At 39.3% G+C, this 288,358-nt stretch overlaps 16 protein-coding genes, 2 long non-coding RNA genes and 1 other non-coding gene across 50 annotated transcripts; 12 read left to right on the forward strand and 7 right to left on the reverse strand.

Moving 5' to 3' along the window:
• Positions 1-1,015: 1,015 nt before the first annotated feature.
• s1pr4 (sphingosine-1-phosphate receptor 4) lies at positions 1,016-3,976 on the reverse strand. The gene is made up of 2 exons (XM_056759729.1): positions 3,705-3,976; positions 1,016-2,779 (listed from the first exon to the last, which is right to left on the reverse strand). The coding sequence occupies exon 2, from the start codon at positions 2,680-2,682 to the stop codon at positions 1,513-1,515; it is 1,170 nt and encodes a 389-aa protein (XP_056615707.1). The 5' UTR covers positions 2,683-2,779; positions 3,705-3,976; the 3' UTR covers positions 1,016-1,512.
• Positions 3,977-6,645: 2,669 nt separating this feature from the next.
• On the forward strand, positions 6,646-40,450 carry LOC130429486 (unconventional myosin-IXb). Of its 14 annotated transcripts, none has more exons than XR_008907616.1 (43): positions 6,646-6,878; positions 14,299-15,195; positions 20,928-21,022; positions 22,557-22,619; positions 22,971-23,070; positions 24,034-24,134; positions 24,243-24,372; positions 24,469-24,558; positions 24,632-24,748; positions 25,011-25,145; positions 25,235-25,356; positions 25,439-25,580; positions 25,794-25,989; positions 26,377-26,452; positions 26,914-27,006; positions 27,691-27,804; positions 28,548-28,587; positions 29,093-29,209; positions 29,667-29,747; positions 29,866-29,976; positions 30,128-30,247; positions 30,326-30,475; positions 30,551-30,708; positions 30,873-31,907; positions 32,082-32,145; positions 33,249-33,364; positions 34,227-34,333; positions 34,411-34,589; positions 34,797-34,904; positions 34,990-35,160; positions 35,450-35,491; positions 35,576-35,687; positions 35,855-35,928; positions 36,045-36,237; positions 36,355-36,483; positions 36,558-36,663; positions 36,826-36,957; positions 37,034-37,157; positions 37,296-37,343; positions 38,405-38,520; positions 38,718-38,857; positions 38,945-39,003; positions 39,237-39,309. XR_008907616.1 is itself a non-coding variant. In XM_056758071.1 (43 exons), the coding sequence occupies exons 2-42, from the start codon at positions 14,359-14,361 to the stop codon at positions 38,998-39,000; spliced, it is 6,228 nt and encodes a 2,075-aa protein (XP_056614049.1). In that variant the 5' UTR covers positions 6,646-6,878; positions 14,299-14,358; the 3' UTR covers positions 39,001-39,003; positions 39,358-39,493. The 14 variants fall into 14 exon arrangements, 12 of the variants coding, with proteins under 12 accessions (XP_056614049.1, XP_056614048.1, XP_056614051.1 ...); XM_056758071.1 differs by lacking the exon at positions 39,237-39,309 and adding an exon at positions 39,358-39,493 and having other exon boundaries at positions 38,718-38,845; XM_056758070.1 differs by having other exon boundaries at positions 38,718-38,845; positions 39,237-39,373.
• Positions 40,451-40,553: 103 nt separating this feature from the next.
• Positions 40,554-42,490, reverse strand: zgc:194627 (uncharacterized protein LOC799208 homolog). The gene is made up of 4 exons (XM_056758076.1): positions 42,213-42,490; positions 41,847-41,884; positions 41,066-41,392; positions 40,554-40,822 (listed from the first exon to the last, which is right to left on the reverse strand). The coding sequence occupies exons 1-4, from the start codon at positions 42,275-42,277 to the stop codon at positions 40,707-40,709; spliced, it is 546 nt and encodes a 181-aa protein (XP_056614054.1). The 5' UTR covers positions 42,278-42,490; the 3' UTR covers positions 40,554-40,706.
• Positions 42,491-47,793: 5,303 nt separating this feature from the next.
• LOC130430603 (uncharacterized) lies at positions 47,794-50,649 on the forward strand. Of its 3 annotated transcripts, none has more exons than XM_056759749.1 (4): positions 47,794-48,781; positions 49,371-49,523; positions 49,785-50,081; positions 50,155-50,649. In XM_056759749.1, exons 1-4 carry the CDS (start codon positions 48,736-48,738, stop codon positions 50,334-50,336), a joined length of 678 nt encoding a protein of 225 aa, XP_056615727.1. In that variant the 5' UTR covers positions 47,794-48,735; the 3' UTR covers positions 50,337-50,649. The 3 variants fall into 3 exon arrangements, with proteins under 3 accessions (XP_056615727.1, XP_056615726.1, XP_056615728.1); XM_056759750.1 differs by having other exon boundaries at positions 47,795-48,781; positions 49,416-49,523; XM_056759748.1 differs by having other exon boundaries at positions 47,794-49,523.
• A 3,376-nt stretch (positions 50,650-54,025) lies between these two features.
• LOC130430604 (CD276 antigen homolog) lies at positions 54,026-56,521 on the reverse strand. Its single transcript, XM_056759751.1, has 4 exons — positions 56,385-56,521; positions 56,053-56,090; positions 55,272-55,598; positions 54,026-54,643 (listed from the first exon to the last, which is right to left on the reverse strand). The coding sequence occupies exons 1-4, from the start codon at positions 56,447-56,449 to the stop codon at positions 54,528-54,530; spliced, it is 546 nt and encodes a 181-aa protein (XP_056615729.1). The 5' UTR covers positions 56,450-56,521; the 3' UTR covers positions 54,026-54,527.
• Positions 56,522-62,869: 6,348 nt separating this feature from the next.
• LOC130430602 (uncharacterized) lies at positions 62,870-66,320 on the forward strand. Its single transcript, XM_056759747.1, has 4 exons — positions 62,870-63,050; positions 63,644-63,991; positions 65,498-65,773; positions 65,847-66,320. The coding sequence occupies exons 1-4, from the start codon at positions 63,005-63,007 to the stop codon at positions 66,026-66,028; spliced, it is 852 nt and encodes a 283-aa protein (XP_056615725.1). The 5' UTR covers positions 62,870-63,004; the 3' UTR covers positions 66,029-66,320.
• A 15,240-nt stretch (positions 66,321-81,560) lies between these two features.
• On the forward strand, positions 81,561-85,052 carry calr3a (calreticulin 3a). Its single transcript, XM_056758786.1, has 9 exons — positions 81,561-81,735; positions 82,243-82,344; positions 82,484-82,687; positions 82,796-82,890; positions 82,978-83,187; positions 83,273-83,386; positions 83,567-83,710; positions 84,348-84,440; positions 84,557-85,052. The coding sequence occupies exons 1-9, from the start codon at positions 81,645-81,647 to the stop codon at positions 84,758-84,760; spliced, it is 1,257 nt and encodes a 418-aa protein (XP_056614764.1). The 5' UTR covers positions 81,561-81,644; the 3' UTR covers positions 84,761-85,052.
• A 674-nt stretch (positions 85,053-85,726) lies between these two features.
• On the forward strand, positions 85,727-90,004 carry rad23ab (RAD23 homolog A, nucleotide excision repair protein b). The gene is made up of 10 exons (XM_056759894.1): positions 85,727-85,918; positions 86,382-86,463; positions 86,556-86,635; positions 87,073-87,407; positions 87,579-87,625; positions 87,722-87,849; positions 87,964-88,075; positions 88,341-88,498; positions 88,576-88,743; positions 88,843-90,004. The coding sequence occupies exons 1-10, from the start codon at positions 85,727-85,729 to the stop codon at positions 88,954-88,956; spliced, it is 1,416 nt and encodes a 471-aa protein (XP_056615872.1). The 3' UTR covers positions 88,957-90,004.
• A 563-nt stretch (positions 90,005-90,567) lies between these two features.
• On the forward strand, positions 90,568-90,639 carry trnad-guc (transfer RNA aspartic acid (anticodon GUC)). The gene has a single exon. It is a non-coding gene; the product is annotated as a tRNA-Asp (tRNA).
• A 1,647-nt stretch (positions 90,640-92,286) lies between these two features.
• On the forward strand, positions 92,287-94,646 carry LOC130429418 (kelch-like protein 23). The gene is made up of 3 exons (XM_056757962.1): positions 92,287-93,246; positions 93,654-94,062; positions 94,128-94,646. Exons 1-3 carry the CDS (start codon positions 92,307-92,309, stop codon positions 94,432-94,434), a joined length of 1,656 nt encoding a protein of 551 aa, XP_056613940.1. The 5' UTR covers positions 92,287-92,306; the 3' UTR covers positions 94,435-94,646.
• Positions 94,603-118,847, reverse strand: cers4a (ceramide synthase 4a). 12 transcript variants are annotated; one of them, XM_056757969.1, is made up of 17 exons: positions 118,664-118,845; positions 111,449-111,701; positions 109,880-110,092; positions 106,494-107,272; positions 105,716-105,803; positions 104,878-105,036; positions 101,297-101,729; positions 100,324-100,503; positions 99,397-99,514; positions 99,108-99,226; positions 98,965-99,022; positions 98,229-98,279; positions 97,900-97,992; positions 97,660-97,788; positions 96,150-96,256; positions 95,897-96,053; positions 94,603-95,817 (listed from the first exon to the last, which is right to left on the reverse strand). In XM_056757969.1, the coding sequence occupies exons 7-17, from the start codon at positions 101,302-101,304 to the stop codon at positions 95,626-95,628; spliced, it is 1,212 nt and encodes a 403-aa protein (XP_056613947.1). In that variant the 5' UTR covers positions 101,305-101,729; positions 104,878-105,036; positions 105,716-105,803; positions 106,494-107,272; positions 109,880-110,092; positions 111,449-111,701; positions 118,664-118,845; the 3' UTR covers positions 94,603-95,625. The 12 variants fall into 12 exon arrangements, with proteins under 12 accessions (XP_056613947.1, XP_056613952.1, XP_056613949.1 ...); XM_056757974.1 differs by lacking the exon at positions 105,716-105,803 and having other exon boundaries at positions 107,121-107,272; XM_056757971.1 differs by having other exon boundaries at positions 104,878-105,803; positions 107,121-107,272.
• fbn2b (fibrillin 2b) lies at positions 118,051-161,688 on the forward strand. The gene is made up of 65 exons (XM_056757955.1): positions 118,051-118,164; positions 120,166-120,465; positions 125,187-125,269; positions 125,487-125,585; positions 128,956-129,051; positions 129,188-129,283; positions 134,227-134,424; positions 135,977-136,102; positions 137,999-138,124; positions 141,099-141,251; positions 141,691-141,930; positions 142,013-142,156; positions 142,447-142,566; positions 143,152-143,277; positions 143,358-143,480; positions 143,578-143,853; positions 143,990-144,043; positions 144,141-144,266; positions 144,406-144,531; positions 144,624-144,743; positions 145,294-145,431; positions 146,430-146,480; positions 146,572-146,697; positions 146,860-147,087; positions 147,180-147,305; positions 147,394-147,522; positions 147,608-147,730; positions 148,592-148,717; positions 148,966-149,088; positions 149,170-149,295; positions 149,386-149,511; positions 149,765-149,887; positions 149,964-150,086; positions 150,269-150,394; positions 150,477-150,599; positions 151,145-151,267; positions 151,344-151,505; positions 151,725-151,793; positions 151,911-152,036; positions 152,325-152,450; positions 152,542-152,691; positions 152,799-152,870; positions 153,276-153,401; positions 153,520-153,645; positions 153,763-153,888; positions 153,966-154,082; positions 154,168-154,296; positions 154,764-154,883; positions 155,137-155,262; positions 155,412-155,564; positions 155,870-155,935; positions 156,021-156,146; positions 156,277-156,396; positions 156,501-156,623; positions 156,736-156,867; positions 156,967-157,092; positions 157,221-157,427; positions 157,520-157,645; positions 157,759-157,881; positions 157,977-158,093; positions 158,185-158,313; positions 158,458-158,577; positions 158,660-158,891; positions 158,988-159,147; positions 159,411-161,688. Exons 2-65 carry the CDS (start codon positions 120,290-120,292, stop codon positions 159,783-159,785), a joined length of 8,658 nt encoding a protein of 2,885 aa, XP_056613933.1. The 5' UTR covers positions 118,051-118,164; positions 120,166-120,289; the 3' UTR covers positions 159,786-161,688.
• Positions 161,689-161,845: 157 nt separating this feature from the next.
• LOC130429423 (cortexin-1-like) lies at positions 161,846-171,447 on the reverse strand. Of its 3 annotated transcripts, XM_056757982.1 has the most exons (3): positions 171,336-171,416; positions 164,694-164,815; positions 161,846-163,866 (listed from the first exon to the last, which is right to left on the reverse strand). In XM_056757982.1, exon 3 carries the CDS (start codon positions 162,966-162,968, stop codon positions 162,705-162,707), a length of 264 nt encoding a protein of 87 aa, XP_056613960.1. In that variant the 5' UTR covers positions 162,969-163,866; positions 164,694-164,815; positions 171,336-171,416; the 3' UTR covers positions 161,846-162,704. The 3 variants fall into 3 exon arrangements, with proteins under 3 accessions (XP_056613960.1, XP_056613959.1, XP_056613961.1); XM_056757981.1 differs by lacking the exon at positions 164,694-164,815 and having other exon boundaries at positions 171,336-171,447; XM_056757983.1 differs by lacking the exons at positions 164,694-164,815; positions 171,336-171,416 and adding an exon at positions 164,195-164,679.
• A 7,805-nt stretch (positions 171,448-179,252) lies between these two features.
• timm44 (translocase of inner mitochondrial membrane 44 homolog (yeast)) lies at positions 179,253-184,441 on the reverse strand. Its single transcript, XM_056757963.1, has 13 exons — positions 184,397-184,441; positions 183,737-183,844; positions 183,406-183,579; positions 183,221-183,301; positions 182,941-183,090; positions 182,709-182,845; positions 182,423-182,508; positions 182,239-182,331; positions 181,721-181,845; positions 181,590-181,640; positions 181,351-181,440; positions 181,142-181,252; positions 179,253-180,237 (listed from the first exon to the last, which is right to left on the reverse strand). The coding sequence occupies exons 1-13, from the start codon at positions 184,424-184,426 to the stop codon at positions 180,118-180,120; spliced, it is 1,356 nt and encodes a 451-aa protein (XP_056613941.1). The 5' UTR covers positions 184,427-184,441; the 3' UTR covers positions 179,253-180,117.
• A 656-nt stretch (positions 184,442-185,097) lies between these two features.
• Positions 185,098-188,474, reverse strand: ticam1 (TIR domain containing adaptor molecule 1). 2 transcript variants are annotated; one of them, XM_056757961.1, is made up of 2 exons: positions 188,271-188,474; positions 185,098-187,390 (listed from the first exon to the last, which is right to left on the reverse strand). In XM_056757961.1, exon 2 carries the CDS (start codon positions 187,277-187,279, stop codon positions 185,546-185,548), a length of 1,734 nt encoding a protein of 577 aa, XP_056613939.1. In that variant the 5' UTR covers positions 187,280-187,390; positions 188,271-188,474; the 3' UTR covers positions 185,098-185,545. The 2 variants fall into 2 exon arrangements, with proteins under 2 accessions (XP_056613939.1, XP_056613938.1); XM_056757960.1 differs by having other exon boundaries at positions 188,148-188,473.
• A 276-nt stretch (positions 188,475-188,750) lies between these two features.
• uhrf1 (ubiquitin-like with PHD and ring finger domains 1) lies at positions 188,751-196,748 on the forward strand. Of its 2 annotated transcripts, none has more exons than XM_056757958.1 (17): positions 188,751-188,910; positions 190,424-190,586; positions 190,875-191,135; positions 191,210-191,358; positions 191,702-191,917; positions 192,484-192,599; positions 192,693-192,879; positions 192,995-193,118; positions 193,240-193,347; positions 193,510-193,614; positions 193,702-193,808; positions 193,897-194,059; positions 194,149-194,286; positions 194,570-194,686; positions 194,781-194,936; positions 195,017-195,115; positions 195,210-196,748. In XM_056757958.1, exons 2-17 carry the CDS (start codon positions 190,434-190,436, stop codon positions 195,354-195,356), a joined length of 2,346 nt encoding a protein of 781 aa, XP_056613936.1. In that variant the 5' UTR covers positions 188,751-188,910; positions 190,424-190,433; the 3' UTR covers positions 195,357-196,748. The 2 variants fall into 2 exon arrangements, with proteins under 2 accessions (XP_056613936.1, XP_056613937.1); XM_056757959.1 differs by having other exon boundaries at positions 188,752-188,910; positions 194,570-194,687; positions 194,785-194,936.
• Positions 196,749-197,320: 572 nt separating this feature from the next.
• Positions 197,321-220,905, forward strand: kdm4b (lysine (K)-specific demethylase 4B). 2 transcript variants are annotated; one of them, XM_056757957.1, is made up of 22 exons: positions 197,321-197,458; positions 199,605-199,938; positions 200,032-200,207; positions 200,359-200,473; positions 200,773-200,966; positions 205,203-205,252; positions 206,685-206,788; positions 209,255-209,392; positions 210,861-211,057; positions 211,129-211,358; positions 211,648-211,784; positions 211,899-212,022; positions 212,770-212,948; positions 213,234-213,435; positions 215,573-215,649; positions 215,883-215,938; positions 216,030-216,138; positions 217,299-217,484; positions 217,560-217,727; positions 217,838-217,957; positions 218,680-218,772; positions 219,280-220,905. In XM_056757957.1, the coding sequence occupies exons 2-22, from the start codon at positions 199,624-199,626 to the stop codon at positions 219,598-219,600; spliced, it is 3,291 nt and encodes a 1,096-aa protein (XP_056613935.1). In that variant the 5' UTR covers positions 197,321-197,458; positions 199,605-199,623; the 3' UTR covers positions 219,601-220,905. The 2 variants fall into 2 exon arrangements, with proteins under 2 accessions (XP_056613935.1, XP_056613934.1); XM_056757956.1 differs by having other exon boundaries at positions 217,299-217,727.
• Positions 220,906-226,875: 5,970 nt separating this feature from the next.
• On the forward strand, positions 226,876-234,714 carry LOC130429424 (uncharacterized). The gene is made up of 3 exons (XR_008907602.1): positions 226,876-227,472; positions 229,765-231,696; positions 234,027-234,714. It is a non-coding gene; the product is annotated as an uncharacterized LOC130429424 (long non-coding RNA).
• Positions 234,715-255,164: 20,450 nt separating this feature from the next.
• On the forward strand, positions 255,165-269,862 carry LOC130429426 (uncharacterized). The gene is made up of 4 exons (XR_008907603.1): positions 255,165-255,304; positions 267,515-268,343; positions 268,603-268,659; positions 269,417-269,862. It is a non-coding gene; the product is annotated as an uncharacterized LOC130429426 (long non-coding RNA).
• Positions 269,863-288,358: the final 18,496 nt, after the last annotated feature.

The following is a 288,358-nucleotide window of genomic DNA, read 5'->3' on the forward strand; positions in this document are numbered from 1 at the left end:
TAAAATAACCTCAGAACACATTTATCTTATCTCTTCTTTGCGTCGGATACACGGCAATATGATGTCTTCTCTATAACAGCATTTTTCTCATTCATAGTTTAATTTCTGTACTTGTCTTACAGACTCTCTTGGAAACCATGGACAGTGAGAGCTTTGTTGTGATATTGAGTCGAATCATTTCTGTTGAAGTGACTTGCATTGGTTCTGGTTTAAATTCATATCAGGACGAATACGGGTAAAACGTTCACGGATCTTTGTTTATCGTTATCTGACAGTTATCTGCACGCAAGTGCAGTTAAACATTCATGTCCTCGAGCTGAAGATCATAAATCAATACGACATGTAATGCACTGTAATCTTTGATTACATGTTTTTTTTATCATTTAAGCACTGCGTGCATAATATACGTAAAGGAAAAAAGTGCACATGTCTACTTGTTTGCATTTCATTAACAGAACTAAAATCAAGATCAAAAAGTACACAAATTATAAAATTATATGCTAATGTTTACTTTCCCACATCATAAGCTCTCTGGATCATCAAAGTGGACAATCTTGCTGGCTGTAATGTTTGAACGCTTTTAACTTTAGACCATGTGGAAATGTGGACAGTCAAAGCAACATCTATCTTTATTGCCTCATGTATCTCCAAATATGTCTTGTTGGTCCTTAAAATAAATCCAAATCTAAGGAAAATTTAAGAATAAATATTCTATAATCATGCAAAATTGTTTTGAAGCCCTTTACCCAACCTTTGACCTAACAGACATGTTGTTCTGTACTTAAAGGGTTTAGATAATACATCAGCTGAGTCCAGATTGCAGACAATAAAACGTATTCAAAATGTGGACACTGCCTATTTTCTCAACATGAGCCCTAAAACTATAAGTTTTGCTGTACTTTGTATAACCCTTAAACTGATCAACTTTACATTGATGAAGGATCGAAGAAGTCTGTGTGATGTCTCCCTCTTGTGTGCTGTGAAGATAAAGCAACTATGTCAAGAATAAACAACATTAAATCAGTTCACTTTTATTGCCGCTGTAAATGTTGAGAATGTACACTTAAACATATGAACTTAAAAGAATAAAAGAAAATGTACAAAATATAAAACATCTGTAATTTATTGACTTACATTATTTAAATTACTTTGAAATCAAACCACATCTATATATCTGAACATCTTATCATTCATATTGCATGCTCAATTCAGTTTGTCATACAAAATACATTCATCAAGCTACATTTACATGGATATATTTGGCAGCTTTTATTTTAAGCTACTTACAGTGCATTTCAAACTCTATACACAGTTCACGTGTTCCTCGTGGTCTACCAGTCAAGTAGCCGCAAATTATTTTAGAGGAGTAACAGTTCTTTGTTTTCCGGCAAGGTTTCAGTCATCGCAACAGATTCAAGGGTGTTCACCTGTCACGTGGAAACAGTGTAGAGATGAGCAAACAATCCCGGAGCCACGCTGACATTTAGTAGGTGGTGCAGTTTCTGTAGCTACCTAACCACTTGACGCAGATAAACATGAAGTGGTGGAGCTGAGGCGTGTTTTCTTGCTCTTCGGTTCCGGCAGCGGGCTAGTGCTCAGATTCCTCACCTTGCTGAAGCTGTTGCGTAGACTGCTGTGTCGACTTCCAGAAGTGCTGGAAGTCTCCTTGGACCTTAAGGTCTTGGGATCCACCAGCCCCACCTTCATGCAGCAACAGCACAGTAGGCTGGAGATGGCTTTCCTCAGCTCCATGCTGCCGAACGAGTATATGAGAGGGTTCATGGCGGAGTTGAGCACGGCTAGGGCGATGACCCAACCGGGACTGAAGAGCGTGCTGCAGCTACGAGAGTAGCAGAAGAAATCCACCAGCAAGAGGATAAACAACGGACCCCAACATACCATGAAGACCCCTACGATGGAGATGACGGCCTTCAGGAGCCGGAGCGATCGCTTGCTGCTGCGTAAGGACATCGTCTCTGTGCTCCTTCGCACGTGGCAGTATATGGCGAAATAGAGGGCGCCTATGGTGAGCAGGAGGATGAAGAAGATGACAAGAGCGAATAGGATGTAGCTCTTGGAGTAAAGCGGCAGAAGCGTCGAGCAGCTCTTCAGGTTGCAAACGCAGTTCCAACCCATAAGCGGCAGGAAGCCAATCACAAGCGCCGTCATCCAGCACAGCACAACCATCATGTAGACGCGATAGGTCTTTGTGGCGGTTTTCTGGTGGACGGGCTTCATCATCGTTGCGTAGCGCTCCACAGCTATCAAGAGCAGGCTGAAGATAGACGCCGCCAGCGCCACGAACAGAACTCCCTCACGGAACAGCCAGAGAACCGGGCTCAACTTGAAGGTGCGTTCGCCCGACATGCAGATGTTGACCACGTAGGCGGAGCCGGTCAGCAGGTCACTGAGGGCAATGTTGGCGATGCAGATGAATATCCAACGGTGGCGCATGCGGACACGGAAGAGCACGGCCAGCAGCACCATGAGGTTCTCCAGGATGATGAAGATGCTGATGCATAAGAACAAGACCGTGATGATGCCGGTGCTGGTCCGGGAGGGTTTTCGGTGCTGCAGGCGTCCGGTGAAGTTATAATGCTTCAGGATGAGATTGTAGTCGCCGCTCCAGTTGTAGATGTCAGGGCAGGAGGACGCAGCTGTTAATGAACGCCTGAAATCCATGGTGTGAAGAGTTGAATCTCGCTGGTGTCCGTTCTGTCTCAGATGTGATCAGACTCCAGGCATTCAGACTCCAAGATCCTTTACCTTGCTGAGTTACCTGATCGAAAAGAGTTCATTGATTTGAGTCCATTGACTTCACATAGCTTTCACATCTTTTTGACAATTCTGAAGAAATGCTAATTATAAACTATCGATAAAATCACAGAGACATTTTTATAATAATTGGAGTCACCTTATTGTGTTATTTTAAACAGGTGTGAGCATGCCTATGGTTTAACCCAAACCAGTGTTGGATTCAAAGTGACTTCTATATTTATTCAGGGACTGACCCCAGTTTCTCAAGCGCAGAGATGCTGACACTCATGGATTTACAATTGCGCTATTTAAACTCGCAACTTGTGGGTTACCAGTTCAAATCCTTGACTACTGCGTTACACAACCAACCCCATGAGTACAGAACAAGGACAATTAAGAAAGAACACATTGTCAAAGATTCTTGTAAAAAAGAAGAAAACTACATACAATTAAAAATTATTCAATAAAAATAATAAATTCCATTAAAAAAATTATCGTATTTAATAAAAAAGTAAAAAATACATAAATAATTGTAACAATATTAGTATTCATTCATTTTAATAATATATTAATAAATAGATAAATGCATGGCATGATTTCATCTTGCCACGTGTAAATTTAAATACCTCTAGTTTCACTACTGCACTTGTGGTTAGAGGGTATTTAAGTGTGGCGTGCTTAAAGGACCACACGTATACAACTAGTGGTATAAAAATAACGCTAAATATAAATGCAAGTGATTGTAATATTAAGAGCCTTTGTTGACTTTGATAAAAACTTTACAAAAACTATACAAACAGAAAATATTTACAGAAAAATACCTGAAATGATTGAAATGCATTATAATTATTGATAAATCAACAATCATGAATCACAGAATACTGGCATGTAATGTGAAATAAATCTTAAGGTGTAATGTGGTGTTTTGTATTTGCAGGTAAACTCACCTGTTAAGAGTGACACTGGTGGTTTTGAGCCATGCTCTGATGCAAAAAGCTTGAGTCCTGGGTCTCTGAACGGTTATATACCCCTCAATAACAAGGAAGGAAGTTTTCTTGCAGATTTCTGACACACCCAATGGGGAAAGCAAAGGTTTTTTGGTTTCTACAAACACCAGTTTGTAAAATGCATAATTGTGACATATTCCCAGAATTTGTACAAACCTAAGATGACACAAGCAAAATCATTTTGTCTTGAATATTATTTCTATGTCATAGATGTAAAATCTATAAAACGTTAATAATGTCTGCACGCCTATATGTTATACATGTATATTTTTTATTAACATAATATATCATTTAATTAATAATAAAACTAAAGTCATGTTTATGCATAAATGTTTTTATGGTTAATGTACATTTGACAATTTAAGCTGCAATTAAAAAAGTAATTAAGAAAGCACTTCTTGCCACAAAGTTTGCATCAATGGGAAAGTGTTTTTTGTACTTCTCAGTCACTTACTCTACACGTGTTGCAAAAGCCCTTTAAACACTTCTTACTCTGCATCAATATTTTTACAACAGCTTTACAACTTCTCAGAAGCTCGAAAGCAAACAGGAAACAATGATGACCTAGTAATGGGTAACCCCTCCCTTAAAACAGCTGGCTGAAAACAGAGATACACACGTACACACACACACACACACACACACAGACACAATCGTCTGTAAACTCATCAGAATGAGAAAGTTGCGCATGAGTTACTTTATGTGTCACAAGTGAAAACTACCTGATTTATTTTTTCTATGCATCAACGATTCTGTAAATCCTGCAAAACGATACACAATAGCACCTCAATACATTTGCTCGTGGGACATGCAGAAACTACAAGATGACTATTATTATTCCTATAAAAAGTCAAAGAGATGCATGTCTGTTTCTTGATGTAGGCTATGTTTTGTTATGATAAGATAAAGGAGGGGGGACTTCTGAAACTACCACATCCTGAGGTAAGAAGTTACACCCTTAACAGTTGCCAACGCCCTCATGTCATTTCTCGCACCAAGCATAAAAATGGGCTAACTGTGAAAGCCGCAAAACATGCAAAAGCTTGTTATCATTAAATATAGTGTAAGCACAAACAGACCTGCATATATGGCATACATATACATGAGATCATTATGAAAGGCTTTGGATGCTTTATACTCTATTAGAGCTAATAGTAATGTGATGATCTACACCGCAGTGATTCTCAACCGGGGGTACCCGGGCCCCTAGTGGTATGTGGCGTCATTGCAGGGGGTCCGTAGAACACAACATATATGAAATATCTCGCATTCAGGGTTTCAAATGAACCTCACCAGACGCAAATAAAAGTCAAACGATTTGGCTATTGCAGTCAAATTAATTGCCACATTGACTGGTTACTTGTGTGCATAAGTTATGTTCACTCACTTTGCAGGGAATATTCATGAAAACCAAATAATATTTATTATATAGCCTATTGCTGACTTCTGCACATTTCTGACTCAAGCATACGTCATGCGGCGTCATTTAGAGAGGTAGAGTCGAGTAGTTTGTTTACTTTTGAATTGCTCTTGCAGTAGCCCACAGTTACTTTGATGTCATATGACAGGTGGTTCTGCGCACAGCCGCATAAAGTCGATGAGGATGGTTTGAGATATGATGGGGTCCAGTACTTTAAAGGTTGAGAACCACTCTGAACACAACTGTGTGAACTTGAGGGGGAACAGTGCATCCACTAAAATAAAAGTAATTGCAAGAATGACTCAGAAAAGTTGAAAAAGCAAAAAAATGAATGCACTAGTTTACATTTATGTGTATGTGTAAAACCCATAAAAATAATATTGTGACTGTTTTACACAGAAAACATAAGTTGCATGAATCAAGCTTTTACGATCTCGAATCAAAGGATTTGAAGTGCATGGCCAACTCACCCATCTCATGTCGACACTGACATCTATCTGCACTTTTAGAAACGACCACTGAGTTTATTCAGATGAGCTGCACTGCTCCTATTCCACCACAGGGCTTTGCTGTTCACCCTTTAGAAAGCATTCACCAAAACCACAACAATACAAAAGTTTTCAGCTTTTCACAAAAAAACAGTTCATTTATATTGTCAAAATGTTTGCAGGAATAGAGGATTAAAATGACTTCATTTTTGTTTTTTAACTCTATTCAGATTGAACAGCTGCATATGGTGGATGACAAATTTCTATTAAATAAAATAATGATTAAATTAATCAAGAATGAACGACAAATGCAGACATAAAAAATGAATATGTGTAGTGTATATATTTTTTAAATATTTGTTAATATGTGAATATTATTCATTTTTTATGTATAGCCTACATTTACAGTATGTTAATATATTTATACATTTATTAATGCTAGCCAATATTAGTCATTTATTTCTTAATTTATACTCAAGTCATTTTGCTCATTCATATAAAGCTGCATTCAATCTGAATTGTGTCAAATAAGGGACCTTCAAATGTAAAGTAATATAGCAATAATGCATATAAAGAGTTAATTTGCAAAATAACTAATTAATTAAAAATCATGTTTCTATTGTGCATTACAAGTAATATTAATCGAGGTTGAATTGGGTTGTTTTGATTGAGTAATAATAAAAATAAATACAGCTAACTTACAAAATTAAACGCAATGAAAAATCGTTGAAAACACACTAAAAACGTGATTTATGGAAATTAATACAATTGTTAGTTTTTGTAAATAAACAAATATAATATTAGCCAAACTGAAACATTTTTAAATACACAGAACTTTTGAAAAGACAAACCTTGTGCTGTGGACACAAATGGGTGCAGTTTCGCGTCTATCCGCGCGGGGTCGCAGTTCAGCAGGTTGCCTCGAACTCTTGAGCTTCACCCCCCGGCGTGTGTGTTTGTATAGATCAACGGCACAAAGCCCTCAGATCTCACGTAGTGTGTCCGTGTGGGTCCTCTCCGGACTCATATCTGCGTGTTGTGTTTTCAAAGAGCTCTCTGGGGTGGAAATAAATCAATCTAGATGAGTTTCAGAGAGAGTTCAGCGCGAGACACTGGATTCACACGCGCGCGCGCGAACGACCAACACGGGTTTGTTAACTTCGCACGGATGAGTCTCTTTATTGTAAACGACAAACACACATCAAGGTAAGTTTACAGTATTTGTTTTGTGTTTACATTGAGTTTGTTTCGGTCTCACTCCGCGACGCGTTTAGAAACTTTCCGGGCGTTTGGCAGTGAGAAGCCCTTTTGTTTCACCAAACAACGCTTGTGATCGTAAAACCTCAAATATAATGACGAAAGTGCGTCTGTTTAGCTTCAAAGTGATGTTGATGAAGTAAAATAAAGTCGATTGAGGTGCAAATTGATTTACGTTTAACGAACTTCCCGGATTGGGCTGAAACAAAGTATCCGGGTACAATGTTGCTGCTTTTTATCTTTAATTTCCCGCCATGTTGTGCTTTTACATGTAGTCTGTGGTAAATCTGAGCTTTGGTTTTCATGTTCGACTTGTGTTTTATAAATACATTGAATTGAAATACATCTTGGTTGAAGCCTCCTACTTGTTGCCTTGTGCTTCGTTGCATTATAATGCGTCATAGCTCTCACCCACCCAATAGGAGTTTTTACGCGGTGGTGTTAAGCTTTTATTACCATGATAGTCATCATACAAAACACAGCATTGGAAATTAATGGGATGGTGGTCATCTCGAGGACTTCAGAATGGGAGGTCCTCCTACTGTCTGTCTGCTGTCTGGAAAAAAACATCATCACCAAAAAGAGAAACTCAACAGGAAGTGAGAGGACAGCTTTTCAGCTAGTCATGTGTTTGTTGGAGGTTTTTCACATTAACACAATGAGGTAGTTCAGGCGAAATGGAAATCATTTCACCGTTTATTCATCCCCCAATCCAAACTGTATTATCTACATCAGAACACAAAAGAAGATATTTGGACGAACGTCGGTGGTCCGTTGACTTCCATCGTGATATTTCTCATAATATCTTCTTTTGTGTTTGTGTGAACAACATGAATGTTGATAAACGATGACAGAAATGTGTTTGACTACAAACTCGTGCCGTTCCTGTACTACACAATGAAGTTGCACCCACAATTCCGTGCCGAAAGTCCCAATTTGGAAATTTGAGGTCGACTTGATTCATACAGCAGTGCAAGAGGAGGGTTAAGTTCATGTTGGGAAACTCTTGAGTGACTCCCTAACAGGAACTTGATTGAGTCTGTAAAAGGAAGTTGATGTTTGATGATGAATGTAGATGTAGTGGTTATACAGCATTATGAGTGACTGGCCTTTTCCCTGCATTCTCTCTCTCTGTCTCTCTCTCAGTCTTTGTTTTAAAGAGTTATTGAGAGAGGTTGGGAGAGCAACCCACAAAGCTTTTGTTGTTTCTGAAAGGCACCATATGTGTATTGGATGCTTTTGAAAGCGAACCACTGGAATTAGAGCCGGGTAATATCTGGCACATTTTCAGTGTTGTTCAACCTGTATTTTGATTTTAGGGCTGTCACAATATCACATTTTCACTAGACGATACTCATAGGGCTCGCGGTATTATCACAATATCTGGCGGCTTTAAGAGACAAAAAATATATAATCATTGAAATCCATCTTAAATTTTGTCTTTGTAGTCGTCTTGTATTTGGTCACACTGTGATGTGTGTAGAATTATCATGATATCATTATAATAGTTTGGGGATATCGACGTTCCTGTAATGTCGGTATATTGCAACCTAAGTGATGTTCATGTTTACTCTTCAACCAAGTAGATTTAAGGCAAGAACTAAAACACGAAATAATGAAAACAATCAAGGCATTGCCGTAGACGGTTTGAGCTGATTAAGAAACCTTGATAGAAAACAGTATTGACAAGCATGTGGTAAGAATTTGATTATTTTCTCCTACATGAGGTTTAGAAATGGTGCTTTTCCACTGCGTGGTACTGTAGGGTTTAGTATGACTCTGCTCGGCACACCTCACTTCACCTCGTCTCTGTTTGCTTTTCCACTGCAGTTTAGTACCGCTTCTATGTGGGTGGGAATTATAAACTTGTCGTCTTAAGTTGTGCCGACTCTACTGCCATAACATCATTGTGAACGCACAAAAACACACGCACAACACAGGAGTAATGGAGCATATCAATGGCGGATGGCAACAAAACAAAATCCTGCTTAAAATACTAGAGTTTGGGAAATCTTGGGAAATCGACGGCGCATGATGGTAAACTATTGGAGCGTTTAGCATTGTGTTAAGAGTCTCAATTCTTATATTACTGTCACAAAGCATATAACGAAATGCCAATATTACGTATTAAAATGCATATTCATTTATTGCAAATCCAATGACGCTGGTAATGATTCTCTCCGCCCAATCAGTGATCTGTGTGTAAACACGTCACATTTTGGCAATGGTACAGTATGTTTGGAAGCTCAACCGAGGTGGTACTTGAATAAGTATCAGGTACTAGGTACTCTACCCAAAAGTGAGCCATACCATTCAGGACTTTGCAGTGGAAAAGCACCAAATGTAGCTGCTTTTTACTCAAAAAATCTGCAAGATGTGCAGATGGCGTTGGAATAGTTCCGTAATGTAGTGAATCATCCCCCATGTTGTGGTCGCTCATCTGTTTTACTGTGGTAAACAGCTCTTTAATCTAAAATTGCCCCAAAATCCACAAACAGCAATGCATTATGGGTGTGCCGTTTTTGGGAGTTAAGGAACGATGTAGTTTCTTGGATCAAGAAGCCGACTGAACTTGCGGTTTAGGTTGAAGATGACGCACGCACGCCGAAGTGGACGGAAATCATTAAAGCTGAAAAAGATATGATGGCCTGTCTTGTTGGCAGTTTGTGCGCTTCCAAAGCAGGCGCTCGATCCAAGTTTATAAATAACCATAATTATAGACCCCGTGAAGAAATGGCTCTCTCCATTTGGAGTTTTTTTTTGACACGCATTCATTTCTGTTTTCCATTAACCCATTTTCGAGCAAAGCTAAACAACGCTGCCCTGAAATCGTTCCGCATGTAAGTCATTAAGCGACAGTTGAGTTGTTTTAGCAAAGTGCTATAACCGAATGTTTATCGACTGCACATTTGTCAGGGCAGGCGTACATGCTCATATCGTCCAGAAGATAAATGGCACTCTGTTTGTCCTACTGTTGAAGTAAAGAACAAAAAGCAGAGGTCAGCAGGTCGGGGCTTTAATGTTCACTCGCTCTCAGTTGTGGTGTCTATTGATCTCATGCAGGAAGTGTTCTGTCTGGAGTTGAAAGTGGACGAGATGGTTTGAGTGCCAGTGACTTCATAAAATAAACTCCCCAGTCCGTCTGTAGTCGTCATGAACTGGAGCTGTTAATGTCTGCGCAGCTGCGGAGTTGATTTTGGAGGCTGATTGTTTGGTAGAATGGCAAACATTGCTCCATCTTCCTCTTCATTTGATGTAAATACAACAATGACGTTTGAGATTTTGTGGCCCAGCTTGAATGTTTCACTGTAGAGTTTTTGCATGAAAGTAACAACAATTTTGAGCTTGTGATTAGCAAAATTTAACACACAATTCAAGACCAAAGCCTCAAGCTCTCATGGCAGCAGCCGAAACACCAGAATTTTAGGAGGAGGAGTTAACATCTTCAAGATGTTTTCAATCTGGATTATGTTGTACCTTTGGCTTCTGCTCGACAACCTTTAAATGTTAATTGCAGTCCGGGATGAAAGCAGCATTGGCCCGGGTTGGAGACACAGGCACATCCTCACTTCTTTTTGTACAAACTTCCCAAACACCATACATGTTATATGGCTAGATATAATGGGTTTCGTGGAATTTAGCGTCCATTTGGTTATTTAACATTTATGACAATATCATAAACGTTAGCTGACTTCATCTTTGTCCTTTCCCAGCTCTAAAGTGTGGTCTTTTAAAAAGATCAATCACTAGAATTGGGCTCGTGTTTGTCTTGGTAACGAATGGGTCATGTGCCCCGTGTACTGCTGAGCAATCTAGAGATGACCCGGGATGAAACGGCTGACTTCTGCTTTTCTAAAAGGCACAATTCAACTAGACACTAAACTTCTTTATTTACTTCCATGCTGTTTCAAACCCATATCTGTTTTTGCAGCATTCTTTTAGCAGTTTTTATAAATCCATGCAAAACAAATCTCGTAAAGTAAAGTACATGTTTAATATGATATGTGGGTCAGTAAAAATTGACTGTTTTCATTTTTGTGAACTGTTCTTTAACTTCCTGCCTCTTTCATTTCCATGGTGCTTTTGAAACGTAATTGATAATTCCCTCGGGACAGAAATGACCTTTAGGATTGGAAATGGAAGATTATCCCTGTTTGACGTAATGCCGTTTTGTATAGAGAGTCCGTATGTGGCTGCTCATGCTAACTAGCTACACATTTTCTGCAGGACTGTATAAAGAGAGATATTTACTTAGGAATGTTTTAGGGGCCCAGTTTTCACAGGCATGTACAGGAGACTCTATGCATGCAAATTTCACAGAGCGTGCACGTCGGATGGATGCTAATGTTACAGGCATCTTGCAGTAATTTGATGAAATGCGAAACCGTCATGAGATCTGAAGGCTATTGCACAAAAATATGGTTTTAATACTTCTTAAATCTGAGACATTTTAGATACAGTTTGCAATTTATGCGAGTTATATTTATGAGTCTACTGATACATTCGTCTCATGATTTTGAACAAGACATTTTACGAATAAGAATAAAACATTTTCTCCAAAATAATTATACAAATAAATCAAGGTTTCGTTGTACAGTATTTGTATGGTTACACTTGTATTTCTTGAGTTTTGAACAATTTTATATGCGTCAAAGTTTTTATATTAATGTAGCCCTTTTCTACAACATGTTACCGCTATGTTACAATATGCCACAGCAGTGTTGAAACATGTTACCGTGATGTTGCAATATGTTACTATTCTGTTACCACGAAAATTGTACACAGAAACTTTACTATCCGCTTAAACGGCAGTTATTCCAAGTATTCATAGCGCCCCCTGACTAGATAGTGTTTGTTTGTTAGATGGAATGATGGAGGTCTTTAGAGGTCTCTAAAGCATATGTGTGCAGGTGATTGCTGTTGAGATTGACATATTGAGATATTTCTCCTTACAATGAATCAATGAAGGTGTGAATGTCTCTTATGAAACTAAAGATTTCAGTAGTGGAACTTCTGCGCAGAATGCTGCGTTATTATTGGATTTCCTTCCACAATGTCTTAAGAGACAATTTGAAGTTGCAGTGTGACTTTCAAACAATATGATAAGTTAGAAGTTATATTCATTGGTGTGCAAACCTGAACAAACCTGATCATTGATACTTGGTCACTATTAGATACTTTATAGCAATGCACAATGTAATAGTGTTCTTTATAGGTAGAACCCTAGGGAAACATCCACCAGTCTAGAACTACGGAGGTATCTTCCACTGTGAACCCCATGTGGTGTTGAGGTTTATCCTTCTTCGCCACGCGTCTGCTAAAAGACTTTCTGAACGGAGGTGATTTTTAAACAAAAGCCTAGTTTCTGTTTCAGCTTCACATTCCACCCGATCAGCCTTTTCATTCACAACATCTCCAGATGTATCTGGACCTCATAAGAAACCTGTGAGTGATTTACCTCCAGGTTTTTTCTTCCCTCGGGTACTCCAGCAACGGCCTACATGTCGAGCCGAGGGGACATGTTGAAAGAGATCTCAGTGGTTCTTGTCTTTTTTACTGTGAAACATGAGAAGCTGGCTCCCAAACTGACATTGCAGTGAAGAAATAGCTTTTCTAACCCCTTGAAAGTACCAGAAACTGAGAAAATGGTGAAGGTGAATCTTTAGGAATATTGTGTCGTCTACTTTCCCTATTCCAATGAATTCATGTAATTTAGCTTGTGTGTGTTTGTCATACAATCTATGTTTTTTTAACCTGGCAACACGGACACATCAAACATTTGGAAAGATTCATTATGTCAGACTGCATGGCAAAATATCAAATGCAACCTCATTTGGAAGGCACTTTGGATTAAAGCGTCTGCTAATTGAATAAATGTAAATCTGTTGTTTCAAGTGGCATAATTGATGTTAGCTCATTTCTGCAGTTGGTAAGGTTGTTTTACAATGGCTCTATTGTGTAGATAATAGTGTGTTTTGTGCTTGTTGGTTTGTTTTAATTCTCCAAAGTACCAAGTTGCCAGTCTTGCAACATCTGCCTCTCTAAAAGGAATCTTTGTTCTGTTCCGATATAGCTTTGAAATTCATCTCTCCTCATTTACTTGTGCTGTGTTTCGAAGAGTTAACCTGTAAGGCTAATCCAGACCTGCTCATTATAGACTATGATGGTGACTTTTTTGTGGTCTGAGACTTTATGAATGTCTTGGAATGTTATTGACTGTGGTTATGCTCAGTGGCCAGATTCAGAGACTGGCCTACTTTTCATTCTGAGAAACCAGGCTGGGGTTATACTCAACAACTTGTTATAGCTCACATACGCCTGCAAATCTGCAGAACGTGTCGACATTTTTAGCCCAAGAACAAACATTTTTACCCAAAAGGATTTAAGGAGGCTTTTCAAATTCAATCGCAACGTGTTTTCAGTCTAGTTACCCAAATGCTCGCAGTGTCTGTAATTTTTTGGACAAACAGATGTCAGTATTTTAGGATGGTCAGATAGAGCATTGCTTTTTTATAAAAAAGGGAGTGAGAGTTTACAGTTCAGGCAGGGAAATCGAACCCAAACGTCCCTCAGATAAAAATCATGAGACATAGTTATGGACTCGGGGCTTAACTTAATTTTGCTAGATATAAGCTGATACTTTTTTGAGATGGTTTCCTCTGTTCTTTTCTTGTCTGTAGATAACGTACATCCTCAAATGTACAGTTTCAAGCATCAGAGTCTCATGTGATTCTTCGGCCAAACGGACAGGTTCTGTGTTGGTATACTGAGCCACTATTTTCTTTGCAGACTTGTTTTCTAGGTACCTTAATTCATGTTTTCTTAAACAAATATTGGACAAATAACCGTGTTTAAAAAAACGTACAGATTAAGTTAGATGTAGACATTTTGTAGGTTCATTTAAAATAGCGGTCGGATTTGTCCATATTTTACCCTACGATGGGTAGGGTTAAAACAAGCAGAATTAAAAAGCACATAATTATGTTATCTATTCTGTATCAGTGTGAGCAATTGCCTCGCTGATATCATCACCTTATGTAGCAACTGTGGTTTTGTTTTGGATATTTACAGAGACATGCAGTGTTTAACTAGTCAGTTTGAGTCAGTGAAACTGAGCGAAACCGCTGTTTCTTGCACAAGCTTAGTAAAGAATGTTATTCAATGTATATTCAAATGTGGTCGGGTTGCACTAGGAGGTATTTTGTTGCCAATCTGTAGCTTATCTTACTTGAATGTACCTGTATGTGTTATAAATTCTAAGTAAGGCAATGCACGTGTTTTCATTTTGCTAAAAAGTTTGAGCAGATCAACAGATGAATTGATTAATAAAAAAAGCTGCAATGCTAATTTCATGTGTCTTTTATCCCAGGTACTAGATGGTGGTTGTGAGGGAGATACGTAATGCTGAAGGGGCTCGTCCGGAGTCAGAATGAGTGTCAAAGATGGCGACGGGACAAGTAGCCAAGATGGAAAGGCCTACGAACTTCAGATATACCCGCGACTGTCTGTCGAGACCACTTCGTGTTGCACGCTCAATGTCACCAAGGAGGCCACGGCAGCTAACGTCATCCAGGATGCGTCAACTGTACTCGGGTTGGACGCTAGCAAGCACTACGTGTTGGCCGAGGTGAAGGAATGCGGCGGTGAGGAGTGGGTACTGGAATCTACAGACCTTCCGGTCCACCGGGTTCTTCTTTGGCCTCGGAAAGCCCAAGAACAGCATGCTCAGAAGGAAGGATTTTACTTTCTCCTCCAGGAACGCAACCACGATGGTTCCATCCGTTATGTGCACCTGCCTGCCGTGGCCAGCGAGCAGGATTCCAAGCGACTGGTCGCTCGGGGTTTCCTCCCTCCGCGGCAGGAGGACTTCGAGGATCTTTGCAACCTCCCCCTGCTCAATGAGGACAGCATCTTGGCGAACCTCCGCAATCGATTTCAAAAGAAGAAGATTTACACGTACGCTGGAAGCATTTTGGTCGCTGTCAACCCCTTCAAGTTCCTGCCCATTTACAATCCCAAGTACGTCAAGATGTACGAGAACCATCAACTTGGCAAGCTGGAGCCCCACATTTTTGCCATCGCCGATGTGGCGTATTACACCATGCTGCGCAAGCACGTCAACCAATGCATCGTAATCTCAGGGGAAAGTGGATCGGGCAAAACTCAAAGCACTAATTTCCTCATTCACTGCCTGACCGCTCTCAGCCAGAAGGGTTACGCCAGCGGAGTGGAAAGAACCATCTTGGGTGCGGGACCTGTGCTGGAGGTAAGATTATTCGCACCTCGATGTAAACTAGTTTTGGCTGAATGGTCTTCAGTTCCTTTAGTCGTTCGCAAGGCACAGCCATATTAGTTGAATTCCCCAGTCAAATGTGGTTTTGGTATAGATAAATTCCTTAACCTTAACGTGTTTATGTCAACAGATTAGATTACATTTTTTTGTACTTGATGCATTAGTTGTTTTGCACAACACGGAAACTGTCAACATTTGCTTCTCTTTGGTTGGAATTGTAGGGCCTGTAGAATCGATCTGCCTCGTAACCACATAACGATACGTTGCCTGCAGGTTTCTCTTTACTCTAAACTGCCTAGATCAGTCATTTAGAGTGAGCTTTCCCACAAGCCTCTGCTTGAAATGCCCGGTCACAACATGCTTGACTTGCACAGCTTGTGTTGCAATAGCAGTTAATCTGGGTCTGCAGGGTTTCCTATGTGTCTATTGCAGTTTTTTGGTATCTCGTATCATTTGCTTTAGTTATTTCTTGTTTCCTTAAACCTGTTTGAGCACTTTGTTATTTTCCAAAATATAACCCACTCTGAGATCAAGTTCATATGAGATGATACGGAAGCTGTCATGAGAGCTCACGTCCCGCAAGGGGTTGGGTTACAGGCGAGGGTTCAAATGCGATAAGTTATGGTTAGGATGAGGTTTTACAACTAGACAAAAGTTGACTTTTTGAGTTGCTTCATGTGAGTTGTTGAAAACACATCATGTGGTATGAGGTTAGAATGAAAATTGCAGTTTTAATGCTTTTAAAACGCTTTTCATCAGGGTTTATTTTTATCAGTAGGTTCCTTCATGCAAATGTTTTGTGCCATCTGTCAGCAAAACATTTTCTGGTACGAAACCAACCTAGATGCCTTCAAAGACTGACACTTCTCTTGTGCTTCCTGTGATGTAATGAGAAAATGCACCTTGGTTTATTTCTTATCTTGAGTTACATTACCAGATCGAAGTTCATGTTTTAAATCAAGCCTCAGAGGGAATAAAAGATGGCAGGTTCTACGACGCTCGTGCTTGCGGTCTGTGAGAAGTAGAAGTCATTTTTACACCGTCAGCTTAGTTATTGTTTCTTGCCAGATAAGTTTTTAGGCTTCAGTATTTTTGCTTCTCTGTGTGTGTGGTTGGACAACATTTGAAACCGGTCGATTGAGTGTTTAGAGCAGAACAAGACTCCTTCTGGTCTCTCTCAATGATAGGAGTCTGATCTCATTGAGGTTTCTGTTCCTATTTTAGGTTTAATGAGTCAAAATTTTTCTTCTGTGGAACACAAAAGAAGATATTTTGAGGAATGTCTCGGTGGTTTTGTGTTCATACAATGGAAGTCAATGGGCTTCAGTGTTGTTTGGTTATCAAATATCTTTTTTGAGTTCTTCAGAATATACAAAATCACAGTTGTGTTTGAAAAGGGTCGGAAAACTTATGGCCTTCTAGAAACGGCTATCAATAAGAAATTTGTACATTTCTTTGTATAGCGACCAATTTTTAGCTATGAACTTCCTCGGTTTGTTTTGTAATTTTGTCTTTTTTTGGTTATCCAACTTTTGGGCCGAACACGTTTTTGTCTCCGCTTTACCTTGAATACTTTTTTATAATTATAACGTACACAAAGCAATCTTTTGAGCCTTGTTGTTGACAGACACGACTGACTGGTTTTTGTTTATTTTATTCATTTGGCCTGCTGAAGTAATGCCAACCCACGACCGTGGTGCTTTTGTGGAACACTGGTTTGAATGCATTTTTGACTTTTGTGTCATCGCATGCGTTCTGAATACTTGAAAAGGTTCTCTGTATGTTATATAAATAAGCATAAATGTATGGAAAATATTAGTAACGCTAAATTTAATTTAAGCTAATCAACCTATGTGGTACACTTTGGAATCTGTCAAACCAAAAACATTCTTGCCTTGCAGGATCAAGCGGCTTTTAGTGCATTACGTCATTGAGGATCAAATAACACAAGAGCTTTTTTTGTGCCTCAGACCTTCAAACTGCTGTGAGCTTTTTATCGACTGTACAGTCAAAAAAAGTCACGGTCGGGCTGCTCTGCAAATAGCTTTCCCTTCTGTTTTTCTTTTGTCAGCATCAGCCGTAGCTTTTTTTAATGCACGTATCTGAAACCTCTGAGATCATTATTTTGCTGCCCACAGACAGGAACTTCCCCCAGGCTGATTGCTTCTACAGGAAGCAGAATTTTTTTGCAACAGGAAGTGGTTGCCGTGGAGGCTTGCTTGCTCATTGGCCGGTCGACAAGTCTGCGTACCGTTTCTCAGGATGTCCAGACCTGGAATACCTATTTTATGGCCATTGTTTATCTCTGGGCTTTGTGTTAAGGGATACTACACTCAAAACTGAAAATTCTGTCACCATTTAATCACCTTGGAGTTGTTCCAAATCTATATAAATTTCTTTGTTCAGATGAACACAGTGAAAGATATTTGGAAGAATGCTTATTCCCAAACAGATATTGAACCCATCGACTCCCATAGTAGGAAAAAAATCAAAACATTTTTGTTCTGTTGAAAACAAAAGAAGATATTTTGAAGTATGTAGGACAGCAAACAGTTCTGGGGCACTTTTGACTACCATTGGAGAACACATAACACAAGCATCTAAGATTGCCAGCAGTCTAAACACAAACACAGTTTAATTTTAAGCGGGAAACATGTTTATTTTTTAAAGGTGTACAGAATTACAGTTATTGAAGCTACTCGGTATTGTTTGCAAATGCAAACATTACATTTGAAGTAGTTTGCAAAAAAAGAAAATCATTTAGTGCTACCTAGATAACATAACATCGTCATCACTTTGTTCATGTTTTAAATAAATTAAAAACCTTTTCTATTATTGTGTGTCTGTTAGTGTTAAAAAATCTGATATAAACACAATTTGTAAACACGTATTTGACCAATATATCGGACGTGTCCGATGGTGTGTTAACAAAAATGTACAAAGTTAACGGTTAATGGTATATTATTTTATATTATTAATATGTTTATTTATAGCATGAGAGATTTATCGTCATTGTTAGTTTTGTTTTTTTCACACATATATGGACACAGTGACAGATTTTTGTGTTGATTTGTGTTCAGTTGGTTGAACTATTCCTTTCCAATTCGACACTGAACAGTCTTGTATGGTGATGTTGAGTATTGCACGTGCACCCGTCACGCGTTCTCAACAACATGTACAATTAAGCTTGTGATTGCTTATGTACAGCAATGAATACAACCTTGTTCCTGCATTAAGTGCACTTGTTTTTAAAAAACTATTGTGTCCGTGTTTCAATTCGTGCTTCTACATGCCGTCACCAGTTTAGCAGACTTTCTCTTTGTATAAACACTAAAAGCATCTGATGAAGAATAAAAGCACAGATTGCTGGAGATGTCGAGATGGTGTCTGGATGCGATGGGCTCCAAGGCCGTATCTAAAAGAAGAAGCGGCTATTTTTAAGAGTCATGTGAATATCTCGTAGTGATGTTTCTGAGTAACAGGATTCTAGGGGCCTTTCTATAAAACCTCAGAATAGAGTCTGTTTTGTGAGACATTGTAGGGATGGATTGGATTTCAGTGGCCGGAGCAGTTTAGGAAACTTGTTATTTTAGACGTTTATGAAGTCTGTATTTTGTGAACAAGTCCGTGTGATGCTGACTTCCAAATAACACAGAGAAAGAACTAGTCCAGACAAGTCGACTTCCCCAAAATTTTCTCTCTGTTCGTCCCGTTTTATTTCCATTACCAGGTTTGACAGCGAAGGATTTTGTGAGTATGCATGTCACAATTTTCAGAGAGAAACTGCACTCGGCAGGCTGTGCGGTTGCAGTCGGCAATTTCCTCATTCCCCTCGAGTCGTAAAAGCAATCACACAACGTTTGAATAAACACGTCTGAATCTGAATTGACAGTATTGCACGTTTGGAATTCTGACCGCACGATTGAAATGTTCTTCTGCGAGTCTCGCTTCGTTTGCAAGATGTCGTATTATTTCAATAGCAACAGCTTTATTTGGTCATTTTTTTAACTGGCTTTAGAGAGAAGTTGTTTCAGTTCCTGTTTTTGATGACCAACTTATGATTCACTTTGAATCGGTTTGAGCGACCGAGGACAAGTCCCAACATTGTTTTTTAAAACTGGATATAATAATATTTATTTCGATGAAATTGTTTGTGGGCTTCGTAATGTTATAGTTCAACCAAAAATGAAAATTCATCATTTGATTCACTCTCGTGTTGTTCCAAATCTGTTTGAGAAACTTTCTTCAGCAGAACACATAAGATATTTTGATGAACGTCAATAATAAAACAACACTGAACCCCATTGACCTTCATTGTATGAACAAAACCACTGAGACATGTTCCAAAATATCTATTGAACAATATGAGGATGATTATTTGACGAAACAATTTTAATTTCATCGCATTATTTATTCTTGGATGAATTGTCCCTTTAAGAAAGGACAGACGGGGAAGTCTCAGTATACGTTCCATCAATCCCTGATATTTCTCTCTACGCTTTGTGAAGCGGGTCAAAGGTTCACGGCAGGGAATCTTAATTAGGTTAACGCCCCACCCCCTCCTCAATCTGCTCCAGTAAAACGACCCGTCGTTTTTTCCACTGGTGTCGGGCACAATGCCTCTCCTCTTTAAAATGCACAGAGCCCACTTTCCCCCGTGGCAAGCCTTTTGTACCCTGAGCCGGGCTTCACATTCAGAGTCCGGCTGCCCGGTGGCATCAGGATGAGCTTGGCATCGGCCTCGGAGACTCATTAATCACATCGGCTGTGTGTTTTTTGTGTTGTTGTTTTACGCAGATGGGCTTCGGCACTTCGTTGGAAGTGTGAACAGCAACGTTTCCCAGTTGAGTTTAAATAACGCGATAACACGCGTGATTACCATCACACAGCCTTTAGAGCTGAAGTTGTAACTGACGCTTTGCACGTTCGAGGGCTTTACGCAAATGTGGCTCATTTGTTTGCTAGCGTTTGGTTTCGGAGCACTATAAGAGAATTATTTGCATGAACGTGATTTGGTTTGTTTCGATGTGTAGAGGATTGTGAACCTACAAACGCAAAGAGCATTTTTGAACTAAACACAGTTAGAAACTGTAAATGCATAAATAGTATTTTACAGTATATGTATATATTTTTTTTGTATTTTTAGTATTTAGAGTTGGACAGTACTATTATCAAGTGATACATTAAGTATATGTATTTTACTCAAGTAAATGTTTTTAGGTGTCTATTCTATACTTTTTCAGGGTGTTCTTACTTAGGATATTTTTCACATCGCTACATAAAGCATATATCATACTTTTAATCCACACGTTTAATTTTTTAATACTTAAAGACATTAAATATATAGTAATTTCTTATGTTTCAAGTTAAAATTTTAAGCAAAACTGCTTGAGTTAAAGTACTTGGTTTTTAATGTACTTAAGTAACAAAAGATGAACAAATAGTTTTTTTTATAAAATGTGGAGACGTATATATTACTGTATTTAAGTACTGTCCATCTCTGTGTAGTATTTCTAATTTCCCATAGTTTTTTACGTTTTAATAAACGTATGTTTATGTGTAGAAAAAAGTGTGCTTTAGTATGTAAACTGTTAACACATGCAATGTGTGTGTGTGTCGTATTTATCTAGATATAGATATTATCTGTTTTGCATATATATGGATGTCATTTTGTAACAAAGTCATCATATCTTTTGTCTTCACAGGCATTTGGCAACGCAAAGACAGCACACAACAACAACTCCAGCCGCTTTGGGAAGTTCATCCAGGTGAATTATCTTGAAAGCGGAGTCGTACGAGGGTGAGTATCTCGCTTTCTTTGCACACACCTCACACAGTTGACCCCTGTCACGCCTGCACAGATCCCACACCCGACATCTGCCGCCGTGGCACTCAAACATCTGCCAAAATCACACCTTGCGCCTCATTTCCTCATGAAAGGTCACGTGTAAACAGAAATAAACCAGGAGAAGTGAGATGTTTGCCTCCATTAAGGCTAATATGAAAGATGATGCATGTTGTGTAGTCGAGGCATTCTAGGAAGCTGATTTTAATGTGTCACACGTGTTATCCGACACGCCATCTCTGTTTCTGAGAGAAATGTTTCAAGTTGAAAGATGCTCTACGAGTGTCGCAGCTCATTTGAACAAACCAAAGATTTGATCGCAAGCGCACTGTTGGCTTCCTTCCTCTTGTGTGATTGGTTGAATATTTACCTCAAGTGTAAATATTACTTCTGTAATTCAGATTGCCTGCCAAGGTCAGACAACGCAGAAAGAGATCACACACAATGTTAGCACTTTTTTTCACGAAACCTCTTAAAAGCTTATCCAAGTCGTATTTTTTCTTTTATTAAAAGATCAAGGAATCCTGTATGTATTTGACTTATCGTTTTCATTTGAAAAAATAGTAGCGCCATCATTATTTCATGATTTCATCATTTTTATTACGCTAGCATGCTAAAATGCGAATACAATTCAATATTTATGGTTGTCATGAAGAAATGTTACATTGCAAACAATTGTTTTTATGAAAAACTTATTATTTAGCTTTTATTTGTATTAAATCTGTCACTCATTTGTTGGAAACTGAAGCGCCGGGACCATGTTATGCAGTTGAGACGGGTCAATAAAAGCAATACTTATAGAATCTTTTGTTGTCTTGGTACTGTTTTGTGATGCACTCTGTTGTGTACTGCTTGTTAAGTGTGCACTACTTCACTAGACACTTACATATTTGATTTGTGTCTGATTTAGAAACAAAAACCTCTTCACTCCCCTTTTTGACATTTTGTTTCCTTTTGTTTCCTTTTGTTGCTCTATAGGTGTGGTTTATTTACCAAAGCAGATTCGTCATCATGTTTTATGTTAATATGATTGCAATAAATCAGATAAGCTTTGAAATTCTAGCTCAGATAAACAAAGAAAAGTTTGTTTAAGACAGCAGAGTTTCCTATGTTATCAATTCTCTTTGTTTCTGTTATGAGAAATGCATTTTAACTATGAACATGTTGCACGGCATCATGGGATACATACATGATTGCCACACAAAAGGTTTCCTTAAATCCATTTTCTCAAATGTTCAAACTGCAAATCAAAGTTTGTAATGTGGCGATTCATGTTAGCCGGTTGGTTTGGCCTTGTTGTTGAATTTCCTACGGACAAAAGTGAACGATTGAAACCACTTCAGGAATCAAGGCCGCTGAAAAAGTGGGCGGTCTCTGTCACGCTCAGTCGAGAGTTATTGTTCGTGCCATCTGTTCCATTGACCCTTTTATTGACATCTGACCTCTTAAACTCAGATTTGCAACTGACGATTGGACGTTTCTCTTTCAGAGCCGTGGTGGAAAAATATCTGCTGGAGAAGTCTCGCCTGGTGTCCAGAGAGAAGAACGAAAGGTAAGACTGGCAACAAAAAAGTTTGACACAAAGCCAGACCATTTGGTTTATGTCACAATCTAGACTCGTTCTGTTTGTTTATGATGCCAAAAAGTGTTGTAAGTGTTGACAAAATAATGACATCAAGATTCCATTGTGTATTAGATGTATTACACATACAGTATGTGAGAGAGACAAATGGCAGTTGTTTGGTAAATGACACAGCTGATGTATCATCACCAAATGAGCAAGACCGTATGAGATCTGAAAACAGGAAAAACTGACTCTGGTGCCTCCCGCGCTACAATTTTAAGTAAATACCACTCGCAAACTCTTACGCAATGCTCGGTCTGTCTTTTCGCCGTCACACAGGAACTACCATGTGTTTTATTACCTGCTGGTGGGCGCGTCCGAGGAGGAGCGGAGGGAATTCAAACTCCTCCAGCCTGAAGAATACTTCTACCTCAAACAGGTGCGTCCGTAACTGTGGTATTACATGTTTCATTTTTTACATACTATTTTACATGACTCTTTCCTTCAGCAAAAACAAACAAAATAGATCCTGTTTTTTGGTCGAGAGAGGACCAGAGTACTTTAGTTCTTTTAACTTTGGCCTGTAAGAAACCACATTGCACGACAAACCACTCGAAACACTATAGCAAGATCATAGTCCCGTGTCGAGACCACAGTACCATTCGTGGCACGCCAGAGTTGTGCTATTTTCAAACCTTCAATATCTTCTTCATTTTCTCTTTATTTCATTTAGCGTCCGAGTGCTATTTAAGATCCAGATTTTTAAGTGAAAGTGGTGGTGCCAAAATGTTAAAATTGTAGACATGTACGCTGGAAAGTTCAGATGCTAGCTTTGTTTTTGAGTATGTCGCTGGTTCCAGGGCTGCACAATATATAAAAATGATCCAAATATGGCTTTATGCTTACGCAGTGGTTTGTAATAACTTAATAATTATAAAACTTTTCTATAATAAAAGTTCTAGATCGATGCAAAATGAGACCACAAGTCACAAAGTGAAGCTTTCATTTCCTAGAAACAATGTGAACGTTGGTCTTATGTACAGGATTTAAATATATTTTAATGTAGTTCAAGGCAATTTTACAAACTTGAAACGTTATGGTATCGCATATCATATATTGCGTTGTTAGGCAAGTTATGGCATTTTCCTCAATGTCATGCAGCTGTATTTCTGGCTGATCAATTGTTGGCAGAAGATGGTCAATGGCTGGTTGATATGGCCGAAACAACTGATTTAAAAAAAAGAAAAAACGCTTGACCAGCTGCTAGCTATTTTGTTGCTGGTTCCAGATGGTCTACCAGGTTGGACCAGTTGATGATCCGCTTACACCAGCTACCAAAAAAAGCTCAATTTTCCAAAATACAGAATTTAAATGTCAATGGTTTTTGGCTGTTCACTTGCAGGAAAACTTTAAGATAGAAGATGAGGATGATCTTCGGCACGACTTTGAGCGACTACAGCAGGCCATGGAGATGGTCGGTTTCCTACCGGCCACTAAGAGGCAGTGAGAAACTTCTTAGTCTCGAGCAATAACGGCATTAAATGTACCAAATTGTTTTTTTATACTATGGTCAGATGAAAGATGTTCAGTTGGTTGTCTTGTTTCCTGTAGGATATTCTCCGTTTTGTCTGCCATCTTGTATCTGGGTAACGTGACGTACAGTCAGAAGTCCACAGGTAGAGAAGACGGTTTGGATGTTGGACCTCCAGAGGTCCTGTCCACCCTTTCAGATCTGCTTAAGGTAAGACCTTTATAAACGTTAAATAGTTTGATGAATTTGCAACATATTTCAAACCATAAAGCTCATTGTTCACGTGCCTTGTTCTGGTTTTATCAGGTTAAGATGGAGTTGTTGGTTGAAGCTTTAACCAAGAGGAAAACGGTGACGGTCAACGACAAGCTCATTCTGCCGTACAGCCACAGCGAGGTAAAACTGTCCGCTCTTATACTCTTATAGTTCATTTGATGTTTTGGAGATAACTCAAGAGGTGTTTCTTCAGGCGATTACGGCACGAGACTCGATGGCCAAGTCCTTGTACAGCGCCCTGTTCGACTGGATCGTCCTGCGCATCAATCACGCTCTGCTGAATAAGAAAGATATGGAGGAGTCGGTTTCGGTAAGGGATTGTTTATAATTGCTCATCATTTATTTAGAGAGAAGTGTGTTATCTCTGCACATCATCGAGAATAATTGTTTACAAAATAGATTTCTGAAACACGCCCCACATTCGCAGCTAGTTTGACAATCAGACGCCCCAAACTCGTGTTTTATAGCTTTTTCCACATAAACAGAACCATTCAAAGAGGACTTAAACTGTTTGCTTTTAATGTTTGAAGACATGGAGTTCAACCCTGTAATGTCCCCTGTTATTATTTCAGTGCTTGTCTATTGGCGTGCTCGACATCTTTGGCTTCGAAGACTTTGCTACCAACAGCTTTGAACAGTTCTGCATCAACTACGCCAACGAACAACTTCAGTATTACTTCAACCAGCACATTTTCAAGCTTGAACAGGTCAGCGGATCTCTAGATGACTTGCTTAAGTAGTCTCTTTCTGTCGTGATTTGTGTTCCTGATGATCTGTGATGTTATTTCACCTGCAGGAGGAGTATCAGACTGAGGGAATCACCTGGCACAACATTGACTACATCGATAATGTCGGATGTATTCATTTAATTAGCAAGAAACCCACGGGGCTTCTCTATTTACTCGATGAGGAGAGCAAGTAAGATCTTTTCTTGGGGTGAATAAAAATTAATGGTGTTTTGTTAGTTTGTTAATATGCTCTTTGTTGATATTTCGATCAGTTTCCCTCATGCCACTGATAAAACTTTGCTGGCAAAGTTTAAACAGCAGCACCAGCAGAATCAGTACTTTGTGGCGACTCCGGTGATGGAACCGGCTTTTGTCATTTTACATTTCGCTGGGAAGGTCAAATACCAGATTAAGGTAACCGAGTTTGTTAATTGTTTTAATTCTCAAAAATGGGCACTTTATTCATTTTGAGTTGATTTAGATTGTCTCTCCAAGACTTCAAGTGTTCTATCCAAACAATAAATAAGAGATAAATAGGCTTTCAGAAAAGCACCGACTGGGTTGACAGTAACAGGGTTTGCACAACCCTCACATTCATTTTCTGCTGTTTTTCGTAACGTTTAACAGGATTTCCGTGAGAAGAACACTGATCACATGCGTTCGGATATCGTGGCCCTCCTGCGAAGCAGCGACCGAGCATATATCCGGCAGTTGATCGGGATGGATCCTGTGGCGATGTTCCACTGGGGAATCCTGCGTGCCACCGTCCGTGCGTTGGCCGCATTCAATGAGGCCGGCCGCCGGTGGGCTGCCAAGACTGCTGGTAAATATTGTTGCAAACATTTTAGATTAGCTTTAGATTGTTCTAGAACTTTGGGTTTTTGTTATTTATAACCGTAGGAAAGCCGTCCAGTGACGCACATTTTGAGGATTAAGAGATTATAAGTGAAAGTGTTTTGGAAGTATGACAGCTAATCACTTAAAGACCTTGTCTGTATAAACTTATTCAGTCTTTTAACTTTTCGTGGTCATTACAATAAGTGTAGTATTACTGTGATGCTTTTCTGTAAAGTACTGGGATGAACTCCACCCACGGGTATTAGTTACTAGTCCAGTAGTTAAGTAAGCCAACTTTACAAAAACAGTTTTGTTCTGGGTTGTTAAACCGAAGTACTCAACATTATATGTTTGTGTGTGTTTCGATCCGTAGGTGTGGTGCGACCGAACTCCAGAGTTCCTCTCGGGGAACTGCAGAGATCCAACATGCCCATTGAGAGGATGTACCGGTAAGTTTGTGACTGGTGCGATTAGAGGAAAGAAACGGAACTTGATCTCTTCCTGTCGTTTGTTGCCTTTGTGTGGCAGGTGATCATGTGACCAGGCTCCTCACAATAGGCACGTTGCAGGCCTGTTCTTGCTGTAAAGTCATGCCACCACTATCCTGCCATTAACGTCTGTGTGAATCTCATAAAAACATTTCACTCTATAATCAGAAAATCTGAAGTGATATCCTTTCACAAAAATATTTGTTTATTTTGTGAGATTCACCACAGTTGATTATTGGATCCAGTCATTATCATCAAAGCATACAGCCTGCAATGTCCTTTTGCTTTTTCCCAGGTGTTTGTCAAGGGTTTGCCCACAGTTACTGATCTGTGATCAGTTTTACTCCTTTTAAATCCGTACGGTCTCAGATCGGCACCTGTTGGCCCCCGAGTGACTGTGTGTGTGGTGTTTGTTCTTACAGCCATGCCCCTATGCTTGATTTCTCCTTTGATCACTCAGAGGAGCGCCCTCTAGAGGCCTTTGAGGACATCTTTGCTAGTTATGAGAGTAAAAAGTAAGTGGATTTAAGCGGAACGTTGAGGTCAGATGGGGAGAGCTTGGCAGTCGGGGAACGCTGGCTTTCTGGTATTCCGAGCAAACTCAAATAGCACATTCAGAAGGAATCCTGAACTAGCTGAGCAAGCTTGTACTTCTTTCTGGAATTAAGGAGCGGACAGAGTTTGAATTTACCTGGTTTGTTCGAGTAATCCCCAAACCGCAACATCCCCCATAAAGCCCTCTTGGGATATTGTAACCTCCCGAGCGAGCAGGAAGCCATAAAGTTCCCTTTAGATACATTGGTTATAGATATAGGTTCTCTTCCTGGTTTGAGGAAGCAGTTAGCGATACCGGCCCACGCTGCGAGTCCACCCTGTCTGACCTCCTGTAGTTCTGATCCCAGGGGTAAGTTAAGCCGTGCATGAGGAAGGGTCTTCACAAAGCAAAGAGCCCACTCACAGTTTAACACCCCGTCAGCTCCCAACACCGTAACCAGCATGATGTCACCACTGACTCAAAGGAACAATTCCCTCGAAAATGACAACTCGTTTACACGCACTCATGCTGGTGTGAATTTTTTTTTGGTGGAGGGTTTTGTCTTGTCTAATAACATTGGTGTTGAGTTTCTGTCCTGTTCCTTCTTCATCCCCCTGCACTCCCCCTTCCTTCTACAATGCACCTCTACTCTTGGTCGAATCAGGGACATGCATGCCCAAATCATCAACTCTATTAAGGACTTGCAGTTGGATGGGGAAGATCCACGCAAGCTGCTGCAGTCCTGGGGTCGCCTGCGGTTCCCCCGCCACGCCCTCCAGTGAGTTTGAATGCATTCTGGCGCAGGATCCACGGCCGTGACCTCAGTTGGCATCGCAATCAACGCTTCTGGCTATATGCTAAACCTAGTTTGGAATTGCTACCAAATTAGCAGCGATACTGCTTGTGATTTCCTCCATAACTCAAACTCTTGTTAACCCTGCTTTAATAAAACCCGTACACGTATGGCAGTTATTTCTTCAGATGGCTCCCTGTAGCTTCTAGAGGTGAATGTTACAGAAAAGCAGACTTTATGAGCGGCAAACAGTATGAGCTTCATTAGCGTGCTAGCTCGGAATGATATCCACATGCTTGTGTGCCGTGTGGGTTTAACAGACCCTGAAACCAACCCGTCAAGTCTATAACCTTTATTAGTTGTGAAAAATTGATGTATTTTAGCTTGCATACACCAAACATAATTCATAAGGAATGTAAAGAGTGACCATTTATGCATTTGTCCGCCGTCACTCTGGAGGACTTGTAGAGCTTGTGTACGTATATAAATTTGTCCATCATCATCTTAATCCCTTTTTCATTTATTAAATTAAACTCTTTCCCGATTTTTTTAATCCGACACATTTTACGATTTCATGCTTGTTAAATGCTCGGCATGATCTTTTCTCTAGTGTTTAGGTGCTGTTACTTGCGTCCCATCGGCCGGCGCATGACTCACTCCACTAACACGCTGCACGCAGTCGATTCTTATCTCAACAAACTGTCAAAGCTCATCTTTCTTTTTCACAGGAAGAACAAGAACCCCAAGAGCAAGCAACTCATTCCCAAGGTGAGATTTTCACTCGCTGGATTCATCCGACTAGTTTATAGTAGCAAAAGAGAATTACGATTTTTTCGGCGAAAACTACCTAGTTGTAAGTTAAGTTGTGAACATTTTATTGTTGTAGATGAACAGCACAAGCCAGTAAATGTTTCTGATTCGCAAAAACAGTAATGGCCACACCCACATTTTATATTGTTGCTGTTTTACGATATTTTAGTGATATACGTAGGGATTATATAAACATACTCCTAGCACCTTTAGATTGTTAGCATTCGCAGGACAGCTGCTATATTCTCGTTTCCGTCAACATTTGCGAAAGTGTTAAGGATAGTCCCCATTGTTTATGCTTTTCCGTTACATGTGTGCTGTTGGGTAAATGTTTAGAAGCCTCTACCGCAGTAGCTTCGAATGGACCACGATTTTCCATGCTGTCATATATCCAAGGCAATCTAGAAAAAATGTTCTCTGTGTGTGACTCACTTTCTCTTTTCCGTTTGTGTGTTTTGGGCAGAACTTGTTGGACTCTCGTTCTCTGAAGTTCATAGTTGGCCTTCATGACCGCACAACCAAGTCTCTGCTGCATCTCCACAAGAAGAAACGCCCTCCAAGCATCAGTGCCCAGTTTCAAGTAAAATAAAATGGAGATTAGCTTTCATGTCAAATTGATAAACAGATGTTTACACAGGATATGTACCAAAATCTAGTTTTGCTGTCTAGAATGACGATAAATAGCTGTGGCCGAATTTTTAAGTACCATCTTAGGACCCGACAATCTTAGAATATGTCGCAGCAAGCGACAAAGACAAATCTAAATCTTAAATGACAGACGATGCCAAAGAAATAAACTATTGTTATTTTAAGGCTAAAAATAACAATCATTTTCATTCTTTGTCACCAGGGCAGCTCAATAACCTTTGGAACAACAAATACAACTAGTGACTTTAGATGGTTAACATTCAAACGAGAATGTCATAAAATGCTAATAAAATTAGATAGTCGAATGGACACAGTATGTGGAAGACATTAAATGTGTTTCTCTGCTGGACATGGTTCGAATGATGCTGTGATTTCTGTCCATCATGCAGACGTCCCTGGGTAAGCTGCTAGAAACACTGGGAAGAGCAGAACCGTTCTTCATTCGATGTCTTCGATCCAATGCTGAGAAGGTCTTTTGTCCTAAACCTCATATCTGTCCCTTTCTTCTTCAACTGCCTTAATGTGTTTTTCCTCGAAAGGTCTTCATATGAGAATTGTCTGGTTGTTATTTCCGTTTGTGACATACAGAAGGAAATGTGTTTCGATGAGGCGCTCATCGTGCAGCAGCTACGCTACACAGGGATGCTGGAGACGGTACGCATCAGGCGCTCAGGATACGGAGCCAAATACACCTTTCAGGTAACCATTAATAGTGCTTATAAACTGTAATATTATTATCGCTTACCTTTGGAACATTCCTCTTATTAGACTTGTGTGGGTTTTGGCATGAAAGGTATGTTTAAATTGTATTTTGTTACTACACCATCAAGGCTTATTTTCTGCCTGACAGGAGTTCATCGAGCAGTTTCGTGTGTTGCTGCCAAAGAACACTGCATCCCTGGAGGATATTTCATCTCTGTTGCACAAGCTTGGCTTTGACAACACTACCTACCAGATTGGAAAAACAAAGGTCAGATTTCTAATTTCATCTATTAAAGTTGTAGATGATGTTCTGGGCTCATTGGCTGATGTTGTTTGTGTTTTGCAGGTGTACTTAAAAGAGCTTGAAAGGCAAAAGCTACAGGACATCTTGCATAAAGATGTCATGCACAAAATCATATTCTTGCAACGCTGGTTTCGAGCCAAAATGGAGTGGTGGGAATTCATTAGAATGAAAGAGGCAGCCATCTTGATTCAGGTAAACCAGAATCTAGGATTCGGTGGACAGAGTCTAAAAGGTTTGTGTGTGACGTTGGTTTGATCTTGTCTACAGCGTTCGTGGCGTAGGTACCGCAGAGAGAGGTTCTACCGAGCTGCGGTTTTGATCCAGGCGGCGTGGCGAGGCTCTAGACAGAGAAAGGAATATAAAAAAAGACGAGCTTCAGTGACGAAGATACAGGCTGTTGCAAGAGGCCAGTCGGCTCGCAAACGGTGCGGCCTAAAACACACGATTAGTGTTTATATTACTGTTTTAATTTTAGACATTATAAGGCAGCCAAAGAAAATCTTTGCCACCTTTGCCAAGTGGGCTTTTATTTAATATCCAAAGAGCTGTCAGTATATTATAGAATTAAAATGTTTTTTGGTCACATTAGGTACAACTCCCTAAAGGAAGAGAAAATGAGGGAGGAAGAGGAAGCTCTGCGAAGAGAAGAGGAAGAGGCAGCAAAACGTGCCAGGGAAGCAGATGAAAAAAACAGACAAGCTAAAGAAGCTGCGGAAGCCAGAAGACTTAAAGAGGAGGAAGAAAAAACGAGAAAAATCAAAGAGGAAGAAGAAGCCAGAAAACTTGCACAGGTGGAAGAAGCGGCAAGGCGTGAACAAGAAGAAAAGTTGGAAGCCGAGCAGAAAGCTGTGGAACAGCAAGAGAAGACTGGACTACAGCAACCAACTGTAAAACCATCAGGTCAACAACCTGAAAGAGACGAGACAGTTGTACCAGAAACTAGAGAAAAGACCCCTGTTAAGATTGAAGACACGGGCAGAGCCCATGTCCAAGTCTCAAAGGAGCAAAGAGATTCTGAAAAGATTAATTGGGTTAAGGCTGGCCCTCAGTCTGAGGTGCCGAAGAACCAGCGCACAAATGAGAGTGAATCCTCCCCGCATTCAGGAGAAGGTGTACAAGCTAAACCACCTGAACCCCAAACTGATCCACGCCAAAGCAGAGCTCCTCCGCTCTCCAAACTCCCGGTGTCCAGAAGTCAGGAGAAGCGTGAGCTCCGGAGGCAACGTGGTCTTGAGCACAATCAGAGAGAGAACCAACGGGCAGCTTCGGTTGGAAATGACGACCCTTCCATCAAAAGCAAAACTCTGGAAAGTCCAAGTAAAGCGGAGGGCAAATTGAAGGAGCGGGCAGACAGCAAAGAGTTGGATCAATACACCTTCGTGGCTTGGAAGGTGGACAAGGTGAAGAGAGACGAGCTTGTCCGGCCTTCCACCTTACCCTTAGACATCCCTGCTTCTGGAACTGAGAAAAACAGCTACGGTGACCCAGGCATCATCAACAGCAAAGCTGCACCTGTCAAAGAAGATCCCAACAAGAGAAAGGAACCTTCTAGAAGCAACACTCAACCAGAGAATCTCATAACAGGACCGCGGAGTCTGGAGGACAAGAACATCAAACTTCTCCAGTACGACTTGTTTTGTGATTATTATTCATAATTTGTTGCAAAACTGCATGAGCATTACTTAGTCAATTATTCGACAACTAAATGATTAGTCGATTGATTTGATTTGCGACTAAACAATTAATTAGAATGAGGACACATTCTAAAACTTACGCTTTCTCTCTCAATGTTCTCCAGGAACCGAGTGATATCTGTATCACTTGATGACATGTCCAGGATAGGTTTAGACGGTTCATCACAGGTAACTCTTGACTTTAAACTGGCAGCAAAATTGCAATCTCATTGAATGTCATCATTTTGTGCCTGGACGATTATTTTGTTTTGACCTATCATTAGTTTACGCGGTAAACAAACGACATAACCGGGCGTTCCCCTTTCTTTGATTCCAATAATTGATTTAATTTTTAATACACTTTCATTGTCTATTTTCCCACGACTGCGTCACTTAATCGGAAGTGTTTACCAAACCTTTCTGTAATTTTTTGACCCACCTGTGAAATTCCTTTGCTGTTTTGATGACATCATCAAGGCCACTGAGGTGGAGACGATATTGATAACCAATTGCCAAGCAGCTGATATTGTCGACCAACAAACCTTTCTGCAACTATTATAGTAACACTAAAATTCTTGTAAATTTGTAGTTAAAGCAATTAAACAAATTGCAGTTTTGAAAATGTTTTGACATAGATTTGACTCCACAATCCACAAAAAATCAAGCCCTCTTCTAAATAACTTTCCTTTAATATTCTGTTTCATTTAATAAAATGAGTTTGGTGTTCCCTGGCCGATTTAGAACAGAGGTCGCCTGAGACGCAAAAAGCGACTCGCCCTCGCACGAATCTGTTTGGGGGTTAAAAGTATTGAAATGGAAGATGCGGAGTTGTGGACTTTGTCTACCATGAGTCGAGAACAGGTGTCGTATAGCTGCCTGATGTTAGATGGCAGGCAGATTACTGTGGTGTGTGGGCTGCTGGTGAAAGAAACGCATGAAATTATGGGAGAAATTATTGATTGCCCTCCAATGAGAAGAGAAATTTCCGCTGCAACTTGAAAGTCTTTAAACTGTCACAATTTATTTTATTCTAAGCTTTATTGGAAAATATTATCTGAAGATGAATTGAATGGTGCCTGGTTATCTTATGGATGGTGATGGCCTTTTTCTCTTTTCCCTTTATATCATTTCTCTTGCAAAAAGTGTTGATCTGTAAGATCACTCTCAGTATTGATGCCACTTTAGATTCCTGACTTCACAGAAAGTTTTAATTTGTTTCGGTTATAATGAAAATGCTGCAAATTGAGTCTAGACAAACACTAACTTTGTTTTCCTCATGAATGTTGATGTAGGCACCGGTCAGAACTCAGAACGCTTGTGACGGAGCCAAGCACAGCACATTAAAGGAGAGAAACCACGAGAGGCACCAGGACGCCTCCGTGCCGATCCAGCCCTCCACCCCTGAGAGGTACCACCATACCTAAAAGTGTGATGGCGACAGAAACATAAATACTCTTGTGCATCTAGCTGTTTTGTGAACCGCCACCGTCTTTGGTCTGTTTTGAGTTGGAAGCAACAGTTTGAGCAGAATCTTGTTAAACAAGAGGTAGACGTTTAAAGGTCGCCCCCTAGAGGACAGAGGGTATTACTGCCATTCTAAGGGAAGACTGCACATCACGCATGTATAACAGGGCCAGGTCTTGTGTGATGTCTGTCCTCAAGCTTTTAAAGAATTTGACCCCCACCGTGGTTACTTGCTATAGCTTTCCAGGGAGATGTCTGGGTTATCTTATCTGACAAACTCCCCCACCGGCAGGACTCTCAAACCGTTTGGGCCAATGCGTCTCGACACCTAGAACTGAAAATAAGTCTTGGATTTCCATTTAGTTATTTAGCAGATGCATCTGTCCAAAGCGACTTACAAATGAGGTAATCAAAAGCGTTATAAAAGTCAGTCACAGAGGAAATGTGAATGAGGGCTCATGGGAAAATACCAGTCCTGGTTCACATCAGCAACGCTCGTGTATCAGACGTCTGCTGTAGGTTCCCCACTCCCTTATATAGATGCAAAGCATCTGGTGTGAGATAAGACAAATTCCTGAAATTCTGGACTGTCTGATGTGACCTCCCAGCATTCTGTGTTATTCATACTATTAATATCTAAACATATCAAAGCTATATTTGTGTCCAATTCATTACAAATTTTCTCTGCAAATATTCGCTGATATGCTTTATGCATCATTAATCATGGATTGGTAGGCCCAAATATTTGAAGAAAATAATAGGTTGTCCTCTGTTAGGATTTTAACGCAAAAATAATTTGATAATAGGACGACAGGGTTCTTCAGAAAGATTCTGAAGAAAGGAAGGAACAAGGAAGCTCAGACCCCTGAAGATGGAGAGTTGAGCATGGCTTCGGCTTTGGAAGAGAGAGAAGGTACGCAACGGCACACGCTGTTCTTTATCATGGTTAAAATAAATTTCTTGCGTTCATTCTGTTGTTTGTGTTCACAGCATGTTCTCAGTCTCGCTCCCAACATTCGAAGCCTCACTCCAGCCGGCCGGGTCGGACGCCAAGCATTATGATCAGTCACTCGGCTGCGCGCTCGTCTGAGCAGTGGAACTCCTCGCTGAACCGTGTGATCACCAACGCCAATGAGCTGCGCAACCTCGATGAGTTTCTGGGCAACCAGGTCTGTCAACTGAGAGAGACACTTGTCATTTACCATCTAAATGTGTATTGTGATCTCTGAGAGCTAATCATTTTACAGAGACTTACTACGTGTCCAAATTCGGTTTGGGCCATTTTATGACTTTATCTTGATAAGGAATCGTTGAACAGTTTTTTTAATTTAAGGTTTTGGACAAGCTCATAGCTCTTCTTTTTTCTGGCGGTGCAGGTGAACGACTTGCGATCGCGTGGAAAGCAGCTGTCAGGAACAGAGCACATCTTCATCACCGCGACCATGCAGTTCAGAGAGAACATCAAGAGCATGTATTCATTTTCGGTGAGTTACAACCCACATTAGACGTAATGGAGGCAACAAAAAATGTTAAATGTTACTGATTTATTCTTCCCACTCTGACCAACAGAAACCGCAGATCGCTTACAAGGGTTTAATGAATTCTTACCAAAATAAAGTGATCAGTCTGGCCGGAGAGAAGCAGAAGGAAGAGGTGGTGCTAGTGGTGAATTTGTTCCAGTCTGTTCTGGATGGCTTCATCCGAGCGGAGATCAAAAAAGAAGAGGCCGAACCAGCCAAGGTGAACGTTCACCATCGACTGTGACCTACAAGATTTGAACCAGAATGAATACTTAGAAAATCTCCAAAATGTATTAAGAAACTATATCGACTAAGAGCGTTAGTCTTCATTTCGGCAAAGTGTCGTAAAAAAAATGAGATTATAAACAAAAAATTTAACTCTAACTATAAAAATGTCACCATCAGGTTATCTAGAATGTGTAAGTTAAAGGTTTTCTCCGGTTAATTTTGTATGCTTTTGTTATTCTCATTGGGACATCGTGACTGACTTTAAATATATTATGTTTCAGCCCCCCAAAAGCCGTAAAATGAGGAGGAAAAAAGACAAAAGTGTGAGTATTTCTGTCAGAATAAGCATATTCTCAGATCTAAATCGTTATAGATCTACTAAATAATAACATTCTGTTTCAATATAGCTGGAGAGTCCATTGGACCACATGTTTACACACTACCAAGTGAACATCGTGCAGTTATGTGACCAGTGCACATCATACATCTGGGGCATGGAGAAGGCCTACATGTGTAGTTGTGAGTATATGATTCCCCTCATAATTGAACTATTCGGTTAAGGATTTTTAATGCATTGACCCTTTAATACAATTTTGTGTCGCTAACTACTATATACATTATTGTTTTTAATAGTTTGATTTATTACAGCTTAAAGAAAATGTTTAACTCTTTCCTGCTCGGTTCAGATTGCAAAATGGTTTGCCATAAGAAATGCATCTGCAAAATCGCCATCGACTGCTCTACGTTCTGCTCCAAGAAGGTACGAAAGTAATTTTATATATTTTAATAGTTTTACTCATTTTCTGAGATGTTTTGCCCAGGTCAACAGTTACATTTTTATTCGTTTAAACAATTGTTTTTGATGTTGTGCGATAGTGTGAAGATGAGCCTGGATCACATCACTTCGGTGTGCGCGTGTGCAACCTGGTCAACGACAGGACCCCTGTTCCGATCGTGTTAGAGATAATGCTGGAACACGTGGAGATGAACGGCCTTTACACGGAGGGCATTTACAGGAAGTCCGGCTCAGCCAATCGCATGAAGGAGCTATATCAGCTGTTGGAAGCAGGTAAGACATCATGGAAATATTCAAAACTCACTTTTATGTCAAGTATTTCCAGGTAAGACTTTCCTGACTCTTTAAGACTCCTGGAATTGTTTGTGTTTCGGCTGTGCGTTTGTGAAGGTCCTGAGAATGTTTGTTTGGAGGATTACCCCATCCACGCCATCACAGGTCTGGTCAAACAGTGGCTGAGGGAGTTGCCTGAACCCCTCTTGACCTTCACGCATTACAACGACTTCCTTCGTGCCATAGGTCAGTATCCACCACATTGTTCTGCTCTTACGCTACGACGTCGGAGTTTCTTTAACACTTGTTTTTTTCTGCAGAATTGCCTGAGAAACAGGAGCAGTTGCTCGCCATGTACAAAGTCCTGGAGCAGCTTCCCACGGCCAACTTCAACACCTTGGAGAGACTCATTTTTCATCTTGTCAGGTAAAGATGAGTTGAGAAACACGTAAACAGAATAGTACAAAAAATCAGGTGCTGCCCAGCACTTTCCTGTCACCTCTCCACTGTCCTATCGTAATAAAGGCAAAAGCCCATAAATATAACGTTGAAAAAACCCATCAGGTGATAACATGAGTTACGTTTCAGGGTTGCAAAGGAGGAGAAGAGCAATCGGATGACTTCGAACTCTCTGTCCATTGTTTTCGCTCCCTGCATCCTCCGCTGTCCGGATAGCGCCGATCCCCTCTTGAGCATGAAGGATGTTGCCAAAACTACCACGTAAGTGCCGTTCCTTTGATAAAGTTAGAATGTTCTCTTATAGTGAAAGTAGTTTAAAGATCGTAACTTTCTTCAGTTGTGTGGAGATGCTCCTCAACGAACAGATCCGGAGATACAACGAGAAAATGGAGGAGATCGAACAGCTTGAATACGCGGAAGCACTGGCCGTTAATCAGCTAAAGCTCAAAAGAAAAAACACGGTAAACTGAGTCTTACCTTGTTTCCACATGCCTGTGATAAACGTTGTGTTCCGAGAAATCAGTAACTTTCCAGTTTCATTGGGCAACTTGAGACGTTTTGGTCACGCTTTATTTGCTTGTCGTTTTATCCCTCTGTAGTGCTGGCATTTGCCTCTCAGGTTTATCTCTCCTTACAAAGAAGTGCCGGTAAGTATGTCCTGTAGTTTAGTGAACTCCAGGAGTTTGGTGGGATGCATGCAGTGTAGACCTCACAAACCCACTAATACTAACATGCAACCCCATCGCATGTGTGTGTAAGCATTTTAAGTAGATGTAGATGTTCCATAGGGTGTTGGGTGGACGATGTTGGTATAGATGTGTGCTGGTGTGGCTATTGCAGAAGGTGGTGTGATTTTCAAAACCATGCAGAAGAAAATGGGCATTTTTATTAGGGTCGAATTTCTTTTTTAATTCAATAAATTGAAAATATAAAACTGTTTAAACTGCCGAAAGATAAACAGTCAAAGGTTGATTGTTTTAAGTTCAAAACTTTGAAGCTCACACCACGGAAACTGTAGAATTGTTAAGTAAATATTTAGCAAGTCAACATGAAATCAGAATTAACCCTATTTTCTTTATACTCATTCCTGATTTCATAGATTATTATGTATTTAAACATTTAGCTAATGGAGCCTGTCTTAATGAATCTATTCATTTAAATTCCAGTTCAAAACGTCAAGGGTTAAAGCAATAACAACAAATGAACAAAGATGCCATTACGATATGTGGAGTTGTCCCTATCCTCCCTAATTCATTCCAGACTCTAATCAAATCCTCCCCTACTTTTTGTTGTTGTAGTTGAATGTACTGTTAAACTTGGAAATATTGCACCATTATGACGGTAAAATGGATTACGAAAATCATTTCATGTTGACTTAAATGGATCTTCACCTTCAGAGGATATCAAGTGGTTGATATTTTCAGTTCCAAACTAGGAACTTTTCACCTTTTCACAGAAAGTTTTACTTGCTCTCAGCATGTGATCAAGAACTACACCATTCCTTATGTCTACTAACCAAACTGAAAGAAAAATGAGTCTGAGAGCCCCCCTTTTTTTCTGGTTCCTTTTTGGGCAACAAGAGAGAAGCTTTTAACGTACGTCGTTTTTTCTTGCAGTTTGTGTAAGGAAGGAAGGCACTTATGAAGGAGAATGTTGGTGTCCTGTCAGTGTCATTTTGAGTAATTTTTGGCATTTGTTTGGGCTATAGATTCGGGAGAAACCACCCTCCGATCTTTGTGCGGTGCCTGAGAATGAGCCTTTGGATTCGGACACGGAAGCAGAATTAAGCCTGGTGGAGCGGATCAAATCCATCAAGCAGGAGAAGTATGTAGATGTGGCGTCCACAAAATCAAGGCCTTAAATGTTCTAAAACCCAAAACATAAACCCTTGTGTTGTTTGTGTATTAGACGTCAACACACTTGATTTATCAATTATAATACAAGATCTATAAATCTAGACGATGTGCACAAAGTCTTGCAAGACTCTTGAATGCTTGTTTTGGATGTGGTCTGTGTTTCAGAGAGGACTTAGCTTGTAGGCTTCCTGAACTAGAACAGCCCGGTTCCGACCAGGAGAACCTGGATTCGGAGGCGTCAGTCAGCTCTGAGAGTCTGCTAGACGAGCGAGGAATCTGTCCGGACACGGAAGGTCAGTATTAAGGTACAGACTCCTATCATTTCAGACCAGTGCTCTTTTCTTTCCTCTGCAGTAGTCACCCATGTTTGGGTCCTGTTGTGTGTGGCGCAGGTCTGGACGGGCTGCTCCTGGTGCATTTAAAGGTGGCGGTGGCATCCGCTCTGTAGCAGGTTATGATGTTATCCAACCCCTGTGCATGTTGAGCCGAATGCATGAGCGTTCTGTTGTGTTTGCATGGTTGAGGTGACTGAGGGAGACGTGCTGCATGTCGTCTTCATTTTATGACTTGAAAGTCTCAAGTTGGCTGGTGTTTGCAGCATGTCTTGGGATCTGCATTGGGTTTTCTTGCTTCTCTGGTCTTTCTCTTGCTTTGAGGTTGATTTGCTTCTTTCTCCTATCGCAGGACAAGCAATGGTAGTGCCAAGGTTGTCCAAACCAGCTTGCCCTCCTACGTCTCCCATCACGGTCCAGACAGACGACACAAGGGCTGACGGCCCCTCTCTCCCTTCACTGTCTTTTCCCAGGCTTCAACTTGAGCGTCGTCACCCCATCATCCCTGGAACAGTTAAACTGCCCGCAGGACTCCTGTGCCACCCGGCTGTACAGTCCTTCCCTCCCCGCAAAGCCCACTCCCTCACCCTCGTTTGGCGTCGCGAGCAACCCGGCCGCCGCAAGGACAGCATCCAGTCCCTGTACATCACGCCAGAGACCGAACTGCTCTTCCCATCCTCACCCGCAGCCGCCACAGACACAGATGCACGGGAGCTCCAAACCACCAGCAACATCTCCAGGCGCTTCTCAAACCCGGACGTTGCTTTCGTAAAAGACGAGGTTTGAGTTTCAAAGCTGCCTGCTCTTGAAAATACGGTTCTCGCTGGATACTGGCCGTGGTCAGCCACCGATGTCTCACTAGCACTTTTTCATACTAATAATATATTGGATTTTTTTAAGACCATTTTAAGAATTTTCTGCTGCAGACAGATAATGACGTGCATCAACGTTTTATGTTTGATTTTTATAGTACATTTTTTAGAGTAAAGAAAAGCACCTTTTGGGACTTTTTTATGAACATTAAAAATAACTGATTTTAATAACCAATGCATTCATCTGAGAAATCGCAACTTGAGGATTTTTGTGCTCAGATTGGTTTGTACAAGCATGTCTTCATTTCTCATGAACCTTGTAGTTTTAGTTTCTTCATAAAAGCTCTTTGAGTTTTTTACTGTGTGGGAAAGGGTGCAGCACAAGCCACTTTCCTCTCCGAAGAAATGCCATAACCGATGGATTTTTCCACAATAACTTGTTTGATTTTGAACTTTGTTGCTTCGGTAAGTGATGTGACACTTCAGATCCATGTGGATGACTTTATGTAGAGCTAAATGCAGTTGTTGCAAAGCTATTATATGTGTAATACTAAAGTCGATGTTGTATGTTGTCATGTTTGGAAAGGAACGAATGCTGGCTGGATGAGTATGATGTAAATTATTACGTCACTTGGACTGTACTGTACGTGTCTGTTAGGATGGTTATCTTCAAATCTTCAACGAGACATTTTTACATTTAATGGATAAATCGAACTAATTATTTTCTTACAATACAATTTGTACTGGCCGCCAACCTGTGTGCTTTCTTGAGTATTTCACTGAAATCTTATTGGATGCATTTTATGCAAAAATTTGCTTTACATTTTAGGGCAAAGGGACAATATTATAAGAATTGGTTGATATTAAATGTTATTTTTATTTGAAACAATTTAGATATAAAAAATACAAATAATAGATACAAATATTTAAAACAAATAGACTTCATTAACTTTAAACATAAGTGCATTGTTTCTTTGATGAGTCCTTAAATGTATAGAAAAACAGCACATTTAAAAAATGTGCATAATACATCCAAATAAAGGGATTAGATGGAGAATCAGTCCCAGTCTTGTGTCTGTACTTTGACTTCTCAACCGATCAGTTCTGTGTTGTTGGAGTGATTTTGCTGTTAAAACAAGATTTTATACAAATTAAAATATAGAAAATTTAACAAAAACCCCTATATCTACTACGAGTTGTGCTAATAAGCTACAGATTATATTGCTCCTATATCTGAATTATATATATATATATATATATATATATATATATATATATATAATATATGTTTGTGTGTTTTCTAGTTTTAAATCTGCTAATAACAACTGCTCTCCAGTTTATGCCCGGATGCATAGAAGTAATAACACACCTTTGACAACCAGTTCTACATTCTGAAAAACATCGACAGTCGGGACAAAACAGAGGTAGATTCCTTCATCAGATCGTTGAAGATTTTCCAGTTTGAGAGAGAAATTGCCGGTTTTGCACTTCTCAAGTACAACAGACACTCTGTCTTTATACACTGAGTGCTGTTCCTTCACAGAAATCTTGCCGTGCATAATATCATAAACATTGTGGATGTCGTTGTGCCTCCAGTGAACCTCAAGTTGTTGTTCTGCAAATTTGAAATTTTTGTGAGCGCACTCCAAGATGACGGATTCTCCTTCAAAACCAGTAACTATCAAGTGTGGTGAGGCTAGAAAACATAAGTTCAGTTTTATCAAAATTATTTAACATTCTACATTTGATGTATTATATTTATGAAGTATCATCAGATGCTTGAAAAACGGAGACAATCATTTGAATAATTTAAAATCTACATGGAAGATTGCGTAATGTTTAGAGATTGTAAAAGTGACAATATTCAAACAGGAAGATATTATTTTATATATGTGACCCAGTGTGTGAAAACCCTGCCAAGGTCTTTTTTTGTAGTTGTTATTCGCTGTTTTCTACATAAAATCATCCAACATGATGTAAAGAACATTCTGTGAATGTTGACTGAGTAATGTCATCCCAAGGTCCATGCTTGTTTTCTCAGAATTAGATTTTGGTTTTCAGGGACTGTGTCACATATTATTAAAACGCTTCAATCAGAGGTCATAGTAAATGTAATTGATATTGATATTAAATATATATTTATCTCTTACCTGTGTTTATTAACAGCACAAGCACAGATAAACAGCATCTGGAAACCAAAGAAACCCTTTTATATTTGAAAGATGCACAATAAAGCGATCTGATTGGTGAATTCAAATATAAACTTTCACTTTCAACGGAAGAGCCCGTTATCTGAGCGAGGTTTTTCTACTCATTCTCTGTTCATTCAAATCAGCTTGATGCATGCAAAAGTAAAATATATATATAAAATATAGTATATCAAGTGACTTGATATAAAAGCACATGTGTGATTGTCTGTCATCTTTGCAATTATTCTAACAATTTCTGCAGCGTTGCATAATAATACATCAAAATGTAATACCGCATAGATTTAATAAAGTAAATATGCAACTTACCGATATACGTTGAAATTGTGCTGCCTGTGTAATACAGTTTCAGGATGAGATGCTGTGTGTAACATTATTTACACATTCAAAACTCGCGCCTCGCAAAGAGTTCAACCAACGAACACAAAGTGCAATACGTCAATGACGTTACGTCCCTGCGTGTCGTTTTTTGTGGGAGTGGCTTGTTGGTTTTGAATATGATCCCTTACGATTCTCACTTACCTTAATCGTAACTATCTTAACTACCTATGATTCTCATACTTGCCAAAAACACACGGCATATGTGTCTTCTTCTTATGTACACAAAACAGTTAAAAGTCTTGAAATCTAGAGTAAAAGTCTTATTTGTAAATATAATTAGTTCTCAACCATCATACATTTCATATTTATCTTACATTTACATTTATCTTGATGTTTACCTAAAAAAATAATAAATTTGTTTTAATCTAATGTGATATTGCTGTCTGTTTGTACCTGTACTTGTTAACATTACAAACAAAGGCTTCACCAATCATTGACTTTACCCGTGTTTAACGTATATTGCGTAGTAAAGACTGTTTGAACAAATAAAAAAACTGTGATTGTGTAATAACATACACTCCCACACTTAAAGGAGAAGTCAAAGGATTTTAGTAACAAAAACCATGTAGGGTTTTTATGCAAACTTCAAATCCAAAGGTTTAAACACTTAAGTTTTTGTTAAAAATAAAGTTTTAAGCACTCAAACATATTTTCCACTCGAAAGTGTTTTACTTTTTTCAAAAGTCCTTTATTGTTTATTCATCGGAAAGTGTTTGCAATAATGTGTGTAATGCCAGCTTTAACTTTGCAAGCATTTAGATCATCATTCGGTCAAATTTCATTAGATACCGTGTTTAAATTAATTAAGCAAATTTTCAAATTGCCTTTAAACGTTAAAATGCCAGTGTATGTAAAATATAGCTTCAGGATGAAATGTTGTCGTGAGTGACATAGTTTCGGCGGGAAAAAACGCGCTAGAAAATTATTCACTTTTTCTTATGGTGGTTACGTAACGTGGCGTCCCCAAAACCTGTCACCGCGTCCTCGTCACTGTGTTTTTTTATCCCATTACTGCTAACAACAAATACACATCCGAGTGTTTATCTTTTCAGACTTTCTGACCGAAACGGTTGAAGAAAATGTTTCACACATTTGTGTTCTGTTTGTGGATGTGGCGTCTGATCGGTGAGTTTAAATGTTTGCATATTTGGATGTGGTGCATTTGGGATATTCAGTCAAGAGCTGATGAATATTTATCTAAATCATCCTAAAACAAAGATCCATCTGAAGCTAAAACAAATAACAGTTAATACATTTGATTTGCTTTAACACCATAAATTTCATTTGCACTTCCTAGTCTGTAAACTATCTGATCATAATCTTTTTTATTCTCTCATTTTTATTTTGCCAGGCCCCCCTTATCCTGTCATCACCAGAGACTCTTACTGTTTTTCAACATCAGAGAGCTCAATTTTTTTTGTGTTGTGTTGAGTGATGAATGTGTCACATGTGAGTCTCTCCTGGTACAAAGGAAAGAGTTTATTGTCCAGCATCAGTGTGTCTGATCTCAACAACAGACTCTCTCTACCTCTGGAGGTGGAATATCAGGATACAAACACATACAGATGTGTCATCAACAATCCCATCATAAACCACACACAACATCTCAACATTACTCATGTCTGTCACAGTTGCATCACCGGTGAGTTTTAATTATTGGAAAACGAGTAAGATACAAATAAGACAAGTAAGTAATAATAACAAAAATCTATAATGTTTGTGAAATAAAATGTTTGCATTCTTCATGAGCAACGAGTGCTTTCTGTGGTAATGCAGTCGTTTGCTTGCGACAGTTGCATTTGAGTGATGAACACATATGTAACCCAGCTAGCACAGGTGCGTCTGTAAGACGTCTGCTAAAGATCTGGAAAACATCTGCTAAACATCAGAGAAAGAGCAGCTTCTCAGTCATAAACATCTTATAGACGACTCCTAGACGTTTATATGACATCAGACAGAAGACGTCTCCGAGACGTATTGCTGATGCGCAAACTATGTCTGGCAGAGGTAAATGCAGACATCAAATAGACAGATGTCAGATGTTTGTGTGCATCAGGGATGTAGGCCAGCTAGCACAGGTACGTCTGGAAGACGTCTGCTAAAGATCTAGAAAACATCTGCTGTGTAAAAACATCTGCTAAACGTCTTAGTAAGAGCAGTTTTACAGATGTAAATGCAGGCATGAAATAGATGTTTTATGTGCTATCAGGGAAGGATGTCGTGTGGTAAATATTTCGAAAAGCGGAAAAGCTTGTTCCCTCTTACTTAAATACATTTGAGAGAGTTCAGTGCAACAATCCAAACAGACACATAGAGACACAGAAGGGAAGTTTATTTTTGCTGAAATCTATTTTCAAATTAATCGTCACTTCTTTAAGAACCCTCATTGTCATGCTTCTCTGAAGCCTTCATCAGCTTTTCAGAATTTGACAGATTTCAGGACCGAAAATTTTGAAGAAAATGCATCTCAAATTTTTGTTCTGCGTTTTCATGTGGCTTCTGATCGGTGAGTTATAAGGATGTTTTTATGACTTCTTCGACTCTGTTTGTTTTGCAGCATTTGTTTGTGTCGGCAGGTGTGTTTGGTTATGCTGGTGAGGTGAAGTCAGTGTCAGTGATGGAGGGAGATTCCGTCACATTACACAACAATGTTACCGACATACAGAGACGGGATGTGATAGAGTGGCTGTTTGGACCTGAAGAGACCCGAATAGCTACGATCTACACAGACTCCTCAGAGACGGATGTTATTCATGATGGGATGTTCAGAGACAGACTGCAGGTGGATGATCAGACTGGATCTCTCATCATCACAAACATCACAACTCAACACTCTGGACTTTATCAAATGACTTTCATCACCAGCAGCGGCTACATCAGAGAGCCCACATACAGATTCAATGTCACTGTCTACGGTGAGTACTGCAAGAAAAAAATAATTCACACTCAAACTTCATTTCAGTCTTATAGACTCTCACTTTTTTAACCCACAGAACATGTCAGGTGTTTTGGTTTCACTGAAGCCGTGATCCGAATGGTCCTCTCTGCTCTGGTGGGCGTGGCCACTGTTGCAGTAGTGGTTTATGAAATCAGATCCAGAAGAGCTGAACAGAATCACAGAGATCAGACATTTAGATTCTGACTAATGTGAAGTATGATAAATGAACATGTTTTCTGTTTTTACATGTCTGCTCTGGTGGGCGTGGCCACTATTGGTGTATGACATCAGATCAGAAGAGATGATAAGAACCACTCTGTATGATGTGCAGGACCATGAACATTTGGGATTTTCTTTCCTCTTCTTCTGTTGTATCAAATAAGATTCATAGGCAATTTTTGTTTTCAAACAAGATTTTTTCGGATAAACCAAATCAACCCTGCCTACCACTTCGCATACTATACTAGCCGTAACAGTGGTTACTGTTTTTGTTTTGGAAAAGTAGGTACTTTTGTGTGCATGACAAAAGAGATTGCACACATTGGGACATACTAAAAGGAAGCGGAAGTGGCAGTTGTTGCCTAGACAACATTGTAGCCAATGATTGTCAAAATACAGCTCTTCTTTCCAGTAAGGTATTTATTCATTCATTATTCCATATGTAATGTATGAAGTGTGTCCAATGTCTTAAAAATGACAAAGGACAGTTCGCTTAACCGCTTCGGAGCGGTATTAAAGCTAAGCATATCCCATCATGCATCATGTTGTGGATATGAATCATAAGACTTTGCTCGGGTCTCGCAAGATGTTACGGAAAACTTTCCAGTGTATGTTATACAAATACTTTTTAAGGTTAAATCTTTATGTAAATCTATGTTTGGTTGACATGTGTTTTTATTTAGTGTTTTTGGGTACAGCTGCTACAGATAAAGTGCTATAAATCTGACTTGACTATATATTTACATATTGCAAATAATTTCGTCGTAAAACGTAGTGTTTCATATTTTATCGGTGAAAACTACAGAGTTATGTATTTTGTAAAGCTGTTTTAACTCATAATTAGAAACACCACATTAGTGTGTCCCATCATATTAGAAATACTACATGCTCACTTGAGTTCTTCACGCCCACTAGAACACTTGGGCCATAAACCAGAAATACGACAGAAAAGTAGTGAAGTGGTAAAGTTCAAAGACCGCAAGTGGGGGTATTTGGACGCAGCCAAAGAGTTTCCAATCCGCTCAATGTGTTTAAATGTAAAATCTCGTGCTGCCACCATGTGCTGACTTTGTAAAATTGCATCACTTGTATTGTAATAGACCAGATGTGGGCCTCCGTTTGCAAATGATGAATGTCAACTTCAACTGAAAGCTCAAATGGTGAACAATAAGCAGCAAAGTAGGCACGGAGACAGAAAAAATGTGTATTAAAGTGAACTGAGAGTGTGGACAGACTCAACATAATACTGATGATGCTCAGCATACACAGCCATCACTAAATTCGTAGTTTTATATTATAGTTTTCTAAATATTATTAACATAAAATCAGAAAACAATCATTTCAAAGGGTATTTTTATAGATGCACGTGAAATATTGGCTTTAAGATTTCCGATTTCTGTATTGATGAGTGATGGAGCCTGTACCAGTGGGCCATGGCGTGGATAAATTGCAATGCATTATGGGATTGAATGAGTGCGTTTGATAATGTTTGCTCTCGTGGATTATACACGATCAGGTCAAATTTGCTATTTTACCTATTGTTGCCCACCACAAATAAAAGGTATAACAATTGCTAACGCTGATAAAGGACAGACAAATTCATCCAAATAAGACAAATAGTTTATATATTTTACCATTATTTATCAAAATAAAAATACTTTATCCCCCGAAAACAAGCCAGCAGATCAATGTAAATACTGCAGACATATCATGATTGTATTACATACAGGCAAAATTCTAATACATTTAAGGTTGATTTAAAATAAAGAACATTGTTTTTTTGCTCTTTACATTGTTATCGTGATTTTAAATTCTCAAATAAAACATTAAACTGCATGTCATTTTCTTTTAGACTTCGCAGACAAACTATTTGATGGTGGGTTTTGCATAAGTAGATCTTCACATTGTTTCTTTAAGCAGCATGAAATATTTAAACCAGGAATAAACAGAAATCGAGCGAAAAACGTCTCTGAAACAGTGACTTAGGTTATAATGGATCCCTTTATAATAAATAAGTCTGACTGGCCATATCTCTGCTCCGTTGTTTCTGTCATCAAGGCCGAAGAACTAAACTTCTGATTGGTCATTACGTTCTTGCGCTGTCTATGATTGGTTGTAATGCTCAGCGCTGTGAGTAACACCGGGATCAGACGGGTCACTTACTTGAACGTATTAATACTGTAACCAACATGTTCCTTCATCTTCAGATTTTGTTTGCCTCGTCTGTGAATATTATCAAGCGGGACATGTTGTCCCTTTACTTCTCAGCTAGTGATGGGAAGTTCGGCTCTTTTCAGAGAGCCGGCTCTTTTGGCTCAGCTCCCAAAGAAGAGCCGGCTCTTGAAAGGCTCTTAATTTAGGATTTTTTGTAGGCCTTTATTTTACCATAACTTTGCAAAAATGAATGGTTTGTGTGTTGAAAACCCTTTCATGTGCAGTGTTTTTATGCAGTTATTTTGTTACAAAACCATTCTTTTGTTTAATATTTTAATCAAACATTTTATTGTACAAATTAACAACAAACAGCAAATAAATTCACAGAACAGAACTAGAACCAAACTCAAGCAAACAGTATTAATGTCCTCAGTGAAGATTGGCATTCAAAAAAATCAGATGCCTCAGCTTTGATGGACTGATCCTATTTCTTCTTTCTGTGATTATCTGCCCTGTTTTTGAGAAGATTCGCTATTCGCTATCGCTACCGCTATCTGACAGACATTGTCGTTATTAACGTTGTTACGACTCGTTAACTTGCAGTGGAGTGCCGCTTCACTTCACCCCCCTCTCTGTTTTTACATAATGGTATGATCCCATATCCTCACATCTGATTGGCCGCGATGCGATTGCTGACCAATCAAAACAAAGTTCTGCCTTGAGGTAAGCCGCGAAAGGAAAAAACTGGGAGCCGGCTCTCACTCGATGCGAGCCGGCTCTTCTGATTCACTACAAAGCATCGGCTCTCAGAGCCGCATCTTTTGCGCATGACACATCACTATTCTCAGCGTGAGAAATACAAGGTGTGAGCGTGTGAACAGGTGTGACTTGAGAGCCCTGCTGTAATTCACACAGACAATGATTAGAAATGTGTTACATGTTTCTCAGAAGTATTCTCCTTTTCCTTCCTGTTACTAAAATACTTCCAGCACAAACCGAGAATTGTATTTGTCTTTCATCACTTCTTGACAGAAGAGCACTCATAGTGTGTTTGTCATTTTATCATAAGGGTTCATCAGCTTTTAGAGTTTCAGAATTTTATCTTTTTACATTTTTCTTTTACTGACAAAGTTGAAGAAAATGTTTCACACATATTTGGTCTGTTTGTTCATGTGCTGTCTTATCGGTGAGTTATAAACGTGTTTTATCACTTTCTTTGTGTTCTTTGTCATTCTTAAATATCTAAATATTGCTATAGGATGCCGTTTGAATTATATTGGGTGTTTTTGGTAGAGATTCTGGGATTCTTATATCAAAATAAGGTTTAGGTATATTATTATCAGAATTCAGCATTTGTTTTTGAGTCGTTCTCTCTTTTCTCATTTATTTTACTTGTCATATTGGCTCACTTGAGTGTTTGCTCTTGACTGGTTTCACTTCTGTCTTTCTTTGTTGGTTTGTCTTGTATATCGTGTGCATGTTCCTGATTTCCCTCAGTCTTGCAAGCCGCCATTTTTTGTGTTCTCTGAACGCTTTAATATGTGTTTTGACTTTTACATCTGAGTACAAAACGTGACAGTTCTGCTCTGTTATGACATTTCTCTCAATGATAGTGATGGAGGGAGATTCTGTCACTCTACACACACATATTACTGACAAACACAGAATAAATGAACTAGAATGGAGATTTAGATCTCAAGAGCACTTCATAGTTCGTTATTCAAAATTCGCAAATATATATGTTGGAAATGGTGACCTTGATCATAGATTTATAGGCAGACTGCAGGTGGATGATCAGACTGGATCTCTCACCATCACAGACATCACAACTCAACACTCTGGACTATGGACCTTGATCATCAATGATGGCATCTTTAGGAGTGGTAACATTTTAGAGACACTATACAGATTCAACGTGACTGTCTTTGGTGAGTAGAGATTTACTTTAGATAATTAGTTTCAATGATATTGTTTGGCAAGCATTTTTACAAAATTCTTCATAAAATATTAGAAGTTATTATGACGTACACATTCATTGATGCACATGTCTGATAATGAGACAAAGACACACTTTGTGACATCACAATAAACTCTCATTCATAACAAAACCCTTATAAAAGCAGCTCTTAAACCTGCTGTTAATGTTATTCAGAGATCTGACTTTAGATCGTTTTTCTTTCATTTTCCAGCTGATCTACCTGTTCCTGTCATCACCAGTTACTGTCCACAGAATCCCCCATCATCATCTTCAGTGTCAAAATGTGTGTTGTTGTGTTCAGTGATGAATGTGTCACATGTGTGTCTCTCCTGGTACAAAGGAAACAGTTTATTGTCCAGGACCAGTGTGTCTGATCTCAACATCAGACTCTCTCTACCTCTGGAGGTGGATCATCAGGATACAAACACATACAGATGTGTGCTAAACCATCCCAACACAAACCAAACACAACATCTCAACATCACTAATGTCTGTCACGAGTGTTCAGGTGAGTCACAAGAGATGTTTGTGTTTATTCTCTCCGCTGATCTCTGATGAATCAGTTATTATTCTTTCCTCAGACTGTCTCAGCAGATTTGATGCTCCTGAAGCTGTGATCCGATTGGTCGTTTCTGCTTTGGTGGGCGTGGCCGCTGTAGCTGCTTCTATTGTTCTGATTTATGACATCAGATCCAGAAGAGCTGAACAGAAGAGAACGTCACAGATCATCTCCACACTTCATCTAGAGATCCAGAGTTTATAACTTTGACTTCATGGCTGCAGTGAGATTTATTCATCAAATGATGGAGTGTTTGTCTGAAATCTTCCTAAGTTCCCTATAGCGCTTGCTTTTAATCATTTTCATACTTTGTTTAGTCTGTTGTATTCATCCATAAACATGTGCAGCCTGTAAAACAGCTCTCTTTACATTTAAGTGTGCACCTATACAATAAACATATGATTAAGAGACATACACAACTAAAACTTTGTTTTATAAATTCATATATGATGTGTTTAATGATTTTACGGTTGCCTGTAAGAACGCTGTTTAAAAATAAAAATATAATGTAAATGTGTACCTGATGTTTATTTCATTTTACAGACAAGTTACTTCACTTTTATATCATTCTGTTGCAAAAATAAATGTAAAAATAAATCAATCAATAAAGTGAAATAATTAAGTTACGTTCATGCACGCACATTTACCATCTCGGCAGAATCTAAACTGAAACTGAAACTAAAACTTGAACCTCTGTCAGCTTTACGTGTAACATACGTCACATCCATTAAACACACACTTCAGTGGCTTTGAACAGTTATTGAAGGTGTGATGCAGTAGATTCAGTGTTTTCATTCAGATGAACAGTCTGACTCAATCTAACAGCTGCTGAACTTTTGATCTGGATCTTAGGTGGTCTAGTCTGGATTTTAAAGGATTAGGTCTTGACTCTGGCCTAGAGTTATATTCAGTTTCATCGTCTGGACTGTAATTGTTAAATTGTTAAATGTGTTTGCAAACAGGTCAGCGTTACAATAATAACATCAGATCTTTAGAGTGATGAAGAAACACACAATGATGACAATGTGGTTTGGTGAAATATTTCTCATCAGCAGCCTCCTGCTTCTTCCTGTTAATAAAATACATGAATGTAGCACATACACACAGAGTGAGAGAGAGAGAGAGTGAGAGAGATTATGAGATTATTTTTTATACATTTCCTCCAAACTGTTAATTGTCTTTCAAGAGTTTATCTTTTCCAATTCCGGATTGAACATCTGAAGTAAATGTGACATCTGATCATTGAGTTATACATGTGGTTTTATCACTCTAATGTTTGTCTTTGTGTTTTAGAAACTAGTTAACTTAGTAATTCTTCAATAAAAAGTATTATTACTCTGGGAACTAATTTGAATTATATTTGGTACTTTTGTTAGTGATTCAGCGATTTGGTATTTAAATGTTTTTTATAAAAATATCTGATTTAGGTATTATAATGAACGTATAACAGGGTTCGGTGTTGGTCATGTCTTTTGTTTGTTTCTGTCTTTTATCTGAATGTGAGGAGTGGACTTGCCTCATTATTTTACTTGCCATGAACGCTCACTTGGTTGCCAGACTGTTTGCTCTCGACTGGTCTTCACTTTTGCCTTGATTCATTGTTTTTTCTTGAGATCCGGCCCAACATCAGACTCTCTCTTCCTCTGAAGGTGGATCATCAGGATAGAAACACATACAGATGTGTGCTGAACCAATCAAACTCAACATTTCAACATCCCTCATGTCTATCAGATGTGTTCAGGTGAGTCACACGTGATGTTTGTGTTCATTCATTCAGCTGATCTCTGTTTCATCTTGTTTTTGTTCCTCAGGATGTCTCAGCTACTGTTATACTGTTAAAGCTGTGATCCAATTTGTCGCCTCTGTTCTGGTGGGCGAGGATGCTGTAGCTGCTTCTGTTGTTCTAATTCATGACATCAGATCCAGAAGAGCTGAACAGAAGAGAAGATCATAGATCATCTCCAAACACACTTTATATCACAGCTCATTTGTCGTTTATATTCAAGACCTCTAAATAAGCTAATAAAAATAACCTGAATACAAAAGACATTAAATGACAGAATACTAGACGGATGGTATGCAGATTGAGACGCAGGGGAAGAGTCTCCAAACCGCTCAATGCTCCGTCTATGGGTTTAATGTAAAATATTGTGCTGCCATCATGTGTTGACTTTGTAAATCTTAATGACTATATTGATATTAACTGCACAGTAAAAACATAAATTTTGAGAAAAAATTGAGTTACCTGTTTTGTAAATTAACTCTTCACTTGTTGAATTACTAATTAAGAGTATATTTTATCATCTTAATTTGAATACAGCAATAATTATACATCAAATATTTGATTTGAATATGACTAAATTGTATTGTACAATTGTAATTGGGTTATTTTTTACCCACATGATGTTAAACATGTTGAGAAAACTTCCGGCGTCTTCGCTGCACATATGGAGATATTTAGGTTTCATCCGAGAGATCTCTAGGCCTCCTCATAGACATCAAGGTGTCAGATTTTACCAAGATCCAAATAAGTACTAAAGACATTGTTAAATTGGTCCATCCGCCCATTGTGGCTCAGTTGATTTTTTTTGAAGCGACGAGAATACTTTGTGTGAAAAACATACCAAAATAAAGACTTTCATCAATATGTTCTCCTGTCTTGTCAGTGTAGTGTCAGATTTTAAAGACATTGTTAAATTGGTCCATCCGCTCATAGTGGCTCGATTTACTAAAAAAACTGCATCATACAATGTCTTAATATTCAATTATTGTTCAAACTTGTAAACTAGCAAACTGGATATGAAAAGAAAACAACTCAAATAGCACACGTACGTCTGTATGACGTCTGCTAAAGATCTGGAGAACATCTGCTGTGTAAAACATCTGATAAGCATCTTAGAAAGTTCTGTTTTACATCCATAAACGCCCTACAGATGAATGAGGGAAGCACATCACATTGTAATGCCTTACATTAATGCTGTAATGTAAGGCTTGGTGGTTTGGACTATATCCGTTTCGAGTCTTAAGAAACTCTTACCCTAATCGTAACTATCTAAAATACCTATGATTCTCAAACTTGCCAAAAACACACGGCATCTTGTTATCTGATGAGTAGTCCTGTCGCGGTTAGGAAATTTCCCTTGCGGTAAATATGGGTGGCACAATAGCGCGGTAGGCGGTATTACCGCACCCACCCACATTTTTTGAGTGATTTATCATTATTTTAGTGCATTTAAATATTTATTGATCAGTTGTTACATTGAAGTAAATATATTTTTTGTTATATATTTTTTTATTGTTAAATGCAGAACAGAACACCACGAACCATGCCTTGAATCTGAAAAACGAAAAAACTAAATTAGCCTATCACATAAAAACAGTTTAAATCAAAATACAGCAAATAAAAATATAATAAATAGGCTATATCTTCACTTGAGCATTAACTTTTTAAATGAAAGAGAGACGGGTTATAAAATGTTTTTTTGTCCAATGCTAACTGCCGAACACAGCAATACGCTATAACAATAACATGCATTCAATCTGAAAAACGAAAGAACTCGAGTATCACATGAAAACAGTGTAAATGAAAATACAGCAAATAAATAATAAAAACTAAATAAATGTGACTTCACTCACTTGAGCGTCAAGAAATGTGATTTAATCCTGGGTTATCTTGTCCTTGTTTCGTGCTAGAAAAACTAACGTATATAAATTATGTGGTTTCAGGGACGAACACAGCCATAATAATTTTTCCGGCGGCATTGAAGACTCTTTCTGATGGTGTGCTGGTCGCACAAATACAGATTTGCGAGCATCTGAAATCTGCCCTGGTTTTTGGGCCACCAGGAGAGAGGATTTGCGCTAGAGTCTATTAGCACATGAGCTCGTTATCTGCGCAAACTCTCCTAGGTACGGACGCTGATGCGGAGGTTGTATGTAAAATGAGACCTCAAATTCGACGTATTGCTGTGTGTTACAAGCACCTTTCTTCTGCAAATTTTGCATATCGGCTCATCTAAATTAGCTGGCTCTCCCTTAACATTCGGTTCAAACCCAAAGTATTCCCAAACTGGCGACGTTACATTAGGTTTTGGGACCAGAGAGCCAGCATTGCGTCCATCTTTAAAAACAACCGTTACGAACAATTGGCGGGACAATGATACACGTAACACTCTTGTATTCATCATTGATTTATTAAACATTCAATGCCGAATGCAAAGGTGTAAAAAAGAAAAGCATACCCTGATGCCATACTGAAAAAAAAGGTGGTTGCCGCGGTTTCTGCGGTTGTGTTCCTGTCCCTGCGGTTCGCTTGTCAGTAGCGCGGTAGTACAATACAGCGGTTACCGCGACAGCTCTACTGATGAGTCCTAAATGTATAGTAAAACAACACATTTAAATAATGTGCATAATAAATCCAAATACAGGGATTAGACGGAGAATCAGTCCCGGTCTTGTGGCTGTACTTTGACTTCTCAACCGACCAGCTCTGTATAGTTGCAATGATTTTGCTGTTAAAACAAAATTTTATACAAATTAAAATTTAGAAAATGTGACAAAAACCCCTATATCTACTAGGAGCTGTGCTAATAAACTAGAGATTATGTTGCTCCTATATGTGAACCCGGATCACAAAACCAGTCTTAAGTAGCACGAGAACATTTTTAGTAAAAGCCACATTGTGTGGGTCAAAATGATCGATTTTTCTTTTATGCCGAAAATTGTTGAAATATTATGTAAAGATTATTTTTTCATATAGATATTTTGTACATTTCCTGCTCTAAATATATGAAAACTTTAACAACTTTAAAGGCAATTTTCTCAATATTTAGATTTTTTTGCAACCTCAGATTCCAGAGGTTTAAACCGTTGCCTCTCTGGCATGTATTGTCCTATCATAACAAAACATATATCAATAAAAATATTAATTATTCAGCTTTCAGATTATGTGAAAATTTCAGTTTCGACAAATTTACCCATAAGACTGGTTTTGTTGTCCAGGTTCTACATATCTGCATTATACATACATATATATATATATATGTGTGTGTATTTATGTGTGTGTTTTCTAGTTTTAAATCTGATAATAACAAATGCTCTCTCCAGTTCATGCCCGGATGCATAGAAGTAATAACACACCTTTGACAACCAGTTCTACATTCTGAAAAACATCGACAGTCGGGACAAAACAGAGGTAGATTCCTTCATCAGATCGTTGAAGATTTTCCAGTTTGAGAGAGAAATTGCCGGTTTTGCACTTCTCAAGTACAACAGACACTCTGTCTTTATACACTGAGTGCTGTTCCTTCAAAGAAATCTTGCCGTGCATAATATCATAAACATTGTGGATGTCGTTGTGCCTCCAGTGAACCTCAAGTTGTTGTTCTGCAACTTCCACATTTTTGTGAACGCACTCCAAGATGACGGTTTCTCCTTCAATACCATTAACTATCAAGTGTGGTGAGGCTAGAAAACAGAAGTTCAACTTTATCAATATTATTTAACATTCTACATTTGATGTATTATATTGATGAAGTATCATCAGATGCTTGAAAAACGGAGACAATCATTTGAATAATTTAAAATCCACTTGGAAGATTGCTTAATGTTAGAGATTATAAAAGTGACCATTTTAATATTCAAACAGGATATTGATATTATTTTATATATGTGACCCAGTGTGTGAAAACCCTGCCAAGGTCTTTTTTGTTGTTGTTATTCGCTGTTTTCTACATAAAATCATCCAACATGATGTAAAGAACATTCTGTGAAAATTGACTTGGAAATCAAACGTTGATGCTTGTTTTCTCAGAAGTAATTTTGATCCTGGTTTTCAGGGACTGTGTCACATATTATTATAATGCTTGAATCAAAGGTCATATTAAATTTAAATTTTAATAAATATATATTTATCTCTTACCTGTGTTTATTAACAGCACGAGCACAGGTAAACAGCATCTGTACACCAAAGAAAGGCAGTTAACAACTGATTGGTGAATTGAAAAGTACACAACTGTGTTTACTTTCACTTTCAACGGAAGACCGTTGATCTGAGCTTTGAGGTTTTCTCAAAAAAAATCAGCTTGATGCATACAGAAGTAAAAAAAAAACATTTTGGGGTGACTTGATATTAAAGCACATGTGTGATTGTGTGTCATCGTGGCAATTATTCTAACAATTTCTGCAGCGTTGCATAATAATACATCAAAATGTAATACCGCATAGATTTAATAAAGTAAATATGCAACTTACCGATATACGTTGAAATTGTGCTGCCTGTGTAATACAGTTTCAGGATGAGATGCTGTGTGTAACATTATTTACACATTCAAAACTCGCGCCACGCAAAGAGTTCAACCAACGAACACAAAGTGCAATACGTCAGTGACGTTACGTCCCGACCGGTTATCGCACACAACACGCCTCTTGGACGCTAAGCAGATTTGTGGGCGTGGCTTGTTGGTTTTGAATATATCCGTCTCGAGTCTTATGAAACTCTTACCCTAATCGTAAACTACCTATGATTTTCAAACTTGCCAAAAACACCCGGCATCTGTGTCTTCTTCTAATGTACACAAAACTTTTTTATTTGAAATGAAACAATTTAGATACAAATAAAGAATACAACAAACATTTAAATAACATGTAAAACATGTTTTTTGACAAGTAGACTTCATCAACCTTTAACTTTAATGCATTTGTTATCTGATGAGTCCTTAATGTATAGTAAAACAGCACATTTAAATCCAAATACAGGGATTAGATGGAGAATCAGTCCCAGTCTTGTGTCTGTACTTTGACTTCTCAACCGACCAGCTCTGTATAGTTGCAAAGATTTTGCTTTTAATACACTCACCTAAAGGATTATTAGGAACACCATACTAATACTGTGTTTGACCCCCTTTCGCCTTCAGAACTGCCTTAATTCTACGTGGCATTGATTCAACAAGGTGCTGAAAGCATTCTTTAGAAATGTTGGCCCATATTGATAGGATAGCATCTTGCAGTTGATGGAGATTTGTGGGATGCAAGAAGCTCCCGTTCCACCACATCCCAAAGATGCTCTATTGGGTTGAGATCTGGTGACTGTGGGGGGCCATTTTAGTACAGTGAACTCATTGTCATGTTCAAGAAACCAATTTGAAATGATTGGAGCTTTGTGACATGGTGCATTATCCGGCTGGAAGTAGCCATCAGAGGATGGGTACATGGTGGTCATAAAGGGATGGACATGGTCAGAAACAATGCTCAGGTAGGCCATGGTATTTAAACGATGCCCAATTGGCACTAAGGGGCCTAAAGTGTGCCAAGAAAACATCCCCCATACCATTACACCGCCACAATAATTGCATTAATGAGAAACTGAACAGGTGTTCCTAATAATCCTTTAGGTGAGTGTATATATGTATTTATGTGTGTGTTTTCTAGTTCTAAATCTGATAATAACAACTGCTCTCTCCAGTTCATGCCCGGATGCATAGAAGTAATAACACACCTTTGACAACCAGTTCTACAGAAGTTCAACTTTATCAATATTATTTAATATTCTACATTTGGCAGTAGCGCCCCACCTAATAAGCGATATAGGCAGTTGCATGGGGCCTCCTTGGCCACTAGGGGGCCCCTGCCGTGCGTGAAAATTGAATTTACTTGGTCGTTGTGTGACTGTCAATCATCATGTGCGTTAGCTTTAAACTGTGCAAAGATTAATGAAAAGGCGGCACTATCAGTCTGGTGCAGAGAAGAGGAAGAAGAGGAAAGAAGATGAGAAAAGAAAGGATCCAGAAAAGTGTTCAATTCATAATGTAATCAATTTTAACAAGACACTGTATATAAAACATTGTTGAAAATAAGCTGTGTGTAGGCTACTTGTAAAGGTTCTGTACAAGGACTATCCGCTCAGTAAACATACTAAATGGAGTTTTAAATAAAATATGCTTAATGTGTATTGTGAGCGTTAGGTTGGAAGAGGACAGAATAATTTGAACAATGTGTGTGAGTCGTGTGTTTGTCTCCGTGCGTGTGTGCGTGCGTGTGATTTGCACCTTAGGGGCACTTTTGAAGTATTCTCCAAAGAATGAATTTACAGCTGGTGAAAATGCAGGTCAGTAAAATAACTTTCTTATAGATCTGACTTAACTGAAATACAACTAAATTAGCCTTTTTATATTAATAATACTACATGTACAAAGGTTTATTAGGAAAACATATTATGAAAATATTAAAATTAACACAAAAATACTAAATTATCATAATGAGCGATCAAATTTAATTCTGTTTTTCCATCTATTTTGTGCAGCAGCTGCCTCCTCCTCACATGACAGTCTTGGCCCTGTCTCAGCTACATTGGCCTTGTTCCAGCTTATCTGTTGCCTCCACCACATCCTCCAGTGTCCTTAGATTTTTTTTTAAAGATTAATTTACTAATCCACAAATACAGTAAAACTGACTGTAGTGCATGTTATTACTTTTGATGTTCTGCTTGTAACCTCTTTCTTTTGAATAAACTGATTGAACACTGCAGCTTTCTAAGTTATGTTGTGTGTATTTACAAATCAGAATTTACATTTATGCATTTGGCAGATGCTTTTTTCCTAAAATAATTACATTAATTGCATTATACTATACATTCTGTGTATGTGTAATCCCTGGGATCGAACCCATGATCTCTGCATTGCTAGAACCATGCTCTAACCATTGAGCTACAGGAAAGCTATAGAGGGATAACATTGTGTTGTTAATTTGACATTGTCAAATTGAAAGTGTGATATAATCTGTTTAAGAATAGTATGTTGTGTCCATTAGATGATGGGGGGGGCCTCATTTTGTAATCCGTTTAGGGCCCCCAAAATGCTAGGGCCGGCCCCGATTTGATGTATTATATTGATGAAGTATCATCAGATACTTGAAAAACGGAGACAATCATTTGAATAATTTAAAACCCACTTGGAAGATTGCATAATGTTAGAAATTGTAAAAGTGACATTTTTAATATTGACCCAGTGTGTGAAAAACCTGCCAAGGTCTTTTTTGTTGTTGTTATTCGCTGTTTTCTACATAAAATCATCCAACATGATGTAAAGAACATTCTGTGAATATTGACTTTGAAATCAAACTTTGATGCTTGTTTTCTCAGAAGTAGATTTTGATCCTGGTTTTCATGGACTGTGTCACATATTATTATAATGCTTGAATCAAAGGTCATAGTAAATGTAATTTTTAATAAATATATATTTATCTCTTACCTGTGTTCATTAACAGCACAAGCACAGGTAAACAGCATCTGTACACCAAAGAAAGGCAGAAAGTTGTTAACACGTGTTTGTGACGCTTTTATATTCGACACATGCACCTCAGGTGAGGTAGGTTGAGAAGTACACGTCTGTGTTTACTTTCACTTTCAACAGAAGAGCCCGTATATCTGAGCTTTGAGGTTTTCTACTCAAGTCTCTGTTCATTAAAAAAATCAGCTTGGTGCATACAAAAGTTAAGGTGCAGGTTAAAAGTTACAGGTGCGTCTGTAAGACGTCTGCTAAAGATCTGGAAAACATCTGCTAAACATCAGAGAAAGAGCAGCTTCTAAGTCATAAACATCTTACAGACGACTTCTAGATGTTTATATGACATCAGACAGAAGACGTCTCCGAGACGTATTGCTGATGCGCAAACTATGTCTGGCAGAGGTAAATGCAGACATCAAATAGACAGATGTCAGAGGCTTGTGTGCATCAGGGATGGAGGCCGTCTGCTAAAGATCTGGAAAACATCTGCTGTGTAAAAACATCTGCTAGACGTCTTAGTAAGAGCAGTTTTACATCCATTCTAAATCACCGCATCTTCTAGACGTCTATGAACTCTGACAGCAGATGTCTCGAGACGCATTGGTGATGAGCAAACGATCTCTTGCACATGTAAATACAGGCATGAAATAGACAGGGTTTTTTTGCTATCAGGGAAGGATGTCGTGTGGAAAATATTTCGAAAAGCAGAACAGTTTGTTCCCTCTTACTTAAATACATTTGACTGCAGGTGGATGATCAGACTGGATCTCTCAACATCACAAACATCACAACTCAACACTCTGGACTTTATCAAATGACTTTCATCACCAGCAGCGGCTACATCAGAGAGCCCACATACAGATTCAATGTCACTGTCTACGGTGAGTACTGCAAGAAAAAAAAAATTCACACTCAAACTTCATTTCAGTCTTATAGACTCTCACTTTTTTAACCCACAGAACATATCAGGTGTTTTGGTTTCACTGAAGCCGTGATCCGAATGGTCCTCTCTGCTCTGGTGGGCGTGGCCACTGTTGCAGTAGTGGTTTATGAAATCAGATCCAGAAGAGCTGAACAGAATCACAGAGATCAGACATTTAGATTCTGACTAATGTGCAGTATGATAAATGAACATGTTTTCTGTTTTTACATGTCTGCTCTGGTGGGCGTGGCCACTATAGGTGTAGTTGTGTATGACATCAGATCAGAAGAGATGATAAGAACCACTCTGTATGATGTGCAGGACCATGAACATTTGGGATTTTCTTTCCTCTTCTTCTGTTGTATCAAATAAGATTCATAGGCAATTTTCGTTTTCAAACAAGATTTTTTCGCATAAACCAAATCAACCCTACCTACCACTTCGCATACTATACTAGCCGTAACAGTGGGTACTGTTTTTGTTTTGGAAAGGTATGTACTTTTGTGTGCATGACAAAAGAGATTGCACACATTGGGACACTTATTAAAAGGAAGCGGAAGTGGCAGTTGTTGCCTAGACAACATTGTAGCCAATGATTGTCAAAATACAGCTCTTCTTTCCAGTAAGGTATTTATTCATTCATTATTCCATATGTAATGTATGAAGTGTGTCCAATGTCTTAAAAATGACAAAGGACAGTTCGCTTAACCCACACTAGCTTGAATACCGCTTCGGAGCGGTATTAAAGCTAAGCATATCCCATCATGCATCATGTTGTGGGTATCAGGCATGAGACTTTTTGCTCGGGTCTCGCAAGATGTTACGGAAAACCTTCCAGTGTATGTTATACAAATACTTTTTAAGGTTAGATCTTTATGTAAATCTATGTTTGGTTGACATGTGTTTTTATTTAGTGTTTTTGGGTACAGCTGCTACAGATAAAGTGCTATAAAAATCAATCTGACTTGACTATATAATTACATATTACAAATAATTTTGTAGTAAAACGTAGCGTTTCATATTTTACCGATGAAAACTACAGAGTTATTTATTTTGTAAAACTGTTTTAACTCATAATTAGAAACACCACATTAGTGTGTCCCATCATATTAGAAATACTACACGCTCACTCGAGTTCTTCACGCCCACTAGAACACTTGGGCCATAAACCAGAAATACTACAGAAAAGTAGTGAAGTGGTAAAGTTCAAAGTCCGAGAGTGGGGGTATTTGGACGCAGCCGAGGAGTTTCCAACCCACTCAAAATTGTTTAAATGTAAAATCTTGTGCTGCCACCATGTGCTGACTTTGTAAAATTGCATCACTTGTGTTGTAATAGATCAGATGTGGGCCATTTGAAATCCGGCCCTGGTCAAAATTTCTCTGCTTTAGAGTTAATTCAAAAAGTAAAACTGCGTCATACAATGACTTAATATTCAATTATTGTTCAAAATTGTATAACTAGCAAACATTAGATAAAAAGAAAACAACTCGGAGAGGACATGAACGTTTGTATGATGTCTGCTAAAGATCTGGATGGTGTAAAAACATCTGCTAAACATCTTAGAAAGAGCAACACACATTTTAAATCATGAACGCCTCCGTTTGCAAATGATGAATGTCAACTTCAACTGCAGCTCAAATGGTGAACAATAAGCAGCAAAGTAAGTATAAGTAACACACTGAGACAGAAAAAATGAGTATTAAAGTGAACTGAGAGTGCGGACATTCTCTCACCATCACAGACATCACAACTGCACACTCTGGACTATGGACCTTGACCATCAGAGACGGGAGGTTTGGGGATGGTAAAACTAATGAGACGCTGTACAGATTCAACGTGACTGTATTTGGTGAGGAGAGAATTACTTTAGATAATCACTCCCAGTTTCAATGATATTGTTTGGCAAGCATTTTTACCAAAAATATGTACAAAATTCTTCATAAAATATTAGAAGTTTGTTATGACGTACACATTCTTTGATGCACATGTCTGATAATGAGACAAACACACACTTTGTGACATCACAATAAACTCTCATTCACAACAAAACCCTGACAAAAGCAGCTCAGCAGCGTTGTGTGTATATAGGTTTTAAAGGGGAAGTTCACCCAAAAATCGTAATTGGGTTATTTTTTACCCACATGATGTTAAACATGTTTACATTTATGCATTTGGCAGACGCTTTTATCCAAAGCGACTTACATTGCTTTATCCTACACATTTTACATAGGTATTTGCAATCCCCTGGGATCGAACCCACAACCTTGCGTTGGTAACATATGCTCTGTAATATGTATTAAAGTAAACTGGAAGTGCGGACTGACTCAACATAATGCTGATGATGCTCGTATACAGCCAACACATAATTTTAAATTTCTCTAATTATTATAAACCTTAAATCAGAAAACAAACATTTCAAGATCCATTTTATCAGCTCACTGCAGTCGATTGTGAGCATTACACACATAGAATAGAGAGAAATGTGTTACATGTTTCTCAGCAGTACTGACTGTTCCTTCCTGTTACTAAAATACATGCAGCACAAACGGAGACAGAGATTTTTATTTCAAGTGTCTATCATCACTACTTGACAGAAGATCACTCTTAGTGTGTTCATAAACTCTCAAAGCTTCAGATTCTGTTTTTTACTGACACAGTTGAAGAAAATGTTTCACACTTATATGATCGGTTTGTTCATGTGCTGTCTTATCGGTGAGTTATAAATGTGTTTTAACACTTTCTTTGTGTTCTTTGTCATTCTTAAATAACCAAATATTGCTACAGGATGCCGTTTGAATTATATTGGGTTATTTTGGTAGATATTCTGGATTTGACATTTAAAGGTTTAGGTATATTATTACCAGAATACCAGCATTTGTTTTTGACTCGTTCTCTCTTTTCTCATTGTTTTTACTCATCATATTCGCTCACTTGAGTGTTTGCTCTTGACTGGTTTCACTTCTGTCCTTCTTTGTTGGTTTGTCTTGTATAACGTGTGCATGTTCCTGCTTTCCCTCAGTCTTGCAAGCCGCCATCTTTCGTGTTCTCTGAACGCTTTAATACGTGTTTTGACTTTTGCATCTGAGTACAAAACGTGACAGTTCTGCTCTGTTATGACATTTCTCTCATCCTGAGTAAAAGCTTGTATCTTACTTTAGTCATTACATTGTTTTTGTGTGGGTCACTACTGACCTTAAGTATTTGGAGATAAAAGTTTTGAAATCCAAAAGATGCAGTTTGCTCCTCTTCAGTTTCATGTGTACTGTCTGTGTGATCTGAAGTGATCTCTCTGTTTCTATCTTCAGATGTGTTTGGTGATGGAGATGAAGTGAAGTCAGTGATAGTGATGGAGGGAGATTCTGTCACTCTACACACACATATTACTGACAAACACAGAATAGATGGACTAGAATGGAGATTTGGATCTCAAGAGGATTTTATAGTTCGTTATCTCAGAGATAGATTTTTAAGAAATGGTTTTCTTGATGATAGTTTAATATACAGACTGCGTGGGGATGATCAGACTGGATCTCTCACCATCACAGACATCACAACTGAAGACTCTGGACTATGGACCTTGATCATCAGTGACGGGATATTTGGGGATGGTAAAATTAAAGAGACGCTGTACAGATTCAATGTGACTGTATTTGGTGAGGAGAGAATTACTGTTGATTATCATTACAGTAAATCAATATAAACTGAAAATGATGTCATATTTATAAGACATTAGAAGTTTAAAATGACATACACATTCATTGAAAGTGACGTGTTGTCCAGGAATCTGTGATTTGCATTTCACCGATCCAAGTGCACACACACAGTAGTCGGTGATGAACACACAGTAGTCGGTATTGAACACACAGTAGTCGGTATTGAACACACAGTAGTCGGTATTGAACACACAGTAGTCGGTATTGAACACACAGTAGTCAGTATTGAACACACAGTAGTCGGTATTGAACACACAGTAGTCGGTATTGAACACACAGTAGTCAGTATTGAACACACAGTAGTCAGTATTGAACACACAGTAGTCGGTATTGAACACACAGTAGTCGGTATTGAACACACAGTAGTCAGTATTGAACACACAGTAGTCAGTATTGAACACACAGTAGTCGGTATTGAACACACAGTAGTCGGTATTGAACACACAGTAGTCGGTATTGAACACACAGTAGTCAGGTATTGAACACACAGTAGTCAGTATTGAACACACAGTAGTCAGTATTGAACACACAGTAGTCAGTATTGAACACACAGTAGTCAGTATTGAACACACAGTAGTCAGTATTGAACACACAGTAGTCAGTATTGAACACACAGTAGTCGGTATTGAACACACAGTAGTCGGTATTGAACACACAGTAGTCGGTATTGAACACACAGTAGTCGGTATTGAACACACAGTAGTCAGTATTGAACACACAGTATTCAGTATTGAACACACAGTAGTCAGTATTGAACACACAGTAGTCAGTATTGAACACACAGTAGTCAGTATTGAACACACAGTAGTCAGTATTGAACACACAGTATTCAGTATTGAACACACAGTAGTCAGTATTGAACACACAGTATTCAGTATTGAACACACAGTAGTCAGTATTGAACACACGGTAGTCAGTATTGAACACACAGTAGTCAGTATTGAACACACTGTTGTCAGTATTGAACACACAGTAGTCAGTATTGAACACACAGTAGTCAGTATTGAACACACAGTAGTCAGTATTGAACACACTGTTGTCAGTATTGAACACACAGTAGTCAGTATTGAACAAACAGTAGTCAGTATTGAACACACAGTAGTCAGTATTGAACAAACAGTAGTATTGAGTAGTCAGTATTAATCACACAGTAGTCAGTATTGAACACACAGTAGTCAGTATTGAACACACAGTAGTCAGTATGGAACACACAGTAGTCACTATTGAACACACAAACATCATGAGCAGTTGGGGGTTCGGTGTCTTGCTCAAGGGTCTCACCTCCTTCGTGGTATTAAGGGACTCAGACATGAAACCTGATAAAAGCAGCTCTTAAACCTCCTGTTAATGTTATTCACAGATCTGATTCACTTCAATCTTAAACTCTGTGTCAGCAGCATGTCTGATTTCTTCATCTTTAAAAATAGTTTTTCTTTCATTTTCCAGCTCGTGTGCCCGTTCCTGTCATCACCAGAGACCCTTCAGTGTGTTTAAAATGTGTGTTGTTGTGTTCAGTGATGAATGTGACACATGTGAGTCTCTCCTGGTACAAAGGAAAGAGTTTATTGTCCAGCATCAGTGTGTCTGATCTCAACATCAGACTCTCTTTACCTCTGGAGGTGGATCATCACGATACAAACACATACAGATGTGTGCTGAACCATCCCAACACAAACCAAACACAACATCTCAACGTCACTCAACACTGTTACAAGTTTTCAGGTGAGTCACAAGTGATGTTTATGTTTATTCACTCCGCTGATCTCTGATGAATCATTTATTTTTCTTTCCTCAGACTGTCTCAGCCCAGCTTATGCTCCTGAAGCTGTGATCCGATTGGTCGTTTCTGCTTTGGTGGGAGTGGCCGCTGTAGCTGCTTCTATTGTTCTGATTTATGACATCAGATCCAGAAGAGCTGAACAGAAGAGAACGTCACAGATCACATCCACACTTCATCTAGAGATCCAGAGTTTATAACTTTGACTTCATGGCTGCAGTGAGATTTATTCATCAAATGATTTAGTGGTTTGTCTGAAATCTTCCTAAGGTCCCTCTAGCGCTTGCTTTTAATCATTTTTTCATACTTTGTCTGTTTTATTAATTATAAACATGTACAGCCGGTAAAACAGCTCTCTTTACATTTAAGTTTGCACCTATACAATAAACATATGATTAAGAGACATATACAACTAAAACTTTGTTATATAAATTCCTTTATAATGTTTCCTGTAAGAACGCTGTTTAAAAATAAAAATATAATGTAAATGTGTACCTGATGTTTATTTCATTTTACAGACAAGTTACTTCACTTTTATATCATTCTGTTGCAAAAATAAATGTAAAAATAAATCAATCAATAAAGTGAAATAATTAAGTTACGTTCATGCACGCACATTTACCATCTCGGCAGAATCTAAACTGAAACTGAAACTAAAACTTGAACCTCTGTCAGCTTTATGTGTAAGATATGTCACATCCATTAAACACACACTTCAGTGGCTTTGAACAGTTATTGAAGGTGTGATGCAGTAGATTCAGTGTTTTCATTCAGATGAACAGTCTGACTCAATCTAACAGCTGCTGAACTTTTGATCTGGATCTTAGGTGGTCTAGTCTGGATTTTAAAGGATTAGGTCTTGACTCTGGCCTAGAGTTATATTCAGTTTCATCGTCTGGACTGTAATTGTTAAATTGTTAGATGTGTTTGTAAACAGGTCAGCGTTACAATAATAACATCAGATCTTTAGAGTGATGAACAAACACACAATGATGACAATGTGGTTTGGTGAAATATTTCTCATCAGCAGCCTCCTGTTTCTTCCTGTTAATAAAATACATGAATGTAGCACATACACACAGAGTGAGAGAGAGAGAGAGAGAGAGAGAGAGAGAGAGATTATGAGATTATTTTTGATACATTTCCTCCAAACCGTTAATTGTCTTTCAAGAGTTTATCTTTTCCAATTCTGGATTGAACATCTGAAGTAAATGTGGCATCTGATCAGTGAGTTATACATGTGTTTTTATCACTTCATTGTTTGTCTTTGTGTTTTAGAAACTAGTTAACTTAGTAATTCTTCAATAAAAAGTATTATCACTTTTGGATCTAATTTGAATTATATTTGGTACTTTTGTTAGTGATTCAGCGAGTTGACATTTAAATGTTTTTTATATAAAGATCTAATTTAGGTATTATAATGAACGCACAACAGGGTTCGGTGTTGGTTATGTCTTTCTGTAGTTTCTGTCTTTTATCTGATCGCGAGGAGTGGACTTTCCTCATTATTTTACTTGCCATGAACGCTCACTTGGTTGCCAGACTGTTTGCTCTCGACTGGTGTTCACTTTTGCCTTGATTCATTGTTTTTTCTTGACATCCGGCCCAACATCAGACTCTCTCTTCCTCTGCAGGTGGAATATCAGGATACAGATACAGATGTGTGCTCAACCATCCCAAGAGTAAACCGACTCAACATATCAACATCCCTCATGTCTATCAGATGTGTTCAGGTGAGTCACACGTGATGTTTTTGTTCATTCATTCAGCTGATCTCTGTTTCATCTTGTTTTTGTTCCTCAGGATGTCTCAGCTTTTGTTATACTGTTAAAGCTGTGATCCAATTGGTCGCCTCTGTTCTGGTGGGCGTGGCCGCTGCAGCTGCTTCTGTTGTTCTGATGTATGATATTAGATCCAGAAGAGCTGAAGAGGAGAGAAGATCATAGATCATCTCATAACACACTTTATATCCCAGCTCATTTATCGTTTATCTTCCACACTTTATAACATAAGCTAATAATAATAACCTGAATACAAAAGACATTAAATGACAGAATACTAGGGTGATAGTATGTGGATTGAGACGCAGGGGAAGAGTCTCCAAACCGCTCAATGCTCCGTCTATGGCAGGGGTGGGGAACCTTGATCCTGGAGTGCCGTTGTCCTGCAGAGTTTAGCTCCAACCAGCTCAAACACACGCGTGTTATGAAGTTTCTAGTAATCCTGAAGACTTCAATGATCTGGTTCAGGTGTGTATGATTAGGTTGGAGATAAATACTGCAGGACAGTGGCTCTCCAGGATCAGGGTTCCCCACCCCTGGTCTATGGGTTTTAATGTAAAATATTGTGCTGCCATCATGTGTTGACTTTGTTAAATTGAATGACTTAATTGATATTAATTGCACAATAAAAACTACAATTTTGAGATTTTTTTTGTTATCTGTTTTGTAAATGAACTTTTCACTTGTTGAATTAGTAATTTAGTGTATATTTATCATCTTGATTTGAATACAGCAATAATTATATATCAAATATTTGATTTGAATATGACTACATTTTTATTTTATGATCCTTATTTAAATATGTCAGTGTGAGTCCTCATTCTATTATATTTCTATGATTAAATGACTGACAGAGACCCATCCTTTTATCAGCCAATCACTGTGGTCATAGTCAGTTAGATTGCTGACATCATCCATAGCAACAAGGTCAACCCTGCGCTTTTTGTGAGCTTAATATTTCTTCCTGTTCCTTAGTAAAAGTTGCTCTCAGCAGCGTTGTGTATGTAGGTTTTAAAGGGGAAGTTCACCCAAAAATAGTTATTGGGTTATTTTTTACCCATATGACGTTAATCATGTTTAGAGAACTTCCAGCGTCTTTGGAGCACATAAGATATTTAGGGGTCATCCGAGAGATCTCCAGGCCTCCTCATAGACATCAAGGTATCAGATTTTACCAAGATCCAAATAAGTACAAAAGACATTATTAAATTGGTACATCCACTCATAGAAGCTAGATTTACTGAAAACAGCATCATACAATGATTTAATATTCAATTATTGTTCAAACTTGTAAAACTACCAAATAGGAGATAAAAAAAAAAAACTCAAATAGCACACGTACATCTGTATGATGTCTGCTAAAGATCTGGAGAACATCTACTGTGTAAAACATCTGATAAACTTCTTAGAAAGTGCTGTTTTACATCCATGTTTGCCTCCGTTCGCTACTGGTGAATGTAAACTTCAACTGAAAACTCAAACTGTGTAAAATAAGCAGCAAAATAAGTAAAAGCAAGATGGACGTTAACACTTTAACGTGTATTAAAGTAAACTGAAAGTGCGGACAGACTCAACATGATGCTGATGATGCTCATACACAGCCATCACGTAATTTTAAAGTTCTCTAAATATTATTCACATAAAATCAGAAAACAAACAATTCAACAGGGATTTTACCAGCTCACTTCAGTCGATTGTAAGCATTACACACATAGAATAGAGAGAAATATGTTAAATGTTTCTCAGCAGTACTGTCTGTTCCTTCCTGTTACTAAAATACATGCAGCACAAACTGAGAGAGAGATTTTTATTTTGAGTGTCTATCATCACTACTTGACAGAAGATCACTCTTAGTGTGTTAATAAACTTTTCAAAGCTTCAGATTCTCTATTTTACTGACACAGTTGAAGAAAATGTTTCACACATATTTGATCTGTTTGTTCATGTGCTGTCTTATCGGTGAGTTATAAATGTGTTTTAACACTTTCTTTGTATTCTTTGTCGTTCTTAAATAACAAAATATTGCTACAGGATGCCGTTTGAATTATATTGGGTGATTTTGGTAGAGATTCTGGATTTGAGATTAAAATGTTTCTTATATAAAAATGAGGTTTAGGTATATAATTATCAGAATTCAGCATTTGTTTTATGACTCGTTCTCTCTTTTCTCATTTATTTTACTCATCACATACGCTCACTTGAGTGTTTGCTCTTGATTGGTTTCACTTCTGTCCTTCTCTGTTGGTTTGTCTTGTATATCGTGTGCATGTTCCTGCTTTCCCTCAGTCTTGCAAGCCGCCATCTTTCGTGTTCTCTGAACGCTTTAAAACGTGTTTTGACTTTTGCATCTGAGTACAAAACGTGACAGTTCTGCTCTGTTATGACATTTCTCTCATCCTGAGTAAAAGCTTGTATCTTATTTTATTCATCACATTGTTTTTGTGTGGGTCACTACTGAACTTAAGTATTTGGAGATAAAAGTTTTGAAATCCAAAAGATGCAGTTTGCTCCTCTTCAGTTTCATGTGTACTGTTTGTGTGATCTGAAGTGATCTCTCTGTTTCTATCTTCAGATGTGTTTGGTGATGCAGATGAAGTGAAGTCAGTGATATTGAAGGAGGGAGATTCTGTCACTCTACACACACATATTACTGACAAACACAGAACAGGTGGACCGATATGGAGATTTAGAACTCATAAGGATTTTTTAGTTTATCACAGACATAGTTTTTATAGAAATGGTGGTCATGACGATAGTTTAATAGACAGACTGCATGGGGATGCTCAGACTGGATCTCTCACCATCACAGACATCACAACTGAAGACTCTGGACTATGGACCTTGATCAACAGAGACGGGATATTTGGGGATGGTAAAATTAAAGAGACGCTGTACAGATTCAATGTGACTGTATTTGGTGAGGAGAGAATTACTGTTGATTATCATTACAGTAAATCAATATAAACTGAAAATGATGTCATATTTATAAGACAGTTTAAAATGACATTCACAATCATTGAAAGTGACGTGTTGTCCAGGAATCTGTGATTTGCATTTCACCGATCCAAGTGCACACACACAGTAGTCAGTATTGAACGCACAGTAGTCAGTATTGAACACAAAGTAGTCAGTATTGAACACACAGTAGTCAGTATTGATCACACAGTAGTCAGTATTGAACACACAGTAATCCGTATTGAACACGCAGTAGTCAGTATTGAACACACAGTAGTCCGTATTGAACACACAGTAGTCAGTATTGAACACACAGTAATCAGTATTGAACACACAGCAGTCCGTATTGAACACACAGTAGTCAGTATTGAACACACAGTAATCAGTATTGAACACACAGTAGTCAGTATTGAACACACAGTAGTCCGTATTGAACACACAGTAGTCAGTATTGAACACACAGTAATCAGTATTGAACACACAGTAGTCAGTATTGATCACACAGTAGTCAGTATTGAACACAAAGTAATCCGTATTGATCACACAGTAGTCAGTATTGAACACACAGTAGTCAGTATTGAACACACAGTAGTCAGTATTGAACACACAGTAGTCAGTATTGAACCCAGAGTAGTCAGTATTGAACACACAGTAGTCAGTATTGAACACACAGTAGTCAGTATTGAACACACAGTAGTCAGTATTGAACACACAGTAGTCAGTATTGAACACACAGTAGTCAGTATTGAACACACAGTAGTCAGTATTGAACACACAGTAGTCAGTATTGATCACACAGTAGTCAGTATTGAACAAACAGTAGTCAGTATTGAACACACAGTAGTCAGTATTGAACACACAGTAGTCAGTATTGAACACACAGTAGTCAGTATTAAACACACACTAGTCAGTATTGAACACACAGTAGTCAGTATTGAACAAACAGTAGTATTGATCACACAGTAGTCAGTATTGAACACACAGTAGTCAGTATTGAACACACAGTAGTCAGTATTGAACACACAGTAGTCCGTATTGAACAAACAGTAGTATTGATCACACAGTAGTCAGTATTGAACACACAGTAGTCAGTATTGAACACACAGTAGTCAGTATTGAACACACAGTAGTCAGTATTGAACACACAGTAGTCAGTATTGAACACACAGTAGTCAGTATTGAACACACAGTAGTCAGTATTGAACACACAGTAGTCAGTATTGAACACACAGTAGTCAGTATTGAACACACAGTAGTCAGTATTGAACACACAGTAGTCACTATTGAACACACAGTAGTCAGTATTGATCACACAGTAGTCAGTATTAAACACACAGTAGTCAGTATTGAACACACAGTAGTCAGTATTGAAAACACATTAGTCAGTATTGAACACACATTAGTCAGTATTGAACACACAGTAGTCAGTATTGAACACACAGTAGTCAGTATTGAACACACAGTAGTCAGTATTGATCACACAGTAGTCAGTATTGAACACACAGTAGTCAGTATTGAACACACAGTAGTCAGTATTGAACACACAGTAGTCAGTATTGAACACACAGTAGTCAGTATTGATCACACAGTAGTCAGTATTGAACACAGAGTAGTCAGTATTGATCACACAGTAGTCAGTATTAAACACACAGTAGTCAGTATTGAACACACAGTAGTCAGTATTGAACACACAGTAGTCAGTATTGAACACACAGTAGTCAGTATTGAACACACAGTAGTCAGTATTGAACACACAGTAGTCAGTATTGAACACACAGTAGTCAGTATTAAACACACACTAGTCAGTATTGAACACACAGTAGTCAGTATTGAACAAACAGTAGTATTGATCACACAGTAGTCAGTATTGAACACACAGTAGTCAGTATTGAACACACAGTAGTCAGTATTGAACACACAGTAGTCAGTATTGAACCCAGAGTAGTCAGTATTGAACACACAGTAGTCAGTATTGAACACACAGTAGTCAGTATTGAACCCAGAGTAGTCAGTATTGAACACACAGTAGTCAGTATTGAACACACAGTAGTCAGTATTGAACACACAGTAGTCAGTATTGAACACACAGTAGTCAGTATTGAACACACAGTAGTCAGTATTGAACACACAGTAGTCAGTATTGATCACACAGTAGTCAGTATTGATCACACAGTAGTCAGTATTAAACACACAGTAGTCAGTATTGAACACACAGTAGTCAGTATTGAACACACAAACAACATGAACAGTTGGGGGTTCGGTGTCTTGCTCAAGGGTCTCACCTCCTTCGTGGTATTAAAGGGACTCAGACATGAAACCTGATAAAAGCAGCTCTTAAACCTCCTGTTAATGTTATTCACAGATCTGATTCACTTCAATCTTAAACTCTGTGTCAGCAGCATGTCTGATTTCTTCATCTTTAAAAAGAGTTTTTCTTTCATTTTCCAGCTTGTGTGCCTGTTCCTGTCATCACCAGAGACCCTTCAGTGTGTTTAAAATGTGCGTTGTTGTGTTCAGTGATGAATGTGACACATGTGAGTCTCTCCTGGTACAAAGTAAACAGTTTATTGTCCTTCATCAGTGTGTCTGATCTCAACATCAGACTCTCTCTACCTCTGGAGGTGGAATATCACGATACAAACACATACAGATGTGTTATCAACAATCCCATAACAAACCAAACACAACATCTCAACGTCACTCAACACTGTTACAAGTTTTCAGGTGAGTCACAACTGATGTTTGTGTTTATTCACTTTGTTGATCTCTGATGAATCAGTTATTTTTCTTTCCTCAGACTGTCTCAGCAGCTGTGATGCTCCTGAAGCTGTGATCCGATTGGTCGTTTCTGCTTTGGTGGGCGTGGCCGCTGTAGGTGCTTCTATTGTTCTGATTTATGACATCAGATCCAGAAGAGCTGAACAGAAGAGAAGATCATAGATCATCTGCAAACACACTTTATGTCACAGCTCATTTGTCGTTTATATTCAAGACCTCTTAATAAAATAAAATAAAAATAACCTGAATACAATAGACATTGAATGACAGAATACTAGAGTGATAGTATGCAGATTGAGACGAAGGGGAAGAGTCTCCAAACCGCTCAATGCTCCGTCTATGGGTTTAAATGTAAAATATTGTGCTGCCACCATGTGTTGACTTTGTTAAATTGAATGACTTAATTGACATTAATTGCACAATAAAAACTACAATTTTGAGAATTTTTTTGTTATCTGTTTTGTAAATGAACTCTTCACTGGTTTAATTAGTAATTTAGTGTATATTTTAACATCTCAATTTGAAAACAGCAATAATTATATATCAAATATTTGATTTGAATATGACTACATTTTTATTTTATGATCCTTATTTAAATATATCAGTGTGAGTCCTCATTCTATAATATTTCTATGATTAAATGACTGACAGAAACCCATCCTTTAATCAGCCAATCACTGTGGTCATAGTCAGTTAGCTTGCTGACATCATCCATAGCAATGAGGTCAACCCTGCGCTTTTTGTGAGCTTAATATTTCTTCCTGTTCCTTAGTAAAAGTTGCTCTCAGCAGCGTTGTGTGTATATAAGTTTTAAAGGGGAAGTTCACCCAAAAATTGTAATTGGGTTATTTTTTACCCACATGATGTTAAACATGTTTACATTTATGCATTTGGCAGACGCTTTTATCCAAAGCGACTTACATTGCTTTATCCTACACATTTTACATAGGTATTTGCAATCCCCTGGGATCGAACCCACAACCTTGCGTTGGTAACATATGCTCTGTAATATGTATTAAAGTAAACTGTGCAGACAGACTCAACATAATGCTGATGATGCTCGTATACAGCCAACACATAATTTTAAATTTCTCTAATTATTATAAACCTTAAATCAGAAAACAAACATTTCATCAGCCATTTTACCAACTCACTGCAGTCGATTGTGAGCATTACACACATAGAATAGAGAGAAATGTGTTACATGTTTCTCAGCAGTACTGACTGTTCCTTCCTGTTACTAAAATACATGCAGCACAAACGGAGACAGAGATTTTTATTTCAAGTGTCTATCATCACTTCTTGACAGAAGATCACTCTTAGTGTGTTCATAAACTCTCAAAGCTTCAGATTCTGTTTTTTACTGACACAGTTGAAGAAAATGTTTCACACATATATGATCGGTTTGTTCATGTGCTGTCTTATCGGTGAGTTATAAATGTGTTTTATCACTTTCTTTGTGTTCTTTGTCATTCTTAAATAACAAAATATTGCTACAGGATGCCGTTTGAATTATATTGGGTGATTTTGGTAGAGATTCTGGATTTGACATTTAAAGGTTTAGGTATATTATTACCAGAATTCAGCATTTGTTTTTGAGTCGTTCTCTCTTTTCTCATTTTTTTTACTCATCACATACGCTCACTTGAGTGTTTGCTCTTGATTGGTTTCACTTCTGTCCTTCTCTGTTGGTTTGTCTTGTATATCGTGTGCATGTTCCTGCTTTCCCTCAGTCTTGCAAGCCGCCATCTTTCGTGTTCTCTGAACGCTTTAATACGTGTTTTGACTTTTGCATCTGAGTACAAAACGTGACAGTTCTGCTCTGTTATGACATTTCTCTCATCCTGAGTAAAAGCTTGTATCTTATTTTATTCATCACATTGTTTTTGTGTGGGTCACTACTGAACTTAAGTATTTGGAGATAAAAGTTTTGAAATCCAAAAGATGCAGTTTGCTCCTCTTCAGTTTCATGTGTACTGTTTGTGTGATCTGAAGTGATCTCTCTGTTTCTATCTTCAGATGTGTTTGGTGATGGAGATGAAGTGAAGTCAGTGATAGTGATGGAGGGAGATTCTGTCACTCTACACACAAATATTACTGACAAACACAGAATAGATGGACTAGAATGGAGATTTGGATCTCAAGAGGATTTTATAGTTCGTTATCTCAGAGATAGATTTTTTAGAAATGGTTTTCTTGATGATAGTTTAATAGACAGACTGCGTGGGGATGCTCAGACTGGATCTCTCACCATCACAGACATCACAACTGAAGACTCTGGACTATGGACCTTGATCATCAGTGACGGGATATTTGGGGATGGTAAAATTAAAGAGACGCTGTACAGATTCAATGTGACTGTATTTGGTGAGGAGAGAATTACTGTTGATTATCACTACAGTAAATCAATATAAACTGTAAATGATGTCATATTTATAAGACATTAGGAGTTTAAAATGACATAGACATTCATTTGCATTTCACCCATCCAAGTGCACACACACTGTAGCCAGTATTGAACACACAGTAGTCAGTATTGAACACACAGTAGTCAGTATTGAACACACAGTAGTCAGTATTGAACACACAGTAGTCAGTATTGAACACACAGTAGTCAGTATTGAACACACAGTAGTCAGTATTGAACACACAGTAGTCAGTATTGAACACACAGTAGTCAGTATTGAACACACAATAGTCAGTATTGAACACACAATAGTCAGTATTGATCACACAGTAATCAGTATTGAACACACAGTAGTCAGTATTGAACACACAGTAGTCAGTATTGATCACACAGTAGTCAGTATTGATCACACAGTAGTCAGTATTGATCACACAGTAGTCAGTATTGAACACACAATAGTCAGTATTGAACACACAATAGTCAGTATTGATCACACAGTAATCAGTATTGATCACACAGTAGTCAGTATTGAACACACAGTAGTCAGTATTGATCACACAGTAGTCAGTATTGATCACACAGTAGTCAGTATTGATCACACATTAGTCAGTATTGAACACACAGTAGTCAGTATTGATCACACAGTAGTCAGTATTGAACACACAGTAGACAGTATTGAACACACAATAGTCAGTATTGATCACACAGTAGTCAGTATTGATCACACAGTAGTCAGTATTGAACACACAATAGTCAGTATTGAACACACAATAGTCAGTATTGATCACACAGTGGTCAGTATTTTACACATACAGTAGTCAGTATTGAACACACAGTAGTCAGTATTGAACACACAGTAGTCAGTATTGAACACACAGTAGTCAGTATTGAAAACACATTAGTCAGTATTGATCACACAGTAGTCAGTATTGAACACACATTAGTCAGTATTGATCACACAGTAGTCAGTATTGAACACACAGTAGTCAGTATTGATCACACAGTAGTCAGTATTGAACACACAGTAGTCAGTATTGAACACACAGTAGTCAGTATTGAACACACAGTAATCAGTATTGAACACACAGTAGTCAGTATTGATCACACAGTAGTCAGTATTGAACACACAGTAATCCGTATTGATCACACAGTAGTCAGTATTGAACACACAGTAGTCAGTATTGAACACACAGTAGTCAGTATTGAACACACAGTAGTCAGTATTGAACCCAGAGTAGTCAGTATTGAACACACAGTAGTCAGTATTGAACACACAGTAGTCAGTATTGAACACACAGTAGTCAGTATTGAACACACAGTAGTCAGTATTGAACACACAGTAGTCAGTATTGAACACACAGTAGTCAGTATTAAACACACAGTAGTCAGTATTGAACACACAGTAGTCAGTATTGAACACACAGTAGTCAGTATTGAACACACAGTAGTCAGTATTGAACACACAATATTGAACACACAATAGTCAGTATTGATCACACAGTAGTCAGTATTTTACACATACAGTAGTCAGTATTGAACACACAGTAGTCAGTATTGAACACACAGTAGTCAGTATTGAAAACACATTAGTCAGTATTGAACACACATTAGTCAGTATTGAACACACAGTAGTCAGTATTGAACACACAGTAGTCAGTATTGAACACACAGTAGTCAGTATTGATCACACAGTAGTCAGTATTGAACACACAGTAGTCAGTATTGATCACACAGTAGTCAGTATTGAACACACAGTAGTCAGTATTGAACACACAGTAGTCAGTATTGAACACACAGTAGTCAGTATTGAACACACAGTAGTCAGTATTGAACACACAGTAGTCAGTATTGAACACACAGTAGTCAGTATTGAACACACAATAGTCAGTATTGATCACACAGTAGTCAGTATTTTACACATACAGTAGTCAGTATTGAACACACAGTAGTCAGTATTGAACATACAGTAGTCAGTATTGAACACACAGTAGTCAGTATTGAACACACAGTAGTCAGTATTGAACACACATTAGTCAGTATTGAAAACACATTAGTCAGTATTGAACACACATTAGTCAGTATTGAACACACAGTAGTCAGTATTGAACACACAGTAGTCAGTATTGAACACACAGTAGTCAGTATTGATCACACAGTAGTCAGTATTGAACACAGAGTAGTCAGTATTGATCACACAGTAGTCAGTATTAAACACACAGTAGTCAGTATTGAACACACAGTAGTCAGTATTGAACACACAGTAGTCAGTATTGAACACACAGTAGTCAGTATTGAACACACAGTAGTCAGTATTGAACACACAGTAGTCAGTATTGAACACACAGTAGTCAGTATTAAACACACACTAGTCAGTATTGAACACACAGTAGTCAGTATTGAACAAACAGTAGTATTGATCACACAGTAGTCAGTATTGAACACACAGTAGTCAGTATTGAACACACAGTAGTCAGTATTGAACACACAGTAGTCAGTATTGAACCCAGAGTAGTCAGTATTGAACACACAGTAGTCAGTATTGAACACACAGTAGTCAGTATTGAACCCAGAGTAGTCAGTATTGAACACACAGTAGTCAGTATTGAACACACAGTAGTCAGTATTGAACACACAGTAGTCAGTATTGAACACACAGTAGTCAGTATTGAACACACAGTAGTCAGTATTGAACACACAGTAGTCACTATTGAACACACAGTAGTCAGTATTGATCACACAGTAGTCAGTATTAAACACACAGTAGTCAGTATTGAACACACAGTAGTCAGTATTGAACACACAGTAGTCAGTATTGAACACACAGTAGTCAGTATTGAACACACAAACAACATGAACAGTTGGGGGTTCGGTGTCTTGCTCAAGGGTCTCACCTCCTTCGTGGTATTAAAGGGACTCAGACATGAAACCTGATAAAAGCAGCTCTTAAACCTCCTGTTAATGTTATTCACAGATCTGATTCACTTCAATCTTAAACTCTGTGTCAGCAGCATGTCTGATTTCTTCATCTTTAAAAAGAGTTTTTCTTTCATTTTCCAGCTTGTGTGCCTGTTCCTGTCATCACCAGAGACCCTTCAGTGTGTTTAAAATGTGCGTTGTTGTGTTCAGTGATGAATGTGACACATGTGAGTCTCTCCTGGTACAAAGTAAACAGTTTATTGTCCTTCATCAGTGTGTCTGATCTCAACATCAGACTCTCTCTACCTCTGGAGGTGGATCATCAGGATACAAACACATACAGATGTGTGCTGAACCATCCCAACACAAACCAAACACAACATCTCAACATCACTCAACTCTGTCACAAGTTTTCAGGTGAGTCACAAGTGATGTTTGTGTTTATTCACTCCGCTGATCTCTGATGAATCATTTATTTTTCTTTCCTCAGACTGTCTCAGCTCAGCGTATGCTCCTGAAGCTGTGATCCGATTGGTCGTTTCTGCTTTGGTGGGCGTGGCCGCTTTAGCTGCTTCTATTGTTCTGATTTATGACATCAGATCCAGAAGAGCTGAACAGAAGAGAAGGTCACAGATCACATCCACACTTCATCTAGAGATCCAGAGTTTATAACTTTGACTTCATGGCTGCAGTGAGATTTATTCATCGAATGATGGAGTGTTTGTCTGAAATTCTGTATGAAAATAAATGTAAAGATAAATGAATAAAATGAAAAAATTAAGTTACGTTCATGCCTCCAGATGCAATCTCGGCAGAATCTAAACTGAAAGTGAAAGTGAAACTTGAACCTCTGTCAGCTTTATGTGTAAGATATGTCACATCCATTAAACATGCACTTCAGTGGCTTTGAACAGTTATTGAAGGTGTGATGCAGTAGATTCAGTGTTTTCATTAAGATGAACAGTCTGATATAAACTGACAGCTGCTGAATTTTTGATCTGGATCTTGTGGTCTAGTCTGGATTTTAAAGGATTAGGTCTTGACTCTGGCCTAGAGTTATAATCAGTTTCATTGTCTGGACTGTAATTGTTAAATTGTTTTGACAATTTTATGTGTTTGCAAACATGTCAGCATTACAATAATAACATCAGATCTATAGAGTGATGAACAAACAGACATGTCTGACAATGTGGTTTGGTGAAATGTTCTTCATCAGTAGCCTCCTGTATCTTCCTGTTACTAAAATACATGAACGTGGCACATACACATTGACAGATAGAGAGAGAGAGAGAGAGAGAGAGAGATCCAAACTGTTAATCCTCTTTCAAGAGTTTATCTTTTCCAATTTCTGGATTGAACATCTGAAGTAAATGTGGCATCTGATCGGTGAGTTATACATGTGTTTTTATCACTTCAATGTTTGTCTTTGTGTTTTAGAAACTAGTTAACTTAGTAATTCTTCAATAAAAAGTTTTATTACTTTGGGATCTAATTTGAATTATATTTGGTACTTTTGTTAGTGATTCAGCGATTTGATATTTAAATGTTTTTTATATAAAGATCTGATTTAGGTATTATAACAGGGTTCGGTGCTGGTCATGTCTTTCTGTAGTTTTCCTTTATCTGATCGCGAGGAGTGGACTTTCCTCATTATTTTACTTGCCATGAACGCTCACTTGGTTGCCAGACTGTTTGCTCTTGACTGGTGTTCACTTTTGCCTTGATTCATTGTTTTTTCTTGAGTTCCGGCCCAACATCAGACTCTCTTCCTATGGAGGTGGATCATCAGGATACAAACAGTCAAACACATACAGATGTGTGCTGAACCAATCCAACAGTAATCAAACTCAACATTTCAACATCCCCCATGTCTATCAGATGTGTTCAGGTGAGTCACACGTGATGTTTGTGTTCATTCATTCAGGTGATCTCTGTTTCATCTTGTTTTTGTACCTCAGTCTGTCTCAGCTATTGTTATACTGTTCCAGCTGTGATCCAATTGGTCGCCTCTGTTCTGGTGGGCGTGGCTGTTGTAGCTGCTTCTGTTGTTCTGACTTATAACATCAGATCCAGAAGAGCTGAACACATTTCATATAGAGATCCATGGCCGGAATCCCGGCTGGAGTGAAAGATATTCATCAAATTACTTTTTTATAGGTTTGTTTTAAAAAGATTTTCTGTTATGTGCTTATTTGTCTTTAATATTTGTTTGGGGGGATTTAAGGGAGTTTTAAACAACGCGCGGCTAAAGCGCCATCTAGCGGTTGAAGATCATAAACACATAAACATGTAGAGCTTCTCTTTTCATTTTGTGATCGCTCAAGTTTACGATGTAAACACAACTACAACTTTTTTATTTTACAAAAAAATCTGATTGGTTATTTTAAATAGATTTATATATCGGCAAAGAAAAGGAGTTGGCAAAATGGCAGAGAAAAATAATCGGCAAATAAAGAGAGAAAGCATTTTTTAAAAAGCGATTTAAAATGTGCATTACATTGTACTACATTTTAAAACACAAATTAAATAAACCATTTAAAAAAGCCTCGCAATAGTTTGCTTTAAAAAGTGATTTATGTCTTACGATTTTTATGTTTTAATTATTACTATTACTATGAATAAGTATTACTATTGGTCTTCCATAATACTCTGTATTAATGTGCAATGTTTTCTGGTTGCGTGTAAATACGCAATATATAAAATAATAAAAAATAATATGGTCCTTTGTCAAATTATAAACAATATTCACCAAAAAAATGTTTTTAATTCCACGCGGTTTTCTTCCTGAAACTTGCACGTAAATCACGTGATTGAGGAGACCCGACTCGTCAACTCGTGGTCCCCTCCGATTGGCCGAGCGCTCGTCCAATGAGCGTCAGCCATCTGTGCAGGAACACGGCGATATTTCCGAGTCCTCGAGCCGCATTAGATATTACAAGAGGTTCATCCGTTGAATAAAGATCCTTTAAAACACGAAAGATGAGGATCGCGGTGGCGGTGTGTGTTGTTTTTGCAGCGGCTTTGAGTGTCGATGCTGCCGTGTATTTTAAAGAACAATTTCTGGACGGAGGTAATGTGACTTTCATTACGCGTGACATCATTTATAATGTTAAATTGTGTCTATTTCCGTGAGATCAAAGATCTCTGGTTAGGATTTCAATATAGTTTGTTTAATCTTAATCTATTGACAAGTTACTTTAATGATTTTGTAATCAATAATGTTATTTACATTTTACTAATGTCATACTTTCATTTACTGTATTTTCCGTGTGTCATTCCGTGCCATCTTAAGAATACATATGCAAATTTGTTTCTTATTCTGAATGAAGTATTTTGCATTATGGTTATTAGACTCGTGCATTATGACGCATGTCTGGAGTTTAACGAAGAAAGGCATTAAAATGATGAATTATTATGTTTTGGGTTTTGTATTCAGTTGTGTTTTTTGACAGTAAATCACTTGTTGTCAATTAACTAAAGTTTTGAATCTGTTGTGATTTTAATTGACGTGGCACTAATTTCCCCCCTGACCTTTTTTGAAGTTTCATTAAAGTATATAAAAATAAATATATTTCAGATGCTTGGAAAAGCCGATGGGCCGAATCCAAACACAAGTCGGACTACGGCCAGTGGAAGCTCACCTCAGGAAAATTTTATGGTGATGCTGAGCTTGATAAAGGTGAGCGCTCGCCCTCTTTACACCCTCAATGTTTTCTGTCAGTGGAGCTTAATGGTTTATGCAAATGACACCTGTTAATACAATGCAAATACGATACTATATGTTGTACATAATGTAAGATGACGCTTTCTCTCTCCAGGTTTGCAGACCAGTAAGGACGCCCGCTTTTACGCCCTGTCCACCCACTTTGACTCCTTCAGTAATGAGGGTAAAACCCTGGTGGTGCAGTTTACGGTGAAACACGAGCAGAAGATCGACTGCGGCGGTGGTTACGTCAAGGTCTTCCCTGCCGACCAGGACCAGGCTGATATGCACGGAGACTCCAGATATTACATCATGTTCGGTAAGTCATGTTGACATAACAGAACAAATTTGTGTTTGTGTGGGAGGAGGAATGTAGACGGGGCTCCAACAATTTTAAGAGATTGTTAACTCATGAGCTTTCTTGTAGGACCCGACATCTGTGGCTACAGTACCAAGAAAGTCCACGTCATTTTCAACTACAAAGGCCAAAACCATCTGATCAAGAAGGACATCAAATGCAAAGTATGTTCTGCGTCATGTGTAAATTGCATCTCCGTTGGTTTCTTTTAAACAAAGCTTTAAGTCTCAAAACCATTCTCCACCCAACAGGACGACGAACTGACGCACCTTTACACGCTCATCCTGCGGCCGGACCAGACGTACGAAGTGAAAATCGACAACGAGAAAGTGGAATCAGGCTCCCTTCTGGAAGACTGGGACTTCTTGCCGGCCCAGAAGATCAAGGATCCGGAAGCCAAGAAGCCAGAGGACTGGGACGATCGGGCCATGATCGACGATCCAGAGGACACCAAACCTGAGGTGAGCTTCATAGAATTGTACGTGGAGTCAACGGTGGAATCACTGCATTGCAACAGTGTATGTGAACTGTAATTGTGCTTTTTAGGAATGGGATAAACCCGAGAATATTCCCGACCCTGATGCTATGAAACCAGACGACTGGGACGAGGACATGGATGGAGAATGGGAACCCCCGATGATCCCCAATCCAGAGTACAAGGTATCACAATATCAAACAACAATCGACAGAAAGAGTTAGTACCTCAATGTGTAAAGATCTCCAGAAATGAGTGAGATTGAATTAAGCTCAACGTTGTGTCTTGAACAAGGGTTTTTGAGTCGTGATGAAAATGTGAATCTTGAGTCTTAATATATCTGACTGACTTCCATGTGTTTGTAGGGCGAGTGGAAACCGAAGCAGATCGATAACCCGGACTATAAAGGCGCGTGGGTTCACCCGGAGATCGACAACCCTGAATACACTGCGGACGACTCCATTTACAAATTCGACAACATTGGAGTTATCGGACTGGATCTTTGGCAGGTGCGTTACAGATGAAGTCGATGTATATAAATAAGAAAATGTTATCTTACATGGTTTTATTGCACACTTTAATATTATTTAGATTATATTATTTCTGTAAATATATTATATGTTAAAGATTATTATTATTATTATTTAATTTGATTACATTATTGTATTATCAAGAAAGTGTTAATAATGAGACAACAATGCTTTTCACCACTCAGCAGTAACAAAACGGAGGAAGATTTTATAGATTCTTTCCCCAGCTTATTAACATAAAAACATCGACAGCCAATCAAAATATATTCAACTTTAAAAGTATTGCGTATTTAAGTTGTTAACGCTTAGAATAAGCATAGCATTATCATTCATTGGACGTTATCGTTCATGGTCTGAATTAACTTTAATTTGATTTCGTAAATAGTTGCACAATATTGAAGAAAAACAACGTGTTAAGCAATATGCAATCTGATGATGCTTAAAGTTTATAGAATTCATTAAAATTTTATTAATTTATATGTATAAAAACTGAACAATTGGGGGACATTTGACTTATGGGTCTTTAGAAGTCAAAAAATCAATTTAAATAAAGGTACATATTCTTTTTCGATCATTTTTCTTGAATTGCATTAAAACAAACCAATTCTGCATACAGGTAAAAGCTGGAACCATATTCGATAACTTCCTGATAACCGATGATGTTCAAGAGGCTGAGAAATTTGGCGCAGACACTTGGGGAGTGACAAAGGTAACAGCTTTACATCCAGCGTTGACAGTGTGCTTGTGTTTATATGACTTTCAATTGATTTTAATAAGATGAATTTCTATGCTGCACCTCTAACTGGCTTCATTTGTACCTTATAGGAGCCAGAAAAGAAAATGAAGGACCAGCAGGAAGAGGAAGAGAGGAAAAAGAGAGAGGAAGAGGAAAAGAGCAAAAAAGATGACAACGAGGAAGAGGAGGATGAAGATGATGAGCCAGACGAGGATGAACACACCGAAGAACCTTCAGAGGAGGAAGAGGATGGTGAGGACAACGTGGACAAGAAAGATAGAGACGAGCTGTGAAGCAGATTTTATTTGACCTGATGTCTCTGAATGAGCAGAATCCAATCTGATTGGCTGATTTTTCTTTGTGGTGTGTTTTTTGGCCCCGCCCCCCACTTGTTAGTTCATACTCCTCCATAATTTAAAGATTTCTTTTGGTTTTGCTGCTAGAAGCTCCACCCCTCCCCCCCTTCAAAATAAGAGCTAAGATATGTTAGACTAATAAATGTTTGGGTTATTTGTTTGTCTGAGGGGAAATTCTAATGTCGTTTCTTGGATTTGCACTTTTTAAAATAAATGATTTATTTTTAAATGGGTGTCTTGACTTATTCTTCGTCTTTGGATTTTTGAGTAGTTGTGTGCTATACAATTCATTTTATTAAAGTCAAATAATAGTAACATTTCTGAAGGCCTAATAATATAAGACCATTGATGTCAATACATTTCTAAAAATAAATATTAGGACTTTTTTCATGACATTAATAAGTATAGTTGAGGGAACATTCTTATGATGAATGAAATATGTATTTCAATGTTTTGGTTAAATAAGTAAAAATATACTTTAAGTTTATTAAAACTTATCAACATGAATACAGGATTTATGAAAGAAAATGTTTAAATTTTATAAAATTAAAAAGACTTAACTTTATCCCCAACATTCATTGCTTACGAAAATTAACCATTGTTTGTTACACTTTTACAACAATAAAACCGTGATCATTTAATGATTATTTAAATATTTTTATTTTCTTTTTTGCAAACATTTAGGAAAATTAGCACAGTTTTATTAAAGTAAAACTAGTGATCGTGTTTTTGAAGGATTGATGTCCGTTTCTATAACCAAGTTAAACAAAAAAAGTATTGTAAAATTATGTTTTTATTATTTTACTACAAATTAAACTAATAGTTAAATCGTGGTTAATTCTCGTAAGGGGACTCGAAATCTAACTTGAAACTGAAAAGTGTCTTGTCCCGCTCAGCAAGTAGATGGCGTCTTTTCATAACATCTCGAGATCAGGACCATCATCACATCTCCAGAAGACCGCTGAGTCACATCTCCACGCGCTCTCACCGCGGACGCTTTCTCCACGAGACTCCCGGTCTGACACGATGCTGACCATCACGATGAAAACCCTGCAGCAGCAGACGTTTAAAGTGCACATAGACGAGGAGCTGACGGTGAGCGTGCGTGGCCGTGGCCCCTGTAAACACGCCGGTGCGCGGGCACGGCGGGTTGGGAAACGCCGCGGCCTCTGCCGGGTGTTGATACATGCGGACTGTCATTGGTGTGATTGTAAAACGTTACTTTGTGACGTGCTGCTGTGATCGAAAAATGTCACTTTCAAACAGCCGCTGTTATTCTAAAGTGTTACCTTGTGACGTGACTGAAAACGATACTTTGTGACGCAGAGCTGTCATTGTTGAATGTTACTTTGTGACGGGCGGCTTTGATGCTTAATGTTGTTTTGTGACGTGCGGTTGTCGTTTTACAATGTAACTTTTTTAGCCAGTGGTGTCCAAAAGTCTAAAATTGTTTTTTTCTTGCATTTTTCAAATGCAATACAGTTTCAATTTAATAACTTAATTCAATTGATTTTTTTTCAATTAATAAATTGTATAAACATAAATGCTTTAATTGCAGGTAAGAGCTCTTAAAGAGAAAATAGAGGAAGAAAAGGGAAAAGATTCTTTTCCAGCCGCTGGTCAAAAATTAATCTATGCAGGTTTGTTAGCTGATAGTTTCTTTGTTTTCGTATTTTATTGTTCACATATATACAAGTTTTACTTCTTCTCTTATTTAAAAAACTTGAAACAGGTAAAATATTGAACGACGACATACCTCTAAAAGAATACAAAATGGACGAGAAGAACTTTGTAGTGGTAATGGTAACTAAGGTAAGACTGTTTAATTTCTCATGATTTACCACATCACACATTTTTATTTTTCTACAGCAAGATCTTTGCCTAAATATAACATTGAGGCCTTTAAACATTTCTCATCATTACCTCCATTTTCCATTCGTTTGAGTGTGCCTTGATCTACACTTCCCATTTTCATCAAAAACAGTAGACCACCCTGGAAGTTTATGGATAATCATTACAACATGCCATGATTTGGGAAATATGAATAGAAATTTCAAATACAATTTAGGACGGATATTATGTATACTGGGACAAAGGGTCAGTTTCTACTACATCAGTCAGAAAAACAAAAAAATATGATTGTTATACTCAATCACTCCACTAGTCTTTATATTCTTTCTGAAGTCAACAGTATCTTTCATTGGCAGGTTTCTATAGTTCTCTGTGCAGTTGTATTTTTGTCTCTACAGCCAAAATCTCCATCACCTCCTCAAGCTCCTCTTGCCATTACCCCAGCGTCAGTAAGCATCCCTCTCGCAGAACTTTCTGTCCTTTCACCATCACCTCCCGACGCTCCACCCGCGGAGCCCGCAGTGCCTGTATCGACCCCAGCTCCTGACCGTGCCGAACCAGCTCCTGAACATGCAGAACCAAAACCATCAGTGGAACCGCCCGCCCCACCCGTCAAAGCGCCCCCTGTGGCCTTAGATGTCGGTGCAGAATCCTCAGAACCGGTTGAAGTGACCCCAGATCCAGTTCCCCTCTTAGAGGAGGGGACCCAGGCCATTGCCCAATCAGAGGCCAGGTGAGACAAAACCATTATTTTCTATGGTTTTGAAACATTTGAAACTTTTATAAACGTGTGCTAAAAAAGTCAGTGGATTTGAAAAGTATTACAAAATGTTGTTGTTTATAGGCACAACGTTTATAAAAGGGTCAATATGTTGTGTACTAAGTCTCGGGTCTGTTTTCGCAGTTCCTTGGATGAACTGGGTCTGCTAGAAACAGCTGCTTCAATACTAGGTATGTTTGGGGTGTTCAAAAAAACAAAGAATAATAAAAAAGTCAAGTTAATGTTACCTGACCAATATTCTTTCTATTATTGCTTGTTTCCATCAGTTACAGGTCAAGCATATGAGAATTTAGTGACGGAGATCATGTCCATGGGTTATGAGAGAGAACAGGTGATCGCCGCCTTACGAGCGAGTTACAACAATCCGGACCGAGCGGTTGAATATTTGCTTATGGTGAGAGATAAACCAGCTTTCCAGTTTTGCAAAAAACGCATTCAGAAACCATAGTGTGATGTGTTTCAACAAGAAAAGTATTGATGTTGAAAAGGCTGATGTATGTTCCTGAAGGGTATACCCACACAATCTGAGCCGCCACCCCAGGAAGTCGTGCGCCCCGCCCCCGTGTCTAACCCCGCCCCCTCAGCACCACAGCGACCTCAGCCGCCACCTGCTGCAGCCGGTGAGGCACATTTGTTCGTTCAATATAGAAACAGACGAATGGTTAGTCCTCGGCACCTCACAGCAGCTGATACATTCCTTCTACTTCTGTATAAATGTAATTTTGGCAGCACAGCTGATGGTTGTGAACAAAATAAAAAGGGGCTGATCACTGGTATTGTCTGAGGTCGCAAATCTCAGAAATGGTAGTGCTCCCAAATATATATATTATGTAATTTCTTGATTTGGTCCGGACTCCTGTACAGCCCTATCTATACTGTGAACAGGTGCCGTGTCGGGATCTGCGCAGGCGTCGGAAAACCCGCTGGAGTTCCTGAGGAACCAGCCGCAGTTCCAGCAGATGCGACAGATCATCCAGCAGAACCCCGCCCTCCTTCCCGCCCTGCTGCAACAGCTGGGTCGAGACAACCCGCAACTCCTGCAGGTGTGTGGAGCTTAACACCTCACGTCTTGTGAGTCGATTTGAATGGTGGCCGTACCAACGTTCATACGTTTTTGCAGCAAATCACGCAGCACCAGGAGCGGTTCGTACTCATGCTGAACGAGCCGCGCGTCGGGGAGGCGGACGCCGCGTTAGCTGCGGAAGCCGCGTTAGCTGCGGAAGCCCTCAGCCCACCGCAGACAAACTACATCCAGGTCACGCCACAGGAGAAGGAAGCAATCGATAGGGTGCGCCTTGCGACCTTTGGGTTTGCGATCAATCAGGGATTTACGCACTAGCTAAAAATGTCTAGTTTGCAAGTGAATGTTTTCTCTTTTCTCTTGCAGTTAAAAGCTCTTGGTTTCCCGGAGGGACTCGTCATTCAAGCGTATTTCGCCTGCGAGAAAAACGAAAACCTCGCCGCCAACTTCCTGCTCCAACAGACGTTCGACGACGAGTGAAGGCTGCAGCGGGACGCGCGGACACTTGGGGGCGACAGAGAGCGCGAGCGTTCGGCCGCATGTTGCGTGTGCGCGCGTGAATGTGTGTTACGATTAGACAGCCGACTGGTCTTCCTTGATGGTTCCTTATGGAGTCGCGACAGGAGCCGTGCCGATGTGACGTTATATCGGAGCACAGCTTTATTTTTGTTTGGCGTCTGTTGTCTGTGTGGTTTTTGCTGCTATGCTACGTCGCGTTTGAGCGTGTTTACGCATCAGAGGTAGGCCCAAACGTGCTCAACGTCGTCATTATCGATTTCCCGCCATTAAACTCGTCAGACGTTTATGAGGTCTTACACGTGTCATGTAACATACAGATGTGAGTCAGGGTATGATTTGACTCGAATAAAAAACATCTTTAAGGAATAGTTAAGTATGTCAAACATTCATAAGGAGTTAAAATAGTTTGTTTTGCTTTTTCCCACTTAGACAGCGAAGTTGTGGAGCAAAAACCAGTTCGAGTATGCAATGGTAACTGTATGATCTGTGATTTTGAATGGTGCCCAAAATGCTGCAATAACCGTTGCTGTTTTATTAAGTGCGAGTGTATTATTTGTGTATTTAACACCACATGATATGCATACAAGTGAAGCGATTTGAGTATATTTTTGCATATTGGAGCAGTGGAGAGGAATTGTGGAATTGGAAAACTGCTTAAAAAGAGTCTCTGAATAGGCTACAGGTAAGATATATTTTACATAAAATATATTTCCCGGTTACAGGGAAGTTTTGCGTTGTTTTAAAGTTCACTTGACGTAGAAGAAGAGTTCGCGCGTTCTGCAGCAATGGCGTCCAGTTTACACTGTGTGACGCACTTCTCAATATATTTTCATTTCAGCTGTTTATATTGTTTTCTCGCGTGCTGGGATTTGATGTGTGGAAAAGAATATGTCTTAAAATGGCTGAATTCAGCATATGTTTGCTGGCCGGATTATGAATGTATTGTTTCAGTGCTGTGTGAAATAAATCGCTTTAACAAAGATGACATAAAGTGTCTCGTGAGAAACTGCTTCGGCTCCGTGTGCTGTTGGATCGGCAGGGTTGCGTTGGCAACAAGAATTATGATATCCGCGTGATTTTAAACGAGGAAAACGGGAACGCAAATGTATGGAAATATCATATATTTATATAACTGATTCGTTTACCAGATGCTTTTATACAAAGCGTTTCTCAAATGAGAGCAAGAATCTACAGGTAGTTGAAAACGTATTAGTTGTCCGACACCGACCCCTTGTGGTGTGATCACAGAATTGCATTATGCACTTATGTACAGTATTACATTGAGATGCAAGATTTACAGTGCATTATCATATTTGCCATATGGTTTAATGCAAAGCGACTTAGAATGCATTTATTCTGTATTTCTTTATCTATATTTGTTTTTGGACTCGAAATCTAGGAAAGTGCGCTGCGAACATGCACAACCCATTGAGCTACAGGGAGAATACTGGTATTGTTTTATCGTTTACAAACACCAGGTATTTCATCTTAGTTGTATTTATGCACTTTTAAATAACTAATGTAAACTGTACACAATAAAAACTGAATATGTCTTGTGGGTGTACAAGCTACTCCTCGTTAGTATAGTGGTCAGTATCCCCGCCTGTCACGCGGGAGACCGGGGTTCAATTCCCCGACGGGGAGGTTGCAAGCTTTTTATTATAGTTGCATGTTTATTTTTATTGTTTATTTAAATAGTACATTGTAAAAACAACTCAATTGGCCCGGTCCATAAATGCGTCAAAACAATAGAACAAAACTAGACTTACAAATTGAATGGGTGAAATGAATTCATTAATAAACGTTACATATATGTAATGTGTATTGGGCAAGTTACTCTGAAAAATTAATTTAGATACAACTTATTCAATAGACTATTCAATACAAATGACTCTCGCCAAAAAGTATTTAATTACTTATTATAATTTACTTTCTATATCCTTTATCAACCTTGAGTAGTATTGTAATTAAGACATGAAATGGCTCTTTTAATGAATTAAAATAAACAATAATAAACTACATATAGTATTATCGACTGACCAAAGTACTACAAATGTGAGAATTATACATTAAAGTACGATTTTGCATTTTGATGTAAATTCCACTATTGCACACACATACTGTATATTACACAGAGAATTTAGTTTAATTATTTCAGAAGCAGTGTTGGGTAAGTCACTCTAAAAAAGTAATGAATTACTAGTTACTTATTACATATTCAATAGTGTAATTAGATTTATGTACAAATAACTCACTCCAAAAAGTATTGAATTACTTGTTACTCATTACTTTATATATCCTACTGGATATCAACCTTGGTTAGTGAAGCGACTGAAGGATAGACATGAAACGGCTCTTTTAATTCATTCAAATAAATAATATAAACCTATAAAAGTATTCATATTAACTGACCAAAGTTTTACTAATGTGAGGATTTATAATAAAGCGCAGATTTTAAAGTAAGACTTTGAATGTTGATGTCAATTCCACTATTGCACATACATATATTACACACAGTATGTAGTTAAATTACTTGAGAAGTAACTGTAATTAAATAACAGAAAAATAAGAGTAACTTTACTTTTACAAGGGAAAAGTAATTAAATTACAGTAACTAATTACTAAGGAAATAGTCACAGTAATTAGTTAAAACACCCAACACTGTACATAACATATTTACACAACAGACAAAATATAAATATATGTGCAATTATATGCACGTGGTGTGTTAAATGTAAGTGTAGTATATCAATTTTAAACAGTAAATTTAGGCCAATTATATAGTTATATAATGTAGGTTTATGGTCACTTGAATAACTTTTTAATTTTAAATGTAGTTTCTGTTGTCTTTTCAGTTGTCCAACATTGACCCCATCTGGTTTGTTGACAGTATTGCATGTATATTATGTCATAGGCCTAAAGCATAATTTTTACATCCAAGTATTCGGAAGACGTTTTAATCCAAAATCCAATTTTTAGACTTTAAGGAGCAATCAGTAAAAAACTCAAAAATACAATTCTTTAGATTAGAGTAATCCTCGCATAACCCAGACAGAAATCTAATATATATATAAAAACAAGTTCTAACAGAGCAGTATATCAGAAGGCTTGGCAATACAAGACGTGCAACTCAAAACTCACATAAAGTTGATGTTAAAAAAAAAGAAACGCTTATCTTTAACACATTACCAGTGATATATTTAGCTCTAGCTTTCACCGTGCATGTTGACCCCATTCCCACAGCGAGTATGTCAGTCTAGGCGAGGATATAAGTGTCACATGATGCACAGCAGAGAGTATCTGGTACAGTCATGGCTTGTGGAAAGCAAGACGCTAGCTATGATCTGAGTCCTGGAACTCAGCAAAAAACACTCGTTGAGAAGAATGACAATGATGTTGATGCAGTGCTTCAGGTAGAGGGAGAGTCGTTCTTTGTGAATCGCCAACGTTTGGCCATGTTGAGTCCTTACTTCCGAGCTTTGTTCTTCGGTGGCGGCCTGGAGAGCACCAAGAGGCACATCCAAATACGAGGCTTGGGGGTGCAACAGTTTCGAACTCTGATGGATTTCACCAAGAACTTCAAACTGTCGCTGGATTGCAAGAATGTCCTTGATATTCTAGAGGTGGCTGACTTCCTCCAGCTCGACAGAGCGCGACTTCTCTGCTGTAAATTTTTGGAAAGACAATTGCATCTCAGTAACTGTTTGGGCATGATGGCCTACGCCTGGCAGCTGGGCTGTCTGGAGCTTTACGCTGCAGCACGTGAGGTCGTCTTGACCCACCTTCCCGCAATAGCTTCCGAGCAAGACCTCATGTTCCTTTCCAAAGACGGTATCGCCAACCTCCTCGCTAGCGACAACTTGAGCATTCCAAGGGAAGACCTGGTCCTCGACCTGGCCCTTCGGTGGGCGACTTTCGAACCGGGTCGAGAAGCCGACTTCATGCAGCTGGTGGGTCTGGTTAGGCCCGAGTGCTTGAGTCTTCCGTACCTCACCGATCTTTTGTCTAAGATCAACAGCTCGGACCCACGTGCCAAACTCATTTGTAAGCTGAACGAGAACCTGCCTTGTAGCTGGACAGCTGGGAGGTCAGTCCCTAGGAGTCGCTCAAGAGAAACTCTGTTTGTTCTCGGCGGACCTCATGAGCAGGACACACAGTTGCTGTATCAGTTTCATCCATATAGCGGAAGGTGGCAATCCCATCCACCCCTGCAGAAAAAATGTCTTACTCAGTACTCTGTGGCTTCCGTAGGTAACAATTTGTTGTGTACATTTTAAGAGTAATGAGATGTGTTAGCGTCAAAAATAAGATAGCATGCAAACTAAAGATCAAGACAATTGATACTCAACCCAGATAGCAGAGCTACGTCTGTAAGATGTCTGCTAAAGATCTGTAAAACATCCTCTGTGTAAAAACATCGGAAAATGTCTTATTAAGGGCAGTTTTACATGCATTCTAAATCGAACACCTTACAGACATCTTCTAGATGTCTATATAACATCTAACGTGAAACGTCTCGGAGACCTATTGCAGATGAATGTCTTGCAGATGTAAATGTAGACATCAAATAAACGTCTCCCAGATGTATGTGTGCTATCTGCCATGAATCACACATTATAAATGAGTCCAGGTCTGAAGTCACAATTCTTTGCCCTCAGAGGACAACATAGTTGTGACCGGAGGCTACTTCAGGGACATCTTGTGGTACAGCGTTGACTGGGTGAACATCTACCAGTGCGGTACTGAGCGATGGGTGGATGGCCCGGCGCTTTGTAAGTCCAGGCACAGTCACTGCTCGGCATCCATCCAGCTCCAGTTGTTTGTGTTTGGCGGAAGTGTGGACGAGGGACCCGTGGCCGACGTGGAGAGGCTGATGCTGGGAGCAGAGGAATGGGAGAGCGTCAGCCCCATGGTGTGCGCTGTGGAGAGAGCCGCCGTCACCACTTTGGGATCTTGCATCTACGTGGCCTGTGGTTTGGATGAGAATGGAGACGTGTACAGTGGAATACAAAGATATAGGCCGGAGGTGGACCAGTGGGATGTGGTGTCCTACTCGCCATTCCCACGGTGAGTAAAGTAAGAATGGTTGGTTTTGTTAAACAGAACATGCTTTTTTACTGTCTTTATTCCAGTTATGATCTACTCGCAACCGAGCTCAACGGTGCCCTCTATCTACTGGGAGGTCAAGCTCTGCGCTTTGACGTCGACACTGACGAGTGGACCGTCCTTCAGGAGGAATGTCTGGACAACAAATTCTATACAGGATGCACCACGGTCAACGGACAGATTTACATACTGAGCGAGAGGAAGATAAACAAAGCGTTCCCTAACATGATTCTGATGGACCCTTACATTGACACATGCTTGGAGATCGACGATTCAATACCCTGTCCAGTTCCCATAAGAGGCTGCATCACATTGTGTGCGCGTCCTTACTAGAAACATAATGGTACCCATTTGTATTTAATTTGTTGTGTTCGATGTAATAAGTGAAGTTTTTCCTCTCATTCTTTGCTGTACGATCCAAAGTATTAAACAAAAAAGGGAATATCGTGGCCAGTCTGAACATAAAAAAGCATATTCTAGCATGAACACTGAAGCTAAATATGTGCTTTACGTGTTTATTATTAAAACAGTCACTGAAACAGTTTCAGGGATTTGAGTCGTTAATATGCAACGTTGTTACAGTAATCATGCAGCTCTTCATATCTCAACAAATACATTTTCTTGTTACACGTCATCAATATCATAGCCGCAGTATGAAAAAATATTTTATAAAACAAAATAAATAAACAACCAAATATTATTTTCAGACCAGAAGCCCTCAGAGAGAAGGTTTGGTTGGGGTTACTGTGCAAACAAACAATTTAGACCACAGAGTTTGACAATATTCAAAACACACAAATTACGTCCACCCATAATTTTACAGCCTCATCTAGAACATTTTTCGCAAGTGCACACTTGGCCTGTAGCCCTGTAGTGGTTTAATAATCTAGGTGCCCTGAAATTTTCATATTTAAGAGGCACATGCTTCAATAATCGCTGTCGTTAAGTAAGGCAATGCACAAAACTCAAAACTATAAAAAAGAAAAGGTGGACACTCCTCCACTAGATGGAGCTGCTTGACTCTTCAAACACAGACAAAAGCACATTCTGACTGCAGTTGGAGAAAATTCACACAATGTACATTAAAAATGTCATAATTTAAAAGACACGTATTAACTAAGGTTTAAGTATGTACTAAATGTTCAGTGCATGTTCGTCGAAACAAGTGAATTTTATACCGATATTTTGTAAATGTACACATTACCTTTCCATAACGAATAGCTAAACAAAACAACTTAAAGCAAACAATTCAGCATCACATATAATTGCAAACCTCGTTAATTAAATTTAACGTTTAATATCAAACGTCGTCAGCAGCATCCACTCTTCACTCTATGGTAAAAAAAACAGGTTACGCAAAGAAGCAACTTATTTTCATACTCAAATATATTCTGCTTGTGAATGTGTTTTGTTAATTCATGCGCTTTCGTATGTGCTCAAAGTGACCAAACATCTGCCGCTTCTTTAATCAAATTGGGACCTCGTTTCTGACAGACAGTCTTTAAACAAAACAAACTAATATTACTATCTTGCTTTCGTCTTTCTGGTTTTCATCCTTCCTCTCTGATTAGTTAAATTGTTCAACACGCAGTTATTGGCCAGTGAAGCCAGTTTCGAGTTCAGTGCCCCATGGTTTTTCTCCCAGCTGTGTTCCTCTTCTCTACCATCAACTTCCTCCACCTCACTCTCTTCGTCGCTGCGTTCATCTCTTTCCACCTTAAAAACAGATTTGGACGTTCAAACTGGAAATATGAAATATAGGATCATATTTGTTAATGTGTGCAGAGAAACGTACTTTGCCTAAAAAGACAAATTTATAAACCATTCGAAGGATCAGCCAAGCCCAGAAGACGTGCAGCGCTTGAAGGACCAGCAGGAGGCAGTTAAAGAAATAATATCCCGGGAAAGGAGGAAACACGTCCAAACAATCCACCGCAGTTGTGTAGACCACTCTAAAAAAACATGAATTTGAATGATTAAACATCACGTTTTTGAATTGAATTTTAAACACATCATTTCCAGTTGTATAGTGATGTAAATGCTCTAACCTGCAGGGGAAAACCACAAGACGGGTTATGAGAAACACCGCCGCGAAAATCACAAACAGGGCATCGCAGGTCTTTCTCCAACCGGCATAATTGAACATCTTAGCAGACTGTACAAGAAAAAAGAAATAGGTTATTATTACATAACCATTTTTTGGCCATATTATAACAACTACCAAGGTAAAACTAAAACTACTGAAGTGAAACCATAGTACAATTGTGGGGACTATACTTAGTTACTGTAGTAAGAGCATGGTTCATTTTCTTATGGGAGGGGATGTAAGAAAAAATCAAATTTGTCGTTCCAACCATTACGCCGCAAAAATCGCAAGATTTTCCCCCTAAAAATACAGGAAATCCAGGCTGAAGTCATCAAAGAAGCCATGGTCATAAAAAAGACTGTTTACAAATTAGACATTTCTAATGTGTTTATTGCTGTTGATAGATGATAGATTTCACGAAACGTTCATTTATAATACAGAAAATAACAGAAAATGAATAATGCTATCGACAGCGTGTTGTTATTTTGTACCAATTATACTAGAAGTTGGCTTTCGAAAGGCTGATAAAACAATTTAGCATGGCATTACTCCGTCAATATTGAAGATATCAGGGTTATGTTTTCACAGAATGTTTTTGACATTGCGTTATGTCGAAAACAAACAAAGAAAGGACTGGGTTTTCACAGACGGGGTCACATTTTGTCTTATGGCTGGAATACACTACAAGACTGTTTTAACAGATTGTTTTAAAACTAGACATCATACACTAGCAGACTTTTTGAAACTTTCAGATAGAAACACACTATATGAAATCTGCACACTGTGACAGACTTTCTGCAACAAGTCCAGACTGAAAATCTGAGCAAATACACAAATGTAGTGTATTTTAGCCTTTACTTGCAGCTTTTTTTTTACAAATACACTACAGTAATTACACAGGTCAATGAAAGGTACATTCCCTCAGACGTCTGAATATCTTATGCTGTGTTTCAGAAATTTTCCCTACAAAACAAAACAGATTTTAATTTAAAACTCATTGTAGATTCCTGAGATTCCAGACACGACTAAATAAGCCAGCGTGACACCGGGAGAAATCAAAGCCGTGTCTGTGTTTCATCCAGTTGCTGTCAACACAATCTCCGTTTTGACAGCCGCTACATCTGTGTTGTGTTCTTCTGTAAATTCATCAGCCCTGAAGCCAAAACATCCACCTCAATCCATTTCTGCTGTAACTGTGATTCACAAACCTCCCTCATACAAAAAAATAAGTCACCCAAACTGTTGTGAACTCACCTCCAACGACAAACTAGTCGATCGGTGAGGTCGACCGGTTTATCAAGATGTTTCTGGCATATATGGTTTTGCTATTTTTAAGCAGTGTTTTTTTTAGAAATTTCCTGTAAGACCATTTCATCCTTTGTATTTGATGTACGGTATGAATACTGATGCTGTGATCTCACAATGGGTGAGAAGAGAGCGGCCAATCAGATAAAAAAGCCTGAGGTGTTTACCTCCAGCAGGAAGTCAGAGGAGTCGTGTACGAGCATCACCAGGGTTCCCACACGCACAAAGTTTCCGCAGTACGAGAACGCTATGAGGAAAATGGTGGCGACGTGATGAACAATCTGCTCTTTGAAGTCCTGCACACAGCACAAACAAAATAAACCGTTTTAAAGAGTTTATTATATCTACACACTTTTTTGCGACTCAGAGGAAGTAAAGCCCTGACAGTATTTAGTAGTCGAGCGTACTTTGCGTTTGGTGTCCACTGATACACAGAGCAGAAGTGAGAGGTAGAAGGAGAGCTCTGTCACATAATACCAGTACTGAGCTTCTGCGACAGCCTGCAGAAACACAAGAACCGGTTTAACACTCACAGCAAACAATTAAAACACACTTCAAACGTACAGTTTTTAATACTAAGCACAAAAATATGAAATCTTATGATTGTTTTTGCTCGATTTGTTCTTCTGGAAACAGGTCTTATACAGTTTAACAGATTCCTCTCTCTACATCTTGAGATCTTTTCGCTGAGATTATGCAAACAGGAAGTGTGTGAGTAAATGTGTTTTCTCCAGACCTGTTTTGGGTATCCACGCCAGCATTCCTTCTGATCCCAAAACCAAGGAGTCTGACAGGACAAAAAAGGAATGATATGTTTTTATATTTTAGTTATAAATGTTATATTTTTGTTATATAAATGATACAACAAAAGTCGTATTAACACTACATTTAACACACCAAATGGCTTATTAATTTTTTCATGAAAAACAAAAATTGTGTATTTTATTTTCTTTAGATTAGTTGAGCAGTAGCTTGTACATCCACGACTATTTACCAAAGATGACTGTTGGAACGGCCTGTTCACTTAACGATGATAATAAAGTAAAAAAAAACACTCGAAATGTAAGAGAATAGTCCGAATCATAACTAAAACAATACAGTTAAACAATAAAACACTCACTGCCAATCAAAATCCTTTCCAATTTAAAAGGCTAATACATCACTAATAGGTCACTGTGGTTGAAAATGTAACATTTGTTGTGTTATTGTTTGTTCTGGTTACAGTTCTGGGCTGAATTCACAAAACAGAAGAAATTCTTCTTAACGGCCATATTTGTTTCTTAAATTAAGAAGCATATATGTTTTTTTATTGAAGTTCAGAAATAACACTTTCATTAAAACAAAAAAAGTTGAAAATAAATAACTGACATTTTCAGACACAAGTGACATTATGCTTTCTGTACGCGGCGTAATAATTAAAGTTGACCATTTGGGTGTCAATTTTAAAAGGAGAAATACTAGGAGATACTCACGTTAACCAAAGAGACAAGACTACCGGAGAACACAACGAGATAAAAGACAAACCTCCACCTGAGAAATGAGACAGAAAAGGACGGTCACTTATCCATAAATGAGAAAACACACAACTGACCCATCCGTTAACATCTGGACTCACGAAGCTTCACAAAACTTCCTGGTGTTGCTGGGTTTGTCCTGCTTTCGGCGATGGTGAAGCCACGTCTGGATCTGACGCTGGGTGAGCCCGCACCGCTTCTCCAGGACTGCGATTTCACTCTGATAAAAAAACACAAATGAAACATGTTTTGATATTAAAATGTAAGTCACAAATTTCGAAAGCGTCAAAATCATTGTGTCACTGTTGATTGTTATCATTAAAAATCTTTAACATTGAACAGATTTAAGATGACCGTTGATTCATACAGGTACACACGTGACTCACTAACCTGACACGGCTGACTCTTTTTCCTATGATAAAAAGCCTCTAGCGTTGGGATGGGCGCGACTCCAACCCGAACCCTGTCCCGGACTCCCAACAGCCGGCTAAGCGGCTGCGCTACAGCCCTGCAAGACAGACTCATGTAAATCTTTTGTATTAGCGACACAGCAAATGCGACTCGACACGTTGGGAATTGGTACAAGTGGGCATGAGCTCATAACGCTGCCCGGGCATGAGCTCATAACGCTGCCCGTCTCTCTGGCTCGCGCCCTATTTACATAATTGTGTGGCAACTAGATATGGTCTGTAACTCAAGATCCTTAAAGTCCCCATGAAGCGGAAGTTGCGATCGTTTTTACTTCTGTATTTTCAAGCATACCGAGTGAAATGGAATTTTGAATGATACAAATAGTGGGCGTGGCTTTCGAGTTTCTCTGCGATTTGATTGGATATATAAAAATAGCCGCTGCATTTCGAAATGGAACTGGGAACAGATTGACACTTGAAGGGGCGGAGTTAAGGGATGCTCCGCCCAGACTGTTTAACATACGTCAACTAAGATGGATAGTCATCACAGGATGGTGGTGCTTTTTCAGAATTTAAGATTATGTGGACACACGAATTTTAAAAAGAGAATGACCCACATACTGTATACTGATTTACTACTTACAATAAACGTTGCAATATATCATGAAAAATTGTCATTGACATTTTTTATGTCATATGGACTTTAATTCATTTAATTTGATGTTCAGGACCTTTTAGTAACAAACAGGCAGGAATGAGTCTCAAAAGAGTCGTATGAAACATCTGCTGTTGTTGCCCGGAGGCCACCTCACTGTAACTCTACAAAAATAGCAAGTCTAGACTAGTCTAGTCCAGACTAACCGATGTGCTTTACCAACTGACAACACGTCTTCTACTCAGTCCTAACCTTTCAAAACCAATGCGCAGGGCGATGAAGCTCAGGGCCAAAGGCAGACAGATGATCAGGTCGCGGGGCGCAGGGTGACGACTGCCGCCCTCCGTCCCTTCTGCGATGTCCTTCCATGTGACGCCAGGAGGGAGCCAGAAGTCCTCCTGCCAAATCCACCTGTTTACAAGATCCTCTATCCTATAGACACACAAAGGACACTCTTTAACTAGCCTGTGGCGCAGTGGTAAGAGCACGGCACTAGCAATGCCAAGGTCATGGGTTCGATCCGAGGGGATTGAACATAGACGGAAACAAATGTATAATGCAATTTAAGTCGTTTTGGATAAAAGCGTCTGCCAAATGCATACATGTAAATGTAAAATAGCTGATCTTAAGCATCATGTAACATGATTATATTGCACAAGCTATAGTTTATTATCAGATGTATTGTAAACATTTTATGTGTACAATACTCAAGAAAAATAAGTGGTATGAAATTAATAAAAATCAGACCTAATGAAGTAACCGTTAACCTAATTTGGACCAATGAGATGTCACGATATGCTAGGCTATAATTATATAGACTTTGGACCAATGAGACTTTGCAATGGGCGGGGCCAACAAGCGAAACGTCCCCAAGAGGACGAAACCGCAACCGGTTTACGAAACGAAACAAAACAACAAGCAGACGTAAATAGTTAGACAAAATTATAATAACTTATTATGGTAAATTAATGGAGACACATTACATTTTTCGAACAGAAGAAACAAAAAAAAGATGTAAACAAATGTAACAAAATTCTAACTTTTATTTTATTAATGTTTTAACATTAATTATAATGATTTAAGATCATTATAAAAACGTACAATAACATACAAATATGTCATGCGCGCCCATCTTAAAATACGCACTTTATATTCTTCAAGGAAAAACGGACAGGACATTAATAATCAATGTATATTTGTTTACATTGTAAATAAACGTCATTACGTGTTCATGTTCCAGTGATGGAGATGGTCTAGAATAGGTCTGGGGCCTGTTTCACGGGTATCCAATCCGGTTTAAACCCACTGTTCAATATAAACAGCATACGGCATCGTGATCGATTTAAATCACAACTAAAATAAAAACAAGAAGATTCTTGAGGCGAAATATTTCAAGGAATGCTCGCGATCTCCTCCGATGTCTATATCAACACACATCCACCACATCCATCTGTGTCCTGTATTCTGTCCCGAACATTTAAAGCATCACACATTCGTCAAACAGACCCCAAACTGAGAGAAATCAGGAGAAAGGAAGAGTTTTATGTGAAGAAAGCAGGAGAAGTGAGAGGTTTAAGCAGCATCTTCATCGAGTCCGTCCTCCATCGGAGTCAGGTGCTTTACTCGAGCCCGGAGATACTGACGCCCCCTGCCGGACACTGCACGAACGTCCACCGCCGAAACACACACAGAAAAGTTTGAATATAAGTACAAATAAATCATTGAAAAATAAAAATCAATTAGTTTGTCTGTGAAAATACATTTTATAAAATACTGGTCCCGTCTGTCTATATAAATAATACAACATACAATCCGTCTGCAACATAACAAATAAATAATGTACAAATAATTAAAATGTAATATGTATCCAGTCTGTCTCTCCAAACAAACAAATAGTCAAATTATTTCGAAAATAATAATCAGTCTGTATTTCCAAAATAACTTTAAAAAATATATTTTGATTTAATAATCTTATTTCTATAAAGTTAAGATATATTCTCTACCGGAGTTATGTTGTCATGGCAGCTAAACACAGAGTAAGCAACTTTATATTTACTTACACTTCATTTCAACATTTAGTAATACACATTTAAAAGCTAAATATTAGTAAAAGGCATTAGTAGTAGTCAACTTACAATGAATAGTTGTGATTTTAAATATTAAATGTTGCTTTTAGTTAGTTAATGTTACTTTATGTATTGCATGTCCTATTTTTAATGAATGAAACTTTCCTGCAAAGTGTTGCCAAATTTAGCTTTTCTCTCTTTTGGAATTTATTTACAATGAGATGATTGACAGGTGTTATAAAGCTCTTAGGAACTCGATGCTCGAGTGATCCTCAGGAATGTGTCTTTCTGGCTCCTTATAAATCTTATGCCAGGATTAAGAAAAATAAACACCATCCCCCAGGTGTTTTACAACAACGTTGTTTTAAATTGAATTTATTTTTAATTGTTTGATTAGGCTCTTGAACTGTCAGCCTGTTGTGAATAGCACTTGTTGCCATTTTAAAGACGTCACATTTAATGACACTTTCCTCAAATGTTTTGCTTTGCTTTTATGGAGCATTTCCAAAACTTTAAATGCAATAGATGTGGCCGAGAGCCAGTGTAAACATTACAAATGTGAACAACCCCTAATGTCATTCATAATATACGAACTGCATGCGTTACCACGATTTCGAGCCTTATTTGGGGTCACTTGATCTCCCACTTCCTTGAAAACGTTGCTATATTCAACTAATGAAATAATTGATTTATTGATGGGTTGAGGATATTTACATACCCGCATATTCTCCATGGACTTTATGTGAACATGTGGGACAAGAATGCAGTTTAAAGAATATTATACAAACATAGATTTTTTGTTTTAAAAAAAAAGGAAAATGCATTTAATGCACTTACAATGGAAGTCAAGCCAGCGATCTGGCCTAAGGGATTAAAACCCATTTTTTTATGTCATATTTTATTCAAAGCAACATACATCGACAAACACTTTATAGCAGACAAATATTCTCATACCTTCCTAAACGAAGCATTACAGGCTTTCCAGTGACGTACAACTCCGATAAGTGCCAGAAAAAAACTGTTTCTGCAACAGCCGGCAACTTGAAATATAACCATAAACACAACGTAAAGTTTCCCGTGGAGAGAAATTGACTTCATAGCAACTCCAAACCCGACATATAAACCCATACCGCTGGAAAGTGATGGATTGTGTTAATGGACCCATTGACCTGCGTCTTGACACGAAACAGGCGGTGAATGTTTAATTTGTCATTTATCTCATTTGTATTCGGCTGTTTATATGACAGCCGGGGGGGAAAGCTCTGTGTTGAAATCCTGCGATCCAGCACATGAACACAATGCCACGCAAGGCTACAACAAATAAATACAACTATTCAGTCCAGATACCGGTTCGATTAACAATGCATGACAAAAGAGAATTCATCTTTGAGCTTTTTCCTGCGAATTGAGCCAGAAGTGAGAAAAGAGGAGACAATAGAGCGTGAAGGATTCGGTAGGGAACAGGCCGTGTGCTCAGCTGTCTTTGTGGGTAAACCTCAAACAGAGCCGTAGGTCAAACTGCTTGGCTGTGGTTTGCCTCAAAGTGTGGCCTCCGAGGGCCAACAAAAACAGCACCGGGGAGGTCGGGAATGTCAACAGGGAAACTATATTTCACAGCCCGGAGAACCATGGGTGCACAAAAAAAAACCCCCACACATTTTCATCATGAAAGTTAAAAGGGATGCTCGGCAAACTGAAGAAGAGGTGACACCTAGCGTCCAAGGTTCAGAGGTGTAACAATCACTCTAGAAGATCAAAAAAAAAAAAGTTAAAAAAAAAAAAAATCCCACGATTCCCATCAAACATCAAGAACAAAGTTTAGATACAATTTGAATTGATAAATGAAATTCATATGTTGAGATTCATAATCCAAACATAAAGGCACTTCTCCGCCTCCATCCATTTCAGCCCCTCCCGTCCAATCACCTGGCTCTACTCTGCTATGTAACACCCGCTTTTAACCATCCAGTCAATTCCCACAAGATAAAACTTGCCGGTTTACGTTTCTGTTTGTTGAAGTAAAACGTGTTCAGAGTTAAACATCTCTCAAAATGCTTTGGAGCAAAACTCACCGCCAGCTTCCCGCTCGCTCCTCAAGTTTCCAACACAACAGCCCGTTTTTCATCTCAGCAAGTGTTTTATTTTAAGCACTGCTGGGCAATTCTCACAGCCCATAGAAACAATGGAAATATCTCGGCACATGTTTTATTTTAAGCACTGCTGGCCAATTCTCAAAGACCATGGAAACAATGGAAACTTTAATGAACACAAACATTTCATATCTATGTTTTCTCAAATCCAGAATATTATAACTCTGCGATCGATATTTATGTGACAGCTCCGTACTCTTCAAGGATTTGAACAAATGCATTCTCATTTGTTTCTGTTTTTTTTCTCTCCTATTTTAGAAGAAACAACTGAGACTAAATCGATAATTGAAACACAACTGAGAACTCCAATAAATCTCCTGATCTTTAAAATAGCAAACTATGAGAATTTCCTAAGGGACAGACTGCACATACTCTGTCTTTCCAGCAGAGGGCGCGTTGTCATATTCCTACAAGTCTAGAATTTTGTCAGTCTATAAAATGGTTTGGATTGGTTTTTGAAGAACTTGTTTTTTTAAATGAAAGCTGGTTTTGTATTGTTCTGCCAAAGACATGTCATTGATTGTATAATTTGTTTCCAAGTTCTGACTCATGATGAATGTGGACAATCGAAATGGTTCTTCTGATATTACCCTGCGTGTCTTGAGTAAATGTTATTCCAGTCCACCCAGAATGTGACCGCATGTCTTATCCTCTTGCAGAGGCGTAGCACAGATGTCTTGTGGAGGTGTTGAAGTAAAGCAGGGATTGAAGTTCTTATACCAGTGTTCCACGATGTTATTCAAGAAATCCTATCGGAAAAACAGAAATAAATGAGATATGATAATCACAAAATGTCTGTTTCACTTCTTAAAAAAAACCTATATTACTGATACATCATGTCCAGATTAGATTATGTATAGCAACAGGCCATCAAACGTTTTCTTTGATCTTTTCTATGTCACCATTTTTGTTCTGACCAACTAGACAGCCTACCAACCAGTCATAACACCCATATTGGTCAACTAAGGATGCCCTAACAATCTCCCAGAATACGCCTCCAAATGCCTAGCAACTACAGAAAGTACCTGAATTACCTATAAACTTAATCGAACATTAAAAGTTGGCTTATATGAACTCTCCTTCTCTTGTTCAGTTATGTGTTTGTTGTATAGTTTAATGTGTCATGCGAGGTATTTGAACAAAATATCCTGTTCTTTTGAGCTTCCTGAGTCTTCTCAGCCTGAAGGACATCTCCGCATATCCGTTTATGGGAGCAATTAACAAGTAAACGTTACCTCAAATCCAGTTGCGTCATGTTCGCTGTCCAGGCATTATAAACGTTCTGGGGGTCAAACATCTGAATGTAGTTTTCACTCAGCAAATGTTTAGAAGCCCCCCTGCTTCTCATTTACAAGGAATGGTTGTAATTCTATCGAACAACAAATAATGTCTCATTGAAGTCCTCGCAGAGAATAGAAAACTATTTACCACACAGTGAGAAGGGCTAAGGAACAATAGTTCAAACGTCAGGTCACTCAACGGCCATCTTGATAGTGTCCCCTCAAGAAGCTGTTTTCTGTTAACGGAATACAGTTATATCTTCTTTAGATTTAGAGTTACAAAGATAGAAAACTCACGAAAAACAGGATTTTGACGGTTAGCATGGTACAGTTCGTTTTTTGGTATAAGGATCTTTTACAGTTCATCAGATCAAAGACATTTATAAAGATTTGGAACACGTCGAAGGTGAGTAAATGATGACAGAATTGGCATTTTTGGGTGAAGTATCCCTTTAAATGCAGCCATGAATTTTACTAAACCGATTTTTCTATTTTAACATATAATCGCATATGTATTGCAGTGGAGCTGTTTTGCCAGTGAATGGTCTTTTGGTGGGTTTGCAAAAGTGTAAAAAGCGTAGTGAAAGCGTCACTCGCATTCTTTAGTTAATCCTTAAAAAATGTTAGAAATATTTAATAGTGTAAAACATAACCGTTAAGATGGCCGGTGTTTAGCTGTGAATTGTATATTTTGCCTCTCTGTCACCACCTCTGTTCGAAACATAAAACTGCAGGTTATTTTACATGTCTTTAACTTACGAAATCCTAACAAACGGCCCATGTAATAAATCGTTATTATAACCATAACGTTAATAATCAAGGTAAAATAAGTAGCTGATTTGTGTATATTTTTAACCAAATTTTGATTTGGTTTACATTCAACATTTTCAAACGAATAAAATGACATGCCACAGAGCAAAACACACCTGCGACACACTGCTCACACATCAAGTACTCGACGCAGATGTCAGATCAGGTTGTTCTGTGTCGTAAATGCTAACTGCCTCAGTCATTGCATATTGTCATCCCTAAGACCTTCTCATCTGCAGCGAACTTTTTAAGAGGGATGTTACAACATGCATCTCCTTCATTGTCCTGGAGATGAGCTCAGGTTTTTCCAGCATGAGATCAGCGGCAGTTGTCATTTTATGAATGATTATCATTATTAAAGACCTTTCATTACGTTCCAACAGCATCATTTGGGACACCACGCAAGTGAGAATCATAATAGCGACCATGTGTGGAGTCATTCTGGGGAGATATTCACTGTTAAGTTAAATTCATCAGGTTAATAATGTCAGTTTTACATTTCACAAACCTGTAAAAGTAAACTAAGTATTTTTCACCAAAATATAAATATTTAATTTAAAAATAAACAGTATTCTTGGAAAATGTATAAGGCGATGTTCACTTACGCAAGACTTCACTCATATCGGTGGAGGATAAAAATATTATTTTTGTTGTAATACTAATATTACAACAAAAGTAAATTTCGTGTTTAGATGCATGATATCGCTTTGAATGTCATACGTGTTTGGTTTATTCATACTCACCTTAACTTTCTGTGGGGGCGATTTACTTCACGTGTTATTACAAGCTGCTAATCTGATTCTCATTAGTGAAACACGCCCAAAAATGTCACCTTTGAGAATGAACTCGACTGGCGGAAGTGTGAACCTCCACAATGCCGTGAAATAAAAGCCATCTGAAATAAAGACAGATGGGACACGGTGAGGATAAATCCTGTATCCGACTGCAACAACAAAGAAGATATTTTGAGAAAAGGTTTTGTGTTCATACAATGGGGTCAATGGGGTTCAATGTTGATTGATTGTCAACATTCTTCAAAATAACTTCATTTGTGTTCCACAGAAGGAAGAAATTCACGCACGTTTGGAATGACATGAGAATTTTCATTTTATAATATATAAAGCCACCAGTGCCTCTTTAAGGTTTTAGAGTGTAACTGTCCACAATTCTCTTCTCTTGACAACAACCCACATCGCCAAACTACTATAGACCGTTTCATTGGACACAGGCACGACTGAGCCGCAGCTAGCATCCCCTTCTGTTTGGCAAGTGTCTAACAATAAAACATTTTATATTTTATTTAATTGATGTTAATTTGTATTATTATTTTATCATAATTATCACAATAATTTATAACATAATTAAATAATCAATTTGTTTAAAGGGTCCTGTAGTTATGTCGCGATTAATAAAACCGTATGACACACTGACATCTACCGGTTGAGCTTGGTATCGCAGCCTAAATTCAAAATATTGGAGAGACAAATTTAGCCAAGTAATGGTTCATCTCGGGTTCTTTTGATTGTTCTCAGAAATAATAAAGTTTGTGATGTGTACCGGAAGTTAAGGGAAGCCCACGAACGAGCACATTCGCAGTAAAGTTTATGTATGTTGTCTGCCTTTGGAATTCGCTCGTGTGTACCGGGCCGCACTTAATCTCAACAAGCTCGGCCTGCATGGAGTCTGTTTAGGCATCTGTTTGAAAAACTAACTCTGCTTTCAGGCTAAGAGCGGACCGTGCCGAGGAAGACTGCATTCCACTCCCATCCTAAGTGTCTGTGCCCTGTTAAACGTATCCCATGCTGCACCAGGCTCGTCGTGGCTTCAGCAGTCAGCAGAAAGCTATGAAAAGCCGAACTTGTACAACCACCAGATGGCTAGAGCATGTTTGAATGTGACTGTAAAGAGCTTCCTGTTCACAGACCACACACCTTCTGTAACAATGACAGGTCTTTCAAAGCTAATTGTACAGGGAACATGTGATGTCCATTGCAGAAAACTATAGGCAATTATTGCTCGGTGGCTGCTCTTGCTTGGTGTACATGACTTCCAGAACTCAGTAACGTGTACATGGAGCAGTTATGTACCATTTAAGAATGTTACTCTTTAAAAACTTTCATTTAAATTTTTCCCTTAAAATACAAAAATAGACATTTGGGCCACAGAAAAATGTACATGAATTAGATACCAGACCAATTTGTACTGACCTCTATTTCTTTTCTACTCTTTCTATATGATTTCTTTAGCTTCGTATACTGTGGTAGGCTATTTGTGAGCAGTTTTAACTGCACTTATACATTTAGTTGTCCCCGAGTTGTTCCAATTGCTTTTATTGTTTACCTCATTTGTGAGTCACTTTCGAGCGTCTGCCAGAGTTAAAGTCTAGAGGTATAGAATGTAAAAATGTAAAAAATGCCCCAAATGTTTATTCCTTCATCATTTACTCACACAAAAGAAGATGTTTATGTTAACCGAACAGCAACAGAACCCATTCGCTTGCTTTGGTTTTGTGTCTATACAATAGAAGTGAATGGGTACCCACTTTTCACGAAATATATCCTTGTGTGTTCTGCAGAAGAAAGTCATACAGGTTTAAAAGACAAGAGGGTGAGTAAATGATGAGGGAACCTTAATTTTCACTTTAAATCATCAAAATAATAGAAAGCTTTAAATGACTTGTGCAGCTCATAATTTGATTATACTCAAACATTTAGGGCTAATTTCTATTTTGTAGTTTAGATTAGTTGCTTTTAGGATGCAAATTAAACTTTATTGAATTCATTGATGACCCATCAGAAAGGAGACCTCTTCAAGAGCTAAATTGTTTCTCCTAGACACTAAAGGGATTCTTCACCCAGAATTGAAAAATGATGTCATCCTTTACTCACCTCGAGTTGTTCCAAATCTGTATAAAGTCTTTGTTCTGATGAACACAGAGAAAGATATTTGGAAGAATGGTTATAACCAGACAGATTTTACCCCCCATTGACTACCATAGTAGGAATAAATACAATGGTAGTGTCCCAAAACTGTTTGCTGTCCTACTTTCTTCAAACAGGAGAACGAATTCACTCAAATTCAGACTATTTTACCTCAATCATCTAGATTCATCACCTCATAACTCTTCATGGGTTTCAACAATTACACTCTCATTTCTGCTTTGATTTCTCCAGAGAAATTTTGTAAAAACACAACTAAAAACAACATAGGATGTCATAGACGAGAACAACAAAATTCCCTCTGGGCAATCCTCATGGCAGATTTTAGAACGATCTCATGTATTATTTTACCATCATACTCACTAAACTCAAATCATTTTCCATTTTAAAGATATGTCTTATTTCTCGTCAATTATTTTATGTAAAGCACTTTGAATTGCCCTTGTGTATGAAATGTGCTATATAATAAACTTGAATGCTGATCAAGATGTCAGATTAAATATGTCTAACAATCAAAATAAAGGTGATGAACTTCAAAACGATCTCAGTGTGGGGTACAGTACCTAACAGCTGGTTGGCTTCTCCCGTCAACAGAAGAACACCCTATCCCCCCCACAACCACCTCCATCTACAGACTTCAAAGACCTCGCATGGAAGTTCCACAGAGGTGACATATCTCCACAGCACGGCCTGACAGGATCACACTTGCGAATGCTAAGTAAACCGAAGTTTGACTTTGTCTTTGAGTGGTCTCCTCACTTTCAAGCTGTCACAACCTGAGAACAAAAGCACAATCTATATCTACAGTGTAAAGTAAAACGTTATTGAATTGCAAGGAGACTGCTTCAGATTTCAGGAATGATCTGCTGTAACATTACAGTGCAAGTACGTCGTCCAGAGGTTGCATTTGTCCACCGCTTACATCATCAGGTTTATTGGGTTTTATTTCACTAAAGCAACTGTTATATGTCAAGGTAAGAATGAAACTGTGATTATACGTCTTGGGAGAAATCAGTGTTTCATTTATGTTTTTTAACTGAAAACTGAAAACACAGGTAAGAACCTCAATGAGGTTTGCGGTAAATAAACATGACCTCCAAATGCGCCCAAAATCCTGGCCAGGACGTATCCGGAAAATACGGCACATAACATCAAAAGTGAAACTGGCTTTACCAGCTACGATAATGCAATAAATTCTTCCGCCGAGGTCTCTATCAAGTTCACAAAGTATTTTTGTGAAATGTTTGTCTGCTATTTTTCTTAACCTGGAATGTTCTAAGAACACCCTTGATAAATAACAACCTGTGATGACAAGTCTTGTTCGTTTGCTAACAAACCGCTGTGGAAAAGCAGCGAACAGACTTTTACTGGTGTGAAAATCAAGCAAAGTAGGTGTACCCGGGACAAATGGACGGACAGCCTGGAATATCATTATGGGCCGATACTCAGCAGACGCTTAGGAGCTTAATATCAGGACGTCCTACGTGAACCCACATTTCTAGAAAATGTCCACCGTTTTCCGCAGATGTTTGAAATATCAGCTTGAATTACTTCCTTAACCATCCTTCAGGAACCACTGTCTACGTTTTACTTTCACAAAGTCAAAGTGGGCTCACCCCCAACCCCCAGCGAGTGCCTGTGTGGTCACGTTTGACGCCATTTTGTAGAGCGTCAGTTTTAGCTGATGGTGATCAAGGTGGCCAGCTGTGTTTGCTTCTGTCTGATGGCTAAAGGAAACCCAGAGTATCGAACTCACTAACACCCTCCTGCAAAAACACGTACACCAAACGCAAGCGAGTTCACGGGGAAACACACCCTGAGAAAGCTCCTATCATAGCCAAAAAGTTCTCCGTTTTATGCATGTGATGTTCTTTCGATTGACGCTCCAATTAATATCATTGAAATTTTGGAGAAACAACTGAGATTACAGTTGAGACTACAGAGTTGACACAAAGAGACTTCCTATCAAAACATCCCTTGGTGAATCTTTTAGTTTCAAAGATTTCCCGTTTAGTTTGCAAATCTCACGGGATAGATTTGAGTTGTATACTAAAGTGATATTTTGATATTTAGGAAATGTCTCTATGTTTGCTTTTCAAGAACCTTTGGCTGAATTGTGATAACGTTCTCACCTCGGTCATAAGGAGGTCTGGTGGCGGAGTGCAAGCTGAGCCATCTTTTCTGGGTCGGTTTCAATGTAAACAAGCCGCGCCAAAGTGAGCGAGATGAGGAACTGCTGTGCAAATAATCAGAAATCTGGGCCGAGTCCAAGTTTGGCATTGCTGAACTGAACGTCTGTCTGGGTCGGTCTTTCTCGCTTCCTCTTCGAAAGTCTCAGGGCCTCCCGTTCTATCGCAGGAAAGCGTGAGGGCATCACTGACAGCACTTTTGAGACAATAATTCAAAGTGAGAATTCAGTTTCCTTTGTTCTGATTTGAAATGCAAACATTTGACAGAAGCTTTTGTGTTTGAAGGAAATAAATATGACTCATGCTATCTCGCCAGACTTGGAAGGGGAAATGGGTGAGGATTGAGAATTGAGTTCTCAGCCGTTCGTAGTGTATTCCAAGTCTAGTATATTCCCAACACATGAAACGAAATACAAAAATGGACTTCCAAACACTTTTCGAAACCCAATATTTAGTTTTGCATTCATTCTTGACCAACTTTGCCCAGGTTTGGGAATGTGCACCACCAAGAGTACTTCTTAAATCCACATCAGGACACATGCTGACAAAACGGTTTCGCAAATAGAACCAGGTGCTTTAAAGAGAAAATGCTTAAACAAAATCGCAGACTGAATTATAACTGGAACAAACATACATGACACGTTTACGGTCAACATTTGGGACGCAAGAAGACAAGTCACTGAACATTCTTTGGTTCCCTGGATAGCAAATTATGGTCTCACAGCTTTCGCCACTTTCACTAAACAAAGTATTAACGTTAACAGGACAAAGTGACTAAGATTAGGTCTCATTTAATTTACAAAAGTTATCATTTGATCTGTATAAAATTAATGACCAAATGAAAGGGATAATTCACACCCAAATATTAAAATCCTGTCATCATTTACTCACCTTCGAGTTGTTCCAAATCCCTATAAATTTCTTTGGTCTGATAAACACAGAGAAAGATATTTGGAAGAATGCTTATAATCAGACAGACCCCCACCAATGACTCCCATCGCAGGAGTCAAAAGTGCCCCAGAACTTGAAGTATGTTTTGGTGAAGTATCCCTTTAAACGTGGAATCAAAAGATTTGGACAGTGATGGTGATAACAGATGCATTCTTTTTGGGCTGAAGCTCTGTTTGAACATAAGATCACGCAAAGGATTTTGTTATCAGGAGTGGATATTTAGCAACCTTTCGACCTTAGTCAAAGTCTGCCTGGATGAATCTTCAGCTTAGGAGATTTAAAGGAACCTTAAAAGTCAGCGAGGAACCTTAAAGGAATCATGCCTGCCTGATGATATTGAATATTTAAGTTCAACAGAAAAGTAAAGAACAACGATATCTTACGACAGAAATGCATTCATGCCTTTAAATCCTTAAAATAGTTCTTCACATATACATCTATATGTTTGGTACAGCGCTGGGCAGTAAATTCCTGCCGTTTCTTGAATTCCCGTAAGATGGAATGTTTTATGCGTGTTTGCGAGTCAAAGACACGGTACATCTGAAATCCATTAGTAAAGGGTGCAGTTTGCAAACGGACCCCGCTTGCAGCTCAATTGGAATTCCACTTCATTGCCAACTCTTCCTAAAACCAACATCTATGCCTTTTCTGTAGTTACAAGCCCCACAGAATTCCTCTAGTTGCCCTCTGGGAACTCTCTGCATTTCCTAAAACTATGCGAACACTCAACTTTACGTATTAAGACCCTAAAGACATGTACGGGATTGTTTTTTTGTTTTTCATGGGATGACACAGTGTCATTGCATGAAACGGTTTGAGTTTGTCCTCCCCGCCGCCTTTGAAGTCCTGCATTCCTCCCTCGCTACATCACTGGAGGTCTACAGCTGGAGGAAGATGAGGTTAGCGGACCAGACACAGAATGATAAAAAATACGAGAACACAGGTGACGGAGTTTTAGCCAAACGCTTGTGAGATGTTAAAGGACATTAATGAATGACGTAAGAGCTCCCTCCCTAAATACACTGTATATGGAAGCTCTGTTTTTTTGATGTCGGAGGAAATGAAAGAAAATAAAAGAGCGGTCTGTTCCAACGGATTTTATGGGAGAATTAATGGGGGAATCATTTCAGCAGATGACCGCAAAGTTCTTCTGTTCTCACCACACGGGCATCTAACAGGCTTCGTGCAGATGGGGTGAAGTTTGCTAAAGGAGCAGTTCGCACAAAAATGAAAGTTTTCTCATTTGCTCACCCTCACGCTTGTGATGTCATCTTTCCATCTGCTAAAGAACACTGAAAAAAACACTGAAAATACAGAAAACTGTAATCCTACAGTTATATATGACCCCCTCGTAGTGCAAGATTTCCGGTTTCCGATTTAATTTGAGTGGTTTCTTTGACAGCCCTGACCTTGTGCTCTTCTCTAAAAACACTCCCTCATCTTAACTAAGTCCAAATTCTGACATATGCAGTCCAACTTCTCCCTCCAAACCAGAGGGACTGGGCATCTGTTCTGTGCATCTGTTCTGTGCATCAAGGCTATAACATCACTGTAGTGGAGTAGGTGGGGCGAGACCGTGGTTCGAGACCGGTGAGTAACTGTTAATGAGCGGCAGCTGTGCGCGCTCTGGTCTCGAATCACGTAGGAGATCGGGAGCATATAAGAGAACGAGCGACCGGACCGTCGAAGAGAGAGGACCGGGCCCGAACATGTTTTACATTTGTATTTGTATTTATGTTCTATTCGCGGGCCGTCGACCGTGATGGGCGGCCGGCTGTCATTTTACTTCCGTGTTTTTGTTTGTGATTTGTTTTGTTCGCCGGCGGTCAGCCATGAGGGGTCGCCGGCTGTTATTGTTTATATTAAAACTTTATTTTAATGTCTGCCGGTTCCCGTCTCCTTCCTTCCCTACTTTGAATCTCTCTACAATCACATTTCAGGGTTTTCATGACTCACGCTCACTCTTTCTCTCGACTATGGTACACATGCTAGACAGAAAAGAAACTCTTTGTCAACACGAATCTAAAAGTGTGCATGCTTTTAGTTTCCACTAATCTGCAGAACATTCCCCATGTGTCTGACTATGTAACTTCCAAACTTAATTTATTTTTCAGCAATGTTTGCGTTTAGTATGAGCTTTGACTTAGAAATCAAAGTTTAACGTATACAAAATGAAATTGGTAAGACATCTGCTGAAATTATACAGGAGACACACGAGAGATCGTTTCCAGAATTTCATCTCAACGCAAGGTCAAAACTCTCAATATGAACTCAAATAAGACTTATTCATGACTGAATGATCAGTTCCGTGCTTTCCACGTTAACTTTATAGTTAGCCAATATCGTCTCATTTGTCTCCATGTTTATCTCTCATGAAAGGTGCCACATCTGAGAGGAAGTGGATACTAGACATACCGTGTAGCTCAACTGTTCTGCAGTTGAGCTTTCATCGGAGTTAAGCAAATTCTCCATTTCACTTCTTTGAAGTCAACAGTAAACGAGAGATGAATTTAAAATACATCATTTGTGATCTTACTGGTGATTTGTGAAACATTCATTTGTTTGTTTTTCCGAAACAAACACGAACTGAAGCTTATTTAACAAAGAAGCCGAAGATAAAAGTAGCATTCACAGAACTAATGAAGGGGCGAAACGGAGGCTTTGGTTGGATGAGAGCCATATTAAAAACAACTGGATCTTCATCTGGTTTATGTAGGATTCGTTCTTTCGTGTCAGCTCTGGAGAACTTTAACAAAAAGAAGCTCATCACATCTCTGATCATGTTGGTCATTATTTTCCTTCAAGACCTGCCAGATTTCGAACAAACATGATTTAGAAAAGGCTTTTAGGAGTAGTTTAACAATACAAATGGCAAATACTTAAAGGCGTCATATGCATGTTTTCTGTGTCTTTGGTGTGTCATAAATTTCCCGTTCATGTGTTAGACACGTAAAATTGCAAAAGTTAAAGTGTCTGAATAAAAGATGAATTCTATGTAAACGCGAATGCTCACCCTGCCTGAAAAACTTTGTGTATCCACACCCCCACAAATCTACGTAAATTCGTGGGATGATTTAACTAAGACCGTACAAATGTATACGCAAGTAAGGTGGCTGTACCTGCCAGTACAATTCGAGAGGAACCAGATTTTCCAAATATGGTAAGAAGCATCACATTTCCGTCACACGCTTACAGTATTCTACCAATCACTACTCACTGGTTAACATTGCTATGTGGTTGTTCAGAGTGGTTGCCAAGTGCCCTCTGGCTCACGTCACAAGACCACACCCATACATTTCTATTGGATTCTGGTTACTATGGATTTATCTTAGTTTCTTTGTTCGATTGCTTTGAAAAGTAATATCACAAGTCACAATTCGAGGACAACAACGCAAGAACACGTGTTGTTCTAAAAGTAAATACTTAGGTATGGAGATTTTTTCATATGCCATAATATTAAACAATACTAAGTGATATTTGCATTACAAACACCACTTACTAATAAGAAATAAAAATTATTTATCCAAAGAAGACATGGTTTGTGATCTTCAAATGTTTAGTCTTTACAAAGTAAACAGGGAGTCTAGTTCTCAAGAGATAGTCATTTAAAAAGGCAAATTTTGACCATTCATCTGGAAAGCCTTTCATTGAACATTTCATCCTGAAACATACTGTTTAACATGACCTGTCAGATGTTGAGGGGGAGTTGAAAAAAAAGGGAAAGCATTTTTCTCTGTGCTCCACAGACAATATGGTTCTGTTTAGGGGCGAACAGAGTGGGTCTTAGGAGGCGGAGTCTGGCAGAAACGCAGATTACATCCAATTTCACTGTATACACTTCAAGGAAATGGGAGGGGGGTGTCGGAAATGCAGCAAATCATTTCTACGACCATGCAAAGCAGAAGATCCCTCAATCGTATTTTACATGACATAGCGAACCCGTGAGACATCCTCAAACCGATTTCTTCAATTAACTTTTATGACATTTTGGAAATAGCTTAATTTAACAGACGCCATTACACAAGTAAAATCTTGATAGTTTTTTACTGCTGAGGGATAAAATAAGCCCAATCAATACAAGAGCTATGGGGGCGGCTCCTGAAATTGCTCAGACAACAAAGGCATCTATGTTTTCCAAACCTGCTGACTCAGTTTGGTAGTTTCCACTACGTTTTACCGGCGTTTGGGTTCCACTCAGCTGTCTGACCACCCAGCTGGCGTGTCTCTACTAACAGCCAATTAAAATTAGGCAATTAGGGGGAGACCGCGAGCTTTTGGGCTGTAAAGATTTTAAGCGAGAAAGCAAACTGTTCATCGTGATAAGTTTAACACTGCTGAATTCGGCATTTCAACATGACAAAAACATCATGATGATACACATGACACCAAAAATCTAGTGGTGACTGTTTCCATTGTGTTGCCAGATAACCATAAGATAAAGTCAAAAGTATTTATATTTGAAATATTATATAATATAATATATAATTTGGTGAAATTTAATTCAATTTAAAAGTCTTCTCCTCTTCTACAAAGCACTTAACAGCCTGGCTCCTCCCTACTTAGCAGAACTCCTTCAAAACTACACTCCCACTCGCCCTCTCAGATCATCTTTTGCACTTAATCTTGTTCTTCCTCGATAACGCACAGGAATGGGTTTTTCTAAAACTCTCAGTGACGCAGCTCCCCGCCTTAGGAATTCGTTACGGCAGGATGTTAAAAGTCGTGAAAGTCAACGTTTTTAAATCTAGTCTTAAACCATACTTTTTTTAGGCAGGCTTTTCTGCGATTTTTCGTTGTATTAATTTGTGTGCCTATTTCATGCTTATATCTAGCTTGTATTAATTCATTTTCTTTGATGATTGTTGCTGTACTATTTGCTGTGTGGTGTCCTTGAGTGTCAGTAAGGCGCCTGTAAATAAAATGTAGTGGTAGAAGTTGACATAAAATAGAGCATCAGGACTTGTCAAATGTCTATCAAAACATCATATGATGTGAATTATTTAATATGCATTAAAAGCAAAATGTTTAGACCTTTTACAAATGTTAAAGTAAATTTCAAATGAATTAGTCAATAAAATAAAAATATATTGCTCTTGAAATGCAATAAAAACTGTCCGAAAACACTACTGGCTGAACTGTGTGATTTATGTTTTATGTAAATTCTCTGCGTGACAAAAGCAAGTTTTTATAGTATATTAAACTCTATTAACATGAATTATTATGAACTATTCATGTCAAGTAAACTACTGACTATTTCCATTGTATGAGGTTGTAAAATCAAAACTGTATAAAACAATAAAAACCGTCTTATGAAACTCCTTACGAAAATTCACCATGGTTTTACTATTCACCACAGTATAAGCATGATAGTAAAACTGTGGTGTTATTCAAATAGCAATCAAACTTCCCCCAAAAAATATGGTTACTAGACTTTTACTATAATAAAACCGTGGTCATTTTTTCTAATGGAAGGCCTAAATATTCTTACTCTTGAGTTCCTGTAAATGGTGGCAGATTATTCCAGGGTTTTGAGGGACAGCCGGGAGGTGCAAACCCCCTCCCATCTCAAAGAAAGCACCTCCCCTCGGCCTATCAGGGCAATTCACTCTCTCTTCTCCCCCTCACAGGGGCAACAGTGCAGTTTTCCATTCAGTGGATCATATCCCGTGACAATAACGGACTCCTCCGGGCATTCCGACACATCTGAGGTATTTCGCCTTTTATATCCTCATTGTTTGGGCTTGACTTATTTGCATTGCTTTCGACGCATCACTGGCACGCATTTTAAGGTTAAAAGGATGTAAATTACGTCAAATGTTATATTGGAAATCTTGCGAAGCTTAATCTGAGGTAAAAAAAGAAGTTATTGGCCCAGTCAACCGGCGCTTCTTTCCTTCAGTTTTGCGATCTGTTGACTGGCAAACAGATTAAGAAAAAATATAAAATCATGCATGTGGTGAAAGACTGACATTTTATGTTTAAAGATAAAACTGTTTTAACGTTGAAAAGCTTTCCTGAAAAAGTAAAGTGTGGAGAGATGTGACTTTTTACAGCTGTTTAAAAACATATTAAACGCGTTGCATTTGCAAGTTTAACGTAACCTGTTAACTAAACTAAAATAGCTAAAAAAAGGGATCGCGTTTAAACCCGAAATCCGTCGTAAAGTGTGCAGTTAAACTGTTCGCTCGCGCGCGCGATTAACGTTACCTCAGCAAACTTTTTTCTCTCAGCTTTTTTCCTTCTCCCCTCGAAGGAAACGCTCACGTGCCGTCATTTTCTTAAAGTCACACACATGAAAGTTGCAGATGTTCGGTAGTGACACGGTGTCTAACGCAACGGGAGCTCAGGGAGTCATTAACGATGATGATATACATGAGATCGATGATGGTGTCGCTCATTGATGTTTTTTTTGCTTCATTGTTCGCGCCGCGGTTAGACCCGCCCATTTGAACACGCCTCAACTTTCCCTCCCCTATCGGAGCTGTCATCCAACGCATCGGACAGTAATTCAACAAAACGTTATTTTTATTTTGAGATGAATTCCAATACAATAGTTAATCCATCTCTATTTAAATGATATAAATAATATATGTATATATATAATTATGTATACGTAAAAAGTCACTCTTTTTGTGCTTTTTTGTGGTGTTTTTTAATATACAGTTGTCCCTAATACAAATATATCATCATATGTTGTTTTGTCACCCGCTCTCAAAACCACAATTTCTGCCATGTTTAATCTTTTGAGGTCCATTACTTATCCTAAAACCATTATTAATGAGCCGGTTGAGGGCAGACCCAAAGTACAGTCAGGGCCAAAACTTGTTTTTTTTCTGCAGCGAATCCATGCAATGGCAGTTTTGGCGGGCCTGTAAAGTATTGCAGACCAATGTTTAGAGAACCAAAGGATTAGGCTGGAATAATAATATAGTTTATTCAAAACTCCATTATCAACAGTGGGCGATTTCATGGCTCCATTTATGAAGCAGCACATTTGTTTGTACGTTAATTGTATACTCCACAAATGACCAAACGAAATGAAAATGTGGCTGTCAGGATTTTGACATTCGACGGACGATGAATTGTCTAATAAATCTTTGCGATTATGACAATTAATTGTCTGTTTAAGGGCTTTGACGTTTAATTCTCATGCATTTTTTAAACGGCTTTGGAACGACCATATTGTTCTGAATATAAGACTGTTTTATTTTCTATTAAAAAATGGGGTCATCATATATTTAAGGGCTAGGCTTTTACATGTCAACAATACAGCTGTCAAATACATTTAAAACGAGTTTTATAAGAAGTGAATTGAATGCCCCATTAAAATGCTATCACCCAAAGTTCTCAAAGTTTTCTCAATTTGACTTATTTGTAAATTCACTTTTGGTAGGCAGGTTGGTTTTCACATTCAGATTATTTTAATTCATACTAAATTAGACTATAGGTTGTCATGGTGTATGCTTTAAAGCTTTTTTAAGTGATTGTTGGTACATTTTACCAGTATAATCATACTTTAGTTATATATATATATATATATACTAAAATATACAATATACAGGCACTGCAGCTCCCCCTCATGTCTTCTATAGAGATATGCAATAATTGCAATGACCTGAAACCATTTTTTTAATAGGATTATTTAATAATTGTGACAGCCCTAAATGTAAACTAGCACATTTTTAGTATTTCTGTATTCTTTCTTTCAGCCCGGAGTTCTTTTACATCACACACTTGAGGGGACACGTCTAAAGAGCTAATTGAGAAGGAAGAGGTTTATTACGGGCGAGGCACGTTTAACAGGAGGTTTCAGGAGTTGCACAGCAGGGCCCAATGGGAGCCTGGAAGCTGGCCAAGGTGGTGCTTGGATGGGTCGCAGTCTGGTGGGCTACTGCGTATTCGGTGTTGGCACAGGCTGATGGAGATATCCAGGCCAGCCGATTCATTGGAAAACCAGAAGGGGAGGTGCAACTGAGGGTCCGCCGGAGAGGCCAGGAGTCCCTTAGGGGGTAAGAAGGTTTTTTTTGGTCTTCTGTCAGCTTGTCTGTAAAATAAACATGCTTATGGTTTGAGAATAAGTGGCATTTAGATTTTTTAACCAAAAGTACATTTTCATGTGAAAGCTGGTATATCTTTTTTTTAACTGTAGTGGCGCATACGTCACAATTAATAGTTAGCATTAGCTTCTCCATTTTTGCCAAAAGTTAATTGCGTTTGCTACCCGCTGTGATGTATGGGTTGAAGCCAAACTTCTGTCCATGTTGGTTGCCTGATTGTTCCCTAAAAAAGCAACATATGTGGTGGAACCAGCTGTGATAATGTTTGTCAAATGTGTGTGAATCTGCTGTGAAGGAATTTTAAGTACTGGGATGCCTCTGTATGTTGGTCGTCTCAACAGGGGTGTCGTTTCCTACTTTTCAGACATGTTGAAAGACATTATAGTTTGGTTATGGTAAACTTTACTTCCATGTCTCACAGAAGAATGCATAATGTTTGAAGTTTTTGTTGTGGTAAACACACTTAAATACACTGAAAAAGAACACAGACGGATTTGATGATGGATGTGTTTTCCTAGCCTTCTACTGCTTCTCAAACTCAGGGTGGGCATTTTTTTGTTCAGAAAGCCAGAGCTGAGTATTTTTCTAATTTTTGTGAAAACAATGGCTGGTTTGTGCTGTGCTCATATGTTTGAATCGGTGATTCCTATCATCTGCGCTTGCTTATAACTCTCCTGCAAACTACGACAGGAAATGAGGTATTCTGATTACCCAGGGCTCCAACAAGGCACGTTTGTTTCAAAATCCAGGTGAGAGAATATTTTAAAACAGACATATCTCCCTTACAAATTCTAAAGCAATGTGAAACAAATGCGTTGGGCAGTTGCATTAACACTGTAGTTCGCAGTACAGCTCTAGCAGAAACAATAGGGCTATTCTGTATGTCCAAATCGGGCACCGAGTCGAAGCAGTCAAAGTTGACCTATAATGCACAGAAAGAGAGTTAATCAGCTATTTTGTCCAAATTTTCAGCTCAGAAGGGAGTTTATGATGCCGTCATTGGAGCAAAACCTGCTGTAAAAGCAACTGGTCCAACACAAACTTGCCAACTCCAAGACTTTCCAGATGATTTCCTTGCCAAAGCAGACATTTAACTTCACAATCCCCTTCACAATGTTGTAGCTGTTGCGTCATTTAAAGAAAAATCTAATTAGAAACTTTCACTGTTTGCCATCCATTTTTATAGAAACTTTGATTATGATCACCAAGTGCCTATTACCCTAAGACTGCTGTTGAATGTGTTCATTTATTCTACCATTGACCAATTAAGTGGAGTTATCTTAGGTCAGATGGTTAAAGTGACTTGCAGTGGGGGATTTGGAGCTTATTGGCTCTCTGTGCTAAGCACAATTTGACTATCACATGATCACGTTGTGTCTTGGGGCCCATTAAAATGAAGGTAAAGTCTGGGATTCTGCTGTAAAAGCAATGGTCTTGGGGTGAGAATATGATTATGTGATCCTCAGCGGTTGATGCCAAGCAGAACCTGAAGTGTTCTGCAGAGCGCTCAACTAAACGTTTGATGACCTGGTGCGGGTCCTCAAAGCTGAAAAACCTTTTCATTCGTTCAATATGTCTCGCGAGCAATGTCAGTTCCATAAGATTCCAAAGATGGGCTTGTGGAACAATTGATGTTTGTGTCCCCAGAGAGAGTGAGCTCTTTGTCTTGGATATGCAAGTCTTAAAACAGTTGAAAGCACATGCCAGCCTAAACGAAAACAATCGTTCTCGGATATCAAAGAGTTTACTAGACGCCAGCAATGTTTTGGATTTGTGGATTATAGAAATACATTCTCAAGAAGAAAAACATGGTAAAGGACTTGTTTCTCCAAAATGTGATTAATAAAAGCGTTGACATAACTTTCAAGATTTTCAAGAATAAATCATCACTTATGTTTATGGCAAATGTTAAATGGTCAAGAGGGTCCTTATATAGAAAATCATATAAGGATTCGGTGCCAAGTTGTTTAATACATCTCATGTGAGAGTGTGTCCACTGAAAAGAGAAAAACATATTGCAGCGTTTCAGTGCGTCGTATAATGAAAAGAAAGTCTTATAAGTGTATCCTTATGTGTCCATAATAGCATGCCCAGAAATTCTTATCGACTTATCAAATGGACTTGTTTCTCGTATTGTTCCAAACAAAAGAAAAAACATAAAATGCCTTTTCGTTGTCTATTTCAGATACCATCAGTTGCTTAAGAACTCCATAAGTCTTGGGCATCAATCTCTTCAAGAATGCATTATTCCCACAGGAGAGTGTGCAATAAGCTCGGGGTTCGGGTTCATCAGGGTCAAGGGCTTGAAACAGGCCAAGTTAAAATGACCAAGCTCATTAGCTTTGGGCTGGAGATCCAACAGTACTGGGGGCTAGGGTCCAAATGCCATTGAATTGACCTTTAACCTCTTAAGGAGTGGTACCCTGTGGGCCATAATTGTGCTATCTTTGTCTGTGACCTCTCCAAGATAACCGACAAGCCCTTACGAGAGCTCCTGTACAAGTTTTTATGACCTCACCGAATGTGGGCCTGAGGCCGCCAAAGCATGGCCTGATATCCTATCTCAGACTTGTCGTTGACCTTTTGCCTTGGAATTCGGTTCGTGAGGGGTCCTTTGTGCTCCCCCTCCAAGAACTGTAAAGTTAAGCTGTTTCATCCAGAGATCTTTGGCAAAGAATTGATGCAAATCTTTTGGTGGACGTTTTAAATGTATAGTTTGTACGTTTTGAGAATTGAAATGGTTCCAGTTGAGGAGTCACGTGGTATTCCTAGGTAATTTGCTTCACCAATTTATGTGCTGGTTTGTATTTGAGATGCTGTGTCTGTAAATGTTTTTCATTTAGCAGTGGTAAACACACAGTGCTGCACATGGATTGCATGTTTGAAATGCATCTGTCTTGGCTCTTTTCTTTGGCTCTGTAAAAATAAATCCAACAAATGTTAAGATTACGTCAACATTTTTGATTTTAGAATACAACTCGGAGTTGTCTGCTGGATGTGATGGCCATCCATCAAGTGCCGCTTTTCCACTGCATAGTGCTGCATGGTACAGCTCACAATTGGGGGGGTTTTCCACTGGGAACAGTAGCTAGTACCTGATACTTTTTTTAGTATTACCTCGGTTGTGGTTCCTAGCATACTATACCAATACTAAAATGAGACATGTTTACACACAGATCACGGATGGGGCCAGAGAGAAACATCACCAGCGGCATTGGATTTGCAAAACATGAATACGCATTTTAATACATAATATTGGCATTTCATTAAATGCCTTGTGACCGTAATATAGAGATTGAGACCCTTAATGCATTGCTAAATGCTACATTAGTTTACCCGTGTGTGCCGTCGAGCAAACCAAATAATCATTGTCTGTTCTTTGGTTTAGATTTCCCAAACTCTGGTACTTTAGAAGTATTTTGTTTTGCTGCTATCCGCCATAAATATGCTCCAATACTTTATGTCGCGTTCAAAATGATGCTAGAACAGTAGAGGAAGCGCAACTATGATGATAAGTTTATAATCCCCACTGACTTAGAAGTGGTACTCAACTGCTGCGGAAAAGCAAACCGAACCGAAGTGAAGTGAGCTTTAACAAGCCGAGCCGTTCTAAACCGGACGGTACCATGCAGTGGAAAAGCGTCATTGGTGTCTCCCTTATCTCTAGATGTGTTTTTCTTTTTAAGAAGCAAGACTCCTTGCTTCCATGTTACTGATACTATCTCCATCATTTTATGGTTTAATTTCCTTTGCTGCTTTTGTTTTCAACATCCCACCCTTCCAACCCCCCATCCACTTCCACTTGTTTTCTTTACCTCCCACTTATTCTTGCCCTTGTACAAGCATTTTCCATTTCCATTTCTAGTGCTATATCTGCCCAAACTCCCTCCAGCTCTCTGTCTCTGGCTCTGCAGTGAAAAGTCATGTCGTCTGGTTTTGTGGGGTTAAAATCTATCAAACGATTCAAACTACAGCTGGTCGTCCCCAGGTGACTGACAGCAGTAAACATCTTGCCTTGTAGAGCAAAGGAATTTGTGTGTGTGTTTAGAAAGACAGATGTCCAAAGTTTTTTTCAAAGCTCTCTTTATGGCAGACTAAACTGGGTGCTGATAGAAATAAAGCTTTTTCTCAGTGAGTGTCCAGGTTTAATGGAGATCCCCTGAGCTTGTTGGAAAGTAACCTTGAACATTAACCGAAGGTGTTGAACTGGACCACAGTCTGGGAAGTAATACTGAGCACTTGGATCAAGTCTTATTCCCTAAACAGTGGCCCCTAAAACCGTGGTCTTACTCGTGAGAAACGGTACTCAAGCAGAGAAACGTTTACCTTTGGACATTGTAAAGTATCTCACATACATCAGTTTAATTTCTCTGGACTAACTCTTGCTGTTGGTGAGAAAGTCTGTACCAAAAAATGCTTGCGGGTAAGTACATTTGGGAACATTAGAGTAGCTAGTAAATATATCTTTCTCAGGATGTTTGGTTAGGATCCTACTCAAAACAAACTGCCTATTTTAAATTTGGTCCCTGGAAAGATGTAAAAAGTCCTTTGGGCCACTCAGTGAGCGGCATTTATTTCCGAAAGGTCAGGAGGTCTTTGAGACTGCAGATATTTCATTCTGAGAAACGGTTCATTATTTTTCAATTTCACTGGGTTTGGTTTCTTTGTTTCAGGCCCAATGTATGTGGTTCTCGCTTTCACTCCTATTGTTGTCCTGGATGGAAAACGCTTCCTGGAGGGAACCAGTGCATCGTTCGTAAGTATCCGCACGGCATCACGTGAATGACACAGGATATTCTTGCTTTTAAAGTTGGGGGTTGAACGTTTTATGGTACACAACTTACATTACCTTGACTACAGTCTCAGGGTTCACTCATAGGGCAAACTGGGAAAACGGAAGTCTTTCAAAAATGTTAAGGCTAAGACGTGTAGTGTATGCAAAAACTTTGTCTCAAATTATTTTCTCTCTTCAGCGATCTGTAGGAACTCATGTGGCGATGGCTTCTGCTCAAGGCCCAACATGTGCACTTGCTCTAGTGGCCATCTTTCCCCAAGCTGTGGAGCGGCCGCAGGTGAGTTTGGTCATTTCAGCTTTCCATTTATGTGCTTGAATACATGATGAACTCTGTGACCATTTGACAGTAGATTCACTCTTATGGGCTTTTTTTAAACCAAGTGTCAACGTTTTGAAATGTGTACTAACCGCTTGACCATGGTTCCAACATGTTTTCTAATTTGTTAAAAGCAGGTCTGGCGCTACCTATATTCATAGCAGTCAGTTACCTAGGGGCTCAGGCTTGGAGGTGGGGCCTCCATAACTGTAACGTGCTCCAACTTTTACGCACATAACATAAAACTACTGCAACAGTGTTTCTAAAGCATATACTCAGCAGTCTACTTATGTCTTGGCTGCACGCACTTGTCCTCAGATGCAGCTCGAGTTCTGCAACGCATGTAATCTCTTTTACAGTCTTTGGCGTTTTTTGTTGTCACAAATGATTATAATTTTTACACATTTTAACTTTCTATTGATTTCTCAGTGTGCGCATAGACGCCAGTTCTCAAACATCGCAAGGCTTCAAGCAAGTTCTCTATTGTGCCTTTTTGAGGATCTTTTACACTGTGAAATACAAGGTTATGTAAAAATCACATGAAAATTTTAAGTCTTAAATGAAAGTAAACAGCCGGATCTATATCACCGACCTATATCTCAGCTTCCCGTCGTGTCCTGCTCACACTGTCTATTCTCAAATAACAACCAGCTATATTACATTATTCCTTCCAAATAGACAAAAAATTCTGTTTTTGTCGTCAATGTTAATGAAAAACAAAATACAAAATTGGGCCGATAACGATAACCGATATTTCTTAGACATTGGAAGAGGATAGCCAATATATGGCCAATATACAGTATCTACATATTAATATAGCATTCCCTAAGACTGAAGCAAAAGGCTTTTTTTGAAAACATTCCCTGCAGAAAACAAGGTAACCATTAGTCACCCCCCAAAAAATCATGTACCAAGCCTACTTTATACTTGTTACGATTCTTTAACCTTCATATATATAAAGAAAATAAGCACATTTCTGCAGCTGTCTGATTTTAAGTCTTTGAAACAGTGCTTTTCCCCCCACTTTAAATATATACAGTAGGCTAAACTCATCCAAAAGAGTGGAAAAGTAATGTCTGTGTTAATGTAAAATTATTGCAAAATATTTTCATCCCGACTGCCCTTAAATTTTGTTTAGACCTCTTTTTAAATTGTTACATTTTCACAGTGTAATAAAATACTTTATTTATTCTAAAGGGTGGAGGGGGGTGAGGGTGCCGGGAGGGGCCTCAGAAAATAAATTTTGCCTTGGGCCTCTAAATGTTTAGAACCCGCCTTGGTTAAAAGTCTTAGTCATATATTTCTTAAACGTTTTGAAGGATTTATTAGGTTAAATGTTGTCTCAGTTGAAATTGAGCAGAGGTACTGCCATTCAGGAAATTTCTTCAACAGTGTATCACGTTTCTTTTGAATCATCAGTCATGAGTATTTTCTGTTGAGATATGTTCTGGCCACCTAGAAATGCTTTTTCTTGACTAAAAGGTTTCAATTTATAATTGTTTGGATTTAGTTTTGGTCCTTTCTGGATAAGCTGTCGACCTTAAATGCAGGTTTTAGTTTCTACACCTGCCAGCAGCGTCCGTCCATTTCACAGCAAATGCCAGGAATATGCGGTCATAGACAAACAAACCCAAATACACCTAACCATAGGGTTTGGTCTCGTAAACTGTAAACCTACAGTTGATTTATTCTGCAGTGAGAAATTGACCATCCAGTTGCCTGTTTGAAAGCAAACACTAAACATACACTCATGATCTGTTTGGGCAGCCTAATAGGATTTGTGAGATCGGTTTCGCTGTCATTACACCCACCCGACCACGTACCGTCTGCAGTGGTTGGGAGCGGCCGCGTTTATGAGTCAGCCATGAATGGATGTTAGCGTAGCCATAAACGTCCAAATGTTGCATGATAAAAATAACGCCTGGAAATAAACTGCTTAACCAAGACTAAGGAGGTTAACTGAGCATGGCCCAGCAGGTGTTTAGCTGGTCTAGCAGGTGTCCAAATGTCCAAACCGCCCTAGGCTTATTTATTTGACCAGGATCTCCTGTCTGGGCGTAAGTGCCTAACTATGCCACAGCCACAAAATCAGCTGTTAAATTGAACCCCTGGATTTATAAATGTGTTTTTTAAGATTTAACAGCACAACAATTAACACTCAACACCAACGTTCCAGTAATGCCAGCCACCAGATTTCTTCTTAAGACCCACAACGTCTCGAAGTGAACTTGATGTTGACAGGTTGCGGAATCCCATGCTAGACGTGTGAGACAAACGGTCATAAAGGACCTCTGTTTCTCTGCTTTGGTCACGTTTCCTGCCTTCGGCATAGCATGTAAAAAAACGGACAGATGTGACTAGCGCATACAGAGGTGCATTGTGGGGCTGGAACCTCAGGGAACCCCGTTTTTTGCGTGGGTGCGCGTGTTTGCGTGTGCGGTTGAGCACGTGCAGCTTTCGAATGGGTTGGCAAGCTACAGCGCCCCCACCTATTGGGGACCGCCAGCAGGTCTAGCCGATTAAGTCATTTCCTGTTCTTTAGGAAAACACGACCCTACTCAAATGCTCACAGGCATGGCTGTTGAAAGCATGCCATTACCAAAAAAAAAGAAAAGAACTGGACATGTTTGATCCCTCTCTCTCTCTCCAGCTCTATTGTCAATGCAAAGACAAACAAAATGGCTATGTTTCAGGCTATTTGTAACAAGACAATAACGTTTCTGTTTTAGTTTTTTTTGCTTAGATTAGGTCATGGCAAGTTGAGATCAAAACCAATAAAGAGTAATAGGATGTATGCTAACAATTGGTCTGGAAAGAATTGTATTTTGAATTATGTTTTGGGCTGAAACTATATGGCACCACGCCTGTGTTAAGACAGAATAAAGAGTTTGGCTAGCATCGCTTTGACGCGATCGATGGGAAATATTGTGTCTTAACGTCGCATCTACGATGATTTTGTGCTCTTTTGACAGCGTGCAAATTACCCCCTTGGAAATGCTATTTAAAATGACAATATTTTTTTATCTCAAATCATTGTTAAATGACTCTGTTAAGATCTTTGCAAAGTGATTTCGTCTGCGCCAAAGAATTTCCAGTTCTTGGAAATCATTGGAAATGATTCACTCTACTCTGTTTGAAATAATATTTTTTCTGCTATACAAGTCTGAGACGGTGGTTAAAAATATTTGTATCGTGTGGAAATCTTTCAAAACAGTTTGGGGGCTATTTCCGTAGTAAATATGTTAAGATGAGTCACAGTTGGCTGGATGGAGAGCAGAATTGACCAATCAAGACACATTTTCATTATCTCCACCTTTTCTTGCTTTTACAGTCCAGTCCTGCAGTGTTCGTTGTATGAATGGAGGAGCTTGTAATGAAGACGCCTGCTCGTGTCAGAAGGGCTATACAGGAACTCACTGCGGCCAGCGTAAGTGTACTTCATCCTAAAGATTTAATTCATAAAACCACTTGAAGATCCATACAGTATATAGCAACTCAAGAACCCAAAATAGCATCTAATGTCTGTTAGTAAAAAACGATTTTGACAATTTTGTTTTCCGCAGCTGTGTGTGAAAATGGATGTCAAAATGGCGGCCGCTGCATCGGTCCCAACAGATGTGCCTGCGTCTACGGGTTTACCGGGCCACAATGTGAAAGAGGTAAGACAGCACAACCCTTTCAAAGTTCCTCTCATTTCTAAATTCTTGTTGCCCCCTTTAAGATGTCTTTAAAATATGTGAGGTTTGTTTACTGTCTCGCAGCTGTTTTAAAAATGCGGCCACACAGGGCTTCAATGCGACGCTGGGACCCAGAAACGCGAGGCAGAATAATATACAATGCTACGGTTTTGACATGGCTTTAATAAAGCTAGCCTTCACCGTAGCTAGTGTGAAATTAATAATACAGTTTAAACTGTGGCCAAGTCTCCCCCAGCACTGCAACAATGAAGTTATCCATGCAAAAGGACCACAGACTGCCCTAAGCCTGCCAAGGCGCTCTTGTGGTAAAATCCTTGGCTGTAGAAAGTGACAGAGCGACGGGATTGTAAAGACAAGGTTTCCATAAGGCCGTGTGAAATGTGGGAGAGAAACGCCCCAGGCACGCAGGACCGAATACCTGACCCCTTTTGGGTTACTTCACCCTCCTCCATCTGCCTTCCCGTCCAGCCCCACCCCGTCACGAAACCCCTTGTGCAATCGCGGGACGGTTCCCTTTGAAAATACAACACAGGGGGGTGGTGGAAAACTTTGGGAGACATCTGGCAACAGATAAAGTAGGGTGAAAATGACAAGGGAACATTTCTGCGTGGAGCCGTAGACGTTTTCTTAGTAGAACTAGGGGCGGTGGATGGAGACCCCAGCTGTGTATACAACTAGCACAAACAATCTGCTCTTCACACTAGGAGTGTCGTCCACCAGACACCAGCTGCCCTCCAGCGACTTGTTCCCCGGCCACTCGACCACATCCGTTAAACTAAGAGCCGTCTCTCATAGGCCTCCAGACGCACCCTCAAGGCTGTTGGGTGTCTGGAGGAGGCTGTAAAAAGCTCACAGCAAACCATCAGTTACAGCAGCTTATAAGATGGGTAGAGAGATAGAGACACAGATAAAGAGCGAGAGAGAGAAGCTCAGGTCCACTGTCCTGGCCAATTAACTCGGCTCAAATCCAAATAGTGTCGGCCCAGTTTGCATTTGTTAGCAGTACCAAACTTACGTCAAGTTTGGCATACTTCTTTCTGTTGAAGTGAATGAAAGGGGACATGACATTTATTTTCAGCGTATTTCTTTGGACAAGGAAACGTCTTAAGTGAAGTTAAGCAGAAATCACTTCATCAGGTTGTAAACCTGTCTGACTTGCTTTTTTGTATTGATGTGCTACATTAAGACAATAAGAAAAAAAGGGGTCATATGACATGGCTTAAACAAATATTAACGTTTGTTTTAGATACGTGCTCTGCTGGCAATACACATGCACCAAAGACTTATTGTTGGTGTTATTTGAAAATGTGAAAATTTTGTTGAGCTAAAATGTGCAAGACAATGTTAATGTAGCAATAACATATACGATAGGACCGAAAGCAGAACCGATAAGGGCGGAGCTTACCGATGCCCCTGTCTTTCATAATTTTGGCCCTTGTTCCGTTTAATACCGGGTTTCGGTACCCATCCCTATTAAGAAGCAACACAGTACATATCTTGCAAGTAAGTTATATACTGTACATGTTCTGCGAGCAAGACGTGAGCTCAGGTTAGGTGTGGTTTACAGAAAGATATAAATGAGATCACTTCAGAAATGGTGTCGGACCCATTCATCAAATTCATTTTCCCTGTAGCACGTGTATGTAAGATATCCTTTCCAGAACAATACAACACGTAATATTTATGTTGCAGCGGATGGTTGAGTTTTTCCAAATAAAAGTTGACGTAACTTCTAAAGCCGTTGGCCTTTTTGGAACCCATTACTGGCTGCGAACAGATTAAAGAGAGCATTAAGACATGTACCAACATGAGTATAAATGGCCATAGACTTGTGAGTCATAAAATGGTTGAAATCATGGCTTGCTGTACATGTGGGGGATGGATAAGGTAGATGTAAAGCCACTGTTTTTGTCGTACTGTAAATCATTGAGCAGTAAAAGTGTTTGTTGGTCAGTCCAGGCAACATCAAAGCTTTACACCGGAGGGCTTAAGCGTGTTATGTTTCCTTCACCCTCATCTTCTCTCGGTGCAAAGTTTTTCCCTTAAACCTTCATTCCTCCATGTGCATGAACTTACGTTTAAAGCATTCTTTGCAGATTTCATATCTTGATCTCAACTCTGTTTCAACCAAAATAGGTCCAGACATAGCGAAGTCATTGATTCCTCAGCACGATTTTGGTAGGATGTCAAGTTTCCACCTCAGTCGTTCAGTGTGAATCTGATTCCCAGAGGCTCCGCGCTCCATACCAAATTAACTTCCCTCAGCTTTTTCATTCTGTAGAAGGTCCTTCATGACAGGCTATCCTTTTTGGTCCATTTGGATTAGGTATAATGAAAACATGCCAAATCGAGTGTGAAGACGGCTCTCCATCACACAAAATATGATCCCCGATCCCTTGAGAGGCCTTGTGCGTTTCACTGGAGTTTGACATCATGATTCATATTCTTCTCAGAAAGAAGTAATTCTTGCCAGACGTTGTTGGCAGGGAAACACCTTAGTGACTAAACGGAAAGACGAGGCGAGTAAGCGTTTGGCGGGAACGAGATGTAGGTAACTGGTTTCAATCTTACCATCCGAACCGCAATCATGGTAAAATTACTCCGGAATGATGTCTGCATCATCAACACTTCACCCCTTCTCAGATTCCTTTGTACATGTCCTTGTTTCTGGGAAACGAGGTCCGCACGTCAAACCTGAGACCTAGTACCAGATCCTACCATGTTACGCTGTTATTCTCTGGCCGTGTGTATGTACAGATGGAGCTGAGCTGAACTTGGCTCGAAGGGTAATGTCTTATGAACGATTTTGGCCAGAGTTTCCAGACTTTAGGGCTCCAGCTTCCATGTAGATCAAAGGGCCCGGCAGACAGATCTCAGCAGTTCACGGCGATGGTCTTGAAGCAGTTGTCCTTTCGCTTTTGGACATCAAGATCATGGGTTGCTCAGCAGTGTATGGCTGTGGACTACGGTGTTGTGTTCACCAGTTGAAAGTTAGTGTATACTGACATGAATGACTTGCCACCCATCATGCAATGTCTATGTTGTTTCTAGTCACTTCAGAATTGTGTTAACAGAGCAGACGAATGGTGTGGATGAGAAATTTAGGCTTGCATATGTCTGTTGACATATTTTTTATGTATGCGTGGTCATGAACCGTGAGGCGATCATGTCTGGTTCACTTATGGTTTCTGTCCGCCTATGAGTGATATTGGTTTAGTTTTAGGGGAGCAACTCAAGAATTTGGCTTTTATGTAAAAACTTGTAAATGAACCACATTCAGTGTGGTTGGTTTGTGAACCCAGAGCGGGTTTACTTTATTTTATTATTATTCTTTTTGGATCAAGGGAACAGCGAATTTCAAACTTTGGTGTAATTTTGTGTGTTTTTGAACTTTGCTAATTCAAAACATTAGCTAAATAGGCATTCTTTTGATATATTTTATTATTATTTTGGGATCAACAGCATAGCGAATTTCAAGATTTTGTGTTATATTGTATTATCATATTTTATTGTATTCGTTTAATTATAACAATTGTAAAAAATGTTTTCCATTAAGCAGCTGTACAATATTACATTTGAAAAGAAATTTAACTAAATTTATATTTTTGGTAATGATTATATATTGCTATAGTTTCTGTACAAACCACTTTGAAACATATGTGAAATTTCCTTTTGCTGCTTGCCATGTATAAAACAAAGGCATGTGGTCCGAAATCGCTTGACACGCAGGCAATGCGTCAACCCGTGAATCAATGTACTTATAGACACCTTTAACCCCCAGATCATTTTTCAAGGGCATTGGTCTCATTTCATTACTCCCAGCATAGGAAAACGAGCAAGTCCACAAATCAACAAGATCTCGATTTTATAGATACGGCCCGAAAGACTTTTCCCGCGGCTCCTGTGAATATCGTCTCTCGCAGAGGCTGATGTATTGTGTACTGGATACGCCCGGACACATCTGGGCCCTGTCTTATCTTAAGTCCCAACCAAGAGCAATTAATCCATCCCAGATGTGCACAGGATTCTCGCTGTGGGTCGCCTCCGCTTGGAGAGAGGACCTACATTCCTCGACTCAAATTGTCCAGGAAGAATGGTCAGGTCGAGGGGGAGGGCGTTGAGGGGACAGCAAAGGGATTTTGGAGACACGTGAGGTGGAAATCTCTATAGTTTTTCTCCTTTATTTGCCTTCCCTTGACCTACTTTCTTAATGCCAGTCCCTCTTGGGTAGAAATGAATGATCCATCTTTCGTTTCACATGAAATATTACCAAGGACCTTTGAACGACTGGGGAAATCATTTGGTCATTTCCTATTCTAGTAAACCAAAGTTTTCATTATACCTTTGAGAAATACAAACTCTTGTTGTACTGTAGCGTTATACATCACTTGCAAACTAGCAAATGGAGGCATTTGTGAAAGGTTATGCCTTGAGTTTTATTGAGTTCTACTGACCAGACATTCAACCGCTCCGTTTACTCTAGCATTAAGTTAGTTTATTTGTTGCGCAAACCCTTCTGAAAGAGAGTAAGTTGGGGCAGTTGGCCATCGGCGCAAGAATTTTCATAGTGAAAGTAGAAACAGCCCCAGTGCCACCACCTACATCTCAATGGACGCTCAACGATTTCAGCCAAAGACAAGAAGGCTTCTCATGGATTTCACCAATATTGATAGAATCCACCAATTTCTTAGTCATTATCTCATTATCTTATTAAAGAAATGTGAAAGACATCTATTGTAAGAACATTCCCAGACTGACCACCAGCCTAGTGAGAGCTATCTCTGCTATCATTTTTTGGTTCCTTGTGGCTTATGTTTTGTACTTGCGTGATACATTTTTTTATGAGAAGTGTTTGTCTAAATTTTGTCAAATTTACTTTTCCTCACTCTATATCACACTTGCAGACTACCGGACCGGACCTTGCTTCACGCAGGTCAACAACCAGATGTGCCAAGGTCAGCTGAGCGGCATCGTCTGCACCAAGACGCTGTGCTGCGCCACCATCGGGCGAGCTTGGGGTCACCCGTGCGAGATCTGCCCCGCCCAGCCGCACCCCTGCCGAAGAGGTTTCATTCCCAACATCCGCACCGGTGCCTGCCAAGGTGAGATTGACCAAGTGTCTAATTCAAGAAGCAAGGTTGTCGTTACTACATCGCCATTCCGACCAGCGTCTGAACAAATAGCTTAGTCTTTTCTCCCTGAATGTCTGGTTCACATGTTTGTGAATTTTTTCCCTAATGACCGGCCTGACGGAGCAGATGAGCGTAACAGATGTCGTGACCTGTGTTTGGTAACCCGTACCATCCAAATGCACCGCCATTGTATTACTTAGCAATGTCAAATATTTAGATGACTTCCATTAAGAGATGGATTGTGCGACTTTAAATGGGGTGATATTAGACATACGTTGCCTTTGTTTACCATTACGTGGGCTTGTGTGTGTATAGAAATGTATATATTGTATATGTAATATACACAAACATATAGACTCACATAGTCAAGTTGCTTTGGCTTAGGGAACATTTTGTGACTCAAATACCACATCTCATCTAGAAGACTTGAAGAAAGAGGCTCCTCTTGGCTTCAATATCCTTCAATACACAATACTGACCTGGATTTAACCAAAAGTCTGTCTGGATGAACTACAAAGCACACATGTGCACGTTTAAAATAGAAGCTTTGTGTGCTATACGTTGAGCCTTCCAAAATCTCCGCACTCGATGACGGAAAGTTATTTCTGAATATATTTAAGGACAGATTGGCACAATCGGATGCAGGCTGAGGGTTTACAGATTTCGGTTTGGCATGTGAGCATGTGCATATCAATCGGGAAAAAGAAAGCGAGATAAATCAGACACAGACGTTGGATGATGGACCAGGTTTGATGTCTGCTGGGTCTGTGCGTTGGCCAGACACGTTACATCCGTCCAAACTCAACCAGACGTCTGTCCGATCTAGAGCGAACCCAAGGTCTTTGGTTGGGTTATGAAGCCCGAGGGCTTGAGGTCAGATGAACATCTCAGATACTCAGAATGTGAGGTAACAAAAAGCAAATTAGTTACATGTCAGCAACACTGTCCAAGAAAAACACAACTGCGCGTTCGAGACGTTGCAGGTCATCAGATCTATAGAATTTAATTATTTTCCGACATCGTCGCTGTCCTTCTGAAACCACATTTGTCCAAATTTGCTGTCTTTCTGGAAATGGAAAAAACACTGTACTTTTCCATGACTGCAATGTGTTGCAAAAAAATTAAATCATGAAATATGGAGGTACGAGGTTTCAGAAGGATAGCAACAATATACTGTTTTAATACTATTTTTAAGTTGTACTGTAGTTTTAATTTCAATATTTTTAGTTTTCATGTTAATTTGAATGATATTTATTTTAATAATGTTTGCAATTTTTTTGTACTTTTGTAATTTTATTTATGTATTCACTCACATATTGCTATTTATGTTTAATTTGTTTTTCTTTCAGTGGTTTGTTTTAATGCCTCAACTTCCAAAGCGACATGTGCATTTTTGTGTATAAATTTTTATATTACATTTATGTTTTATTTGATTTCAATGAACAGAAATGTTTATATAGTTTTAATAGTCAAATTGTGTCTACGCTGAATTGATGGTCGTGGTGTGTTTTTGTGTTGTTAGATGTGGATGAATGTCAGGCTGTTCCCGGATTGTGCGCTGGAGGAAACTGCATCAACACTGTCGGATCGTACGAGTGCAAATGTCCCGCGGGCCATCGGCAAAGCGAGACCAACCAGAAGTGCGAAGGTATGGCAAAACAAACATGTTAACACGTCAAAAATACAAGCTGACGAAGAAAAACCAGTACTGAGTGCGAATTTATAAATATGAAATAGTAATGATGCCAGCACAGGTTTATTTTGTAATCTGAGTAAAAAACACAGTTTCTTCAACATTTCAAGCCTTGTTACGTGCTTGTTGTCACTTTCAGGTCCAAGTATGCTGTAAATATTGGCTCTGAATCTCTGTTTTGGGATACTAACTCAAGTCTCACGTCCCTCTGGGTTTCGTCTCGGTCGTCTTTAACATTAGATAGAGCCGCTTGAGTGGAATTCAAACAATGCAGAGTGAAAAAAAGCTGGTGGGGGTGGTCTGTGGTTCTTGGACGCAGTCCTGGCCTTTGGGCGTATTCAGATCAAACTTACAGAGAGAGATAGCGGACTTTCATACCAGTAGGGTTGTTTTATTCCTTATCTAATCTAATTGCGTATTAGAGACGTTTAATGCACATTCGTATCGCCAAATCAACCATTAGCCATTGCAAAATAGGTCAACGTTACATTATTGTAGGAAAATAAATGGATTTAGATTTTGCAGGGGATATTAACTAGAGAGAATCGGGCCTCTGGAGGTTTTTAGCTTAACTCCTAATAACATTTTGGACGTAAATGACGTGCCCGTGACTGAATGAAGGTTTAAAGAGATGGAACTTTTGTCTCCTCGGTGAAAGCAGACGTTCCCTTAGGGTCAGAAAGAGAGAAGGTGAAGAATCCTGTAATTAGACGCTCGGGTTCAGTCAATGAGACCTGCCGTGCGTTAAACTCGCCGAACTTTGAGTGCGAACGGCTGGATTTTGGCAGGAAAGTGCTTCTCTCTTCTTTGAAGCCGGCTGAGAGTGGAAAAACCCAGGTGCTAGATGTGCTGGATGGAAAGGGGGGTAATTACAGGACAATGGGGTCTTGCCCCGGGCGAGGAGGTAGGGCATAACTTTTGATGCTTACGAGACAGTTTCGAGGGAGTTGCTGAAGAGATTCTTGACACGGTCTCTATTAAGAATCTAATGTTATGCAGTGTTCTTTGGCTTTGTAGGAACTCAAACATGTCTTTTATAAGCATCACGTCCTTTTAAAGGCACAGTGGGAACCTAAATATACTCTTCTAGGACATATACTCTTCACACCCCAAACACAAAAACCGTTTTGGCACATTTCATTTTAATGCACGATCATGCTGAATAGTATTAGTAGTCCAGTCACATTTCCCCATACTGGAAACCCAAATGATGGACATGAAAAATAAACAATGGGGCTATTGTCCCATGAATATTACATTTTCATAGTCTTTCCCCCCATTGTATGTACGTGCAGACTTTAGGCGACTTTAGTCACACGGACATAATGACTTGAACACACATGTGACGCTGTAAGCCGATGTTTCTCCAACTGCATACGTCCCTGCGGCGTCAACGCGTTTATCCAGGTGGCAGACGTTGCCCTCAGAACGTGACATCACTCATGTCTGTTTTTAGGCCCAGCTGAAGGGGTTGATTTGAAAGAGGTTTTTGTGACCACAGCCGGGCGACACACACACATATATTCATCAAACACGCAATCTACTTTGCCATGTTTTGCCCACATCCTCGCACACAGCGGCTGTATATAATTTTACTATAATTAATCTAACTGCACGTGTTTATATATAAGTGCGACACGCAATAAAAAGTAAGCAAACAGTTTTCCATCTGTTCACTTTGAGTTTGGGTTTCAGTTTGTGATTTCGAAGGGTTTCTTTACTGTACTGTAAGCGGACAACCCCAATTATATCTCAGTTTCAGTTTAAGGGTCAAACTGTGCCATTTTTGTACACGCTGTGTTTTCTTTTATCTTTCATTCTAGGTAATCAAACCTCGTTGTTTTGTTTCAGATATCGACGAATGTGCTACTATCTCTGGAGTATGCGACGGTGGAGAATGTACGAACACGGCCGGCAGCTACGTCTGCACCTGTCCGCGAGGTTACGTCACCAGCACAGATGGGTCCAGATGCGTCGGTGAGACTCTAATGAACACACAAACACACACTCATGTAACCGCACACTTGACCTTACACTCAAGAACCACATCTGGCTCCTGATTCCTGTATGACTCAAGGAGTGAGTCGTTCTGCGGTCAGCCACTTCAAGTCCAGATAAATATGTTGCCGTGTGTACACAGGTCTCTATCTTTGCCTGTGAAGGGGAAATAAATGTTGAAGAAGTCAAAATCTTGGAATTGAGGAGTAGTTCTCAAACTGTGGTACGCGTACCAGTAGGGGTCCTTGGTGGTACGTGTGACACGACAGAAAATTAAAAAAGTGTGATGCTGCGTCCAAAACCGCATACTATCCGTCCTAAATAGTATTCAAACTTTAGTATGTCCAAAATCGTAGTATGTTGAAAGGAGTATTTCAATGATTTCCTCACGGTCAGACAAAATTTGGGGAGAGGAAGAATATTCCAAAACTTTCTGAAATGACAATATGAAAATTAACTGCACAATTACTAGAAATGTGTACCTTTGATATTATACAATTTGCATACATAAAACATTTCTGGAAAACAACAATTTTTCATGATTTTCCAACTCCGATTTTGCACCAATTGTTCTCCTGATGTTAACTATACGTCTATTTTATTTATATATCTTCTGTGTTAAAAAAATCTTTCTACATTGTCTGTTTTAAGACTTTCTGTCATTTAGAGAGCCCTGTTTACAGTGCACTGCAGAAAAGGGTTTTGTGTCCACAATCACTTCTGACTAACTTGAAAAACATGTTCTTTAGTTTGAGAACAGCTGATAAATAATGAAGTGTTTGTATTATTAATAGTACATAAGAATTGGAGGATGAGGTGTACAAATTAAGATTCACAGCTCTACTAGTATTTGGCACTTTATCTAAAAAGTTTGAGAACCACTGGCAGAGATTGACAAAGTAATATTAACCATTAATATCACTCCCTGATGGTTTTCCAGCCAATCAGATCCAGCCCAAAAAAATTATTGTTAAATGTACTTCATTTTAGAAATACGTCACTATGGATGTCGAAAGCTTTGCTTCGAATCCAGATCAGCTCCTGTTCCTCTGTTCACACACCTATGAAACAAACCTATAAGGTTTACTTTTTTCAGAAAGTGGTTTGAGAACGGGTTTCATTAGCTGGACTCGGGACAGTCTGGTCTCCTCTCGGGGCGATTAATCATCAGAGGACAACAGGGCCGTTGGCTGAAATTTCCTCACAAACATTCCAGAATAGCAGCATAGATACTGTCGACTCCGTCTGGGTTCAGTGTGTACTGTATGTTGTACTCTCTTTACATGTCGTCTTGAATTTCTCACTGTTGGCTCCTCATCTGTCTTTCATAACCTTCCGATTTGTTGCGTCCCCGGGTGAGAATAAAGAAATGTGAGAAGTTGGCCCCACACTGACGTGTCCTTCCTATATTCCCAGAGACCTGTCTGGATTATTGACAGTCTCTTACTGTACATGTGGATCCGGTCAGGCTGGAGTCAAGGCTTGTTTTCAGTGTTAAACATAAAGGTTTATAGTGGTTTAACAGTCTGGTGCCACAGGAGAACCTTTAAAGTTAAAACTAAAATCAAATTGAACGTGTTCGCCTGAAAACAGTGTTTATTGTGTTAATAGAGGTTAAAGTATGTACAATAACCTACAATCTCATGTTTCAAACAGAGATGGCGATAGAGAGGCAAACGTTACAGATTTCAACTTTTCAGGCGGGTCAAATTTTACTGGGCGTTATTGTGCGTGTTTTCCCCACAGCTGGTGCTTTGTGTCTCAGAACCGAATCGCCGGGAATTACTGAGGGCGATGCTAATCAATGCTAATGCGTTTTCGCTCTGTGAATATCAGGGCTTTGAAATATCTACAAACTCGTGAGAGCCCACATTCAGAGAGGACGTCTGGTTCCAATTGAAACCGGCGTTACCATCAGAGAGCTGTTGCGAAACCCACCCTGCCCCCAGCCACAAACCTCAGAGACGATCCCAAGGGTTTGGGGGGGTAGTATGGGGCCTACAGACGAATGGCCTCTTAAGTTCAATGTAATTGGGTAGATTACTCCACATGGGCTTGATTTATGGCAGACTGCTGGCTCATTAGCTGAGTTAATCGACTTTCACCCCCTTGGTATCCATGTACGCTATCTCAACAAGCTCGCTCCCTTCGCCCTATTGTTGACCTTGACCGGGTAAAACTTCCAGCGCCATTCCAGAAGAACTCCCATTTGAAGCAAGTGCCTTTGCTTACCTTTCCAGTTGCCACCTCGTAAATTAGATTCCGGTGGGACGGAGCACATGTAGTGCACGGACCTGACTTCCTTTGACTGCAACTGTACTCGCGAGAAAAGTATTTGTGGTATTTGCGAACGTCTGTTTTAGGCATCTGTCTTCTGAGTGAAGTTTCGTTAGTTAACGTGAAATGAGTGGTAGCAGGTAGCAGTCAGTAATTTAGTCACATTTCTTTGTACCTGTGATATAAGAGCTTGATGTGAATTTAAATAATATAATGCATTCCAGTTATTTCTTTCACATAAGCAAAAAATGTTAAACCGTCGTAAAATTGTTAAATGTTGTAAACTCTCGGTAATGCAGATTACATCTTTGTTCTTAAAAGATACTATTAAAGCTTCAATTTCAGTATTTTCACAAAAAATATTTGAAATATGTTTATATTTGGCATTATTAATTTGAATTAGTATATTTTTTTAATTGTATATATTACGAATTGTTTATAGTATATTTTTAAATAAAAAATTTAATTATTAAATTCACTTTTTGGTAACAAAAATATAAAAAATAAAGGTTCTACATTTTTGATTGTAAACTTAAAAAAAATGTTTTTGTGTATTATTGTGATCAGTTTGATTTACTTTTTTGTATTGTTATTTCTCATGTTGTTCTAGCACTTTTGAGAATAAGAAAGGCACATTACAAATAAAGTGCATTATTATTTTTTCTCTCCATAACAGATCAAAGAGTCGGTACATGTTTTTCCTCTGTGACGAGCGGGCGTTGTGCGTCTGAAGTGGCGGGTCAGTACACAAAGCCGCAGTGTTGTTGTGAGACGGGCCGCTGCTGGGCCCTCGGACACATTCCAGAGATGTGTCCTGTCAGGGGATCGGGTGAGTGTCCAAAATACACGGCCTAAACACGGAAAAACGCTTTCATTCATTTGGCAATCTTGAGTTGTGAGTAAAGCTAGGGCAAATATTAAATGTAATTTAAGTTACCCTAAAGTACACCCCAATCCTGTCAAGATACACCCAAACGTAGTGCTGTTATAAACGATCCAGCTTGAACTGTATTACAATACAAACAACATCCAGAGAAGGAATTTCTTTAGATCTACGAGAGCGTGACTTTCGCGCAGCTCTCTAGGAAGAGTTATTTCAGACGTACCTCACAGAACGAGTTCAGGAGAAATACATTTCAGGCTGAAACGCTCTCTTTCATTGCCTCCCCTTCACACCCATGTGTTCCGCGCTCCTCCGCCCTCTGCAAGAATCTTTAGCCAGAAATATACAAAAGATCATTCTATCATTATTCGTTATTTGTTTGCAGATGAATACAGACGTCTTTGCATCCAGAGGCTTCCGTTCGCCACCGGTAATGGAGGGGGAATCCACGGGGGGACCATCAACGGTGGCGTTGTTTATAACGGTGGCGGCGGCGGCGATTTCAATGGCGGTTTCAACGGTTACGGCGTCAAACACCCAACGCAGAATGGAAACGGGGGCACGTACATTTCCAGTGGCATCGGCGGCGACCCGACTGGAAACGGCAACGGAGGCCCAAAGATCAGTAAGTCACTGACTGTGTAATTCTTTCACAGATTGGCCATCTTAAATTCTGAGTAGCAAGTTAACCATGTCTTGTTTCTTAGGCCAGTTGAATGAGACCACTATCGATGTGTGCAAGCACTTCAACAAGCTGTGTCTCAACGGCCGCTGCATTCCCACGCCAACCAGCTACAGGTGCGAATGCAACATGGGGTACAGGCAGGAGGACGTGCGTGGAGTATGCATCGGTAAATATTTCACATCGTAATATTTGTGCCACTTTTTAAGCCGTACATTTCATGCGGATGGGCTTAGAACCCGTGACCCTGGTGTTGCTGGCGTCATGCTCAACCTGTTCAGAAAATACTCTGGATACCAAATAGCTGCACAATCTAATGTGAGATGTGAGACTCTGATGGAAAAATGTTTCAAGGTGGTCTTTGCTACCATCTGTAGGAACACTGATGGTATTGCACGACTGTGCCACAGAAGGTTTGATGGTTGATTTTTGAAAACATGTTTGTATTTGTTCCCTCAGATGTTGACGAGTGTTCCAGTAACCCTTGTATCAATGGAGACTGTGTCAATTCTCAAGGATCATATCTTTGCAAATGCCATGAAGGATACCAGAGCACCCCCACCAAACAAGCTTGCATTGGTATAATTCATCGCTGTATTACTGTCATTACATACTTCCATACTTCCATTTTGTTTGCAGAAAGTTTTGTTGCTTTCAAAATGTTTTGGGGTCGTTGAATGTTTTCAGTGCAGAAAAAGGCTGATATGAAACAAAGAAACAAATATTAAAATGGAAAGAAAATAACTTAAAATGAATAGTTTGATTTTTCATTTAACAGTCTGGTATCAGTTATTATTTCTTTCTGACACAAATGAATAGTCGGTATGTATACTTCAGAGTTATAGATTTGTCTTCAGTTTTACTAATAAGCTTTTAATTGAATAATTGAAAGTTAATTTTCGATTTTTAGCAATGCTGTTTATTGTATTTTTATTGTAATATTATTATTATAATTTTATTTATTTTTTATTTATTTTTATAATTTTAGTGCCCTGAGCAAGTTTATTTCAGGCATCATCTCTAACTTTTGTTTATTTTTATGAAGAATATTTAGGTGTTTTTTTATTTATTTTTGTTCTGTACTATAATAACCATGTTACATATACATGCCACATTGACGCCATGCGGCCAGTTGTAACTTACATGTGCTTATCGCTCATTCAGACATTGACGAGTGTATCGTGAACGGTGTGATGTGTCGTAACGGCCGCTGCGTGAACACAGATGGAAGTTTCCAGTGCATCTGTAACGCTGGTTTCGAGGTCAGCCCTGATGGCAAAAACTGCATCGGTAAGCCTTGCAACCCCAGCTTAATCCATCCATCTATGAGAAATTATTCATTCAAATGATTCGCTTGGTCTTTCCCCCAGATCACGATGAATGTGCCACCACCAACATGTGCCTTAACGGCATGTGTATAAACGAAGATGGAAGTTTCAAGTGTATCTGCAAACCTGGATTTGCTTTGGCACCCAACGGACGCTACTGTACCGGTGAGGCTCTACACAAGTTTCACGTGTGTGTGTTGTTTCAACAAAAACATTCTCTAAAGAATTGCGATGTTTTCTATTTATCTTTCGATTCGAACAGACATTGATGAATGCCAGACGTCAGGCATCTGTATGAACGGCCGCTGTGTTAACACTGAGGGCTCGTTCCGCTGCGAGTGTCCTCCCGGTCTGGCCATCGACATGGACGGGCGTGTGTGTGTAGACACCCACATGCGCTCCACCTGCTACGGAGCAATTAAGATGGGCACCTGCTCTCGTCCGTTCCCAGGTGCGGTGACCAAATCGGAGTGTTGCTGTGCCAACCCAGAGCACGGCTTTGGAGAGCCCTGCCAGCCCTGTCCCGCGTTAAACTCGGGTAAACCATAACTAATATTAATGCTGAATACGGTGCTCGCCTTACTTTTGAATTTTGTTCAACATGTTAGATCTTTTAAACATTAATATATTATGTGTATTCCACCACGCAAATAAATTGGTTTGTTTGCTCTCAGCCGAATTTCAGGCGGTGTGCAGCAGCGGGCCTGGGATTACCACAGATGGACGAGGTGAGTGTCTGTTTTAGGCAAGATCGCTATCTCTTGATCACAGATGTACGTTTATATACAGTTAACTGTTATTTACGTGATTTGTTTTTTCTCGCAGACATCAACGAATGCGCTTTGGATCCGGATATCTGTCAGAACGGGATCTGCGAGAACCTGCGCGGAAGCTACCGTTGCATCTGTAACATCGGCTATGAGTCAGACGCTAGCGGCAAGAATTGTGTCGGTGAGTTAGACGCAAGATGACCCTTCAACAATTGTCAATGTTGGAAGGACATGTGTAATACTTTCTATTTTGATTGTTTGTTAAATGGAATAGTTAAGTAAAATAGTTTGAACTTATATTATTACGTTTCTTTTTACAGACATTAACGAATGTTTGGTAAATCGCCTATTGTGCGATAACGGCATGTGCCGAAACACGCCCGGAAGCTACACATGCACGTGTCCCAAAGGATTTACCTTCAAAGCGGACTCAGAGACATGTGAAGGTAATTTGTACACGAAATATTTATTTTGTTAACGTAACATCATTATATTCTTCAGATAGCGAAAATGTCTTAACTGTTGTTTTTTCGTTCAGACATCAATGAATGCGACTCAAACCCTTGCATCAACGGCATTTGTCGCAACGTGGCGGGATCCTTCAACTGCGAATGTTCTCACGGCAGCAAGCTGGACTCTACCAATACCATCTGTGTGGGTAAGTGTACCGATTTTTCTTTTAAATTAAAATCTTGCGTTTATCAGCATGGGACAACCTCAGGCTTTATCTGTCTTGAAAAGTTTGTTAAAGCAAGTTTCTCTATCAAGAAAATGAATACGATTTTCACTTCCAGAACCCCACCGTTGTGCTACATTAGCTTTCCTGCCACCTCTCATGACTAAAGAGCAAACGGACGACACCCATAAGAAAGTATTACCCAACATTAACACAGCGACGTGCATCTGGGTGTTTATTTCCCCTTTAGATGCGAACGGCTGGTCTTATTCGTTGGGGAGGCGTGTTTCATTTGTCTAAAGCTGAACTTGGTCTGATTGAAATTAATGGGCCGTGAAGGCAATAGGTCGAGCGTTTATGTTTCGGGATGAATGCCCGCTGAGATTTACTCCCGTGTTGCTTCATATCTTCAAAAATGCATCGATTCTCTGCGGGGGAGGCCTAACAAATGTCTCAACGTCTATTTCTTGTATGTCACGCTCTTTTTAACAAAAAATCGTTCTATGGGTTTTGGTGCGTTTTCTCCATGCAGACAGCATGAAAGGAACTTGCTGGCTCAACATTCAGGACGGCCGCTGTGAGGTGAACATAAACGGGGCCACACTGAAGTCAGAGTGCTGTTCTACTCTGGGGGCCGCCTGGGGAAGCCCCTGCGAACGCTGTGAAGTCGGTTAGTTCGGTTATATGCATATACACAAGCATACACAGCTTTGCACAGCTATCTAGACAAAAGGTGTAAATGTTAATTGTTCTATATATAACACCTATAACTTAAGGTAGATTTAATGAAACTTATAAAGGAAAACGGTTTATAATTTTTTCCCCATGTGTAATGTAAATGTTACGTTAATGTTTGGTACTGTACGTCCCAACATACTTACATTCATAATTACGTCCTATTCGTATAGTTACATTTTTGGGGGTTTTGCAATATAGATTTTATTTATAAAACTTAGTTTCGATAATGAAAGAATGAATAAAATTACATTTAACTAAGCCACAAAATAAGCTTTTTATTATTTTTTTCCATATGTAATATAAATATTATGTTAATGCTTGGTAGGTCCCAAACTACTTACATTGATAATTACGTCCTATTCGTATAGTTACATTTTGGTTTTTTTTGCGACTTAAATTTAATTTATAAAAATAAGATTTGATTATGAAAGAATGAATAAATTTCATTTAATTGTACAATAAAATAAACTTTTTTTTATTCCATATGTAATGTAAATGTAACGTTAATGTTTGGTATGTCCCAATCTTCTTACATTGATAATTACGTTCTATTTGCATAGTTACATTTTAGTTTTTTTGCATTTAATTTTTTATATAAAACTAAGATTCGATAAATTAAAAAATGAATAAAATTACATTTAATAAAGAATTAAAATCAACTTTTTTTCCATTTGTAATTTAAATGTTACGTTAATGTTTGTGACACCCCAAACTACTTACATTGCTAATTACTTCCTGTTCATATTGTATATATATTTTTCTTTGCAATTTAGATTTTATTTATAAAACTTAGATTTGATAAATGAAAGTATGAATAAAATTACATTTAATAAAGAAACAAAATCAGCTTTTTATATTTTTTCCACAACTTCATCACAAAGTGGCTCAGATAAATTTTCACCATCTTTTACATGTATTTTCTTCGCACAGATACAGCCTGCTCCAAAGGTTTCGCTCGAATGAAAGGACTCGTCTGTGAAGGTAAGTTACCCATAATACATTGCTTAATTTACTTCTCAGAATACCAAGTGCACGACATGACCCAATGTTACATCCTGTTTTTGTTTTTCAGACATTAATGAATGTGAAGTCTTCCCCGGCGTGTGCACAAACGGTCGTTGCGTGAACACGCAGGGCTCGTTCCGATGCGAGTGTCCTGAGGGACTCACGCTGGACGGAGCCGGACGAACATGTGTCGGTATGACAACATAGCATGGATTTTTTTATCTTTGAAGTTTTATTTCTTTAGAGATTACTTAGTTGAATTTAGTTTATCCAACAGCGCAAAACATTTGCTTTGCTTTGATGAGAACATGTTCTTCAATAAAAAAACGAATGTAAATGTGCATTTGCCTCATAGACATCCGCAGCGAGCAGTGTTACATGAAATGGGACGAGGACGAGTGTGGCGAACCCTTACCGGGCCGGTACCGTGCGGATCTGTGCTGTTGTACAGTGGGAGCGGCGTGGGGTGTGGACTGCGAGGCGTGTCCCAAAGCCGGTACACCCGAATTCAAAACCATCTGCCCTAGAGGACCTGGAATTGCCAACCGTGGGGACATTCTCACAGGAAGACCCTTCTATAAAGGTTCTTGGTTTTTACGAGCAAATCATTTTACACCAGGAAAAGCAAATCTAGTTGTTTTTGGGAACTAATGTTGTTATCATCTGTCTCTCTAGACGTGAATGAATGTAAGGTCTTCAGAGGTCTGTGTTCTCACGGAACGTGCCGGAACACCATCGGAAGCTTCAAGTGCCGCTGCGAAAGCGGTTTTGCGCTCACCATGGAGGAGAGAAACTGTACAGGTGCGTGGTTCACCTGACAACGTCTGCGACATGAATACTATAGTAATATGCACAAATACCGATCACACCGCTTGTGCCGTTCTTGCAGACATCGACGAGTGCACCATCTCTCCTGACCTATGCGGTCAAGGCACCTGCGTCAACACGCCTGGCAGTTTCGAGTGTGAATGTTTCGAGGGTTATGAGAGCGGCTTTATGATGATGAAGAACTGCATGGGTGAGACACACATACACACACCTTCTTCCCCTTGACATTTTCTCAGACCTGCAGTGCAGTGTCGTCATTTCTCTCTCTCTTTCAGACATTGATGAGTGCGAGAGAGAACCCCTGCTGTGTCGCGGGGGCACGTGTCTGAACACAGAGGGCAGTTATGAGTGCGACTGCCCCCCAGGACATCAGCTTGGAGAGGGATCTGTGTGTGAAGGTAAAGAGTGCGACACACTTCTGTCTTACTGACCTTTATGTCTAGTGGTATTAAGTAATCGAAATACGTGCGAGTGTACATTTTAAATATTATTTTCTACAATATTTTATTATATTATTCACTTTATACAGTATATATTATTTATTTGTATATAATATGTATTTGCAGTATGCATATTTATAATTAATTTATTTTTAAATAATTAATTAAGTTACATAATTACATTATTTCCCATACCTTTATATTTTAAAATAGTGTTAATGTAAATATTATTGACATTTACACATATATATATATATATATATATATATATAAAGAGTTTGGTTCCAAAATGAGATAACTCAGTTTAAAAAAATGTTTCATCTATGTTATCATGTTTTTCTTGTTTTCTTGTGATAGTAGCTGTATTTTTGGAGTTATGGCTTATATCAAAACAAGCCAACTGCAGCTTGATTGATATTAATTGAGATGTAAAATAAAAAAACATGATTTTTGAATTAGAGTTATTTCATTTTGGAACCAAACTCTTCATATAGATATATATATATTATAAAAACCCTATATAAATTATTTAAAAAAATATATATATTTACTTTTACATTTATACTTCGAATCGGAAAAATATTTAAAGATTATATTCACATTTACAAATATTACATCATTACAATGAATAATGTATAGAATTTAAATTATTTATATTACATTACAGTTTTAATTAAAAATAAGATATTTATGTAATATATTTTATTATTTTAAAACAATCCCAAACAACATCATTTAATTCATATTATTTTATTTTATTTGCTTGTTTGCTCTTATAATTAAACAAAACCCGAAATTGATTTTGGTTGTCTTTTGCAGATGTGAACGAGTGTCAGTTAAGCGATACCTTGTGTAGGAATGGCCACTGTGTTAACATGGTTGGCACGTACCAGTGTTCCTGTGACACGGGTTACCAGGTCACGCCTGATAGACAAGGCTGCGTGGGTAAGAAAAAATCCACATGTAGACTTCAACAAATATGCATTAACATGTATAAAAGCTAATCTATAACTGTTATGTCACTAAATGTGTTTCCAAGTACTCGTCACTAAAATGCAAGCTGTTTTGTGTCTGCACAATTTGTATCTTCAGCCATCTGTCAAAGCAATAATTAGAAATAGTATGTGCATTTCCTGTAACATGATTGGATTAGAACTTCGAACGGTACTCTAAACACAAACACTGTGCTGCAGATATCGACGAGTGCACCATCATGAACGGAGGTTGTGACACACACTGTACGAACTCTGAGGGCAGTTACGAATGCAGCTGTAGTGAAGGTTACGCTCTCATGCCCGACCTGAGGTCCTGCGCCGGTAAAACAAACACGCACAGACTACACGCAAACATGCTACATCTTGAATTATTCCACACTGTCTAACCGTATCCCTCCGCAGACATCGACGAGTGCGAGGACACTCCAGACATCTGCGACGGGGGCCAGTGCACGAACATCCCTGGAGAATATCGCTGCATCTGCTATGACGGTTTTATGGCTTCCATGGACATGCGGACTTGTATCGGTGAGAAATTGAGAGCGCCCCCCATCTGTACATCATCAAAAGAGCCTTACGTCACGAGAAATCTGACTTACCATTTATGTTTGTGACCAGATGTGAACGAATGCGACCTGAACCCCAACATTTGCCTTCACGGAGACTGTGAGAATACCAAGGGTGCTTTCATTTGCCATTGTCAGCTGGGATACTTCGTTAAGAAAGGCTCCACGGGCTGTACAGGTAGATCTTTCAATATACATGTGGATGTATGTATTGAAACTACCAATATCGGAAATTTCGTTACAATTTATGGTAACATATCACGGGAAACGTCACTCTGACGTAATTCAACTTCAACCCACATAAAAATAAATAAAAAAAGAACCTGCCATTTTATGTTTCAAACAGAGATGGCGATAGAGAGTAAAATAGCTAATTTCAGCAGTAATAGTTAATCATGATGTTAATCAATGTTGAATAAAACTGTTTTCAGATATTAACGAATGTGAGATTGGCGCTCATAACTGCGACATGCACGCCACTTGCGTCAACTCTCCCGGTAGCTTCAAGTGTCGTTGCCGTGACGGCTGGGAGGGCGATGGAATCAAATGCGTCGGTGAGTGAACCGCAAATCGTAAATGTTACGTAAATGCGATATTTTGCGAACAATTTGTTGTTTCCCCTCACTTCAGATGTTGACGAGTGTGTCAGCGAGGACCACAACTGTAATCCTAACGCTGAGTGCATGAACACGCCGGGGTCGTACCGCTGCTCGTGTAAGGAGGGCTTCAACGGAGACGGATTTACCTGCTCTGGTGAGAGAGAACCTTCTGTTGTTCAATTCTCATTTATTGAGTTAAAGATGTCATTAGGTATGCATCTACGTTGCCATATATGAGAAACGTAAGAAAGGTATTTTGCTAATCTTGTGGGTGTCTAGAGAAGTAACTGAGACATTAAAGAGATCCCGTGTGTAATTGACTCATTCTTTCTCCAGATATGGATGAGTGTGCAGACAATGTGAATCTTTGTGAGAACGGGCAGTGTCTGAACGCCCCGGGCGGATACCGCTGTGAATGTGAGATGGGCTTCACGCCTACTGAGGACAGCAAAGCATGTCAAGGTAACCACGCACACACACACAAACGTCTACACATTTAAACACTCCCAAACGCACAGTCACATCACTCTGTGTCATTCATCAGACATCGACGAGTGCACCTTCCAGAACATCTGCGTGTTTGGGTCGTGCCAGAACTTGCCCGGAATGTTCCGCTGCGCGTGTGACTACGGATACGAGCTGGACCGCAGTGGAGGAAACTGCACAGGTGAAAACACACGTGTCATCATGTGTTTGTTAACAGTACACTAAACATGCCATCAAATCAAAGATATTTAAAACATACAGTATCAAAACTCTTGTTTTAACAGAAGAGTTAGATTTGTGAAATGTTGGTCCAAAGCATCACGATTCTCAGTAATGACTCATTTTCATCTGACTTTCAGAATTGCACAGCCATAAACGCAGGGTATTTAAATCACAGATAAATATAGTATTAATATTATTATTATAAATATTGTGTAAATCTGTAAAGATTATCTTGATAGACAAAACGTGTAAACATCCTTAACCTTTGTTCGCCAACAAAAATACATCATCACCGAGCAACTCCATTTAAAACACAAACCTTTAGAACACAAATATTAAGCACTGAATTCATGAACTCTTTCCGTTCTCAACAATGTCTCGTTTTTGTTTAATGGGTCTCTATGATTATGATCTTTGTTTGTAATGATATATATCTGTCCCAAGACACCGGCGCAACCTACTTGAATGTGCAATGCGTCGCGTAATCTCATTTTGGTCTCATAGACATCAACGAGTGTTTCGACCCTGTGAACTGCATCAACGGCCTGTGCATCAACCTGCCAGGCAGCTACCTGTGCAACTGCCCCCCAGACTTTGAGCTCAACCCCACCGGAGTGGGCTGTGTCGGTATGTGCTCTATCAGCCGATAATGATCTTAAATTGAGATTTACAGAACAAAGCCTCACTTTGTGTTGTCTGACAGACACGCGCGTTGGAAACTGCTTCCTGGACACTTTGGACCGTGGCGATGGAGGAATTTCCTGCAGCGCTGAGATCGGTGTGGGCGTGACTAGGGCCTCCTGTTGCTGCTCGCTGGGCGGAGCTTGGGGCAACCCCTGTGAACTCTGCCCTCCTCTTAACTCGTGTATGAAACTTAAACCTTGTTAAATACTTCAAATATAATCTCAGGAGTCCAGAATGTCTATTTGGCTATTTTGGCTTTAGATATCTGCATTTTTATCCAAATTATATCAGTCTGCAACTAGTAAAAGTACTCTAGATCTCTTTGATTCAGGGCACCTCCTGATGTCATTGGTAGGTGTCACACTCCACTAATGGCGTGATGAATTTTCTCTCTTTTCAGCCGAGTACAAAACTCTCTGTCCTGGAGGAGAGGGCTTCAGGCCGAATCCCATCACCGTCATCCTTGAGGGTGAGGACAAAACCGCGTCTGTGTGTTGACCGACTCGTCCCGGGCGTGACGTCCAATTGTCTTGATAGTGACGTTCTGGTGTGTTTTACGACTGCTCTTTTTCTCTTTCGGACACAGACATCGATGAATGCCAGGAGCTCCCGGGGCTGTGCCAGGGGGGCAACTGTGTCAACACATTTGGCAGCTTCCAGTGCGAGTGTCCGGACGGCTACTACCTCAACCAAGAGACGCGCATCTGCGAAGGTCAGAGGAGAGACGGCTACAGCTCAGAGCCAACAGAAATCTGCAACTAATGCGATTTTAATTAGGATGTATTTAAGCACCGGGCACACATTTATGGGTCCAGCGAGACAAAAAAACATTTACGGGCAGGCCTGTCTTACTATCTATTGTACACATTTCTAGCAGTTTTATTTTTTTACGTAATGTTTATTGTTAGATTTAAAATTCCATTAAGATTTTTGCAGGACCTTCTTTCTCTAACCCAAACATATATCTTAAAGCTTTTCTGTATAACATTTTTGCCCACAGATATCGATGAATGCACGGCTCACATCGGCATCTGTGGACCGGGAACATGTTACAACACTCTGGGAAACTACACATGCGTCTGTCCGCCGGAGTACATGCAGGTTAACGGAGGAAATAACTGCATGGGTAAGACATTCACTACCGCTTCAATCTACTTGACAACGGTATGTTCTCGAAAGTATCGAATGGTTGATGTGAAATCATAAATGTCTTATAGATATGAGAAAGAGCGTGTGCTATCGGAACTTCAACGACACGTGCGAGAACGAGCTTTCCTTCAACATGACAAAGAAAGTGTGCTGTTGTGCGTATAATGTTGGCAAAGCCTGGAACCGACCGTGTGAACCATGTCCCCCGCCGGCTACCTGTGAGTTTTCTTCGGCTGTGTTTGGAATACTTACGTATTGCTTTTACGTTATTGACATAAAACAACATAAGAGACAATCATCATGAGTGGTTTGTCGATCTGTGCAGCTGAGTACCAGCTCTTATGTGGAAACCAGGCACCTGGATTCATCATCGACATTCACACCGGAAAACCCATCGGTGAGTTGACTTAAGTTGTATTTTTTTCCCATTATAGCTATTAAGAAAAGATTACGCAAGTGGATTGATCAAGGCATTGATCGATACTCAGCTCACAATTCCATGAAATACATAAAACTTTGTTCGCGATACTATATTATCACGATATTTTGGGAGTACAATTTTTGTTATTAACAAAACATTAACAATTTCCAATAAGATTTACGAACTTTGTTCATGGTACTATAGTATCACGGTATTTGCAAGTACAATTTAATCAATTTTATTTAATTTAAAGTAAAAACGAAACATAGTAGTTCAACTAATAGAACTAGACTGACGTCATATAGAAGAAAACACTTTGGCTACGATACATATCATACTTTTTTTAAAGTCTTTTCTGTCTTTTCTGTCTCATCTTCTCAGATATCGACGAGTGTCGGGAAATTCCAGGCATCTGCGCAAACGGAGTGTGCATCAACCAGATTGGAAGTTTCCGTTGCGAATGTCCAATGGGCTTTAGCTACAACAACATTCTGTTTATATGTGAAGGTATGATACACACACGCACATACGGGTCACTGGCCAACTCTAAATGTCATACATATGAGAGATGTAGATGTCTTGACTTAACCAGCGATCGTTTGCGTTTTCATTTAAACTACTTTAGACATTGATGAGTGTAACAGCGGAGACAACCTGTGCCAGCGTAACGCCAACTGCATCAACATCCCTGGTAGCTACCGCTGCGAATGCTCGGATGGGTTCAAGCTGTCGCCTAGCGGAGCTTGTCTGGGTGAGTATTACGTAATTAGCATAAACATTTTGCTATATCCTCAATTTGTGTAAAAACATAGTTTTAAATGAGAACTGTAGTTATTACATTTGTTGTGTCATCGTCTTTATTTCTCAGACCGCAACGAGTGTCTGGAGATCCCGAATGTTTGCAGTCCCGGCGAGTGTATCGACACTCAGGGAAGCTATCGCTGTCTGTGCCACAACGGCTTTAAGACAACGGCGGACCAGACCATGTGCATGGGTGCGAATCTGTCGCTAACAAAGACATTTTTACGAAACAATTTACAACGTTCTGAAGTCAATTGAATTCTCTTTCAGATATCGACGAGTGTGACCGACAGCCGTGTGGAAATGGTACCTGTAAAAACACAGTGGGTTCCTACAACTGTCTGTGCTTCCCCGGTTTCGAGCTCACCCACAACAACGACTGCATGGGTAAGATAAAATATAAGAAGCGTAAAACGTACTGATTCTAATGAACAACTTTAAAACCTTTAATCTGACATGTGCTTTTGCGCAGATATTGACGAGTGCGTCGTGCACGCCGGTCAGGTCTGTAGAAACGGCCAGTGTATCAACAGCATGGGTTCCTTTAAGTGTCTGTGTACTGATGGATATAACCTCACGCCGGATGGAAAGAACTGTGTCGGTAAGATCAAAGAGTCATTAGCTGCGCTAATAAACACAGCGTCTGATGCCATAGATTTATACGGACACACACTTAACCTTGTTAAACGCTTACAATAGGTCTTTAAAGCTTTCTATCGACCAACAAACCTTTCTAATTTAATCAGAAAGTTTTTCGATAGATTTGCTTTAGCAGAGTTTAATTCTACATCTAAACATCCATACGATTGATCAATTACGTTACACTGGAGATTTCCAGAAAAAAATAGCCTACTTACTTAAAGTAGCATCTAAAAAAGCTTTTTCCTAATAAGCTCTGCAAAAATGCATACATTCATATTAAATGTGTTTATGCGCAAAATAAAATACTTTGTTTAAAAAAAAAAAAAACGTATAGAATTAGTATATTGGATTCATATTAAATATGTGTAATTTCTCTAAATATAACCTTCTATATACTGTATAACGTATATGTTTTTAACTCTTCAGATATCAATGAATGTGTCATTTTCCCGGATGCCTGCCAACCCGGAACCTGTCAGAACCTGGACGGCTCATTCCGCTGCATCTGTCCACCGGGATACGAAGTTCAGAACGACCAATGTGTCGGTAAGAGTTCACGCCTTAGCCAGAGCACACATTTCATTGGTTTGAGGTCAAAGGTAATGTTTGATTCAATACAACAGCAGGATTGACTTTGTATTTACCCACAACCCCACGTTCGCAAAAAGACACGTGTGCATGACCCGCGGTGACCCGTTCCATCTGTCGCCGGGGTCCTGCGGGGCATGATCTGCCCTCCGGTCACGTGCAGGTTGCGTCCTCTGATGTCTCTCAACCTCATTTCTGTTTTCTTCGGCAGATATCAACGAGTGTAACGTGGAGCCCAACATATGTCAGTTTGGCATCTGTAAAAACACGCCGGGCACTTTCCAGTGTATCTGCCAGCCTGGTTTCGTGTTGTCTGATAATGGCCGACGCTGCTTCGGTAAGACCCAAATATAAGAAAAACATGTTTTAAATGTTTCTGTAGAAATGTGCTACAGTGTGTCATACAGTATGTCAGGAATTCAAAATCTATATTAGCAGTAGCTGTGTTAGTAGTTCTTATCAAAAAAATGACATGTTTGCCCCCAGATACCCGTGAGAGCTTCTGTTTCACACGATTTGAATCTGGAAAATGCACCGTACCCAAACCCCTTAACAACACCAAAGCCAAATGCTGCTGCAGTCTCCTGCCGGGCGAGGGATGGGGCGACCCCTGCGAATTGTGCCCACGAGTCAATGAAGGTCAGTCGTACGATTAGAGGCGGTTTGCTTGCAATAAAATAAAACATTAGTATGCAAATAATCCTAATGGGAGTTTAAATCAGATTTACAGTAATGGCATGGATTTTTTTCCATTTTAAAAAATAAAAGTAATTGAAGTATTTACAAAATCAAAGAAGAAAATAATACTTCACTACATAAAATATAATTTCAAATAAATTATGTAATAAATTACATATTTACAGGTTTGAGAAAATAAACAATTAAATGATAATAATAAGTTCAATAATATTCAATAATAATGAAAAAAAATGTCTCTCCCACAGCGGCTTTTCAGACTTTGTGTCCTTATGGTCACGAAGCCGTGCTGAGACCCGGAGAAGGTCGAGAGGGTGAGAAAATCTTTTAACATCACTTTGTCAACTTAAGCTCATCTCTGTGTAGTATGTCGTGCTAATATCCTCTCTGCCTGCACAGACATGAACGAGTGCATTGAAAACCCGGGAATCTGCGGCAACGGCTTGTGCATCAACACGGACGGCTCGTTCCGCTGCGAGTGTCCGTTCGGCTACAACCTGGACTACACGGGCGTCAACTGCGTCGGTGAGTGCAACATTTAACACTTGACACATTTCGGTTGAGGACTTCAGAATAACTAAAAGGTTATAGGTTTACTTTGGTTAAAAAGTCTCGTTCTTCGAAATATGCTTCAATTTACATTTTCTTGTCACAGATACGGACGAATGCTCCATCGGAAACCCTTGTGGAAACGGGACTTGCACAAATGTCCTGGGTGGGTTCGAGTGCTCCTGTCAGGAAGGTTTCGAACCCGGTCCCATGATGACCTGTGAAGGTGAGTTGAAATCCCCAAACCTGGAATATCACCAGATGTTTTTTCATTTCAATAGACAATTCATTTACAATCTGGATTTAAATTCCCAACGTTTTTGTCATCAGACATCAACGAATGTGCCGTGAACCCACTGCTTTGCGCCTTCCGCTGCGTCAACACCTTCGGCTCGTACGAGTGCATGTGCCCGACGGGATACGTGCTCCGCGACGACAACAGGATGTGTAGAGGTGAGAATATGCCCCCCACATGCCTGTCCCTTCATTATTGTTCTACTTTTCATGGTATCCGTCTACAAGAAAAACAGATATTGCACATTTACTACATATTCTCTCTCTTTAGACCAGGATGAGTGTGCTGAAGGTCTGGATGACTGTGCGTCCAGAGGCATGACCTGCAAAAACCAAATCGGCACCTTTATGTGCATCTGCCCACCCGGCATGACCCGCCGCCCTGATGGAGAGGGCTGTATGGGTGAGTAAACAACAGAGATGGTTTGAAGACAGGACCAAGACAACAGAATATACAACGATTCAATTTTTTTTGGTTGACCCAGATTCATTTTTTCCACAGACCTGAACGAGTGCCGCGCTAAACCTGGAATCTGTAAGAACGGTCGCTGCGTCAACACCATTGGCAGTTACCGGTGTGAATGTAATGAGGGTTTCGAGCCAAGTTCCAGTGGCACTGAATGCATTGGTAAGACCAACCGGATGGCCAATCAGAGCAGCTTAATATCACTGCATGAAACTGCATTTGCATTCTGCATGACACCCGTCATTTACAGTACATTGCCCGATAACGTTCCTGATGTTGATGGTTTACAGATAACAGGAAGGGCTTCTGTTTCATGGAGGTTCTGCAGACCATGTGCCAGCAATCCTCCACCAACCGCAACACCGTCACCAAGTCAGAGTGTTGTTGTCACGGAAGTCGCGGCTGGGGCTCGATGTGCGAGTTGTGTCCTCTGCCAGGCACCGTACAGTATAAGAAAATGTGCCCACTCGGCCCCGGATACACCACAGACGGCAGAGGTGTGTGCGCTCACTTAGAGTGTTTATCTCATTTCTTTTGTTTCTTTTAATATTTTCATTGATTTACAATTATGTTGTAACGTGTATTGCAGATATCAATGAATGTGAGGTCATTCCCAACCTGTGTAAGAACGGCCAGTGTATCAACACCATCGGTTCGTTCCGTTGTCACTGTAATATGGGTTACACTAATGACTTCACTTCCACTTCCTGCGTTGGTACGTTTTTCTGATTCAACTCTTATGACTTGAGAACTAAAGCTACTTTTGTCAAAGTCAACAAAATGTTGCGATACCGAGATTTGTCCTTCTCATCGATGTTTGGTGTTTAGACCTGGACGAGTGCTCTCAGTCGCCCAAACCGTGTAACTTCCTGTGTAAGAACACAGAAGGCAGCTACCTGTGCTCCTGTCCCAGAGGATACATCCTTCAGCCTGACGGAAAGACCTGCAAAGGTTAAAATCTGCTGTTGCGTTTATATATTTCCTCTCTATAGTGAGATGTTTGGTTCCTGCGTTTGCTAATTTGAAAAATGTCTCCTTTCACTCAGATCTGGATGAGTGCTCGACCAAACAGCACAACTGTCAGTTCTTGTGTGTCAACACCATCGGTGGCTTCACCTGTAAATGTCCCACGGGCTTCACTCAGCACCAGACAGCATGCATAGGTAAGAGATGTGTACGGCACGCTAACACGCCGAGTCAAAAAAATTGTGGGGTCATTTGGTGCTGAAATCGCCTGAATGCTTCATCTTACAGACAACAACGAATGTGGCGGACAAACAAGTGCGTGCGGTTCCCAAGCCTCCTGTACGAACACGCCCGGAAGCTTCAACTGCGAGTGTCAGAAGGGCTTCTCATTGGACGGCACAGGGATTAACTGCGAGGGTTTGTAACATCTCACATTAATTCCTGAATATTTGTTTGTGTGATGCTTTAATGCTTTTATTTACACAATGTGTTGCCTTTTTAGGCCGGGCGTTTTTTAAAAGATCTGTTTATTGAATTTTAGTTTTTAAATTTGTTTTACAGATGTTGACGAATGCGGAGGAAACCACCGCTGTCAGCACGGCTGCCAGAACATGATGGGCGGTTTCCGCTGCGGGTGCCCGCAAGGCTACGTTCAACACTACCAGTGGAACCAGTGTGTGGGTAGGTGCTTGTGGACACTTGATTCAACGAGAATTTATTTCAATCAAACAACTTCTCATTTCCATCTCTTCCTATTGGCCAGACGAGAACGAATGCGCCGGGAACCAAGCATGTGGTTCGGCATCTTGCTACAACACGCTGGGCAGCTTTAAGTGCGTGTGTCCGTCAGGGTTCGACTTTGACACCTCGGCCAGCGGATGCCAGGATGTTAATGAATGCTCCATGGGCAATAACCCCTGCAGCTATGGCTGTTCTAACACAGATGGCGGTTACTTGTGCGGATGCCCCGGGGGCTTCTACCGAGCAGGACAAGGGTGGGTATTCGGTCCGCTGTAAAGAGTGACAAACGCTGCTTATCATAAACAACCATCATTAATAATAGTGAAATTGGTTTTGGTGTTTCTTTCTAGTCACTGCATCACAGGAGTGGGCTTCCAGGGTCAGTTTGGCTCAGAAGGCGAAGAAGAGGAAGAGGCCCTCTCACCTGAGGCTTGCTATGAATGCAAGATTAACGGTGACCTTGGAAAGAGAGGCCGTCATAGGCGTAACGCTGGCGATAATGACCTCAAAGTACGTTCACGTTCAGTCTCGCAGCGTTTTTGACTATGAATTATGTTGTAGCTAAACACAATTGTCGATTCACTCCTTAATGCTCAATTTTGTAAAATTTACCCCAGCTAACATCTGCTAAAGCTAACAATTGTTGGTATTCTTTTTGAGACTGCCAAATGTTGCTATGAATATGGTTAAACTGCAAAACTTTGCACTGTCACTAAAGTAAAGTACTTTTCGAAAATGTCCTAACACATCTTACCTTTCCGTACTGACCTCAGGAGACGGTGAGCATGGCCAGCATGGACGTTCAGACTTCCATCCCCATGAACCTGAGTCTTGCGCAACTGCAGAACAAAGAACCCTTGCTGGAGTTGCTTCCCGCTTTGGAGCCACTCGAGCACCACGTGCGCTACGTCATAACACACGGAAACCAAGGCGAGCACTTCCGTTTGCTTGAGCGACGTGATGGAAAGAGCATGTTGCGCTTGGGCCGGAGGCCGCCCCCTCCTGGATTGTACCGTCTGGAGATAGCCAGCTTGCCACTGTTCGGACCTCGCAAACTCCAGGAACTGGAGGACGAGCATGACAGCGACTACCTACTGGGAGAGATCGGCGACGCGCTGCGCATCAAGCTGCACATCCACCTGCACTGAGACTGCTTGATCCCTGACCCCACGCCCTTCATTATAGGGTGTTAGCTCTGAAAGACTGTGTCCTATTAGCGCCATTTTTTTGGGTTTCGTGTTTTATTTACCGACTGATTCCACCATTATATCAAAGCAGACTGAAACCAGGTTGGGTGGAAAACGTACACACGCAGCTTTTAATCTGCAGCTGTGTGTCAGCATTATTCGTTAGCCTTAGCACCCACGTTCACTGGACGTACAATCAGAAATATTTTCTTACTACAGTTGTAAACTGTTACAAGTTTCATAATAACAATTAATACGTATCAAGTCTTTAGTGCACATAAAAATTTGCATTGTATAAACAGCGAAGCAACACAATATGAAAATCCATTCGCCGCGCTGTTGTCTCTGGGGTCAAAAGGTAAACCATTCAGTATTTTGTGTCGTTCATCAAGTAATGAACTGTTTGTGAAGAAAAACTAAATTACACACGGACAGCATTTACTAGCACAACATGTTCAGGTTTAAACAAGTTGAGAGTTGGAAAACTGTCAGGGAGATGCTCGAAATGCAAACTTTCACACGAGAGATCTGGTGCTTTTGGAGTGCCACACGTGTTACCTCATTTTACGCCCTTACAATAATACACACATATACATGCAGCAGTTGAGATAGCAGAGGTGCTAAACACTGCATATTTACTGGAACTACTCTACTGTGTAGTCAATCAGGGAATTTCATTCCAAAAATAGCGACAAACATCCAAAGAATTGGTCTGAATTTGAACGAATCAACCAGTGGTCATTTCTTGATGGTGCATAAGGACTGTTTGGCAAGCCGTCTTCCAAAATACACTCCAAATGCGGGCACGAAAACAAACTTTTAACCTCGATATGGGAACGACAAACAGAGGTGCTAGAATTCCAACTTACGCTGTAAACGAAAATGCTTGATTTGTGGATTGCCGACGTGACATTTTTAAAGGTTTTTTATTTTGTGTGTGTGTTGGTCTTTTGTACTGTCTCAATGCTGAAAAATCAATACTATCAAATTGCTTGTTGAAACTAAATTGTATATTTTAAAGTGATATGTAGATTTTGTTTGTGCCTTTGTTTTGTTTTGTTATTATTCTTGAGCATCAAGACCAAACCAAATATTTACATGTAAACTTTAGATAAATATCCTTGCTGTTGAGTTGTACTCTGAAACATGAATTAAAGTAACGAATAGCGTCAGTGGCGAGCACAACATGCGACTGTTTACATGAGACCATTAAGCTTTAACTCAACATCGAAATACTGTTTTTTTTTTATTGCAACGTCAGGCTGTCTTCCAAAGCTGTGTCCTGACTTTTGTTTTATATGAGTTAACTTGGGCATGGTAACGTGTTTTTGTCTCTGGTGCTACAATGACGAAACTCTTGATCATCTACGTAACTGCACTGTACGACAGCCTGAGCTCTATTTATGCATAACCATTTGTCTAACATGGGATCTTTGTATACTTGCATATTTTTGTTGATGCCACTACATGTAAACGAACGAATGTGTGTGTAACTGTACTGTTTGTCATAAACAAGCAACAAACTTGAAATATTACTGTCATCAAAACTACAGTGTCGTTACGAACTTCAGACCAATGCAACTGTACTGTGGGTGCTCAGGATAACGCTGAATAGTCACTTCTGATACATTTCCAATGTGCCTTGACAAGGCGTCTATAGGGATTCTTTGAGCCACGAAGATCCGTGACAGAGACGTTCTTGAGTAACGATGTTACTAAATAATTCCAAATGCATTCATTGTGTTATTAAAAAAATACAGTTGCGTTGTAATGCGTTCATGAGTCACACCCCAGTGAGCCGCACAGTTTTTTTGTAAACATCTGTAAGAAACAACAATTGCAATAAAACAACATGGGTTATATTTTTAAATCTGCCTTTTCGTTTTTTTGTGTCCAGAAGTCATTTTTAGCAATGTTAAGGAGATTGAATGGGTGTATAAGAGTTGCAATGGCTTATTGATCGTGGGGGATTGGAAGGCGGCCAATACACTTTGTCTGTGGAAGATATTGGAAACCTCAAGTGAACAAACCCTGTTTTATTGTACAGAATTGCACACTCATAACAAAAACGAATTAGGAAAATATCCAATTTACATACAAAACTGACAAAGTAATGCAGATAGTTGCGTCGCACGATATTCTTGGCACATCACATACAGCACATTTTGTTCAATCCGAGAATTTCAGAGCTACAAATTGCAAATGGCACGCTAGCCAAAGGGAACTCTAAATCAAAATACAAAAATAAAGCATTTGTGTCACATATCTCGTTAGTTCCCAAATTTCAGAGGGCTTGGCACAAGATATATGGCATTCATACATATAATCCTTAAAGAAAACATAAGTCATGAAAGAACTAAGCATAACACAGACTGACTTAGGATGTGAAGTATTAAAGGGTTTTTGCTCATGTAAACATCTTAGGGAGGAAAGATCCAGGACATCTTAAAGAATATAAATCACAGAAATGGTCTGTGAAAGGCAGTAGGTACGTGAGATGGTGCATTTAGTGTAGATTTCTGCTTAAAATCAAGCTAAACACAACATTAAAACAACTTTAAATTTGCCCCGATTAGGTTCTGTATGGGGTTGAAAATCTTGGATTCATACTGTCCACAATGATGACATATCTTAAGCTTTTATGAAGGATCTAGTGTGGCCAACCGTTGGAAGAGTCCACAGTGAGTTTCATGCAGGGCAGCCTCAATTAATAGACCACCTATATCTATATTTTGTATGGTGCTTGTGCCCTGAGGAAATAGCTACAGCGTAAATTGAGAAATGGTCAACCCTGTTAATTTCAATGTGGTGTGAAAGTAGCTACCAAGAGCCCAGTTGTGCTACAGGCTTAAGGCGAAGGGCTAAAGTCCCTGGGTGTGTTTACACCAGGGCGTAGTCGAACTGGCCCCTCTCGAATCCGTCCTTGTGGTCTGTCCAGGATGAAGCGGGCATACGGCTGTACGGATCCAGCAGAATGCGGAAGCATCGCACCAACAGAAAAATCAAGAAGAGCATCAGGAGGCCTACGAAGGCGAAGCCCGTCCTTTGTTCGGAGTCCACGCCATGAGGCGGGCTGCTAGGGACCCCTACGAAAGAAGGCCCCGAAGAAAGCAGCTCGTAATCCAGCGTGGAAACATCGCTCATCCTCCAGGGAGGCCGACGGCAGAACTTGCAGGCTGTCTGGAGGGTGGGGTGGACGGAAAGATTGGCCAGTTTGGGACAGCGATCTCAGTGTAGACGAATGAGGTCAAAGTCAACCCCAGGAGCAACCCTCGGACGTGTGACGGACACGCATCGGGATGCAAATTGACACAAGTGGGCCAATCCGGACGCAGCCGGGGTCTCTCAGGTCCTGGAGGGGTCGAAATGACGGGCCTGTTTATTTTAGACCTGTCAGATCTTATCCGGCCCTCGACCGCTGTGGCGTGAGGAGATGGAACATGACACAACAGGCTGCCACAACGAATAAAAACAGCCGACGTGTGCAAGGCCGCACAATGGCGTACTTGCTCTTTGCTGCAGGGATGAGGCTAATTGGCACCAGATGGGATTTAGTTTACAGGTGTTGTCCGTGCTGGATATCACTTCACTCTAAAGGAAACTTCAGCAAACTGAGAATGTCCCATCAGCACATTTCCTATTCCTGGTTTTGCTAAAAGTGGCAGAATATGTGCGTACCAACGAAGGAAGAGGGACGGCTAATCAGATCAGCAGGGTGCTAGATCAATATGTGAATGTGAGCGGCTACTATGAGCATTAAATAATCCATTTGCAAGAAACGGTTCATTAGTGGGCTGCTTTTGCTGTGCATTAGTTTGATGAGTCAGAGATGAACTGTCCTTTTCTGGTTGGCTCTGTATGTGTTTTCACAGACGGCAATGTTGAGAAAAGATCTCTTAAGGTTGGTACTATCGATCAGATGGAACTAAAGTGGGGATTCAGAGCCGGGAGCAGATGTGGGTGGACAGCACTGAGTCAAAGAAATCTCGGTTCGCCAACAGTAGGAGGGCCTCTGGTCATCTTGTGTATCGATGATGTTACCCTGTAAACACAAAAAACACACATATTCCACATTTAATTTGGTTTACTTGGTAAACACCATTGATATACAATATTCTACATGACAATGCTTTAAATTTGTCAAATCTAATTGTGTGCCAATCTTAAAACTTTTCTTGCAATTAATCATGCAAGCCGCAATAATAAAACAATTTTTAAAGTGATTCTACAAGGTTCTTGCATTAAAATGGACAAAAAAATATTTCACTTGTCAACTGAATAGATGTTTCAATAGTTATATTTTAGTTAACAATAACAGCTTTCATAAATCTAATGTAGAACTAAAACAATTAATAGTTTCTACTGCTCACCATCAATCCAAGTCTAAATTTAAAAGAATGTTTCCATTAATCCAAGCAGGGCTCCAATAATTACGCTGACATTCTCCGTAATGACGAAGTTTAGAAGACGATTATGACATGGGAATACCAGCAGTACATGATGTTGCAAATGTTGCGCTGTTTAAACGAATCATTAGCCGTCCGCTGGAGGGAACCAAATAACTTTTGGTGAATAATACGTCTCGCGTCCCACCGGTCTGGGATCACGGAGTATGAAATGTCACCAGGCGATTATCTTAAACTTGTGACAGCCTCAATGCAATTAAAGCGATTGTGGAAAAGCGTGGGGTAAAGATGGATGGCGGGGGCAGAATTGCTGGTGCTGAATAGATGGGTCTAAGCGTAGTGATGGATGTGAATATGATGCGAGTATCTGTGTGGTGCGCTGAGCCCGATCCAGGCACGAGGACACTGACAAACAATCTCGCACACAGCGTGCGGGCAATCTCTTTCTGTCCTGATCTGCTACCTGCCAGCACAGCCGTGGCCACTTCATCAAGGGGACTTAATCAATCAGGTGTTCCCTAAGACTGCCTTTCTAAGAGCCAACATCAGACTGCTCCTTGAGAAGGGAAAACGTTCACCAGATACCTGTGGTGTAAATAAAACAACTTGAATTGGTCAAGACGCATTACCCTTAAGTGAATGCTGTAATTCTAATTCTTATTCTTTCATTTTCTTGTTTACTGAAACTTGTTTCGAGAATCCAACTGAAAAAGTTTCGTTCCAAATCCAGCAATATATCCACCATATATAAAACATACATCACTGAAATGACGTGAACTAACAGACACACCTAAACTTCACTATCGCAAGAGTAACAAGCAGTAGCGCATTGCAGATAACAGTGATGGTTAGGGAACCTGAATTAGAATAAACTACCTGAAACAAGTTGGAGTGCTGGGGGGGTGTATCAAGTACAGAAATACTAAGTCGTATGTCCAACAATTAAGACGTTGACCATGTTCAGCATGAGAAGCCAGCACGTTTAACAGTGTAAAGAAGTCAAAATGCCTGATATAGCATGATACCCCATCTTTAATTAGCAAATTTTTTCTTGTTTTAAAGATGTATAAATAGCACAAATCATGCTGTTATAAAATGTTTTTCCCTATACGCAAGTACTTCTTAAGCTTCACTTACTTACCCTTTATTTACTCTATAAGTGCTTTCTCTGTACTCTATAAATTCTATACTTTATATGTGCGTCTCCTATACTTACTCTATAAGTGCTCTTTCAATACTACTCTATAGGTGCTACTCTTTACTAACTCTATATGTGTTTCTCCTGAAATTACCTATATAAGTGCTCTTTCAATACTACTCTATAAGTGCTTACTCTATACTAACTCTAGATGTGCGTCTCCTATACTTACTCTATAAGTGCTCTTTATATGCTACTCTATAGGTGCTACTCTTTACTAAATCTAGATGTGCGTCTCCTATACTTACTCTATAAGTGGTGTTTCTATACTACTCTATTGGTGCTTACTCTATACTTACTCTATATGTGCATCCCCCATACTTACTCTATAAGTGCTCTTTCCATACTACTCTATAGGTGCTTACTCTTTACTAACTCTATATGTGTTTCTCCTATATTAACTCTATAAGTGCTCTTTCTACACCACTCTATTGGTGCTTACTCTATACTTACTCTATATGTGCGTATCCAATACTTACTCTATACGTGCTCTTTCTATACTAGGGTGCTCTATACGTATTCTCCTATACTGTGTCTCTCCTAAACTTACTAAATTAGGCTTCGCCATCCTATGAAACAAAAACACCAAAGCAACGATGAAGATGGATTAATCTTTTGGGCTGAACATCTCTGGGTTCATTCCATATCTCAAAGCAGATGGTATCTCTGCAGGAGCTCAAAAACTTACAGGTCACATGTGCTCGTGTGAGGATTTTAGACTCCTTCGCCAAACGTTAATTGCACAGGCGAAAAGTGCTTACGTTTGAATCTTTAATAGAACTAATTAACATTAAAAGATGCCATAAAATACTGCACTCATTTTAACACTCAGAAGGTTTTGACTAAACAAAACTTACTATGAAAATAAATCAATGTATAGTAACAAAAAAGTAATGAATCATAAAACCAGCAAATAATTATTATAAAGTATTTTTGATGATGAAATAATAATGCATCCAAATAATCTCACTTCAAGCTGCAACAACCAATCACATGTGACAGCATCCGAGCGCTAACGCTTTCTAAAGATCAGCTCTATTCATCCTTCAGTATGATTGAATTCATTCGGGGACTAAAGTTTAACAAATCGCCTGTCAGGACGTTCCGGCGTGTGGCTGCAGCCTCCGTGCAAATGACGGAGAAGAAAACAACGCCGACTTCAATCCAACATTCATCAGCGGGTCGTTCATCAGCACTGCTTAATATGCAAACGCATCCTTGATCAAATAACAAGGCCACTTATATGGCCGGTTGCCACATACTCAGCCTGCTAAATCCACCTCAATAACATCAATAGATCAATTAACAAGTATTCTTTGCAACAAAACTGAAATCTAAAAAATGAAGACAATTTAACCGAAAGAAACATTCATACAGCTTTGTCTTAATACTGACATGCTCATCAGTTGCAAGACAAGGTATTAAATTATAAAACTCTATTCGATTCTTTTTGGAAAGAAATCGGACTGAACAGATGTTAAATTCTTTTAACAGGTTATATGTGACGAGATAAAACTTATGAGACAATATTGATACCTAAATGGCAAACTGAAATGGTAAACGGCTTTTGGTACAGTAGTTACAGTACGTAATATCGTCTGTTTGTGTGCCTTTTTTGTAATGAAAATAAATCAGCAATTCTCTGCCTCCGCTCTTAGTCATCTTTTTAATTTCTCCATTCCTTCTGTTTTCTCGTTCTAATGATTTTCGATAAATCCACAAAATACCCTTTGGGTGCTCATTTACTGGCATTAGGACGGCCCCCGTCACGGCGCATGGAGGAAACAAACAGAATCGTATTAACAGGCTCCTACTCGGGTCCTCCAGGGACGGCCGGCCTACAGTCACCGGAGGAAACGTCAGGCTCTTTTTTCATTTAGGGCCATTGAGAACTCCTAAAACGAAAATGACCGAGCAAATTCCATTATTCACTGACCACGCGAAATGGTAACAGGCTAAATGCCCAACTTTGTCATTATTTGTCTGAGAAGCCCCTCCAAAACTAATTAGAAGCCGCAATCCAATGACAGATGCAGGCGGTTAACATCAAACTGTGATCTTGCTGAGGGCTAACCTCTTTCAGAATTTAGTTAGCCCCTGCCAACTAGGTTTTTATGGAGACTAAATGATTAAATCGGATCAAACGTCGAGCCCAAAATGTGGATGTGGACGCCGAAAGGCCCTAGAATATGATGCTATCCATCACGGCGGTTATTGATGGCACACTGCGATTTTTCTTATATTATCCGTCTGTGTGTCTGAGTTCATTCATCAGATTACTGTCACCATAACTGCAGGTTACATGTCAGGGTCACCTTGAGTTTGAGGACAACCTGAAAAATGTCAGTGGTGTTTCAAATAGGTTTCTAATTTTGAAATGTCAACTTTGTCTTAGATATTTCTCCTGAATGGGAAAGAAGAAAACAATCACTGACAAACCAATTATATAGATATACAATAGCAATTTTAGAGATATATGAGAATAGATTAGTTCCTGTTTTGCTCCTTCCTTTATTCTTTCCAACAAATTCTCCTTCGACGCAACAAGAGCAGAAAAATTCCAGCCCGCGCATTTGCTGAGCGCGCAACTGCTGGAGACACGCAAGACATCTTCAAACTGCTGACCTCTGGGAAAACGCCACGAGAGGAGAGCACGAAACGCTAGTTTTATATTCACGCTCCTGTCATTCGTCCGCTCTAGTGTAAAAATGTAGCGCAGGCTTGCTCGCCCCCGTACACTTGAGAAATGGGGCACAGAACAAGAAAAAGTGGCCATTATGTTTATAAATTGCACGTCAACTTTCTAGAGTCTTGTACGTCTCTACGTTATTCTGATACATGATGTGTGTCCAGAGGGCACAATTCGTCTCTCAGTTACAATTGAGACTTCTTACTCAAGATGTTTTAATCAAAAATCATCATTTGTAAGGATTTTACAAATTGAATATTTTACAGGTGCCAGGATTCTACAGATCGACAAGTTTGATTTTTTTATTAAAATGATTGAACTGAACAATTAGGACTTCAAATAAGTAATTAAATAAAACAATCAAATTAGTAAATAAAAACTACTCGTTTCAGTTCATTTCACAGATTTGGCCACACATGCAAATTTTCACCTATACTTCCTATAGGCAGAAAAAAGTGCATAAGGACATTACACATTGAGAATCATCTGCACATATTTTTAACAAGGGCTGCTTTAAAAAATTAAGCACCGAAATGATTTCTATAATTCACGCAAAACCCACGATGTACGATTCTGAACGGCAGGTCGTCACGAGACGGATGTTTAAAATGCAGTAGGCTGCTCATGAAAATGGCTGTGCAATTTCCCCCTTAAGTGCCCGTGTCACCAATATCTGTCAGAGAAGGAAACCCTGCGGTACTTTATAAAGACGGCGGGCTGCTGATGGCCCGAGTGCATTCACTGTCAAAAACAAATGTCTCTCTTCTCTCCCATTTCAATAACTGCTCATTTAAACCATTAAAAAAATCTTGACGTCTGCTCAATGGTTAAGAACAACCATATTGGCAAAATCCATATTATTTAATATACTGCAATTATTCTTAGCATTCTTGGATGCTTAAAACAAATTAATTCACATAGAAAGCAAAACCAATTTGTCTATTGGTCTGCTAAAAATGAAAAACCGTACAAAATACAAAAACGCCACACCATAAAATTACATAGCCTTGTTATAGGGGTTACAGGGTTTGGGTTCCCATAAGGACTGCTCAGTCTCAGTCGATATGGTCAACCGTTAACCTGAAAGTTTGGAAGTTGCCCGCGGATAGCAAGGAAGGGATCTGTAAGGACACTTGACGTCTAAAATTCACATCTCCAATCAAAGCATGAATTATTAAGCCATGTGGGAGTTTGATTGACAGGGTAAGTGGTAGAGAATGAACGAGCTGGACAGCGATGGTCCTTAGTGAGGCGGTCTCAGCAGAACAATGTGTCTGGATGAGTAAGCGAGGGGTGTTAGTCGGGACGGGTGGAAAGGTGCTACTTCTAAAGCTTAAGACCAGCTCAAACTGAGTTCAAACTGGTTTTAGATGGTCTTTTGACGGTTTTGATTGTCTGTTACTGATACAAAGACATTTTTTTTATGAAGGTAGCCAATTGGCTATGTATATAGAATGTCATGTTTACTGTATTATTCACACACAACTCACACAGATATATATACATATACACACATATATGTCTCTATATATATATATATATATATATATACGTGCATACATATGTATGTGAGATGAAGAATGAAACAGAATGAAGGATGCAAATGAAGGATAATGGTTATCAAGAGTGGATGATTAAATCAAAGCAGAGCGAAATGAAAAAGCTGACTGTTAGAAATGACTGCCCTGAAACCTCAAATTCATCTTTCAATCATGTATAGAGCAGTACCTCGAAGATGAGGTTAAAACTAACATGAGATTTTCCTTCGCCCACATTCTCCAGCCTCACAGAACATCGCTGAAAGAATAGCACACTAAACAAATTTAAGAGACAGTAAAGCTTTCCTGTAGCGGACTTCTAGTCAGCAGAATTTCGGTCCAAGATTACAATTGGCAAATTTTACAAGAAGTTTTAAAACCGAGAGCTGAAAGTGAGTGACTTTTTATAGCACTCCGTTATTAACTAAACGCGCTCTGCAACAATGACCAAGCCACTCTAAAAACTTCGAATTACAAATAAATGTTTTATTTCTTACAAATCCCATGTATTTTTAGTGTGTTAAACAGCTTTAATTCAAAATGCAAATCAATCAACGAATAAAACAGTCACGTCCTGAAATTCTAATGTCATCAAATTCACGTTGTTAGTCTGATCAAGCCTGTAGATATTTATGCAGACGGATACACTTCAGATGTCATATCAAAATCCTCCTTAAGTGTAAATTGCCTGGTGCTGTGATTGAAAGTACCTGACTTGTGCTATTTTTTGCACAGAAAACCTTATGGATCGTTTCTGTCACATACTTAATGAATAGGGCCAGCAGAACTTTGTAAACTTAAATTTTGAATACATTTTTAATAAAGAAGAGTATTGCATATGCCTACTAATATACAGTGTATAGTAGCTACCTGCTGTAATATTTAACATATCCTACAGTTTCTTTAATCGTAGGAAAATCTGATCTTAAATCAAGTACCTGATGTAAAGCCATATTATCTCTATTTTATCAACTATTTCCAGCAGTTATATAAAAGTGATTATATGAAGCACAGTTTTACCTTTTGACTATATTCATGATGCTTCCTGATTCTAGATTTGTCTCACTATGGTCTTATAAAATGGGTCTGAAAACATCAATGGACCTCGATGAAATAAACATGAAAGTATAATGTGTATTGTGGGAGAAAGCATGTAAATATTAAATGAAGTAGTATATTAACATTATGCTAGATGCCATACGAATGAAGAATAACAACAAGATGCCTACCATTCAAGTCAATATGGCAAAATAATATCAATGCAAAATATGAGAATATTAATGGACAGAAATTGTGAAGCATGATAAAAATGCAAACAAAAATACATACTGAATGATTTATTACAATTATTTTTATTTCAAATCATAGTAGGCAACCCTGGTATTAAAATAGTACAGAGATGGTATCCGACGTCACTTATAATGACAAATAATAATCGTGATACAGCTATTATTATAGTAGACGGTAATACCACGGTACTCTTATTTACTTTCTGTTAGCGATTTATGAACGATGAAGTTAAATACCACAAGAAACTTCAATTAAAATAAATAACATTACAACGTAATGAATTATAAAGTATACTTATTTCGAAGTTACTTTCAGTACATACTCGCTTAAAAACCATTGACAGACGTTTAAAAATGTTAATAAAATGAAATATACTGTGTAAAAACTCACCTTTCGGGTGTTCTTTCTCATCTGTGTGGAGATTCTCTCCCGTGTGTCACACGCCTACAAACTTGTGCGCGTTTTGCCAGTGCGCGCACCCGCTGCCAACCGCGCTCACTGTTCTTAAAGAGACAGTACACAGCACAGCAACCACTAACAGAAGAGATTGAGGAACGAATCAATTTATTATTGTTGACAAATGTTACCGGATTTACGGTGATTGTTTTAGATAATGTGAAAAACTGTCACAGATAAAGACATTTATTTGCCCTCATGTCAATCAAAACCTGTGTGTGACTCTCTCTTCATGACACAAAATAGGATATTTTGAGAAATGTTTCAGTGGTTTGGTGTTCATACAATTAAAGTCAATGGCGTTCAATGTTTGGTTATCAACATTCTTCAAAATATCCTCTTTTGTGTCCTGCAATAGAAAGAAAGTCATGGTTTAGTCTTTGACAGGTGATTGATTGACAGGTCATGGTTAAGAACTTCACATTTTTATGGTAGGTTTATTAGACCATTTAAACAGTTATGAACTGTTTGCCCTGATATAATCCAGTGTAGTTTTATTGTCTTCCATTGTGTTACTGAAACTGCAAACATATGGTATTACTTACAAAGTAAAAAAAAGAAAAACAAACATAATTTGCCACGATTAAGTTCAAGGTTCACGTGAACTGTCATAGAATTGTGTTTTGACTGCTCAGAATTGAAAATATAACAAGCCCCTCTGTGATCATTTCGTACCCCCCATCTGTTCATGGCACCATCGGCCATCTGTTGCCAACGATAACAACGTGTACCGTAACGCATCCACCCAATTACGTAACAGATAGGAGACAACTAAATTTAAACAAACTTGGATGCAGACAAAACAAAATGCGATAAAAAGAGCTTGTCAAAAAGTAAATTTACAAAGAAAGTGAAGAAAACTCAATCCTTTGCGTACAAAAACTTTAAGGGGAAAATCTTTAAGAAATATATGTGTAACACAAAAAATGACGTTTTACATCTTAACCTTCAGAAATGAGTCCCTACAAAAAGTGTCATACAACAAAAAGAGACAACTCAACAATCTGTCCCTCCTGCTGCCATTCACCCCACATTCTGCCCGTCCTCGCTTGTGCCAAGCCTGTGGATGCCAGCCTGTCCCTCAGATCACAATGTCCACCAACAGCGAGATAAATCTCCATATAGCCTCCAGACCGTTCTCAAGCAATCCAATAGATGCTGCTTTGGCAGACTCGCAACTAATATTCTTAAATCCAGTCATTATCATACTTTTAAGAATCCAGCACGGTTTCATATATATTTTTGCTGCAAGGATTATATAACTCACGTTTTACAGAAGACAGATCAGAATGTTCTTCACAGAACGCTTCGCTCAAATACGCTGACGGGACGGCCGGGATGAGATTCATGATTCAAAGTGTTGTGTATGCCAGGTCAATGTCTGACTAAAGGCCCATTCACACCAACGATGATGATAATGATCAAATATTGTAAACGATAAAACATTTAATGTGAAACTGCAAAATGCACGCTTTCAATAAGCATAACATTATTGCGTCCTTCAAGCTAACGATACCTTAATAAGCACGAAAATATAACTGTGTGGGGGTCAGAAGAGACACAGAGAGGCACTTCAGCCGGCTTATGCTCATCCAAACCAGAAACCATAAGGACCGTCAGGGTGAAAGCAGGTGGCCCGATCGAATCAATAACCCTGATAATGAGATCCGTGGGGCGTCATTATCGCCACCCCCTCCGGCCACAAATGCCCCGTCTTCCGTAAAGAGCGTTGTCTTCGCTGAGCTCCAAACACACCTCATTAACCTTTACGGTGATCAGAAAACTCTCCCCGTCGTGATACTCTGCTGTGTTTGGTTTGTTTTTAAGATTTGAAAGGACGCCACTTCGAGAATTTTTTTTTATCTCTATAAGATACATTTCAACAGCTTCTGCCATTATCACATGATCTGATGCAGTGGAACTCATGTTAAAGTAAACATAAAATAAATGTGATTTCTTAAATACCACTTCTTTATCTAAAATATTAAAATTCATGACAGCCAATAAGGGCTTTGTTATAAAACACTTGCTTTCTTTGAGCTGTGAAACCGAGAGGCTCTGAGCTCTGGGAATTGGGTTGGACTTTTTCCGTTCGCCAGCAGGTATTGATCAATATCCCATAGACATTCATCAATCCCAATATTCCAATGGGAATGGTTTTATTATGAGCGAAACAGCCAGGCGGTAAACACATTATGCCTTTAAATGACCTTGGGAATTGAGTTTGGAGGATTTATGCGTTTTCTTGAGTCAAAGCAGAGGCTGTCGTTTGAAGGCATAGCCAACTGCATTGTTTATGCATAAGATGTTAATATTGCATGACTGCATATGGACGTAGATCTATACCGGCATTACACTAATTGAGTTGAAGTGTAAATTAAATTTGTGAGGAGTTTGTAACGTAAAATAAACACAGTTACGTAACTTTTGTGTACGTATGTTTTAGTTATGTTTAATGCATGACACGATTGTTATCTGTATTCCTTATTCTTATGTGGATCTGAAATAGTAAGAGAATGAAGTTTCACAGCTTTCACTGAAAAATGAGGCTTAATCTAAAACGCACCATTCATTAGCATAACCAGCAGGTTAAATCTGGAAACATTTACAATGATTGATCGTATTAATAAATGAATTGAATAATGAATGCTTGCCAACCATGAAACTAGTCTGTGCATTTCATATTTTTTTCTATAATTCCAGTTATCCGTTTCTTAGTTTTGGTAGGCAACGTGAGCTCAGAAACTGGTTATGGAGTAGCGTCGGGTTTTAGCGTATCTTAAAATCAAACCACAGAGAAGCCTATGCCAGGAGATGATTAAAACCCGCTTAAAGCAATTTTTTCCACAAACTTGAAGCTTCCAGCAAAATAATTAAATGACATATTCTTGGTAATTATCATCACTTTCAGAGCGGCATCAATAATGCACGGAGGCGTCGCACGAGGTTTTCGCGCCAAAGCCGCCATGGCTTTTATTGATCTGGTCTAATTGAATTACATACGAAGAGTCATCGACTTTTGAGTAACGTGACCCTGGAATCTCTCGGGACACGTTAGGATGTCCCGACGAAAGACGCGGTCGCAAAACGAAGCGATTTTTCGATGGCAAAGCTGATCTTTATTTAGCACCAACCTGGAGGTGGGCCATTAAATATTAAAATCAGATCTGCATCGGTAATTTCGAAAGAGACAGGAGGAGTTGATTTCGATATTTTTGTCTGGGCTCAAATCTCCTCTCGTTTCATATATTATCCTGACTTCCTAAATATGCCAAGTTACCTCCTGTTATCGATCATGCAATTGGAATTTAATAAGCTTTACGGACGGCTGTAATTTATTTTTCGTACAGAGACAGCACACATGAGTAGTTCCCCTCTTTCTTTCATATGGCTTATTGCTCCCTAAACTCTTTGTAAGTCGCTTTGGATAAAAGCGTCTGTAAATGACTAAATGTAAATCTATTTAACTGAGGCCTAGTCCTGGCTCAAGCTAATGTCCGGGAAACCACCCCATTCTGTACATCTGGGAGACATCTTAAATGTTTTCGTTCAAATCTGCAAGAGAATTTTTTGTATTGTTTGCTGATGTACAATACGTCTCGGTGATGTTTCCTATCAGATGTCATAGACATCTAGATAATGTCTGATTTAAAACTGCCTTTTGTAAGACGTTTATCAAATGTTTTTACACAGCTGATCTTCCGCAGACATCTTATATACAAGATTTATTTACCAGTTGTGATATATTTGTATACCTTAAGGGTAAGTTAGAGAGGTCAATGCACTTAAACATTGCATTATGGGGACATTTCGGCATGGGTGAGCTTGCAATAAAGTACCCTTGCTGTCTATTTCCAATGAGAAGTTGTGAAACCATTAAACTCCTAGTGGCTTTATGCGATATGAGCAATAAGCAACTTGAGGTCATATTTCACCACGATTTTGTGACGTAATATTGGCGGAAATTAGGCTACATTGCTATTATAGAACCATGATAAGGTTTTGTAAAGGATTGCTCAATTTGAAACGCAAGTCAGGTGTTATTTAGCTGTTTAATGACTCTAATTAAATCCCATATTGCTTTAATGCAAAAATTAAAATATAAGGAAACGGTCGTTACACAGGAGAAATTTACGACATCAGGTTCCCATGTAATCTGGACTTCACCGAACTGTTTCCATTCCAGTAATTACCCTCATACACTAAACGTCACACCCTGCCATCAAAAGCAATACTCCAACTAAAATCTCAATTTCATCATCGTTTTAGATGTTCACAGCGTTCCCCATATATGTCGATGAACAGCCCAAACCAATCTTACCGGCTTGATTTAGCACGCCATAAAGAGTCACGGTTAAATAAATTATTACCAAGCAAAGAGGGAGACTCTTATGTTACCACATTCCCAACCTCCAGGCCTCTGATTTACACCTATAGATTAGCCGTCATTCCACAAGCAAACAAACACCCGAGAAGGCGTAAGTAACTGCCCTGGGGGTAATTGTTGAGGGCATCAGTCACGGCTGGACGTTGAGGATATATAGAGCTGAACACATTTCCCACAAGGTTTGCTGCCCCATTAGAGTTGTTTTCCAGAATATCAAGCATAATTTCCTGCTTTTGTCTGTTTCTGCCATCTGGCAGACGGTGGCCTGATGCAGAGAGCTTTCAATCCGATCTCAGAACTCCTGAGGGATGTTTGGTTGACCTTCTGCATGCAATAGACCGTTTTCACAATGACGTCAGTTGACTTCTGCGTTTCGCAAAGCAGTGTATTCCAAGTTCTGGTTCGCCATCATACCAAAGTACTCCGTTACTTTACTCAGTCAATTGGAATCTAAGTACCAGGACTTACAGCAAGAATAAGACTTGACTAAATAGGGAAGTTGACGTTCACCAGCAGATGGGGAGCTGCCGGTAAAAACCAAGAAGAATAAGTTTAGATTGTGTTGCGAGGGAAAAATAACCGTTGAACCGTCACTAATAAACAAGTAAAAGAGATGCCATTACATCTCGAGCAGAGAAGTAGCGCTGCCGGAAGTAAGCAAACACTGCATGCTTCAGAAGATGTGTGACGTCATGTGAAAAGGGCCTATGACGTCATCAATAAATGAATACAGTTCAGCTACCTCAAGAAAAATAAGTATTTTAAGAAAGTGTCCCCATGATGAGGACAATAAAAGCTTTGATGTTGAAATTTACAGTTCCCCAGCTGATATTCTCCCTTCGTGTGACACAAACAAGTCCTCTGCATTAGAACCGCTGACAAATGGCCTTCCTGAAAGCCACTAACAGGGAAACCGCAGGCAGGAGATGTGCCGATCAATAGAAACGGATTTGCCATTGTTTTCATCCTCCAAAACAAAGCAATAATTTCTGATAAAGGCTGTCCCACTGTGGGCGGGACTAATGCTTGTGTCTGGTGACAATCAGTCTTTTAATTTTAAGTGAATATAAGATAACGTTACACTACAGGACCCTACCAAACTTCTGCACTCGTGACTGTATAGTCATGTAAATATAAGTATAAATTTACACAATATTGTTCTTAAGCCTCAACTAAAGCAATTCTAAACAAATATACTTTTCCATAAGGATGCAATCTGTTAAAGTAAATGTTACAAAAAAAGTACATCTGATATGAGTATTCTGGTACACAGCTGAAAGCTTTCACGCTTTAAAACAATTGGTACCATAGAGAAAAAAAACGTGTTTCCCAAAAAAAACCTAAAAGTTCTTTCTACCAAGACATCTTTGCAAGAAATGTCAGTCTGACGTCATTCGCTACGACTTCAACACACAAAGCCGTACAAAAATTAACCATGGATTTACTTGTTAGTTTAAAAGTTGACCCGACTACAGTTGTACCACAAAAAAAAAAAACATGGTATATTTTCGAAAGGGAAGATGAGTATGCAAAGTAACCTGCAATTTAACATTTTAAACTTAGGTGGCGATAAAGAGACTAAACGTAAAGATTGCAGCTCTGAAAATAAAAATGTACAAATTTTATGCATTTTGTTCCCCAACGAATCCTCAAAAGTTCTTTCTATCAAGAAATATTTCCTTGAAATGTCAGTTTGATGTCATTCGCTACGACTTCAAAACAAAAAGACGTACGAAAACGAACCATGATTTTACTTCAAACAAAACAAAAACCTGGTTAATGTAATAACAATGTAACCTGCAATTTGATGTTTTAAACGAAGGTGGCGGTAAAGAGTCTAAAGGTAAAGATTGAAGCTCTAAAAATAAAAAAGTACAGATTTTTTGCATTGCAACATTATTTTTTTAGCAAAACAAAGAAGTGATTCTCTTTAGACTTTACTGTAACACAATGGCTTCTGTATAGGACCACAACAAATAATATGTATTGAAATCTTTCAATCTGCATGGTCTGGGGTAAAAAACCACCCTGACATGTTCTCCAGGTATCATGGTGTGTCATTGAACCAATTCATTTTCTTTTCGTCATATGCGCAATTACTTACCAACCTGATCAATACATACAGGGGGTTTCTCATTAAACAGACACTAATTGCATCTCATTTGCACACATAAATGATTACGCACATCAGTTCTGTTAGGAGACATTGAGAAAATAATAAATGAAACGTTATACAACTGTACCATACTATATATGTATATTTCTTATATGAATGGAGGATCTATTACATGTCCAGCGTTCACAACCAGATCACATGTCATACTTTGATATGCATGAACAAAATCAAACCTCGAACTTAATGACTCCATTAGAAAACCTTACAAACGCATCTCACACTTTGCAGAATACTGCCTAGTAGGCTACAAAAAACTTTAAAGTTTAATATAATTTAAGATGAGACTACACCATATTTCCTGAGACTGCATTTGACATTTTTAAAGGCTCCACTGAACCAAAAGCAGCAAATGTAGGAAAAGTCCAGGAAGCCTTTAGTCAGCAGAACTACACAACTCAGCGCTTTCTTAAAGCTGTGAAGATCCATCATCCAACTGACGATCTTGTCAATGGCATGTATGAACGTAGGAACGAATGCGAAGGCTTGTTTATCAAGGTTCGCCTGTTTCCAGAACCCAGACGATAAATCTATCTGTGTCAAAACCGATGTGCCCCCATTCAAGAGCATGCATGGATAAGCACGGAGTGTTGGCCAGCGCCTACTCACAACACAGGAAATTCATCAAGGCCATTATACAAGGAAGCATCTCCTTAATCACTGTGCAAATAAATATCTAGGGATGCAGCAATATTATGGCAACAGCAAAAATGGTCTCAATATTATTGTGATCACATGACTGTATGAAACGACAGGTCTTCCATGGCTCATGCTATAACTCATACCTCTAAGCAACAGTTTTGATAAGAGGATAAAGAAAGAGGATGCTTATGGCACATTTCCAAGTCATCATGTGTCATTTTAAATATTGCAATAAACACGGCACTGTGGACATTACACTGGGGTATTAGCGTACCGTGAGATTGTGATATTGTTACATCTCTCTTAATAACCAGAAACAAGCAGCAAACCTCTTAGGAAAACGCTTTTACGACATTTCTACTCGCTGAATTCTACAAGATGAACCAAATTTGCAATTGCCAGCATTGTGTGAGCTGCAATACGCAACTTTTTTTCATATATAAAAACCTAAATCTTTTATCGAATTAATATATAAACCCCAAAATTATAGTACTCTGACTTACGACGGTATGCTTACAACAATTAAAACTGTCTGATTTTGTGGGGAATGTGAGTTTGATGCAATTTTACGTTTCAAATATAGATGGTGACAGAGAGGCAAATGTTTCGAATAACAACATTCACACAGAAAGAAAACACACATATCAACTTGAAAAGTTCTTTAGATGTTGTGTATATTTGCTAAAGTTGAGTAAATCAAGTATCATTTCGACACATATTTTTAATGAGTGGGCAAGCGTGGAATAGTTTTAATTTGTATTTCATTTTCACGATTCACCCAAACCGCACATCTATTTAAATTTCAAAGGGAATGATGAACAATATTCTTGAGAAAAGCTCCCAAGATAAACGATCATTTTAGGCCCCAAGGAATTGAGGTTGAACTATATAAAATTATTTGATGACTCAATAAAAGATGCGTTGAACACCATCTCCGGAGGAAAACTGGTCAACGATACAAACCGATAAAGAAGCACCAGGACCAAATCTGTGGTCGCCAGTTTACATGTAACAAAAAAATAAATATAGACACTGTATCTGTTGCTCAAACATGTTTGTGCCGACCTGTGGGCCACCACAATTCCTGACAGTCTACACTGAAGATGCACAGGGAGGTCTGATTATCTAAACACAATACAAATTAAGTTCTTTCATTATAATTATCATTAAACCAGTTTACTGCAACTTTCTGGATTTCTTAAACATTTAAATGTCATCTGACAACAGATGGACATGACATATTTTCAGTACAGTTAAACAGACAAAACGCAAACAAAAGTGAGTCTCTAAGTCTCTTAGCATGACTGAAGGGGATTTCGGTCCAAAGGCGTGCATTCGTCCCAAGGGCCACATCACTGCCCCAGTCGTCACCCAGTTTGGTTCACAAGCCTCAAGTCAAGTCAGGGTTCCTGGGTGAGCTCTGGACGGGGCCGGGTGATGCTAACGTGATGATGTGTGGCCAAAGTCTCGCCCCTTACCCCTCCCACACGTCCCCGAGGCAGTAGAGCCCGTTCTCAAAGGATCTGCTCCGTGCTGGAGGCGGAGATGTCTAAGAGTCTCCAGGCTGCATACGGGTTCAACTCCTCCTGATCTCGACATAACGCCCATACGTACATCATCCTGAGAACCTTTCCCTGTTGAACACACACAAATGCAACTGGGTGATTATAAAAAAAAAGATGCGACTTAAAAAGCTTTAAGCTGCAATTTTTTTTACAAAATGTTATTGAGCAAGTAGATGAAAAACAATGTCATATAAAATGTATCACGATTTCTTGGTAAATTTCAGTTTGTCATTATTTGTCTTAATACCTTAAGATAAATAACCTGCAATTTTTTATTGTGAATAGAGGCTGTAATAAAGAAACAAGTTACGTATTGCAGCTTTAAGATCAATAAGATTTTTACCATTGCAAATTTTTACAAATTTCCTCGATAGAGAAATCATTACTGTAACATATTTTTGATCAGCATAAATGCAGCAAAAAATTATTCATTATAATAAATATATTAACATTTTAATAATAAAAAATTCTGTGCTTAACTAAAAAATATTGAGAAAAAAATGTACAGTGTCCCAAAAAATGCATGCCTCATTTTTTAATAGTAACATAATTTCTTATTTGTCAGTAACTTTGCAAGCGCATGCGGAGAAAATTATCCTTTACATCATCGCATTTAATCGAGCACATGACGCTAACATCAGCCTCGGGAAATAAAAGCAGTTTTTTAATTTCGAGCACTCTGAAACTGGCAGAACGAAGTGTCAGAAGATAGCCGAGCGCAATAATTGACTACAAACTCACAGCACAGATTCATCCCCCGTGTGCCGTTACATTTGGCCTTTGAATAGATTTATAACAAGTCTCTATGATAAGGTGCTCAGTCGGGACGGCTCCGGGCTCCGCTGGGTCTCGAGTGATCTCATACGGGGGCCGCGAGAGGTGAATCACGCCACTGATTCACGAGAATGTCACGTGAATCAGCGCTTCCAGATGTTAATGGTGATTTGCAATGTGACGTGAGGCCGTTACTCACCGGATCGCCCTCCACGACTTCACCTTTCACGTTGCGAATGACCATCACCAGTTGAGCCTGGAAAGTGATGATGAGGACGGGACCTTGTTCCATCATTTTACCCATCGGCAACTGGAGCAAAAACATAAGAAAGCGACACATGACGGTAAAACTGAGTAAGTAATAAACATTCATGTAAAAATTAATACAAATCTTTCCTTAATACTCACATCAATGTTATCAATGTCGAGTATTTTGGAGTGGAACTGGAGTCCCATGGCTTTGGCCTGCTGTATAGGATGAGCGAGCTGACTGTACGTCTAAAACCAAGAGAACCCGTCGATAAATCAGTCAATATGTCATTTCCCCGCAAGCTTCAGATTCAACATCAAAGTCAGTGTTGTTTCTCAGTTATCTCATACACTCAATGTTCTTTCACACATCTGAGATGTGTTTCTGACACACTTACAGCCTCGTAGCACCAATCTTTGAGGACCTCCAGTTCTCCTTGAATCATGGCCTAAAAATGGAGCAAAAGTTCAGCAGTTGGCATCTCTGTTGGTAATTCAGATGAATGGATTTTGGGATGTCATGGCTCACCTCTAGAATATTGGGAATAATGTCTTTCTCGCACTGCTTCAGGAACGAATCCTTGTCGAAATTCGGATCCGCTTTCAAGATCTCGGTCAGAACCTCAGACATCTCGGTTTTGGAGAACAGCCCACCTGAGAACATCAGATAATTAAGAAAACTGCAGTCATGTGCATTAAAACTTTCATTGTTTTTTAGGATTGAGGTACCAACGAGTTTCATTTTAAAATGTAATGGCTGTTTTTACACATCCAATAAATTCGCAGGGAAAAATGCAAACCACGCCCACTAATTTTCTCCCTTGGAGTTCCTTTTCACTCGGAAACATGTCAGAACACGGAAGTAAAAACGACCGCAAGTTCTGGTTTACAGTGACTTTAAGACTGGTTTTGTGTTCCAGGGTCACATATATTAATTGAATTTATAAATGAATCATCTCGGATTGTAATTGACCCTTTTTAATTAACTTAAGAAAAATGAAGCTAAGCATAGATACACTGGTGTACAATGTTCGTCTTTGGCTTTACCGATGATGTCTGTCATTTTGTCGGTCACGGCTCGAGACGCTCGGATTAAGGCGTTGTCACTCTCGTCATATTTCATCTTCATCTCAAAGAATCCTGAGAGGCAGAAAGCAAAATAATCAAATAATGCAGCATACAACCAACTGACAACATATGGAGTGTGGCGCCATCTATAGATCACACTCACTGTTAAAAACCATATTGTTGTCCTTGAAGTCTTTCCACTGCTGATACCATTTAGAGTCTTTGTGTAGAACAACACCCATTGCTTCCCTGCATAAGAGAAGCACACAAATGTAAGATCGAGATTCAATGCATATAAAAAAAGGTATCAGAAAGATCATATTATTTAAAAATATTAACTTGACACATCAAATGTACTGCATATTGGTATTCAACTGTTATTAACATGAAATACAAATTGAATGACGCTTGTAGATGTTCTCATCTCATTTTCTGTTGGGTCGACTTACTCGTCGGCTTCGAAGACTTTAGCCTCGCTGCCGCCCACCTTCGATGAGAAGTCGCTTCTCTTCCTCAATGTGCTGGGCGGCCGGTATGATCCGCTCTGACCGAGGTCACCGATCTCTTTCTTGACGCTCTCGACACTCTTTAGAGATTCAGATTAAGTACAGTTTTCATTTACAGCTCTGAAACCGCTTCATAGAGACAGCAGATTTTGCATCGCAGAGTATGTATTCTGACCTGTGAGATTGCCCGGAAGGCTCCCGTCTTCCCAAATTTTTCACCGCCTTTAGACATCGTCTCCGCCGACTGCTTGGCCGTTTTGGCAGCTTCTTCCATCCCTTCTTTAATTTTCTTTCCAATGTCTGTGCGACTCACCTCTTCAAAACCCTGCGTGGAAAATTTAGGATTAGCATGTTTGTCATTAATGTAAATTGGATATTCAAGTGAGGATTAATGTACAAACATTAAAATGTTCTCTATGAACTGATTTTTATATTTACAGATCATACAGACTTACCTCTTTGACCGATTCAGATATTGAACCGATCGTTTTCTTGAACACTTCTGAGGTTTTGACTGTTTCTGACTCGATGGTTTTCTGAAAGACATTGATAAATGACATCACACAATGTTTGTGATTATATCCACAATACAACATGACCTCAAATGATACTGCAGCCCATCATTCGTTGACGGACGTACATATTTCCTTCTGGCTTGCTTGAGGGCATCCGATTCCTCAAGTTTCATGGCCTCTGCACGAAACTTCTTGATGTTTTCCTTCATCTCTTTGTTCTTGTTCAGGTCCTGTTTCAGGTTGTCCAGAAACTCTCCCAAGAAGCCTTTGCGACCGCCACCAGACGACATAAACCTCTCCTACACATCGTCACACAAGAACAACTTGTTTAGACAGCAGTTAAATCTAACCTAGCAAGCATTTATTGATCGTGACATTTTATTTTCAATCAATTCCGTGTTCGGCCCCAAGGTTTTGAGAAATCAACATAGTGTTCGAGATTCAACAGACACTCACCTGTGATGTAGTGATGGTGGATCCACATATCCTATACACACTCGCTCGGTCATATAAAGACACATACTGACAAGAGAATAACCGCACACAGCCTCTTCTGACACACAGCTGCACATACACAAAAAAAAACATTCAATCATAAAATTACTGGTAACATGGTAGACTTATGGCATCAGGTGGCATTTATGACATACCATGATTCTTGGATAAATACACAACAAATGTGATCGATCATCATATTAAAATACATTGATATTGACACAAAAACATTACACACCTCCAGAACCCCAAGATGTTGTTACCATAGTACATGTCCATACAAACACATGGTATTACCATGGTACATTGTATAAGATGAAGTCCCACAACCATAGACTATGCTAACTTGCTAAGATGTTTTGTTTTTAAAAGATATATATAAATACAACCGTATACAGCGTTTAACGAAAAATATTTCATAATTCATTTTCCATCAGGGCCAAAAGCATGTTTCATCACCATGACTTACTAGATCTGATCACATTTCCACAGGAAAAACGAAGAGAAATGACGAATAAAACACGTGACGTTGTTGATTTCATCGCAAACATTATACTAATACTAATGATATTAATCGCGCTGTTTAATGTCATGTTAAAACAGTTAAAATGACAAACTCACCTGGTAGCACTGACATAAGGAGGCCGCCATCTTGGTAACGCTGCGAGTGACCTGTTTGGCTGGTGACCTTGTGACGCACTTCCGTGGGAGGAGCGACGACCGAGAACAGCCAATGGGCTGACGCGTCTCGATTTGTCAGACTTGCAGATTATTTGAAGTTTTTCTTTATTTTATACATTTTTAGATCTACACAACCATTCACAAGTTCAGGATGAGTTATACAGTTTTCGTTATATTTTTTACACACATTTAAGAACTCATCAGGGAATTTCACAATTACAAATGTTAATGTGTAAATAATGTTATGGCTAAAATATAAATAAATTATAACTGTTCTATTTGATCATCTTCCATTTTTGTTTTTGGATATTAAGAAATTAATATGTTGTCATAATGAAATTTGGGCTTTAAAAAAGTTATGAGAAACATTATAGTAAACTTTTAAATGTACATAACAGTTTTTTGGTTTACTTATACTTTTATTTTAATTGTCTCTTTAAATTATTTATATAGTTTACTTTAATTTAAGTAGGCAAAATCAAAATATAGGGATTTATTGGAAATAATTTATACTATTTGTGCATGTACAAAGCATTTATGTCAATCACACTTTTATCCATGTAATAAATTGTATGTCAATTTAATAAATATATATATTTTTAAACACAGTAAATATAAGACAGGCTTTGTGATGACAGACAGTGATTTGATTTAGTTTTATTTATTTGAACTACTTTCGACAGATTTTTCACAGCTAAACTTAAACATATATGTATCTGAAAAACACCCAACAAACATCTCTGATTAAAAACCTATTTTGTGAAAATATCAATGAAAATTATAAATATGAGTTTTATATTTTTATTGCAAGGACGCTTAAGGCCAGTCCACACCAAGAACATTAACTAATCAAATAAATGTAGTTTTTCTGTCAATGTTTTAACATTCACATCTGAAAAAAACAATAGCCTGAAAGTGATCTCAACTATTTTGTTCAGCTGTGTCTATAATGTAGTTGAGGTATAAACTTTGTAGTTGTGGTTCTTGGTGTGAACGGGCATTAAAGCTTATGTGAAAAAGCATTAGAATTACTGAGAACCACAACCATATCAAACAAACAATACTCCTACAGAGTAACAGCAACTTTAATCAATCATCTTCTTCTGAGCTGTGTTGAACATGGTCGATATTCATTGTCGAGTTATTTCCGATCATAACGTTATGCGCGTTCCCAATGTGGATGCACGAGGGCTGCTGCCAGGCACCGTGGCCTTGATCCATAGCGGCGTTATGTACAGGCGGCAAGCCAGATGGTGCATAAAACACATCAGAATCGAATCTCAGCCGCGCCAATCTTTCTGTCTCCCGTTTGAGGTCCATATTTCTACTTCTCTCCACTTGTAGTCGCTTTCGTTCCTCCGTCACCTTCTTAATTCGCTGCTCTTTCATCCACACCTCCCTTTGGCTCGCCACCCTCATCTGCGACATCGCTCTCAAAGCTGCGCGTTCAAACGTACTTTTGCTCTCGTCCAGAGGGACGGTACCACGGAGCACCAGCCGTTGCCGGTCCTTCGGCAAAAAGTTCTCCCGAGGCAGCAACGGGATGACCGAGTGCCTCTTGTGATACTTTTCCAGAGAGTTGAAGATGGCCGAATCAGTGCTCGTCTCGCTGAGGTTGGTGTTGAAGTTTCGGGTGAGCAGCAGCAGTGTGAACGCCGAGTTGTTGATGGCGTCCTCCAGGCACAACAAGGTGGACCGGCCAGGTTCTTCGAATTCAGAGAACGTCACTCCGACCCCAGAAATAATTCTTTCAAGTCTGTTCTTGAGCCTTTGAGCTTCATCCGCGTCTTCTGGTTCGTGCAGTATGACGAAGGAGTAAAACTCGTCCTCGACTTCGCTCACGGCTGGAGGGTTGACGTTCCTATGGGGTTGTGGTGTATTGTTAAGGTTCAAGTTTGTAGGTTGCGAATCCACTTTGGATGCGTTTGTTGGGTTGGATGAAAAATCAAAACCTGGATCTGTGTTTTTGGAGGTCAGGAGCTGTGAGCTTCCGCTGCCATCGAAACACTGCGTGTGCTTTGGACTGGTCGATCTATTTGTGACGTCTGAAATTCGAGGTGTCTGTAGTGCGGTTGCGGGAATACTTGTCGGTCTATCAGGACAACGTAGTGTTTGGTCTCGAAAGGTTTCTCTAGTCTGGGGCGTTTCCAGACTCAATGGCTTTGATTCTTCCATTGTAGAACCCATAATGGTTGGAGAGCTAATTTCCAGAGTATGCGAGCTACATACCGAACTGGATCGCAGCGAGGATGGATAGCTAACGTTTCCAACCGGTACGTCTTGAGATTTCAACCCGCCATTTTCACAACTTAGAAATTCATCAGCAGTCTGAAACCCACAGACATTTTTGACCTCCTCCAAGATGTTTTCAACATCTAAAGATCGCAAATTTGCCCTCTTGCTAGTTGCAAGCGCCGCGCTATATGCTTGATCTCGGAGCGTCGCGTCGCATAATCGCTCCCGCACCAATACATCAAATACTCTTGCAATATCCAACAGCGTCTCAACGTCGGGGCCTGAGTTCTTAAAACTCCCAATGTGGCTACCGTTCAGACTTTCTCCACGCTCCTTGATCATTTCAGCCAAGAAGTTCACAACCTTACGGTTACGGTTTGCCAACAGCTTGGCGTGAGCATCTTCGCTCTTCTTCAGAAGAATCAAGCACATCGCATGAACCATCACCTCTGCACACGTGTTGCCCATTTTGTAAGTGAGGCTGAGTAATCGCTCCTCGGTGGCCTGAGAGAGACTCTCGAACGCCTCGGCCAGACCGGACCCCCCTGCGTATCCACGCTGCGTAGGCCGTACGCTTTCCTCTGCCATCGTTTCGAACAAGTACGCAAGATCATGTGCGGATGTGTGTTGTCATTTGACATATTCGAGCCATTCCGTTCGATCTGAAGGGAATTACTCGAGTGTTGTAGCTAAAAAAACCTGCAAAACAAAATAGTTGCAGCATGAGCCTCGCAAGGAACAATAACAAGCACGGACCAAATTGCTTTGAAATTTAGATCTGTTTAAGATCGCATTGTTACTAGACATAATGAGATTAATGGAGAGCAAATGGAAACTTTTGCCTAAATCTTACATGTGTCTCAGAAATTTCTTCTGCAAAAAAAAGTCGGAAATGTCGTTCAAGAGTTTTAGAACAGATGCAAGGAATGTCTCAAACTCTCATATCTTAGAATTGTCAAATCCTGAATCAAAAATGTATATTATTAAATTAAATTAAATATTATAATCATTTTACACCTACATACACTCCATGAATTTCAACAATTACAGTATCATTCGTTTCCAAAAAATTCGGAGGAAAAACAACTGTATTAGAGGTCATGAGCAATAAAAGTCCAATGAAAAAAATCCTCTTTGATCTTTCATATGCTGACGTCACAACAAAGGTGACACGTTTAACCATACTGACAACTCAGTGTTTCTGTGTTTTTCAAACATCACAAAAATGAAATCATATAAAACTTAAATGTAATCAATTATGAAAAAAAAGTTAATCTGTAAAAAGACAGATCATATAAAATAAAGTACAGTACGGCGCTCAAGGTCGAGGTATTAAAATAACAATCTCGTTTGATCGATTAAAGAAACGCTGCTTAAATAAACGCTACACAACTACACTTTATTTTATAATAATATTAAATGCAAACGAAATGATCACTACAACACGTTGTCTTACCATGACAGCAGTTGAGAAGCAGGAAGTATAAAATATAATCACGCTTTCATTAGTCAGAATCACCAATAATTCATAATATCTGACATGATACGTTCACGCAGCATCTTCTCGTTGTTTACGTACCGAAATCATGGTAAATACGTGTTGTTGTTTTTAAGTTTCACAGTCACTCTTTTTTGCACTTTAAAATGCGGAAGGAAAACACTATAGATTCAAAAAAGTTCAAAACAGCCACAAGATGGCAGTACAAAACACGTCTATACATGATTCCTTCTTTTCAAATATTTATTAAATAACCATAGTCATATGAGCCAAACGATGTCTTAATATTCTTTAGTTTGATTCGGGATATTTTATTGCATCAAATAAGTAGTCCCTTAAATTTCAATCCACTTGGAGATCCTCCGGCTCTTATTATATGAAAGGAGCACTCAAGTCTCGCGACATCACAGCTGAGGGGCAAACATGTGGGATAGCGAGAGCAGGGTTTCGCGCGCTGAGCCTAAGCTCCGGTAGTAGGCGTGATTGACGCGTCTGTCGACGAATCAACGCAGAGATTGGAGACCCTCTTAGCCAATCAGCAGCGCGCTGTGCCCGCGGCAGGAGGAGAAACACGTTGTTGAACAGTTTTATTGATTCGAGCCCGTTCCAGTGCGTTTCGCGGGAGCATTAAACTGTAACAAAAGTGCAATAAATTTGACTGTTTTATCTCATATATTGACATACAATTAGGTCTTCTGTTTTCAAGAGGAAGTAAATACAGGTAACGAGCTGTTTTTAAATTATTTAGTCTTTAACTTTTGTGTAAAATGCGCCTTATTATTGCTTAAATCGAAGTGTATTTGAATTGTTATTATGTGCGTTTCAATGTTTACACGATATTTACGGATATCAACGGTTTATATTCTTGCACGATTTATTAATTTGTTTAACTTTAAATGTTCACATGAAATGGACTTTAAATACGCGTATTCGTCTTGGTTATAATGCTTTTTTGTCGGTGAATCGGCTCGTAATGCTCACGTTTGTCTTACCGATGTTCGTATATACAGTAAAAGTCAAGTAAATAAATTCAAAGAGTCCAAAACAAACTCATCAAGGACTTGAAAGTGTTTTTGTATGCACGACTAACGTTAAAACAATGCAGGGCTTCAAAAGTGTATTGTTTCCAAATTAATTTATTTTTGTTTAATTAAATATATCGATTTAATATTATTTCAATCATATTTACATATTTGACGTATAAATAGCTTTTTTTGATAACAGACCACGATGATCCGCTACAAATGAGTCATCTATGTTTCCATAAATCACTTCATTTTAATAGTTGATGATTATATTTAATAGATAAACGTTAATTTAAGTGAGTTATACATTTTATGCGGTGTGTTTTTGTCTAAAAGTCGGCTGAATGAAGGTGGTTTATTTTACTCGTTGGTACGCTCTTGACCGATAGAGGGCGCTCGGGTGTATTTCCGTCAGTAACAGGCGTGGTTTGCTGACATGAAAACAAGGGATTTTCACCCCATTATACACGATCACCACACTTAGGAATTAAGAGCCATCTCTCTTTTATAGTGGAATTTTAATCTAAAGGCACCACATGTTTAAATATGATTATATTTGAATAAAATAAGGCATATATGATAAACCTGAAATCATTTTAACAATTTAATTCAGATGACTTTTTATGTGACTGATGTCAAACTGACATTTCCTGCGAAATATATCACCTGACAGCTCAATTTATATATTATGATTGCTAGTTTTCCTTAATCTTGCTCGATATCTGATGTTTGTTTATTTTTAACCGTAAAAAAGCTTTGTTTTTGCAACTTTAATTCGAAGTCTCTAAAGCTCGAAAGCAGAAAGTATAGTTGCACAAGAGGAATTGTGTGGAGACTTTAAGCTGGTAGCATCTATCAAAGAACCACGGTGTTGCTATCTGATACTGTCGCTAGAACCATATAACCGCCTTTGAAATATTTATTATGCACCATAATGACTCGGTTATGACTCAAATTTGGACGGATGAACGATGAACTTCATTTCGCGCAGGGCCGATTGTTGCAAAGCAGGTTTGCGAAAGCATTAAACAGCCAATGGAAAGCTCAGGGCGACAATGTCAAGAGGAAAAAAACAATGCTTGCGTCACCCAGAAACGAAACAAAATTTTCCTGCTGGTTTGCGAGTTCTGGCGCCGGGCCATTGTTTGATATGAAATAAAAAAAGGAAGGTGGGGGAGTTGGGTAATCTTATACGTCGTGCCTTTTCAGGTCGACCGCCATGTGGATCCAGGTGCGCACTATGGATGGCAAGGAGACCCATCGGGTCGACTCCCTGTCCAAGCTCACCAAGGTGGACGAGCTGCGGGGGAAGATAATGGAGCTATTCAACATCGAGCCGGAAAGACAAAGATTGTTTTACAGAGGCAAACAGGTATTAAAGTCAACATCAAACAGTGGTTACACAAAGTATTTAATAAGAATCAAATATTAACTTTGTCATTTTGGAAAAAGGGGGCCGTAGTCTGAGCAGTCATGTCAATATCAGTACAATTCTTTTAGTAATAGCAATATGAAAATACACAATCACCAGGACTGCATATCAAATCAAATGAAGCAATTTGAGATTATTGCTTATTTTATTACTTTTGGATCTTGATTTGATCCGTTTTATAGCGCTGTACAACAAACTGTCTGTTTGGTTTATTGTCGTGGTTTGCAGATGGAAGATGGTCACACGATCTTCGACTACAACGTGGGTTTGAACGACATCGTTCAGCTGTTGGTACGACAGGCCGTCGCACCAACCGTTCTGTCGAAAGACAAAGAAGCAGAGTTGTCCGACTCTGACTCTGGCTGTGGATCGGCCCAGAGCGAGTCGGATAAAGGTTCAACTCATGGCGAGAGCGAAGGGCAAAGTGCCGGAACCTCGGGTCAAACGGACACGCCGGACCTTATCGACCCAGGCTTTGGGTTTTACAAGGTAAGAAACTATCTATGATTGATGGTATTTTTCTTAAAGACTGGGGGATCATGAGATGGATAATTGTTTTGCAGATCAATGAGTTTGTGGACGCACGTGATTTGAACATGGGAGCTTGGTTTGAGGCGCAGGTCAAGAATGTGACCAAGGCGCCAAAACCTTCAGGGGATGATGGAGAGCTTGATGGAGGAGAGGAGATCATGTATCACGTCAAATACGAAGAGTGAGTATAGATTTCAGGCTACTAAAATATTTCACGAAGACCAATCTAGCATGCACAACACATTTAACTTCAGATCACGATATGAAATACAGTGAAAATAATGTATTTTTTATCAGGATCTAATTTTGTTGGTTTTTGATATTTATTGGGTTTGGTAAAGTGAGCAGTAGTCATGTGGGTTGCATTACATGCAGAACACCTGGATTCATCTCTAAGCACCGCCTGCAGCTGTTAGCATCCAAACTTCGTTCGTCTTTGTGTTAAAATGTGGGTTAAATCATTCAGCGTCTCACTGCAGCTGAATGATAATTGCCCCTCCTCTACCCACTTGTGGTTTACACAGTTACCCAGAGAACGGCGAGGTGCAGCTGCGGGGTAAAGACGTTCGCCCGCGGGCGCGCACCGTATACCAGTGGCACCAGCTGGAGGAGGGCATGACCGTCATGGTAAACTACAACCCGGACGAGCCCAAGGAGCGCGGATACTGGTACGACGCTCGGATCCAGAGGAAGAGGGAGACCAGGACCCAGAAGGAGGTTTATGGCACGATTCTCCTGGGGTATATGGATTTTTCTTTTAGGTTTGACACTAAAACAAGCAAAATTTGCTTTCTGAGGCCATTGCCATGTAATATTTAGCTGAATATTCAGGCATGAATTCAATTTATTTTAATTTGTGGCGGGTTTGGGGCACGTGGTCATCATACAACTAGCTAACAGGATCCTTTCTACGCTTGCTGTGTCATGCACACGCTTGTTATTAATGCAACCGCTTCATTCAGATGAATGTCATTTTGGGAGTTAAGTTTGTTTCCAGAGACTAATAGAAGCCAAACACGGTTGTTTTGGTACTTAAAAATGTGTATGGTGTAATGTCATTTTTATTTAAGTGGGGAACTGAACAGCGTTCTGTAATGTATACAGAAAATCTGGATTCAGGAAGTTGAGATGGCTATTCGATATATTATATGATAATGTATTATCATTTACTACATTTTTGCTGCATAAATAAGCAAATGGGAGCTAACCCTCTATTTATATTAGCTATACTATTAAATAAATGTATATGCAATAAACGTTTTGCTCCTTTAAGGCTGTTAAATTTACAAAGTGTTCCTTCTTTTAGGGAAGCTGGCGATTCTCTCAATGACTGTCGAATAATGTTTGTGACCGAAATCTACAAGATCGAAGAACCGGGAAGTTCAGAGGGACCAGGGGCCTCTTCCGATAGCCCTCTCAAGAGTGAGTTTGCCTCTCTTTCTAATACATAAGATTAGATTGGACAAGAAACTGTTTTTAAAAAGCGTATGAAATGTTAAACCTTTGTTTCTTCAGGGTCAAACGGACCTGAGTGCAAAGTCTGCAAAGACGACCTGAAGAAGAACTGTCGCATGTGTAACTGTCACGTCTGCGGCGTGAAGCAGGATCCTGACAAACAGCTGCTCTGTGACGAGTGTGACATGGCGTTTCACACTTACTGCCTAAACCCTCCGCTGACCACCATCCCCGCCGACGAGGACTGGTAAACAAGATCTCGGTCACCATTACTCATTTATACAGAGGGCCTCACAGTGAATAAGTTACCTGGAGAGATTCCAGCGATGCATCAAGTATTTTAAACCCTCCGTGTTATGCAGGTACTGTCCAGAATGCCGTAATGACGCCAGCGAGGTGGTTCTCGCCGGAGAGAAGCTGAAGGAAAGTAAGAAGAAATCAAAGATGGCGTCCGCGAGCTCGTCCAGCCAGAGGGACTGGGGGAAGGTGCGGTTTAGCTTGAGCGTTAGATGCGAGTTTAACCATGAGAAGCTTGTTTTTTCTCCATTACGATTGTCTGACATTTGTTTGTTTTGAGCATTTCTGACTGTTTGTTTTTGTTTCACAGGGTATGGCATGTGTCGGCCGCACCAAACAGTGCACCATCGTACCTTCCAACCATTACGGCCCTGTTCCTGGAGTCCCGGTGGGAACCCTGTGGAAGTTCAGAGTGCAGGTTTGCATCATTTTTAAATCGACCAAAACGTAGTCTGTTATCTTTAGTTGGTAACTATGGACATATATAGATTTAACTTACTGTATCAACGTATGTGGTTTTAGTTTTTGCAACAACAAACTTCATATATGAACGGGATTGTAATAGTTGTGTGATTCACAGGTGAGTGAATCGGGAGTCCACAGGCCTCACGTCGCTGGAATTCACGGCAGAAGTAACGATGGCGCCTATTCTCTCGTGCTCGCAGGAGGCTACGAAGATGACGTGGTACGCTAACAGATACAATCTTGTCACTTAAAACGTAGTGCGAAAACTTCCCATATGTTTATCTTCAATTATTTTTTGTTGTTCTAGGATGATGGAAACCAGTTTACCTACACTGGCTCCGGGGGTCGCGACCTCTCCGGAAACAAGAGGACGGCCGAGCAGTCCTGCGATCAAAAACTAACCAATATGAACAGGTCAGAAGATCCCCATAGTGGTTATCGTGCTGCTAAAAAAGCTGCTAACAGGATCCGAGTATTCATCTGTGTTTTGTTGGGTTTGTAGAGCACTGGCGTTGAACTGCAACGCAGCCGTGAACGAGAAAGAAGGGGCGGAGGCCAAGGACTGGAAGGCGGGGAAACCTGTGAGGGTCGTGCGGAGCTCTAAAGGCCGCAAACACAGCAAGTACAGTCCTGAGGATGGCAACCGCTACGATGGCATTTACAAGGTATACTATTAGCCAATGTTTCGGAAAAGAGGATTTTGTTATTTTTCTCTTAAATGATTGGTTGGAAGTCATTTTACTTTGTTTTTCAGATTGTTAAGTACTGGCCAGAGAAGGGGAAGTCGGGTTTCCTTGTGTGGCGATATTTGCTGAAAAGAAATGACGACGAAGCGGCACCATGGACCCGTGAAGGGAAAGAGCGTGTTAAGAAACTGGGCCTCACCATGCAGGTGACGTCTTGAGATTTACAAGACTGTGTTTGCTGCCTGCCAAGTTCAAAAACGAATGCGTGACTGACAAAATTCTCAGTTCAGTAATTCATAAAAGGAAGTTTGTGGTTTTGTTTGAGTTACTGAATCTGCGTATGTTTCATTTATTTGGTGTTAAATGTGAACAATGATAAAACCATACATTGGCATCCAGTTTGTGCAGTTCTCACTTCATTGAGTAACAAAACCAAAACAATGAGTGGGACACAATTTTGTGACGTTTATCTTCTGTTCTTTTCCTCAGTATCCCGAGGGTTATCTGGAGGCTGTGGCTGCTAAAGAAAAGGAGAAAGAGAATAAAAATGAGGATGACATTGAGGAAACGCCCACCAAGGGGAAGAGGAAGAGGAAATCTCAGACCGGTGGGTGGAACGTTGCTACGGTTTTACATCAAGTTTGTAGTAATAAACCGATTGATTTTCTGCATCAATTTGTGTAACGTCTTTCTTCTGGCTGTAGTGGATGAGAAGAGTTCTCCATCAAAAGGCACTCCCAAGAAGATGAAATTGGAAGCGTATAAACTCAGCAAAGACCAGAAGGCCTTGATCAAAGATGATGAGCTCAATAAGAAATTGTGGGATGAAGCTATGGAGTCTCTGAAGCTCGGACAGGTACGTACAAACCAAACGTATGTATTGTAGCTTTTAATCCGCTGCCGTTTTCTAAATGTTTGCTTTACTGCGTTCTGCAGCGCTTCCTGAATAAAGTGGAGGAATTTTTTCTCTGCATCTGCTGTCAAGAGGTTGTTTACCAGCCCGTCACCACAGAGTGCCAACACAACGTCTGCAAGGTAACACACTCGCCACTCGGATGATTATAGTTTGGCTGCTTTATAGTTTCTGAAAAGTTCCTGGGGTTTACATGAAACCATTTTGTTGCTACAGGAATGCCTCCAGCGCTCTTTCAAAGCCGATGTTTACACCTGCCCGGCCTGTCGATACGACCTCGGCAAGAACTATCCAATGACCGTGAACAAACCTCTTCAAGCCATACTTACCCAGCTCTTCCCCGGGTACAGCAGCGGCCGGTGATGGCACGGCAGCACAGAATTCAACTAGAAACTTGGATTTCCATTTTAATATATTTAACGAATGTTGAAACGTATCAGGTTGTAGAATCGATCAGAAAATCTCCTTGATGTTTGATTTGGCCCTGTTTTGCGACGTGCTCCTACCTAGGCAGTGCGCTTCTGTCTGTCGTAGGCGTGTTCCCAAAATGCATCTTGGCATTTAGGATATAAAGGTGATTTTATAACATTCTAGTCCTATTTTAGCTATAGCAGCTTTCCAATGTATTTTTGCCGCCTTTTGTACCGTGTACCAGCACAATGAACTGTAGCTATGCACAATGACGATGTTCACAACGTTAGGGTTCCGATTGAAATCGCTTTTTCTTTGCAATTATATATTTGTAAAGATAATTTGTTCGAAAGCACTGCGTCTTAAATCCCGTTGAAACAGGTCATGTGTAGAGCCGTATGCCTTCACTGACGTTCTCAGTTCAGCCAGTGTAGTAATGATTTTCCCAGTGTTCATTTCGCGTTTATCTTAACGTTATGACGTTTAACAAAGATCCAAAGATCCGTTAACAGATTTTGCGCTAAGGTCCCGGAGTTTAGGGTGGCGTAGCTTTTCTAGCTTATTTACATTCGGCTTTATAAAATGTTTTAATTGTCTTGCCTTTATTGGTAACTAACTAAATTGAATCTAAAATGAATTGTTTTAACCCTACTACTTTACGTAAACACTGTTTGTTGAACTTATTGCTTTTCTATGTCCAGCAACTAAATTTTAATACATTCTAAAACGAATAGAGATATATCCCTCTTTTTTTGTTGATTTGCTTTTCTGTGTAACTGCTGTGTGTGCGCTTCAAGAAATCCAGTGTCATTTTTCCGTCACGTTGCCGTTATGCAAACAGTGGTCATGCTTTTGAAGCCCTCTGAAGTTGAAGTACTGACCCAGTATCTGTATTTCAGGTTCTGTTTTCACTTTATAGGGTCGGCGTGTTCACCGGATCAGGTTTTATAAGCACCTGGTCTGACTTTTCAATGGTTTTCGAGGTAATTCCTTAGACCGTTTTTCGCACAAACCCGACAGTTTGACTCATTCAGGAAGTATTTAAATGCATTTTCTCACTCAATGACGTTCTTTGCTTGTTGTAAGCGTTATTATAGTATTTGCTAAATAAATGCATATGGCTGCAGATATTTCGTTTTTACGTTTTCTTTTTTTAGTTTGACCTAATATCTGCGTAGACTGGAGCTGTATATTCTGGAATTGAAATTGTATATTTTTAGCACTTGTATTTAGTCATTGTATGTAGTGGATGGTGGTGCATAGCTATTTTTTTGCACTGGGATGAGTGCTATATTTTTCAATAAACCTTGTTGAACTTTTATATAAAATAAAAACGTGTGCTTGCTTGTTCAATTGTGTGTGGTGTACACTTCTGCAATTTTAGTTTGTATTGCTGATTTTCAATATTTAATAAACAGTAATGTTACTCATTTCATTAAAAGTGAAGGTTTGTTAGGAAAATCATATAAAGACTTGATTGCTAGTATTAAGGATAAAAAGAGTCAAGAGAAGCATTTGGCTTTTAATTTGTAATACACAAAATACATTATAGTTATTATATACTAGAAATATATTTTTAGTGTAAACTAAACACGCCTCTTAACATGCATGTAAAATACACGCTACAGTTTGTTTTATTCGAGCTGTTTGTGTACAATAATATCAAAACAACTCAAACAACATACCATTAATATAAGGTTAAGTGTGTAAAAACATTAATACATGTTTATAAACACACAACACAAACGAGTGTGACGAGATACGTCACACCGGAAGATACGTTACTATTACGTGAGGTACGTGTCTTCCGCAATAGTCGTACCGCATGAACAACGCGAGTGGCTCATCGAGCCATCAATCAGTCACGCGGGCCAACGGGAAACATCGCTTCACATCGCTCCGACCAATCAACCGTCACGTCGCGCTGCAGTGGGCGGAGCCGCGGCCCAACGCTGCCACTAGATACTATCGAGCCTTTGGAATCCAGAAAACGGAGAGAATCGAAAATAAAACAGCGAATAAAAAATATAACAAATAACGACCAGGAGCAGCAGGTAAAGTGATGCATTTGCCTCGCATTGCGGTTTCGGTTCGGGTCCGAGGGGATTGCGCGAGGTTTTATTGTTATTAGGGTTGTTGTGAAGCAGCTGTTGATGTGCTTGTCAAAGCTGAAGCAAGAATGCACGAGCTGTGAAATGTAATGATATTAAAGCGCGTTTATTTGAACACGGTCGTGTGTTTATTGCATAAGACCGCGTTTATAGTGCAAAGTGCATTCGTTTGTTTGTTTACTATGTGTTTTTAACGCATTATGTCCCAGAAGCTTTGATGTGTTCAGCTGTGGGCAGCACGTATACACAAAGGCCATTTAAATCCAACCTTAGTCTCGTGCTGTTTGAACTTGAGTTCGCCTCGAGACTTGTAGGATTTTTAATATGCATTCATTGGTTAATTATTTAATGCATTGCTGGTGTGTGTGTTAAAACACTATTTGGAGTGTGATTATTCATTTATAATGTTTGTAAATCGAAAAAGGCTAAAATAGAGAAATGCACGCCTTTTGTTGCATGCATGCATACATTATATGTGATTATATCCAGTGACTTTTAATATAGCTATGAAATAAAGTTTTATAATTCGTATAAATGTATGTCCAATAGTCCAAGTTAGATTTGCACTGGGATGTCTTTTGCATTCAAATTTCATTGCATTATTAATGCATGTTTCTTTGTTATCGGAATAAGAAGTGTGATTATTACATTATTATTATGTAACGTATAATCAATCAATTAAAGAAAATTGGGTTAGCTTTAGAAATGTATGTCCTCTTGGTTTAAACTTGACTTGGGATGTCATGTGATGTTTTCGTTTTTCCATGCATGCATTGTTTTTAAGCGTTGAGCATCATCAAGGGTGATTATTGATATCTAATGGCATGTTATACAGAATGAAACCATAATCTAATCTAGTGTAATCTGTTAGAAAGGTGTGTCCACCTGTTTTGAATTTGAGCTGGGATGGATGTTGGACCTGCTTGTTTATTTCACAAATGCATCGTTTTGGAAACACGCTGGATTTAGTGATGTAAAGTGCTATTGAAATCTAATATGGTGATTTCAGGACTCTCTAGAAAAATGTATTTTGTTTCTATGCATGTTTGCTTTGTATAGAAATCAAAATGCCATCCCAACACCACCAACATTTTGATTTACCTTCATCATATTATTATATTTTGTATATTTGCTTGCCAGTAGTGTACTGAAGGTTCATTATTTCCTTACACCTGTATAAACAGACTATAGAATCTTAATGCGATACTTAAAATTTGTTGTCAAACTGGGTGTGTTTTATGCGTATAAGAAAATGTCATGCAAAGCCGAATGGCTCAAAGTGTTTCACTAGTCCTTAGAGGTAGTATGTCCAGATATTATATATATAATACGAAATATACTAGGCCTTTTTTTTATTAAACAAGGACAATTAGCAATTTTATATTTCCTTATTTGACTTTATTTATTATTCTCTTATACCATAGTCTGTTTGATTACTCGATTCTGATTGGCTGGATGGTGTGCATTAAAACCGGTAGTTCCAGTCAGTTTGATCATTATTTCAGAGGGTTCTTGGCCTTCGCTAGACGAGGATTATCCATTATGTGTAGTTTCTCTTTGTAATTCCAGTAGTATTGATATAAAGCATATTGATTATATTCACTTACTCCCGTTTTTGAGTTTAATTGAATTTCATGAAATTTGTAATTATTTCATCCAGATCCATTATTTGTTTGTTATTCTATTGATTTCTTCCTAACTCTATGATTAGAATGTTTAATTCATAAGTATTTTTACTTCCCTTTTCATTTTTTCCCGTTTTATTTACATTAATGTATTTGGCAGAAGTATTTCTTTATGCTTTACATTTGTTTTCGAAGCATGTTTAATCCCTGGGATCAAACCCATTACCTTGGTGTGCTAGCGCCATGCTAACCACTGAGCTACAGGAAAGCTATTTATCGTTTTGTTTTATAAATATTTTTAACAAAAACCTTTTGGTTATGACCACCATTTCTTAAAAGTTTGTTCTATAAAATGTAAGATAAAAAAAGCAAACTATATCAATATCAAATAAATAATCATACATGGGTAGTTTTGATTCTGGCCTGGTGTTCATTTGTGCCATTTTTGTATTTTGCATTTACAGCATTAGCTGACCTGCAGCTATGGATTCCTCTTTACCCCCCGACCCGAACCCTGATCCTGAACCCGGCCCAGACATGACTTCACCAGCTGCTGCTGCTCAGGAATTACCCCTCGAACCCTCAGATTCAATTCCACAATGTCCACAACTTTCTGTTCCAACCCAAGAACCATGTGCAGATCCATCTCTACCCCCACAACTGACCCCTGAGCCGATTCTCGCGGCCAACCTCTGCAAGATCATGACCTTCAGGCCCACCATGGAAGAATTTCAGGACTTTGGGAAGTATATTGCATACATGGAGACGCAGGGAGCTCACCGGGCTGGCCTGGCAAAGGTACTGCGTGAAAAACATAATATTTATTTGACAATCGTGAAGATAATGACCATGCTTATTAAAGTTACGTGTGCATGCTTTTTTCTCGCTCAGGTTATCCCACCGAAAGAGTGGAAACCGCGGCGCTCTTACGAGACGATCGAGGAGATGGTCATTCCCGCCCCCATCATGCAAGTGGTGACGGGCCAGTCGGGACTCTTTACGCAGTACAACATCCAGAAGAAGTCCATGACAGTTGGCGAATACCGCAAACTGGCCTACAGTAAAAAGTACGTCTTATCTTCATTTGAGTGCATTGCAAATATTATGGTTAAGCTGTTTTCATTGCAGTGTATATTGGAGTATAAAGTTGTCTGTCTTCGCTCTCTGTTTCTGTGGTCTTCTGATTTAAATATGTTTTTTATTTACCTACGATAACAGATACTGCACCCCTCAACACAAGGACTTTGACGACCTGGAAAGAAAATACTGGAAAAACCTGACGTTTGTGTCGCCCATTTATGGCGCCGACATCAGCGGCTCTCTGTATGATCCGGTTAGTTGCAGAACAACCAGCTCGACAGCACATGCGCTTTACTTTGATTTATTGTTTTCTTTTATCCCAGCTACTGTTCATTTAAGGTATTGTTTCAAGTTAAGCTATGTCAATGGCATTTTTGTCCACAAAACAAAAATGTACCTTTGTTAGAATACTTTGGGGTAAATAAGTGTACAATTTAAGTTAGGTTTGAATGAAAGTAGCACATGACAAGAAGCTGTCACATCAGTTTGTCGTGTGCATTCAGTTAATAGTTTTTGTTTGCTTTTGTGAATTGTAAACAAATCTTCCTGCAGGACATCACGGAGTGGAACATAGCTCATCTCAATACTCTTCTGGACATGGTCGAGCAGGAGTGCGGCATCGTCATCGAGGGCGTCAACACGCCCTACTTGTACTTCGGCATGTGGAAAACCACGTTCGCCTGGCACACGGAGGACATGGACCTCTACAGCATCAACTACCTACATTTTGGACAACCGAAATCCTGGTGAGCATCTCATAAGCCGGATATAACAACTTGGAAAGTCCCCGTGAATCGGAAGTTGCGATCGTTTCCGTATTCTGACACATTACGTGGTGAAAAGGAATTTCAACGGAGAAAGTTAGTGGGCGTGGCTTGCGTTTTTCACTGCGAATTGATTGGATGTGTAATAACTGCTGTTGCATTTATTTTGAAACAAGGGGAGGGGTTAACGGACGGCCAAGCCGTCTAATTTATGTCATTTGAGATGGATCGTATTTTCAGGGCGGAAGTGCATTTTCAGAGTTTAACTGAATGAATTTTCAAAAGAAAATGACCCACATTGATAAGCTATTTACTATAAATGCTGCAATATTTGATGAAAAAATACGAATGGTCATTTTTAATTTCACTTGGACTTTAGCTTGCATACTTTGAGATGACGTGCATTTAGGTGAATTGAAAGATTGTGAACGAAGTCAGGTTGTTGGCTAGTAACATGCAAACTAGGATCATTTGTTTGTGATTTTACTGTATCTTAAAGAGTGGGATGAGTTTGTAAAGCATTTGTTTGTGTCCCTGTGATATCACGCTGGCTATGTCCGCCCATAGTGGAATTTCATTGAACTGAAAGGCCACTCCACGTACATGTATACTTAAAATATCTCTATGTTTTGAGAAATAATATTAGTTATTCTAAACAATGTGCAATATGTTCTGGCTTGTTGCTTATTGGCCTTAATCAAAAAGGCTCCGCCCTCAAGTATCCCATAGATTTGTGTCTTTCCCTGAGATCTTTGGGTTTTTATTTCCTTTTACCGTCTGCCATGTGAAAACTTTAATTTTAATTGTAAAGGAGGGCAAGTCGAGGGTTCTGTCTCATTATTTTGCTTCTAACATAGACAAAAAAAATACCTTGATACTAAAAATTTCCATATTAGAACGCTTGGCATTGTGAAATATCCTGGTAGCTCATTTTGAGAGACATTCAAAGTCGATATCAATCTCTCATCTGATGAGCAGTATTCCTGTAGCTCAGTGGTAAGAGCATTGCGTTATCAACGCAAGGTTTTGGGTTCGATCCCAGGGGATTGCAAATACCTATGTAAAATGTATAGGATAAACGCATCTGCCAGATGCCTAAATGTAAATGTACATGCAATATAATATCTACGTTTAGACAAGATGACCAATAAGTCAAAACTAGCATTGAAATACCAAAAACAACGAGTTAATAAACTATATAATCTTTGAGTTAATAAACGTTTTTCAGCTCTTCAATATTTTATTGGGTAGAAATTGTGTGAATATTGTTGAATACAATTCACCTTGGAGTGGAAAAAAGCCACTTGGGGGCGCTGTTGTCATTCGCAGCTGCAGTGGACATTCAGGATGATGTCACCGTGGAGAGGGACGCGTCCCGTGGCGTGTGCTTTTGTCTCAGCATCCTCCTGCCGCATTTAAACGCACGGCATGTCGTTTTTTCAAGGCTTACACTTATGAAGTGCTCTGAGGGCCGTCCGCAGGGAAGACGTACATAAATTAGTTGAATGGCTTTCAGTATTGTAGGGTAATTGCATATAACTGATGATACTTCTCTTAATTAACAACTGTATGTAAGCGTGTCTTGCAAGCAAAAAGCTTTACTTGTCTTAGTTTCCAAGTGCAGACAGGAAGTAAGAAAGGTCGACTTAAAAATGTGTAAACCGCTCACAGCGTCCTTTTTTCAGAAGACTAATGCGTTTGAAATCATTTGGTATTCAGGCAGGTTTGTGTTTCCCTGCAGTTCTGCCACAGTAAGACGATAAATACTGTATTTTGATGTTCTGTATTCAGTTTTCCAGCAGGTGGTTTGTCGCGACTTGAAACGAACAGCCAGTCTAAATTGTCCCGGGCTTACAAAGGCGTTTCTTTCTTCTCGACTTCTAGTGGTTCTTTCCAACGTTCCCTCGTGCATTCTGTCATTTCTGTATGAAGGGAGAAGTGTGTACTGCATGCTAGTCCTTGATGCCCTTGGCTTGTGTGCTCTTAAAGGGACGGCGTCACATGTAATCTACGAAGCGTTCATTCCGTGCGTCTGTTTCGACAACACGTTGGATTTGAGCTCCAAATGATATCAACACTGTCAACTTGGTTTATAATAATGAATTGGTTGACGTAACTAAGTCAAGCTGTGAAAAACGTTTTTTAAACTTTGAGTGTTTCAGAACTTGACCGCCAGGCGTAACGCTTCATATGTTGGCGCAAATTGAGGGAGGGACATGATGGTTGTGATTGAGCGTTCTTCAGAGGATCTTCAGGGTTCAAATACTCCATTCTTTAAGAGTTCTTGCATACTCTTCTCTTTAGTCTCTAGAGTGTCTTTCTCTCTTTGTGAAGTGTTCGCTCTTGATGTTTCTCGCTAAGAAGCGCTCTCGCTTTCTCTAGAGGCCTCATCTCAAGTTAACTTTCCGACGCTTCTCCACATAGCTACGAATTACAGGCCACTTGGTTAAAAAAAAAATGTACTCACCCTTCAGCCTGACTTAATGTGACGGCGCACGCATCCGTCGCCCCCTTCCTTTTTGAAATTGAATCGGTTTTACTTTTCCGGTAATTACAGTATGTTTAAGTGTGTGTGTCGGCTGTTTGCTAACCCTCTGTTCAGTCACTGTGAAATTAACTTCATTCGCCTCCGACTCTCCCCACATCAAAGTCATAATTCTCTGTACCTCCCGAGATCTTCTGTCACGTTCTTAAAGATTGCAGAAAGGCCCGCGTGCCGCCGGAAAGAATCGCGGGGGGCACGGAGACCGTGACGATATCTCGATTGTTATTGCTTGTTTTCATGTTCTCATTGATGGCAGGGGAATCGTTGGCACGGCTCGACAGGTGAACTCTCAAGTGTAGGAGTGTTTTATAATCCGTAAAGAAGGAATAGAGTTGCATAGGAGTTCTTATCTTTAATAAAGCGTCAAAGTGCTAAAAAAAAGAATTTCAAATGTTTTTTGTTGTTTGCTGTTGTCTGTTGAAATTAGAATGCCTCTCTAGGTGGCCATGTGTCATCAAATTAGTCTGATTTGGCTTCACTTGGGTTCTCGATGCCCCGGTGTGATTCCATCAATACCTGCCTTCATCCCCAGACGGATTCAAACGAAATCGAGCGTCTGTAACTTGTGTTGCCAGATAGTATTGCCGTCAGTTTGATGTCGGAGGGCAGGAAGCATTCGTACCGTAATTCAGATCCGCTCTTTTATCGGCGAGAAGAGGAGAGAAGAGACATCTAATTATTATTGATCGGCGGTGGCACCTCTTTCTCCAAATTAAATTTACTAGCGCCGGTGTCTTTAGAGTTTTTTGAGGCTGGAGCTCTTGTGGGCAGATGTTCGATTTGTGGGATTTTTGTTTTGCTTTTTTGGGTCCGTGTCCATCAAATTCAGTTGAACTGCATTATGGTAGTGTTTAAAAAGATGAAAATTCTCTCATTGATTCATCCTCATGTCATTCCAAACTGTCTGATTGTTTTGAGTCTTAAAATAGATATACAGCCATAATGACATCGTACATCCAATCAACCACCAACAAAACGCATGTTTTAATGCTTTCCGTGGGATGTAAAGTTGAGTTTTTTGTGTGTAGGGAAGCTCTGATCTTTTTCACCCGGAAGTGGCACTTGGCTGCAAACCACTTGTTTCCTCAAGCCTCCAGCAGGGGGCACTGCAGCGCTAAACCAGCCCAAAGACTCGTTCCCCCTGTTCTGAGCGTGTGATTTCGAGCTGGATCCCACTGGGAGGGTGACGTGCCAGACTTACATCCGTGCTTCAGAGCCTCAGGAGGGATCGGCTTTCCGGAAACTTGAAGAAATAATTAGCCTTATACAGACAATGTCAATAACAGCGTCAAGCGAATTGAACTTTCAGACGAACAGAGTATGATGTTGTTTCCCCTTCAGAAAAATAATTTCAGCCCAAATTGCGCAGTTGACGTTTAAACCCCACGTCTGTGGATTCTTGTAGAATAATAATAATGATAATATGGCACGCTTGAGCCGATTACATGAAACAAACTGGCTCGCATAGTTGGTTTCTGAGCTTTGTCTTTAAAGCTCCGTATGAGTGATAAATGTGAAATTTGTGTGTGTCAGAAGGTAGTCTACCTTCTGACACAGAAGCTCAAGATGTGTGTGATGATCGGATTCTCGCTGAGATTTCTCCCTGTGGCCTCCCCTTGTCTCTTTCTCTATTGATCGTATTAATCGATGGTTGTTTTTTCTCCTCCCTGCAGGTATGCGATTCCTCCCGAGCACGGCAAGAGGCTGGAGAGGCTGGCGCAAGGTACGATCTCACGTCACGCATGCAAAAACTAACGTTAGCCAATTATAGAAGATTATAGGCCAATGGACATATTTAATGACGATTAAAAGATACAACAGCACCTGAACGGTTAAGCTTAGGGTTGTGATGCTCCCTAAGAAACAGAAAGCACTTTACTAGGTTTAGAATAGAGCTTTTGTAGATTATTCCCGTGTATAATGTATTAAAACAGTAAACACACGTGTGTTGTATAAATACTCAAAGAGTAGCTTGTTAAGCTACTCTTGTTTGCGCTCTGCTTTTATTTTAATCAAACTTCTTCTTTTTCTTCCACTGTCTTCTTGCTCTACCGATCATTGAAGATTAGCTCGTGTCGTATGTCACCCTAAGTCCCTGCGTAAACGACGCAGCACAAAAAGACAACCTGCAGTAAATAAACCCAACCCCTGAGAAGGAAAGAAACAGCCGAGGTGTAGACCTGCGGCCGTGTGCAGAGATACGGAACTCTTTTCAATAAACTCTTGCAACGCCCATTAATGGTTTATGCAAAATTCATGTCATCACATCTTTACATAAGAGTGTGTGAATTGGTGCTCAGCTTATTTCATTTTAAGTTTCTTGCTATGAGGTAGCCAGACTGCGTCCTTCTATATTGAAAGTATGAAATTGATAAAAAGCATCTCACCTATAAAATGTATTACTTTTGTTGAAATATTCACTTTTGTATCACTTTTCTTCCAACTAGAAAGGTAAAACATGTTGAACAGCTGTTTTTGTTGCATAAATAGACTTTATATTTGATATTTTTGTCGTTGTTTGAAAAAATTGCGTTAGAATAGAAATGACTTCAAATCTATTGGGCTTAGGGCTACAAATCATATAGAGTCCGGACAAAACTGTGCAGGTAAATCAAAGCTTTGCATCACAGGAAATGGTTGGATAAATTAAAATAAACCAGAACCTCACTCACTTAAGTGAACATCCACAGTAATAATAGACAGCTGGCGTGAATCAGCGACTATCACGTGTTCACGTTTGCACCGTGATCCAGACGTCATGCATTTTCGCAGCCCGTGTCGTAATGACCCGTATTGTGTTCTGTTCGCTGGAATGAGGGAGATGATTATAATAATTAAGGGCTTTCAGAATGATTCAGCAAGCGGTTGATGTTCTGACCCACACTGGCCCAATCTGACGTACAGAGAGCTTTTTACCGATAACCTCCAACCGGCAATTATACGTTACATTCATAATCACGGCTTTCTCATCAACATGACAATCTCTCTTGCTCTCCATGCTTTCTTAACCTCCAAAGATGATTTCCTTGTAATGACTTCACAAACTCTCACTTTTTGGTTTCTCTTTGACTGTATTGAGGAGTAACTAACTCAAAGTCAACACTAACTTATAAAGTTGTTCTATTGGTTAAATATCTGTTTTTGTTATGTTGCAGGTTTTTTCCCTGGAAGTTCTCAGGGCTGCGACGCGTTCCTCCGTCACAAGATGACCCTCATTTCTCCGTCGATCCTGAAGAAGTACGGCATACCGTTTGACAGGGTGAGTTCTATACCGATCACTTCCGGTCGATGTGCAGAAATCCACAGCTGAAGTCTAATTAAAGTGTTTTCTATATTCCATTATAAAAACGTTTTGCTTTAGGATAGTTTAAAATAGCTTGATTTCTGTTATACTAGCCATTTAACACGCTCTGTAATGTTAGTTAATACATGTCTAATTAATATTAATCTTCTGCGCTGTGATTGGCTGGATTGGTCCACAGTGTCACAAGCATGGAGATCACTTGCGATAACATCAAACAGGTTTGAAACTATCGTAGCATCTGGGATAGCTTGAGACAGGTCCGGATAACGTTGCACACTGCTTATGAGCAACGAGCTTCTGCGATGGAAACAAGCTTTTGCGACTGAAACGAGCTTCAACGACAAAAACGAGCCTTTGCAACGGAAACGAGCTTCTGCGACTGAAACGAGCTTCTGCGACTGAAACGAGCTTCTGCGACTGAAACGAGCTTCTGCGACTGAAACGAGCTTCTGCGACTTAAACGAGCTTCTGCGACTGAAACGAGTTTCTGCGACAAAAACGAGCTTCTGCGACAAAAACGAGCTTCTGCGACTGAAACGAGTTTCTGCGACAAAAACGAGCTTCTGCGACAAAAACGAGCTTCTGCGACAAAAACGAGCTTCTGCGACGGAAACGAGCTTCTGAGACGGAAACGAGCTTCTGAGACGGAAACGAGCCTCACATATTGCCTTTAATTTACTTTTGGATATGATGGTATAAAAATAGAATATCCGATGTAACCAGCAATTTCATGTTTAAAACAGAGATGGCGACAGAGAGGCAAAAGTGAGATATTATGTTAATAACACATTTAAAACAAGAAAATATGTCCTTGCCTTCTCTTGTGTGAACGTGCTGCGCATGCATGTGGGCCAGAGAGCGAATGTCATGGCCTGCCAGCGTTCAGGAACCGTGCCGTCTGCGCTTAGCTCTGCATACTGAGATGATGAGAGCGCTATATCAAAGATATGTTTATTCTCACACCTTCATACTGTGACAGAGGACATGCAGGACACTCCGTTTACATTTCAATTTACTCCACTGCGGATTTCTGCCCGCAAAGATTAGTCAGCGACGCTGTATTTTAATCGACAGATAATTCCCATCGTCAGGGACCCGAAACTCTGGTGGTGATTCAGGGCTGGAGATTAAAAACAGAGTAAGATCAAGTTCAGCTCTGATCCACTGCAACTGCCACGGTTAGAGGTTGTCGTCATTGGTTGCGATGGCGTTCATGTGAGGGGTGATGCAGCTGTCGCATTTTCTAGATGGTTGAAGTGTTGATCTCAGCAGGAAGATCTCTCTCTCTCTCTCTCTCGGGATGTGATTAGTGCTCCAAACCCTTGTAGGAAACATCAAGACCCAAGAATGGAAGCAGAAATTGAAGATTTTTTTTTCCGTTTTTTCCAGTTCACTGTTGTGTTATTTAATTCTACCTTTGAATCGTTACAAGAATAATTAATGTTTAATTATACCTTTTAAATCTCAAAAATAATTAATAAAATAATAATAATAATGTTTTATGTATATTACCACGCTAGTGCCTCAAGTTAAATTTTTCCTCTTTAAATTACATTTTTATTTATTCAATATATTGCACATAAAATTGTATTATATTTCACGTTACATTTTATTTTATTGTTTCATATTTAATGTACAGCTTACGTTTTTAAAAATGATATTCATAGTCGACACACTTAAGTTAGAGGAGGGTCCACTCTTAAGGATTATGCTACAAGCGTAAAAGAAAAATCATTAATGAATCTAACTTTCTAATGGACGGCAGGAATACGTTGAAGCGTGACTTCAGAGCGATCGCACGGCTGAAAAATGGACTGAAATGAAAGTCTTCATTTGGCAATGCTGGATAACCCCCCCGACATGCTTGGCGTCTTCACCTTAATTGCGCTTGCGTCGCCATCACAGCTTTCTCTCGCCAATAGGCAGCTGAGCAGCGAGACAGATTCCTACGAGAAATGAATGAGGAGAGAGAGTTGTGCGTGATGGTACGAGAGGGGAGAGCAAATTTCTTTGCCCATCGGCGGTTAATGGCTACAGATATTAACGCTGGAAACTCAACGTGTTGATTTTCGCGCGTCAGGTTTTTCTGCTCTCTGAAGTGTCGTTTACAGTTTAATTCAGACGTTATTGGCTCTTTTATCAAAGCACACTTCACAGAGTCCTGTAAATGTTTCCCGCTCGAAGGTTTTCATATTAGAGCAAAGCTCTACAGAATTAATAGGATGAGGGGTAACGGAGCAACATGTATATTTAAAATAATAAATAAAATAAATCTACATATACACAGTGTTAATCTGCTATCTGTTTACATTATTGTATAAAATAATATAACTTGATGCCACATGTTGATAACTTGATAATGAATGTGAATGGATTAATGTTTCTGTAAAGAAGTTTGATGGTAGATTTGTTTTCATGCAGATCACTCAAGAAGAGGGGGAGTTTATGGTCACGTTTCCGTACGGCTATCACGCCGGATTCAACCATGGCTTCAACTGCGCAGAATCCACCAACTTCGCAACACTGCGCTGGGTCGACTACGGCAAAATGGCCACACAGGTACAGGTTTCATGAGACAGAGTTTCTTTCTTTCCTTTTTCTGGATTTCCTTCTCTGTCTGTTTTTCATATATATTTGTTCGTTCATTCATTCATTCGACTTTTCTTCGTTCGTCTGCTTGTCTTTCGTTCTTTGGCTCTTTTTTTTCTGTCTGTCTGACTTTCGTGTATCTGTCTCTCTACCTTTTCCATCTGTCTGCCTGCAGCTTTTTTCATTCTTTCATTCTTTGGCTTTTTGTCTTTTTCTACTTTTCTGTCTGCCTTTCTTTCTCTTTTTCCATCCATATTTCTGTCTGAATATACTTTCTTTCTTTCTTTCGTTCTTTCTTCCTCTCTCTTTCTCTCTGTATTTCTGTCTCTTTGTTCGTCCTTTCTTTCTTTCGTCCCTTCTGTCAGTCTTTCTTTCTTTCTTTCTTCCTCTCTCTTTCTCTCTGTATTTCTGTCAATTGTTCGTCCTTTCTTTCTTTCGTCCCTTCTGTCAGTGAGCCTTTCTTTCCTTCTTTTTTTCTTTCCTCTTTTCTTTCTTTCTCTCTTTCCATCCATATTTCTGTCTGACTATACTTTCTTTCTTTCTTCCTCCCCCTCTCTCTCTCTCTCTCTGTGTATTTCTGTCTCTTTGTTCGTCCTTTCTTTCTTTCGTCCCTTCTGTCAGTCTTTCTTTCTTTCTTTCTCTTTTTCCATCCATATTTCTGTCTGAATATACTTTCTTTCTTTCTTTCTTCCTCTCTCTCTCTTTCTCTCTGTATTTCTGTCTCTTTGTTCGTCCTTTCTTTCTTTCGTCCCTTCTGTCAGTGAGCCTTCTTTCTTTCTTTCTTGTCCCCATCTTCTTTCTTCTATGATTTTATTTTGTTGACATGTTTATAGCTTTGTTTTTTCTGTTCTCCTTTTATTTAGTTTGATCTATCATTCTAGACACTCTCTGTATACTTAAAATTCACCTTTTCTATAATTTTCTGTCTATAAATCTATCTATCTATCTATCTATCTATCTATCTATCTATCTATCTATCTATCTATCTATCTATCTATCTATCCCTGTCTCTGTCTGTCTGTCTGTCTATTATTGCGATTATTCTCACACTTGTGTTAAGAAAGTGTTGTACTTTTAGGTTATTACGGATTTATTATAACTAAAGGTATTGAAATCAGTATATCTAACAAATGATTACTTGCGCAAATGCACTTTATATGTTTCTTGAGCACCTTAAACAACCAGTAATGTCTGCTGTGAACCAACCTATGTTCAGGAGCTTGCATGAATTCTGGGGACTTTCCGATGTTTCAGAGCATACGTAGTAATGGTCGTGGTCCAGCAATTTTGCTAAAAACATGTTTTTCTGTACAAATTGGAGACATACCTTGTTGCTTGGCAGACGAAAAGGAATTGGCTTAAGAAAATAAGAGATAACGGGACCTTACCTGATTGGCACAGGTGTTGAATGACGTGTTTTTGTCTCGTCACACTACAGTGCACGTGCCGTAAGGACATGGTCAAGATCTCCATGGATGTGTTCGTGCGCGTCCTCCAGCCCGATCGCTACGATCAGTGGAAACAAGGGAAGGACACCACGGTCCTGGACCACCTTAAACCGACAACCCTCACCAGCTCGGAGCTGGAGCACTGGAGGAAAACCAGAGTCACGTTCAAAGAGAAACTGCTGCGAAGGTAAGACATGGATCTGGTGGATGATAGAGATGTTGTAAAGTGGCAGAATGTAACGTCTACTTGTCTTCCAGGACGCAAGCGAAGGTGAAACAGTTCCGCCGTCTGAAGCTGGAGGAGGTGAAGATCCTGGCCGAGGAGGGCATTGAGCTAGACATGAGCGAGTATATGAGGAAGGTGGAGGAGAGGGAGGAAGAGAGACGGAAACAGAAGGACGAGCGGATGGCCCGCGAGGCGCTCCTGACGCTGGAGGCGCTGGAAAGAGAGGAGCAGGAACAGGCCGAGGCGGCGCTCCGGGGAGCAGGTGAGGAGAACCGTCCTACTTGGATCCCAGATATTTAATTGGCTAGACTAAGCTTTGTCAAAAGTACTGCTTATGGATTTTAAACTAGACATCATACACTTGCAGACTTTTTTGCAAGTTTCATATAGAAACACACTAGCAGTTCAAATCTGCAGACTGGTACAGACTGAAAGTCCAGACTGAAAATCAGAGCAAACGTCTTGTAGTGTATTTTAGCCATTACATATAAAGTTCCTTGGAATATATCTATTTTTTTGTATTAACTAATATTTTGAATGTATTGCACCAGGTGAAGATGGCAAAACAGATTCCCAGGATGCTCCGGTGGAAAACGGCCATCAGAAAAAGAGGAAGAAGAAGCAACCAAAGATTCCAGACGAAATCAGCTTCCAGGATGCGTTTGAACAGTTTGCTTCGACTGAACAGGTATAACTACCTACTGGATTAAACTCAGTGTATTTTTTTTACAAAGAATCAACATTTTGTTGGGATTACAGGCAAACAGTTTTGCTAACATGTAAATTGTCGTTTCGCCCTCAGCTGAGTCCCTTCACAAAGCTGAAGAAGAAGGTGGAAGTGAAGAAGAGCCGACGACATCCGTTCAGCAAGCCACCCATGAGGTCGCCGCACTCCATAGTCAAACAGGAGGCGTCCAGCGATGAGGGTAAGGGAGCATTGATGATGTCATTAGCATGAGACTCTGTCAAACACCAACTCTGCGTTTTAACTTCATTGGCATATATCTGAATAAGTGTCGCAAATTCAGATCCACAAACGGTGACATTACCCACAATTCATTGTTAGAGGGAGTAAAATGACACGAGGAAAAACAAATGAAGGAAAGCCAAAATGCAAGAGGATCTGTTATTCTGATAAATGTGATTGTCAATGATGACTATGTGATCCACATACAACTTCCCGCATTTCTGAGTTTTCTGGTTTGTTGGAGAAATGCTGGTTGTGTGTGTGTAACACACAGAAGTAAAAAAGTTTGAAGAAAAGCGTTCACAAACAATCCAAGTTTATAAAACCGAAAGGCAGCAATGCAGTTATTGATTTGTCTATGCCGTGTGTTATGAAGAGACGCACAGCTGTAAAGCTTTACCTCCGTACCACAGAGAGACTGTCACTGCGGGTGGCCAAAAAAAGACAGGATAGAGGACATCAAAACAGAGACAAAACATCCGTACCCTCAGCTTTACACGCTGTCTGTGTAGAGCAATACAAAACGACATCTAAAATATAAAAATAACACAATCCCCTATAATCGTATACGCTCACATTTTTTTAAAAGAAAAATCATTCTTTAATTTGCAAGTAATGATGATGTCATTAATGTATACTGAATTGTGATTGGTTCTTCGGAATTTAAGTTTTTTTTTTAAATGTTTTTTCATCTTTGTTTGTGTAGAGCTGTACTCTGGGCTGCCTGTAGATGGCGGTGTGGAGCCGGTTGTCAAGAAGACGGAAGACAGCGATCTGTGGCAAAATCGCTCGCCGAACCTGCTCTCTGAGAAACAGTTTAACGCCGCCATGGCAACCATCGAGCCGCACTGTGCCGTGTGCACGCTCTTCTGTCCGTACACGCAGGTGCTGAGACGACCCCATTATATATAACACTATTCAAGCTTTTTACTGTATAACCAAGTACTTTTTGTGTTTTTTACAATTTTGTCAACAGTTTAATAATGGGTGTTGCTTATAATGTTTTCGGAACATCAGAGTACACTTATTTTATCTTATGTGTGTTTTAGCATAACAATTTGCAGTTGGTCTTGGACCCCGGGCTTTTTAATGAAAGACTCTGCAGAAAATTTGGAAACAAAGTGTGATTATAATTTAACACAACTCTTACAACTGTCTGTTCGTGAATAGCCTCTGAAGTATCCCACCCTCCTCTCGGACACGGCCGGGGCGGCCACCAGATTGGGCTCTCGCACCCGTCCTCTGGTCCCGGAAATGTGTTTCAGCGCTGGTGCAGAAAACCCAGAACCCCTCCCGTCTAATTCCCACATCGGTGATGACGGTACCAGCGTCCTGATGTCCTGTGGAAGCTGCAATCTGCAAGTTCATGCCAGTGAGCTCAAACCCTTAATATCTTCTCTCCTGTTTCTGGAATTCTTTTAGTTTGTCAAACAATAATGACAGTATGCATAGGCGTTGGTTTGATGAAATTGATATTTTCTTTGCCCACATGCTGATAAACGTTCAGGAAAATGTCTTTATCTCCCGACTGGACCCCTCAGGAGTCGCCGTTTGTAACTGCAGCCAATTTACCGTCGGCGAACTCCAGCGTTGTTATTTATTTAGAGAGCGACAAAAATCTCTGAAGCGAACGAGAGAAAACGGACGGGAATGCAGTTTGTTTAGTTGGTTTCTCTCCTCTGGTCGAGTCTAAGCCGCGTAGCCAATTAGTCCAGGAGTGTGTGTTTGTTATAAGAAAGAGAGAGAGATTGTGGAATTGGACATGCGCGAGTGTCGAGTTCACTGAGGTAACAACACTTTCTGATTGGCCCCTTATGCGCTCTGTGTCCGTTTCTTCCTGTAGACCAAAATACATGTGCAGTCAAAAGTTTGTATTCCAGAAATACAAAACTATTCGTCAATATGTTTTCACTTTGCCAAAATCACCCAGCTGTGTTATTTAACATCAGCTGGCGACATGATTATATTTACGAAGAGGTTTTCAATCGACTCAGACAGACGAACTTTGCAATTTACGAAAACCGTATCTTTGTTGTTGCGTTCAGAAGAACGCAGCGTGCCTGTCATCTCGGCCGGCTCGCGTCTGAATTTTAAGTTCATTAGAGCGAGCGCTCGGCAGTCGTTCTGTTTGCTTGACTGATTTATTGAATGTGATTGCGCTCGGATGAGTCGCTCTTTATTACTCTGCTTTTAGCTTCACTAATCAGTTTAACGTCACCGTCTTTCACTTTGTCAAACTAATTCAAGTCGTCATTTCGTCATAGGAACACATGCACAGCGTTAATCTTCCTGTGCTTTCTACGATGAATAAATGGTTTTAAGAACCCACAACGAACGGAGCAACTCGAGATAAAACTCCACCTCCAGCTTTAGCCCTCTTCTAGATGTGTCTTTCAGGTTGTTTGCTTTCTAAAAGCTGGATGCGAGGGCCGTAAAGTGATGGACAGCTTGTTAGTCCTGCGGTTGTGCAGTTCTCCACACTGGTTTTCCGCCAACCTGGTTTCACGAGAACGTTCACGCTTGAACTCGCTAACATTCTTCCAGCGCTTATGAAAATGAGACAAACAGGCACGTTTACGTGTGCGGCATTTTAAACCCGTTGCCCGTGGTCTGTGTGCCGTTTCTTTTGCGGCGGGCTTGCTGTTAGTGTTTACCTGACTCATGCGAGGTGACCACAGCAGGTGAAAGCTGGTGATTTTGATAAGACGGAGATGCGAGGCAAATGACAGTGTGTCAAAAGAGCTTTCCATTTCCTCCATCAGGAGCGTATTTTTGAAAGGATCGTTCCAACAATATCACAGTCCATTTCTGTGTCTCACAATGGAAGAGCGTCTCGTGTAATTACTGCGAACAGCAGGTTCCGGATTGGAGCAGAACGCTGTGTACTGTTGGTCTGACCTTTGTTTGTGTGGGTTTATAGTAAGAAATCATTTAATTTTTTCATTTTACTGCTTTACTCAAATCCCATTTTATAAATGTGTTATTTGTTTTTTATTTAAAAAACTTTCAGCTCTAACATTCTGTAACTAACACATTTAATTTTACGAATCGCTCAACATGATTAATATTAACGAAGATGTTTTTAAACCACTTTCTTTGTCGTTGCATTCAGAAGAACGTAATAAGGATTATTCAGAGTATATATACTATTAGCTTAATACTAACTACTGTTTTGTTTTCACCAGTCATTTTTATAATAATTTTTTTACGTTTGCAACATTTTCTTATTTAATTGGTTAAAAACTCTTTGTTGGAACGCATGTGGCTATTTCAGCGTAATTCGAGCGTTTGATCGGATCATAGAAATTTCCTGTTAGGTTATTAGTTTATATTATTTTTGACCTCACCCTGATCTTTAAAATCAGAGATTAATAAAATGTTTTGAATGTAAAAAGACATTGAAAAACATATGATATATACAACGCTGATATATCACATAAAAAACATGAATTATTAAATAAGTTAAATTCAATAAGAAAAAGACTTTGAATGCCCCTCTTTCTCACCAGGTTGTTACGGCGTCAATCCAGACACAAAGCAAGAAGACTGGACGTGTTCAAGGTGTAGCGTGCAGGCATGTGCGGCTGTAAGTATCTGATGCCTCAGGGAAAAACTGAGGTTCTGTCATTGGGTGAGATTATTTAAAAACGAGTTTGCTTGAGATCAGACGAAAGTCTTTCTACAGACTAGTTGTCAGTTCAGTCGTCTGTAAATCTCTACTCCGCAGGTCAACATTCATTTTGTGTTCAACAAAAAACGGCAAAACAGAAGAGCTGTGTTTTATTACAGTTTGATGATGTTTTTTTGTCATCGCTGCAGGCGTGCTGTTTGTGCAGTTTAAGAGGAGGAGCTTTGAAGAAAACCACAGATGACAGGTTCGTATTATAAACTCCCCTTCGGGTAGAGTGGAGGCATCTGTTCATGTTCATTTTGTACGAGGTGTGAAGTTGTGCTGTTCATCTGCAGGTGGGTTCACGTGATCTGTGCCATCGCCGTGGCTGAAGTTCGATTCGTCAACGCCGTGGAGCGAGAGCCGGTTGACGTCACTGCCGTCCCTGATACCAGGAAGAGTCTGGTGAGTAAAGACAGAGCTGTGATCTTCAACCTCTCGTCAGTATCCACAACCTGTACGTAAAGATGCCGAAACACATCAGGATAGATATCTACCAATCGTTTTTCAGTCTCTCTCTCTCGGGCAAGCGAGGGAATGATGCATTATTAACGATGTGGCATGTGTGAATAATCAGGTGTCGTTTCTTACTGTGCTAAATGAGCTGCATTGATTATACAGGCAGGTTCTTTCCCCTCGTCGCACGTTTGAACGCACACAGACCGTCCCGCGACTCAACTGACACTGCCAAACGCATCATTACACAAACCGTACAGAGGCGACATGAAGATCAGATGATCGTCTCTGATGTCGTTCGAGCGATCGCTTCATAGACCCTCCTTAATGTTCATACGTCTGATTCCTGTTAGAGTTATCGCCGGTGACGGTCGCTGTGTTATCACATCATTATAATCTTTCTTCAGACGTTTGTATGAATGTTTCACGTTTTTTAAGCTGTTGTCTCATCTTTGGTTTCACCAGCACAACCAAATGTCAACGTTCAAGAAACATTTATCGTACGCATTACGCTAAAAGTTCAGAGCAGGAAGGTTAGATATCATCTCATTATAGGAGATGTTTGGACAAATAGCACAAGCTAAACCGCTCAGAAACGTCTGATGTTTGTTGTGCGGTTCATCCGTTACAATAAAGGGGATTCTCTGTTATATCAGTTCTTCTCGAATTGAAGCCCTGGTCTAGATATAGCAATAAATAACAATGAGGTTGACGTTCGTAAATCACCCTTTCTCTCCTCTGTGTCGGCCCGTCTTGTGATCAATCCATGTGGAATGATAAATCAAAACCTCTGGCAAGCCGGTGAAATATTTCCGATCCGGCGCCGCATCGTACATTACTGAGGCCCGTATACAGGGGGCTGAAATGAAATATTGACAATTTAATAAAGAAATTTTACTTCTGTCGATATCTCGGTGTGTGTGTTCTTTCCTGACGCGTACTTTTGTCTTATCGCCTTTGACCTTATTATTCATTACACTTCTTTACAATATATAACAGTGTTTAAAGGTGTGGTGGTAGAAAAGAAGACGGAAAGAAAGCTGAGATTATGAACAAATGAGAGGAACCAAACAATGAAACGTGAATGCTGTTTCTCTTTACGAATTTAGAAGTGTGTGTACTGCCACAAGATGACCAAACAGGTCTTCGGTGCGTGCATCCAGTGCTCATTCGACGACTGCTCAACCTCCTTCCACGTCACCTGCGCCCTCCTCGCCGGGGTGACGATGAAACCTGCTGATTTGCCGTACGTTGTGTCCGTCACCTGCCACAAACACAAACAGACCAATCAGAAGGTATATGAAAAATGTACGATAAAAACAGATCGGTTTGTTCGATATGTCCGGAGGCTGACGGCTTTCCTGATGCAGGTCAAAGGTGGCTCTCGTGATCTGTCTCTGGGTCAGGAGGTCATAGGCAAGCACAGCAACGGCTGGTTCTATCGCTGCACCATCACTGGGATCGGATGCCAGAGCTTTTACGAAGTCAATTTCGACGACGGCTCATACTGTGATAACGTCTTCCCAGAGAATTTACTGGTGAGCAAGTAAAATGTTGTGGTTGCGTTAATTTTGTATCAGAATGTGGCTCAACCAATCAGAATTCAGAGCTACGGCCGTTGGTTTTATGTTACGTTATTTTCTTTTAGAGTCACGATTGCTTGCGGAACGGACCTCCAGAACTTGGAGAACTTGTAGTCGTCAAGTCGTTAGACGGCAAGGTCCTCAACGCATCTTTTGTTAAAGAACACATTCATGGAAAGTACCAGGTAACTTCATTTCGATGCTACTAGAAGCTAACATTATGGTCACATTCCCATTATGAAAACTTTATTGATATGAGTGTTTAACAACAAATTTTAGCAACGACATATAATGCTGGTAAAACACTCTTTTATAGCTTTTTTATTGTTTTTATTTTTCATTTTTTGATAACTTTGGGGAACACTTAAGCGTAGGCAGTTTTGATGATTATGATGGATGTGATGTAGTATTTTTGGGGAAGCGACACCCAACTGCAGACTGGATTGGCCTTCTTGACTTTGTTTTCGTTGACGTCAACCAAACTTTCTCATTAACACCTCAGAAACACACTCTTTCATTCTCCAGCCAAACTCATGAGACGGTCTTTGGGGACAGAGGTCTCTAAACAAGCTCTCACAGGCATTAACAAGCCACCACATTCCATTATATATCAGATCCGAGTAAGCGACAGCTCTTGGAATCTTACACTAGGTCAGATTTAGCCTCGCCAGACGCCTCCAGTAAATTTTCTTTTTTTCCCACCTAGTATGTGCAGAAAACCAGAGACAAATGATGAGCGAGCGGATGTGTTGATTGCAAACTTTTTTCAACATTGGGGATTGTAACGTCTGTGTTGCTTTCATCTTATAATAGTGTGTCGGAGACTTCTGATAAATTTTAAAGAGTAAGACTAAAGTTGAAATGACATGACCTTTCTCTCTCTCTTTCTCTCTCTCTCTCTGTACAGGTGGAGTTTCAGGATGATACTCAGCTCATGCTGAAGCGAAGTGAGATTCACTCTCTGGACCAGGACCTGTCCAAGAGGGTTTTGTCTCGTCTGGTGAGCAATTTGTTTTATCCAGCGAATTGAATTAATCTGTGTACAAATATGAAGTGTTAAGGGTTCTGAATGCCAAAAAAGCACATTTAGTTTATTTAAAAAATTTGGCTGCCTTAAATAGATCATTAAAAGGTGAAAGATTTGAACGGCAGTTTGCAATCCGTCAGTCATTGCAGCCCCGCCCTCGCGCTATTCCTCGTGACCAGAAGTGAAGAGAGATCATTTCGAGAGGGGGATGAGGTTAACGTTTTTGATTAAAGATTACAGTTCAAATAAATTTTTCAAAAAACAATAATGAGCAATTTCAAGTTACAGCAATTGAAAATTTAATCTAGTATGCTACATTGACTTGCAAAGCCAGTTTGATTGTACTCAAAAATTTAAGGTAAATTAGTTTTTTTACCGTCTATAAGTGATTTTACATTTTAATTGATTTTGAATTTCTTTTGTATTCACTTTTTATAAAAGCTAACCATGGAAGTGAAACTCTTTTATTTTTTTGGACAGGCAACTACAAACCAACCACAACCTCAGACCAAGCCATCCGATGAACCTCTGGCCGCAAAACGCCCACGTTTGCCGACCCCGCCTCCTACGCTAGCTGCCGAACTACCAGCGCTACCTCCCGACTTAATCACCCCTTACCTGCCCAGCAGTATTACCCCACACACCCCCTGCCTGCCGCCCGCCGCCCTGCACGCCCCAGACCTTCAGCCGGAACTCAGCGACACCTACACGCACAGCTCCAGCTACGTAGCCTACATGGAGTCTCTCCTCAACTCAGACTTTCCAGAAGAGGGCGATCAAGGCGGCGATCTGATGTATTAAAGGCCTGCCTCTCGCTTTCGACTCTTAAACAACTCTTCTGCATGTCTTGTGTCATTATTCTCGCTGTTGTGCTAAGTCTCGCGCCCACGAATGGATGCAGGATGCGTGATTTCTAAAATTGGCGTCACTTACGGGAGCGCAACACTCTTCCGGCCTTCGACGATCCCTCACTCTTTCTTTTGGAAAAAGACGCCACACGGTTTTTTTTGGACCAAGTGATCACGCTTGTATGTGCTTTTTACTTTATACCTGATTTTCTGTACTAAATATTTTTCTAATTCAAGCCAAACTGTCACGTTAACCGGTCATGTATCAAATAGACAGTTTATATCTGTACAGTTTCAGGTATTTTTCTCAATACTCGAGGGACAGGAAGGGTTCAACCGGGGTTCAACAAGTATTTAAACGTCTTTTGTCAGACATAGATTTAATATTTGTACAAAGAAATCACAAATACGACAGCGTCAGAAGCTATGGCTTTCAGCTAGCGTAAACCTTTGCATTACGATAGGTCTTCATGTATTTTGTCGACTATAATCAACGATTTTTCGTCAGCGAGTTGATTGGATTTGTTTTTGTAGCATACGTGGTAAACGTAGACGTTGATATTGAATACTATTCACCTGTCTGTTTTTATTCAAATTACTGTTGTTGTTGTTATTATTATTATTTCTATCGATTTTTATTTGGTGAAACTTTGCAACATAATGTTAAAATATGGGGAAAAAAGTTTATGGTTTATATTCAAGAGATTGAATTCACTTACTTTGGATTGTATAGTCACGCGAGCCTCCTTCTCAAGGTGCTATGAAGTCCTAGACTACTGAGGGGCGCTTTGGATCACACGACCCGCGACAAGGTATACATACTAGATGTCCCATACATGATGAATTGTCATGTCACCTTCATATTAAGGGTCCCAAACTGGTTTTGGTTTTCATAATCTGCCGATTTTCCGATTTTGGCTTGAGAGAGTGAGAAACCTTATTTGGTCTTCCTTCTTTAAGACCTCTTCAGACTGATATGCTATGGCTGAAGAATCATCAGAGATGCGGAACAGACGTCTGGAAGGAGGTTCTGTAAAGCCAAACATCTTTTTAAGTTTAATGGGACAAACTCCTCATGTGTCAACATCATCTGGAGTCCCTTTGGTTGTCGATTTAATTTGAACTGGTATATTCGTGAGGTTTGCATTAACACAATAACTTCACAAAGGTGGAAAAAAAATTAAACTATATAAGCCGGGAAATGTTTATCTGTGCAGAAGTACTAGGAAAGATTCTAATAAAATGTGAAGTGAAAGTACGCCATGTGTCAGAATAGTTTTATTTCAGGTTATCATGTATTTGGGGAATTCTAGGCCTGGAAAACCAGATATTTTCCAAAATAAATAAAAAACGCACATACTGACAAAAAATGTATAGCTTAAATACACTGTATTTCACTTTTGCTAAAAGTGTCTGCCAAATGCACGAAAGTAAATCAGTTAAATTAAATATGACTTTTTATCAAGACTTTTCCAGTATTCAGGAAAACATCACAAAGGTCATGTTCATCCTCTACTCAGGCATTTATTATTTTCCACTTGTAAAACACACAGTTATTATAATTTCTGTCTGTGAATTGTTGTTATCTGTCCACTCCAGCAGTCAACTGTAGTTTGGAGGTCGGTAAATTGCTGTTCATTAATAGCGAATGATTACAATTTAGAAAGATTGAAAGCTTTTCTCAGACCAAGGCCATTAAATATAAACGTATGAAAAATCCTCCTGATTACGAAATGCAAAATAGTATTTTGGTTTGATTCTTGTGCAGGCAAAATTGACATTTAGCTGCTGTGAATAAGCATTCATTTGAATAAATAATAAAAAAAAGGGCTGAAAATATTGTGCAATTATTTTGGCAATCCTTGTATTTGGGATAATCTAGGATGTCATCTATATCCCATAATGCATTTGATACACACTTTTATCCAGAATGACAAAACGGAAACATCCAAATCAGTTAATTTAAGCTATACAATTTATAAATGTAGTATGCAAGTTATATTTTTGTTTTATTGTAGTTTTATTACCGTTTTGAACTAGCCTTCAGTTTTTATATTTTTTGTTTTTATGTTAATTGATTATTGATTTGTTTATTATTAATATTTTTAGAAATTTTGTTAACCAGCATTGCATTTGTATTTTTTTATTTTTAGTGCAATTTCAGTTCAATTTATTTAGATTTTATATTTTTGTTATATTCAGTTAATAATTATAGTGTATTTTTTGTTTTTATGTTAATTGATTATTGATTTGTTTATTATTAATATTTTTAGAAATTTTGTTAACCAGCATTGCATTTGTATTTTTTTATTTTTAGTGCAATTTCAGTTCAATTTATTTAGATTTTAGCTTTTTGTTATATTCAGTTAATAATTATAGTGCCTCAACTCAAACTTGTTTTAGTTTATTACTAAAAGGTGACATTTCTAATGTTATTGTCTTCATTTTGAACACCATTTCTGATTTGCTTAAAATGCTTCACTGCATTTTAAAATAAATGTCACTTGCGTGATATTGTTATAATGCAACAACATTGAAGTGTGGCTTAACTTTTGGGCCGCTGTATATCCATAATGTCACGGATCATTAGACAGACTGTAGCAGATACGTGTGGAAGGTAAAGCTCCTCATTACGACTCATCGTGTGGGAGAAAACGGGAGATATTTTGAGACACAGCTGCATCTGGGGACAGAAATGGAGAAATGTGAAATGACATCTGCATTCATTAACTGCTGTGCATCTTCATTATCTCTCTCTCTCTCTCTCTCTCTCTCTCTCTCTCTCAGAAGTTTTAAACATACAATTGCAAGAAAAAAAAGGCCCCATCACAGAAATAAGGAGCATCTTCTGACAGTGGTTTGCTTTGCATAATGATGTGTTGGAGAGATGATCTTTATGATCTTTAATCTACTCATTCAGATCCTCAGAAAGGCAATCTTACATTATCTTTTATATCAGATTTTACTTAAACCATACGTCTATCCGATTGTCTGCCTGTCTATCATTCTGATTGTATGTCTGTCTATCCATCTATCTGATGCTCTGACTGCTTGCCTGCCTGTCTGATTGTCTGTCTATCTGCCTGCCTATCTATCTGTGTGTCTATCTATCTGATGGCCTGTCTATTTATCTGTCTATCTATCTGATGGCCTGTCTGCCTGTCTGTTTTTCTGTCTATCTGTCGGTCTATCTATCTGATGGTCGGTCGGTCTGTCTGTCTATCTATCTATCTGAATGTCAGTCTATATGTCTGTCTATCTGATGGCCTGTCTATCTGTCTGTCTGTCTGTTTTTCTGTCTATCTTTCGGTCTATCTATCTGATGGTCGGTCGGTCTGTCTGTCTATCTATCTATCTGAATGTCTGTCTATCTGATGGTCTGTCTATCTGTCTTTCTATCTGTCTGTCTCTATGTCTGTTTTTCTGTCTATCTATCTGTCTATCTATCTGATGGCCTGTCTATCTGTCTGTCTGTCTGTTTTTCTGACTATCTGATGGTATGTCTATCTGTCTTTCTATCTGTCTGTCTGTCTGTTTTTCTGTCTGTCTATCTATCTGATGGCCTGTCTATCTGTCTGTCTATCTGTCTGCCTGTCTTTTATTCTGTCTATCTGTCTGTCTATCTATCTTATGACCTGTCTATCTGTCTGTCTGTCTGTTTTTCTGTCTATTTGATGGCCTGTCTGTCTATCTGATTGTCTGTCTATCTGATGACCTGTCTATCTGTCTCCCTGTCTGTTTTTCTGTCTATCTGTCTGTCTATCTATCTGATGGGCTGTCTATCTATCTGATGGTCTGTCTGTCTGTCTTTCTGTCTATCTGATGACCTGTCTATCTGTCTGCCTGTCTATTTTTCTTTCTATCTGTTTTGTGCCTGTCTGTCTATCTGTTTATCTTTCTTCTGGTTGGTTGGTCTGCTTCTGTTTATTTATCTGGCACTGTCTTTCTATATATCCGTTTATCTACGTGTTCGCCTCTCTGTCTGTATATCCATCCATCTGTCTGATGGGCTGTCAATCTGTCCCATTTCATTTGTCTGTTTGTCTAGCTGTCCAGCAAAAACAAAAATGGATTCAAGAAAATAAGACAACATGAAAATCTCTCTCTCTTCAGCATTGCTCTGATACGTGATGTGAATGTGGCTCTTCATCTTTGATGCCGGTGGAAGTTGTTTTGAAGTCAGCGGATGAAACAGGGCCGTCGTGTTGAGAGCGGGTTCTACGTGACCCCGGGTGACCCCGTCGCCGCAGCAGACCCGTTTGATGTGAGTGTGGACCCCCCTAATTACAGCCACCAGACATGCGCCACCTTAGACAAATTCTGCCAGGCAAACGGAGAAGCATGTGACAGTATCCCTCTGACCCCTCTCTCCCTGCATCTCTCTCTCTCTCTCTCTCTCTCCATTGATATTCCAACAGTGTTTCTTTACGTCTAGAAAAGGGCAGTGGGATCCTGCCAGATTTACAATTACAGATATTAAAATGCTTTGATATTACATATCAGGCCAATGAAATATTAAAGCACAGTTTAGTTGGCCAAGTGACATTACTCAGAATGTCGACGTGATGGCTGATCATTTTATTTTGGACATGGACTATGATCTACTCAAAAGTAATATTATAGGTGTTAATGTACCGTATTTGATATGATCACTGTACCACACATATACATTCATGTGAGTGATTTATGTCTGTTTGGCTGAAAGACATCTTGACTGAAGTGTGTGTGTGTGTGTGTGTGTGAGATAAATCGTCCTGTGATGTTTAATGAAAACAGTGTGCTGAGTTACTGGCATCTTAATGAAGTGCATCTTTGTCCAGTCAAAGGCGACAGACAAATCGCTTCTCTCCTCCGAAAAGTCCTAAACGCTCCATTAGTCCAGAAGTGGATGAGGGATCTTTTACTCTGAGCTTGCCTCTATTTATCAGCGTCTGCAGCCTCACCACACATACGAACACACACACGGAAGGGTCTTAATAGCTTTAGAGTAAATAATGTTTTAGCTAACTGCTAATTTCTTCTCTCGAATCCTCCTTCTTTCCAATCAAACACACCTGTCTGTCCATCCTCCTATGTAAAAATGTATTTGCTGTTTCAACTTAGTTGCCCAGTTACACTGCTGCCTTAAAAATATGTTCATTTAACATAAAAAAGTTATTACCTGAATTTGATGCTAAATTGTTATGTAATATGTTAATAAGTTGAATTAACTTAAAATGTTGAGGCAGCCGGGTAACTTAGTTTTTTTAAGTAACCAACCCATGGTTGGGTCCAAAAGGAATAAAATAACCTAAATTAACCCAGAAATATAAAAAAAACCCTAACAAAGCAGCATTTTTAGAGGGTATTGGTGATAAAAAATAATTAGCAATTTTGACAAACAAAGACTCATTTAGTTTCCCAGACAAGTTAAACTTAAATGTTAGTGGCGTCTTGATTGAAAACAATTCGTTCTAACATGTCTTAAAATACATCAGTCTCAAGAAGCACTCCAGGTATATTGTTTTGTAAAGTATGTTTTTTAACACAATTTAAATATCCAAATTTAGCCAAAGCCTAGTCCTGATTATGCTAATCCATGTCCGGAAATAGTCTTATTCATTCTATAAATATTTCAATGTGTAAAAAAAGCGCACGGTTTTATTTTTTACAGTCATTTTCAGCCCAGTGTTGGTCGAAGAGGGACAAGGCCAACCCATTGGCTTGTACATTAACTTATGCTGGGTTGTTTTACCCATTGTTGGGTCAAACATCAACATTTTCTGGATAAATTTAACCCAACAGAGTTGGGTTTGTCTCTTTTTGACCCAACGCTGGGTTGAAAATTACTGTAAAAAATAAAACGTGATCACTAGTCTTTCGATTTTATTAGGCAATATTACAAGAATATTATTCAATGTATTATACTATTAAATATTTTATAAATTATATTTACAGAATGATTAGGATTGTTTATTATATCAATATTAATATTATTATTTATTGGTTGTTTATTGAATCAAACAAATCCCTAGAGGTTCTGTTTCAGGCGATGACCTCAAAATAAGAGAAAGTTGAGAAAAAGACAAACTTTGCGACGTCAACATTGGTTTAATTGAGTTTTTTCAGTCTAATGCAGAGAAGAGATTAGCTGGAATTGTTCTTGCATACACAGGATTAACTTTCAACTGAGACACAGAAAGCAAATGAAAGAAGAATGACCCATGATGCATCAGGACAGCTTTTAAATGACTCCATGAGTCAGTGAATACGGGGCCTTAACCATAACAAATGAATGGACAGACAGATCGATACACTTTTTTTTTTGATATTTTCATAATTCATAACTATTTTATGAGATAAGTAAGATCGTACTCATATATTTTAAGAGCTCTTTTCCAAAACGCATTAAACGCCAAATTTAATAAATTTGTTTGTTGTGTACTAAACCTATTCACTGCTCCATCAATGTATCATGCCAAATCGCTATATTTCCTTGTTTAAAATGTACTGCAAGATACAGTTTCTTTACAAAACGCTATTAAGTGCCGAACCTGTTTTTAGCCTAAATGCGATAAGTCCTCTCGACCAATCAGAATTCGCTCGTTAGTGTATTATTTTTAAATAATTTGTCGTATGTGGTAGAAAATATTGAAACACGAAATTGAAAATATTTATTTTATTTTACTATTTAGTCTGTTGCTATTTATTTTATTTGGCTGTTATTTATTTCATGCATTTGCATTTATTTGATTTAATTTTAATGTATAGTATGAGTCCCTGATGTCATATGTTGCATGTTCTTATGATTGTTTCTTTTTAAAAAGAAATAAACCAACATTTTTTAGAAAAAAAATGATGTATTTGTAGCGATTTAAAAAAAATTAAAATAAAATCGACAATTTTTTTTGAATCATTTAACAATCATTGTTTAACATGTTCAGACTGAGCCAACAGACCATTTTAACAGGATAAATTGAATATTAACAAAATGTATGTTTCTAGGTAAAAAATTGAATTTTCATGACACTATTAAAATGGATTTATATCGTTTTGGAAAAGAGCTCGTCATTTGTAAAGTCTGATTTTGTGCCAGCGATGGTAAGGATAATAGCCAGGACACGTTTTTCAACTTGCATATCATTTTTTTTGTATGATTCAGATCATAATTACATATAATAAATAAAGAATTAAACATTTCTGTCAGGCTTCGCACGTGCTTCAGTTTGTTCTCCAGACGGGGCTCTGAGGTCTCTGTCTGCTTGACACGAAGATTACGGCGTAATCATAACCAATCACACACGCGGTTATTACGGAGGAAACCTTCGACTTTGACACGATTTCTTCGGCGGTTATTTCTCACAGGAATGTAATTAGAGTAAAGCGAGGACGCGCGGCTTCCCGCCTGTAATTATCCATGCATGCGCGTGTTTGTCTTTGCCAGCATGAAGAGGGAGATTTCATTTGAATAAAATTGAATTTAATCACCATGTCGCGCGGGCGAGAGCAGGGGAAATATTTGCAGCCCTCGGGGTCAACATTACACGAAAAAGAAATTAAAACAAGTAAACATATTTCTCCTGTAAGGTGCCGCGGAGCTGGAGGGGGTGGCGAGAAATTGTATTAGGTGCTGTTCGAACAAATCTTTCACTCTGTACGGGGAATATTGGCTCTCGCCTTTCTTTGACATCTGCCGCCTCGCGTTTTCTACGCGTTTTTCCCTTCAAATTAACTTAAAGGTGTGGACGGCTGCGTTGATTGGAACCGGTGCGTTTCGGTTGTGTCGTGCACGCGCTTTGAGGACAGCTTCGGACGGTGAATATAATCCCTGAGGGGATAAAACTTGGTAAGGATTTTCTTAAAATTAAAAGGATAGTTCATCCAAAATTTTAATTCTGTCATCATCTATTCACGTGGTTGGAAACCGGTCTCTTTTGTGGAACACGCAAGAAGATATTTTGAGAAATGTCTCTGTGGTTTTATGTCATACAATGGAAGTCAATGGGGGTCAATGTTGTTTGGTTATCAGTGGTCTTCAGAATATCTTCTTTTGTGTTCTGCAGAAGAAAGAAACTCATTCAGGTGTTTTCAGTTTTTGGTTATTTGTTCATTTATAAGAAAAGCAGCACAACCTCTTTCCTTTGTTTAATCTCATTTCAACCCTTTACTTTGTAAGGTGGCTCGTAAATTCCTCACTGCCTGCAGTCAGCAGACGGCACATGGACTGTTTAAGGTCTCACCGCCCTTATAAATGGACTTGCTGGACAGATAATTAACACCAACCACGATGCTCAGACATAATTCTCCATTTAGCAATAATATGATAAGGATTATGTGTGAATCCTTGGCTTCTTTAGAGATGTAGCGTTACTGGAGATCAGTTGGATCGTGTTAGCAGCGCAAAGGTCAGGGGTTTGATTTTGAAGGGAACATACAGTAGATAGTAGTAAAACTTAATTTACATTTTACATCACTTTGGATAAAAGGAATACAATAATGGACTAGTGTGACATAACGTAACGTTGTCAGACAGATACTATTGGTCACCATTCAGGTTTTGCAAATATTTATCCAATGAAATTGATGACAAAGAGCAAGTCGACTTTGACTTTGTTTTTCCCTATTTCTTTCAATTTAAAATATGTCGATGAACAATTAAGAATAAACCAATCCAATTCAAGAATCAATCCAATCCATTTTTGCTTATGTTATACAAATCAATTAACCCAACAAAAATAAATATACAAATATGATAAAAAATCAAGTATCAACCCATGGAGCTAATGCAGATCGTACGAAAACGCAAAGATGGGATGATACGAATTAATACGAATTATCCAACATTTGCTGTTTAGATGTTTGACAAAATGGTAATTTTATGAATTCCCTAATTTGTATGTATTTGTATGATGTGACAAAAAAAGTATTATTAAAACCAATAGAGGGTATCTACGTGTCGTCACTTTCCCACGTGAACATGCCGCAACGCGCCCGCTTGAGTGGTAAACACTTGGCAAAATGAATGGTTACAATATCAAGAAATGAAATTCCGTGCAACATTTGGGTGTCCAAGAACCCCTGGTTCCCTAATTGTATGGATCACCATCAAATCCAGCATGGCGTCTGAAATCGCCTACATCCATACTATACAGTAAGCGAGTATGAGGCACAAGTAGTACGTCCGACACCTCTTTATGCAGAAAAAAGTAGTTGAAAAATACTGGATGGTCTACTGCATCCGGAAAGATTTGTGAGTAAGCATTAGATGGACACTTCTCTATCCCATGATGCAATGGGAGCTAACGGTCACATTTCCAAATAAAAAAAGGGAAAACTTCAAAGCGGGTGTCCGTTTTTTAAACGTAAGTACAGATGAATTAATTCCTCGTGAATAAATTATGTTTTAACATCAAGTTGATGTTAATACGTCATAGATCAAAGAGCATTCGGGGTCACATAACCACAAAACATGGTGGATGTAGTACGGCCACTTTGCATAAAAGTGCTAAACAAATAAATGTAAAAGGAACAATTTGTAAGCCGTAAAATAGGTACGAACTGTTACATGAGCTTGAATCCAATCACAACCAAATAAGTGTTTTCAGGATCTGGATTCTTCTTCCAACAGGCAGAAATGTGAACAGCTTGCAGAGAAAGAGCGTTCGAGTCGTGCCAGAGAATGTCCGGGGTCAGTCGGCTGAAGGGCGCGTGTTGTCGGTCCCTCTGGCTGTGCTGTCCACAGCAGGCATATGTTCCCGGCCTCCGCCCGGCTCCTGTCTCAATGTGATAGGGGTCGCGGGCGATGCTGCATTTTAATCCTCTAAATGGAAAGTTTGGAAATTCTATTACCTTCCATCTGTCGACCCCCTGCTTACGGGGGGCTGGAGGAGCTCTGCTCCAACGCTTGATGGGGTTTGTTCTGCTGTAAAAACAAAAAGACATTGCACGTCACTGCGCTGTGTTCCCCGCACGAGAGGGCAGCCAAGTTCTCCATTAACTCCACAACGTGTCTTTAAAAGATTTAATGATTCAGAAAGGCACACGTTTACATCTAAGCCTGAGATTTTCAGAGTCATTTTGTTTGAGAATAAAAAGCATCACTTCAAGTAAGAATCAAATATGTTATTTTTTTGCACAGGTACGTCTGTAAGACGTCTACTAAAGAGCTGGAGATCTGGACAACATCTGCAGTGTAAAAACATCTGCTAAACATCTTAAAAAGAGCAGTTTTACATCCATTCTGAATCAGAAACATCTAACAGACGTCTTCTTGGTTTCTACATGACATCTGACAGCAGACGTCTCAGAGAAGTATTGCAGATGAGAAAACTATGTATTGCAGATGTCTTGCAGATATAAATAGACGTTGTTCGGTTGTATGTGTGCTATCAGGATCATTTTTCCTCGACAGGAATGAGATTAAATAGAAATGTTTGCTCAAAAACATCTTGTGTGTCTCTCCTGAGACAGATGCTGCAATATATTCTTCCGAATTGTTAGGTTTCACGTCAACCACCTCAAGCGATTACGAATGAAGAACTTCACCTGTTGGAATATACTGTAATTTTTTATCATTAATTGACCGTTACACTCACACATCTCAGAGCTCAAATGTCAACAGGCAAAATAGGGGACGGCTAACTCACGCAATAAATTGCCTCTCACACGTGTTCCTGCATATGACAAATTGATTTGTGGAAAGCGAGTGAGAGAGTAAGTGCAAACACACAGACGATTGTAATTGAAGTCGCCGCAGCCGGAGGGCAAAGCCTGCGTTTCCGTCCCCAATTTGTTCAGATTGCAGTCGTGTTTCTATTTCAATCAATAAAAACGAAGCTAAATTATATTCCATCTGCGAAGATTATTATTCAATATCGTATTTGAGATGTTTGCTTACTAATACACTATTTGCTCTCAGTCAACCGACTACACGTGGCTGCTACGCCAATAAAGAATCTGTAATCTGCAGTTACGAAAATCCATTTATATTGCGACATTGGGCAACAAGAAATTGTTTTTTGTTTCATGATGGGACATTTTTCATGGATTTCCGGACGGTTGCAAGTGCCATAAATCTGTCAATTAAAATAAATACGTCTTGCAGACATCAAATAGACATCTCCAAGATGTATGTGTGCTATCAGGGAAGCATATGTATCGCTGTTATTCACATAAAGCACCGAAATACAGTACATGTGCTATTATCTTTGGTGTTTTATATGTTTAAATACAACATGTTCTTGTGAGGAAAGTGATGTCAGGGCAGACTCTCAGAAGCGATGTTTACTGATGCTGTGAAACACTATAAAAAGAAAGCTATTCATGAGGATAATGTCCAAATTACAAGTTCCTCCAGCCCTTGGCTTCTAGCCCTCCTTTATACTGTCGACCATTTACCTCCGTTCCCTGTTCTCAAAAGCTCAGGTGATGATAACATTGGTTAGGCACATTATCTCTCCTAATTGCTAGGTTGACATAAAACATAACGGATGGCTCGCGGTTGCCTCCGCTCCGGCCCCGAAGTGCGCTAGGCTTCCTCACCCAGAAAGGAAGCGGCAGTCCTTTTTAAGAACTGCTGATGGCCTTATTTTTCTTTTTTCCCCACACCAGGGATAAGGTTATCTGAGCAATTCGTCATGGAGTTTGCAGATAATTAGCTTTTTAAAGTTTCCCCCAAGTCAGGACTGTCCTTGCAAGGGCGAATCTGTCTCTGGAAAAATGATTCAGCTGCAAACACAAGTTTTGAGCTCGAATCCTGGGAAGTCGGGAAAAGACCCATGATGCCGTACATATAAATCAAATTATGTTGTATTAAAAACAGATATGTAGTTATATGAAATATAGGCAGTTAAGGAAATATTTAAGGGTAACAATATTTGTATTCATTTTAACAAAATAAGAAGGATTTCAGATGAAGAGGTAAACACATTTATGTTGGAAATCAATGTCTTATTATTTGGAATTATTTCTCTTGTTTTCCAAGATAAGGTGATCAGTAAAAGCACTAGGACTGACTTCCTGCCACACCTCTCCTCTGGCACAGGAAGCCACGCCCAACCAGCAGACACAGGTCAGCCATCTTGGATTTTCTCTTGCTTGCGTTTTAGTGTTTCATTAATGTACAATTTGATTTGTTAATGAAGTTTACCGAATGTTACTTTGTTGGGAAATAACTTGTTGGAGTAGCTAGCGAAAGTGAGCTGCATTAGCAAGTTCATGTTGTTGTTTTGTTCACGTTAAGCTGTTGTTGCTATCGGGCTGTCTGGTTGTTTTATGTTTTGGAGATGTTTTTCATGCTGAATAAGTGTGCTACTCTGATTTGTTTTATAATAATAATGCTCAAATATATTCTATGCTAACTCTGTTGTGCTAACTGCACATGCGGGGAAGTAAAATATAACGGGTTCAAATGGCTTCAAGTAAGAACTTTGACTAGAATGATGACATTATTTTTACAAATACTGTATAACGTTAAAACTGTTTAAATATTTTAAAACTGTTTTTTATTTTAAAAGTAATAAAAATAATTGTGCCTTATTGGCAAAGTGTTTAGCAAAAGATTATTTATTAAAAACAAAACTTTTTTAGCAATCGGTTGACTTTGGAGGGCGATATGCCATTTGGAACGCACTGAAGAGGTCACCTCATCTTTCCACATGACGTAATCCGTGTCTCCCATAAGAACCTTGGACTCTTTATCGTGGTGTAAATACGAAAGTGTTGAGCTCCTGCCGTCAGGCCGGCCGTTGTTTCATTGACTGGCTCATTTCCCGCTACGGTGAGAGCTCAACTGTGCGAGCGTGTGAATAACTGAATGACGTGTAACCTGGCTGTCTGCGGGTGTCGTTTGACCCGTGACTGTGGGGACACCGATACCGCTGCTCTCGCTACAACAATGAGTCACGGTGTGGACCACGCTAGCACACAGCAGTGATGGATATCACTCCAGGAACATTGCTCATCCTCTAGTTTATTTATAATGCCGCCCCACTTAATGGATTTATCCCTGAGCGGGGATGTCATGGTCTGAACGATGCTAACAATCTTGACCTGAGCTAAATCTACTTTATTGCATAATTTATTTTATTATTACACAAAACCATGATATGTATCTGGGTCCTTCTGTGTCAACTCAACTGGAAGTCCCTGGCTAAAAATTGTGATTTCTATCATATTTGTTCCTGGTGAAAGAAGTTCATGAATGCATAAGTAAGATGAAATATTTAATGTCTTGGATGAATTATTGAGTGATCCACTATTCGGTAATGCTCATCAGAGATTTGGAGCCAAATTACAAAGGGTTAAATGACTTCAGAATGACTACAACATCATTGATGTGTTTTTACACAGAGATTGGTATATCTGTTAGTCGAATCTGTTGACTTTAGCAGTCTTTGTTGCATTACATGCCATTGGTGACAGTTAACAAAAGCATTTTTTTCAATGTTTGTGTGCCTGTAACTCAAAATATTCTAAAGATATCTCCATACTCCTTCAAATTCTGATTCTTAACAAACTTTTCTACTACCACCTATAATTTTACATTCCTATATGATTCAATCCCAGACATACAAGGATGTAAATATGGTTGCAAATTGATCGATTATACATGTTTATAACGTTCAGAAGGTTTCCCCTCTACAAAATAGTGGATTATTCATTGAAATTAACCCATGACAATTATTATTTTATTTTTTATAACGTTATTCTTCAGAAAAAATATGAACAAAACAAAAGTGATTTGACTCGACCAATACTACACAAAAATGTAAAAGAAGTACCTTGACGTTACCATTGGTCTTTGGTTCGGTGGTTAATTTCAAAGCATGTATTGTACATATTTTTTCAGTTTGTAAGCATTGTCTAGTATGTAGATGCTGTCTAAACAGGATCTCTTCATGTGTGTTCTGATTTAAACGTTGGCCCTTTGTCTCTCAAGATACTCAGATCACACGTTCACAACCAACTCATGTAAATTCGCAATTTGACTGGGTTGGACCCTTGGGTGTGAACTTCACCCTCAGGTTCACGTTGACTGCTTCAAAAGCGATGAGCTGCTAGCATTTCATCATACTTGACCCTGTCAGTGCTTTTAAGACGTTTTTCAATTCAGTGTTTTCTGTCTGCATCAACTATATAGTCTTATAGACGATATCTTTTAAAAAAATACTTTGTATTCTGAATTGTTGAGCATTCAGCGTTGATGAATTGAATCCCAAAGAAGCTCTTCAATTTTAGGTGGACAAGCAACTCCCTAGCAACCAACGTGCTAAAACACTTAGAATACCCTAGCAACTGCATAGCAACCGTTAACCGCATCATCTCGACAAAGTAAATTAATGCTATTTAGTATACAAAAGTCAACTTTCACATTCTGTTTGAGTTCTCTCTGTTTTGCAGAGGATTGCACAAACTGTTGCCACATTCTGAAAACCAACTACAAATAATGACAGAGCAGCAGATTAAATTCACAATTTCCCTCCGTGATCTGAAACAAGCACTCAGCAGATCGAGAAGCAAACATACATACGGAGGAAAATTGTCTCATCGGAAAGAAATTCCTGATCTCCGCCCGGAAGCTGACAGATACACGGCAGGCTGGAAATGAGTAGCATGTACGGGATGATGGCGGTCTCCTGCGCTGCGCCCGTGAAGGGGCTATTGATTTCTTCGTCATTCGGATGCTTCTCACAAGGCTTTTCTGCACAGTCAGACCGACATAAGAGCCACAAAGAAACAATTAAACTTTCCTGTGCTGGATGGCAGCGGACGAGGCAATTGTGAAAGAAAGTCATATGAGACGAGTTTAAAATTGGTGTTTGGGTATGGGAGTACAAATTGAGTCTATATTTTCGACCAATCTATTGTCACGAAGGTGGTCGCTGTCCAACGATTTATGACGTACCATCACATACTTGCCTGCCACGACTGAAGGTGACTGGATGGGAAAAGGAATGTAATGTAGCATTCATGTATCCAAATGTTTTTTTAACTTCAAGTTTTTGCCTAATTTTAGTTCTTTGTTATATTCTGGAAATTTTACAGTGCATTATATATTTGTTGAATGTAAATACAGACTGGAAATAGACATGGTGAACTGTTTCTCTATTCTTTGAAAACAAGATCTGCTGCCCAGATTTACGTTTTCCAGGTTAACGTGTCCATTATTTATTCACAACACTCCCGTTCATAATGGCACCATATGTTCCGTCCTCTTTATGTTTCATTCTCTTGAAAGCTGCCCGTGATAGACAGAACATCCGTTTTCTTGTGACCTAAACATATTTGGGATGCTTGTAACCTTTGTAGGATACAATAGAGAATGCATGTAAAATACTAGACACAATGTTCAGCCAACACAATCATGCACAGTTTCAGTGTAATATTTAAATGTTGTGTACCTGAAAACGACAATCTCCAAATGTTCAGCTGGAGATGTGAGGAAAACACAAGCCGATTCTGAGACTTCATTTTTAAGACGTCAACACCTTCGTTACTGTGTTTTTTTATTTAAAAGTTGCTGTGTTGTTTGAAGCTTGCTTGACCGGAATAATCTTGTCCGTTGTGACGAAGACACTAGCTCAATGTGAGATTGTCGTTTTGTGTTTTTCCGACACGGCGGCCGAGTGCTGTAAAGGTTTTTTTCATGAGTTGGCAAGGATTTCTTAAGTTCTCATTTGTGAAAAGCAAAAATTGTGTGGTTTCAAACCCCCCACACACACGCACAAAAAAAAACCGAGTAAAAATGCATGAAATGTCAAAGAAATGTCAAACAGCCCCTGGCCTGGCACATTTCACCCACCTGACAGAACATATAGAATGCTGGAATTGAAAGCAAGAGTTTTTGATCTTTGAATCGGTGTTCGATGTGCACCAGACATAAATGCTTAAGTTTTGTGGACAAAAGAAGCTTTTAGCGGCCGGCTGGTAGTGGGTTTTATTAAAAATGAAAAGGTTTCTGTCTGGAGTGAAAGAGTTTCTTTTTTGCATCTTTGGTTCTGACACATGGTCTGTGCAAGCGTGTGAAATCATTGTTGCCTTGTCAGATCCTGCATTTATAGTTGTAAAATTCACTCTAGTCACTCTAGTGTTATATCTCAGTCTATGTGAGCACATATTAAGAATTAGGCATCCAGTTCATCTGATTTGTATGTTTGTTAAGTCTTTGTCAGTTTGTTGTTACAGCAAAGAAAAAAAGATGCTGCAGTTGCTCTTGTAGTTCCTGTGTGACCTGTAGGGGTCAGTCATGATTCAGTTACGTTGTCCGTTGGGTCAGGTTCTGCATTACATTTCCACTGTGAGCTGCCGCGTCATTTCTTCTCTCTCCGGCTAATCATACACTTGAAATATAGTTGACATCATCATCGGTCATCGTGATATACTCACCTTAAATGTGTGTATAGATGCAGGTGACCAGTGGAGATGCCTCAGTCTCTGTGTGTGCACTTTCTATGTTCTTGTGTGTGTATTTGTGCCTTTTCTGTTTGTGTCAGTGCTTCTCTCTGTGTTTGTGTGTGTGTGTGCGCTTCATTTTTGATTTTGTGCATTCTCTATCTGTGTGTACGTGTACTTTCTCTGTGTGTGTCGGTGCTTCATCTGTGTGTGAGTGTGTTTGTATGCCCTCTCTCTCTCTCTCTCTCTCTCTCTCTCTCGCTCTCTCTCAAGATTCATGAGTCAAAGAAGCTTTATTGGCATGATAAAAAAATGGCGTGCCCTAAACCCACCCTATCGTGAATACCGCTTCCAGGCAGGATTCAGGGCTGAGTGTATCCCATCATGCATCACGTTCTGGATATATCTTGAGACTTTTTGCCGGGGTCTCTCTAGATGTTGCTATTAAGGTTATATCTTTATTTATTCTGTGTTTGGCTAACATGTGTTTTTCTTTTGTTTTTGTTTCTTATGTACAGCTGCTTTGATACAAGACGAATAAATGTGACTTGACAATGTAATTAGATATCACATATAGTTTCGTAGTAAAACGAGGTGTTACACATTTTATTGGTGAAAAGTCCAGAGTTATGTATTTTGTAAAACTGCTATTGATCACATAATTATCAACACCACATTAATAAACGTTATATGTTTGCACTTGCTAAGTGTGTCCCATCAGGTCAGAAAATACTACATGCTCAAAGGGGTGTACATGTCCACGAGAACACTTGGGCCAAAAACAGGAAATACGTCATGAAAGTAGTCAAGTGGTCAAGTGCAAAGACTGCAGGTGGGGGTATTTGTACACAGCCTCTCTCTCTCCCTTTGTACTTTCTGTGTGTTTGTGTGTACGTGTGCATGAGCACTTTGTGTGTGTGCGCTTTTTGGTTATATATTTCTTTGTTTGTATTTGTGTACTCTGTGTGTGTGTTTGTGTGCGCTTTCTCACTCTCATGTCTGTTTACATCAATGAGACATGGAGTTTGTTTACATTAGAAAAATTTAATTAGTATATACATGAAACGTCTTTCATCATATTTTTATTTATTTAAAGTGGCAGTGCAACGACGTTTCATGCATTCTGACATCTTTACAATCTTAAACGTGCTGTCTTCTCATGTTTAACACAGTCAACTTGTCAAAAATTGAGTAGGGTGTATTTTTCGGCCGATTTCGTAAAGTTTTTTCGAACATATAAAACTGTTTCGTAACAAATTTTTCTTAGTCCCTTATTGGACAATTCTCCCGGAAAAGCACGCGGCACGGCCAGAGCAGTGGAAGGAGAGCAGGAGAAGGAGCATGCGAAGATGTCACTTTCACTTGTGTGCAGGAGAGAGAGAGCATTCGGTCGCTAAGATCAGGTGTTTGTTTGTTCACTGCATTTGGGTGATGAATGTTATATAAACTGTGAATATAACGCCAGATTTGGAGATCGTTTGAAACTGATATATGGAGCCGTCCCAGCGCTAAAAGGTTCCAGACATGAATCGCATGCGGTGAGTGAAACTGATGTCCGTGTTTTGTTGACAATGGGTGCACACGTGCTTTAGTTCAGCCTACCCCTCACCCCCGCACGTGCCGTATGATTTCGGAAAAAATCGTACAGATGTATCTATCTTTTATAAATGTGATCAAACTAAAAACTCTTCGAAGATACAAAGTATGCAATACTACTCTATAGGTACTCAAGATTAATATGAGATTGGAAGAAACTGCGTGTGTTACGGCCGCTTTAATTAATACGAACAGCAAACCGACAGTTAAACAAAACTGAGTTGGGGGTGAAAAGGAAGACTTTTCATTTTAGTTTGCGAACATTTTCTGAAGAAACCGAATTCTGTTTGCTAATGCACAACTCGCCACCACAATGCAATGGTATTCTAGGATGTTGTCATGGTGTCGCTTAGTTAAGTGTTTAGGTTAGCCGCTTGTCCTTTTTGAATGTTGCTGGGTGGATGTTTATTAGCCTCTGTTTTAATGCGCTCTGGCATTGATGATTTTCATTCGACAGGTTGACAGCAGCCGCTTGATGTTTCGCAGTTTACATCTATCTACATTCACACCTTTTTCTTATGACTGTATCTGGCTCGGACTGTTCGGCTAATTGGCGTCCCCCGCGAAACATCCTGCTGTGTGTCATACAAGTGCGAGAACATCTGCGGTGTATAATTTTCTCTGCCTTATCAGGTGGAGAAAAGTCCTTCTCAAGTACCATATAAATAACATAAATAGTAATGTATTTTGCACATTTGACTCTTTATTAATACCACAGTATGTGGCGAAGAGAGTGTGCTCTTCTTTATAGTACTGAACGTGTCAGCCGTTACGAAGATCCATGAACAGGATTATAGTGATGGATTGACTGCCACCTGTTCACCGGGCCGTCCCGGGACCCCGGGTGCCATTTTCTGACCGTGTTTCAGCATTTTTCACGGCTCAGGACCTGCAGAAGATAAATACACCGCCTTTTGTGTCGTGCTAGCAATGTTGACCTAAAGATGTCCGGGACATCCTTAAAATACAGCTGACCTGATGTGATAAGAGCCACAGGGAAAAGACTTCACGATTTGGTCAAAAACTTGTACATGAAGTGCGTAATCCTTTTTCATTGAGAGCTGCATGAACGCTGTGTCCTGACTTTAGCTCAAGGAAACTGATCTGAGAGCAGCTCAATCGGACGGCGTTTGCCCGTAGCAAATCCAGAGCCACTCTGTCAACTTTTATTTGCTGAACGTGCTGAATTTCCACTCTGTTGAAGCACTCGGCCGTCCTTGTTCTGCACAGATTGTGGGAGTCTCTCCGGCATTATGAGTAAAGGAAATAAGACGCAGGCGTTTCTGCGAATCCGTCAGGCGTACGTTTGATTAGCACGACGCAGGAAGCCATTAGACAAACAGAGTGTTGGGGTGGGCACCTTCACTCCTTTAAAGAACAGATTCTCACAACTCTGATAACAAGAATAAAAACAGCGAGCAGTCCTGACGGAGTGTCTTCATGCCCTGAGGCTTTCAGTCAGGTTTACTTGTATAGCTGCTTTTTTCGTGGAAAACAACGTTGAAGTGTTACGTGTTATTTGTCAATCAGATGGAAATGGAATCTAACCAATTGCAATATATAAAAAAAAGACTGCAAAATAAAACTAATGGAACTAATAAAACGTTAATATATGTTTTTTTTTTGCAAATAAATATAGTTAAAAAAATAATAATTGGCAAACACAAATGAAATAATGCTACCAAGTAATAGATCAAAAGTCATTACACAAAAAAGCATTGCTATAAATATTGACTCAAGAACTTTTGATCCCAACAGATGTGCGGCATTTATTTTGCTTTGCTGTACTCTTTGTATTCTGTAAATATTAAGCTTCATTTATAGCAATCATTGATTTTGACATTATATATTTATTTCTTTGCTTATTACCAAAACTGTGCAAAAATATGTTCTGTTGTTTTCATTTCAAAAAATGTTTGCACGTGGCCCTAAAAACAAAAATTGGCAGAGCTTAAATCATTTGGTCTAAGAAGATTTTGGGGAGAAATGTTTGCGATTATATATACTGTACAAAAAAATATGTACATTAATAGTCATCATATATTTGTTAATATATGAAAAATGATAATGGATTGATTTGTTGAGTGTTTCACATATACCAGATAAGCCGCTCTGAAACAGTCAAACAATGGCCATTTATTGCGTTTGTTCTAGCCGCCTGTCCAGAAAAACCTCCACTTATTTCTTCCTGTTCTCCATGGCACTTATAAAAGACTGCCGTGCTAAACCAAACCTCTCGCTTTCTCACTTCCTGGTTAGTTTGTGTCTGTGTCCTTTATCTCGTTAGATATAGATGCTGATACAGTTGCCATGGTGACATCCTTCACGTGTAGATCAGACTTTAGATGGGTGTTACCCATGCATCCATGGGTGTGTGTGCAAGTTTAATAAAGAGAAAAGATGTTGATTACATGAGGTCCAAGATGTTTCATCTCTAGATCACGGTGACGCTGTCGAAACAGACTTTTCAGGCACGTTGAGACATGCGGAGATGTGCAGCTGTCTGGAGGCTGAAAATGAGTGCTAGCCACCCCGCAGGTCTCCGGCGTGTTCGCTCAAAGCCTTCCAATCTCTTTATTTCACCTCACAAACTCTGTTTCACCATCTGTAATTCTGTCTTTCAGTGACGTGGGCCAAGTTGTTCCAGGAATGATGCTTGTTTGTGTTTTGTGGCGTTAATAATGAATCCTTTTTTTATGATTTTGTGGAACACAAGAATATTTTGAGAAATGGTTTTGTGATCATACAATGGAAGTCAATGTGGGATGATGTCGAACGTTCTTCAAAATATCTTCTTTTGTGTTCTGGAGAAGAAAGAAAGTCTTACAGATTTGGAATGACATGAGGTTGAATAAATAACGAACAAATTATTTTGTTGAACTATCCATTTTATGTCACAGTGTTAAAGCAGTAAACCCACTGTCATTTTACATGGGGTGTCACTGGTTCTGTACACGGGCACCCCGACAGGACGACAGATCTCGCACATTGTTTTGCATCACCCGCTGGTACTCTTTGGTGGGACACCCCGTAGCGTTTCTGACCCTTCTGCGAGTGCAGAATTCAGGTCCTCTCTAAAGTGAGACCCCCAGTGTGGTGGCATGCTGTGACGTATTTAGAAACAATCCTCACGTCCTTCATAATAATGTCAAGGACTGCAGATGAAGGCTAGAGATTTGTTTCAGCTTCTTTTTATGTGTTTAAGCTGTCGAACAGCTCCACCGTGGCTCATTTCGCTTTGTATTCGCTTGTCTCTCAGCGGTCGTTCCTGGGCAAGAACCAGAACAAACCCTGCAGATGATCGGAGGCTGTATTTAGCTTTCTCGCCATCTTGATCATAAGTCAAACCATCTGTTTGCTGTTTCTCTGTCCTTCGCTGCTTTTATAGGACAAAGATCTTGAAGCGTTACACGGGTGCTTTCTTGTGATTCTGAAAACAACAGAAGATATTTCGAGAAATGTCATAGTGGTTTTGTGTTCATACAGTGGAGGTCAATTGGGGTTCAATGGCTCAGTGGTTAGAGCATGACGCTAGCAGTGCCAAGGTCATGGGTTCGATCCCAGGTATTGCATGTTGTCTTGGATAAAAGCGTCTGCCAAACGCATTTTGTAAATGTATATGTTTGGTTAACAACGCTCTTCAAAATATCTTCTTTTGAGTTCTGTAGAACTATAAGCTACACTTGCACTGTATGTAAGCCTGACATCATCTCATCTTTATATTTCCCGTCTGGTGCGCGTGAGGTCAGATGAGGTGCGCAGGTACACCAGCGTCTCTGAACAGCAGCACAGAGAGCTATGCAGTCGCATTTTAGCAAGGTTAACAACTCGAGCTGCACAGGATAAATGGGCTCCACTTACCGGCTGTCAGCGGCGGGACACCAGAGAACAGCAGGAAACACAGAGAGACACTCAAAATAGCTTGTGAACGCATAGTGAGAGAAGCGTCGAGCTCAGGCCGCCCGTAGAATACGGAAAATAGATGTGTTTGTCAAGGACATTGACAATTTTTTCATTCATTATGAATGATATGAACATAATTTGGTTGATTAAACCACTACTCGTTTACCAAATCGGTATATCGGCACTCTTTATTATTTTCGTATCTTCTTTAGGCCTCACCTGTGTGTTTATTTCATACACTTTTTACTTGATTTTTTTCTTTAACTTTCCTGATATCTACAGGTATTTAATTCTGTTTTCAGTTTTCTACTTTTTTTGTTCTATTATTGGCCGCTTCTTCACTATTCACTCCAAGTCATGCATTTACCTTTTTAGATAATTTTTTTTAGTTTTGTGATAAAAAAACATTTTCTCGCATGCCTTTACAAAACAACATGATTGTTATGAATCCCTTCACATATTTACATACTAATAGAAACAAACAACCTTTTCATCAGAATTAAATATTTTCCATAATCGCTAGTTAAAGAGTTTTCAGTTTTCGGTCAATCTTGAATTAACTTAAACGTTAATTTAAAAAATATGTAATATTACATAAATGTACTGTTTAATTTGACAAATTTGACAAATATTTTTTTAAATATAGTAAAAAAATCTAAACAAGATAATTGTAAAAGACCATTAAAAAAAGTCATTTAACATGAGAAAAACTGTCATTTTACCATATTTCTCTGGTGCCACAGCTGCCAGAATATTACAGTTTTTTTTCTGGATTTTTTACAGTGTTGCGAGAGTTCTGCGTGTTGAGAACCAATCACGGCACAGAACAGTTTGCAGTATGTACAATTTTAAAACTATTGTTTGTTTAAAAAAACCCTCTTAAAGCGATTTTGTCCACCTTAGCATTACCCAGATGACCAAACGCTATTTATGTGACAGGTCCAAATTAAAAATAAAAGAAAGATGTACAGGTGTGTATAAAGGCCTGTTCACACTATAAAAAATAACTATTAAGGTAACGATAAATTTATTAGTGTCCACAATGATGTTTGAAAACATTACGTTAACTCTAAGTTTGCACGCTGAAATTGTACATTTTCATTGTGAATTAAAATTTTTGAGTCCTTTAAATTCGAATGGACTTTAATTGTCAATGTTTTATTATCGTTTATTACCTAAAGCCCTTATAGCACACATACATCTCAGAGACGTCTATTTAATGTCTGCATTTACATCTAAATGTTGTCTGTGAGATGTGATTGATTTAGAATGTACGTTAAACTGCCTTATTTTTCTTTTATTTTTTTGGCGTTCTGCCTTTAATTGCACAGCTTAGTGGTAGAGAGGTAGAGAGGACAGGAAGCGAAGTGGGAGAGAGAAGGGAGTGGGTTCGGGAAAGGACCACGAGACAGGAATCGAACTCGGGTCAAAACTGCCTTTTTTAAAGATGTTTATCAGATGTTTTTTCACAGCAGATGTTTTCCAGACCTCCACATCTTTAGCAGACATCTTACAGATGTACCCGTGCTATCAGGGAATAAAACAAATTGTGAGCCCGATGAAATTGTTCCTCTCTATCGTTATTGTTATAGTTATGTTGGGATTTTTGCAAATCTTAAATTGGGAAAAATGTTTTAACCTTGATCGTCCCTGTGTGAATGCACCCTAAAATATTATATTTACCAAATGATTAAAACAAAACCTTTAAGAATATTTTCATTAGATTCAAACCCCTTAGCCTTGCCAATTTTATTTCAGTCTTGTTTGAAACTTATGCCACTTGGAGTCGTTTATATCCGACGGCTCCAAATGCATCTCACCTGTAAAAGGATCTGCCCGACAATCACTGTCAGATTCAATCAGTGTGATTTTCAGCCTCTCTGCCAACTTTCACTTTATGAGAGTCTGCAGTTACAACACAACTCTGCCCGCAGGCTGGAAACAAGCCTTCAATAGTCACTCCGGTCATTTACCCCTCACCCATCGGCTGTCTGTTGGTAACTGATTAAGGGGAATGGCGATACAGGCCAGAATGCTGTTATTACACATGGATGGATGTGTAATGGATGACACTGTAAACGGATAAAGTTAAGTGTAAGGTTATCATGCATCCACCTCGCTCGACGAGCCCTCGCGCTGCGTCTAATCAAAGCTCAGCACCGGCCGCTGTCAGACCGAGAGAGAGAGAGAGAGAGAGAGAGCGTGTGTTTGTACGAATAAGTGTGCAAGAAAGGCTTTCATCCCCCATGGTGTGAAATATAGTTTTCATTAAAGAGCAGCCGGCAGTTTTCCAATGAAAGTCCAAACAGCCCAGCGTGCGTCTCGGGGGAATCGGTTGAAAACCTCTTACGCTGTTGCACTTTCATGGCCAAGAACACTGGATGGATTTCTCTTGCTACTCCCTTTGCATTTTCTTTTTCGTTTTTACCTCTAGTGGTATTAGTGATCACCTGGGATTGTGTTTGTCTGTTTTTTGGGTTCACAGGGGACTAATGGAGATCAAGGCACAGTTGTTTTGTGATAAAGAGAAGCAAGATGGTAACGATGACTGATTTTTTTTAACAAACCCACAACCTTCTGCCTTTTTATTGTATTATATTGTATTGTATATTTTATTTTATATATATATATATATATATATATATTTTTTTTTAATTATTATTATTTTTATTATTAGATTAGATTAGATTAGATTTTAGATTAAATTAGATTTGATTTTTTTATTAAATTCTAATCTATTCTATTGTAACAGATCAGTTATCGCTGTCAGTTTAACAATAAATAGAATGTAAAAGAAAAATCGGCCAGTCAGAAGTCAAAAAGACTTTGATCTTCAGCTTGAGTTTCATCATTGATCAATAGTAAATGATGCAAAACGTGCAGCGCTGTCCATCAACTCGACACCCTGGGACTCATCTTTTGAATCATTTAAACTATTATGTTTTCTATTTTAGTTTCTCTTTGTTTTGTGTTTTCCGTGCTTTGTTTTTGTGTTCACAGTGGCAGAATCAAAATCCGCCGTGCTTATTACACAATTTTCTTTAAACAGGGCAGTTCTTCATTTGCATTTAGTTAACCATACCGAAGGCCTCTGAGGGATACAGGAGCGCAGCTGGCAAAATAAGAGGATATTACTTTAATATTTCCAAATCTCCCCAGTTCGCTTGGTATTTATAGAGTTGATGTACTGTGAAATCTCTCTTGTTGCTCAATGAGTAAAACGAGGAAGACATTCCTTCAAGCTTAACGTTTTCATAGGTTTCCCCAGTCAAATATGTTTACAGTGAAAATATTGCTCAATTTGATTACACATCAGCCGGGACCATTTAAACACCAGGTGCTGGTTTTGTTTTCTTGTTTATAAAATTATTGTTCGCTGTTGTACAGTGTGATGTCGTGCTTTACGCACCAATGCTAAAACTAACATGGCTGTAATATTAGGGGGTCAATCACATCTTCTGCATGTTAACTGTGTTATTTGATGATGTTTTGCCCCTTTACATCCAACTTGTGTCCAGACAAATGTTATGCATCTCATTGCTGCCCACTGAGCCAATAAGAATTTAGATTAATAAAGTGGAGGGAAGAACAGATATAAATCACACAAAAAGGATTGTTTTCTAAAATATGTAAATATTAGTGGTGGGCATAGATTAATTTTTTTAATCTAGATTAATCTAGATTAAAATGGCTCATTTGAATTCTGCCGAAGGCATTCAGAATATGTGTGCTACCCAAATAATGACTAAAAGTAAGTCTTTGAGAACGGGTTTCTCAAGCCAGGTGGCGCATTAGACCAGGGGCTCATCTCCTGTTTCCAAAATGCATCACAAACTGCTTGATAAAGCTGTTCTACTATGATAATTGGTGATGAAAATTAAATTATGTTCAATAAGATGAACTTGTGTTTACTTCCGCATTAGCTAAGGGATGATTTGCGTTTAGGTGGAACTTGAGACTGGAAGAGCTCCTACAGTACATTTACATTTAGTCATTTAGCAGACGCTTTTATCCAAAGCGATTTACAAAGAGTGAGGGAGCAACAAGCGATATGTCATACAGGAGCCATAATACATTAGATCTCAATACAAAGTTACTGGTTTCAACTAAAGCTAGACCACTACCTGTTGAGAGAAAGTGTTTTTTTTAAACCGATTCCGCATTGCACAAGGTGCAAACAACCTTAGTCTTGTCGATGTTTCTTTTAGGAAGCTTCTTAAAAATGTATATTCCCTGAAGCAAACCCGGCGGCTTCATAGCAGCATCCATGTTAGCACGTCACGTTTGATGCAGTAATTTCACAGTAACGTTATGTTGTGTTCAGACCAAACGCGAATGGCGTGTCAAGTGCGAGTGATTAATATGTCAATGCAAAGAGCCAATAGACCTACTTGCTGCGCGAATCGCGCGAATGAAGCCCTGCTTATGAGATGATGAGGCGGCTTCTGCTTCCGCGAATGACGCGAATCACGCGAGTTGAAAAATCTCGTTCTCGCCCCGTACAGTGCAGTTAAGCTGGTATACATCCGCGCTAAAATATCAAGGTGAAAGTCATCATAGCTTGCGTAGTATAGACCCAGCTCCCAACCCAACTTTGAGAATAGATTAACGGCAACATTTTTTTTATCGCGCGATAAGAGTCTCACTGCCGGCCCACCACTAGTAACTATCCTTGAAAGACGATCAAATTAGTTGAGAAGCAGAGTTGTGTAAAATATTAAGACTTTTTAAAATTGTTTATTTGAATTGACTTTTGAAACAACATTGTTTGGGCTTGAATTAAAGCAAAAATCAAACATTTTGTGAGCCATATGATTTAAAACAAGAAAATATTGAGTTGCTATTATTCATATATTTATATATATTTTCTATAATTATGTATGCTTTTGGTGGGGCCGAAGGTGATGTCCAGCTTTAGAAAATTAACGTCTTCACCCTTTATTAAAATATATAAATAAAGATGTTAAAGATGTAATATTTGTGCTGTTTAATGAGGAGTGCCAAAAAATAAAGCACAGGAGCGAAGCTTATGGAGTCAAGAAACTGGAGAATAAAATAATGACAAAAATATACATATATATATACATGATATATATATATATATTGTTGAAAAAAATGATTATATATATATATATATATATCATGTATATATTTGTATTAATATTTTTATTTAATTTCAAGTTAATATTTTTTATATTTATTTTTATGTTTTAATCACACAGCTCACATTTTTTAATATATATATTTAATTTCAATATCATACAATTTAGTTTGATTCACAATATTTTTATGAATGGAGTATAATAACACTTTAAAGGCAGAGATCACTGGCTATCTCTGCTTTGGATCACACACGTGTGTTTTGTACCGATTACCTCGTCTCTTTCATCTTGATAGCGTTTAATCAAACACATTTTCCCTTTTGTTAGCGAATTAACATGCCATTTTAAAGCGTTAATGAGACCGTAGAGATTTGAAGCGTGTCCACCAGCCCTTTAATTAACGTTAAGCTTGTTGTAAAGCATTGCGTCTGATGTTGCTTTGCCTTTTTTGTACCGTGATATCTTACAAGGCAGAGTAATTGTCTTCAGTCTTCTGTCCTCGCAGCAGGAGCGTGTCTACAATGCCTGATGTTGTCTTGTTAGACAGCTCGCTAGGGTCGGGTACAGAACACTTGCGTGACCAGAGACGATGCCTGCCGACGCGTAAATCCCCGGAGCTTTTCGGAGACCGAGAGCACCGGTGGTACCTGTGAGCATCCCACTCATCTTCATCTCGCCCTCAAATGCTCCTGCTGCAAGGTTCTGCCGCTTTTCTCCTCCACTCTTCATTAGAGCGGATTCCCTACAGTTTTCCCTGAATATAACTACCATTCCCTGCTGGTGTCGGCCTCTTGACATGTCTCTACCTCTCGTCTTTGAACCTCCAAGGACGTTTGGTAAGGAGGTTTGGTTTGTGTGGCAAAGGTCGGGACTAGAATTCTCATTAGCAGGAGCTGTAATCCAGACCCTTGATGCAATCCTAACCCAACATACCACGGCGAAGAAATATGGAAAGATACGAAAACAATCTGCTCTTAAGAGACTGTATTATTAAACCGTAACATAGTATGTTATGGTGAGCAGCAAAGAGTATATTTATAGCTGTTGTTCGTATTTTTTGTTAAAAGTGTTCGTACGACCATTATTGTACTAGTTAAAGTTTTTGTTACGAACGGTTTCCTATTTTGATTCACGACTAAATATATAATAATAATAATTCATCATAGGTACAATAAGTTGCCTGCAGTTTTGCGTTTCAAACACAGATAGAGAGACAACATTTATGAATTTCAGCTTTATGTTGGAAATTCCTTTTCAATTAAAACGCCGCTAATCCAGGTGTAAAAATAGTCAGTGGTATCCACAGAATGTCTTTGTAAAGTTTCAGCTCAACATACACCACATATCTTTCATTACAATATGTTGAACATGGCCATTTGTGGCTGCAATGGAAAACGCGCCGCTGTTGTGTGTGTCTCTTTAAATGCAAATGAGCTTCTGCTCCCGTCCCCGAATGGAAAATAGGAGGTAGAACGTTTACACATGTGCTTTGGATGACATCAAGACAAGCAATATGGAGGAAAGCGCAATTAAGTCTGTAATGCCCTGTCCAACCAAAACCATACACTAACTGCAATAAAAATCACCTAAATGCCTTGTTCATAAATACAAATAAATGTAAAAGACAAAAACATAGATAGAACAACATATGCTGACCATTTTTTTGTGGTAAATTGTCATATTTGGCTGTGACAAGTGGAATGGAATTTGATATGAATATAAATCTGTTACACCTTGTTTTTCCAACCTGGATAGTTAAGACTCTAAAATATGATCTGACAAAGTTGCTTGGACATTGTTTGCTCAAAATGTGTTCTTAAGTGAGTCTCGGAAGATGCTGTACGTATTTCGACGGACAGATTTAAAGTTGTAGTAAAGTGGCTCTTGTGCCATAGTGTGTTTTGTTGCAGTTGTGTAGCATTGATTGACGGTCTCCTCCCCTGCTGCGTTCACCGCTTCTCATCTCCAGCTGAACGCGGCTCTTAGTAAAAGCTTGGATTGATGTATCGATCCGTCCACTCTGAAAGCTCCTGTTTATGAATTTATTTGTCCATCAAACAACCGCGAGGAGGAAAAAGACGAATGTTGGGCCCATCAAAAGGAGGTAAAACATCACAGGTAAACAAACAAACAAAAGCCCCGCAAGTCCTTTTTCAAAGAGCGTTTTTTAATGAAAGATTTTGATCATTGAATGTTTGGACTTTGCCATGTTTTTTGATAGACTGGGGGAAGTTTGTCAAACTCTAAAGTGTTTGTAAAGCCTTTATGAGGACAAAAAGTGTATTTTATGACTAAAAACGAAAAAACAAAGTCTAGATGAAAATGTCTCAAATCTCTGCAGTTTTCTTTGAAGATTTACCCAAAGTATGTTTGTTTACAGGTGTCTTGTGCCTTTGCACAATATAATCTAAACCCAGAACTTTAATGTGAGTGGATTACAGCGTTCTTCCTCGCTAGATAACCCGCTGATATCAGACACGCTCCGACACGAACCCAGAGATGATAGAGCAACCTACTTTCTCCACAACTTCCCTGGATTTTGTCATATCTAAATGGAAATGTATCCGTTCAGCTTGAACAGTATGTGTAAGAGTGAACTGATCCGGGGTGGGCTTATTTTTCCAGTAGTTTCCAAAAAGTGCAGAGATATTACTTATGATCCTTCTGGTTGGAATTGTATTACTTACTAATATTTGATGCTGATAAACTCATTGTCATAATTATTACAGTCATTTTAGACTATCTGTAAATTTCAGGTAATCCTGAAACCTGTGATGAGCTGATAGACACATCATGTGTCAACGATGACACCATGTTGGAGAGGGAAAACCGCTCTACATTAACATTTATGCATTTTGGCAGACACTTTTATTCAAAGAGACTTATATTGCATTGTATTATACATTTTGTATCTGACTATGTGCAATCCTCATTGGCATTGCTAGTGCCATTCTCTAAACACTAAGTCAGTCAAAAAAATGTAAAATCATAGTTAATTTTTATAGCAGAATCAATATTAATGGTTTACTGGAGTATACTCTTTATTTTTTGTTTGAAAATTTGGAGAATTTTTTTTGGAGATATGTTTTTGAAAAGATTTTAATCCAGAAAAAACATCTCTCCTCTGTTCACTTCCATGGCAGTCTTGCCCTCCCCAATATGGCGGCTCCATTGACACATCACAGCAATAGGCCTTCAACAGAGTATATGTATGTCTGTTCTTATAAACTGTCTTACTGACTCATTCAAGTACCTACCGTCTCTCTTTCATTCTTCTCTGTCCTTCTCTCTCAGATCCTCTAGCACAGAATAATTACATTTGCTGTGGAGGTGATTATAATCAAACACCATTCAGCCAGGTAATATATTCATATCGCATATCCGCTGATGTAATAATACCCAGCAGACTCTATTTAAAACACACTTGATAGCCGTGTCGGTTGTGAATTAATGCTTTCTGAGGACTTCTCAAATGTCTTTCTGGCTCTACATTTACAAAAAACCTGCAGTAATTTGTATTGATCTGTTGATGTTGGTATGGCGTGCGCCGGCGAATACCGGCGCCGAGTTTAGCATCTCGCTTCAGAATACTGCCCCTTGAGGTCGGTATCGATCGCTTTGCTTAGCAACCCACGCGCAGCCAGTTGCCGCCCCCCAGACCTGCGGTGTCTCCATTACATTTCAACCGATAATCTAAATTGGGATCAACAAGGTGTATTTACTGGCAATGTATATAGGTGGGCAACCAGCTGTTGTTCTGCATACAGACCCCATTAATATGGAACCACCAACACCTTTCACCTCTTTTCTATATGTTAACTTAAATATACACATTTTTTAATGTTGACAGTAGCATTCTGAGTAATAAAAGATCTATCTGCTGCTGATGGTCCCAAGGGTCTGATGCTTATTGCAGGCGCATTCTGCATGATTCATTTCGCATATATATTCGCTTGGAGATTTGCAACTGTGCAGAAACGAACACACACATGCCGGCACCGGCTTTTCAATATCCGTTTCCCCTCATGTGCCCCAAAAACCCTACAGAGAATTCATAATTTCTGAGTAGCTCTCTCTGTAAATGTCAGCCCGCGTTACATATTTAACTATGGATTACTGGGATATGTGCTTTCGGAATAATAATTGGCAGCTCTCCTCTCCGAATCCCAGCAGCTTCTGTGTTTTCTAGCTCCACAGAAAAATCAGTCCGTCAGCTCTGACAATGTCAAGCATGCAGTCTGAATGAGTTCTTTGGGTTGTGTTGGGTGACTGCCAATCTGAGCTTTGCTTTTAGGGTACCAGTGTCTTTGATTTTGCTGGACTGATCAGCACTCAGAGTAAATTTTTTGTTGTCATGCTCTTGGAATGACCCAACCTTCTGATTTTGCTTGTGTCATGAATGTTCAGTAAAAAGGATTTTTCAATAATAACTGAATTTGGAAATGATTAGGCCTCATTAGAGTATGTTTTTATGAACGTTTCGTGAAGGGGCAGTGGTTTGCTAACCAAATGTTCTTCAAGAATGCCTTGTTTTAACAGGGATGGATTTTGGATTCATGCAACCTCGTTTAGAGTCATTTGTTCATGATTGATCAAAAAAAGGTTCTGTGCTTTGCAAGCCAAATGTTCTTCACGAATAACTTGTGGAAACAGGGTTGATTTTTAAAACGAGACAACCTTCTCATTTTGCTTTTGTCATGAATGTTAGGTAATGCATCTGTGCTCTGCACAGAATAACTTGTGTAACAGGGTTGATTTTTAGAATGAGAAAACCTCTCATCTTGCTTTTTTCATAAATGTTTGGTAAAGGATCTGTGCTTTGCACAGAATAACTTGTGTAACAGGGTTGATTTTTAGAATGAGAAAACCTCTCATCTTGCTTTTTTCATAAATGTTTGGTAAAGGATCTGTGCCTTGCACAGAATAACTTGTGTAACAGGGTTGATTTTTAGAATGAGAAAACCTCTCATCTTGCTTTTTTCATAAATGTTTGGTAAAGGATCTGTGCCTTGCACAGAATAACTTGTGTAACAGGGTTGATTTTTAGAATGAGAAAACCTCTCATCTTGCTTTTGTCATAAATGTTTGGTAAAGGATCTGTGCTCTGCACAGAATAACTTGTGTAACAGGGTTGATTTTTAGAATGAGAAAACCTCTCATAATAATTTTGTCCTGAATGTTTGGTAAAGGATCTGTGCTCTGCACAGAATAACTTGTGTAACAGGGTTGATTTTTAGAATGAGAAAACCTCTCATAATAATTTTGTCCTGAATGTTTGGTAAAGGATCTGTGCTCTGCACACAATAACTTGTGTAACAGGGTTGATTTTTAGAATGAGAAAACCTATCATCTTGATTTGTTAATGAATGTTTGGTAAAGGATCTGTGCTCTGCACACAATAACTTGTGTAACAGGGTTGATTTTTAGAATGAGAAAACCTCTCATAATAATTTTGTCATGAATGTTTGGTAAAGGATCTGTGCTCTGCACACAATAACTTGTGTAACAGGGTTGATTTTTAGAATGAGAAAACGTCTCATAATAATTTTGTCATGAATGTTTGGTAAAGGATCTGTGCTCTGCACAGAATAACTTGTGTAACAGGGTTGATTTCTAGAATGAGAAAACCTTTCATAATGATTTTGTCATGAATGTTTGAAAAAGGATCTGTGCTTTGCACACAATAACTTGTGTAACAGGGTTGATTTTTAGAATGAGAAACCTCTCATCTTGATTTGGTCATGAATGTTTGGTAAAGGATCTGTGCTTTGCACACAATAACTTGTGTAACGGGGTTGAATGCTTATGGATGAATCAGATTTTTTACTTGTCTTTCTGCAATACTGTAGTAAACATTCAAATGATGTCACATCCTGGTTGTCACAGCTATACGGTTTAAACATTGGGGAAATCTAGTGGTAACAGAGTTTAAAAGAAGCTTTATTTTAGGAGAATTTTTGTGTAAGGTTATATCTAGATATATTACAGTATAATCCTTTAGCAAATTGCTTATATCGGTAAATCATGTTACAGCACATCATCTTCATGGCCGTGAGATCAAATTGACCGTAAGGATTACAGATGTGTGAACGGCCATTCAGCACTAAGGTTAACACCCCATGTCACCTTGTGCCCCGCGGATGTCTTAACATAGTCACCACAAAACCGAAGATCCCAAATGGCCCTACTGATCTAAGATTCAAGTCGGCCTGATCGTCTCCGTGACCTTTTTCCTCATTCAGCATGGCGAAATGGACTTCATTTGGCGTGAAATTTATTTCCACTCTCTCCTTGGTCCCTGTGCCCCCCCCTCGCCAAAGCCCCCTGGGTATTCCTCTCAGTGGGCGGCCGTTGTGTTCCCTGATGGCCGCATGTTTTATGACCCAGTAAAGCATTATGCTCCACTCCTTTGATATTGATTTATTTATTTATTTGTTTCTGTCCCATAAGCTCTTATGAGAGATGAGCGCGTGCTCCGGGCCTGCGACACCGCATTTGAGAGCATTAAGTATATTGCAGGCATTTGTTTTCGACCGTTGACACAGCGGGCGTTTAGTTTTAAGCGCTCGTGCGCCTGCAAATACACATACACAAACAAATGTGTCCTCCCTTAACGGGTGTCGTACAAAGCTGTTCGTGATGAATAAACAAAAAAACAAACAGGTTTTCGTCTGCCGTTTTCGTTTTGGTTGTCAGCAGCTATTTAGAAGTTTAAAAAAAGCCATATGAAGTATGTATATAGATTAAGCAGTATGCATTCATATATAATTGTTTCCAATTGATTGGAAACTAATTGTTGAAATAATTAGCAACATTCAGAAAACATTTAGCCTTAATTTCACGGATAACGTTATCGGACTTCCCCCTGGAACATTATGCAGTTAAGGAATCTTGATGGGTGAAAGTATTTAACTGATTCGCTTCTGCGCCGACATAATCGATATAAGCGATATAAGCATCTCTGTGTCATTGTTTAACCAGTCTGAGAGTTAGTCACTTCAGCCGAGTCATGTTTATTCATTTAGCCCGGAGGGAAAGAGGCTGAAAAAACAGAGTAATTAATTCTAATTTGACCTTATCATAATGTAGCAGGAGCCTATTACCACGTCAATCACAAATAAAGCACAATGCATGCTGGGAAAAAACTTTGCATTTCAGTATAGAAAGATGTAGCGTTGCAGAATTGGATTCATTTGTATATTTAAGTGGTTCATAACATTCTGTTTAGTCTTGAATATCCGAAATATATGTTTGAATACTTCTCATGTTGCAACTTACTTTTGTGAAAAAAAGAGATCTTATCCAGCAAGAATATCACAATATTTATGTCCCCTTGATATTCTTTTAAACTATTACAATGGCTCGCTGAACACAAATCAAATGGAAAATGAAAAGGCCATTTTCTGTTATTTAAATAACAGTTGGGTTTTGTTTGTTGTTGCCTGTTGCTGTTTCGTGCGTGTTTATCCGCATTGACTGTTTGTATGGAAAACAAATGGCGTGAATGCATCTGTCGCAGCCATCGAGCTTTTGTTCCTTTTGTGGTTACAGCCATAATAAGACGTTTTTCGGGAAAAGAGGCGAGAAAAACAGTTTCATTGTGCCACACTGCTGTGATTTCTAATACGCACACCCAATGCGACATCCAAAATGGCACGTTTGGAGCATCGGATCAAATATTCATAAGTGCTGAAGTGTTAGGATCTTATAAGACTGCTAATAAGAAGTACAGACATCTCGACGTGAAAATCGACTGAAAAAATTATGTTTGATGCTCAGTTGTTTGTAACATACCGAATATTCATTTTGTGACACTTGTATTTTACAATCAGCTGTCAAAGTATTTTTTATTTTATAATAAAAAGAATAAATGTCCAATTATAATAATAAAAATGAATAAAAAAGTCTGCTGAATGAATAAAAGTAAATATAAATTAGGGCTGTCGCGATTCCTTTTTTCAGATTAACGCGTAAAAAATATTTAACGGCAGTAACACAACATATGTTTTTTGTCTAAAGGCTTTTTAAAGGTTTATTACACCCAAATACTTCTTCATTTCTATCTCAGTTTGAAATTCACGGTGAGGACGTCAAATTGAATGTGAGGGCAAATCCTTTTAGTTTCCTCTTGGATAAAGGTAACAGTAAAGGAAAAAATCCCTCTCTCTCGCTTTCAATCTCTCTCTGTCTGTCCGTCTCTCTCCAAGGGCTCAATAAAGCTCCAGCTTTGTTGCCGCGGGAGGAGGTCACTCTTATTGATATGGGTTTCTTTCCACGGGTGCTACAAATCACATTATCAAGAAGCCGCCGCGGCCAAATCCTGATGGTATTAGGAAGTTCCTCTCTCCTCTGCAGTGGCCGAATCTTTGTCGTGAGGGAGGCAGATGTCGCCGCATCATAACCTGTTCCTTTCTATTTGTCCCTGAACGATAGAAACTCTGTCTATGTTGTTGTCCACCTGCCATGTTTATCTCGTAAACAGTCATTTTCCTTTTGAGTTAATTCACAACCTTTTTTCTGTCCGCAGATGGAGTTCTGTTTGTTTATAACTGTTAGCCATGTTTACCTCTTGAAAGCAGATCCAAGACACTACAGGGGGATAGAGTCCACCTGCGGCCCCCTGTGAAAGTGTCTGGGAACAGAGGTGACCTTGTGTTTGAAGACATCGTCCTGCCGCTCTTACAGGTATAGGCAGAATTATCTCTGTGGCGAACCAATAGCACACTTCACTTTAAAGTCGGCATGAAATGAAAAATAATTGTTTGTTAGTATTAACCTCCTCTCGAAACGACGTCTCTTCACTTCTGGTCACGAGGAATGGCGCCGGGGCAGGGCGTTCAAATCTTTTTCCTTTGAAAGACACAATCAATGGTCGGTGGGTGAAATCAAGTCCCGCCCTACGTTTTATTCTCATTTCACTCGGGTGTGTCACGACACGGGAAGAAAGACAATCGCTACTTTCGCTTCACGCCGACTTTAACTTTGAACTTCATGTACTTGCTGGTTGACCCAAGTTTCTCACTTTTCATTTCCTTTATTGCAATCTCATCATTGTTAAACTCATTTTTGGTTTTAGTTTCTGTTTTTAGTTCTTTACTTTTGTGACTTGTAATATTTACTTATGGTTTAAAAAAAATTCGTTCATGAAAACAGTGCAGAAGTTGTTGTGGGTTTGATTCCAATGGAATACACATACTGTAATAAAACAAAAACCGTCCCTTAAAGGGATAGTTCACCCATAAATAAAAATTCTGTCATCATTTTTTTTTCTCACCTTCGAGTTGTTCCAACACAAAATAAGGTATTTTGAAGAATGTAGAACAGCAAACAGTTCTGGGGCACTTGCGATGCAGTGCTTATCCTAGCATGCTCCTCCAGCGGTCTCCATGTACAAATGTGTAAACACATGACAGACGTGTTTTATTAAATAAGTCTCTGCATGTCTGTGCTCCAAAGCATACACATTTTTTTCCGGGATCAATAAATGCTTGTGAGACCACCTGAGTAATGGGCCTTCTGATAACTAATGCCATCGTGGGCTGCCCATGCAAAAAACACATTTCCAAACGGACCTCTCTCTCTCTTAAGCTCTCTCTCGCTCGCCCACATTGGGCCGTAATCAAGGCCGGGCTCTTAAGCTCTCGTTTTGAGGTTTGGGCATGTAACTCCTTTATTAGATTATATACCTTGTCTTTGGAGAACGAGAGATTTATACCTTTCATTATTGGGAGAAAGCATTTAATCAATAATTGTTGGGCGGGATTTATTATGCCGCATCGGTCTAAAATCCAAGGAGTGATGTTATTTGTAGCGACAGGGCCTGCCGTTTGGACGCCGGCCCACTTGAGAGCCGAGAGCGACCATCCGTCAAACGCTTTCCAAACGCTGGGTCAATGTTAGACGTTCTGATGCCCTTTTTCCTGGTGTTGGCCTTTCTTGGGCAGTGTGCGAGTCAACATGACATCAAATTTGACTTAAGTGACTTAATACGTATTTACTTTCTTAATTACTCAATTATTCTTGTTGTTAGGTAACGTCACTAAAGTAACTTCAGTTTCAAGACCACCAACCAACCAAATGTCCACATTCACGTATGACACGCCAACTTCTCCAATCACTTCCTGTCCCGTTTCTGCCCACCCTTGACTTCATCATTTGGTGGTCTCTCCAGTCCAACAGTCCATATTTTATATTATTTCGCGCTGTTTTTGATTTAAAAAATATCAAATATTAAGAAAGAAAAATTTTAAGACCTCACAACCTTTTTGCATCCTTGGAAATAAATAAAGATCAGCTCCTCGTGCTTCAGTCCACTGGTTTCGTCTAACCAACACAAACTCTTCAGGGTTTGTTTGCGGGCGTCTGTTCGGCACGCCCACCATTTGCTTCCGAGCGATTGCGTTTCCCCTCCGGTTATATTTGTCACACCTTGGGCGTCGTTCATGCGTGGCCATGGCTTTTTTTGTTTCCCCTGGCATTTGGTCCTGTCTTTGGATTCCATTAATTTTTGGCAATTTTTTCGAGCACTGTACAGCGCTATCTGCTAGCATGCTTGGCTAAACCGCCCTGCCGCTTCCCCGCTGCGATCAACAGCCCGGCTTCTCCAGAGAGGAGGAAAAATATAAATCAGAATAAGAAGCTTAGAGCTCATGGGAATCGGCGTTCGGCTGGAGTTTGTGTTCTGTGAGAGTCGAGGACTGATTTCTTGACTTTTTTAGTCCTCAGGGGAAAAGCCTCTGGACCAGAGACTTGACACTTGATGTAGTTGCACTTTTCATAGACAAACCTCTGTGTCTGTGAATTCTTCATGTGTGGAAGTAATGCGGTGAAGTGTTTGCCACAGTTTTGTGATGCTTTTATTATTGATAACTGTGTGTTTGATTTACATCCCTAGGCTAAAAGTGGTTTTGTGTTCATACAATTGAAACGAATGTTAAAAAATTTAATTTTTGGCCGAAATGTCTCTTAGGAAAACCTATAGCTGTATTTTAATTATTAAGTTCTTTTGAGAGACAAACATCCGTAGGATGCTATGAACCCAATCCATTAAGCTGAAGTGAACAGCACATTTGTTGCACCTGCCAATGAACTAATTTAAGCAATTAACGCTACTTAATAAAACAGTCAGAGAGGTAATAACACAATATAACCATGTGTACTCACGCACACCGTTTGCTGTATTTATCAGTGACAGACAATTATTGTATACACACCATTTGCACTACAACTATAAATAACTGGTTTGTTTGATCAAAACCATCACAGACAACACCATAGTTACCACATAGCATCTCCCTAGTTACCCCCAGGGACACCCTAGCTTGGCAACCCCCTGCAACACTTGCTTTACGTAACACAACAATGTTTTTAACTTTTTAAACAAGCACAACGCTTCTAACACAGCTAGTGGTAAAATACTGTTTGTTTATTTTGATGTATGTTCTCAAAACACTGAAAGAAACCTCAAGATAAACCACCAGCGTCTCATTTCCTGCGGTTGAATCGTGAGGTCTGCGGGTGAGTGTTTCATCTGCTGGTGTGTTGTTCGTGTCGGTTGGTTTACTGTAGACGCTCACTTCTGGGTGGGGTTTATCTGCTTTTGTTCTTAAATGTCAAGCCTGTGACCTTTTTGAGTTAATTTTTTTAGAGTCAGATGTGATACTACAGCACGCTCTTCAATATATAAACAGTATATATATTTTTTGTTGGACTGATGTTTGTCTTAGATTCGAGCTATCGTGGCCTGCCTCGCAATGTTCTCTTACCTCAGGATAGTGAGATGAATTTGACTGTTTCTGGTGTGGTGGATTAAAACAATGATAAAAAATAGACAGATAAACAATAGATAGATAGATAGATAGATAGATAGATAGATAGATAGATAGATAGATAGATAGATAGATAGATAGATAGATAGATAGATAGACATGTGGAAAGACAGAAAGACATGTGAAGAGACAGACAGACAGACACATGAAGAGACAGACAGACATGTGGAGAGACAGACAGACACGTGGAGAGACAGCAAACAGACAGACTGACATACAGACATGTGAAGAAAAAGACAGACACGTGGAGAGACAGACAGACACGTGGAGAGACAGACAGACAGACTGACATACAGACATGTGGAGAGACAGACAGACACGTGGAGAGACAGACAGACACGTGGAGAGACAGACAGACACGTGGAGAGACATACAGACATGTGAAGAGACAGACAGACACGTGAAGAGACAGACAGACACGTGAAGAAACAGACAGAATGTAGGTAGACAGACAGACATGTGAAGAGACCGACAGACAGACAGACATGTGAAGAGACGGACAGACACGTGGAGAGACAGACAGACATGTGAAGAGACAGACAGACAGACAGACAGACATGTGAAGAGACAGACAGACACGTGAAGAAACAGACAGAATGTAGGTAGACAGACAGACATGTGAAGAGACCGACAGACAGACAGACATGTGAAGAGACGGACAGACACGTGGAGAGACAGACAGACATGTGAAGAGACAGACAGACAGACAGACATGTGAAGAGACAGACAGACACGTGAAGAAACAGACAGAATGTAGGTAGACAGACAGACATGTGAAGAGACCGACAGACAGACAGACATGTGAAGAGACGGACAGACACGTGGAGAGACAGACAGACATGTGAAGAGACAGACAGACAGACAGACATGTGAAGAGACAGACAGACAGACACGTGGAGAGACAGACAGACAGACATACATGTGAAGAGACAGACAGACACGTAGAGAGACAGACAGACAGACAGACATGTGAAGAGACAGACAGACACGTGGAGAGACAGACAGACAGACAGACAGACTGACATACCGACATGTGAAGAGACAGACAGACATACTGACTGACTGACAGACAGACAGACAGACAGACAGGCAGATAGACAGAAAGATTGACATGTGGGCAGACAGATGTTTGAAGGGACAGACAGACAGGCAGATATACAGAAAGATTGACATGTGGGCAGACAGATGTTTGAAGGGACAGACAGGCAGGCAGGCAGACAGACATGTGAAGAGACCGACAGACAGACAGACATGTGAAGAGACAGACAGACACGTGGAGAGACAGACAGACAGACATGTGAAGAGACAGACAGACACGTGGAGAGACAGACAGACAGACAGACAGACTGACTGACATACCGACATGTGAAGAGACAGACAGACATGTTGACAGACATACTGACTGACAGACAGACAGACAGACAGGCAGATAGACAGAAAGATTGACATGTGGGCAGACAGATGTTTGAAGGGACAGACAGACAGACAGACAGGCAGGCAGACAGACAGTCAGATCTTTTGATATTTTTAAATGAGTGTGTTTAGATGTTGTAATGAGTGTTTGTTATATTGATTATTGTGTGTTGTTGTCTGGTTGCTGCAGTTTGACATGTGAGTGGTGATTCTCTCTGGATCTAGTTAGTGCAGACGATTGAACTGCAGAGAGCAGACGGTGAGCTGCAGTGCTGTATATCTGCACTGACACATGCACCACGCTTTCATTTCTCTACTGAACTGAACTGAGCTGAAAAAACATAAAAACCAACTCCTGATCCCACATTTAAATTCTGTTAAACACTTAAGCACCAAAAAAAAACATTCGTAAGATGTACATAATAAACATATATAAAATATTAAAAATATATATTTTTGTACAGCAGGGTTGTCTCCTCAGGTGTCTGTTTAAATAAATCATCAGCCAACACAAAAATCAGAGGTTAGATGTTAAATGTTCCCCAGAAAAGAGAAAGAAAATCAAATAAGTTTTCAATGACACAAGATGTAATAAATGGCGTCTGGATTTTTAGTTTTGAGATGCACTGTTGAATTCCATGAGATTGTGGCTGCTTTCGTAGGGATTGGTCAGCGGGGGGCGCTGTCTGCTTTTAGTGCTGCTATATGTGACTGAATCACAGTCTGGGGACAAGATCATGACATTCAGCAGAAACAACTCAAGGCTTCTTACCAATGATCATATTTAAATCATGTTGAGTTTTTATATGAATACAAGTGAAAGAATATTCAGGTTTAATCTATAGATATTTCTGGTTTGGGAAAAGAGAGAGTGACGATGAAATGACGTCTGTTAAATCTGGACAGGGTGACATGAAACAAAGATACAAACACTAAACAAATAAAATATTGAACAAATGTAGTTTTTCAGTCATACCGCACAGCCATGAGAGACGCTGCTTCTACAAACCGAACAGATTTTTTTATATATATTTTTTTTTTATATATTTTTTTTTCATTTTTCACCAGGAAATCGTTGGATTTCTCGTGTCACACCAGTCGTAGACGAATGTGAGTCTGCATTGGATTGTTGGAGATATGGAGGATTTTTGAAGTTCACATTCATTTTGTTGTAATTCTGCTTTGAAAATCAAGAACTTCTGGTGTTTTGTCGCTTTGGTGTGTGAAGGGGCTGTAAACTTTCCGCATTTTTCTTGATTTTCTTTCTTTAATACAACAGATGGCGGTAAACAGAATCATCCGTAAGATGTTTGTTCAAGACTCTTGGGGTCTGTGACGCGCCCATCCTGCTCTTCCGACTCTCTGAGCTGTCAGTCAACACCAGACCTTTGAGCTCTTACACTTCACATAATTATTCATAACACCACATTTGGCTTTCAAAAACTGATATAGTTGAGGAAATGTGGAATGGAGCTCAGTATGAAATAGAATAAAAAGCTTTGTGGGGCCGCTGGGTAATAACTGCTTCTCTTTGCAGAACGGCATGCTGGGATAGCACAAGAGTTTGTGTGAGCGTCCCTGTCGTCTCCAGTGTGACCGAAGGCCTCGGGCCCTCAGTGAAAGTGCTGCGCTGGGCTTTTTATTCTGATGTACACGCAAGGGCCACTCTATTATTTACAATCAATATACAATTATCCTGCCCTCCAACCCAATATCTTATTTATGTCTTATAATTTTCAAACATGCAGCGTGTGTACTGCTGGACGAGAGGAGTGTGCGTCTACTCTGTGTGTGTTGTTGTAAATGGTTTTCTTTTGTGTGTCTCTGCATGTCTTTGTGTGTGTGTACCATACTGTGTATGTGATTTTTTTCTGTGTTAGTATACTGTTTGTGTGGCTATTTCGTATGTTTGTGCACACAGTTTGTGTGTACACTTTATGTATTTTTTTTTACTCTGTATGTGCATCTGCGTATGTGTGTCAATTGGGTTTGAGTATATTGTGAATATGTGTGCATTGTGTTTGTCTTAGTGTGTGTGTGTGTGTGTGGGTCTTTGTGTGTTTGTGATTACATTAATACTGTTTATGTATGTGATTATTTTTTATTTGTGTGACTGTGTGTGTACAGTAATTTTGTGAGTATGGTGTGTGTGTTTGTTTGTGTATGTACTGTGTATATGTGTGTACTCTGTAGGTTCCTCTGCATGTATATTTGTGAGTACGGTGTGTGTGAGTGTGTGTGTGTATGTACTGTGTATGTTATGTACTCTGTAGGTTCCTCTGCATGTATATTTGTGAGTACGGTGTGTGTGTGTGTGTGTGTGTTTGTTTGTTTGTGTATGTACTCTGTAGGTTCCTCTGCATGTACAGTATGTATGTGTGCGTGTGTGTGTATCGCTGCTTTTGTGTGTTTATTCTGTGAACATGTGTAAATTGTGTTATTTTCAGATATTTTTGTCTATTTGTATATTTGACATTGGATATAGTGTTATGTTTTGAGTCTTTTTCAAAAAAAATTGTTAAATTAAGATTGTAATGTTTATATTCAGTAAATATAAATGCATTTTATATACATGTTATACATCATTAAAAAGAAAATGAAAGGAAAGTTTTATTCCTAATTATAGAATATATATTATACTATATTATTTCTCACATATCCTCTGCAGTTCCGTCATGAACCACTGGGGGTTTGTGAACTAGTTTAAATTCCCACATTGTAGAACTTTAAAGTTGTAAACAGAAAAGTAAAAACTATCTGATGTCAGCTGGGGCGCATTAGTTGGTCCTTCTTTGACTCGCGTGTGGCCCAAGGTCAGCAGAACCAACCAGTGTTCCCACAAATAATTAGCAGTGTGGTGGAACAGGAAGTGAGGACGGCCCCCGGGCTCTGCAGCGGTCAGGTATCCGATATCGTCATTACCCGCTGGCTCGATGTCTGGAGAGACCTAGAGGGCAAACACCAGCACCTCTGTACTTCATCTGCCTCGCTCGGCTGTCTAAAAAAAGAGTCTGTTGTGGTGCGGTATGGATCCGAAGTCACAGGGGGCTTTAAACAGAATAAAATGGGGGTCTGCCAATGCCTGGTGTCATGCTTCAATTGTCAGGCCAAACAAGTTTCAGCTCTTCAGCGTCGGTCAGGCGGAAAGCAAGCATTGCGGTTTTATGCTAAACAAGAAAGACTTTAGATACCTGGACCAAAACCTAGTGAGCTACCTTTTAAGGGTGCATGCTAACCAAAACACATCTGGAACTCTTATACACTAGACGTGAGCGACACAACGCAAAACAACAAATGCCGTTTTTATCGAATGGGGTCGTATCGCATCACGTTGCGTCCGGTGTAGATAGGGTGTTAGGGTGCATTTACACCACGCTCACTACATAAAAAGGTTGTGCCTCTGAGTGTGATGTCATCATTTAAACAAATTTGCATTTAATATATAATCACTGATAACAAATATGTAGAAAAAGTTTAAATCTCATTTTGTTAAAAAGGAATGGCCAAGCTTTATAAGAGTTTTTCATTTTTAGTTCACAAACGGTATTGCGAATACACTACAGTTTTTCGTTAAAGTGCGAAAACGCTATACGAATAAAAAGTGACTTCGTATGGAGTGCTCTACATGGAGTCTGAACTACAGACAGAATGTGCAAATACATCAAACCCAACCACGAGCGTTGGATCCGTCTGACCTCGCTTAGATTAGCGACAATGATGGTCTTCACTTCATTAGTTTAGATTAGCAGGAGCACCAGCAATTCAAACAAGAGGGGGAATTACGTCCTGCTTGGCTGAATCATTCAAATTGGCTGAGATACAAAGACGTTTTTCCACCCAGCGCCGACGAAAGGGGTTACGAACGTGAATAATTGTCTTTCCGTTGAGTCAGCTGAAAACAGATGAATTCTGGGGAGGAAATGCAGGGTTTAGAGATTTAAAAGGGACGGCGTAATGACAAAACGGTGTGGATTTGATAGGGCGGAGGGGGGTTACATAATGAAATTGTTGCTGTCTGTAAAAAACGATTTGAATTGACTGTTGAGGTCTTTGACGGTTAGACTAGTTTAGACCAGCTAATCTACTGTTTAGTGTGTTGAAGCTAAGATTTCAAACTATTTTAAGAAGACGTTTTTATTCTCAATTCTGTTTTCACATCAAACATAAAAAACAATCTCACATATCTACTGCAATTTATCTTCTTCAGCATCGACGTTGAAACCGAGAGATGTGTGCAGTGACCTGTGCTCTCGCCGTATCCTGAACCATCTCGTGTACAGCTTGTACGCCGTCTCGCTCCGTGCGGGCCATCAATGCGGACACCGTGAACTAATCCTCGCCGTCTCGACCTGTTCGCTTTCTACTCTGATGAGCACAGGATCAATGTCACAGCCACGAGTTCTTGCTGGGAGGCCTGGAAATGTAGAAGGAGGTATCGGAAAATGGAGCGACTGTAATTCATGGGGTATTGAGTCAGCCCCAGCAGCTCCCAGAATGCTTTTGTGCAGGGCTGGCTGGCTGGTCAGCTGTCTTTTCGGTATTGTGAGACAGTATTGTGGGGAAAGATTTGAGAAAATATCAGCTTGCTAGCCATATTTCTTAAATTCAAACTTTACTAAACATTTCCTGATTTTCATCAAAAATGTATAACAAGACAGACATTTGAAAATGTCTTTTCGTTTTTATTATTAAATACCCAAAAAATCTATTTTTTTAAATTGATAGCTATCACTTTTTTGTTGCTCCATCAGGAAGTCAACATGACATCTGACGGATAATATCTGGATAATAACTCAGAAAACAAGTCACAGCTTTTTGAATTGGCAACAAACTCATTAAAATGATCCGCGTGTGTCACGGCTGCCGTAGATGTGATTAAGTTTGCTGGCATGTAGCCTTCATTTATACGTCCAAATGTGTGTCGCTGAAGTAGGACAAATAATAGAATATATAGTGTTATATTTAAAATAGGGAAGATATCCCAGAATTCCTTGTTCCTGCTTCTAGCATATCCAAGAATGAAATGTGTTTGAACAACTTTTTTCAATGAGTTTTTTCATTTGTATCTCTTCCCAAACGTGACTGTATTATTTATTTGGACATTTCTGCCGTAGGCTGTTTGTTTGCGTCTACACAGATTTAAAGCCCAAGGCCACAAAGAGTCAAATCAACATCAACTATTTTAAGATCTACAGTGTTGCGTGAAAATTGTATTGATACGTTTTTACCCTTGTGACTTCTTTAACACATTATTCACTTTCAAACTTTCTCTTTCCATAAATTAGTATCCTTTTTTACCAAGGAGACATTGTTGTAGGTGAAGAGCAATTGATGGATTGAAATGTGATGCATGAAGATAAATCACGGTAAATGTCACATGTTTTTGGTAAATCTAACAGGACATCAATGGCAAGCTTAGAAGTTCTGCTAAAGTGAAAAAGGCAAATAGGTGGAAGCTCTAATATTTGACATGGGTAACTTCATCAGAAGAATCAGAATCAGCTTTATTTGCCAAGTGTGCACACACACAAGGAATTTGATCTAGTTACCGGAGCTCTTAAACACATAACACGAGAAATATAAAATAATATTAAATAAATATGGCTAAGAGGATAAAATATCAATAATATACAAAGGTGCAGTTTAGTTGTGTGCAAGTGTGACTAGTAAGTACTTCATCTTTCTAGGAGGCTGAAAGGACAGACAGACAGGAAGGCGCTAGTATACATAATCGCTTGACAGTAAGACCCGACCATTTAGAACAAATTGTATAAAGTGCTGTCCTCCTCTGAAACTGCGCTGTTACTGGCTCGGATGCTGTCATCATTAAATTAAGGGACATCAGTGAGGGTCAAGATGCAAGGTCACCATGGCAACAGAGTGAATTATGGGTAATAGATACATTCATTGTTTACATTTGAAGGATTTACATGGCGATAGATTTTCATAAACTTGGATAATCATTGCCTGGTTGTCATACTAAAAAGGTGCCTTTTGAGATCCATGTTGAAGACATAATTAAAAGTTTTTTTATGATTAAAATCGTATGTTCTGCTGTGGACAATCTTGATGTGGAATGATTTGAAATGGTATTTCTAATTTGTTTGAGAAATGGCTGAGCGAGAGATGTCTGGCTAAAAGGCAATTTCTCATGTAAACATGTACTTAAAACTCGCCGTCTTTCCATTAAATCTTAGACAGACTCCTTCAGCAGCTGCGTCTCAAGGGCCTGTTCAGGGCAATCCAGTAAATTCTGTCTAGAGATTTGCTTTATAGAAATTGCCTCATCCCTCAATCCAAAACAACAGATACATTTAAACCTTTGCAATAGTTTGTTTCACATTACAGGACTTGTTTCTTATTCCAGGTGTTTGTTTCACATTGCACCAGTGAAATTAACATTTCATCCCATCTACCTGCTGTGACCTCATTTTACATTATACCACTGCATGTTGAAAATCTTTATTCACTCTTATGTAAAAAAAGTCCACACATTGTCCGCCACGAGCTATGATTGGGGTAGCAAATCGTCTGCTATTTCATTGATGGAATAATGTAATAATAAGTCCACAGGTAGTAATCTATCAGGAGGGTGAGAGGCTATATGCGGCGGTCCCTGCAAAGCTCTTGAATGACCGTAAGACTATTGTCAGGCCCTTTTATCCTACTGCGAATATCTGTTTGTCACGGCCATTGTGGTCATGTCATTATTAGTTATTAGTCGTTCAAAGATTAAAACCTCAAAGTTTGGGTCAAACTGAAGAGGCCAAATTTATGTTGAGTGTATGCTTATGTGGTTTTGTCAGTAGCTATATAAACAATGCTTGTTGACGTAGTGTACTATTTAAAACTGCTAATACTATTAGCTATCTTATGTTTAGTTGGGCTACACGATTTTCTAAAGCTAATTTAAAATGTAGTTTCTTTTGTCGCAGTTTAACAGAACAAACTTTTTTACAGTGCACATTTGAACTCCAGCTGAAATTCAGGCCAAATACGTCGTTCTGAATCACAGCTGACCTTTTCTTCATTTTGTGGCTATATAATATTTCTCCTCTTTCTGCTTTGTCTCTTTGACACGTAATAAATTAACAACGCTTCAGCGCGGCGCTTTTGGGCGAGTTCGGTGCGCAGTGCTTGTGAAAGCGTTGGCTTTGTGACCCTGGATTATCTTCTGGTTATTATTGGCATGAGTCTCACTTCGAGTCTCGTACTGTAATCGCACCTCAGGACTCCTCCACCTGTACATTACTGAGAAACCTTATTAAAATCTTCTCAGCAGTCAATTAACCTGTCACATGTGACTTAGACCCTAACCCATAATGCACTGCTTCACTCTATAAATAAACAGATGAGAGGAACTCATGAGTAGAAGTTGCTGTTAGAACTAAAATTATGGAATAATTTTATACACTAACACAAGCATGCATGACAGATCATTTTTTTCTACATGAAGAACAGTTTTGAAAAACCTAATTTGGTTTTGGACAAGGTTAAAAATGCAGTCATGTTGAGAATTTGCAAAAAAATAATTTCCCAGACAGGTTTAATGTGAACTTCATCTGCGTTCCCGACGTTGAAGAAACAGCCAACTACTTCCAGCTTGAATTGCTTATTTACATTTTTTTCATCCTCTCTTGTGTTGTTTTTGGAGATGAAAGTCGGCTGACAGATGGAAGGAAGTAAATCTGGCTGGATGGGCTCTGGAATCCTCCAACGCTGATGGGATGTCTCCTAACGCTCAGTACCTGCGATACAGTCGACCAAGAGAAACGGCTAGCAGACAACCATCTGCGTCTGATGACTCATTCCGTGAATCAGACAGGATTATGTTTATTTCAATTTATTTCGAGAGCTTTTTGCGTTTCACGATGTTGCATTTTGGCTCATTTCTAAAATTTTCCTTGACATGATGTGTAGTTCACATGTTTATAAAAAAGGATCAGAGTCATATTGAAAAAGAAAGATATTACATCCAAAATGGCAAAGGTTTGTAGACAATATTTGGAGAAAAAACCTTTTTTTGTATTGGGAATTATTGCATAACCATTTTATTTGCAACAATCAACAATATATACCTTTATAAAACATTTTGCATGACGTAAACAACACTGGTCCAGACCCTGACAGCACACATCTCAGAGAAATACATTGGATGTATGCATTTACATCTGTTAGACGTATTTTTTTTACGCAAATTTGTTTGCCCATCTCCAATACGTCTCTGAGATGTCTCCTGTAAGATGTCGTGAAAACATTTATAAAATGTATATGATTGAGAATGTATGTAAAACTTCCTTTTCCATGACCTTTGTGAGATGTTTTCACAGCAGATGTTTTACAGATCTTTATCAGACATCGGAACTATTTCTTTTTTATTTCACATATATATATATAATATATATTTGACATTCCATCCAGGGTGTATCCTGCCTTGATGCCCGATGACTCCTGAGATAGGCGCAGGCTCCCCGTGACCCGAGGTAGTTCGGATAAGCGGTAGAAAATGGATGGATGGATGGATATATATTTAACGTTGAAGAAAGTTGTTAGTATGCTTGTTTAACGTTTCAGTTTAGTTTGAAATATTTTATTGGTTTATTTGGTTAACATGTTGTTTACGTTTGCAAAATGTCTATAGAACGTAGTTTAAACCAAAATAACAACCTGGCCATAACGTTTCTTTACATTAAACATGCAAACTAAAACTTACTCAAAAATAAGTTTACATCTCTTTTGCAGAATATCTCTTGTGTTCGACAGAAGAATGAATGTATGCGTATTTGGAACGATATGAAGGTGAGGTAATGGTGTCCATGAACTTCTTTTAAAATACTTTCTTTCAGATGAATTTCTTATGATACTATTTTGATTTAATCTATTGTAAAGCACAGACCTATGGAGAGCTTCCAGGGACCATCACAGCACATTCAAGAAAGAATAAATGCTTTCATGTTTTGATTTTATTCACCTTAGTCTGGTGAATGGGCCCTTTTCTCTCTCTGTTAAGCGTGGGTCTCCGATTCCTCCGATTGTACATTTTCTCAGCGATTTATTCCCGGAAATTGATTGAGCGTATACAAAGAAATAGAGCTCTTGAAAGCAGCACTTTAAATCCATCTGTTTAGACTGCGTGGGTCACTCAACGATCGGAAAACACTCCAGTTAATTTCGTCTATGACAGAGTCATCGCCCGGATCCCCTGGCAATGATATACCGGTAAACTGGCCGGTCGATGGGCTCCGTTAGGTCCCCATTCTTTTTGACCCAACATTTGGGAAACACAAACAGGCCGATATCTAATTCATTTTTCTGTTCAAGCCTTTCATTCCACCATAGTTTGCCATTTACTGGCCTAGATGCAATATATTGTAGTTTGCAAACTTAAAAAAACTTGCAGCGTGTTTGGGTTGGGAATAGAGTTATGATGACGGAGGAGACGGCTACAACATCAGCTGGCTTTGAGGTTGGAGACGGGTTGAGCTAAACCGTTGGGAAAGACGGATTTCAAAATTGGAAGCTTTATTTGGGTGATTTTTCTCTCCATTTCTTTCAGGTCGCCCTGCCTTGCTGAGCGAGTATTTGTGTCAAAATTCATCTGCGGTTGATCAAAGCTGTCCTCATCACCGGCGCTTCTCTCTCCGACGAGACTCCTCCTGACTTTGATCTTTTAATTTGCAGTCTTTTTTGTTTTCGTCTGTCATTCCACGTTGTTGCTTTCAAAGAAAAGACACATTATTTATCACCAGCAACCTTTCTGATTTGTTTTGACTGGAGGATAACGACGGCACGGTGGTGGTAATTGATTCACTTTTTGTTTGGTAACTCGAATCTGCGTCACACAGATCTTTTATTGTTTGTTTTGGTATTCACTCAGAGGGAGAAATGAAGTACGTTTGACCCACACCCAAGAAAGACTAAGCAGTCTGGAGTATTTATTCTCATAATATCAAAACACACAGTTCTCATTTTCTCAAAACGTACATAGAGGCCAAAAGACTGGAGACGCCACAGCATTTCAATGCATAAATCCTGGAAATTAATGAAACTAGTAATTCCTTTGATGTTTCCTCTTTTTACCATTAAACTTCAAATCAAACTTTATATAATTTTACATTTGAAGCCTATTTTCTTTAAAAGCTTGTTATTGGTGTTCTGAGTGATTATATATTGTTGCTAAAATATAATTTCTATTAATAAAACAAAGCTTTGCAATGCAGTTTCTAAGGCGTTCTTATGGGTTGCTAGGGTGTTACAGGATGGTTGCTAGGTGTGCTGTCAAGTCTTGATGTTACAACGACGGTAACGCTCATGGTGGTACAAGTGACCTGCCAAATTGTGTACGCTGCAAATAAAATCCAACTCTGTTTGCCTCTTGTTTTCCAGTCCAAGTATATAAACATCCTTAAATTAAGAATTTACTCAAGAAGCAAAATGACTTTCGATATTACGTTTGTTTGAAACAATAACACATATCTGCCTATGATGAGTTCAGAAAAATAAACTAGAATTTGAAGTTTATTTTTCCTGTCCCCTTGCCACATAGGTTTTCTATCAATCTTTTTTTCAGAAAACAAGATTTATGTCATTTTGCTACTGTCTTATCTGATTAATCTGAAAAATGATGATTTCATGATTTAATGTTTAGACATTTTGGAAACAAAATGAAACAGTATAGGGATAAGATGAGCTTCTTTAATGATGCTTGAAGATAAAACCAAATTAGAAGTTGTTATAGATAAATGCCTTTTATGACGGTCTTCGTGTTTTAAATGTTTCAAAGAAAAATACCTCAGGTATCAAACCTGATACTCAACTCAACTCAACTCAACTTTATTTATATAGCGCTTTTTACAATTTTCATTGTTACAAAGCAGCTGTACATGAGACACATTTAATACAAGTATGAATTCTAAAGCAGCCCCCCCGGCCAGGCAGATAGTGCAAAACAATATGCAAACGGTGGTGAGGAACCCAAAACTCCCATCGAGAAAAAAAACCTCAGGGGAACCCAGGCCCAACCAGGGGATTCCAGTTCCCCTCTGGCAAAAGCTGCTGCCTCTGCACAAGCTCATCAGTGCTTGCACAACAAGGCTTAATAAAAATATAAAAATTAAAGATTATCATTAACAATCTAATAGCATTTGAAATGTTGTAGAAAAAAACAAAGTTGTCGCGTCCTTTATCCAGCTCTATCCTCTTAGCACTTGTCAGGTCACCGCTTCCCATTCTCAGCTCTGCCATCAGGTCTGGGCATGAACTGCATCCTGCGGTAACCTTGGAACAAAGAGACAAGACTGGCTGAGAGTAGAGTAGTGTTCTGCACTCTTTGATGCAACAAGTACATCATTTGTTGTTGGATGTGTTCCTGGTTCCGGTTGATCTAAATAATGCAGCCTAAATCCTCTGAGGATTAATATTATGGAGGTGTAGTGTATGCAAGATTAAAAAGATGAGTCTTTAGTCTAGATTTAAACTGACAGAGTGTGTCTGCCTCCCGGACCGTGCAGGGAAGAATATTCCAAAGTTTAGGCGCTAGATAAGAAAAGGATCTACCACCTGCACTTGATTTTGAAATTCTAGGTATTACCAACTGACAGGACCCCTTAGAACGTAATGTACGTGGTGGTCTGTAATACAATAGAAGTTCATTCAAATACTGCGGCGCTAGACCATGTAGGGCTTTATAGGTAATAAGCAAGATCTTAAAGTTAATGCGATGCTTTATAGGTAACCAGTGCAAGGTTGACAGAACCGGGGTTATATGCTCATACTTTTTTGTACGTGTAAGAACTCGAGCTGCCGCGTTTTGAACCAGTTGCAGTTTTTGTAATAGGCCCGCAGGGCAACCACCTAGAAGTGCATTACAGTAATCTAGTCTTGATGTCATGAATGCATGAATTAATTTCTCTGCATCTGACAGTGACAGCATATGACGTAATTTAGATATATTCTTAAGATGGAAAAATGCAATTTTACAGGTGTTTGCGACATGGCTTTCAAATGAGAGAGTACTGTCAAATACAACGCCAAGATTCTTAGCTGATGACGAGGATTTTATGGAGCATCCGTCAATCGTTAAGCAGTATTCTTGGTTGTTACGCATAGCAGTTTTCGGTCCAGTAAGTAACACTTCTGTTTTGTCCGAGTTTAGTAGTAAAAAATTGTTACTCATCCACATTTTTAAGTCAACTATGCAATCCTTTATTCGATGAAACTGCTGGGTTTCATGAGGCATCGAGGAAATATAAAGTTGAGTATCATCAGCATAACAGTGAAAGCTAATTCCGTGTCGCTTTATTATATCTCCTAGAGGTAGCATGTATAATGCGAAGAGCAGGGGTCCCAAGACTGAGCCCTGTGGTACACCGTACTGGACTTGTGATTTGCGGGACACCTCATTGTTTATTGCTACAAATTGAAAACGGTCGGATAAATAAGACTTAAACCATTTCAATGCTATTCCGTTAATGCCGACGTAATTTTCGAGTCTATGTAGAAGTATGCTGTGGTCAATGGTGTCAAATGCAGCACTGAGGTCTAGCAGCACCAATAACGAAATACAGCCACGGTCAGACGCTAAAAGCAGATCATTTGTAACTCTGATCAAAGCAGTCTCTGTACTGTGACATGCTCGAAATCCAGACTGGAATTCATCATTAATGTCATTCCTTTGGAGGAAGGAGCATAATTGAGTTGAAACTACTTTTTCCAGAACTTTAGATATAAAAGGTAAATTCGATATAGGCCTGTAATTCCCTAGTTCTTTGGGGTCGAGTTTGGTTTTTTTTAAAAGAGGCCTTATAACAGCCACCTTAAATGCTTTAGGCACATGTCCTAATGTCAGAGATGAGTTAATAATACTAAGAAGAGGATCTATAATTTCGGGGAGCATTTCTTTCAGTAGTTTTGTAGGTATAGGGTCTAGCATGCATGTTGATGATTTAGATGATTTAATGATTTTAGACAGTTCATCGTGATCTACTGTAGAAAATAATTGCAATTTCTCCTTAGGGGTGCTGTAGTTAGTTTGTTCAGCGGATTTCACTACAGGTTGCATTGTTATAATTTTTTCTCTTATATCTTGGATTTTACTTGTGAAGTAGTTCATAAATTCATCACTGTTATGCTGATAATCAGAATCTGACGTCGATGACGACTTATTTTTTGTTAATTTAGCCACGGTGTTAAATAAGAACCTAGGGTTGTGATGGTTTTCCTCTATTAGTGTTGAAAAGTAGGCGGATCTAGACGTTTTTATTGCATTCCTGTAATTTCGAGTACTATCCTTCCATGCTATACGAAATACCTCTAAATTCGTTTTCTTAAAGTTGCGCTCCATTTTACGGGATGCTTTTTTTAGAGTCTGAGTGTGTTCATTATACCACGGTGTTGGGCTGCTATTTTTAATTTTCTTTAAACGCAGAGGAGCAACTGTGTCTAATATTTCCGAGAAAGTAGAGTTAAAATTTTCAATAGTAGTGTCAAAATCGTCAACGTTATTACTCATGCTGGATATTTTAGACAATTCAGGCAGATTATCGAGAAACGCATCTTTGGTAGTTGAAGTAATCGTTCTACCATATTTGTAACAAGGAGTTTGATTTGCAGCCGTAGGCCATTGAAGCAAACATAATATCAGATAATGATCCGAAATATCTTCACTCTGCTGAACGATTTTAACATCGTCCACATTTATACCATAAGAAAGTATTAAATCTAAAGTATGATTACGAAGGTGAGTGGGTCCTGACACATGTTGACTAACGCCCATGGAGTTAAGAGTGTCTTTGAAAGCCAGTCCCAAGGCATCTGTATCATTGTCTACATGGATATTAAAGTCACCGACGACAAGGACTCTATCTGCGGCCAGTACTAGTTCTGATAAGAACCCACCAAAATCTTTAATAAAATCTGTGTGGTGCCCTGGAGGCCTATATACAATAGCTAGAATAAATTTTAAAAATGTTTTGTCCTTAGTATTAGGTGTCGATACGTGAAGTACCATGACTTCGAAAGAACTGTACTTAAAATTAGACTTCTGAGAGGTAATAAAAGAATTCTTGTAAAGTGCAGCGACACCTCCCCCTCTACATTTTAGACGAGGCTCGTGTTTATAGTAATAATCATGGGGAACGGATTCATTTAGAGTAATAAAATCATCTGGCTTTAGCCATGTTTCTGTCAAACAAAGCATGTCTATTTTATGATCGGTTATCAAATCGTTAACAAAAAGTGCTTTATTTGAGAGAGATCTAATATTAAGCAATCCGAGTCGTAACAGCTGATTATCTGTATTTTGTTCATGTTTGATTTGTTTAACGTTTATTAAATTACTTTCAAGAGGTTTACGCAATATCTTATGTTTGCTAATCCGGGGGACAGACACAGTCTCTATTTTATGTTGTTTGTAAGAAGGGATTATTACATGTTGTATATTTTGTGTATTCTGTAACGCGAGACGGCAAGCAGACAGTTGGTTAAGCCATTCTGTCTCCTTCCTGACCTGGGCCCTAGGTAGTCAGACTTTAGCATTAAAGCATGCTTTAAAGCATTTAGCATACTGCTTCCATAGCAACCGTTCCAGTTGCGTTAATGCAGGTGTTGATTCATCTCCCATCGCATCCTTTAATGTAGTTGCTTAGAGAATAAATGGGATAAACAAGTGTGATAAACTCTTTATATCATTTCTTATGGTGCCATGTGCAAATCTACAGCAGACTTTTCAGTGTCCTACTGTTTTCAAAGCGTTTAGCATATTATCGTGCAATGCTAAATCGTAAAACAACACTTATTTTTTGATTGAATTTAATAACGCACAGTATTAAATAGCGATATTTACCAACATATTGTAAATTTATTATATTGTGCTGTCATTGTGTTTGCTAAATGTTTTGTGTTGTACTATATTGCAAATACATTGGAAGTATATCATATCTATTGAATATTTCCCCCGGTACAATGTGTGACCACAATTCATTGGTCTGTCAATGTTTAGTGTTCATTTAAAATGATGATTCAGCTAAACTCCAGTGATTCAATTTAGCTAAAGCTTGCCGTAACTCACACTTCACAGATTCTGCTGTACTTGTACATTATGTTGATATATATATATATATATATATATATATTTAGTTACTTTAATGTTTAAAACACCCCAACGCAACCTATAATGCTTAAGAAAGATGACGTGAGAAGCTGATGGTTGAATGCAAAGTAGCGTTAGGAGACAAATTCCTTGATGCATTGTAGCTGAATGAAATCCGGTCTCCTTAAGGTTTAAATGTATTTAAAGGTTTTGGTAACGGTTTAGATTAAGTTTCTGATGGGCATTAAATAAACTTGTTTATAATACAGTATGCTTTTCTTGGTTAATGTTCATTCTGGGCCTTGATGCCCGATGACTCCTGAGATAGGCGCAGGCTCCCCGTGACCCGAGGTAGTTCGGATAAGCGGTAGAAAATGGATGGATGGATGTTCATTCTGGCACATGCATTTTCACGCTTTAAATATATGTTAACATTAGTTTGATTATGAACAAAATTTGAATCACAATAACCAAAGTTGATAAATGTACACTTATCTAGATTATTAACCAAACAGATCATTAACTGCAATGGTAGGGAAAATAAATACTCTGGGAGTGAATGGGGGATGAGATCTGTTTGGTTACTGACATTCTTCCAAATATCTGCTTTGCATTCAGCAGAACAAAGAAATATATACAGATGTGGAACAATTTGAGAATGAGTAAATAATGACAGAATTTCAATTCGATCCTTATAATAGTGTAAAATAATTGTGTTTATTCAGAGATGGTCATGATACATATTATGCAAATATTTAAAATGCAATGAATTGAAACTTTTACCATAGCTTCAAAGCTTACGATCATTTTCAAGGGTTGAGCAGTTCATAGGCTCATCAAATATTTAAACACATACTTAAGTTTTACTCACATTTTTAAACACTTTACGCTTCAAATAAAACTTTGTTTTAAAAAAAAAGAGATTCATCTCATTGGTTTGTTTCAAAAGTTTCAAGCATTGAAAAAACTCCCATGGAGGAAAGGAAAAATGAAGAAAATGCTTTAACAACAGAGAGGCTATAGGAAAAAAGTGGGCGGTTACGCCAAGCGATGAGTCTACTCGAGTCTATAAATATGTGTGTACTTGAGGAGGAAGACGAGGAGGTTGAGGAAGATGGAACAATGTGTCTCGCTGCGGCTGATTTCACCCACCCCGCAACATTAGTCACTCTGTCACCTGCTGTTTTTAACACCTTCCTGTCGTTATTCACAGGTGGGGTCCGGCCAGCCCGTGTGCACCATCACGCTGACACGCCGGGCTGAAAATACTCCAGTTGAAGCGTTCCGGATTTGGTCCTGGCAGGGCGTGAGGTGCGAGACGGGGTGACTGGGGTCGTCAGATTTAGAGGTTATGAAGGCACATCACCACGACGCGTATTATCCGAAAATGCATCTCCATGTGTTTTATGATTTTGTGCATCTGTAGGTTTAAAATTAACAGCGAAACCTGTGAATAAACATGCCAGGGTGTATTAACAAGATGCTAATCACAATCGAAGGAGAGTGACTCTTGAGAATAATGAGAATAACGAATAAAACACTCAATAGTCTGAATTACTGTAAATCCTCGGACGCATTACTGTAATGAGAATTCTGGCTGCAAATGTGCCAGTCTTGAAAATAATGTCAGGGGGTGAATGAATCCCGTTTTTAGCACCAACAAGATTTTGTCGGATCACGCCACATATAATTGACACTGTTTCGATTTCAGGACGAACTGCCACATTTTTCGACAGGTTTCATTAGATTCTCCCCTTTCCCTCACTTCTCCTGCAGGACTTTAGCAGGGGAATATTTCACGCCGGCTGCCCCGGGGAGTGCGTACGAGCCTCGCCACTGATGCAGGGCACATCTATAATGAATGAATGGAGTGGGCCAGACCTGTCTCATCCAGGGTAAAGAATGCCCGCAGAGGGATCACTTTCCCCGCTGTTCTACTGCCACTCGTTTTATTTATGGATTTGACATGGTGCCACTGGGCTGGAGGTCCGGTGAAACCGCTCAGAACCTCTGAGGCACGTCACGACCCGCTCTTTAGCCGTCACGGGTGTCAGATTATCCGGAGTTTAGTCCAGATGTGCAACTCGTATAGTAAAACAAATCACAAATGAGATCTTGCTAATATCTCAGTTGTTGCAATAGGATGAAATGCAGACTTGATGTTGATAATAATGATATCTATCGAACAAACGAATCGTGAAAACGAAGGTGCAGGAATTCATGACGGTTCTGCGATTTCTAGTTCCTCAGGCTGACATTCAACGCTAGGGTACAGACGGACTGAATCTGCTCGACTGGATTTGGGTCACGGCAGAAGACTTCTCGGTTTCATCAGTCGTTTTCACAGATGTCAAAATTCCTCGCAGTCTATGGGCGTCTGGGTATCGCTACACTAAGTCCGCAGGTGACAAGTGACTAGCATGCTAGCAGATGTCATAGATATGAGAGTTGTAAGTCTTTGGGAGCTTGTCAACCCCAACAGTTCTTACAGATCCTTAAGTCTGCATACAGGGAATTTAAATCAGCGCAACTTTCTTCAAAATCACATTTTTGGGAGATTATGAAAATACTTTGAATTAAGATAATAGTCACTTAATTATTCTTAATTAAAAAGGAAATTTCATTTTGGGCTCAAACTTACCTGAACTTTTTCAATAGATTAACATTAAATTATATTATTTCAAACCAACTCAAATATCCAAACAAACACTTCTTTCGCGCAATACGTATCATTATCGCGATACCCTGAAACCTGCAACTTAAAGTATCCCATGATTCCCTTTGTCCCAAGCATTGACTATTTCGTTTTTGTTTGTTTGCCTGCACAACAGTCTTTTAAAGTCGGTCAAAGCAATAAAAAAATCCCGTCATGTCAGAGGCCACTCAGTAACGCTCCTGTAGTTTGTGTTATGTGTTGTAACGCCGCCGAAGAAAGAATAGCTGAGGCCGGCAAACATTTCCTCAGCCCTTGCTCGGAAAAATCTTACACCCAATATCTGACAAAGCTCTTCTCCTGTCTGCCGGCTTTATTCGCTTGTGTAGCTCGCATCTGTCAGGGAACGAGATTAAAACCTTGTTCTCGTATTTTCTGACCCAATCCTATTTTGCACCCAGGATAGAAGTTCAGAATGGTTTGCGTCAAGAAGTTTGTAGGCACATTGAGAGTTGTGCATTAAATAACATGTTAAAGCTTGTGGCCGTAACTCAAAATAAACAAAAATCACTTGCATTCGTAATCAGAGGTACTAGCAGGTATACAGTTTTGTGGTTATAGTCTGTTTGTCGTCCTTTAGTTTAAAGAAGCTTGTAAAGGAACCTTTAAATTGAATCAAATGTATTTCTTTTTGTTAAGAGTTTCGGTGTCATTCTTAAATTAAGCCGCTCTCATACATTGAATATTTAGCATGTTACAAGAGTTGTTCTCTTGAGTTGTACATCAACTGTTCTCTTCATATCTGTAATTATCTCTTCAGTTTAAAAAGGTGTGGAGCATGACTGCTTAGCAGCAATAAACAGCACCATCTGTTTGACTGTGAGACGCTCAGGTACGACACGGCACACCTGTCCCCGCGTCTCTCATCGCTGTCATCGCACAGCATCCACTGTCTTCATCTCCAGCATCAGAGCAGCGCTGAGATCTGTCACACTGGGACACAACGGAACACATGTTTCTGAAGTGTTTGGTGGCGAGTGAACTCTCTACACACCTGTAAAAACATGTCTGTCTTGTTAATACAGTTAAGATAGTTTGGAAATACCGCTTCTTTCAGCATACCGGTTTTGATCACGATATTAAAAAGCAGGAGGTATTTATGTAATGTTCATACGATAAAAGGATTATATCGTAGATAGATCAAATAAAACGTGACGCATTAAATATTGCATTTAGGGTTATCATAACACGGTATCATATTTTCACTGCGTGGTTATCATGCTAAAATAATTCGCTGTAATTCGCTGTTAATACGATAAAATGATGATATCGTACGATGATAAAATTAAATATGAATTTGATTGGTAGGATTTACGATTTATATCATATCACAATATCGTATTTTCCTTACATGGTTATCGTGTCCAAAATAATTGGCTATAGCGATATTATCGACGAAAATCGTAAAAACTTATCTTTAATTTGAATTCTTTTGAGTTTCATGTTTTCTCTTTTTTTTGAGTGTAGGGAGGCAAAGAGAACATTTTTTATTAATAAAAACGAAAATAGATACCGCGCTTACATTGTTACCATTAATTTATTGGTCTACAATATTTCCGACAGCCCTAGACCAGACACCTAGGTAAAAAAAATCGATAAGAGTTCAGGTAGTATTGGAATCTGCTGAAATCTAACCTGTGCCTCTGCAAACCCCATAGCTGCCATATGTCACAAGCATGTATCCTACCCCCGTGTCCAGAGCACTTGTTTATTGCCGCCCTAGCTTCCTTTCAATTAATTACTTCTGAGAACTTCATCATAAATGCGCTTTGATAGTCGGAGGCGTACAGCTGCAGAGCTTTATTTCATCATAAAGGGTCACTTCATCAAACATCTCCAACCCTTTTGGAAGTCGACCAAATGTGCAATTAACAGCGGATGCGGGGACGTCTGCGCAGTTTGGCCAGATGTACCGCGATGACTTTGTCCTCCCAATTGCAGCGTGGGGTGATTGTAATGACTCAAGTATGGGAAGGGTAGAGGCGAGAGCCAGCGTTCTTACCTTAGGCTGTCTCCGGGTATTGATTTTGTCTGGAAGGCTTTAGACAGGATGTGTGTGTGTCTAGGGATAAAGCCAGGACCTGGGAGAAGGCAGCGTGATGACTTTCTTTGTCTTGACGTGGCTAATGCAGGTAGACGGGGTGTGTTTTAAACGCTGAGAGCAGAAGGGACAGGATGGTGGCTCTGGCTTTATTGATTTAAGTTCACTTAAGGATATGAACTCGAGTGGTGTGGACTGTCCCCCACAGAGATGCAGTTTTCTTTGATAGGCAGCGATGGTTTGGGTAGAAGTATAACAACATTTAATGTTTCAGTCTTTTCTTGAATACATTTTTTACCCCGATTCACTGAGTACACTTGCACAGAAAATATTAGTTCAAATATCTTAAGTTACCTGCAATTTCATTTTTCAAACACAGATGAGAGACAAAAAGAGTCTTACTGGAATTGTTGAACCTCATTGTCGAACCCCATTCCACCTGTAAGCTGGAATAATAATATGTCTTATGACATAAGAGCAAAATCGTGTGAAAATAAGCAACTGGCGTGTGAATATCACCACCCACTCGTCAGTGGCTCTCTTTCACACTAACACACAGGAGACAGTGTATATATTTAAACTATTCAGGCAGCGCTAGCATTAGCTGCTAACGCGTTCAGGCTCTCGAGCACGCACTCCCGAGACCGTCACAAACCCACTCGCCTCCCTGTCACGATTGTTATTGTTTATATTTACACGTCCCGCTACTCAGACCACCCGAGCAAAAATAGAACCCGCCACCTTCTACTGTCATCTCTCCCCTCTTCATGCGGTTCGGGTGTGAACGTGAGCTTTGTGTTGTTATATGACTGTCAAGTTATCAGTGAGGTACAACGGTTCGAGACTATTTGGCATCTTGGATGCTTCTTTTTGGAATTCATTTGATCAAAAAACTGACATATCTAAGTTTGCGTTACTATAGTAATGTATTTTATAATATTTTTTAAACAGAAAATTATAATATAATATTATAGGATGCATTGACTATAGTATTTCTAGGAATGTAAGCCTATTTTATATTGTAAACATTACGTATTAAATATTAAAAATAATATTAAATATATTATTAGGATTTTTATAGTCATTGAAACCTAGAATATATAATACAATATTTTTAATTAATATCTAATGTGTTTTGGTGTATACTCTTTGATATTTGATGTATTTGCTTAGTTGCTACTTCTTTTTTATTCTATTTACTTTATTTTTATTTGTTTGTTCTTGTTTTTAGCATTATGGTTTTGTCTTATGCTGTTAATTGGTTGTTGTTCCTAGTAATCCTAGCAAATCGCTTTGCCTGCAAGACCACAGCTAATGATAGAAACTAGATCAAAATAAGATGCAAATAAAAATAAATCTACTGTCACCAGTCATTCGAAATAATTTTTATACTGTTATAATGAAATGGAAAACACAACGTAAGCCTATTTTATATTATAAATATATTATATTCAATATTACAAACAATAATATAAATAATATATTAATAGGATTTTTATAGTCATGGAAACCTAGAATATATAATACAATAATAAAAAAATAATATTAATATATATATATTTAGCTTTTATTCAAAGTAAATTTAGGCTACCAGTTGAACCCCAAAAAAGGACGAAACAATAAAATAGTTATCCAGTTTTGGCCCAAGAATAGTTTTAAAACCGTCAACTAAGTCAAATGAGGACACGACATTTGACAAGAGAGAATGGTGCACGGACCTTTACGACTGGGAACTTTTAAAATCTCTCACATCTCCTCTGACAGCCACGCAATAGCGTTTTCAAAGCATTTCATTTGAATGTATTCGGCATCACCTGAACATTGTAGCCCGGAAGCTTTAGGAGACCTCTAATGCTCGTCAGATCTAAAAAAAATCCTGAGTGTGTTATTCCTAATGGAGTTTCCTCCACAGAATCCTCTTACCTGAGGGGGTGTGTGTGTTCGAGTGTGTTATCCCGTAGAGAAATGCTTTTGATGGCGGGGACCGGGGCTCACAAAGCCCAACTCTCATTATATTCCGTCTTTCACTTATGTAGCCTATAGCTTTTTTCTTTTTGAAATGTATATAAGCCTTCATGCTGGCTGGGAAAGACTCTGCTCAGCGGAGGCTATGTGAAAGTGGAGAGTTATTGGGTTTGTAAGGTAAAGCTGTTCTCAGGGGGTAGACCGGCAGATTAAAAGTGCAAAGAAAAACAACTTTACATTTTGCATTACGGTTTGTGTACGCAACAATTTTTTTTTCGTGGCATGATTTTCGTGTCTTTGTTTTGAATTTTTCTACAATGGTGCGTTCAATGCAAACAAACATGCATGTGTGACACGCCCACTTTTGCCACCCAATCAACTCTAGATCAAGCCACACCCTATAAGATATGTTGCTATAACTCTGTATGATCTTGTACTGAGCAAATATGATCTATTTTGTGTCAATTGTGCTTTAATTCACGAGGTAATATGAAATACATTGTATTGCCGAATGCCCCGAAAAGTTTTGTTTCTTATATCCACGTTCCACTTTGAAACAACTTTTAGACAACTCGCACACAAGCATCTTGGGTACCTTCTGCATTTGCACGTATAGTATGTATGCGTAAGGATGCTTAAACCTATGTTTTACGCTAGAAGCGATCCAGATTGAATGTGAAGAGATTGAACATTGCAGTTGGTTACTCCCCCATCACTAGCCATGAGAAACGTTGACGTGACCCGGCGGGCGACCCGTTTGTACGTCGTCAGGCTTCTTTTTTGCCTGGATTGAGTCAATCTGGCGGTGGAGAAGGGGACCATTGACTCACCAGAAGAGGACAGCATCTGTGTTCCGATGCAGTTAGTCTGAGTGGCACCTCGACAGCTTTGACGTGGGTGAGATGCCGATTCTGGCCCCCCACCAGCTTGACTTCCAACGTCAACTCTGTGTCTCTCTCACCTCTCTCTCTATCTCAGAATGAGACGGACATTTCTGAGCTGAGGATCTGACTTTCCTTATGAAATATATCGAAAAGTCGTGATGATTAACTGTTCTCAAATCACCATGATATAATACACACTTTGACAGCTATTTAAAATATTTACATTTTCTGGAAATTCACTGATTCATTTACCGTACCAGTAAATGCATTATGGATGTGATTAAACATGCATTCAAAGTGCCCTTTCTTGACTCGGGCCGTCTGAACCTTTTTATCGAGGTGTCCGTCTGTGCCAACTGTCCAAACATGTAGTTGAAGCCGCATCATTCATTCATGACATTATGTTTTATTTCTTATTGTTGAGAAAGAAGCAGAACATCTCCCTGCAAAAACAGCGAATATTGTTGAATTCAGAGAGCGCTAATGTGCACTGCTCAAGCATACATTTTTCATGTGCGAAATGAAGGACAACTTGGTTGTCTGTAGTCTTTCCCCCATCTGTCCCAGAGGAACACCTGTCAACCTGGCTTACTCGCCGTCTTTGGCGAAGACAGTTTTTTTGTGGGCGCTTCAAAATGCCCCATGAATGCCCAGACCGCGTCTGTTTGTACTCACCTGTCTGTCTTTCTTGCATTTCAGGGATGTTCCATTGCCCAGAGCCATAACAAAACAGCAGAGAGGCGCACGCGTCGAAGCACAGCTTGTGGTTTTTCTGAGCGTTGTGCGGGAGTTAAGTGGCTGCAGAATCGGTCCTGACAGGGGCGGGAGCTGAGGAGCGGGCTGGTGGCTTCAAAGCGGCGGGTGATAAATGATGCTGGCACAAGAAACTCCCAGCTGCTGCACTGAGATCAGGCTCCTGTCGCTCTAAGTGCTTCGGTTAAAAAGTCTGAGTCAGCCTCTTCCCTGTTCTGGGATCAGCCGCGGGTGACGTGTTGTCAAATCGACAGCCTTGGCCTTTGAAAGCTAGTGCTATCCACACTAAAGAAATGCAATTGAACGATGAGATGCTTGTTGAGATACGCCTTGATGTAGACTGAGATCATTTACTGGACTTTGTAACTCTTGTTTTCGCAAACGTCTCACATAAAGTAAATCATGAACACATTTTCTTCTGAACTGTTCCTTTTATTCTGCTTAGTCAAACTCTCTATAGTTTTTTCTCACATTCGTCATTTCGTCGTTGTCCAAAACTCATTCGAGCATTTGCCTAATCCAACCCCGGCGTCTTCCCCTCTCCAAGAGATAAAAGGCAACGCGTCGAAAAGCTGCACATTTAACTACAGAAATGATTCCGAACGCCGTTGTTGACAACTGGTAATTAAAAGATTTGTTAATGCCGAGCGTGGATAAAACCACCGGCAGCATTAAGCATGAAAATTTAGCGTGCAAATTGCTTTCTGCCGCCGGATTCGGGAGGAGAAGAGAATCGAGGCCTTATCGTAATGTTGAAGAGCCGCTGCATTGCCCGTAATGAGATGTGCAATGCGAAACATTTGCATTTCTCATCTTGTTTATGACAGAATTAGCAATTAGCCATGAAATACAGCTCTTACTTTCTGAAGAGGCCCGTGAATGCAGATGGGCTGACTTAACGTCTTTTTTCCTCTTTAGAGCTGTGTACGTTTGGAACAAAGGTGAATCAAAAGTGGGTGGCCGTTATACGGTTGTTTTTTCATTATTTTAATGGAATTTTCAAATATAAGACCTGCACAGTTGCAAAAAGCTAGGTTTGAACTAAATGAAGCTTGACCTGCGTAATGCGTTATAAAGGCGACGTTAATTTTGAGAGATACTTGAACTTATAGCCGCTTTCTTTGGCAAGGCCCGCCCAAGAGGCCATATGACTGACAGGTAAAGCAACCAATCAAGTTTCGTTTTGTGCCGAGTCATGTTTAGAGGATTGGGAAAATGTCCCCGCTGTAACAGTAGAAATTCACGAACGTGTCAAAAGTTAACAGCAACCATATGATAGCTATGACAGCTTACTTCTTAGGTCAGACGGCTTCGAGCTGTTTCCAGGCGGACCCGATAAAGAATGCGACACGCACATCTCTGGGAAATCCTGTGATATTCAACCAATCAGATGACGACTTCGAACACGCTGAAGTGTTTCCAGAAAAGTGAGCATTATGCATCAGATGTTCAGCCAACTGATCGTGGGCGTAACGTCTGAGACTAAGACTATTTACAGTACATTACGACGTTACGTGACAATTTAAAACAACGGTAAAACTTACGCAGATAAGCTGTTTTTACAGCTTTTAATCCAATTGAAGTGTTTTTGTGAAATTGATCATGTAAACGAAAGGTGGGGCTTATCGCTTTCATTTTCATTTCACGGAACTGTCCCATGCATTCTATCAAACTCAAATCACTTTAAATTGAACAGTGGCCGTTTGCCTTGCCGGTGAAACCGTTGTAAAATGAATCCCATCTCGACCTAGAGACAGTGTTTAATGAGAAATCTTTGGAATCAAGTTGTCAATCAAACGCAGGTTGTAACCAGACACATGACATGCAGTTCAATTAATAAACAGTACAGTTATAAATAAAAAAGTTGTCAGAGTCAAAAGTAGGACATCGAGATGTTTGTTTTCTCAACATACTGACAAACAAATTCCCCATCTGTGTCCTCATAATCTTTCCTGAGAATTCCATTACGCGTGCTGTCGTAAACAAAGGCCTCCAGCTTATCTGCAGTCAGAGAACTTAAAACGGTCTTTCTCTGAACAGCCTTCAGCTGTCTCGAAGCATTGTGCTGTAGGTTCTTAAGCGGCGGAACGCCTCCACGTCTTTATACAAACCTTCTAAATGGCGCCCGGTGATGATGGTACATTGCTGACCCGAACGGCCTGAAGCTCCAGCCGAGAGTCTATCCAATGACGGATGAATGAATCAGATCTTAATGCCATATGACGTGACGGCTGTAACAGAGGTTTCTCTGTGACGGACAGGTTGTTGAGGAGGTTGAGGGTCATGAAATTAGTCAGTCGGTGTGTCTAAATATGATCAGTCCAATGACATCACATTTTCTGATAATTTGCTGTTGATTCTTGTAAAATGCAAGAAAAGTTGTTAAAATAGCTTTTGTGGGAGAAATTAGGTTTTATATCACACGACTGAAACAAATATTTGGTTTGTTTAAGATCTAATGCAATGTGTATACACGATTTAAGGTTAAAAAACGCTGTATTTTTCACATACCGTGTATGCTTGTATCTCCTCTTTGCTCCGCCTCTCTGAAACACACAGATTTTTAATAAAGCTCATCGCTCTGAAAGGCGAGGTCTGCTGTGATTGGCCAGTTAACCAGTGCGTAGTGATTGGTCGAATACTGCAAGCGTGTGACGGAAATTTAACGTCTCTTACCATATTTGGAACATAAGGTTCCTATTCAATTGTACTGACAGGTACACCACCTTACTTGCGTATACATTTGGGCAGTCTCAGCCACCAACTGACGTAGATTTGTGGGTGTGTGGTTACACCAGGTGTTTCTGACAGGTCGGGGTGAGCATTCGCTTTTAGATAGATTTCATCTTTAGTTCCGACAAAAGTTTAACTTTCGCAATTTTACGTGTCTAATACATGCATGGGCAACTTATAACACCACAAAGACACAGAATAACACGTGTTCGCCCCATATGACCCCTATAACACTCAATTTTGTCTCAATTTAGTAGAAATAAAATACAATTATTACAACGATTATTTACAGCAGTTCAATGCTTTAAAATCTAATCTATTAATTATATTAGGCACATACTAAATGCTGTGTGCGCAGCAAAGACTTCTAGGAAATGTACAGACTCTTTAATTGTAGCCTTCAGAGATGTAGTAAGTGGTGCAATTTTAGGGGTCTAAAACAATTTAAGTGAAAAAGCTGGTTTAAGGGAGTGCGTGCTCTGTGTTTGGCCGCAGTTGGAAGGGGGCATGAGTGTGAATAGATGATGAATTGTCTCATTAATTCTTTAAAAATGAAGCTGAAAGAGAGAGAGAGGGAGAGGGCGAGAGAACGATGGCAGTGCAGAAATGGACTTGAGGCGTTGGTGGCGTTTTAAAACTCTAATTACATGACAGAAGCTCTGATCGGAGTGGTCTGTGGATTTATGCTTTCCAATGAAATTGTCTTCTCTTCACATGGACAAATCTCACACTTGTTATGAGCAAATCAGATTTAGCATCTCTCAGCTAGCGGGAAATCAAGTCAAAGATTAGCATTTGCGTCCTATGTTTTTAAAGACATTCAAATACAAAAAAAGTCCTAACTGCCCTGATGGCACATATACATCTGGGACATGTCTTTTTGATGTCTGCATTACATCTGCAGGATGTGTTTTCTTTTGTGCATGATTTTTTACTCATCCGCAATACATCTCTACGACACTTCCTGTCAAATGTCATATAGACATGATTTATGATTGTGATTTAGAATGTATGTTAAATTGCTCTTTCTAAGACGATTATCGGGTGTTTTTACACTACAGTTGTTGTTGATGTTTTTCAGATCTTTAGCAGATATCTCACAGACGTACAGTACATGTGCTGTGTGGGCCACTAATGTCTCTAGAAACCTGAAAATGCAAAACTAGCGACTATGCTAGCAGTTGAACTGCATGAGGTTCACTGTTGATAGAAATTGACTAGGGCTCATGGGAAATCAAAGTCGCTTAAAGTCACAATAACCAGGGTAAAGGTCATTGTTTGATGGATGTATGGATTGAAATTGATTTTCCCTTTATTGTCGTTTGTTTAATGAAATTGCACCGGATTGATTTCATAATTGGATTTCCATTTGTTTACCTTGCGTTAACAGCTCAAATCCTGATTTCTTAAAAATCCTAATCTGAGATCAGGAGACTCATGGAAGTGACAGATATTCACGCGAAACATAGAACCACAAAGATCCTTCTCACAATATTTAACTCCTTTATAACACCTTCATGTTCTACGTCGGAGACTTTTCTTCTGTATCACGAGAACATCCCAAATGTTCCTCTGCAGTTCTGATTAAGAAACGTCTTCTCTATTTTCAGGAATGTTTCAGTTTACCCGGTCGGTGTTCCGTGAGAAACCCCCGTGGTCTCGGAATGGCGGTGCAGAGGATGTTTTCCTGCCCTCGTGGAGCTGTCAGATGTCATTCCCTCTACACAAACAGTTTTTTGCATCTGCTCATCTCATTATCCGGATCCCGCTGGTCGACTGGGAAACCATGCGGCTTCACCAAAGGTCACATGACTATCAGTCTCCCTCAGGTGTCGATTTCCTCAGAATAAATGAGGATGTGAGATGTTTTCTCTTTTCAATCATTTGATCGCTCATTTGTCTCCGCCGTGTCAGTTGTCGTCGTGAATATTTGGCCATTGAGCTGTCTGGACAGGATGTTTGGGAATCATTAGTTTAGTGGGTGAATAATTTCTCCAATGCTTGGGGAGGCTTGCAACCACCTCCCCTCAGTGATATGTGTTTTAGAAAGAACACAATATTCGCAGAATCTGTAGATTCAAATATTTATTCTTTGGAAAAGCTAAGAGTAACTCTGTCGCCCCTAGAGGACACGATGCAATTGCGTTAGCATTGAAAAACTTGTGTATAGTATGTTTTTAGCCGTGAGCTCTGTTGTTTGTTTTGTTTTTAAGCTGACGCAGTTGTGTGTAAAGTGCATTAATACTTTATAAATACGTCTGTGTGGATTTGGTGGAATTTCTGTGGTGTTACATTCGTACATAATTGCGAAAGTTTAAGAC

Source organism: Triplophysa dalaica, chromosome 10 (genome assembly GCF_015846415.1).
Source record: "Triplophysa dalaica isolate WHDGS20190420 chromosome 10, ASM1584641v1, whole genome shotgun sequence".
NCBI classification, from domain to species: Eukaryota; Metazoa; Chordata; class Actinopteri; order Cypriniformes; family Nemacheilidae; genus Triplophysa; species Triplophysa dalaica.

Bases quoted from the DNA above. Each gene is read 5' to 3' on its own strand.
- zgc:194627 (XM_056758076.1), bottom strand. From the start codon at position 42,277: ATGTTACACACAGCATCTCATCCTGAAACTGTATTACACAGGCAGCAC. The intron at 41,885-42,212 runs GTAAGTTGCATA...TTTGGTTTCCAG, and splicing joins CACAATTTCAACGTATATCG to ATGCTGTTTATCTGTGCTTG. The intron at 41,393-41,846 runs GTAAGAGATAAA...TATGTTTTCTAG, and splicing joins TGTGCTGTTAATAAACACAG to CCTCACCACACTTGATAGTT.
- LOC130430603 (XM_056759748.1), top strand. From the start codon at position 49,187: ATGACATTTCTCTCAATGATAGTGATGGAGGGAGATTCTGTCACTCTA. The intron at 49,524-49,784 runs GTGAGTAGAGAT...TTCATTTTCCAG, and splicing joins ATTCAACGTGACTGTCTTTG to CTGATCTACCTGTTCCTGTC. The intron at 50,082-50,154 runs GTGAGTCACAAG...TTCTTTCCTCAG, and splicing joins TGTCTGTCACGAGTGTTCAG to ACTGTCTCAGCAGATTTGAT.
- LOC130429423 (XM_056757981.1), bottom strand. From the start codon at position 162,968: ATGAGCGATGTTTCCACGCTGGATTACGAGCTGCTTTCTTCGGGGCCT.
- LOC130430604 (XM_056759751.1), bottom strand. From the start codon at position 56,449: ATGTTACACACAGCATCTCATCCTGAAACTGTATTACACAGGCAGCAC. The intron at 55,599-56,052 runs GTAAGAGATAAA...TCTGTTTTCTAG, and splicing joins CGTGCTGTTAATAAACACAG to CCTCACCACACTTGATAGTT. The intron at 54,644-55,271 runs GTGTGTTATTAC...TTGTTTTAACAG, and splicing joins TGTAGAACTGGTTGTCAAAG to CAAAATCATTGCAACTATAC.
- uhrf1 (XM_056757958.1), top strand. From the start codon at position 190,434: ATGTGGATCCAGGTGCGCACTATGGATGGCAAGGAGACCCATCGGGTC. The intron at 191,136-191,209 runs GTAAGAAACTAT...ATTGTTTTGCAG, and splicing joins CAGGCTTTGGGTTTTACAAG to ATCAATGAGTTTGTGGACGC. The intron at 194,687-194,780 runs GGTGGGTGGAAC...TTTCTTCTGGCT, and splicing joins GGAAGAGGAAATCTCAGACC to GTAGTGGATGAGAAGAGTTC.
- s1pr4 (XM_056759729.1), bottom strand. From the start codon at position 2,682: ATGGATTTCAGGCGTTCATTAACAGCTGCGTCCTCCTGCCCTGACATC.
- rad23ab (XM_056759894.1), top strand. From the start codon at position 85,727: ATGGCGTCTTTTCATAACATCTCGAGATCAGGACCATCATCACATCTC. The intron at 86,464-86,555 runs GTTTGTTAGCTG...AACTTGAAACAG, and splicing joins TCAAAAATTAATCTATGCAG to GTAAAATATTGAACGACGAC. The intron at 87,408-87,578 runs GTGAGACAAAAC...CTGTTTTCGCAG, and splicing joins ATTGCCCAATCAGAGGCCAG to TTCCTTGGATGAACTGGGTC.
- kdm4b (XM_056757956.1), top strand. From the start codon at position 199,624: ATGGATTCCTCTTTACCCCCCGACCCGAACCCTGATCCTGAACCCGGC. The intron at 212,949-213,233 runs GTGCTGAGACGA...GTTCGTGAATAG, and splicing joins TCTTCTGTCCGTACACGCAG to CCTCTGAAGTATCCCACCCT. The intron at 215,650-215,882 runs GTAAGTATCTGA...TCATCGCTGCAG, and splicing joins GCGTGCAGGCATGTGCGGCT to GCGTGCTGTTTGTGCAGTTT.
- cers4a (XM_056757976.1), bottom strand. The intron at 96,257-97,659 runs GTAAACACCTCA...TTTCTTGTACAG, and splicing joins CCTCTGACTTCCTGCTGGAG to TCTGCTAAGATGTTCAATTA. The intron at 95,818-95,896 runs GTACGTTTCTCT...TCTGTTTTTAAG, and splicing joins AATTTGTCTTTTTAGGCAAA to GTGGAAAGAGATGAACGCAG.
- calr3a (XM_056758786.1), top strand. From the start codon at position 81,645: ATGAGGATCGCGGTGGCGGTGTGTGTTGTTTTTGCAGCGGCTTTGAGT. The intron at 82,345-82,483 runs GTGAGCGCTCGC...TTCTCTCTCCAG, and splicing joins TGATGCTGAGCTTGATAAAG to GTTTGCAGACCAGTAAGGAC. The intron at 83,188-83,272 runs GTGAGCTTCATA...TGTGCTTTTTAG, and splicing joins CAGAGGACACCAAACCTGAG to GAATGGGATAAACCCGAGAA.
- LOC130430602 (XM_056759747.1), top strand. From the start codon at position 63,005: ATGTTTCACACTTATATGATCGGTTTGTTCATGTGCTGTCTTATCG. The intron at 63,051-63,643 runs GTGAGTTATAAA...TTCTATCTTCAG, and splicing joins GTTCATGTGCTGTCTTATCG to ATGTGTTTGGTGATGGAGAT. The intron at 63,992-65,497 runs GTGAGGAGAGAA...TTCATTTTCCAG, and splicing joins ATTCAATGTGACTGTATTTG to CTCGTGTGCCCGTTCCTGTC.
- ticam1 (XM_056757961.1), bottom strand. From the start codon at position 187,279: ATGGCAGAGGAAAGCGTACGGCCTACGCAGCGTGGATACGCAGGGGGG.
- fbn2b (XM_056757955.1), top strand. From the start codon at position 120,290: ATGGGAGCCTGGAAGCTGGCCAAGGTGGTGCTTGGATGGGTCGCAGTC. The intron at 125,586-128,955 runs GTGAGTTTGGTC...TTGCTTTTACAG, and splicing joins AAGCTGTGGAGCGGCCGCAG to TCCAGTCCTGCAGTGTTCGT. The intron at 157,882-157,976 runs GTTAAAATCTGC...CCTTTCACTCAG, and splicing joins TGACGGAAAGACCTGCAAAG to ATCTGGATGAGTGCTCGACC.
- LOC130429418 (XM_056757962.1), top strand. From the start codon at position 92,307: ATGGCTTGTGGAAAGCAAGACGCTAGCTATGATCTGAGTCCTGGAACT. The intron at 93,247-93,653 runs GTAACAATTTGT...CTTTGCCCTCAG, and splicing joins GTACTCTGTGGCTTCCGTAG to AGGACAACATAGTTGTGACC. The intron at 94,063-94,127 runs GTGAGTAAAGTA...TCTTTATTCCAG, and splicing joins TCCTACTCGCCATTCCCACG to TTATGATCTACTCGCAACCG.
- timm44 (XM_056757963.1), bottom strand. From the start codon at position 184,426: ATGGCGGCCTCCTTATGTCAGTGCTACCAG. The intron at 182,846-182,940 runs GTCAGAATACAT...GAATCTCTAAAG, and splicing joins CCTTCCGGGCAATCTCACAG to AGTGTCGAGAGCGTCAAGAA. The intron at 181,641-181,720 runs GTGAGCCATGAC...CTCCATTTTTAG, and splicing joins TTATTCCCAATATTCTAGAG to GCCATGATTCAAGGAGAACT.
- LOC130429486 (XM_056758063.1), top strand. From the start codon at position 14,359: ATGAGTGTCAAAGATGGCGACGGGACAAGTAGCCAAGATGGAAAGGCC. The intron at 31,908-32,081 runs GTACGACTTGTT...AATGTTCTCCAG, and splicing joins AAGAACATCAAACTTCTCCA to GAACCGAGTGATATCTGTAT. The intron at 33,365-34,226 runs GTACCACCATAC...ATTTGATAATAG, and splicing joins CAGCCCTCCACCCCTGAGAG to GACGACAGGGTTCTTCAGAA.